At 40.8% G+C, this 281145-nt stretch overlaps 2 protein-coding genes and 1 pseudogene across 2 annotated transcripts; all 3 read right to left on the reverse strand.

Moving 5' to 3' along the window:
* Nucleotides 1–1133: 1133 nt before the first annotated feature.
* LOC121168116 (protein FAM117B) lies at nt 1134–87243 on the reverse strand. Its single transcript, XM_040997906.1, has 8 exons — nt 86543–87243; nt 42474–42625; nt 28466–28558; nt 26730–26843; nt 11988–12131; nt 10724–10949; nt 8403–8523; nt 1134–3469 (listed from the first exon to the last, which is right to left on the reverse strand). The coding sequence occupies exons 1-8, from the start codon at nt 87159–87161 to the stop codon at nt 3151–3153; spliced, it is 1788 nt and encodes a 595-aa protein (XP_040853840.1). The 5' UTR covers nt 87162–87243; the 3' UTR covers nt 1134–3150.
* On the reverse strand, nt 35349–37057 carry LOC121168117 (annotated as a pseudogene).
* A 41308-nt stretch (nt 87244–128551) lies between the features above and the next one.
* Nucleotides 128552–240450, reverse strand: LOC121168118 (bone morphogenetic protein receptor type-2-like). Its single transcript, XM_040997908.1, has 13 exons — nt 240350–240450; nt 183056–183226; nt 181832–182002; nt 163404–163514; nt 160887–160978; nt 157532–157762; nt 155773–155887; nt 151871–152031; nt 149293–149440; nt 144881–145017; nt 140712–140884; nt 136897–138175; nt 128552–135646 (listed from the first exon to the last, which is right to left on the reverse strand). Exons 1-13 carry the CDS (start codon nt 240423–240425, stop codon nt 135395–135397), a joined length of 3117 nt encoding a protein of 1038 aa, XP_040853842.1. The 5' UTR covers nt 240426–240450; the 3' UTR covers nt 128552–135394.
* Nucleotides 240451–281145: the final 40695 nt, after the last annotated feature.

A 281145-nucleotide genomic window follows, 5' to 3' on the forward strand; every position in this document is an offset into this window, starting at 1 on the left:
GTGCAGTGTTAAATATCCTTAGCTTTACTTGCAAATTCAGCGCTTCCATTGGTCTGGTTTTGAGAAGTCAAAATTTTAAGCATTAAGGAATGAGTTTTAATTTAAGAATAGTAAGTTTAAGAGTGGCAACTTAGATTTTCCTTAACTGTAGAAAATCTTGACAAACCAGTCCTAATCTTAGACATAAAGACTATAAATCTCCTTTTTTAATACTATCTAGTGAAAGCCAACCACTAAAAATGAAAACGGAAAAGAAAAAAAATTAAAAAAGCTTTTCGTGTTGCCAGACACTCTACAGTTAGCAACAGCACCTTCTAAAAGACTGATTTGGTCTGCAGTCATAAGTATAAACATTTAAAATAAAATGAGGAATTCAGTTGGAAAATAATTTGGCATCTGTGCTCATATTTAACTAAAAAGGGAAAACTGGTATTTTAAAAAATGTAATTGTTCACAAAAATCCATGACAAGTAATAGACTTAGTCATGATCACAAACAGTTAATTTATTTAAGTTGTATCACTACAAGGAAGAAACAGTTTTAAGGGTAAAATATAAGTAAAATTGACAAAGTGAATAACCAGAGAATAGCTCCTTTTGCCAAGATACATGCCGGTATTTTTAAATTGTGATGAAAGTAATTTTATTCAAAATTTTTACAAATTAAAATTTTTTTTATCTCCTTACAATTTTCTACAGAATAGCAATATTATGGAGTATAATTTTAGAAAATATTATGCATTCTCTTGAGAAAAACATCTGGGGACTAAGGGTTCAGTAAAACTGCTCACTGGACCTATGACTACTCTCTTTTCAAGGCTATGGTAAAGCTTAGAACTTAGCCCTTCGGCACCGGCCAAGTTGTACCTTGTACCTTTCATTTTCTCAATTCTCAGGCTCAATCTCTCTGAACCCAAGGGATATATCTGGTTGCCATACAAGTTCACACATTCTCCTTATAACCACCTATCAGACTGCAAGATTGCACACAATAAGTCTGCAAGTTTTCTTTCATCCATTCTGATTTTAAATCACTTTAGCTTAAAGATACATAAATTTGACAAATGCAAAAACAAAACAAAATGGGAAAATCTGTTTCCAAAGCAGGATTTCTAGTTCTAAAACATCCTGGTGACTATGGAGTCAGCAAAGGAAAGGAAACCCACACAGTCAGGAATACAACCCTGACTTAACAGAACTCAAGTAATCGAAACAAAACAAAACAAACAAAAAGCCCTGGGTTCTGAGCAACCTTCTCCACTCACACCAACTCACCTGACCTCAGTTTTACTTTTTCTTCTGTACTGGTGACGAAGGAGAAACTGGGAGGTGAAGTAGGAATTCCCGAAGGTAGAGCAAAGAAGGCCAAGAAGCCAGGCTCTCCAAACACCAATCAGAAACTGCAGACTCAAAGTAAGTGAGCTTTTAACTAGTTTAGATGCTATGTTAAACTAGTTCCAAGTAAACTGGCTTTGGATGGAAAAGTACAAAAATTTATCAGTCCTACCAACTAAAACCTGATGGGATTTTTTGATATTTGAATTTACCTGATTTACCTAAATACACCATCAATTTTTAATTTTACAGAGTATGTTTAAAATTATTTTGCTGCTTTAAAGGTGCATCAATATAAGAAGTCCTTTCAAAAGATTTTTCTTCCACTAAATTTTCCTTAATGGAATATTTTTGGACAAGTTGATGCATTAATCTCCAAAACATGTCCCTTTACAAGGATTTAAAATTTTTTTCTGCCCATTATATGTATAGCAAATTATTGCATCATAGGTTAGAATATGGTGTTTAAAGGATGCCTTTTTAAATTAACACTTCTGAAACTCATTTCTTATAAGACCCACTCCTTAATTTCACTACTACCTATCCAGAAACAAACACTACTGTCACAAGATAATGGCAGTGATTTGCACTAGCCAAGAGTCCAAATCCAAAACTGTCTGGGTTTTCAAGTGTGTCTGTTGTTTTATACCCCAAACCTTTTCTCTCTTCCCCAGTGTGTGGACTATAACGGGGTAACTAGCAAAACCTGTAGGCAAGAAATTTTGGTGTCAATCACCATCAACAAAAAGTTTCAAGGTCTCTGGCTATGGATCACTATTCAATGGATTACACTCCTGGCGAACTACTAAACCTGACCGACCGTATCCACAAGACAAAGACATCACGAAAGCGAAGGAGCAAATCCATGCACAGCCATTGTAGGATCTCTGGGGCTATGATACAGTGATGAAGGGTGGAAGGATACCTGTGGCACAGGAGGGCAATCACGTGATTTTCTTCACACAAGGCCGAAGGGCTCCTTACTCCTAGCTAACAAGCAACACTAGATAGTTTCCTTTTTGGCTCATTGACTCTTAGGCCAATTCCAAAATGGGTGAGAACATATTAAAGCACTTGTCTTCAGACTATTATTTTTCTGGCCACATAGTGAAATGTGTACAGGAGTCATGAAGAAAATAGCAGTTTTACAAATATTTCACCCAGAGCACAAACTTTTGACATCAAAAACATAAATCACATAATGTACGAATATTGCTTTTCTTTTTTAAAACTCTTAATATATACTTGTTTGATGCATTTACCTATCAATTCTTGTTTGGGAGAACACAGCCATGAGATGAAGACTGCTGGGGGAAATGTCAACAATCCCTTTGGTCCCAAGCTGCACACATGTAGGAAGGGTTACAGGAAACAGAGGCCACCAAGGAATCGTTTGCATGTCTTGTTTGCTACGTTTCAGAAAATGTAACATTGGTATTATAAAATAGTCGTTTTCATATAAAAGATGGTTCTTGCAGCATCATTCACCTCTCCCTTCAGAAATCATGTTAACAGAGATCAGGTTCTGTGGGTTTATATTTTCTTTTTCTCCAAGAAGTCGAATTTGAAAACAAAAAAACAATGTGACACTGTCCCTCCAAAAGTAAAGGATGAGACACTCTTGTTTGATTTTGTGGAAGCTCAGGCTGAGCGCTGAGGGTTGGCCTTCATGGGTGGGACAGAGCTGTCAGAGGGGCTGCTTTTCTTCCAGGAGCCTCACCGTCACATCACTGCTGACTGGGCGCTCACTATCCCATCAGTCAAGCCTTCTGAGGAGGTTCAGTTTCCAGATCAAACGGCCACCTGGCACCAAGTCCTACCCTTCAGCTTCCTCGATGGGTTCTGGTGGGGACAGCAGAGGTGCGGATGGCAGAACCGTACTTGTTCCTCGAGAGACCCGGTCTTGCTCTGTGTTTGTGGATAGGGAGGCCACAGCGATAGGCTGAAGCAGAGTGGTGGTCATGCCAGTGGTGACTGTCAGGCTGTGGCCAGAGCCCTTGAGGGTAAGATCCGGTGTGGGGAGGAGTGGCTTGAGGATGCTGACGAGGCAGAAAGCTGAGCCACTTTTAGGAATGAAATTCACCTTGTTTTTGTCAGGACAGTAAAAAGCTGGGATTTCGTGAAGTTGTTTTGGCCTAAACATAGAACAGACAACCCCATACTTTTAAATCACTCAACATTGGAAACACGCTTTTATTTTTAAAAACAGGTAACTTACAGAAACATAAAAGGAATAAAAAACACATACTATAGAAAAAAATAAGTATCTCCAAGTGCAGGGCACCACTCCCTGTTGCAGCATTCAGTTCCCTCAAGAATCCCAGTACCACACAAGTGACTCAGAGTTGAGATCTAAGACAGCCAATAGGAATTGAAACTTCCTAAAACAAAAGAAAATCTAGATACTTAAAGACAAAAATATGTTCCACTATCACGGTGTGTGCTATTCTGAAAGAAGACAAAGAAATCAAGGATATACGATGTCCGCCTTCTGCTAAATTCTACCATTACATGACTAAATGGGTAGGTGTGTAGGTGTGGGTTTTCTTTAGGGCTCTTGAAAGTCTCTTTGAACCAACTCTAACCATGACAGCTGAGTAACGTAATGTAAATGGAAAATCAAGATAAGATTGTTCAGTCACATGAGGGAGATACAAATTGTTCAGTCACATGAGGGAGACACTAAATTAAGTTAAGATAGGAAAACCTGAATAAATCAAGACTTAGCTTATATGAACATATGACAAGAAAAAATTATTGTTCTCATCTCTCTCAGTAACAATTCTGGTAAAATCTAAATGTGCCATGTCCATACTAGACTCTGAGGTACAAAGATGAAATAAACCACAATGGGGAGATGGACCGACTCTGTAACTCTTATAGGGGGTTACCTGGTGGAATACCTTTCGATAGAATTTGTCTCTTCTGTAATCATACCTATTCTATGCATTTAAGATCCATACGCTTTACCAGGCTGCCAGACCTGACCAGGGCATAACAGAGGATAAGGGTTCTGGTTGTGATGACAAAGCTTTGTGAGAGGTTCAGAGGCAGCAGCAGGGAGTGGGTAATCTGGCATAAGAGGAAGAATCTAAGAGAAAGTGGCTACCCCAAGACACCAATCTGTGAACCAAGTTGAAGGCTGAGTAACAACAGACTCAAGGAGTGGGCAGCAAAAGGACACCTTGCATGCAGACAGTGCTCCGGCTGCCAGCTTTTATTAATGTAAACACTACCCATGGACAGCTTTGGCAAACACAACTATTTAAGAACAAAGGAAAAGAGCATCTTTGAGTTATGTTTTCCTTGTCCCGTATTCTTTCTTGAATACAATGGGAACTTAACAGGCCAAGGACTTGTGGAGCCATCAGTACATGCAGGTAGACAACTGAGAGAGGAATACATGTCTATTTTTATCATCCAACAGGATGGTTTTCCACTCCTTAGAAAAGATAGGAAGCTGAGGTTATTTTCTATAAACAATGCATGAATTTTCCTTTTTAGATAGATTTACTGGAGACAATTTTTCTTTTTTAATTCTATTTTTTTTATAAAGGGAACAAATTGTATTTCTTTTTTTTTTTTCTTGAACAAATTGTATTTCATATATATAGTTTTATGATACTTTTCATCCTTCCCCCACCCTCCGACCCTTCTCTCTCTTTTCTTATTTCTTAATGTTTTTATATTAGGGAGACAAAAACTCAAATTCTTATACACCCAAAGGGTGTGTTTTTAATGCAATAATGAATTCATTTGAGGTTATCTTACAAAAAAATGACTCTAGAAACTGGCTAATAGATTTTCAGGATGGTATGACATTTCTTGAACACAAAGAAACTCTCTCATTACAATAAAATTCTTGATATGGAAAACATTTTCCAATGACGGGATTCTAGAAACTGCTAAATTTCCTTGCTGTTTTTATGAAAGACTAGTAACATACCACATGCACAGTAATGTAAACAGTAATAGGCTGAGTAATGACCAGGAGCAAGAAACAGAACACCAGAAGTAAGTAACGCCAAAAACTGCCCCTGTGTCCTCTTACAGTTTCTATCCTAGCTGACCTAGAAGAGTCACTCTCCTAATCTTTCACAGCTGGCTTCTAGGAACATACTACCCAAGAACAACAGTATCTGGCCCTTCGAAGTATTCTGTACAGTTAATCACCTCAAAGTATTCTCCAAATTAAGAACCATACATACAAAGAGGGAAAAAAAATTCCTGAGAACTAGCTAATACTTTTGTCTTCTTTATGCAGTTATTCTGAAGGACTATGTCTCAAAAGAAATATACTACTACCAACAAAATCCCAATATTGCAAAAAAGGCCTTAAAAACCAGGAATTTAAGGTCAAGGAGCTCATCACCTGGGATCAAGGTGTCATTACAAAGGACTTAACCAAGTACAGATCATACGGCTATGTTGTGTGCTATCATCAAAAAGAACACAAAGACTGAAGCACAAAATCTGGTGTTGTCCTTCCTGAGTTTAAACCTAACTACTCCTCCTTCTCTCAGGTAAATAGTTCATCTTGAGAAAACAATAGATTGCCCTTCCCTCCCATCGCCCCCCCCCCCCCCCCCGGTGGCCCAGGTCAAAGTTATTTCTTCAAATCAAAAGACATAGAAAAATAAAAGATGATTAAACAGGGCAGGTGCCACAGCATAGCAGCCTAAACTATATCGTGCACCAGCTTCCCAAGGGGGGCACCAGATCAAGTCCTTTGACTACTGGATATGGCTCCCTGCTAACATGCCTAGGGAAACAATGGAGAAGGGCACAAATGCTTAGGCCTCTGCATCCATGTGGGAGACCTAGAAGAAGCCTCTTGTTCCTCGCTTCAGACCAACAACGATCTGCCCGTTGTGGTCATTTGGGAGGGTCAACCACTGGGTAAAAGATCAGATAAAAGATCTCTCTGTGTGTTTCTCTTTTTCCTCCATAACTCTCCCTTTCAAATAAACAAATCTTAAAAAAAGTGATGATTAAACAACAAAAATTTTAAGTTAGGACCAAGAGCTTCCGTTCTATTAATGCCAGTATGTCCAGTGGCTTTTGCTCCAATTTTGTCACAGTAGGGCTAAAAGAGAAACTAATATTTTTATGATTTTAAGCAATTTGTTTTATTGACAGAGGGCTATAGTTACCACTAAGAACAACTTTAAGGGTACTACTCCTGTTAATTAATTTTAGAATATAATTAAAACAGTAATAGGCTTCTGTGTTAACATTTTATACACCAGCATAATTTATAATAAACATTGTATTAAAAAAGAATAGTTTGTCTTCTAATACACCAATGTGCCATAAAATGTGTTAAGGCTTACCTTATGTTCCTTTTACCTGTATCTGTTCATACACATGCCTGTCTTACCTTCCCTTCTTTTAGACACAACTAATGTGAAGTAGATAGCTCAGATTTAGTCCTGAGAAATTATCTAAATTCAGCAGTGTAAGCCAGACTGCAGGACACCAATCCATGTAACAAAACTACTTAATTCAAATTGCTTTGAGTCAATCAAATGACTGCATGACTTTATACCTAGGTAAATGTCACCTGCCAATGAGAAGATCAAAGCTCGATAAAGGGTCCATTGAACCAACTGATTTTCACTTCACAGAATGATCCCATTTCTTAAAAACAATCATGAAAAGACCTAAGTTACATTTTAAAATTAAGCCTAAGACTTTCATGAGGTATTTGTTAAAGGTGTGGAACCCAGGATTGATCTCCCTATCAAATCATTCACCAGGCCTGGAGTGATGCCAGGGAATCTGCACTTGCAATCACTTTCCCAGTTGATTACGATGCCAACGGTCCAGGGAACAAACTCACAGAAATACGGGCTCGAAGTTTGCGCTAGGTGGCACCAGCAGAAACTTACAGGCTGACATGGTGAACAAAACTAAAATAAGCAGTTGCTTAAACAGGAGCTTTCAACTGAAGCAGAGGAGAGACCAACAGTGAAAAGATAGCTAGAAGAGAAGCTGAAGAGATTCAAAGACAATGTTCTTTGTGTGGTAAGATTATGCAGAATTTAGGTTAAAGAAAAACTGATAAGACATGAAGGAAAAACAAGAGGCTGCCAGAGGCTGCCATCCCTGAATTCTCTTCAAAATGCTGACAGTGGAAGAAGACAAACTGTGTGACCTAGAGAGCAGGCTGGACAATATCCATTTCTATCTTAGGTTTCATAGTAAGAAGCAGTCATAAACATGGGTCTTACATTTCTAACCACCGTAGGTTGCACTGAAAACACTATTACCACTGTTCATCCCTTAATTTGCTCTATCTTACACATAGCTCCAACCTTGCGGTTATTGCTTGTAAAGCTGGGAGCTATTGTTGTTGAAAACAAGCTGGGTAGAGTCTGAGTGAACTGAGAGTCTACACTGAGTGCTGATTAGAGAGTACTAGCCAATGGAAAAATGTGAGTACAGAAGATCACATCCTAACAGCACCAGATACTTTAACAGTTATATAAAGTAATGGAAATGGTCCCTATATTTAAAGAAAAAATATAATTTTTAAGTCAATTAAAAAGGAGGCTGGGGGGAAGGAAACATTATTTTTAGAACTATATTTATGAACTATATTGAACCTCTTAAAAACAAAGATACAATTTAAATCTAAATCAAAATAAATAACTAAATAAGTGATTTGAAAAACTGGAGACCAAAAGCAGAGGCTGAAGGGGAAATGATTCTTGCCCGAGCGCACACAGATTAGGCTCTGAGGCCCATCTTCAGCAAACACACTGTGGAAATCAACATGTGACCCTGATAAGACAATGTTCAAAAATGACAGCCACAGGGATACTACGGGGACAGGTGAGGAAATTTAATAACAACTGGGTATTAGTAGATACTGTACTTAGTTTGGATTTTCTTAGGTATGACAATAGCGTTGTGGTTACCCAGGAGTACTATGGTTAACTTTTAGCAGTAGTGAAAAAATGCTAACAATGTAATCAGAGTGGCAACCTAAAGGGTGATACTACATTATGGTTCCAGCTTATTTTAAAATTCACACGTTTCCTTGGGTGGGGGAGGGATACTTACGAGCATTCTTCAAAGACTTTGACCCTTTCGCAACCTTCAGGAGGCTCCCTTTTGAACATGTAACTGTTGTTAGGTTTGGGTGAGGTTGCATATTTAGGCAAAGGAGAGTTGTTCCCATTCTCTGCAAGAAATAATACACTGGATTACTAAGAAACACTCCTCCACATCAATCACACTATATTTAACTGTTCCTGGCCTCTTCCCAAGAATTATTTGAGGGCAGGAAGATTGTTTTATTCAACATCCTCCAACAGCTAACACAATTCTTGGTAAAGAGGAGGTAACACGTCTTTGTTAAATAAGTCATGTGAACAAAATATTTTTAAATTCTTTTTCACTTAAAATTATCATTACCTCACTTAATCCTCGTACTGAACAATGATCTAGCGGCTGTCTCATTTTTATTTTTTGTTTTTAAGGTTTATTTGGAAGGCAGTGCTACATACAAGGAGAGGAAGAGAGATGGAGGGAGGAAGAGGTAGGTAAGCATGTAGGTCGGTCTGTCTTCCATGCTTTCATTTACTCTTCAGATGGCCAACAAACAGGGCTGACCCAGGCTGACGCCAGGAGCCCAGTCCCCTGTGCAGCTAAGTTTCCTACGTGGGTGGTAAGGGCCCAAGTACTTGAGCCGCCTTCTGCTGCTTTGCCAGATGCACTAACAGGGAGCTGGATAGACAGTGGAGACCCCAGCACTCAGATGGGATGTTGGAGGTGCAGGTGGCAGCTTAACCAGCTGCAGCACAAGCACACACAGTCATCCTTCACTTCAGTACAAGGGTTGAAATGGTTCTTCATTACTTACAATGAACGCTTGGCTTGGAATTTGTTCCTCTGGTTATAATCTATGCTCCAAGTAGTCAGAGCCCTGTATACCAAAGAATTCACTTTATGAATCTCCCCTTACTCAAGGGAGTGTGGGGGAGGATAATTCTGATTTTCTTAAACTTCTTCAAAGCCTGATACTTCCAAAATGTTTCCAAATGAACTCTACTCAAGGAACATTTATTTTAATACTTTGGTTCAACACTGATGTCATCAGTTTACACTATATTAACCTAAAATTCTTGTTATGTTATATAACTATCCTAGATTTTCAGTTATATCAAGCGACAAATTCTTTACTGCCAGCAGCGCTATGTTCAATTTTCTTACAACGTACATTAATAGAGGCCAGCCAGTCACTCATCTCCTAAAGTCATATGCAGCAGTCCACAAAATCTACTGAGTTCTAACAGTGTAAGTTCTAACAAGTATAAGGAATGGGAAACCAAGAGAGATTTTTAGTAGCCATGTTTCATCTGACAACAAAGGAAGGAGAGAGGGAAGAGAAGAGGACAGGGAAGGCAGGGAGGAGCCAGCACTGTGGTGCAGAGCGTGAAGCTGTTGTCCATAATGCAGCATCCCACAGGGGCTCTGGCTTGAGTTCCTGCTGCCCTGTTTCTGATCCAGTTCCCTGTCAATGTGCCTGGAAAGCAATGGACACTGGCCCAACCACTTGGGTCCCCTTGTAGGAGCTCTAGTTCCTGGCCTGAGCCTACCTCAGCTCCAGCTGTTATGGCAAGCTGGGAAGCCAACCAATGGCTAGAAGGGTTCTTTTCTCTCTGTCCCTTTCTTTATTGCTTGACCTTTCAAATAAATCAATACATCTTTTTTTTAGGAAAAAAACAAAAGGTCTGCTGTTTACAGCTGCTCAAAATCTGTAGTGACTTCTTCAACAACTTCATTATTTCAGTGATTTAGGAGATTACAGTATCAGTCATCACCACAATGGGGCATTCTTGGACACTCAGCTGATCCACAGATAAGATTCTAAATAGATGACTGCTGAACCCAGCTCCACAAATCAGAAATAAAGGTTAATAAGGTACATAAATGCCCATCTTTTACATCAGGTTTCCTATGAACAGTAGTCTTGTATCAATGCAAATCAATAAATCCTATCAGAAATCTCAGAAATAGATCCCCAAAAACACTAACTTGAAGTCTTTGTGTTCAGTTAAATATTAAGGTAATAAGATACTTTTAAACAAGACTTAAAAAAACACACACAAAATGTTTTGCAGTACAAATATGCACATCATTTATAAAAAAATGTTTTTAATAAGGAAGCTGTATTAACAAGTGCAAAAAATATGGAAATAAAAGCCCATAAATCCACCCAACTAGACCACCACCTGAGTTTCACAGTAAAACCTACTATTCTGTACTCCAATTTTTGTAAACCTATGTTTCTAACACATTACCCTAGCAGCCCACTTCTGCCAGAATGAACGATACAATAGGTGGCAGTCATTCTTCTGAGAACAACCCCAGCACAGTACCTTTATCCCTGGGATCAACAAGCAGGTCATCAGCTGAACAAGGACTCTCCTCACTGCCTTCGTTAGAAATGGTGAGGAATGACGTGGGGGACACCGACTGAGAGCGGCTGCTGTTGTTGCTCCCCTTGTCCGCCCCGCCGGGAGTCTGGGTGTCGATGCTCCGGGTGCTGCTACTTCTCTGCACCAGTGGGGGAGGGGCACGGTGCCCATCTGGAATGTCTTGTGGCTGTAAGAGATGTTTCAAACATCAATCTACTCACCACTGATTTCAAAATTCACCAACAATGCACCCAGTCAACCTTCCCCTGTAGTGCCAGGGCCTCACAAATTAGAAATTGCTCTATACCTACGAGGTCTTTGTGCTTATTACTGACATACCGCTGTCTAAACTGATTCCTCTTTGTGTGGGAGTGAAGACCAAGCGAAGACTTTGTATTCTGCCCACTATCACTGAAAGTTTAAAAGAAACCTAAAAGGAGAGAAAGGTGAATCACAGCAGTGCTACGCGGAAATCGAGCAATGCCTGTGAGGCTCACTTAGCAGGGGAACCAGCTCCCTGCACACCTTGATGTACGTACCATGCTCACTCCATGGTGCAGAAGAAACAGTGCTGGGGAGCTATGTCTTCTCTAAGCTAATTCAAGCTTTTATCTTGAGGAGAAGGATCTTACACATCAGTAAAATACCACTTCAAACTCCCTAATTCCTCCCTCAGTGAATGGAGGCTTAAATAAATGTACTCTGAGTCTTTCAAGCCTGAAGTAGTTTTTCTCATTGTTTTAATGGGAATCACTGTTATGCATATTCAAATTAGGAGGAGGGATAGACTGAAGATAATTTCTAAATGCATTTCATGATTATACAGCCTGGCATGTCAAGTAAAACCATGAGTAACTGACAAACAACGAGGAACAAGTAGACTCATGGTTACAAGATGTCTGGTATCATACAATTTCCCTCCCATCAAAATGCACAAGCCAGCTCTGTTACACGTAGTCATAGCAAATGAGAAATACACCACCTAGAGTAACTTTTTTTAAAGCAAAGAATTTCTGTCTAAGAGCTGAGTACATGTTAGAACAGCTGCTTCACTGAGATGCAAAGGGATGAAAGCTTTTCAATCACTTGCCAAGGTCAAAGTTTTTCAAGACAGTTAAATTTTCATTTTCTTTTAACCAGAAGGAAGAAACCTAAGTAAATATGGAAAGCAGAATTGTGAATTAGAGTTCATGTGTGAAGCTGATTTTAAGGTGAGATTACTTACTATTAGCTGTTCTTCCTTTTCCCCAGTCTCTTTAATTATTATTTCTATCTCCTGGTTCAATCCTTCCACACTGTTCCGGAACCGGGAACCTGTTGATTTGGCGATGGGAATTACTGGAATAAGTGTACTCTTTGGAACAGGAGCCTTAAGACAACAGGATGGAGAAAAAGGAAAGAAGAGATTTAACATTGTCTTTTATTTCTCTAGATTGAAGCATACTTACAACTGGCTTAAACTCAGGGCCTGGCGCGGTGGCCTAGTGGCTAAAGTCCTCACCTTGAACACCCAGGATCCCATATGGGCGCCAGTTCTAATCCCAGCAGCTCCGCTTCCCATCCAGCTCCCTGTTTGTGGCCTGGGAAAGCAGTCGAGGACAGCCCAAAGCCTGGGGACCCTGTACCCATATGGGAGACCCAAAGGAAGTTCCTGGCTCCTGGCTTTGGATTGGCACAGCACCGACCACTGCACTCACTTGGAGAGTGAATCATCAGACAGGAAGATTTTCCTGTCTCTTCTCCTCTCTGTATATCTGATTTTGTAATAAAAATAAGTAAATCTTTAAAATAAAAATAAATAAAAACTCAAAGGGGCTGGTTCTAGCAGCAGGCTGTACACTGCCATCCGTGTGCACCAGTTCAAATCATAAACGTTCTGCTTCTGATTTATTCAGGAAAGGAAACTATAGCCTTTATTTTTTCCCTTTTTCCCAAGGCCTATCTACTAAAGCCCGATTATATAATACAGGAAATAACCTGATTTTCTAGCAAGATACTATAATAACAGGTAAAATATGCATTAATAGTTATCTGCTCATGTCTAAAGGTTCAGCATGCAAAAAAAAAATCTTACATACAGTCCTGTTGTCAGGCATTAAATGTGGCTAGCCCATACTTCAATTAGGGAGGTTTCTGTGAAAGACCTTGTACAGAAGAAGGTGGACAAGTGGATTAAGGCCTCTAGTTACTTATCACTAGTTTCCTTGAATGAATAATCTTGTCACCTGATAAAGAACTTAATGTTAAATTTGTGTTTCTCTGTTTTACTTTCTGCTCATCTGCACAACTTAAGGGGAAAAATTAAATAACACAACAGTGATGCTTAGAAAAGACAGGAAATGTGAGTCAAAAGCCCAGGGGAAGCCCTGCTTTGAAAGTCAGAGTACTTCTTGCCAGCTTATTCAGTGAGCGCACCTGTAATATGGGACAGGAAGTGGTGGTGGCAGGGGTCCGCCTCACAGTCCTGTGGATAAAATGAGAAGATCCCTGCCCTATCTTGTATAAGCTCAGAAAACAGTAGCTATAATTTTTATTTTCTACTTGCCACTATTTTTTTCTTAAAAACACTTTAGTATTTTTCTATTACTCTTGTATTTTAAGTTTTTTCCCCCAAATCCCACTTTTCTTTTACATATTGTGTCTCATAACTAACCTTTTTTCTTAATTTGAAGGGCAGAGTGTGTGGGAGAGCAACTGAGTATATGCAAACTAGCTCCAACCTGCTGGCTCACTCCCTATATGCCCATAATGGTTAGGACTGGATCCAGTTCCACAATCCAGGTATCCCACACTGGTGGCAGGAACCCAGTTCACTCTACCATCACTGCTGCCCTCCATGGTCTGAATTAGTACAACAGTGGAATCAGTGGCTATAGCAAGGAATCAAATCCAGATTCTCCAATATGGAAAACGGGCACCGTAAGTGCTAAGCTAAATGCCTGCCTCTCCTTCCCTTTTCTAAAATCCATGTCTCCTGAGATGTAACAGATTTAACCTGCTGCCTGCAATGCCAGGATCCTGATGGTTGAAGTCCCACAGATTCCCTGCTTCTGATCCAGCTCCCCTCTGATGCTTTTGGGAAAATAGAAGACCCTACACCCATGTTATAAAAAATTAAATTTCTATTATAATCTGTAATCAATAACCTATAAATTTTCAGCAATATGAAGTGGTATGCAAAATAAGAATGATGATGTTTTTAGAAGATAAATGTAGAATTAATTTACCAATTTACAAATAGAAAGTTATGGTACCTGTCCCATATATTTACAAAGCTCTGATCAGCCCTTGTGTTTCTTCTGGTTTTTCCTTTCCCAAAATGAAAATATAATTGTGTGTGTGTGTGAGAGAGAGAGAGAGAGACAGACAGAGAGCCCTCTCTCTCACCAGATACTGACCCCCACATCACCTTAATCATCGATGTCTGTTTTACAGAACTGGGTGGAAATGGCATACTGAGGACGCTAACATACCCACCCTTCATTTTACTTTTCCTTACAACCATTTAATAGGCTTAAGAAGCTATTTAAATATAATCCAGAAATGTGGCGACCCAGGAAAATTGAGTATGTCCATTACATTTTTACCCTGAAAATAATTTTTAACTACTACTATCTTCCTTAATGTAAAATTAAAAGTTTGCACTGAACAAAGAAAAACAGAGTTCAATCACCCAGTGCTAACAACTGTTAATCTAATAAATACTCTTCTATCCGGGTATTTTCCTCCAAAAACACACATTTCTAACCAGAAACAGACTGTACTGAGTGCTTCATATTTTCTGTTTTTTACTTCATATCAGATCTCTAGTATTTATCCTTTAACTCTTTTATTGATTATGTCATTTGTATAGCTGCATAGCATTTCTGCAACATGGGTACATTACAAAATAAATGCACCACAGAACAAACAATTTCCAACTTTTTTTCCCCAAAAAGTCACTATGGACATCTTACGTAAACAATTGTACATATAGGTAAACACACCTTTAGGGTAAATTTCTGGGTTAGATGAAAATCCTGGCCAAAAGAACAGGAAAGATTTCTCAAGACTTTCATAATTTCAAACTGAACAGTAAGATATTTCACTCCTCACTTTTTTTTTTGCCAGATCTATATAAAAAACTTTAGCACTGACCATTAAATTTGCTTTTAATGTCTGCTTATTTTTACAGACTAAAAACCATCTCATCTCTAACTTCTGTAGTTGAGCATAAGTGAAGATGATTTTCCTCCTCTTTATTTTTGTTTTTAAAGATTTATTTATTTGAAAGGTCAGAGTTACAGAGAGGGAGAAACACAGACATCATCCATTGGTTTACTCCCACTATGACCAAACAGCTATGGCTGGGCCAGGCCAAAGCCAGGAACCAGGACTTTGGTCTGGATCTCCTATGTGGGTGGCAGACACCCAAACACCTGGGCCATCTTCCTTTAGTCTTATCAGGCCGTTAGGAGGGAGCTGGACTGGAAGTGGAGCAGCTGGGACTTGAACCTAAATGGAATGCCAAGGTCACAGGCAGTGGCTGTGTTACAACACCGGCCCTGATGGTGAATTTTTTACATAATTAGTATCATTTGTCCATTTTATAGCAGGGAAGGGGACAAGGAAGACTTGCTTTTCCCTTAATTGACTTGAAAGAGCTCTTTATAGTTTACATATGAATTCTTCATGTTGTACATATTGAAATTACATCTTAATTCTCATTATTCAAATTCTAACTGGCTTAAATGTTGTTCACAGTTATTTAAAGGGCATTTCTGGATCTTCTGTGAGGACAGTAAGATGAAGTATCTGCTCACCTTTTTCTTAGACATTCAGACATTTGCACCTCAAAATCCATTCAAAGGTGTGTCTCCACAGCTACATATCAGCTAAAGGTTAAACTGTTTCTAAATGAAGTAACAGGGGTGGGTATCAGAGCAGGGTAAGCCATCATCCACATGCCTACTGGAGTGCCCGACTGAATTCTGGCTCTTCTGCCTCACAGCTATACACCTGGGAAGAAGCAGATGGCTCCAGTTTAGGATTCCTGCCAGGCATCTGGGAAATCTGGCCTGAGTTCCAGGCTCCTGGCTCCAGCCTGAGCAGCCTTGAGTATTCTGGGCATTTGGGGAGTAAAGCAACAGATAGAAGATTTCTGTCTCTTATTCTCCTTTCAAGTAGACTAAAAGTAACATCATATTTGATTTTTAGTACTCAAGTATGACTTTGAATGATTAAACACTTAGTTTTAAATTTCTCATACTTTGATCTGAAAATCTGCTTGGTGTTGACAAGTTGTTCTCCATTATTCATGCTACTGACACATTAAATAAAAAGTCGGAAAACAGCTAGGATTAAAGAGAAAATACAGCATAAACAAGGCATAATATGATATACCATAGAATCATTATAAATCATGCTTTTATGACAAACTGAACAATGCAAACAAAATCTTAACACTGAATGTTAAAAACAACAAAAGAGGAACATAGTCTTACAAATAAATGCACAAACTTATTTTTATAAAATAAGCAGCAATTAATTAGTACCTAATATATGCTCTCTCTGCTCTTAGTATTTCACATTTTTTAATTTACTCTTACAGAAGATTTTTAAGATCTTCTGAATGACTATATATCCCAGTCCGGTTTTTCATTAAAAAAAAAAATAGCTCTGAAAATCCAACTAATCCAGTGTCCCAGATGGCAGCATATATACTAAGTCCCAACAACACTAGAACTATAAATGCTACCAATATTCAAACTAGTTAGTTTTTATATACAGGTAAAAGTGGAAAATCACATAATTTTACTATTTTTTATTTTCCCCAATTTTTTTGAGTACTTTCCTATCCTTTGATAATCAGGAATTCTCTACAGTGAATCAGTCACTAACTTCAATAATTCAGAATAATATTTAATATGGTCTTGAACTGATGTCTTTTTTGCCTTGATAACTGTCTAATTTCCCTTAAAGTAGTTCAGCCCCACAGACTTAAACCTGAAACAGAAAAAAAGATTTCTTCATTGTGATAAATGTAAGTAGACTACTTTGACTCAAGTCTGGGGGTAGCTCCGACTGGGCTGCATTTCCTGCTGATGTGCGAGAGGGCCAAGTGTGCGTTGGGTAGAGTTGGGCTAGGCTGCAACATCCATTGGTTTGTGTATGAGGTGGGGCTGGGGACAGAACTGACCCAGTAACTGCAACCAACATTTTGTGTGTAGGCTGATGTTGGTGATAGACTGAACCAGGCCCTGCACTGGCTGTCACACACAGGAGTCAGGCTGGGGTCACTTTGGAAAGGTTTCTTTGGCGATGCCCTCAACTGAATCGCTGGACTCAGAACTCCAACCACAGTGAAAAATCACAGGATCTGTGGTCTGACTGTGGAATGCATGTGTCAGAACTGGGTCTCCACAGTTGCTGAGGCCTGTGCAGTGGATGGCATGCCCAGATGCTCATGGGGGACATGACAACCAGTTCATTGAGGCTTGCAGAGCATGTCTATTTCACTGAGGGCAGAACAAACTGGAAATATCTGTCAACCCAGCTTTAACAGTGAGTAACTGGGTAAGTGGAGACTCTAAGGTGGACTATGGTCAGCCAATGGACCTTGGAAGAATTTCCTCAATCTTGGAGGAATGAAATCAATAGCATCTCAGAAGTATCAAAACTTCTTAAGCAGTACCCTTGGAACATGCTCCATATCGGGGACCCTAGCTAGGCTGACATCAGGTGGCCATCCCCAATTCCTGGGTACTGATGCAGTTAGGCTGCTGGACATGGCCCTCTTCTCTTCTCCCCCACTTTCCCAGGATACAGAAAGAAAAAGGAAATTGGAGTCAGTTGTCTCATTCACCTTCCTCCCATTCCTCGACCCTCCCCACCCAAATCGGTGGTTCACATGGGCATGCATCCCTTTTAACTATGTAAACATCAAAAAGAAAATGAAACAAAAAAATCATAAAACAAAAAACACAGTCTCAAAAGACTGTATGTTGCATTTTTCCATTTATAAGACAGTTTCAAAAAGACAAGACTAAAGTGATGGTTAGAAGATGTTAGGGATGGTGAAGAGGACAGCAAGAGGAAACCACAATGGAATTCTTCCTTGAGTGTGGATGGGGTAGCATAGTCTGCATACATGTTAAAATGGACAAAACTGCTTATTACACACACAAAAAGCTAATTTTACCTTATGACAAGAAGACATAACAAAAAAACTGATGGGATCATATTGGATCATATCTTATCTGCCTAAAATAATCTCTTTAGTTCTGTGCCTGGAAAGAAACTACTAAAAGGTCAGGTGTTACTGTTTTTTAAAATGGTCCACAAACAAGTTAGTACCCAGTAACCCTGACAATGTTATATACTTGTTACATATGGCAATCAACTGAGTACCAAGCAGTTTGAGCAACTTGCTTACTTTTGAAGTTCCTAGTCTTGACTTCTACTTTCACACTCAAAGCCAAATACTTATCTCACTCCCCACAAGAACCGACAGCATCCCGGCACTAGTTCATTCTGTGACAATTAACAAGATGAGAAGGACAATACCACCATTCTGGACCATTTCTCTTTCTGTATTCTTTGCCATGATCCTCACTTCCAGGTCCTCATGCCCCAATTTCACAAACATAGTGACATAATATCCAAGAAACTCACTGAACTGGCTAGCTGCCAGGAGTTCTCTATTTCCCAAAGATTTTCACTAACACCATTTCATCTTCACCATTTTATTTCTTTCTCAACGTGAGTAAAACCCCACTGTATAATCTAATGTGCATGGAAGCTAATGTTGGACTTTGGTTGCTGTTAGGAGTCCAAAGAAGAAAAGAGACTCAAGGTGGAGCAATAGAAAATGGAAGAGGCAATAGTGGGGAGACAGGGAAAAAGAAAGCTCTCTCTCCGACCAGTCTGGAGTGGACAACACATAACATTTCTGTCATGCAGCCATCCCAACTGTGTCAGAAAAAAATGAGATAACAAAAAGATGGCACAGTCTTAAAGATTTTGGAATTTTAAAAAATGATTGATGTGTTTGAAGGGTAGAGCTACAGAGGCAGAGAGAAAGGAGGAAGGAGACAGAAATGTCTCCCTAAATGGCCAATGGTCAGGGCTGGTCGGGAAGCCCAGAGTTCAATCCAGGCCTCCTACACTGTCAGCAGTGGTCCAAGTACTTCCCAAGCACATCAGCAGGGACCTCGACAGAAGGCTGAGCAGTGAGCACTTCGCTGTGATATGGGATGTCAGCACTACAAATGGTGGCTTAACCTGCCAATGCCAGCTGCTCTGCAGTTATCAGTACATGAACTACACAAAGAAGTTTTTTTTCTATTTCATACTGAGTGGTGATGCTTAGTTCTAAAAATGTTTTTTCTAAATTTTTAATAGAAAGGCAGAGAAGTAGTGACAGAGATCACCTATCTGCTGGCTCACCCCTCAAAAGGCTACAATGGCTATAGCTGAGCTGACCCAAAGCAGGGCTCAAGGACTTGAGTCATCCTCTGCTGCTTTCCCAGGTCATAAGCTGGGAGCTGGATCAGAAGCGGAAAAGCCAGGACACAAACTGGCACCCATATTGGATGTTGGTGATGCAGATGGTGCCACCTCATCAGCCCCTAACGCTCTCTTATAATGGTCACAAAGCAACACAAGAAGTAATAGCTTGCACTAGATGCTGTTCCCAGGCTGCTTTCAGCTTTACCTTTTCTAAAGGCTGAGTTACAGAGATGAGAGGGAGGAGCCTGTGAAAGGAATGCATCAGGGATAACTATCACTATTGCAAATGTTACACCTTTTTGGATTTTAAAATCGTAAGAATTAATAAATTTGTCTAATACAGAATACCTAAATTCTCCTGTCATGTTAAGACATACATACATAGGGCCCGGCGTGGTGGCGCAAGTGGTTAAGGTCCTCGCCTTGCACGCCTGGGATCCCATTTGGGAGCCGGTTCTATCCCGGCAGCCCCGCTTCCCTTCCAGCTCGCTGCCTGTGGCCCGGGAAAGCAGTCAAGGACGGCCCAAAGCTTTGGGAACCTGCACCCGCGTGGGAGACCCGGAGGAGGCTCCTGGCTTCGGATCGGCATAGTATCGGCCCGTTGCGCTCACTTGGGGAGTGAATCATTGGACGGAAGATCTTCCTCTCTGTCTCTCCTCTCTGTATATCCGCCTTTCCAATAATAAAAATAATAAAAATAAATCTTAAAAAAAAAGAAATACATACATAAACACAGCAGTATTTATAAATGTACATTGTTGATAATGTCTATTGTCTTTCAAGGTGGAGAAGACACAGCCTAACACTGGATTAGAAAATTGCTTTCCAATGTAATTTATAAGGCATCAAGTATTTACTGACACGTTTATCTGTTAAAGCAAAGAAAAAAGAAAGAAGGGGGTGAGGGAAAGGAAAAAAACCAAGCAATTTACTCAAGTCCAACACACCCTTTAGATAAGTGAAACAAAGGTTGAAGCACAGGTCATTTAGCAATAGTAGCATAATCAGGGGAAACGATCTATTAGGGTGCACTGGAAAGATGTTCACTAAATATAACATTATTATTTCAAAACTAGAACGTAGCCAGACTTAATGATTTCACTTCTGCAATCATTTTGCATTCTAAAATACCAGAAAACATCACAAATGATTATACTTAAACCCTTATCATTTACTGAATCATAAGGAATTGAACAGCAAGAGTTAATTTTTCCTATATAAGTTTCTGGAATAAAATGTATACTTCTAAATATAAATCACTATATGTAAATAACAGTGAGTCACCAGATTAACCATAAAAGATAGAAAATCTAATTGTGAAAAGGTAAAATCTGCTTATTTTCCTCTTAGAGTGGGCATTGTGGCAGACCACCATTTGGGAAGTTGATCCCACATGGCAGTATCTGGCTGGAATCCTGGCTATTCCACAATTCCAAACCACTTTCCTGATGATGCATCTGGATGGTAGTGGATGATGGCCCAACTAGTTGATTCTTGTCAGCTACATGAGACACTTGGATGAAGATCCTGGCTTCTGGCTTTGGTCTGGCCTAGTTCTGTCTGTTGTGGACATTTCGGGACTCTCTTTGTCTTTCAAATAAATAACTAGATCAGTTTTCAAAAGAAAGATGTGTGAATTCTTAATGGTTCTGCTGTTAAGCTTCCTTCTCAGGCCAGGCATCAGGGTATACTAAATTAGGCCACAACTTGGGACACCTGCATCCCATACAGAGTGCCAGCTGGTATTCCTGCTACTTTGCTTTTGACACAGCTTCCTGATGATGCATCCTGGGAGACAGTGGAACTTGGCAAATGCCTGGGTCTCCGTCTGCCATGTGGGAGACCCAGATGGAGATCCAGGCTTCTGGCTTTGGCCTGGCCCAGCCCTGGCTATTGCAAGCATTTGGAAACTGAACCAGCAGAGGGATTTCTCTTTGATGCTCTACCTTCCATAAATATGCAAACACTAAAAACCAGAGCAGACAAACAAAAATCCACCAAAACTCCGATAAAATTTCCCATTTGGAAAAATCAAGAAGGATTCCTGTTTTCCTAGTATTTGATCCCTTCCACCCATATTAAATCTTTGGTAGATTCAGCCAATTAAGGTTTCTAATTAAATGTGTCATCATTCAAAAGTTTTATTTTTCTATAAATTCCACATATTTCTATATATATTAAAGAACAAAGTCTGTACAAAAACAAAGAACACCCACAGAAGGTCTGGTGAACACTGACTCCCCTAAGATCAATCTACATTGTAACTTAAATGTCTGTTTCACTGTTTCAAAATGTATAGTTAAGACTGTAGTTTAATACATACTGAATCAGGAAAGACAGAGGATAATTACTGGAAAAGTGTCTGAGTAGAGAAAAGAAGTCTAAAGGTTGGTGAAGGATAAAACTCTCTCAATAGGCAAGTAGGATGGCAAAGGTTTGTTTAGCAATTCACCAAATTCCATGAGAGAAAAGTGAGCCAAAACCTCTATTATGACTAAAGGGAGGTGAAAATTTATGTTTAGAATGATTAAGAAGAAACTAGCAGCCTGGAAAAAAAAATCCAAGTACTTCCCAATCTTAGGGGCTTTTGAATTAGGCTAGGCCTGGCCTGCGCAGTACTGCCATGGTACTTCCTGTCCTGTCTCTGCCATTTCATTTCCTGCAATTCCTGTTCTCAGGAGCCACCTCCTCCATTATTTTAAACCACAGTTAAACAACTTTTTTTAAAAAAGATCTTTCTATTTTTATTGGAAAGGAAGGTTTACAGAGGAGAGACAGATCTTCTGTCTACTGACTCATTCCCCAAGCAGCTGCAACGGCCTAAGCTGAGACGATCTGAAGCCAGAACTTTCTCCAAGTCTCCCATGCGGGTGCAGGGTCCCAAGGCTTTGGGCCATCCTGGACTGCTTTCCCAGGCCACAAGCAGGGAGCCGGATGGGAAGTAGAGCAGCCAGGACACTAATTGGTGCCTATATGGGATCCTGACTCATGCAAGACAAGGATTTAGACACTAAGCTATCACACTAGGCCCACCTTTATCTATTTATTTATTTATTTTAAAGTAATAGCCTATGTGCCTATTCTTGTTTTCTAGATGGCAATATCAGGATCAGTATTTCCTGGACTACCAGACAAAGACTCCAGTACAAAGCAGCAATTTTAGTTTTTTAGAAGTTTTATATGAAACAGTAACACATGTACAGAATAATAGAGGGAATGAGGGAAAGAAGGAGCGGGGAGGGAAAAGGATAGAAAATTTTGGTCTACTGGTTTAGCCTCCAGATAGTCACAAAACTGAGGACTAGGCCAGGCATAGCCAGGACTCAGGACTCCATCTAGATCTCCATGTGAGTGGCAGGTGCCCAAGTACTGGTGCCATCTTTCACTGCTTTCCCGGACATATTAGCAGGGAGCTGAACCAAAGGTGGAAGAACTGGCACCTATATGGGGAAACTAGCACTATAGGTAGCACCATAATACTGATCTTCTAATTTTAATTTTTTACAGTGTAACTAATGTGGGACAGAAAGGCACGAAGTTAGTTTATGCAAGTTGGCATTCTTGCATCATTGCAGTGAAAAGATGTCTCTTTGACGTCAATTTGATAAGCCTACTTTCTCAGGATGCACCTGTGGCACCCAGGACCAGGGTTCAGGCTCAGGCTCAGGCTGAGACTCCATACTGTTTGCATATCCAAAGGTGCAAGGCAGGACAGAATTCTCCCTGCCTCAGATGCACCTTCCAGCTTGCACTTTCTGTGATGGGCCTCACTCAGAGGTACTGTTGTGGCTTGCACTCCTTCCACTGCTGGAAGGCATGTGGACATTCTGGTCTCGTATGCTCTTCCAGCACGGAGCTCACACAGACCTTAACCCACTCTCAGATATACCCATATACTGCTTTCAGTTTTTTCCAATTTATGGGCGATCCTCTGACTCATTTATGTTGCGTTTTTCTGTGTGGGTGGCACACACTCATGTATGAATGTACATTTGTTCATTTACTGCCAAATAAACTCTGTTCCTAACTGCATGTGATATCAATCTCCATTTAGTATTTCTACCTCTGCAGGAGGCAAGAACTTGGATTAAAAATTAACATATTCATTGCCAACACCACTATCAGCCTCTCCTTCCTCAGATGAAGATGGAAACTTTCCCTTCTAGCTCACGTCCCTTTGCTCTTACCCTTTCCTAAGCTACTATAAACTAAGCCATCATCAGGCTGGTTAAAGAAGTAAAATCCTGTGGCAAGGCTTTCTTGCCTGAGACTGAAAAATAGTCAGAAAACACCTGCAGGATCCTTTCTCACCTCCAAATTCTGCTTATCTGGTTATAAAAATGCTGGCACTTCCCACTCTTCTTTTAACTGACATCTGAACTTACTCCTCAGTCAATTCTGAAATGTACTGGCTCCATTTTCTAACCAGTCCATTTCCTGAAATACTCTTAAAACTAATACGTTTTAAGCATTTGAGACTGTCATTTTTGGAAAATCTTTCGGTAATCTGCAGTCTTTATGGCTCCCAATGGGCAGTTTCCCTAAACTTACAGGAAGAAAATGATGCAAATAAATTAAAAAGGGAATTCTTTTATACTGAAATAAATCCAGCATATAGCCAAGAAAAAGATCTTTTGTTAAATGGTGTCTGCATACTACTCCACTACCAATGGAGCAATACTGCTCCTCAAAAAATACCATAAATCTGATAGATTAAAAGATAACTTCCTATTGAGAAATAGAACCTAAATGCCTCTCTCTGGGCTGGCCATACTGATTTGACTGACCAAAAGAATACAGAAGTAAGGGCCCACTGCGGTAGCCTAGTGACCAAATACTCAATCCCATATGGGCAAAGGTTCGTATCCCTGCTGCTTCACTTCCTTTCCAGCTCCCTGCTTGTGGCCTGGGAAAGCAGTTGAGGGTGGCCTAAAGCCTTGGGACCCTGTAGCCATATGGGAGACCCTGAGGAAGCTCCTGGCTCCTGGCTTTGGATAGGCTTAGCTCCAGCCATTGCGGCCAGTTGGGGAGTGAACCAGTGAATGGAAGCTCTTTCTCTTTGCCTCTCCTCTCTGTAAATCTACCTTTCCAATGAAAATAAATAAATCTTTTTTTAAAAAAGTGTTTTTTCCCATTTAATCCTCAGGACAATACAATAAATAGGTATTGTCACAGAAACAACTGTAGAGTTTCATACTTCCAGCAGGTGGTCCCGAGACATGGAAGCAGAAAAAGCAGTTTAAGCTACTTGGACAAAGTTCCTATTAGTTCAAGATCTACAGGAGATAGGTTTGGTTACACTGGATCAAAAACAGACTTGTGCCTGGATCATGCTTGTATTACTGCTCACTGTAATATAACAGCATGCTAAAATGACACAGCTACTCGCTCTCATGAAAGGGAACAGATCACATATAGTTATTTAACTTACTAATTCCAATCACATTTGTAATTTGGTTTTGGTAGACATTTTTAGTAACAGCTTTATTAAATGTAATTCACAATACCATATGATTCAATCCATTTATGTGTCAACTTTTCTTTTTCCGGTATTGAAGAGTTGTGCAGCTGTCACAATCTCTGAATTCTACCAAAGAAACCTATTTCACCACGAGTAGTCATTCCCTATTTCTACACAACTTTCCAAGCCTCAGCAACCACCAGTCCACCCTGTCTCTGAGGGTTCGCCTATTCCAGACATTTCCTTTAAAAATGGAACCATACAGGGTGTGTCCTCTCACGTATAATTTCCTCCACTTAGCATGCTTTCAGGTTCATCCATGCTTCTCCATGTATCTACATCCCTTTCTTATTAATTCAAATAATATTCTATTATACAAATAAGCCACATTTTATTTACCCATTTGTCAGCTGATACATGTGTGGGCTGTTTCAAAGTTTGGCTACTGTGAATACTGTTACTATGAACGGCTGTGCCAAAGTTTTTACATGGGCACATAGTTTCAATCCTCTTGGATAAAACTAACACGAAAGTGCTAAATCACACGGCAGTTCTTCATTTAGTCTTTTGAGGAACTGTCAGATTTTTCCCCAAAACTACTGCTTCAATTTACATTTCTACCAGTAATAATTATACACAAAGGTTCCAATTTCTCCATCTCTCTCCTAATGCATGCTATTATCTGTCATTTAAATCACCATTCTAATGTGTGTGAAGTGGTATTTCATAGAAATGTGAGGAAAACTATACTGGCATTATGTGCTTTTTGTCTTAAAAAACTATTAAGATACTCAGTGCACTCAAACATTGAGTTGGCTTTGAGTTCCCAGAGCTCTTTTGTACAGTCCAGATAGAAATAAATACCTTATCAGATCCATAATTTCTAAGTATATAATCTTCTAGTCTGCAAGTTGCCTTTTTTACTTACCTGATTGTGTTTTGTGAAGCATAATTTAGATGAAGTCCAATTAATATTTTAAGCACCAGGGGGCAGATAGTCTGTCAGAACTACTCAGTTGCATTGTCGTAGGAAAGAAGCCGCAGATAGTACATTAAAAGTCAGAGTGTCGCACTGTAGTCAAACATTATTTACAAAAATAGGGTGGCCATGCTCGTTCCTGCCTTATGATCTTGATAAATAATCTGAAAGTTGTAACATTAAGCCCTCTATGTGCTGCCTGTATCTCTCAAGACCTTACTGTTGAAACAGAAAACCATCTAGACTTCTCCCTCAGCCAAAGCATCACAGCCAACTTCAATGTGGTTAGAGATATCCTCCCTACATGAGTCCTACTAGAGGACACAAAGGAGTTATAGGCTATTTCCTGCCAAATGATTTTTTTTTAAATATTTTTATTGTAAAGTCAGATATACAGAAAGGAGGAAAGAGAGAAGATCTTCTGTCCACTGATCTACTTCCCAAGTGGCCACAAAGGCTGGAGCTGAGCCGATCTGAAACCAGGAGTCAGGAGCTTCTTCCAGGTCTCCCAAGCGTGAGCTGGGCCATGATCAACTGCTTTCCCAGGCCACAAGCAGGGAGCTGGATGGGAAGCAGGGTATGAACCAGTGCCCATATGGGATCCCAGCACATGCAAGGTGAGGACTTCAGGCACTAGGCTATCATGCTGGGTCCCTGCCAAATTACTGTGAGAGACCAGTTTAATTATTCTCATTATCTTCAAGTAAGGACACTAAGACTTTGAAAGACTCTGAAACAGGCTCTGCTCCACAGCTAATATTTACATCTCTGTATTATTCAGACTCCAATATATTATTAAACTGATGAAGACAAAAATATGGCAAATCAAAATATACAATTAGCTATACCTGCTAGAATAAACAGAAGTATCATTCTGTAAATACTCTTTTTAACGAAGAAGATTGCAATTCAGTATATAATTCAGTACAGAATTTACAGTTTTAAATACTCTTTTGGACATTTTTTTGTGCTTAACAATTATCTATGAAATAAAAAATCCCTTTCTTTTCTGGATTTTGAGGAATCCCTGCTCCTACCTGACTCTGGTTAATGGCTGCATGGTTGCCATGGAACGGAGACTGTCTTTCTTTATCTCGATGATGTCGACTGCTGTGTTTACTTCTCTGCAACTGCTGACGTAATTTTGCAATCTGAAAAAAGAAAAAACGAATGTAACATTTTCACACTACATAAAAACACACTTCTTAATTAGAACCAGTACAATTTCAGCCTAATTCCTTTGATTTTAAGAATCAAATCACAAAATCTGATTCAAAATTTACACACATACACACATATACCTACCTCTTTTTTTTTTTTAGATTTATTTATTTTTATTGGAAAGTCAGATCTACAGAGAGGAGGAGAGACAGAGAGAAAGATCTGTCCGCAGACTTTAGCTGCTAGGCTACAGTGCCAGGTTCCATCTACGTTTTAAGAAGAAACAAAATTATGGGACTTGGTAGCCTAGTGGCTAATACCCTCACATTGCATGTACCGGGATTCCATATGGGTGATGATTCATATTCCAGCTGCTCCACTTCCCTTCCAACTCCCTGCTTGTGGCCTGGGAAGGCAGTGGAGTGTGGCCCAAAGCCTTGGGATCCTGCACCCATGTGGGAGACCAGAGGAAGTTCCTGGCTCAGCTTAGCTCTGATCGTTGCGGCTGCTTAGGGGGGTGTACCAGTAGACGGAAGAGCTTTGTCTTTCTGTAATCTGACTTTCCACTAAAAATAATAAATAAACCTTAAAAATTATGTCTCAACATTATAACATTATTGTCATTCTTGCAGCTTCCCAAGCACTAAACATATTGGAAATTTTCAGCATTAAAATAGACTACATTGGGCCCGGCGCAGTGGCGCAAGTGGTTAAAGGTCCTCGCCTTGCACGCCCGGGATCCCATATGGGCACCGGTTCTTATCCCGGCAGCCCCGCTTCCCTTCCAGCTCCCTGCCTGTGGCCTGGGAAAGCAGTCGAGGACGGCCCAAAGCTTTGGGATCCTGCACCCGCGTGGGAGACCCGGAGGAGGCTCCTGGCTTCAGATCGGCATAGTATCGACCCTATCGGCCCGTTGCGCTCACTTGGGGAGTGAATCATCGGACGGAAGATCTTCCTCTCTGTCTCTCCTCTCTGTATATCCGCCTTTCCAATACAAAAATAATAAAAATAAATCTTTAAAATAGACTACATTACATCTTTCAGAGTTTGAAAATAGTAATTAGTCTCTCATTGCCCTTACTGTAAATTTTTTAGATTCCTTTGTCAAATATCCAATCTTTAGCAGCTCAAAATACTGAGTATTTATATATCAAGTCAAGCAATGAAATACATTCACAAATTCTTGACATACTAAACATAATTTAAAAGAATATCCCGTTATCATTCCTTTAAGGAAGAGTATGCATAAAATACAAATGGTTTAAATGAGGGGCAAGGAAAATTGTAATCAGAGTATAGAGCCAAAATCAACTTGGTTAAGCTAAATTACTGAATTTCAGAAACATTACTAAATACAGGAAAATAATAAGCATAAATATGTTGCATCACAACAATATTTTTAAGTCTAGTGTTTTATGTTGACAAAATATAAACTCTTCCAACAAAAATAGGACAAAGACACATTAAGTAATGCATGTTTTCCTACTCAAATCTTCATTACACCAAAAAAAAAAAAAAAAGGAGTGCTTTTCTGTTATTTTGCTGCCATCAACTTGAATGAATCAGCTAATTAAAGGATCAAATTCTGCACCCTTGGGCGTGTGTCTCTAACCTCCTTCAGCTGGTCTGTGCTGCCCCAGGATGCTGAGCGCTTGTGTGATCCTTTCTTCTTCTCGGCGTATTCTTCAGCCCATGCACTCTCTGTCTATAAAGGAAAAAAGAAGGGAGGAGACTTTTAATAAAATTCATTTAACAGTATTTACAGTATATTCTGCTATCATAGAGACATTCTCCCTTTTGGCTGGAATCTCCAACTTCCAGTAGTTCTCCAAGATGATGAACACCAAGGTAAAGAGGAGAGGTGCCTGCCACTTGTTGTCCAGGCCTTTCAGGAAACATGGAGTTGTTCCTTTGACCACATGCATGTGTGTTTACAAGAAAGGTGACATTGCAGATATCAAGGACATGGCTACTGTTCAAAAAGGAATGCCCCATTAAGTGTTAACCGTGGAAAACCTGGAAGAGTCCACAGTGTTACCCAGCATGCTGTTGGCATTGTTGTAAACAAACAAGGGCAAGATTCATGCCAAGAAAATAACTGTGCATACTGAGCATACTGAACACTCCAAGGGCTGAGACAGCTTCCTGAAAAGCATGAAGGAAAATGATTTGAAAAAGAGGGAAGCCAAAGAGAAAGGTCCCTGGGTTGAATCCCAGTCTGTCCCCCTAGAGCAGCCCACTGTGTCAGAACCCATGGAAAGGAGTCTGAGCTGTCAAAGCCGACTCCCTAGGAATTCATGACAAAGTAAGTGTGAAGGAAAAATAAAAGTCCTCTGGACCCAAAAAACAAAAACAAAATAACATTCTCATTGCAGAAAAATTAATCAAAATATTTAAAACACAAATTATAATTTTCCTAGTGTTAGTGAATTACAATGACCATTTCAGCATGTTTCTGTCATTTCTATTAATAATAAAATCAGCAATTATTATTAATACATAATCACATTCTACCATTTCTTGAACAAAGTTAAGTACTTGCATAGACATGCATGCCTACATGCAATAGCGGACATTCTTACATTCTTACTGAACACTGGACATTGTACTTTCATATATTTTCTCTGATTTAGTACATAAAATGTTGCACATCATCTGTAGATAAGGAAACCACAATGCAACACAAGCTGCCTCTTAAGTCTCTAAGTTACGAAGCAGCAAAAGCCAAGGAATAAACCTAACACTACAGAGTTCATCATTTTAACTTCTAAACTAAGTAGTCTTGTTTAAAGAATACAGAACATAGCCTTAAAAAATGCTAAGTTTTTAGCAGTTACACCATATCCAATATTTTAAAAGTTTATCAAGAGCGGGCATTGTGGCACAGCAAGTTTAGCTGCTGCCTGTGCTGTATTCCATACCAGAGCACCAGCTGAGTCCCAGCCACTCTGCCTCAGATCCAACCCCTAACATGCGGGGAAAGCAGCAGAAGATGGCCTAAGCACTTGGGGTTCCTGCCACCCACATGGAAGACTAATGGAATTATGAGCTCCTTGCCCGGTTCTGGTTATTTCAGCCATTTGGGAAGTGAACATCCTTCTCTCCCCCGATTCCTCTGTCACTCTGCCTTTCAAATAAACAAATACATCTTCAAAAAAAAAATGCTTACAATTAAAATAGTGTATCATAAAGAACATGTAACTGAATACTTGACCATGAAAATATGCTCATCCCTTAGCTATCAGAAGAGAAATGCAATTTAGCAATTTAGCAATTTAGTTTAGCAATTTACTAAATTTAGCAATTTAGTAACATAAACCCTCCTATATTATTGTTAAGAGTGTAAACTAGTAAGCTTTAATGGAGGAGGATGCCGTGCCTGCTGTTCAACTTGTAAAGGCACAGGCTATTTGATACGGGAGCCCCTCTTTTGGCAATTTGTCCTGTATTGCAAAAAATATAATATTTAGATATCAAATGACAATACTCCTTTCAGCTCTTTTCCTACAAATAAGAGATTGAGACAATGTAAATAAATTGGATTTGTCTAGGTTTGAATATATACATTATGGCATATCTTTACAACAGAATCATTTGCAGCTATAAACAATGATTAACAAAATTTACAATGTACAGATAGAAATCATATCCACAATATGTTGCCAAGTAAAAAAACTTGAAGATATAGGTAGTAACTGCCTACTTACAGGGCCACTAGAAAAAAAATGCGAATCACCCCTGGGAGGATATACGTGGTAGCAAATGGAATTGCTGCTAAAAGTTGTCTCCTGTACCTCTTTTTCCAGATCTAGAAAGCAGCCAAGCTGGAAGGCAGCTCAGAAGTTAGTTCTGATTTTATTTTTTAAGGATTTATTTATTTTTATTGGAAAACCAGATACACAGAGAGGAGAAACAGAAAGATCTTCCATCCAATGATTCACTCCCCAAGTGGCCACGACGGTAGCATCTGAGCCAATCCAAAGCCAGGAGCCTCTTCCAGGTCTCCCACGCGGGTGCAGGGTCCCAGGCCTTTGGGCCATCCTCAACTGCTTTCCCAGACCACAAGCAGCAAGCTGGAAGGTGAGTGGAGCAGCTGGGATATGAACGGGTACCTACATGGGACCATGGCATGTGCAACGAAAGGATTTTAGCCACTAGGCTCTTCCGCCAGGCCTGCTTCTGTACCTCTTAATATCTTACACTACCTGAATACAGAGCACATTCAAAACAATACAAAGCACTGAACTATCTTTGACATAGTATAATTTTCATTCTTAACCTACCTATCACCAATTACTAAACGGTCTTGTGAAGTGAAAAAGAGGTTTTCCAGAATCAAGAAACTGAGAGCACAATAGATCGGTGCTCTAAGTCTGGATATCTATAGCTAAGACAACTCCATTCTTTAAGATTTGTTTATTTTACTTGAAAAGTTGGGCTTATATAGAGAGGATGGAGATTTTCCACCCTCTAGTTCACTTCCCAAATGGCCTCAACAGCCAGAGCAGGTCTAGTCCTGAGCCGGGAGTCAGAAGCTTCTGGGTCTCCCACAGGGTATTGGGGGGGTCCAAGACCTGGGTTGTGCTCTGCTGCCTTTCCAGGCCATTAGCAGGGAGCTCAATCAGAACCAGAGCAACTGAGACTAGAATCAGCATCTATATAGAATGCCGGCACTGCTTGTTACACCATCATACCAGCTTCCAGGAGATTCCATTCTAATAAAGATCCTTAAATTCCAAATCAGAGGCAGGATAATTCAATCAACGTCCCATCCCTCTATATCTTGTTAAATCCTAAACTCTAATTTCAGTTTAAGGCTACCATCTGATGTTGTATTAAGTCCCAGAGGTGACCCTTCTTGGTACTTACCATTTCCCATACCAAGGTCCATAGCTCTGTATATAACCTTAAAACATCTGTCACAAAAGCCAATATAAACAGGATCAGAGTGCATAAAGTATAAAACTAAAATCAAAATCAAACTAATGACTAAAATAATCATGTATTTATTTGAAAGAGCTATGTAGAGGGAGATCTTTCATCAGCTGGTTCACTTCCCAGACCATGTGGCCAACCCAAAACAAGGATCCAGGAGTCTCCTCCAGTCTCCCCAGTGGGTGTCAGGGGCCTAACACTTGGGCTATCCTCTGCTGCTTTTCCCAGATCAAGGACAGAGAGATGGATGGGAAGTGGAGCACTCACATGGATGTCAGCATCACAGGCAGTGGCTTTATTCACTGTGTCATGATGCTGCTCCACAAAGTAATGATCATTCTTTTTTTTAAAGGTTCACATATATATGTATTTTATTTGAAAGGCAAATTTGCAGGGAAAGGAGAGATACAGAGATGTTCTATCCAATGGATCACTCCTCTCCCCAGATAGCTGCAACAATTGGAACTTGGCTGACCTGATACCAGGAACCCTCCATGTGGGGGCAGGGTCCCAAGGCTTTGGGCCATCCTCCACTGCCCTCCCAGGTCATACTCAGAGAGCTGGCTTGGAAATAGAGCAGTCAGGACATGAACCATCATCTATAGGGGGATGATGGCACTGCAGGTAGGGCATTAGCCTGTTACACCACCACCACACTGGTCCCAAAGTAATGACCTTAATGTAAAAAAAATTTAAATCTTAATGAACACGTTCTTGGAAATATGCAGCACAGTAAGCATGGTTCAGATCACATATGTTGGTGTTAAACACGTTTAAGTCACAGTTAAATCATGTAACATTTTTGTCATCTTAGAAAAGGTATTTATCTTATGTGAACTTTAGCTTCTTCATTGACAAAAAAGGAAAAACATTATCTACCTACTAATATTGTAAGATGAATCAAAAGACTTAGCATATATGAGATAATTTTAACCTATAACAGATTTCACAAACTTAGAAGACATATAAGCAATGATACAAAAATCAGATATAATTCTGTACAATAAAGATATCTGAAAAGGAAATAAGAAAAAGTCCCATTTAGAAAGTAACCAAAAGGAAATACTTATGAATAAAAAAGGAGTATAGAATATGTAGAATAAAAACTGCAAATTACTGATGAAATAAATTTAGGAAAACAAACATAGAAAGGAAACAGGTTCATTAATTGAAAAACTTATTGCTAAAGTATTCATATTATCCAAGTCATCCATATGACCTACAAGTTTAATGCAATCTCTATTTAAAAAATTGAATAGTATTTTTTATAAAATAGAAAAGCCAAGTCCAAAATTTTTATGTAGGACTACAAGAGATCAGGAACAGCCAAATCAATTCTAAGGAAGAACAAAGCTAGAGGCATCATACTCCTTGATTTAAAAATATATTACAAGTGGGCCCAGCGGCATGGCCTAGCAGCTGAAGCCCTCATCTTGAAAGCGCCAGGACCCCATATGGACGCTGGTTCTAATCCCGGCAGCTCCTCTTTCCATCCAGCTCCCTGCTTATGGCCTGGGAAAGCAGTAGAGGACAGCCCAAAGTCTTGGGACCCTGCACTCGTGTGGGAGACCTGGAAGAGGTTCCTGGATCCTGGCTTCGGATCAGCATAGCATCGGCCGTTGCGCTCACTTGGGGAGTGAATCATCAGACGGAAGATCTTCCTCTCTGTCTCTCCTCTCTGTATATCTGACTTTGTAATAAAAATAAATAAATCTTTAAAATATATATATATACATATATATGTATGTATGTATATATATATATAACAAGGGATGGCACCATGGTGTAACAGGTTAATTCTCTCTACCTGTGATGCTAGCAGGTGTCAGTTGGAGTCCTAGATACTCCACTTCTTATCTATATAATATATATAATACTAATACTTTAAATATATATGCTTTAAAATATATGTAGTATATATATTACATATAGTTTCTATATTTAAATATTGTATTACATATATATCCAGGAACAAAAGAAAGAGATCAGAAAATAAACTTACACCTTTTTTGGGGAACTGGTCTTTGACAGGGGTGCTAATCAAGAAAGAACAGTCTTTTTTTATTTTGATTTATTTATTTTTATTAGAAAGGCAGATTTACAGAAAGAAGGAGAGAGATAAAAATCATCCCATCTGCTGGTTCATTCCCCAAATGGCAGCAACAGCCAGAGCTGAGCCAATCCGAAGCCACAAGCTAATTCCAGGTCTCCTACGTGGGTGCAGAAACCTAGGTACTTGGGATACCTTATGTTGCTTTTCCAAGCTACAAGCAGAGAGCTGAATGGGAAATGGAGTACCTTGGACATGAACTGGTGCCCTTATGGGATCCTGGCACTTGCAAGGGGAGGATTAGCCAACTGAGCCATTGTGCCAGGTCCAGAAAGAACAGCCTTTTTTTAACAAACAGAAAAACTGGATATTCATGTGCAAAAGAAATAATCTGGATCTTTATACACAGAAATCAATTTGAAATGCATGAAACACTTAAACATAAGACCTGAGTCTGTACACCTCTAGAAATAAATACAAGGTTTAAGGGTCATGTCATTGGTCTTTCAAATGAGTTCATAGACATATGAAAAACAAATACACCAAAAGCAAAAACAGACAAGACTGACTGCATCAAATTCTAAACTTCTGTACAGCAATACATAATATGGGGGCTAGCATTGTTGCATAGACATGCAATGCTGGTATCCCAAATGGGTACCAGTGTGACTCACAGCTACTCCACTTCCCATCAGCTCCTTGTTAATGTACTTTGGAAAACAAAGGGAATGGCCCAAAGCAGTTAGGCCTCTGCCACCTAAGTGGGATATCATGATGAAGTTCCTGACTTCGGCCTTGCCCAACCCTGACCACCTTGGCCATTTGAGGAGTAAACCAGAAGATGAAAGATATCTCCCTCTCTCCTCTCTGTTGCTGCCTCTCTTTCGAATAATGTATCTTTAAAAATGAATACTATGTCAAAACTATGCTTGGATTTCAAGATTTTTTGTGTGTGGAATGAAACTTTAAAAAAATGTATTTATTAATTTGAAAAGCAGAATTATAGACAGAAAGGGAGAGACAAAGCTTGCCATTCACTTATTTGCTTCCCAAATGGTCATAACAGCTGGTGTTGAGCAAGCGGGAGCAGGGAGCCTGGAACTCCCATGAGGTGCAAGACCCAACACTTGAGCCACACATGCTGCTTTCCCAGGCACGTCACTGGGGAGCTGGATTGGAAGTGGAGCAGCTAGATGTGAACTGGAGCCTATATGCGATGAAAGCATCACAAAAGGCACCATCTCACCAGGCTCCCAAACTTGTTTTAATTTTCCTACAAACTTTTTTTAAAAATCTCTAACCTTTATTCTTTTAAGGGAATGAACTGAGTGGGGAAAAAAACCAAGCATGAAATAAATACAAATACAAACTATTATTGGCTAATCGGTTTATAACCACAACTAGTACAGAATGCCCTGCACAAAACACAATAAAGGCTCAAACACTGAAGCATTCCTTGGCAAGGCAGTCTCTGATATTTGGAATTTAGGCTGCAGTTCTTGTTTTTGCATGGATCACTGGGTTTGTGGCTGAGTCCATGCTTTTAACCAGATTTGAACAGAAGAATGGCCACCTGGCCCAGGGAGAAGTAGATGAAGTGTTTGGTTTCATGTGTCACATAACTACCGAAGTTTCTCCCCACAATGCAGTGCCAAGTGGGGTTGTACTTCTTGTCAAACTCCTTATTGATGGGGGCCTCAATATCCTTCTCTATGTTATATTTCTCCAGTGTTTGAGTAGCGCACTCCACTGAATCCTATTGCTTCTCTTCAGGCATATCCGCATTTTGATCACTGCCTTACAGTCGCACATGGTTACCATGGAATTGGGGCTGGCTGACTAAACCTGTCTCCTGGGGAAGGTGCTGACACTGCTCAGCTCAGGTGAGATGCTGCATCCTCCCAAAGCCATGGCGCACTTAGGTCCCTACAAACGTTTTAAACGTACTTTGTACATTAAGCAGTTTCCACAACTCAATAGCTAAAAAGCGAACACTATAATTTAAAATTCATTAAGGATGACTAGATTTTTCTCTGAAGACATACAAATAGTAAAAGAGTGTATGGAAAAAGTGTTCAACACCACTAATCAAGGAAATGCAAAAGAAAACAAAGCAAATGTCAGCAAGGACATAGAGAGACTGAACACTATCAGTGAAGACACAAAATGGTGTAGCCACTACACAGAATCAGGTTGCACAAGAAAATAAAACCTGTGATTTCTGAAATTACTGCAGAGCTATAATAATTAGAGAACACAGTATTGGTATAAGGACTGACATGCAGACAGATGGACTAGAACTCAGACTAGAAATACACATTCACATTTGTGGTCATCAACTGATGAATGGACACATAAAATAAGTCATATTCATGCAATAAAATGTCATTCAGCCCTATAAAGAAATGAACTGATGATGCAAGCTATTACACAAATCATCACACTGACTCAAAAAAGCCAGAGAGAAAATCACACACTGTATGATGCAAGCTGTGTCTAAAATAGGCAAACGCATGAAGACCGCTGTAGAACAGTGGCAGCCAGGGACTGAACAGTGGAACAGAGAGTAGAAAGAAACTGCTAGTATGTTTTGGTTTTAGAGAGATGGAACTCAGGACTCCAATCAGCACCCAGATATGACACAGGGTGCTGGCATTGTAGGCAGCAGTTCGCCACTGGCCACAGTGGCAGCCTCACAAGTTTGAAGATTTATAAGAGTTACCTTCAGTAATTCATACCATTAGTCTCCAATTTATTAACATTTTTCCATGTCTGATTTTAATTGTAGATCATATCACAAAGTTTCTGATTCACCTTTTCCACAAACTGGAAAAGTACAAGCTCATAAAAGAGAAATCAAAATCTATCTATGGTGGTAAAAAAAAAAAGTATCAGAAAAATAGAGGTTCCAAGAGAAAAAAAATCAAGAATTCAAACAATAAAACATAACTGGCTTATGCCTAGGAAACACACAAAATAAGCATGAAGGAAAAGCAGACACTAATCCCAACTCAAAACTGAAGATACTACGGTAAGACCTCTCTTAGGGAAATAAAGCCTAGGAGATTAAGGAAGTTGAAAAGAGAATTCTTTTGGGTAGAGAATCCCAAACTACCCAACCACATAAGCATACTATACTTTTTTTTTTTAGCATGCTATACTTTCTCTCCCTAACTTTGCATAGTAAGCAATTACAAAATGTATCCTCTAGAAATGAGTTTAAATTAATTAACACTTCTATGTAGGAAGGTGATGCTGTACACAAAAATTTTTACAAAAACATTTTTGGAAGGCAAAAATAATAAACAGATTTAAAAAGTGAAGGCTGAGGATTTGTGGGGAGCAGGCAGTGGCTGATGACAATACAGTTCTGTAAAAACTATAAAGCAGAAATGGACAATCACTCCACAACCTGTTCCACAGATCACCCCTGCTCTGCGGGGTTGCACTTGTACAAGGACTCTCAGGCCTTGGACACGAGAACAAGGAATGGCTGCCAAAGACACAAGGGAAAAAAAACAATGCTACATTTTTGCAACCTTTGCATCAAATTATAATGATAATCACACATAGAAAAATATTAACTATTCACTTATTCTTTTTAATTTTTTATTTTATAATATAATTCCAATTCTATAGGTTCTGGGATTTTATTCACTCATTCTTACAGCCAAAGTAAATGGGGAGGTATGAGACAGGACAGGGGATAAGATTAGTATCTCTAAAAACGTATTCCCATATTCCTAACTTTTTTTTATATTCCTAGCATTTTTGATGTTGCCCTTGTGCTTTCCGAATCCTCCTCCTCCTATTCCCATACATCCCCCCAGGAGCTGGCAAAGGGAGTGATACATAATTGTTTCAAAATGAAGATACCAGGGCTCAGAGTGGAGACAAGATGTAACTTGTCAAAGGCCTACAGCAACGTTTTAGAAGCAACATCTGTAAAACAGGACAAGGTTTCTGTATTTTTGTATGGCTGGACTGCCTGGACAGGTTCCAGGCCACACCCTAGGGCCAGAAACTGCTCATCAGTCTCAGTAATCCTTTTTCCTGAATGTTCTTAAGCACAATATTCCAGGAAATTAACAGCTATTGATTAAATTACACAGGAAACTGAACCCACCTCTCATTCTTTTTCTGACAATTATTTAAGGTAATTTTAAAAATAACACGCATTTTTAAAATACCATCATGTACCATACCCGGCTTCTTGTATATCTCCTTATTCAGTTGTCTAAAAACTCTTTAAAGAATAGGTACTATTAGCTCCTCATACTTTTAAATAGCAGAGTACACATATCTTCAAGTACCTGGAGTCTAAAGATCACAAACAAGCACACCATAAGCTCAACAGCATTAGGTAGGGAAACACAAATCAAATCACAACCATCTACTACTGCATATCTACCAAGATGATTACCAAAAAAAAAAAAAAAAAAAGGCGTCCATGTTATAGAACAGCAGGGTTGCCACCTGCTAGTGCACTTAGGAAAGCAGTGGACGATGTCCTGAATAGCTGGGCTCCTGCCATCCACATGGGAAACTTGGACAAAGTTTCTGACTGCTGGCTTTGGGCTGACCCAGACCTGGCCACTGCAGTCATTTGGGCAGTAGACCAGCAGATGGAAGATTTCATTCTGTCTCTCTGTATCACTCTTTCAAATGAGCAAGGTAAACATTTTTTAAAAATTAAAAAGGCAAAATGTGAAAGATTTATATTATCTGAAGAGAAACCAGGTAATTCATGAAAAACAGTGAGTACCTAGAACTGTGTCACTAATGAAAGGACATCTCGGCAAAGACGGTGCATTTCTTTACTAAGCTGTGTCATACCATTCTTTGGGCCCTCTGCTGGAAAAGCAGAATCAAGTCTCAAACAACGCCTCTGAATTGTTCCCTCTAGTAGTATAGCTGTAGGACAGTACTGTACCACGCCTCTGTGAATGTAAGATAACTTGTACTTGCTTTATGACATGTAGTAGTGACTGTGCTCTATCAGAACTCTTTAATGATGCTACTCTAGAGTGTATGCTTTCCAGATGATGACTGAGAAACTAATTTTAAAAAAATGGTGCCAGGTACCACAACCATAACAGAACTTTGTTGTTTTGGGGTGTTTTGTTTTTGTTAATGGAGTGTTATTTTGTTCAGACGACTGCAGAACCTGGAAAAGCTGTTGCTGACATTGATACATAACATACTGCTATTACTGATCTTTTTATATATATATATACATACATATAATTGAATTTTTGGAAACTAGCTGTGATGTCAACTTTGAGAAAAGTATCCAAGTTTACCATGTTGAGTTGGCATTGTACAGAAATTAACAGTCATATTGGTCTAGAAATGTTAAACTTAATTTTTTTTCCATTTGTACAGAGGTAACACAATGTATTAAATATGTAAGGTCTTATCTACATGGGTTTGATTACAGAACTAATAAAGTATTCTCTAAATAATGAAAAAAATAAAAAAGTAACAAGGGTCAGCATGAAACTTCAAGCTGCTGATGAGGATATAACTGTGACAGCTTCTTTAGTCTAAATGCTAAAGGACCCAGCAATCTTACTCCAAATGTGTCACAAGGAACAGAGCACAGTGATTCGTACGGATACCTGCAGCACTGTTCACAAAACAGCCAGGAGGGTAGAAGCAGTAAATCAATGGGCAAATAAAAGCAGGCATGTCCATACAGTGGAATATTATTCAGCCATTAAAAAATAAAGTTATGGCAGATGAACTTTGAAAACATTACGCTAAAGCACAGGAACACATAAATTACATGATTCCACTTACATCAAATACCTACGCCAGAAAAATTCATGAAAACAGGAAGTAGAACAGATATAGGGGAGAGGGAAAATAGGTGGAGTTGGGTTTCTACTCATTTTAGAGAATGAAGATTTAGAAATAGTATCAATGGTTGCATAATAGTACTAACATAATGCAACTAAATTGTGTGTTTTTAAATGGTCAAAATGACAAATTTGAGTTATACATAGTTTACCATAATTTTTAAAGAGACTTGACTAGTATACATTGACACTGGGTAGGGAAACCCAACATCAGCCAGTAAGAAATTTGGATTTTTGACTAATCATGCTTATGACAAATTCAGTTAATAAAGAAGGAAGCCAGCACAATAATTGAAAGACTAGAATGCCCAGCTACCACTGCACTGTTCTTCAGAGATTCAACACATGGTCTTTACAAGATAGATCAACAACGTGCTCTTGGTATGTTTTCCCATTACCAAACTGGAAGACATTTAGAAAAAGGTGAAGAGCATGGGATTTATATTTTATCAATAGAGTCAGAACTAAGTCCAAGCAACTTGCTTAAAAAAGGCTTATTTATTGAACTGTTCCCACAGCTTAAAGGGCTCCCACTGGATTGCATGATAGTATATTCCTCTTAACATGACAAAGATCTGAGCCCACTGAGTCTGAAATTGCAGGGGAAAATTAAAGAGCATTGCACAAATATTCAAGGAAAAACTGCATACAAATTTAAAAGTGCGATGTGGATTAAACAGAAAACAAAAAGAGATTAAATTCATTTCCACACTCTTACAGTAAGGAGAGCAACACTACAGATTTTCAGTAATTGCAGAGCTTGAATTACTAAACAGTTTTGCAGAATTCTGGTTTAAAAAGTTGAACTTTGAGGAAAGATCCATTATCTCTGATAAGTCTACACACTTACATTTAAGTATTTGCCAGTGAAGTATAGACCACAAATTAATCTCAAATCCCACACATTGGTCTTAACCGAAGGACTTGGTTTCAAGACTATCAGTCAAAAAATAAGTTAAGATCACCAAGAACACCTGGAATTTTGGAAACCAACATGAAAATTCAAAACCACCCTAAACTGTATTTACTAAGCCCCAAATAAAGACATTCTTTCAAAACCTTCTGGGCTAAGAATCCACCAGCCCAAGAACATTTCCAAAAGTTCTCAAAAAAGGAAATAAAAGGTTTCTACTTTGGTGGGGGGAAAAAAAAGTAGGCATTGTATATATAGATTTGTACATTTGAAATATAAACCAAGCAGCACCCTAGCTGATTTCCAACAATCAAGAATCTTCTAAATCTGTAAGTGCTTTTCATTCTTCAATAGCAACAGAGACAATAAATATTCATTTATTCCTTTGCAAATATTCCTTGAGCACTTATTCCATCAGGTATAGTACCAACTCTTGAAATGGAAACACAACAACAGACAAGCCAGTCACAATTTCTTTTATAGGGTTCATTATCTAGTTAGTATAAAACACAATTATATTAATAATTCATTCCAACTGTTGTGGCAAATACTCTTAAAAAAACTACAACAAGCTAACATTTGTCTTCCACTGGTAGTACTAACGCAGACCTCAGCTTCCTTGCCTGTGAAACCAGGAATGAGATCTGAATGATTTCAAACATTGTTTAATTAAAAAATGCTAAAATTATAAAATCTTGCTTCTTGGGATCCTTTTCCAGGATATTGATAGAACCTCTTAGCAGTTTAATATACTCCCCACCTCCCAAGACTTCTGTAAGGTTGAATGGTAAGTAGTCCTTATTATTAGAAATCTAAAGTTCAAATTCTGCATGTTGGGGCCGGTGCCACAGCAGAGCAGGTTATAAGCCTCTGCCTGTAGCTCCAGCATCTCACATGGGTGCCAGTTCAAGACCGTGCTGCTCCATTTCCAATCATTAGCAGTTGTCTGATAACAATATAGGAAACTAGCTCAAACCCAGCTATTTTAGCCATGTGGTGAGTGACTCAGCAGATGCAAAATCTCTTTCTCTGTAATTCTGCCTTTCAAATAAAAATAACAATCTTTCAAAAAAATTCTGGATGTTAAGTACATTGTGATGTTTAAAACTGATAGAGAACAGCGGGGGAAAATCAGACTCATAAATTATCTCTGTATGTATCAAAACTACTTTGGGAATAGTTTAAAATGCACATTCCCATTCTCCAGCTGAGATCTATTTTAGAATATCTTAAGGTAATGAGGCCAGCGTTGTGGCATAGTGGGAAAGCCTGCAATACCAGCATCCCATACAGGTGTTGGTTCGTTATACCTTGATTACTTTTCATCAAACATCCTGGGAACCTAATGGAACATGGTCCAAGCACCCGGGTCCATGCTACACACATGGGAGATCCTGTCTTCAGTCTGGCCCAGCCCTGGCCACTGCAGCCATCTAGGGAGTGAAACCAGTGGATGAACGATCTGTCTCTTCATCCTCCCCTGCCCTCTCTCTCTGTAACTGACTTACAGATGGATATAGATGGATGGATGGATGGAAAGGAGAGGGAAGGGGAAGTAGAAAAGAAAAAAGGGGGAGAGGAGAGAACAGGAAGGGGAAGACAGGAGAGAAGAGGAGGCTGTAAAGAAAAGCAGACTGAGAGCAGACGGCAGGAAAAGGGAAGAGAGAGGAGGGGTAAGGCAAGGAGAAAGGAAAAAAGGAAGGAGGAAATCTGTTGTGTCATCCACGGAATCCGCATTTGGATAACTTCCCGGGAAATTCCAGTGTATACCAATGCTCTAAAAATCTGAACACAGAGTAGAAGAAATATCATGAGAAACAGTTTTAGGATAAAACACAGATCAGAACTGTAACAGACTTACCTGTGTGGCTTTGTCCCTCATGCAAGGTGTGACTTGCACGTGACTGTCACGAGGCCAGTGTCCAGCAAGGTATGGAGCAGCAAGTGTATCCAGGGAGGAAGTGCGTCGGATAATACTGGAGGGGCTTGACGAGGGTGGTCGTGTTTTGTCACCTGGATTTAAGACAAAGGCATTTATTTAGAAAAGTAGGTTAGGAAGAAAATAGAGTAGAAACTAAACTTTAAATCGTGTTTAAACTTTCTAACTTAAATATATAAAAAATAAGCAATAAAAAGAAACAGCCATTGACACAATTGAGAAGAAAATGAAAATTAAAAATGTTATTAATTTTTATGGGCAGGCCTTTAGCTCAGCACTTAAAATGCTGATTAGGTTGCCAGCATCTCTTATTGGAACGTGTGGATTGAATCCCAGCTCCACAGCTAATTCCAGCTTCCTGCTAATCGGCACACTGGGAGACAGCAAGTTATGGCCCAAACACTTGGGTTTCTGCCTGCTAAGGAGAGATGTGGAGTGAACTCCAGGTTGCTGGCTTTGTCCTGCTCTAGCCCCAGTTCTTGTGGGCATCAGATCTCTCAGTGTCTATCTTTGATAATATGCGTAATTCCAAGAAAGAAAAAAAATATTCAAAGAGAAATTATTTTCCAGAATTGATGAAAGAAAATAATCTTCAGAACAAAACAGAATATAGACACATCGTGGTGAAAACGTAGAACTCTTAATATAAAGTGCAAAAATCTTACAGAAGAGGACCAAAAACTAATTCTCATCAGTAATAATAAAGGACAAAACACACTGATGAGCTTCATGTAGCAATGATATTTTAACTATCAATCTAGAATTCTATACTGTTATTCAAGACTGAGGGTAGGGGCCAGCAAAGCAATGTGCCCAAGCAGGGTGAACCACCACCTGCTACATAGGGATCCCCTATGGGTGCCTGTTTAAGACCCAGCTGCTCACAATCAATCCAGCTCTCTGTGAATGAGCCTGAGAAGGAAACTGAAGAAGACCCAAGTACATGGGTGATACAGCAATGTTGGAGATGCAGATGAAGCTCCTGGCTCCAGTCTGGCCCAGTCCCAACTACTGCTGACATTTATGGAGTGAACCAGTGTATGGAAGCTCGGTTATGCTCTCCCTCAAACTCTTTCAAATAAATAAATCTTAACAAGCAAACACTTTCATTCAATGTAAACTTTCATTCATAAAGACTAGAAGATTGATCAAGCAAACACATTCCACAGAAGTTACTTCAAAGAAGGTATCACAGGGGTCAGTGCTGTGACGTGGGACAGAAAGCTACCATGTATGGCAATGACATCACACATGAGCATTAGTTTGAGACCTGGCTGCTCCACTTCCAATTCAGCTCCTTACTAACGGCATGGAAAAACAGCAGATGGCCCAAATGCTTGGGCCCCTGTGTCCATGTGGGAAGACTCAGAACAAAATCCTGGCTTCGCACCCACCCTACTGCAGCCACAGCAGCAAAGTGGGAAATCAATCAGTGGATGAGTACACACACACACTGTAGCTCTGCCTTTCAAATAAATTGTAAAGAAAAAAAAGTACTACAAAAGGAAACTAATTTAAACCAAGCAAGAGTGAGGTGTAAGAAGTAGAACTGAGCAGCAAAGACAGGTATAAATAAACCAATAATTAAGTACTAATAAACAGTGAATACGAAAGTGACAATAGTAACAACTTAGAAATGAAAGTGGGGATGGCACAGTGATGCAACAATGCACTGATCCTCTATCTGTGGTGCTAGCATCCCATTTGGGCACCAGCTCATGCCTGCTACTCCACTTCCAATCCTGCTCCCTGCTTTTGGCCTGAGAATGCACCAGAGGACAGTCTAAGGCCATGTGGAAGATTTGGAAGAAGCTCCTGGCTCCTGATTTCAGATCAGCACAGCTCCAGTCATTGTGACCACTTGGGAAGTTGACCAGCAAATTGAAAAATCTGTGGAGGAACCTGCCTTTCAAAAAAAAAAAAAAGCCCCTGACTCTCCTAAAAACAGAAAATGAAAATACTAGTAACAGCAGGTTAATTGCAGAGGATGACCACAGCAAAGACTAAGAACCTCACGACTCTAGGAAGGATTTGGCTTTGACACTAGCTCTGAAAACACCGTGAACCTACACCAAAACTCAGCTTCCAATCACTCTTGGTCAACTTTACCCTAATGCTCTCCAGTCTCAGGAACTTTTCAGTTGTTTTCCGATCTTTCAAATGTCCTTAATCATGGTAACTCTATTATTAAAGGCGCTGTGTGTTGTGAGAAACACTGAAGCAAGGAAGAGAGGTCGAATCTTGAGAAGTGGACAGAAATGACCTTACAGAACACACCTGAAGAGATAGAAAAGCTCATGGAAAGAGGAGCCAATGATAAGAGAGAAAAAGAGGAGAGAATGTGTTTGATGTTATATGTAATCACATCAGAGGCACACTGTTTACATTCAATGCAACTTCAGAGCTTAGCTCCTAATCATCAAACCTCTTCATATTGGTGTGCCACTGGCTTCACAACTGTGCATTCTCTGAGACAGACTGCATTTCTAAAGCAGGGCACTGCAGATTTGGGTTGGTGGCAAGGGGTGAACAACATGGCAACATGGAGAAGTCATTTGTCTGCTGTGGCATAGCCAGTTAGTGGTACTACTAAAATGTTTCTCTGTTCTTCCCACTGTATTTGGTTGGTCTCTATCTGGTGCACACTCACATTACACCTACGAAAATTTTACCCATGCGAGAAGCAAAGTCCTACTTTCCATTCTCAGTTCAATAGGACATAGGTATTTATCTCAGAGCAGGCTCCAACATATAACATTTCTCAAGGTATGAGTCAGCACAATAAAATCATTCTGGCATCCTCGTTAAAAATGCATATTTTGTAAGGCTTGCACTAGTGCATAGCAGGAAGCCTCTGCTTGCAGTACCAGCATCCCATACAGGCACCTGGTTTGAGTTCCAGTCACTCCATTTCCAACTCAGTTCCCTCCTATTAGCAGCATTAACATTTTAAAAGTAACAGAAACCTTCAACAGCGACAGAAAACTAACTAACACAACTGCCCCATGGTTACTTAGAACCAGCCCAAAAGATGGAAAGAGTAATTCAAAATATTCTTGGGAAAATGGTATTAAAGGATGACAGTGGAGAAAAGTGAGAAATGTATGCATACCCACAGCTCGAAGGAGCTCTAACAAGCTTTAAGCTTAACACACTACACCACATGGCCAACCCTCACTTAGTGGGGCCAGCATTATGGTAAATAGGGCCGCTGCCTGCAACACTGGGATACCATATGGATGTCAGTTTAAGTATCAGATGCTCTAATGGACCCATGTGGGAGATTCAGATAGAGCTCCTGGCTTTGGCCTGGCCCTCTCCCAGCTGTTAAAACCATCTAGGGAGTGATGCAGCTGAGGGAAGATCTCCCTCTCTCTGCCTTTCAAACAAATAAATCTTTTACAAATATATCTATATTGTGACACACACAAAAGTACATTAAGGTCAAATTTTAGTGTCCACAATAAAATTCTATTGGAATACAGATATAATATTACGTGTTATCCTTGACAGCTTTGTGTTATAAAAACAGAATTAAGCAAATGCAACAGAGACCACCTTTTCTGGTTGTTTCACAGTTTCACACAGCTGCTCAGCATGCTACAAATAATACTGACAGTTATGCCACATATAACTCACGTGAGTGCAAGTCACATTCAAAGATAATATGTAAAACTCTCATTACAAATCAGTATAACTGATGAATCTTTGCAATTGATTTGATAATGACATTAAACCAAAATTAGGCTAAAATTTTTTAAAGATTTATGTATTTTATTTGAAAAGCAGAGTTAAATAGGGACAGAGAAAGAAAAGGAGTTTTCATCTGCTGGTTCAACTGCTGGTTCAACCCCCAAACGGCCAAAACCACCAGGGCTGGTGCAGGCTAAAGCCAGTAATCAAGAACTTTTCCTGGGTCTCCCCACGTGGGTGCAGGGGCCCAAGCACCTGGGCCATCTTCCACTTCTTTCCCAGGCCATTACAGGGAACTGGATCATAAGTGGCACCCTCACGGGACACTGGCATTACAGACAACACTGGCCCCAGCAAAAGGCTTTTCTCTTCTCATTAGAACTGCATCACACACACAAAAAGGTTCAAAGTTATATTTTAAAATTTCACCAATTAAAAGTATGAAAATTGTTTCCTATGTCATACAGTATCTTTGTTTTGGTTTTTGGCCTACAAAATCTAAATTTTATCATCTAGGAAGTCTGCTGACTCCTACATTTTACATAGTATGCCTTTATGTCATGCTTTCTGTGGTGGAAGAATGGTTTCTCTTTTGAGGAGTAGGGCAGGGAACCCCCAGGGATGAGACCAGCTACTTTACACTTAATTCTGACAGAGGCTTTAAAATATAAAACAAATGTACTGCACTACAACCACTGTTGTCCATTTGACGGCAAATACCTTGGTTTTCATATATGCATATGAACACTTTTGATATTTCTTTTCTAATTGTATTATGTTATTGTCTTCTAAGAGTATTGCAAAGTTGCAAGCATAAAGGTCGAGTTGTAGCTATGTGAGCCACACAACCAAAGATCCAATTCTACCAACACAATAGTTCCAAGAGCAGAGGAGCTGATAATTAGTACCGCTGTTCAGATAGGTCTCTGACACAATATGCTTTCAAAACGGCACAACTATTTCACCAAAATAATGCTTATTTGTTATACATACTAATCATCTCTCCATCTAGTTTTCCTTTTATAGTGCAATGTGACTCAACAGAACACAAAATGCAGCACATACAGGTTTTAAAAAAATGTGCCCATATTAACTGGGCCACGTGAAAAGCAATAAATATATGTTTATGATTTTTCCTTTAACTAAAAAAAACCCGTTAATTCCTTCTGGAAGAACCTCAAGAAGACTGTTCTCAGCAAGGAGGGAAAATACACACATAACTTGGTAAACTATTCAACTAAAATCAAGTTGCCAAAAGCAATTCTGATACAGTACTTGCACTTCCCTTTCCTAAATACAAACAGTTGCTGCTTCAGTTGTCAGCCAGGGCACTCAGACAAAACTTCATAAAACCTCTAATGTTAAGGACTGTTTAAAAAAAAAAAAAAGATTTATTTATTTGAAAAGCAAAGTAACAAGAAGACAAGAAAGATGTTTCATCCACTGGTTCACTCCCGAAAAGGCCCAAATAGATGCAGAACTCCATCTGGGCCTCCAATGTCAGTGGCAGAGGCTCAACTATGTAAGCTATTTTCTGTTTGTTTCTCAGACACTTTATCAGGCCAGGATATGCTGGCATTGCGAGCAGAGGCTTAACCGACCTGTGCCACACAACACTATCCCCAAATTTTGAAGACTTAATTATCCAAAATTTAACTTCTCAATCATACTTCCCCTGATTATCAGATTATTATTTACAAACTTAAATGGAAATTCAAGAGTGTTACATATGGTCAACATGGTCTCTTGTAAAAATACTGAATACTTTCGAGCCCGGTGGCATGGCCTAGTGGCTAAAGTCCTCGCCTTGAACATGCCGGGGGCCCATATGGGTGCCGATTCTAATCCCAGCAACTCCACTTCCCATCCAGCTTCCTGTTTGTGGCCTGGGAAAGCAGTTGAGGACGGCCCAATGCTTTGGGATCCTGCACCCAAATAGGAGACCTGGAGGAAGCTCGGGGATCCTGGCTTTGGATCTGCACAGCATTGGCAATTGCGCTCACTTGGGGAGTGAATCATCGGACAGAAGATCTTCCTCTCTCTCTCCTCCTCTCTGTATATCTCACTTTATAATAAAAATAAATAAATCTTTAAAAAAAATACTGAAAACTTTTTCTTTTGAACTTCCTTCTGGTAACCTACTTATACATTACCAAGGTTTGTAAACCAGTGCTAAGTCCTAGAAACAAAAAGTCACAGCCTGCCAAAAGAACCTACAGTCTACACCGAATGTGGCATCATTCCACTTCAATCTAAAATTTTCAAACTGACAGAATTTGGTGTCTAATTGTGAGGGAAACTATAGGAGGGAAGGGAACCTTGAAGAAGCAAAGATGACTCAAAGTTTCCCAGCCCAAGTGAACAAAGGCTACATTTACAATGAAGCCTAGGGAAAGACAACAGCTGACAAGATCCTTCATGATCTGGCTTTCCAAGTCACCTCTCTGCCTAAATTACCTTCAGTTCCTAACAGTATGTGCCCTGCCCTTGTATCCCTCTGAGGTCCTTTGTCTCCGTCTAAATCTCTTTGATTTGGATAATTAATGCTTAAACTCTCAAAATTCGGTTCAGATATTATCGCATCCTGCAGAAAAACCTCCCCAAGCCCGAGAAACTCATTAACATTTGGGTCAAAAGCCCTCCTGGGGTCCGGCGCAATTGCATAGTGGTTAAAGTCCTCATCTTGAACACCTGGGATCCCATATGGCCACTGGTTCTAATCCCGACGGCCCTGCTTCCCATCCAGCTCCCTGCGGGTGGCCTGGAAATGCTGTCGAAGACTGCCCAAAACCTTGGGACCCTGCACCCGCATGGGAGACCTGGAAGAGGCTCCTGGCTTCAGATTGGCTCAGCTCCGGCTATTGTGCTCACTTGGGGAGTGAATCATCGGATGGAAGATCTTTCTGTCTCTCCTCCTCTCTGTATATTTACCTTTCCAATAAAAATAAATAAGCAAATATTTTTTTAAAAGCCCTCCTGTGTGCTGCTGCTGCTGCAGCCTGGCTTACTATGTTGGCAATAGTCCCTTGGCTGCTTCTACACTCTGTTACAGGGCAATTTTATACACTGGTAATTTTATTTTCCCCCATCCCATTGATTAAGACAACACCTGAAATATAGGAGGTATGTCTTAAATGGCCAGTGACAAAAAAAAATTAATTTTCTTGGTTAACTAAGATCATTTATATTCAACTGAGGAGAATGACAGGAGATACAGAAAATGATTTTGAATGTGTCTTCTATCAACAAGGATAGCTGTGTCTGATAGATTTTAAAAATTAATTCTAAGTAAAACAACAGTTACAATTTACTTGTTCAAAAACCAATTCTGTAGAGAGGCTAGGCTAACTATGTACAGCAGGGTGTGGCCCTGGGAACTTGAGTCAATGCCTTGGGCTCTGGAACACAGAGCTCTCCAGCCAACAGTACCAGTTCAACTGGTTCCCAGGTAACTTGAGCAGCACTACCACAGCGTCCAAACCATGGCCCCAGGTGTTACATTACAGAGGTTCTCCAAACATTGCTATCAAAGTGTCAGAAGCATTTGTAGAACTTGATTAGGTACTGGCTGCAAGGCTTTATTTTCTATTATCCATAAAACCAGCAAACTGGAGAGAGAAAAATTAGACATATTCATGAATTCAGAAGGAAAAAACTTTTTCACGGATAAAAATGATATTCAATATGAAGAAACATAATAGGACAAAAAATTCCCAATAAGCCACTATTCAAAGATAACACTCTGATGCATATTTATTTGGAGAAATCTGTCTGCGCTTACATACACAATTCCAGAAGAATAATGTCCCAAGAGGCATACATCACTTAGTGTTGAAAGGAAGAAAAGGGAGCATGTCAAGGACTTCTTTTTAAAGATATATTTATTCGTTTGAAGGGCAGAGTTAGAGTGAGAGACATCATCCATCTGCTGTTTCACTTCCTAACTGCTCACAAGAGCTAGGCCTAGGCCAGGCCAAAGCCTGCACCTCCCAGGTGGGTGCAGCAGCCCAAGCACATGGGTCATTCTCCACATCCTTTCCCAGGCACACTAGCAGACAGCTGGGTCAGAAGCTCAGTGGCCAAACTCAAATCCCTATTGGATGTCAGTGTTGAGAGTGGCCCCATCCACTAGTGGATAGGCATCACAATTCAGCCCCATATTGACCAGTATTTTTCAATGGTGGATACAAGCTATCTCTTCACACACACCTCCCATTTTTTTTTAAGATTTATTCTTATTGGAAAGATAGATTTTACATGCAAAAGGAGAGACAGGTCTTCCATCTGCTGATTCATTCTCCGAATGACAACAATGGCCAGAGCTAAGCCAACCCAAAGTCAGGATCCAGGAGCTTCTTCCAAGTCTCCCTTGTGGGTGCAGGGTCCCATGACTTTGGGCCGTCCTCAACTGCTTTCCCACGCCACAAGCAGGGAGCTGGATGGGAAGTGGAGCAGCCAGGATATGAACTAGTGCCCACATGGGATCCTGGCATGTACAAGGTGAGAATTTAGCCACTAGGTTATTGCACTGGATTCAAGTATCATTTTTTATACCTGTTTTAAACTGTTTTTGTGTTTATTCTGCTTGGAATTAAACTTACTGAATCAGTAGTTTTATAAAGCTGGAAAAATGTGCAGTCATTGTTGTCCTCAAGCTTTTTTTTTTTTTCAGTCTTCTTTCCTTCCTTTGGGAATACGATACCCATATAATTCTGTAGATCCCAGTGGCATTAATTTTTTTTTTCAGTCATTCCATGTTTAATTTTCAGGTAATTTGTATTGCTATATCTTCAAGTTTACTGATATTTTCCCAACAGGTAAGAAGATGTTATTACCTGGTATAAATCCTACAGAAAATTTTTTAATATTACACTTTTTAGAAATTCTAGTTAGCTCTTAATACATTTCCTTTCTCTTCTCATCACATTCTCATTTTCCTTTAAATATGTAAACAATCTGAGTACTTAAAGAACTACTTTAAAGTTCGGGGGTTTTTTCCCTGATTTTAATATCTCAATTATTTTCTTGGCCTGTGACCTTTGCGTTACTTTCTTCTCACTATACAATTTTCTGCTTCTAGTAATTTTTTATTGGATTTTGGACACTGTTAAGTTTTTCAACACTTGGATTATTTAAAAATCTTCCTTTAAAGGTTGTCGGACTTTATTTCAAAAGTGAATTAAATAACCTGTGGACCAGCCTAATCTCGAAAAACTGTTTTAGTTTTTTTTTTTTTAAGACAATTTGAAGATGATCCTTAGTCTAGCCTGATTTGATGCTTCTACTGAGCCACTCGGTGTTTCTGCAATGTCTACTGCATATCCTGGGTAGTCGAAACATTTATTACTCCGGTAAGCTCTGCGAACTACTCGACTTAGAACTCCTCAGACATCCATCCTGTCCGGCCTCACAGAGTTTCACAGTACACATGCACGCTCTAACCACTCCTTAAAAAGGGCAGCTCCATGCAGATTCCTAAAGTGCTTCTAGTGAACAGATTTCTGCTCTCAAAATGAACAGTTCATTGCAGCCACTGCAATCTCCCTAAACAACAACTCAACATCGTGCCCTGAGATTGTTCCTGCTAGCACTGTGCTCTGAAATGTGATTTCTGGCAGAAATCCAGAACAATTAGAGGTCATCTTACTTTAGTTCCCCTTTCTCAGAAGTTACATTCCCATACTACTGGTTCAACATCCAAAAGTGGCTGTCTGGTCCATTGTTGTCCAATCTTTTCATTGTTTACTGTAGAAGGGACTATTTCTCTACCCTGGCCAAAAAGAGAAGTCTGAGCAATCAAGTAGTCATATTTTAAATCCAACCAATTCTTGATGTATCATCCAAAGTTATCAACAAATCTTTCTCAAGTTAACTTATTCATGGAACAATTTTCTAAGCACCAAGGGCTATATAAACAATGAAGAGAAAAATGAAATAGCTAAATATAGCTAACACTCACTAAGCAATTAATACTCCTTAGGAATAATGCTAATTCTTTTTTTTTTAAAGATTTATTTTTATTATTTTTTCATTGAAAAGGCAGATATACAGAGAGGAGAGACAGAGAGGAAGATCTTCCGTCCGATGATTCACTCCCCAAGTGAGCGCAACGGGCCGATACTATGCCGATCCGAAGCCAGGAGACTCTTTCGGGTCTCCCACGCAGGTGCAGGGTCCCAAAGCTTTGGGCCGTCCTCGACTGCCTTCCCAGGCCACAGGCAGGGAGCTGGAAGGGAAGCGGGGCTACCGGGATTAGAACCGGTGCCCATATGGGATCCCAGGCGTGCGAGGCGAGGACCTTTAACCACTTGCGCCACCGCGCCGGGCCCAATAATGCTAATTCTTTTAAATGCAGTACTTCATTTAAACCTTAGAACAACTTTTTTTCAGAGCTTACTTATTCTCATTTTATTTAAAAGGTAGTGAAGAAAAAAGGGGAAGATACCTTCCATCTGCTAATTCACTCCCCAAGTGCTCACAAAGCCAGGAGGCCAGAATTCAAACTGGAGCCCTCGACATGTTTTAGTTATCACCCAGTACATACTATACTATATGCAGCCCACAGTACATGCCAGCAGGAAGCTGGAACTGAACTGGAGCTGGGACTTGAAAACAGGCATCCCAACATCCCAACTCCAGATGAAAAAGGTGAGGCTTAGGAAAGTTAAGTTACCTGTCACATAATTCAACAAAGGCATGAGTATAAATCTCTTCTTAAAACTAGAATCTGACTGGGGCTAGTGTGGAGGTTTAACAAGCTAATCCTCAATTTGCATTCCATATGGGCAATGCTTCACGTCCTGGTTGCTCCACTTCTGTTCCAGCTTCCTGCTTACGGCCTGAGAAGGCAGCAAAGCATGGTTCAAGTCCTTGGGACCCTGCACCCATGAGAGAAACCCAAAAGAAGCTTCTGGCTTTGGATGGACTCAGCTCTGGCCATTGCAAGCAATTGGGATGTGAATCAGTGATGGAAGAATTCTGACCTTCTCTTTATTAACTGGCCTTTCAAATAAAAATTAATTTGGGGGGGCCCGGCATGGTGGACTAGTGGCTAAAGTCTTCACCTTGAACATGCCAGGATCCCATATGGGCGCTGGTTCTAATCCCAGCAGCTCCACTTCCCATCCAGCAACCTGCTTGTGGCCTGGGAAAGCAGTCGAGGACAGCCCAAAGCTTTGGGACTCTGCACCCGCGTGGGAGACCTGGAAGAAGTTCCTGGATCCTGGCTTCAGATCGGCACAGTACCGGCCGTTGCGCTCACTTGGGGAATGAATCATCAGACAGAAGATCTTCCTCTCTGTCTCTCCTCCTCTCTGTACATCTGACTTTCCAATAAATAAATAAATCTTTAAAGAAATTTCACAATAAAAATTAGCTTAGAAAGCTAAGAAAAGAGGAGCAAACACAGGGCACATTAATAATTTTAAAAATACATTATTATTTTATTGGAAAGCTTCATCTGAGGGTCTTCCACGTGGCTACAGGGCCCAAGCAATTGGGTATTTCCTGTTGTTTTACCAAGAACAGCAGCAGGGAGCTGGATTAGAAGTTTGAGCCAGGGCTCAAACTGCACAGCATTATATGGTATTACAAGCAACAGTTCAACCAGCTATACCATGAGGCAGGTACCTCAAAGAGGTTTTACGACTGATAAACTTCTCCCAGTTTCCACATGCTCCTGGGCTATTCTCATATTTCTACATACTTGTTATGGTAGCACCTCCCTTTTGGATACAAAGTCTGTGTTAGCTATTACTGCATGAAGTTACATCAAAATTTAGTCACTTAAAACACATGTACTTATTACCTCATAGATCTGTTGGAGGAGGCGGGGAATCAGGAACACCATGTCATTGAACTGGCTGTCTTTGACTCAGGTTCAACACAAGGACACAATCAAGGCATAAGCTGAACCACCGTTAACGATTTAAGTGAAAGAAGATCTGCTTCCAAGCTCACTTACAAGGCTGTGAGGACACTTCCAGTTCTTTCTGTTTTTGGCCAGACACTATCCCTAACAACAGGAGTAGGAAAAGCAAGTTGTTATGTTGACCCACAGAGTGGGAACCTGGGAACAAGCAAGAGAAAGGGATAGCAAAATACAAATAATGTTGGTAACCTCAAAAGTGACATCTAATCAAATTTTGCTACATTTTAAAAATTAGAATTGAATCACTACAGCCTGGCGTGACAGCCTAGTGGCTAGATCCTCACCTTGCACACACCAGGATCCCACATTTGGTGTTGGTTCGTATCCCGGCTGCTCCATTTCTCATCCAGCTCCCTGCTTGTGGCCTGGGAATGCAGTGGAGGATGGCCCAAGACCTTGGGACCCTGCTCCTGTGTGGGAAGACCTGGAATAGGCTTCTGGCTTTGGAATGGCTCAGCTCTGGCCATTGCAGCCACTTGGGTAGATCTCTCTGTCTATCCTTCTCTCTGTAAATCTGCCTTTCCAATAAAAAAGTTTAAAAATCTTAAAAAAAAAAAAAAAAGAACTGAATCACTAGATTCTGGTCACAAAAAAGAAGGTACTACACAAGGGTATAAACACTGAGAAGTAGGACCTATTGGGAGCCATCACAAAAGCTGCCCACCAAAAGAGGTACAATCAAAGCACTGAATATCACAAATGAGGGGGCAACCTAAAGCTGAGGAAATACTCAACAGAGCCTCAAGGACACAGATGACTTAACTCTTAAAAATGGCAATCTAACCCTGATGGAACAAAAAAGGGCATGCTGGAGCAGCCATTTATTTAGCCCACCATTAAGATACCAACTGAGGTGCCTACATTCCATATAGAGGTACCTGAGTTCAATACCTTGGGTGCAACTCCTGACTCAAGCATCCTGATCATGTAAAGTTGAGGAGAATCCTGGGGGAAAGGCTTCCCATGTGGGAAACCTGATTTGAGTTCCCAGCTCCCCACTCAGGTCTAGCCTTTCTGAGCACTGGGGGACCAAATGAGCAGAAGAGTTCTTACTCTCTCAAACACAAAACTTTAAAACAAATGGTAAAATAGGACTCTAGAAACTGCATGTATCTTTATAATGCCTGAAACAAAAAGAACTACACAAAACGATCATGGCGTGGCCAGAGGGGGTTGTTGATGCTATGGCAAGAATTTTGAAGGCAGTAAGGGACAAGAGAGAAACTAAATCAAGCTCCTCCTGACCCAGCCATCCAACTCCAAGTCCAAACTCCAGCTCCAAATCAATCAAGAGCAAGGAGTCTCAGGATCCAAACCACAGAAGACCTTCCATTATCCTGTTAGGGAGGTCCAACACACACCCAGAACAGCCCTAAGTAATCCTTGGATGATCCTCCCAAGGTGGCAATATGGACACCACAATTTTGACTGTGTTGTGTGTAAAATGTCAAGAGCACCACACAGAACACCTAGCCAAGTTCACACTGAAATGTCATGTGCTGAGGGAGCAGAGCCAGAACTCCCGGCTGGGTATAAATCACAGTGCCATATGCTGAAAAGAACTGCTATGCTTGCCCAATCCCATCCGAGCACCTGTTTAGTTCCTGCCAGGGAGTCCGTCAGTAGGACCTCTGCCCACAGGGTCTCTTCTTGTGTTCAAGCATAAACTCCCAATAAAACTAATCTAAGTAGCATGTTCGTCTCTGACAGTTTCTATTTGCAAATGACCCAAAGAACAAAATGACAATCAGAGCTGTATTCAGAAGAGGTATAAATGGAGAAGAGAGTGAGGAAGATCTGTCAAATGCCTATTGCAATAAGCCAAGTCAGCAATGCAACCAGAACTAAGAACAGGAACTATTTCAGAGCAACTCACAGGTCCACAGTATTGGGGTTCTTTTTAGCGGTGTCTATACGTGCTGTGATCATGCTGAAGGGAGAAGGAACAGAGGTGCGGCAAAGTTAACAAGAGTGTGTAATTTGAAACCTCCAGACCTGGTTCAAATAGAACTCCATCAGTAATACTGTCACCTGCTTAAATTCCATAGTTGTTGTGAATTCCTTTCACAACGTATGTAACATAAGTGGGGTTATATGAGGATTAAATGGAAACATATACACACAAAGCCCAGACACTGTAAACAGTATTTAGCATATATATGTCTGTTAAGGCAATTAGGAGATAATCAGTTCAATTTCAAGCCCACAATTTTATATAGTTGCAGGATATCAAACTGAAGTGTATTGGGCAGTGTTATACAATTAGTATGTGTACCAGAGTGTGTCCAGGGTTTTATGCCAAAAGGACAGATTCAGAATTATTATACATATACAAGTTAAAGTCACAGTGTGTAGTTACTCAAGCTTAAGATAAGTAACTGAATAGACCCCTAGGAAACAAGAATACTTCCGGGACCTAAAAAGAAAATCACAAAAAAACGCTGTCTCACTGGATTGCTGAGAAGTTTAAACAGAAAACATCAAACACCTACCATGTTAAGAACACAACATGTCCTTTCAAGAGCTATTTCAATAAAGCCAAGTCATCATGCAGAAACCAGCCTGGGTAATCTTAAACATGAATACAAAGTTAAGTGTTAGATACAATCTGTCTAAGAAGGTTCTTTATAAAAGGGAAAACATCAAAGAAACGCTGTAAGATAGAACCAGGGAAGAAGGCATGACTAGCTTTTTAATTCATCACTCTGGAGCAGGCACTTTTTTCCCAGTAAAAAGTAACCTAGGAAAAAATGCTTTTATTTAATCATTATTGCGAAGGCAGATATACAGAGAGGAGGAGGGGAGAGAGGAAGATCCTCTGTCCAATCATTCACTCCCCAAGTGAGCACAGCGGCCAGTGCTATGCCGATATGAAACCAAGAGCCAGGAACCTCTTCTGGGTCTCCCACACAGGGCTCTGGGCCGTCCTCAACTGCTTTCCCAGGTCACAGACAGGGAGCTGGATAGGAAGTGGAGCTACTGGGATTAGAACCGGCACCCATATGGGATCCTGGTGCGTTCAAGGCGAGGACTTTAGCCACTAGGTCACTACGCCGGGCCCAAAAATGCTTCTTGATGAAAAATTGAACATACACATTAACCAACTAAAAACAAAGTTCAGGAGCAAGTGTTATGGCTCAACAGACTGATCCTCCACCCTGTGGTGCCAGCATCAAATACAGGCACCGGATTGTGTGTCAGTTGCTCCACCTCCAATCTGCTTATGACCTAGGGAAGCAGTAGGGGATGGCCCAAGTCCTTGGGACCCTGCACTCACATGAGAAACCTGGAGAAACTGCTGGCTCCCAGACTTCAGTCAGCTCAGCTCTGGCTGCTACAGCCATTTGCGAAGTGAGCCAGCAGATGAAGGACCTTCTCTTTCTTTTTGTAAATCTGCTTTTCAAAAAACTGCAATCTTAATTAAAAAAGGTTTTTATTTTTTTTAAAGATTTATTTTTATTATTTTTTTTTATTGGAAAGGCGGATATAGAGAGGAGAGACAGAGAGGAAGATCTTCCATCCGATGATTCACTCCCCAAGTGAGCGCAACGGGTCGATACTATGCCGATCCGAAGCCAGGAGACTCTTCCGGGTCTTCCACGCGGGTGCAGGTTCCCAAAGCTTTGGGCCGTCCTCGACTGCTTTCCCAGGCCACAAGCAGGGAGCTGGAAGGGAAGCGGGGCTGCTGGGATTAGAACCGGCGCTCATATGGGATCCCAGGCATGCAAGGCGAGGACCTTTAACCACTTGCGCCACCGCGCCGGGCCCAATAAAAAAAGTTTGTACTCCCTCAGATCGTAAGTATGGAATTGCTCCTTTCTGTGCTTCTGCTCTTTTCTTGCCTGACTTTGTGGTACAGAGGGTAAAGCTGCCACCTGTGATGCCAGTGTTCCATGTGAGTACAAGTTCCTGGCTGCTCCACTTCTAATCTAGCGCCATAATAATGACCTAGAAAAGCGCCAGAAGATGGCCCAAGTGTTTGGGCCCCTGTCACCCATGGTGGAAACCCAAATGAAGTTCAAGTGGTGGCTTCTGCTTGGCCCAGCACTGGCCATTGTGGAAATGAATCAGCAGATGGAAGGTCTCTGTCTCCACGACTCTCCCTCTTTATAAGTCTTCCAAAATAATAACTTTAAAAAAAAATTTTATTTCTTCTTATTGCAAAGTCAGATATACAGAGAGGAGGAGAGAAAGTGAATCTGTTGATTCACTCAAGCGGCTGCAATGGCTAGAGCCTCTTCCGGGTCTCCCACACAGGTGCAAGGTCCCAAGGCTTTGGGCTGTCCTCGACTGCTTTCCCAGGCCACAGGCAGGGAGCTGGATGGGAAGTGAGGCTTCCAGGATTAGAACCAGCGCCCATATGGGATCCCAGCGCATGCAAAGCAAGGACTTTAGTTGCTAGGCTATTGCGCCGGGCCCAATAGCTGTTTTTTTAAAACAAATTTACTTTCAATAGTAAATATGTTACTATAAGTCTTCAAAGACTGCCAGTAAAGGAAAAACAAAAAGTAAACAGAATTTGTTCATTTCAAAAGATACTTTAGAATCTTAATATCAGTCAATACATTTTTTTTTAAAAGATTTATTTATTCTATTGGAAAGGCAAATGTACAGAAAGGAGGAGAGAAAGAAAGGAAGGTCTTCGTCCAATGATTCACTCCCCAAGGGCTACAATGGCCGGTGCTGCACTGATCTGAAGTCAGGAACCAGGAATTTCTTTCCGGGTCTTGCACGCAGGTGCAAAATCCCAATGTTTGGGGCCGTCCTCCACTGCTCTCCTAGGCCACAAGCAGGGAGCTGGATGGGAAGTAGAGCAGCCGATTTTAGAACTGGTGCCCATATCAGATCCTGGCACATTCAGGGTGAGAATCTTAGCCATTAGGCTATCGCACCGGGCGCTCAGTACACTCTTCATTCTGTGTTTATTAACATCCACACCATTTGTTTCAACTTTTTCTCTCCCCTCTATCAGAAACTTACCTTTAGAACCACCTGCCGTGTATGTCCAGGGAGGTAAATTACAAACATTCTGAAACTACCTTCTCTATTCATCCTCCAGGGGTGACTATCTTCCACGACATTTCTTTCACTAAACATCCACTGAACAGCTACTACAGATACAGAAATGAACAAATGCGGACGGTCCCTTCCACTGGAGAACTTATATTTTAAAAGGGAAAGTGAGATCATCATAAAGATAGCAAATGATTCCACAGTAGACACTGAATAAACCTGGTATTTTTTCCCTGCTACAAAGTATATTTTCATTTTTTTAACTGACAAAAACTATGTGGTGTGCATCAGTGTTTTTCATATAGGTATACACTATGGAATAACCAAGTCAAGGTGATTAATACATGCATTACCTCTTCTACTAACACTTTTCTTAAATCTGTGATCTTGACCTAGCCATTTGAAAAGCACTACAGATTCCTCAGCCTACCTTTACAACCCTATTGCCCTTTCTGTTCTGTTTCCGGTCATCTCCTTTTTAAAATGTATCTCTGAAGCTTTAAATAAAAGCAAGCATAATTCAAAAAAGGCAATCACTAGGGCAGGTGTTGTGGTGCAGTGGGTTAATGAGGCATGTGAAACACCTGCATTTCACATGGGCTTCACTGAGTCTGAGTGCTGCCTCCCAATCCAACCTCCCAGTAACCCACAGCACGTCAGCCACCAGGCCACCTGGGAGAGCCCTGACTTGGAGGCACTTGGGGGATGAACCAGGATGTGGACAACGTTTGTCCCTAACTCTATGTCTCATTCTGTCACTGTGTTTTAAGCGGGTGAAAATAAACACTAAAAAAAACAAAACAGGGCCCGGCGGCATGGCCTAGTGGCTAAACTCACCTTCCACGCACCAGGATCCCATATGGGAGCCAGTTCTAATCCCGGCAGCTCCACTTCCCATCCAGCTCCCTGCTTGTGGCCTGGAAAAGCAGTTGAGGATGGCCCAAAGCTTTGGGACCCTGCAACCGCATGGGAGACCCAGAAGAGGTTCCTGGTTCCCAGCTTCAGATTGGCACAGCACTAGCCATTGCGATCACTTGGGGAGTGAATCATCAGATGGAAGACCTTCCTCTCTGTCTCTCCTCCTCTCTGTATATCTGATTTTGTAATAAAAGTAAATAAATCTTAAACAAAACAGCCATGAAAAGTTACTCACTGACTAAGCAGCTTGCTGGCTGCTCTAATCTCTTCATAATAAACTCTGAAAAGTATGACACAGGTTTCAGACAAGAATAATGCAACCAGGCTTAGTAAAACACTCTGGCCTTTTGCAGGCAGTAACTGATTCTGGAACGGGCACACCACCCAAAAAAGACGCTCCCTAAAATGTATCTGGCTGGAATTGGTACAGAAGAAGCCCTCCTATTTCTGGAGTTTTGTAGATGAAAAATGGGAGTCAATAGGGCCCGCCATGATAGCCTAGTGGCTAAAGTCTTCACTTTGTCCACACTGGGATCCCATATGGGTTCAAGTTTGTGTACTGGCGCCACATCTCCCATCCAGCTCCCTTCTTGTAAACTGGGAAAGCAGTGGAAGATAGGCCAAGGCCTTGGGACCCTGTAACCATATGGGAGACCTGGAGAAAGCACCTGGCTCCTGGCTTCAAATCAGCTCAGTTCCAGTTGTTGCAGCCACTTGGGGAGTGAATCAGTGGATGGAAGGTCTTCTTTTCTGTCTCTCTCTGTATACCTGACTTTCCAATAAAAATAAGTAAGTCTTTAAAAAAAGGAAAAAAAAGGGGGAAAAAATGGGAGTCTGAACTAGCCTCCAGCACTACTTCCTGCTGTGTAGACAAAATCCCTGCACTAAAAAGTACATACCTGGAGGGCAGAAAATAAGCCTCACTTGTTTCCCAGCCAGTGAAACAGTTCCCACCATTGGAAACATACTCAACACCTGATATATAAAAAGGTCAGAATGAGGCTGACAGAGTCATATAAAAGATCAAGTAATTAAGAGCAAGTATCTTGGGCCCAGAATGGTGGCCTAGCAGCTAAAGTCCTCATCTTGAACGTGCCGGGATCCCATATGGGCGCCAGTCCTAATCCCGGCAGCTCCACTTCCCATCCAGCTCCCTGCTTGTGGCCTGGGAAAGCAGTTGAGAATGGTCCAAATCCTTGGGACCCTGCACCCACGTGAGAGACCTGTAGGAAGTTCCTGGATCCTGGCTTCGAATCAGCGCAAGCACTGACCATTGTGCTCACTTGGGGAGTGAGTGAGTGGACAGAAGATGTTCCTCTCTGTGTATCTGACTTTGCAATAAAAATAAATCTGAGTGAGAGAGGGAGAGAGAGAGGAAGTGTCTTGAAAGCATCCCTGTGGAGTCCAGCAGCGCCCGGGTCCTTAGGTCCACCTGCACAGTGGGTGCCAGGCCCATGAGCACCAGGGGAAGGGGATCTAACAGGGTCTGTGTCACCTGGCTCAGGTCCTTGGGTCCTCCCAGAGGGCTTGACGTCCTCAGCAGAGGAGACCAAGCAGTGGATACACATACAGAATATGGCAGTCCATTAGAGCTTGCAGAGAACATCTGGTATCATGGAAGAGGGAGAACAGAGCAAATCGGACATCTACCCCAGCCAAACAATGACAGCAAAAATTGGGGCAAATGGAGACTCTGAGGTCAACTATGTCAACCAATGGACATTGGAAGGATTCCCTCATCCTTGGATCAGCAAGATCAACAGCATTTCAGAACTATCAAAACACTTGGGCAGAACTCTTGCAGTGTGCACCACATCAGGACCCTGGATTGATGCCAGGTGGCCGTTCCCCATCCCTGGATAATGGGGTGGTCAGGAGGCTGGGTATGGCTTCTCCCCTCATCTTCCCATATCCCCCAGATACAGGAAGAAGAAATGAAAAAATTGGGAACAATGATCACACCCACTTTTCCTTCCCACCCTGATCAACAGTGTAAACATCACTAAAACTAAAAATTGAAATTAAAAAAGAAAGTATCCCTGTGGCTCCATTTGTCCATGTCTTATACAGACTTCCTCAATTCTGTCATTTTAGTTAGCTTAAATTGGACTGTCATTTGCAATCAAGAGTCTAGAAAAATATCATCTTGAACTTAAAAAGGAAGAATACAGTTAACTGGATAAAGCAAGCTGGTACTTCACCACTTTTTCATTTCTGACTCAATCCAGCGCTCAAGGCTAAGGATTTCAAAGAGCAAAAGGGAAGGTAATAGTCACCCAGCATTTTTTCAGGATGATTCAAGGAAATAACATGCCTAAAAACTTTATTTAAAACATGAGGCATATTTTTTCTTAATTGTGCTCTATTTTGACCAAAATATCTCTGAGGACAGTTTTCTATAATTCAAGTTTGACTCAGCTAACAAAAAGTTAACTTCCAGAAAACAATTGGGAAAGTTGGAGATGGGGAGCATTTCTGGCTCACCTCAAAATAAGCAAATTTATTCCTACTTTAATTTACAAAGCTAGTCTTTAACTGCACTTGTAACAATAAACAAATGCACAATTTCCACACTACATGGGACTGAAAAACCTGTATGATGTATATATACCCACCACACTCACTGCATGACTGATCTAGAGGAAATACGTTTTTTTAAAGATTTATACATGTGGCACATATTTATATGATGTGGCACACACTGCAAGAATTCTGCCCAAGTGATATATATATATATTTTTTGATAGACAGAGAGAGGAGGAGAGAGAGAAGAAGATGTTCTGTCCTCTGATTCACTCCCCAAGTGGCCGCAACAGCTGGAGCTGAGCTGATCAGAAGCCAGGAGCCTAGAGCTTCCTCCAGGTCTCCGACATGGCTATAGGGTCCCAAGGCTTTGGGGCCATCCTCAACTGCTTTCCCAGGCCACAAGCAGACAGCTAGATGGGAGGTGGGGCAGCCAGGACACAAACCTGCACCCCTATGGGATCCCGGTGCAGGCAAGGTGAAGACTTTATCCACTGGGCTACCATGCCAGGTCCAAAAATGTGTTTTTTAAAGATTGCAGCTTATTCTATAATTACCACTACTGTCTTTTTAAGATGTTTTGAAATTTCTTACTAAGTAATACGATAATATTTATGTTTACCAAATCAGGAAGTAAACTTAAGAGGCTTAAAATATTTCCATCTAAAATACCATTTTCCAATCAATTATACCAATTTTTCCAGATCATTGTATTAATTTTTCTTTTTAGATGTATTCATTTATGTGAAGGTTAGAGTTAGAGAAAGGAGAGAAGAAAGGGAGGGTAGAAAACAGAGAGGGGAGCAAAGAGAAAGAGAGGGAAAAAAAGAGAAGAGAGAGATCTTTCATGTACTAGTCTGCTCATTAAATGGCCACAATGGCCAAGGCTGGCCAGGCTGAATCCAGGAGCCAGGAACCTCATCTGTCTCCCAGCTGGGTAAGGCACTGAAGTACTAGGACCATCTTCCGTCTTCCCAGGTTCATCACTAGGGAGCTGCATTGAAAGTGGGACAGCCAGGACTTGAGCCAGCCCCTAAATGGGATGCCAGCACTACAGACACAGCTTAATCCTCTGTAAGAACACCAGCCCAGACCACTTATTTTCTATGCTTCTACCAGAAGTCATGAGTGCAAAAAAAGCATTAACTTCTAGATTGTAACAAGTCTAATTAGGTATTCTCTCAAACACCTTTCTTTCTGAACTAGTATAATACTTATTCATAAGAGGTATCTGATATTGGCTAAATTATATTACATAACACTGTCGACAAGATTTAAAAACATAAGCCTCAAAATTAGACAGATATAAATGAAAATCCTACATTTAGATCTTCACTGGAATAAATTACCTAATTCTAGTTGCCTAAGTGTGCTCATTCATTAAACAGAAATAGTCTGATTTAGAAGCATGCCCCCAGTACAAGAAGCATGCAAATACTACTTCCTTTCCTTTCTGATCCTTGACTGATTTTTAACATACAGAATTTGATCCAAAATTGGCCACAGATCGCACTTCAGAGAATATTTTTTTTTAAGATTTATTTATTTATTGGAAAGTCAGATATACAGAGAGGAGGAGAGACAGGAAGATCTTCCATCCGATGATTCACTCCCCAAGTGAGAGCAATGGCCGATGCTATGCCGATCTGAAGCCAGGATCCAGGAACTTCTTCGGGGTATCCCACACAGGTGCAGGGTCCCATGACTTTGGGCCATCCTCGTCTGCTTTCCCAGGCCACAAGCAAGGAGCTGGATGGGAAGTGGAGCTGCCGGGATTAGAACCGGCGCCCACATGGGATCCCGGGGCATTCAAGGCAAGGACTTTAGCTGCTAGGCCACGGCCACCAGGCCCGAGAATATTCTTTTATAAATAAATAATTATGGGGGCAGGTGTGGCACAGAGGGTTAAGCACTGCTTAGAACGCCGACATTTCCTATCACAGTGCCTGAATGGAGTCCTGTCTGCTTCTGATGTGGTTTCCTACTGATGTGTACCCTGGGCGACGGCAGGAGACAGCTCGAGCACTTGGATCCCCATCATCCATATGAGAGACCTGGATTGAGTTCCAGGCTCCCAGCCTCAGTCTGGTCTAGCCCCAGCTGCTGTGGGCATTTGGGACGTAAACCAACAGACAGATCAGTAGGCCTCTCTCAAGGCCTTTCAAATACATTAAAAAATAATAAAGTAAAATAAAATATATCCTTATGTCATAAGAGAATTATTACTGTATCTCCTTTAAAAAAAAGAACAGAATTCTTTTTAAAAAGACATTTGCTGGTATGGTTCGGAAAATAATTTATGTGTCCTCAAAAGACGCATGTGTTAAAGTCCTGATCCCCAGAGTCTCAAAGTGATGAATTAAGGATGGAAGTCAATCATGGTATCTAAAGGTGAGGCCCAAGAATGTGATTCGATTGCTCAGATGAGCCCCTATTATCTAGTTAACTGCTATACACACACACACACGGATGTGAACAATGTACTCCCTGTATCTGCTCCCTGTCTTGTACTTTCTTCCTCACATGCTCACACCCTCAGAGGTCCATGCAATCATGGACAATGAACCTTCAAACTAAAACAGAATAAACCTTTGCTTCCTATGCAGCTTCTCTCAGATATTTTAAAGTAACCAATGAAACCAATACACTTCCTAAATGTTTTGATTTTTTAAAACTAATTTTGAATGGCCGGAAAGTCAAAGCCCAGAGCATGCAGTTCCATATGGATCTCCCACGTGGATGTGAGGGGCCCAAGGACTTGGGCCATCTTCCACTGCTTTTCTAGGTATGGTAGCAGGGAGCTGGATCAAAAGTAGACCAGCCAGGACTCTGGTCAGTAGCCAGATGAGATGTTAGCATTTCAGCCATCAGCTTGACAGGATATGCTAACAATAATAATTGCAACTCTTTGGTTCTTAATAAACCAAAGTTTACACATATATGGTAGTTCTATATAACAACATTAACAAATGTTCCTCAGTAGAATGCTTAGGACCTGTTTTGATCAGACAGTATGCTATGATTTAATAGAGATTTTACTTCTGTACTCTTATCTACCCCAACATTACCCTGTAGCTGCACTACTACTTTCTGTGGTTTAGCCACTCATCAACGCTTTCCTCACCAGCCAATATCCCTGAAACCTCAACAGACTCAAAGCTAACAGAAACAAGAACACCTATTCAATTACATAATTTTCTAACTTATAATGATCATGTTTAGACTAAATTATCTAATGGGGCCAAATGTCTAACATTCAATTTGAGAATTACATAAATATAAAACAGCATCTACTCAGCCACATGTAGAATAAAACCTTGACAACTGAAACAATATGTTCCCACCTGGAAACCATTATGCTTAGTGAAGTAAGCCAGTCCCCAAAGAACAAATATGTTCTGATACACGACAGCCAATACACAAAGTGTAGGTATAGATACATGTACACACATATGCACATATATCCACATTCATGAACTGTGCAAGAGAGCAGCACATCAGGAAGCAAAGGTGCTATGGAGTACACATCTCTACTTCTGAACTAAGTAGGATTCCCAACGAAACTTATAAACACAACTCTATGTTATAACACCAGATGATTTTCCACCTTTGCCTGTACTTGCTACATCATGAAACCATTTAAATATCAGAAAGTTAAATTTGAAACTTGTATTAAGGGACAATACTATTGTGGTAATACAGGGGGAAAAAAACCACAGGATGGGAAAATGAGAAGGGGAGGGAGAGAGATGAATCCCGTACCTACAAAAATGTACATGGAAAACAATTTAAAAATAGAAGAAAAAATAATATCAGGGCAAACACTGCACCTAACAGTGAATATTTAAGATATCAATATCTCCCTATGTATCAGAGTACATGAGTTCAATTCCTGGTTCTGCCTGCAATTCCAATTTCCTGGTTAGGCACACCAGGGAGGTAGAGGTGGCTCACGTAATTGACCACCTGCCCCTCAGTTGGGAAACCAGAACTGAGTTTCCCAGCTCTGTAACTTAGGATGTAAGCCAAACAATGATTGATTCTCTCTCTTCCATGTACACACCTTCTCAAATAAATGAAGGATGTTTTGTTCAAAGATATTCTGACAAACCCTTCCTCTAGATAGAATTTTTCCTTTCACTATATAAAACTGGATTAAAGAACAGAATAACATCATTTATCTTATGAAAACAGAGAAAACAAATACACAAGGCTTTCTTGGAGCTACTTCCAAATTATTTACCAAAATAACCCAAATAAGGTTTGGAAGCAGTCCCATATACATTTTTACTCTATTTTTAAGTGACTTTTAAAAACATTTAACTCCACTTTAAATCACTGCCATAATAGAATCCTTATTAGCCTTTTTTAAATAACAGAAACAAAATACGCTATTTCAAAATAATCAAACCAGAAGTGAACAGAAAGTGAAAATTACATTACAGAATCTCCCAGTGGAAACTCAGCTAACAGAGTCCCGCAGACATTTCAGAATTTAAGTGTACACATGTACAGTCAAATACAATTCTTCTAGAAAACTGATGTAGCAAGCTAAGCTGTGACTTCAAGCCTTTTGTCCTTCCATTGTCACATGGGGTTACGTGCTTGTGATGGACATGTACATACATGTCTGTGATGTAGAACACCAATAATTTTTTACTAATAATATATTTTCCTTAAACCATACGTAAACCACTTCTATACTTTTTCAAATTTTCATGCTTAATTTGCTAAAAAAAATTTCTTTCCCTTCTGTTTCAATTATTTTTTAAAAGATTTATTTTTATTGCAAAGTCACATGTATATACAGAGCGGAGGAGAGAGAGAGGAAGGTCTTTCTGACGATTTACTCCCCAAGTGAGCACAACAGCTGGAGCTGTGCCAATCCGAAGCCAGTAGCCAGGAGCCAGGAGCTCTTCTGGGTCTCCCACATGGGTGCAGGGCTCCAAGATTTTGGGCTGTGCTCAACCGCCCTCCCAGGCTACAAGCAGGGAGCTGGATGGGAACTGGGGATGCTGGGATCAGAACTGGCACCCATATGGGATCCTGGCATGTTCAAGGTGAACTAGGTCACCTCACTGGGCCCTGTTTCAATTATTTTTAAAGTAGAGTTTGAACTAAAAACCTAATTCAAAACTGACTATATCAAATGCTTTCAACCTAACCATGGTCAAACGGTTTCCTTTATATCAACTGCTATTATGTTTATTATGGATATATGCTATTATAATAAAGTGGACAGATAATATATTAAACATGGAGCTGGTGTTGTGGCAGAAGAGGTTAAGCTACTGCCTGCAATGCCAGCATCCCATATAGATGTTCGAGTCCCATCTGCTCCATGTCTATGGCAGCTCCCTGATCATGCACCTAGGAAATCCTTGGGTCCCTGCACCCATAAGGGATACTGGATGAAGTTCCTGGCTTTTGCCTGACCCACCCTTGGCTGCTGTGGTGATCTGGGGAGTGAAATAGCAGGTGGAAAATTTCTTTCTAACTCTCTCCTTCAAATGAAAAATATAAATAAATCTTCAAAATGTATATGTTGTACAAAGACTTTTATTCTTCCATCAAATTTTATGCAATAACAAATTTTGCCTAATGCATTTAACAGCTTTGTTATTGTGATATTTCTATCAATAACAGTCACAATGAACAGGTAAATATGACACTTTCTACTGATTTCTTAGCTGAGAATTTCTAAATTGCCCTGGAAAACTTCCTGTTCTAAATCCTCAGGAATACATATTCAATATTATACCTATGGATATTTTATACGTCAAAAAGATTTTCAGATATAATTGCTACTAAGTATAACAGTTAACAGTGAGCTCATTGAAAAGGTGAACAGCCAGTGGGCATAATCTAACTACAAGTGTCCTTTTAAAATGTTTTCTTGGCTGGCGTGGAAGAACACATCAAGAGAGTGCATGTGTAATGTGGAGCTATTCCAGGTGCCAATGACATGGCAGAGTGAGTGACAGCACCATGTGCAATCCCAGCTGCTCCACTTCTGATCCAACTCCCTGCTGAAGGCCTGGGACAAGCAGCAGCAAACTGCCCAGGTACTTGGGCCTCTGTTACCTAAATGAAGATGCTCTTGACTCCTGGCTGCAGCCTGGCCCAGCTCTGGTCTTTGCAGTCATCTGTACAGTGAACCAGCAGACAGAAAATCTCCCTCTTTCTTTCTCAATCCTCTGTTACTCTTTCAGAGAAGTGAATGAATCTTTAAGTAAGTAGAGACTGATTTCATCACTGACTTTGAAGATCAGGGGTGAGGGCAGGTGGCGTATGGAAAAGACCTGAGAAGTTTCACAGTCAAGAATGACCCTTGACTAACAGCAAGAAAATGGGTACAAGCATCTCAGTCTCACAACTTAAAGGAACAGCATTCTGCCAACAACACTAATTAATGTGAAGGCACAGCCTCTTTAAAGGCTACAGAGAAGGGCTTAAGCCAGCTAACACATGCATTTTGACTTCTGAGAACCTAAGCCTGCTGACCTATGATGACAAGTTGATATGGAGGGTTTTTAATTCAGTTTATTTTACTTTTATTTAAGAAACCAAAGCTTTGAGACCTAAACTAAGATTTAGATACTGACTACTGCCTGAGTCCCAGACTACTGAGAGACACACATACAAGACAGATACAAAGGCTTTGAGAAACAAACTGACATTAGTACCACCACCCAGAGAAGGTAATGTAGTCTGGTGTGTGGCCTAGTGGCTAAACTCCCTCGCCTTGCACTCCCTGGGCTCCCATATGGGTGCTGGTGTCCCGGTGTCCTGCTTCCCATCCAGCTCCCTGCTTGTGGCCTGAGAGCAGCAGAGAACGGCCCAAAGCCTTGGGACCCTGCCCCTGTGTGGAGACCCAGGAGAAGCTCATGGCTCCTGGTTTCAGACTGGCTCAGCTCCGGCCATTGTGGCCACTTGGGGAGTGAGATAGTGAACAGAAGACCTTCCTCTCTGTATATATATCTGACTTTCCAATATAAATAAATAAGTATATGGTAATATAATACAACCTGAGCCTGACTGATTTGCTTGCTCACAAGAAGAAACTTCACATTTCCAGATTACTTTCAACAAGACTTGGATTCTCAAGTTCAATATTCAAAACATCCAAACAGCTATGATCACTTAAATTGGCAATTAGGATGCCCATATCCCATTATCATCGTGCCTGGGTTCAGTTCGTAAGGATGCCCGTATCCCATTATCATCATGCTTGGGTTCAGTTTGCAAGGATGCCCGCACCCCATTATCATCGTGCCTCGGTTCAATTCCTAGCTCTGGCTCCTGACTGTAGCTTTCTGCCAATGTAAAACCAAAAGAAAGCAGTGACGGCTCAAGCAGCCGGCTTCCCGACATCAAGCAGGAGATGAATATTGCATTCCAGTTTTTGGCTTCAGCTCTAGTCCTGCCCCAGTCAACTGGAAGAATGAACCTGTGCAGGGGAGTTTACTCTTAAATAAACAGAAAGTAAGTAAAACATGGTAACATTAACCAGATCTTTAAAAATTTCAAGTAAGAGACAATAACCCTAAGATGACTCAGATGTTAAAAATTTTTACCAAATTCTTTAAAGCAGTTCCCTAAGGTAAGGAAAGCACTGAAGAAATTAATGAAAAGACAAAAACTTTCCCAAGTAAGAACAGAAACCATAAAAAGCAAGAAGGGGCTAGTGTTGTGGAACACTAAGTTAAACCACTGCATGAGACACTGGAATCTCAGAGTGTCAGCACAAGTTTCAGCTGCTCCACTTTCAATCCAATTCCTGCTAATGCATCTGAGAAATCATCAGAAGATGTCCAAGTGCTTGGGCCCCCGTCACCCAGGTGGGAGATGAGGACAGAGCTCCTAGCTGCTGGCATCAGCCTGGTTCACGTCTAGTTATTGAGGCATCTGAGTAAACAGAAGGCATCTCACGGATGGCACAGTGGCATATTAGGTTAAGCTGCTATCTGCAGTATCAGCATCTAAAATGGGCAGTTCAAGGCCTCGCGGCTCTATTTCTACCACAGCTCCCTGATAACGTGCCTGAGAAAGCAGTAGCAGAAAGCCCAACTGCACTGAAGTGGGAACCCAGATGAAGCCCCTGGCTTTAACACCATCTGAGGTATGAAGCAGCAGGTGTTTTGTTTTGTTTTTATTTTTAATTATTTTTCAGGAAACGCACATTTCTAGGGAGCAGGAAAGACAAAGCTCTTCCATCTGCTGGTTCACTCCCCAAATGGCAGCAACAGCTGGAGCTGAGGTGATCTGAAGCTAGGAGCCAGGAGCCTCCTCTGGGTCTCCTACATGGGTGCATGGTCCCAAAGACTTGGGCCATCCACTGCAGCTTTCCCAGGCCATAAGTAGGGAGCCGGATGGGAAGTGGAACAGCCAGGACATGCACCGGCATAACGAAGGCTGAGGATTAGCCTGGAAAGCCATGGCGCCAGCCCCGGAAGACTTCTTTCCTTCTGCTTCTAACTCTGCTTTTCAAGAAAATGGGTCATTAAAAAAAGAGAGAAGATATTCCTCTCTCCTTTCTCTCCTTTCTCTCTCTCTCTCTCACACACACACACACACAAAACTTATTTCACCGTTAATCTTTCTTAAGATTTGAAAAATGTAACAAGAGTAAAAAATCGCTTGATGGATTCACTAACAGAATGGATATGACAGAAGAAATAGTAACAGGAGCCAGCTCTGTGGCACAGCAAGTGAAGCCCCTACCTGCAATACTGACATCACTTATGAGCACCAGTTAGAGTCCTGGCAGCTCCATTTCCAATCTGGCTCCCCACCATCACACCTGAGAAAACAGAAAACAGTCCAAGTACTTGGGCCCTACCGCCCACATGGGAGCATGAACAGAGCTCAGGTTCCCGACTTCCCCCTTGCCCAGTCCAGTTGTTGCAGTCACCTGGATAGTGAGCCAGAAAACCGGAAACTTTCTACCTTTCAGATAAATAAATTTTAAGACGCAAAAAGAACAGAAATCATTCAACATAAACAAGAGTGGAAAATGATTGGACAAGACAGAAAAAACCTCAGGAATCTAGAAATGAATATCAAAAAGTTCACGTCACTGGAGTACCATTAAGGAAAAAAAAAAACAGGCACAGGGACTAAAAAAGGGAGAAACAGCTGAAAACATTTCAATTTTCATGAAAAATATAAATTTATGGATTCAAGATGCTCAGTGAACTCCAACAGGATAAATTTATGCTTATAAATAATCAAACTGCTAAATACAATGGAATACCAAAATAGTTGAAGAAAACATCACATTTAAGAAAACAATGGGGCCCGGCGCGATGGCGCAGTGGTTAAGGTCCTCGCCTTGCACACCCGGAATCCCATGTGGGCACCGGTTAGCTCCCTGCCTGTGGCCCGGGAAAGCAGTCCAGGACGGCCCAAGGCTTTGGGACCCTGCACCCGCGTGGGAGACCCGGAAGAGGATCCTGGCTTCGGATCAGCATAGCATCGGCCATTGCGCTCACTTGGGGAGTGAATCATCAGACGGAAGATCTTCCTCTCTGTCTCTCCTCTCTGTATATCCAATGAAAAGATAATAAAAATAAATCTTTAAAAAAAAAAGAAAACAATGATTCCAATGACTAGATTCTACATCAGAAATTATAAAATTCACAAGATAATAAATGACATTTTGAAAAGTAAAGAATAAATCCAGAATTTTAGGGGACTAGTATTATGGTACAGGTTAAACCACCTACTTAAAATGCTAGTATCACCTACCAAAACCCCAGTTACACTTCGTGCAACTCCACGTCCAGTCCAGCTGCCTGCTCACACACCTGGGAAGGCAGCAGTTGGGCCCTGCCATGCGAAGGAGTCCTGGATGGAGCTCCAGGCTACTAGCTTCAAACCAAACCAGCCCTGGCAGTTCGGGAAGTGAACAAGCTAATGAAAAATCTGTCTTTTGCTTTCTGTCATTCTGTCTTTCAAATAAACAGAATTTCATGAAAAAAGAAAATATTCCTAAATGTTAGTGCACATTTTTAAAAGCTTCAAAATTAATGAATAAAATTAGAACAGAAAACCCCATTTGAAAATTTCAGCAACTCCTCCTCAATAACTAGATAGAAAGTCAGCAAAGACCCAAAAACTACCATCAATCGACTCAACCTGACATTTATCAATCACCATCCAATGACAGAATACAGAAGGGTATATAAAACATTTATCAAGTACATCATGTCCTAGGAAATAAAACAAGCCTTAACAAATTAAGAAGAAATTAAACTATACAAATATTGTGACTGCAATAAAAAATAAAAGCTACCTAGAAAAATCGTAAATACTTAAAAATTTAACAAAACTCTTCTAAATAAGCTGTAGATCAAATAGCCTTAAAGAAGTATTATCAACAGATTTTAAATGAACGTATTTAAAATGAAAACAACATGTCAAATTCTGGATCTAAGCTAAAAAACCTCCTAGAGAGGAATGTAGCATTAAATTCTTCTAATAGAAAACTACTCAAACCACTAATTTGAACTTCTATTTGAGAAACCAGAAAAAGCACAGGCTAAATTCAAAGTAAGTGGGAAGAAAAAATAATAAAAACATGAGCAGACATCAACAAAACAGAAAAATAATGTCATGAAGCCAAACACTATTTAAAAACAAAACAAGAATTGTACATGAGGAGTCAGGACCATGGCGGAGTAAGCTAAGTCTCTGTATACCATATGAGTGCCAATTTGTGTCCCAGCTTATAGTCTGGGAAAGCAGCAGAGGCCAGCTCAACTCCTGGGGACCCTTGCACCCACATGAGAGACCCAGGAAAGGCTCCTGGCTTTGGATCAGCTGAACTCTGACCACTGCGGCTACTTGGGGAGTGAACCGGTGTACAGAATAGCGCTGTTTCTTCCTTTGCTTTGTAACTGCCTTTCAAATAAAAAATAAATCTTTGAAAAAAATTGTACATGAGTATATTATATAATGTCCAAATCAGGATAAGTGTATCTCCTCAAGTGATTACTTTCCTTTATAGTGAAAATCATTTCTTCTGGTTTTAAAAATAGAATACACATTTATATAAATTTTTAAATCTCTTATATCATTCCAAGTTGAAAAAAATTTATCTGTGGTTCCCCTAGTGTGTAATAACACCAGAACTCCTTACTGCCATCTAATACAACTTAGTACCCATTAACTAACCTTTCCCCATCTCTCCCTCTCCTCTCTACATCCTCTGTTAACCACTGTTACACTCCCACCTTCCATGAGGTCAATGTATTTCGATTAAATGAGTGAAACCATGTGATACTCATCTTTGTGTAAAAGTTGGTTCTTTGACAGGTCTATAAAAATAATTAGCCTCTATCTAGACTAACAAAAAAGACAAATTTTAAAAAATGATTTCTTCATACTTATTTCAATTTTTTAAAATGACAGTGTTGGCCAGCGCAATGGCCTAGTGCCTGGAGTCCTGTACTTGAATGCACTGGGATCTCATGTGGACACCAGTTCTAATCCCAGTGGCCCCGCTTCCCATCCAGCTCCGTGCTTGTGGCCTGGGAAGGAAGTAGAGGATGGTCCAAAGCCTTGGGACCCTGCACCCACATGGGAGACCCAGAAGAGGCTCCTGGCTTCTAGCTTCAGATCAGCTCAGCTCTGGCCACTGTGGCTACTTGGGGAGTGAATCATTGGACAGAAGATCTTCCCTCTGTCTCTCCTCCCCTCTGTATATCTGACTTTCCAATAAAAATAAATAAATCTTTTTAAAAAATGAGAATGTGTTATTTAAAAAATTGTCTGCTTAAAAGGGAAAGTTATAGGGAGGAAGAGAAGAGGCAGAGAAAAAGATCTACCCACTGGTTCACCTGTGAAAGGTTGCAATGGCCTGGCTGGACTGCTGGCCATGAGCCTGGAACTCCATTCAGGCAGAGACCTAAACATTTGGGACATCTTTTTTCACCAGGGGCATTAGCAGAGCTGGATCAGAACTGGAGGATGTCAGGACTAGAATCAGCACTCACAAAGCATATCTGCACTGCAAGCAATGGCTCAAGCCCCCTGCATTAAAATGCTGGCCAAGACAAATTTTGTCCCAGTAATTCGAAATTTGTCTTGACACCAGCTCTGCAGCACAGTGGATTGAGCTACTGCTTGAAATGTTGGCCCCAAGACAAACTGCCAAAAAAACTGAATAAAATAAAGGATGGATACTACAACAAATTCCACAGAAATTAAAGCAACAGCAAAGTGGGGCAGGGGTTGATGAAGAAAGAGAGAAAGAGCATTTTGAGTATTTTAGAATTTTACCTATAAAAAACCATGAAATTTGCTTTCTTTATGCCAATAAAAATTTTAAAGATATAATACTTGAAAGTTCTAAACTCTGGAACTTTGGGAATATGTGCTTAGCATAATATAAATAATGCATATGTACAACTGGACTGTCTGAACAATCCCCCAAAAATAACGGAGGCCAGAGTAATCCTGATTATGAATCCTGATAAAAGCAGAATTAAAAGAAAAATATTATTATTAAGTGATAATAGGGTTAAGACTTAACAACCTCCCAAACAAGGATAAGAAATACTGCGACTTTATGTCCATGAACATATCAATGCCTTAAAAGACACAATCCAGGGCCCGGCACAGTTAAAGTCTAGCAGTTAAAGTCCTCACCTTGAAAGCTCCCATGTTCCACATGGGCGCTGGTTCTAATCCCGGCAGCACCATTTCCCATCCAGCTCCCTGTTTGTGGCCTGGAAAAGCAGTGGATGACCACCCAAAGCCTTGGGACCTTGCACCCGCGTGGGAGACCCAAAAGAGGCTCCTGGCTCCTAGCTTCAGATCAGCTCAGCTCTGGCCACTGTGGTTACTTGGGGAGTGAATCACTGGACAGAAGATCTTCCTCTCTCTCCTCTCAGCATATCTGACTTTGCAATAAAAATAAATAAATCTTAAAAAATTAAATCTATGGAAACACATTCCTCAAAAATTTGAAAACCTGAATAGTCCTGTATCTATTAAATAAACTGAATTTACATTTACGTATCTTCTGACAACGATACTACAGGTTAACATGGTTTCACTGAGGAGATTCTTGCAATAAAGGAAACAAAACTGTCAAGGTTATACAACCTCTTCTAGAAAATAGATAAAAAAGGGAACCCGTCCCAACTCATGTATGAGGCCAGTGTTACCTTCATGCCTAAACCAGAACACAATTATTACAACTCATGAAAATAGATGCAAAAAATGCTCAACAAAATATTAGCAAAAAGTCACTCTGAAAAGTTGTCAGTTTCTTATAAAAACAACCAGCCAGAAGATAGAAAATCTCTGTCTTGCCCCTCTCTCTGTACCTTAACTTTCAAGTAAAATAAATAAATCTTTTTTTAAAAAAAGTAACAAATCAAGGAAAAAAGTTACCAAGATTTATTTTTTTAAATAATTGAAAAGAAACTACACACACACACACACACACAAAATATAACCATTATGAAATGATTTTACAGGAACAACTGGATACAGCCCAGAAGATCATAGTATAACAGCCAGTAAAATAAAAATACGGAAAAATAAAAACAAAAATATGAAGCTTTAAGAACACTATATTGAAGGGGAATAAAAATGATAATCCTTTCCATTCTCTTCTAAACTTCCAAAATACTATTATTTACTTACAAATATTAGGAGTTCTAGTATACTATGTCCCAAAAGTTTATGGCCTACTCAATATGCATGAGGAATATAACAGTATTTATGAAACTAATTAATAATATTAACAAGTACCTAAGGCAGTTCAAAATCTGTCATTATGATATTCTCTCATCTCCCTCATCCCTCAAATCTAATTAGTTAACAAGTCCTATCACCTGTTTCTCAAATAAGCCCCTATCATTTATATTACAACCATCCTACTTCAAAGAAATTAATCCTGAAAATAGTAAAAGTGACAGTAAAGACATACTTTTCACAAATTTTTAATTCTAAAAGGTTAACCATCTAAAGCAAAAAAAAAAAAAAAGTAGCGCGGTTTTTATACGGTTTGTAACAGTGAATGCAAAGTCTTTGACAATGATAGTAGAAAGGATGACAGGCAACAAATAAAGTCTTAATATGAGGTTCTAATATGAAATATTAGATACTTTAGAGGTACAGAAAACCTATCATCCACAGAGCTCTACTTGACAGCACTGCTCTAGGACCATCACTAAGAGCTAACAATGAATAAAAACTAACAGTGGAGATAAAAAAGGAATTATAAAAAAATTAATTCCACAGGAAAAAAGGAACAGGCTTACTGAACTCAACTATGAACTGACAAATTATTTTTAATGTTATTTATTAATTCATTTTTTAAAGATACATTTACTTTTTATTGGAAAGGCAGACCCACAGAGGAGAGACAGAAAGATCTTCTACCCACTGGTTCACTCCCCAAGTGGCCTAATGACCAGAGCTGAGCTGATCCCAAGTCAAGAGCTAGGCGCCTACAGTGTGCCCCAGGTCTCCCACATGGGTGCAGGGTTCCAAGGACATGGGCCCATCCTCAACCACCCTCCCAAGTCACAATCAGGGAGCTGAATGGAAAGTAAAGCAGCCAGGACACAAATCTGCATCCATGTGGGATCTCGGCATGTGCAAGGCAAGGATTTAACCACTAGGCTACCACGCTGTGCCCAACATAAATTCTTAAACAATACCTGGCACTGGAAAGAAAAATACACAAGGTTCAACCAAAAAAATTACATCTTTAATACTCTGTCCTACAAATAAATTCATATTAAATGCAAAAAGTACATATAATATTCAACACAATAAAGATATCCAAACGCACAGCCCATAATCAACCCAGGTGCATAGTTACATATGTATGAGAGGCTTCAAATAATTAAGGAATAAATGAAAAGTTAATGCAAATTTCCCACCAACCTTTGACGTCTCCTATTTTTGTGCATTAACAGTTAACTGAAATAAAACAAACACTGAGCAGGATGTCTCAGAAAGACAAACAATGGAAGGATTGCTTGTATTCTCTATGATCTGCAATTTTAGCAGGTACTTTAAAAAAATTACCAGACTTGAAAGGCAGAGAGAAAGAGGAAGAGAAAATGCAGAGAAAGGGAACTTTCCATCTGTTGATTAACTTTCTAATGGCCACACTGGCAGGGGCTGGATCCGACTGAAGCCAAGAGCTTAAAACTTCAAGATTTCCCGTGTGAGCAACCAAGGCCCAAATATTTGGGCGATCTCCTGCTGTTTTTCTCAGTACCTTATCAAGGAGTCAGACAGGAAATGGAGCAGCCAGGACTTGAACCGGTATCCATACAGGACACTGGTGCCACGGGAGGTGGCTTAACCTGCCCACAATACTGCTCCCAGCATGTATATATTTTACCTGCAAAGCTAAAAAGGGGGTGGGAAAGGAATAAAGAAAATGGGAGAGAGAAAGTGACATTCCAGCAGGCAGAATGATCTGTGTTGTTGGTCACTGGGGAATGAACTATCCAATGGAGTGTGTTCTCTTTCATACCCCAACTTTCAATAATACCTTTTCAAGTTTTCCAGAATGTTTTTTTCTCTAACAGGGAGATAAAATACCTCTTACAAGTTGTCTAATCAGCACATCAGTGTGCTGGGATCATCTCCACTTCAGCTCCAGCTTCTGGCTAGTGCACCTGACCAGCAGCAGATGACAGTCGCATATTTGGATCGCTACCACCCACGTCAAAGACCTGGTCGGAGTTCTGACTCCTTGGCTTCAGCCTGGCCCAACCAGGATGGAAGACTTCTCCCTCTCTTTCACTTTGCCTTTTCAAAACAACACTTAAATAAATGTAACAGAAAGGAGGAATGATCAAAGAAAAGTTCTCCAAAATGAAGAGTCTAGGCTGAAAAAACAGCCATAAAGTAATCAGCATGCTGAATAGGAGAACACCTCACACAGAACTTCCAGAGACAACATGCACACCTGCTCATTCTATTCAAACAGCTGAGAATCAGTGCACTGTCAGATTTTTGGAAAGCCATTCTAGAAGGTAGAAATTGAGGCTCTTTCAAAATTCAGCAGACAAATCATTTCTAACCTAGAGTTTTAATTCTATATTCAAACTGTCAAGAGTAGACATCCACAGACACTCAAGATCTAAAATTAAAACAGAAACCTATGTTCCCTCTCTCAAAGCATTGAGGACTATTTCAGCAAAACCAGGATATTCCAGAAATCAGTATATCTGAAACAGAAAAGAGGTGAAGGAGAGCCCAGCAAAGTTCAATGACCCCTACTAGGGTACAGATTTACAGATCAGGGGCTGGTTTGAAGTGGAATAAACAACTCCAGAAAGGATGCTTCTCTGAGTGGGAAAAACTGAAAAAAGATTCAGGATGTTTTTAACTTATTTATACATGTATTTGAGAGGCAAACACAGAGCAAGCTCGCACCTGATTTCCCCAATATCCAAAGTGCTAGGACTGAGCCAGGAGCACAAATGCAACCCAGGCCCCTCCTGTGGCAGGCCCAAAGGGCTCCATGAGCCATTACTGCTGTTGCCCAGGGTCTGTGTCTGAAGGAACAGAACTGGCACTCCAGGGTGGACACAGGCATCTTAATCACTAGCCTAAACACTGATAATGTTTTTGCCTAGGAAACTTTCCATTACCAAAAGTGTAAGTATGAAGTTGTCCTCCATAAAAAAAAATGAGGCAAACAACAACAACAACAAAAGAGCCATTTTAACTTCAAGGAGCATAAAAGTTAAAAAGGAAATTGAACTGTCTATTCTGCTGTAAATACTTAGCCATTATAATATTAATACTGATTATCAAAAGGAGATTATAACCACAATAGGACAGGATGATAGAGTTAACCCTACATGTTCCATAGTAGGAAGTCACAAAATAAATACACACAAACTGAAGGAAAACACTTCCTGAAGCAGTAACAGAAGTGTGTGGTTCAGAAATGTGTAGGCAAACACCAAAAGAAACCCCAAAGAGCTGAAGTGGTGGTCTCTAAGTAACAAGAAGTACAACTATAGGATGTGGCAGAAGAAAGTATCATTTGCTTACACATCCAGTGCCATCTGACACTCTCAGTTATGTGTATGTACCACAATAAAAATAAAATTTTAATGCAGAAATATGGTATTAACACAAGTATTTTAATTTTTTCAAATAACTTGGAGACGGAAGTAGCCGACTTTCTCAACTTCCTATCTTTCTACTGCTGAGTAACCTACCACACCCTGGCCACACCCTTACACCTTCCTCTACAAAGAGGAAAGAGTACTCTTAGCTGTCTTGGAGCTGTCTGAAGCTCCATCATGTACTCGAGCCTACGGCCTCTGGCATTTGCTTGCTCTATCTTCTCTTGCCATCTTCTCCTGACCTTGCTGTTCTCCTACAAAACTTACCCATATACCTAAAAATGTGAAGTGTCCCCCCATCTTAAAAACAGGAACCTCAGCACCCTTCATCCACTTTCATTTCTTCACTCATCACTTTGATTTGTGTCACCAACATGCTACTTAAACTGCTTTCTCTTAGAAATGATCAACTGACCCAAATGTGAAATTCAAAAGCCTATTTCTTCCAAGCCCAGCCTACTTGCTCTCTTTACAGCACTTTTACCATCTCCTCGATACACAACCTTACTTTTGACATTGTCAACATTTTCCCACCACTTCTACACTGACTTCTTCACTGACTTCTATCCATGAAACACTTGCTTACTGCCACAGTTCTTTAGTTTTCTCCCCATATTATCTATCCTAGTGATTAGGCATTTCAAGAAAAACTTTGTACACAAATGGCATGAAGCACATGTTAAACGAATGCTTGCTGGACTCTTTATTTTACCCCCAATTCAAATCATATCCCTAAGCCCTAAAACTAATTGCCAAAACTTACAACTGGATTTACTAATAGCAAAAAATAAATATTTCCAAGGCTGAACTCGTTTTCCTTTCCCAAATCTGCTCTTCCAGTATCATCATGCAAACTCCCATGCTTAATTAGGTCTCCCTTTCTAAGTCGCTGCATTCCTCAGGCTACCAAATCGGACTCTTCAATCTCTTAGCCATTTCCATCATCCCCAAATTCAGGTGCTCAATGTCTCCATGAATTACTCTCCTTCAGTATCTCCCACCTCAAACTCACACGCCAGTCATCCTAAATATGTTACATGTACATACATACACTCTTCTCATTCAAGAACATAAATACAGGCCCTGACACGGTGGCCTAGCTGCTAAAGTCCTTGCCTTGAACATGCCAGGATCCCTTTTGGCCACCAGTTCTAATCCCGGGAGCCCCACTTTCCCATCCAGCTCCCTGCTTGTGGCCTGGGAAAGCAGTAGAGGATGGCCCAAAGCCTTTGGATCCTACACCTGTGTGGGAGACCCGGATGAAGCTCCTGGCTCCTGGCTTCGGACTGGCGCAGCACCAGCTGTTGCACTCACTTGGGGAGTGAATCCTCAGACAGAAGATCTCCCTCTCTGTCTCTCCTCCTCTGTATATCTGACTTTGTAATAAAAATAAATGAATCTTTGGAAAAAAAAAAAGATAAATACAACTAATAATAAATCAGCTTTCAATGTCAAAATTCTTAGATGACAATGATAATATACAAAAATAGCTTTAAATGACAGAGTTCTTTCCCACACGTTATAAGAAACCTATCTTTGTTTTGGCACGCAGTTTCAGCAGCCACCAGTGCCACTGGCATCTCTCTAACATTAGTGTCAGTTTGAGTTCAGTGCTCCCCTTCTGATCCAGCTCCCTACTAATGTGCTTAGGAAAGCAGAAGAGGCCCAAGTGCGTGGGCCCTGCCACTCACGTGGGAGACACAGATGAAGTTTCAGACTCCTAGCTTGCACCTGATCCTGCCTTGGCCATTGCAGCCATCTGGGTAGTGAATTAGCATATAGAAGGTATCTATCACTTTACTCTCATTCTGCCTTTCAGAGGAAAAGCCATACAGGACTAATACGATATGTATGTTTTATACACCTCTAAGTTCCAACAACAAGTTATGTTCCTTCCTTTTCAACCCAAATCAAATGCTATTTCCTAGGAGAAATTCTATACCTTTCCTTACAGAATTATTCACTCTCAGGTGGGTTAAATCACTCCCAGTGTCACTCCAGTTTGTCCCTGGAGTTCCTAGTATTTGTTAACATCTTTGTACTGTAGAGTTAACCACAGACACAATAGTTCAATCAGAATTGAATATATTTAAATGTAGAACTTACAAGGATCTACTTTGCTCAGCACAATTCTGACAGACATTTGGACAATCACCAAGTAGGAGCTCACTATGACTTTGTCTCTCCAATAAATAAGAACTTAGAAGTGACTTAGTTGCAAAACAAATAAAACTAATTTTTTAAAAAAGAAAATTTCATATAATCAGCCAAATTGAGATCATACTGGCAATTTATTACACTAGTCACTAGGAACAGTAATAAGAATTAATAACCATTAGCTAAATTCCATACACAGCTACTATGTGCTGAATAATTTCTTGATTTTTTTTTTATCATTTGGCCCCTACCATCATTAAGTTTATCATCATCATCTACTTTTTTTAAAAAGATCTATCATATATTTATTTTTATCTGAAAAACAGAGAGAGAAAGGGAAGAAAAAAGGAAAAGAAAGGAAGGAAGAAAGGGAGGAAGGGATGGAGGAAAGGAAAGAAGGGGAGACAGAGAATCTTCCCGCTGGTTCACTCACTAAATGGCCACAACAGCCAGGTCTGGTCCAGTCCAAAGCCAGGAGCCTCTCCAGGTCTCACATGGGTGCTCGGACCCAAGGACTTAAGCCATCCTCTGTTGCTTTCCCAGGCCACAAGCAGGGAGCTGAATTGGAAGTAGAGCGGCTGGGACATAAACTGGTCCCCATATAGGCTGCCAGCAATGCAGGCAGAAGCTTAGACTACTATGCCATGGCACTGACCCTATCACTCAATTTATAGATAAGAAACATAAGAAAACTATTTGTCTCCCCACTCAGCATGACTTCTAAGTAGCAAAACATTGGTACTAAACAGACTGTCTACCAAAAACCTGTTCTCTTCACCTCTATGTGATTATATTTAGATCTCCATTTTAAATACATCTGACAATTTACTGAGGAAAGGAATAAAAGACACAGTCAAATAAAAGGATAAAAGGTCCAGTTTCCTTTTATAATGATTAACCACTTTGCTACGGAGAAATGGCAGGCCCTAATGATAGAGTGTTGAAAATATCAGAGGGGCTGGCACTGCATCTCACAAGCTAAGCCAATGCTGTCATCAGTTCAAGGCCTGACTGCTCCACTTTTGAGCCAGATCCCTACGAATGTGCCTGGTGAAGCAGCAGAAGACAGCCTAAGGGCTTGGTTCCCTGTGCCCATATGGGAGATCTGGAAGAAGCTGCTGGTTATTTCACTATTTGGGGAAGGATTCAACACATGAAAAATTTCTCTCTATGACTTTAAAATAAACAAATACATATATAATATTTAATATTTTTCCTATAGTTTTATTGGAAAGGTAGATCCACAGAGAAGAGAAGACAAGAGAGAAAGATCCTCCATCTGCTGGCCCACTCCCTGCAATGGTTGGAGCTGAGCTGAATCAAAGCCAGCAGACTCCTCCGGGTGTTCCACATGGGTGCAGGGTCCCAAGGCCTCAGGCCATCCTCCACTGCTCCCAAGACCATAAGCAGGGAACTGGATGGGAAGTGTAGCAGCGTGGACACAAACCAGTGCCTACACGGAATTCCGGTGCATGCAAAGTGAGGATTCAGTCACTGAGCCATTGCAACAGGTCCTAAAACAAATCTTTAAAAAAAAAAAAAGATCTGCCAGAAATGGTACTTGGACTACATTATACCAGCCAAAAAAAAAAAAAAAAAGTTGTAATCAGCCAATGACTAGCTAGCTCTAACCCCATAAATAGAAAGATACCAAGCCCTCCAATTTAAAGACTTTGAGATACCGGATTCCCTAACAAAGATGAAAGATCCAGCTTGCCCAATATGAAACCTAGAAGGGAGCACTTAGACGTAGGTGACACTTGAATCTGAGTCATGTGAAACTTACAAAACTGTATGAGGTAGATTCTTCTACACTACATAAGGATTTTAGATTTCACTAAGACTATAAACCGTGGGAGTCAAATGAGGAATCCGGTGATTACAAACACTTTCACATTTAGTCGTACAAAACAGCAAATGATTTACTTCCAACATAGTGCATACAATCAAGAGTTGACATAAAAATACGTGTCCCACCCCTGCATGGATGGTCACTAGAGTGAAACAAGCAGACACTGCTGGCAAGAAGGCGAGCAGCTATTCACACACGAGTCAGATTTCATAACACGAGTTTAGAGAGCTGTATTGGTGGCTTTTTTCTATTATTTGTGGGAAAGGGAGAAAAAAAATCAAAGATGACAACTGATTTTATATCAAGAATATCTCATGAAAGGACGAATCTCAGAGGACAGAGCTTTGAAAAACATGCAAAGTAAGTGTATGAAAAGCTTGAGGTCTCAGTCAACAGAGACATTCTAGAGAAGAGCATCTTCCAGGTCAGCGCTGGGGTCAGCCCAAAGCCCAGCTGCTCTGCTTCTGATCCAGCTCCCTACTAACGTGCCAGCAAAGGCACTGGAAGCCAGACCAAGTCCTTGGGACCTTGCCATCATCTCAGTGGAAGACACGTGTGTCACTCCTGGCTTCAGTCTGGCCAATATCTGGCTCTTGTGGCCATTTGGCGAGTGAACCAGCAGGCTGAAGATTCACATTTATTTTTCTCTCATCAGCAGATGGAAGATTCATCCCCCCTTCCCTGTTAGCCTGCTTTTCAAATAACACATGCACACATCTGGAAACAGAACATCTTCCATTAAACTTTGTCAATATTCATTAACCCAGTTTGTACTGGGCTTCTCTGCTTTGTCTCACACAACTAACAGCAGAGCCAGAATCTGTCACCATCCTGGGAGCCCCACTTCAGCAGCACTTCCCTCCCTCCATCGGACACACTTTCCTGGCTCCAGAGCGTCAAACACAAACTGAAGCCATTTTGCTTAGATTAAAGAGTTGCTTCCAAAACTAAGCACACCTGGGCCCAGCACAGTAGCCTATGACTAACGTCCTCGCCTTGCCCACACCGGGATCCCATATGGGCACTGGTTTGTGTCCTGGAGGCCCCACTTCCCATCCAGCTCCTTGCTTGTGGCCTGGGAAAGCAGTCAAGGATGGCCCAAAGCTTTGGGACCCTGTACCCACGTGGGAGACCAGGAGAAGCTTCTGACTCCTGGCTTGGGTTGGCAGAGCACTAGCTGTTGCGGCCACTTGGGGTGTGAATCAGAGGACGGAAGATCTTCCTCCCTGTCTCTCTCCCCCCTCCTCTCTGTATATCCGACTTTCCAATAAAAATAAATAAATCTTTAAAGAAATAGAAACTGAGCACAACTAATTTCAGTGTGCTCTGTTATTTCTCAGGTTCTCCTAAACCTTCCTTGAAATAAGTTTCAAGTAACATCCATCCTCTCTCCATTTCTGAAATCACTGCACCTGATGTACTTTTCTGAAATCACTGCACCTGATGTACTTGGGAAGCAAGGACTGGGCTCACTGCCTGAGGTTCCCAATCACTCCACCTGCAAGACTAACAAACTCCCACAGGCAAACCTGTGTGTGGGTACAATTAATACATAAACTACTCGGTTCTTTCATTGGATTTGGACAAGACAAATTTTAGCCCCTTTTCTCACAATCAGAATTTCTGTCTAGGTACTCCTTTTTGCATGACTCCACTGGAAACAACACCTCCATTTAGAACCTGTCCCAAGAAAGCAGCCAGGCATACAGGAAAATAAAATATGTATCAGATCCCTACAAAGAGAGAGAAAAACTCTGGCTTTTGTTTTCTCACATTCGAAACAACAACAAAAAAAACAGTGAAAGAGAAATACTCCCAGGCCCTAGGCCAAATTTCACAAATCTTCCAAAGCAATCTTGCCCAACTTCTCACTTCTTGTACCATTGAGGAAACACAAACCCCTTCTTCAGTCTCCTCGGCGATCCGAAATCGGCCCCGAAAACAGTACTTTGTGGCCCAGAAATACTCGGCCGCTGACATGAGCTCTACCAGCATCAAGCATGTCATTAAAACAAAGTGACAGCCACTCCTGGCCTCACCACCCCCACCTGGACCAAGAGAGAGCAGGCAGCACCCTGGGTTCCTGAGTTTATACTTAACGCCGACCAGCTGCGTGTCCCCCACCCCACCCAGCACAAGGTTAGCGGTGGAACCTCCACGGTCAGGGCCACTGGTGGGGCTGCGGGCGAGGGGAGGGGAGGGGAGGACAGGGGTAGGGGAGGCTTGCCAAGGTTGGGCCACACTGCCCGGCCACGCTGCCTGGCCACACTGCCAGGCCACACTACCTGGCCACACCTCCGGCCACACTGCCTGGCCACACTGCCTGGCCACGCTGCCCGGCCACACCGCCCGGCCACACTGCCCAGCCACACTGTCCGGCCACGCCGCTGGCCACACTGCCCGGCCACACCACCTGGCTACACCGCCCGGCCACGCCGCCCGGCCACGCCGCCCGGCCACACTGCCCAGCCACACTGCCCAGCCACACCGCCTGGCTACACCGCCCGGCCACGCCGCCCGGCCACGCCGCCGGCCACACTGCCCAGCCACACTGCCCGGCCACACCGCCGGCTACACCGCCCGGCCACGCCGCCCGGCCACGCCGCCCGGCCACGCCGCCGGCCACACTGCCCAGCCACACTGTCCGGCCACACTGCCCGGCCACACCGCCTGGCCACCGCTCGCTCCCAGCCCCGCCCCCGGCCGCCCGGCTCCGCCGCAGTCCCCGCGCGGCCGCGACAGCGCACGCCCTGGACCCCTTCCCGCAGCCCTCGGCACGTACCAGCTTTGCAAACCGGGGCGCTCGGGCTCCTCTTCTCCGGGGACACTCGGCTCTGCTCCGGGGACCTCCTCCGGTGGCGGACCCGGGCTGGGGGTGGGGCCGCGCTCACCTCGCCGGTCCACAGGTGGGTGGGCGACGAGGAAGGCGGCGACGACGACGACACGGTACCCAGCAGCGGCGGCGGAGGCTGCGGCCGAGGGGGGCTCCCTCGGGCCCCCGGCGCGGCGCCGCGCGTGGGGCTGGTGCCTCGCGTGGACGTCACGGACGCGCCCGTCTGCGTGGCCACCGTGGGGCTGGTGCGCGCGGCCGTGCTCCCGCCGCCGCCGCGCGTGGGGCTGGTGCTGCGTGAAGCGGTTCGTGGGGCCCCGCCGCCGCCGCCGCCGCCTGAGGGGCCTGAGGCGCCGCCGCCACAGCAGCCGCCGTTGTTGTTGCCGCCGCCGCCGCCGCCGCCGTTGCTCCGCGTGGGGCTGCCATGTTGCTGCTGCTGCTTCAGCTGGAACGGAACCGTCGCCCTCATGGGCTGCAGGCGGCTGCCGGCTCCCCCGGCCGTGGCGACCGTACTGGCCCCGACAGAACCAGCCGGCGTGGGGGACCCATTGCGCCTCACTCGCTGGGACATGGTCCCCCTCCCCACCTCCCACTCCCCAGTGACTGGGCGAGACGGAAGGCGTTTGTTGTTGTTGGGTTGCGAGGGGAAGATTCTCGAAGCCGGAGGCAAGACCACCCCGGCCCCGCGATGGGGTGACGAAGCCAGACTCCGGGGTGCCGGGGGGTGGGGGTGGCGAGCAGCGGGCCGCGGCCAGCAGCAACGAGGTGGTGCAGCCGTCGCCGCCGCCGCCGCTCCTCATCAACAATAGTGTCTCCGCCGCTGCCCCCGCCCCTCGCGGGCGTCCATTGGTGCAGCGTCAGCCGCGCTCGAGCCGCTCCACCGCGCCCATTGGTTGCGAGCAGCTCGGGTCCCGGACCCCCGGGGCCTTAGAGAGCCAGGGTTTGCGCGGAGACCGTCTGCTCTTTAAAGAGAGAGACCCGCCCCCCGGGGGGGAGGGGGTGCGGAGAGGACGCGCCGTGCGTGTGTGTGCGTGTGTGCGTGTGTGTGTGCGCACGTGAGAGGGCGCGTACGCGCGGGGCTGACCACGCGCATCTCCTGCATCCCGCACGGAACCCCGGGGGACCCAGACTCCAACGGGAATGTCTGAAACCTTGGCACCCATAACTCCTGGCATCCGCACACTACTGTTACCACGTACGCGCCTCGCCCTCTGCCTTTGCCCCCACCCCTTTTTGATCTTTTTGTTCTGTCCTATTCCATCTACCTGTGGGAAGGGCTCCAAAGAAGAAGAAACCTGAATCAGTCTTACTGACAGGTTACACCCCCTCTCTTCTTTTTCTTCTGCTTGAAGCTCTCAGCTCTCAAGCTTGAGAAACTCTCAGCTTCTCAAGCTTCTCTTGTGGAGAACTCGATTTTAGGCAACATCTGCAGAGCCCACCTACCAGTGCTATTGTCCACCCTCCTGTATGTAGCTCAGGTAATGGAGACTCTACTGCTTCACGATTCCCTGGCACCTTGTAAAGATGTCTACTACTACCTTATGAGTCGGCAGGCTGCTATAGTCTACAGAGGGTTTTATTTGGTCCTCGTGATCACTGAGATATACCCAAGCAATTTCCCGCCCCCTCCCCAGCCCCTGTGTTTTTGTGTTGAGGAGGGAACAGGTCTTTTGTGTATGGGCAAGGACTCAGAAATGTAGGCGGTGACCCTAGTTCTAAAGGGCCACCCATCAAGACCAGAAGACAGACCCATACCGACACTCCTGCTGCTCTGCGATTAATTTCCTGTCCATGGTCTCTTCCCTTCACCCCTTTATTAGGTATGCATACTAGACGGATTCCATGCTGCACGAATGTGGGAGTGGTGGGCAAGGGATGACTCACCAGGGACCTACAACTCCTACTGAGTCACTGAGCACTGTGGCAGAAAGCCTAGGAGAGCAGGAAAGAGGCTGTGATCCCAGACCCACTACTGACTTACTCTTTGACCTTGGGTACGTCACTGGCCATTTTCCTTATCTGTAAAATGCAGTTAAGCATAGCATCCCCTACACAGTTGTGATTAATTAACCAAAGGTTAAACGAGAATGTGTGGAAGGCGCTCAGCAATTCCAGCATCTCCACGTGATTCAGAACCCACCATCTCTGCTCACCACCTGTGTGCTCTCTCCTCCTCCCTCCTACACAGAAAGAGGTTCCCAGCCTTTAGCCCTAGAGCTTGCTGTAAGTTGTCTGAAGTCTTACAAAGACTTGACATGGCCCATTCACCACAACCCAGAGGGCAAAACACCTTTTCACCAGATAGAAACCTACAGGAGGCCGCTGATACCATTCACACAGCTGGATCGGGTTTTAAACAGCGCCTAAGGGTCTGGCTTCCTTGTTGCTGAAGTCATCGCCTTGGATCCCGTTTGGGAACCGGTTTGTTTCCTGGCTGCTCTGCTTCTCATCCAGCTCCCTGCTTGTGGCCTGGTAAAACAGTCGAGGATGGCCCGAAGCCTTGGGACCTTGCACCCACGTGGGAGACCTGAAGAAGCTCCGGGGTTCAGATTAGCTCAGCTCTGGCCGTTGCAGGGCCTTGGGGAGTGAACCAGCAGATCTTTCTCTCTGTCCTTCTCTATATCTGCCTTGCCAATAAAAAATTAATAAATAGATTTTTAAAAAGAAAGAGAAAAACAGTGGGTTAGAGAGAAGAATTGCCTTTAAACAAAGACCTGGAAGTTGCTTGGGGCACTTTGGCTTGCACCACATAGGAACTCATTACATATTTACTGAGTTAAACCAAACTGAGTATGGTAGCTCTACTGACCCAGGCGCTCTGGTCAGTTAAAGGGCTTTCACATTTTCTCACTTGAAGAATGGGTTTTCATCAGAGAATTTTGTCCCATCAAACAGTTAAAATGTCTTTATTTCAATAAAGATGTATGGTGAAGATAGTTCACCTTTGGCCTCCAGTTGTGTTTCTAATACAAACTCAAATGCTATAGTTTCAGCAAATACTTCTTTTTCATCCTACTTGACAACTGAATTCAGCTTAGAAACTAATGAGCCTAGTTCAATTGAAGCAGGTGTTAACCATTTCAGCTTTCCTTGTAACAGGTGATATTTGAGCTGACTTGTAAATTAAAAATTTGAAAGAATGAAATCATGAAAATATGCTTATTTAAAAAAAAAACCCTCTTGGACACCACATGACCCTTCAGTCTGCTTTATGATTTAGTGGTGCTGGGGAAAGCACCATTTACTCTTGCCCTTGACTTCATTATGTGGTATAGAATATCCAGAGTAAACAATGCATGAAAGTGATGCATTGGTCTTTAGCTTGCTAGTTTATCTATGAAGAGAGTCCCTGTATTTCAAGGATGAACAGAATAAACATGTCTCCCTCTGTTTTAACCATGCTTTTCTTAGGATATAATTCAAATTGTCCATTTCCTCTCCAGGGTTGGAATGCGACTTTAGGAAGTTGCAGACAAGAAGCAGCATTTCAGAAGTTGTTGCTGCATACTGAAACTCTGCAAGACAAAATGACAGATAGGCTTGTTTGTCTTGTGCTTCCTCAACCCTACATTGAGCCTGTGGGGATAAGGAATGAGGGGTTTATACAGCCAGTAAAATGAGACTTACTGAAATCTTACATTCCTTTCACTCTACAACAGAAAGAAATCAAATGATGCATCTGTTATAGCTACAACACAATACAAAAATTTTATGCATTGTCAGATATTAAAGGATAAAAATATTGACATGAAAATATGAGGATACATTTAAAAGTTCATGGAAAAATAGAATTCAAGGGTATGTTTATTTTGGTGCCAAAAAGTTTTAAAATAATATATCATTTCTGTGAACTTTCTGGAGACCTCTCCTTGTCTTTTCTTTTTCTTCCATTTTTATGGCTGGCAGACAATAATGCAAAAAAAAAAAAAAAAAACCATGAATCTCCTGGCTCACTCCACAAATGCCCACAACAGCTAGGATTGGGGCAGGCCCAGGCCAGGAGCCTGGAATTCCACTTAGGTCTCCCACACAGATAGCAGGCGTTGAAGTGCTCAAGCCATCAACTGCCACTCCCCCTCCACCCACAGGAATTCATAGGAAGCTGAGATCTGAAGCAAAGCAGCAACTCATCCCAGACACTCAGATGTGCGATGCAGCATCCCAAGTGATGATTAACCGCTTTTCCAACTGCCTATCCCTAATTCTCTCTCTCTCTCTCTCTCTCTTTTTAAAATATATTTATTTAAGCGTTATCAGAGAGGGAGAGAAAAGGAGATTCTTCCATCTACTGTCACTCCCCAAATAGCTGCAACAGCCAGGGCTGGGACAAGTTGAAACCAGACTGGAACCAGCAGCTTCATCCAGATTTCCCAAGGGCTTGCAGGGCCCCAAGTACCTGGGGCATCTTCTGCTGCTCTCCCAGACACTTTAGCAAGAAGCTGGATGGGAAAAGGAGCAGCAGGATTTGAACCAGAGCTTGCTCATATGTGATTCTGATGTCACGTGGGCAGCAGCTTAACTCACTGTGCTACAATGCCAACACCCCAAAATAGTCATTTTTTTTAAAGATTTATTTTATTTTTATTGGAAAGGCAGATATACAGAGAGGAGAGACAGAGAGGATGATCTTCCATCTGATGATTCACTCCCCAAGTGAGCGCAACGGCCGATGCCATGCTGATCCGAAGCCAGGAGCCTCTTCCTGGTCTCCCACGCGGGTGCAGGGTCCCAAAGCTTTGGGCCGTCCTCAACTGCTTTCCCGGGCCACAGGCAGGGAGCTGGATGGGAAGCTGGGCCGCCGGGATTAGAACCGGTGCCCATATGGGATCCCAGGCGGTGCAAGCTGAGGACCTCAACCACTGCGCTACCGTGCCGGGCCCCAAATAGTCATTTTTAACAAATGATTGGGGAGTTCCCCTCCCCTCAAGAAATTTTTATGTGAAATTTTCCAATAAAAAGTGGAGAATTACCAGAGTTTGAATTACTGAGTGGTATTTCATGTTACCTCACTGAGACTTTCGTCTTAGACCATTTGATTTAAACCTCCCAAGCACCATCCACTCTCTCTCTGGTTATGCCTGGGCCACTTCTGCTGGCTCCCTCTCAGTCTGAAACGGTGAGACTACTTCAGGATCCAGGTAAGCCCCTCACTCCACTCACTCCCTGAACTGATACCTGCATTTGTGTCCAGAATTCTTCTGACCTACAGACTGTCCTTCATTCACTGTTCTGCTTGGCATCGCCTCTGGTATATCTCACAGGTGCCACAAAGCTTACAGCCAAATTCATCAGGTCCTCATCATCCACTCACCAACACGCTCCTCCTGCAAGTGTCTTATCTCAGTGCATGGCTTCCATCTACACAGCCTTCTCTGAGCGCCCTATCTAAGCATCCCATTCCCCACCTGTAGACTGTTCTCCCCACACACCCCAAAACACAGTCACCTCAGCCAACTACCTAAGCATTCTCCTAGGATGAAGTCTTCAGTTCTAAGGCTTCCTGTACTTCTGATGGGTTCTTCTCCTCCTGCCCCCCACCCTGCTGCTCTTCCTTTGTTATCCCCAAATGCCTCACATTGCTATTCTTTCTTAGGCTTCACATTTGCTATTTCCTCTGTTTAGACTACTCGTTTCTTTTGTCACTAGGCCAACTTCTCATGAGATTTTAGATTAGGAAGACCTTTTTGTTTTGCTCACCACTAAGTTAGATTCTCCAGATATACTGTAACACTATACTCCTCTGTTTACAGCACAATTGTGTGCTCAGTGTCTGTGTCTCTTTTTTCGTTTGTTCTCTCACACTCTATCCTCATGGAGTCACATCTGCTGAAGACAATGAGTGAGTAAACAAAGCATGCATGTGTACACACAAATGAATACACCTATGAACAAATTACCTATTGAAAAGTTCCATAAAAAAAAAAACAAACAACAGAAGCCAGCACAGTGGTCTAGCAAGTTTATCCTCCACCCATGGCACCAGTTCCAGTTGGAGCCTTGGTTGTTCTACTTCCCATCTGCCTGCCTGTCAATGGCCTAGGAGAGCAGCGGGAGATGCTCAGAGGCCTTGGACCTCTGCACCCGTATGGGAGACCAGGAAGAAGCTCTAGACTTCCAGCTTTGGAGCCACTCATTTCTCACCATTGTGACCATTTTGGGAGTGAACCTGCGGATGAAAAAGCTCTATTTGTCTCTTGCTAACTCTGCCTTTGAAGTAAAACAAATAAATCTTAAGCAAATAATAAAGTGAGGGCTATGGATAAAAACAATGTAGATCTGGTTAAGCTGGGTGGAAGACCTTCCTGATGAGATGATAATTAAGTTGAGGCATATAAGAAAAAAATGAACCCTCATGAAAAGAACACTTTCAATACAGAATAGATATGTAGTACCTGAGAGAGGAAGCAGCTCTGGTGCTTAGAATCAGAAAGGCCAGTGTTGGCTAAGGTAAGAGTAATTCAGATACAAGACTGGAACTATATGGGGCACAGCACAATAGCCTAGTGGCTAAAGTCCTTGCTTTGTACACGCTGGGATCTCCTGGGCACCAGTTTAGGTCCTGACAGCCCTACTTCCCATCCAGCTCCCTGCTTGTAGCCTGGGAAAGCAGTCGAGGACAGCCCAAAGCCTTGGGACCCTGCATTCGTGTGAGAGACCCAGAAGAAGCTCCTGGCTCCCGGCTTCCAATCAGTGTAGCGCCACCCGTTGCAGCCACTTGGGGAGTGAATCAGCAGATGGAAGATCTTCCTCTCTGTCTCTCCTCCTCTCTGTATATCTGATTTTACAATACAAAAATTAATATATCTTTAAAAAAGACTGGAACCATATGTGCAAGTGAGATGATGCAGAGAATTTTAGACTCTGGCAGGCACTTAATATTTTAACTTAAATACAGTGCTGTATTTTGCATACAGCTGAGCTACCCATTGCCAGTATCAATAAGGTACCTCATTCAAAAGAAACAACAGACACCAGAAATAGAAATAAAAACAATCTAATATTTAATTAAATCTATGAATTAAGCACAAAAAGGGAATCTTTTTGGATGAGTCTCAAAAAAAAAATGATTTAGGAAATTGATCTGTGTCTCCAAGTTCTGCTCTTCATCACAGTGACAATTTCTAATCTCTCTTCTTCGTTGCCTCCCTGCCCTCTACAAGATAGGAAAAACCTGAACTTGGCTTTTCCTTCTTTGGCCTCATTCTTCTACCTTCTCGGCTCCATTCTTGCCCCCTTGCCTTTAATGAATTAACTGTATATCATTTTATCCTTTCTGATACCACCATGTTTGCATCTTTATCCATTTGTCTTAATCGGCACAATAGAAAGCCCAAAACCCAGAGGTAGTATCTTCCCAGAAAGGTATAGGAATAAAAATACTTGTATTTATGGTTTTATGTGCTTTTGACTGCTTTCAAACAGGGAATCTTCTCTGGCTATGGAAAATGGCTCAGAAGGGAGTAAGTGTCAGGAAGGAAATAGTCAGGAGCTTGTTGTAAAGTGTGAACCAAGAGGAAAAGAGTAGATTCCTTCTAAGTAGAACTCGTGTGACTTGTACGTGACAAGAAGTGAGAGAAATCTGTTGGGGACATCACCAGGTTTCTGGCTTGACACCTCAGTGGATGGTGGATATAGAATCAGGATAAAAGGGACAGTGCAGTGGCTTAACAGGCCAGTCTTTCACCTGCAAGTACTGGCATCCCATATGGGTGCTGGTTATGGTCCTGGCAACTCCTCTTCCAATCCAGCTCCCTGCTTATGGATTAGGAGCAAGGGTGGCTCAGATCCCTAGGTCCTGCACCCATGAGCAAACCCATGGGAGACCAAGAATAAGCTCTTGGCTTCTGGCTTTGGATTGACTCAGCCCTGGCCATTGTGGCCATTTGGGCAGTGAACCAGCAGGTGAAAGATCTCTTTCTGTCTTTCCTTCTCTCTGTAAATCTACCTTTCAAATAATGGGTGAAAAAAGGTAAAAAAGATAAATGGTGAGTAAGGGGCGTGCATTGTGGCACAGCATGGTAAGCCGCTGTTTGGGGCAGCCGCATGCCATGTCAGAATGCTGCTTTAGGTCCTGGCTACTCCATTTCCACAACGCCCTGCTCATGCACCTGGGAAGCAGCAGATGATGGCTTAAGTACTGGAGTTCCTGCCACTCATGTGGGAGTTCCAGTTCCTGATTTTTGGCTTCAACCTGGCCCAGCTTTGGCTGTTTTGTAGTCATTTAGGGAGTAAGCCAGCAGACGGAAGATCTTTCTCTGTCTCACCCTGCCTTTTAAATGCATAAATCTATCTGTTTTTGAAAAAAAAAAATGGAATGAGGAAAAGCCTTGGTACTAAATTCACTTTAGTTTGGATGTTTAGTCATGTGATACATAATAACATCTTATCAACAATAAAACCTATAAACAGTGGTCCCCTAAGATATATCACCTGGTCCCATAACAATCTTAGTTTGTGTAAGTATACTCTATGATCACAATATCATTTATAGCTGCATTACAGCATTAGATATTATTTGCAGCCACTACTTCCCTGTCTTAGCACAATGCCTGGCACACACTAAGCTCAAAAATACAGTTTAAGTTCTGGTTTGTCTTATTTTTTTAAAAAGATTCATTTTTTTTTTAATTGAAAAGTCAAATATACAGAGAGGAAAGACAGAGAAGAAAATCTTCTGTCTGATGATTCACTCCCCAAGTGAGCGCAACAGTCGATGCTGTGTTGATGCAAAGCCAGGAGCTAGGGACTTCCTCCAGGTCTCCCACACAGGGGCAGGATCCAAAGGCTTTGGGCCATCCTTGACTGCTTTCCTGGGCCACAAGCAGAGAGCTGGATGGGAGGCAGGGCTGCTGGGATTAGAACCAGTGCCTATATGGGATCCCAGCCCGTTCAAGGTGAAGACTTTAGCAGTTAGGTCACCGTGCCAGGCCCCTGGTTTGTGTTATTAACTCTTGTATCTTCATGCCTAATATAGGATTTGTTATTTAATAGGCACTCAATTATTTCCAGCAAAAATAATGTGTGACTTAGCAACTGTGCCATTCAGAGCAGCAAAGCAAATCTATGACTTTTTGACTCTAAAAGCAATTTGATTTCATCATGAGATGATGCTCTAGTTTGACAGATCATCTCAAAATCCAGTAAAAAAGAGAAATTCAGGGGCCGGCATGGTGTCTCAATAGACTAACCCCCTGTAAGTAGCAGTTTGTGTCCTAGCTGCTCCACTCCCCATCCAGCTCTCTTCCTATGGCCTGGGAAGGCACTGAAGGAAGGCCCAAAACTTTGGGGCACCTGCATCCATGTGGAGACCTGGAAGAAGCTCCTGGCTCCCAGCTTTGGATCAGCTCAGCTCTGGCTGTTGAGGCCATTTGGGGAGTGAACAAGTGGATGGGAGATCTTTGTCTCATAACCTGCCTTTCCAATAAAAATAAATAGATCTCTAAAAAGAAAGACAAGTACAGATAATTTCTCCTCAGTGAAAAGTGCCATGGGTGGCTCATGTATTCAGTGGCCCTAACCCACTCAGCATTGCATCTTTCTGTAGAGGATCAGATGTTTGTTTTGGGGATCACACAGCTTACAGAGCTGGGGCTGCGTCTGTGGGAAAGTACCCTACCACACACTGCCAGCTCAGGAAAAGGTCAACACTCAAGACCATTTCCACTGAATGCTTATTGTGTTCCAGCAGCTTACAGTCAAGAAAGCATAATTCATCCTCTGAGCCTGTGGACAAGCATGATGTCCTCATGAGACACATGAGAACACAAAAGCTAACTCGGGCCTTCTGACTCATATTTCAGTGTGCATGGATGACTTTCAAGGTAATAGCAACTGTTCTGGATATTGTATACCTTTCAATTAACATATGCTATGATGAAGAAGAGAGAAAGAAGCAGAGTTCTCAGATATGGGCTTGGTAAAGTACTACCACTTAAAACAACATTGCAGAGCCCAGCACAGTGGCCTACTCACTGAAGTCCTCACTTTGCATGTGTAGAATCTCATATCTTTCTAAAGATTTTTTTATTCCATTGGATGGTCAGATATACAGAGAGAAGAAGAGACAGAGGGAAAGATCTTCCATCCATTGGTTCACTTTCCAAGTGGCCTCAATGGTCAGAGCTAAACTCTGATCTGAACCCAGGAGCCAGGAGCTTCTGGGTCTCCACGTGGGTGCAGGGTCCCAAGGCTTTGGGCTGTCCTTGACTGCTTTCCAAGGCTGAAATCAAGAAGCTGGATGGGAAGTAGAGCAGCCGAGATATGCACCAGTGCAAGGCAAGGACTTTAGGCTGCCATGCTGGGTCCAAAATACATAACATTTTTTTTTAAGTTTTTTTTTTTTTATTGGAAAGGCGGATATACAGAGAGGAGAGACAGAGAGGAAGATCTTCTGTCCAATGATTCACTCCCCAGGTGGCTGCAACAGCTGGAGCTGAGCTGATCTGAAGCCAGAAGCCAGGAGCTTCTTCCAGACCTCCCACATGGATGCAGGGTCCCAAGGCTTTGTGTCATCCTCCACTGCTTTTCCAGGCCAAAAGCAGGGAGCTGGATGAGAAGCAGGGATGCTGGGATTAGAACCGGTGGCCATGTGGGATCCTGGCAAGTGTAAGATGAGGACTTTAGCCACTGCCAGGCACGTGGATATCATTATTGAAGCCTGTTTTTCTTTGTTTTTTTCTTAGCCATATATCTAGGACATCTTTTCATTCAGAGTCCATCTCATTCCTTTTTGGGATACATAGTATCATATCATTTGGCAGTACCAAAATTTTACCAATCTCCTACTAATTTAGGTCATTTTACTTTTTTACATTACATGCAGTGAAGTCATCATAGATCTATATGTAAATTAAATATATCTTTAAAATGTATTCATTTTTAAAAATATATTAATTTGCAAGGCCAACAGAGCATGAGATAGAAAGTAAGAAAGAGCTCCCATCCACTGGCTCACTCCTGAAATTTCCAAAACATGTGAGTTGGGCAGACCATACCAGGAGCCAGGAACTCAATCCTGGTCTCCCACAAGGGTGGCAGGAACTTAATTAGCGAGCTGTCCCCGTTATCTCCCAAGTCTGCGTTAGCAGAAAGCTGGAATTGGAAGTTAATTGGAAGTTAGGGGTGAGCATTGAACCCTAGCACTTCAACTTGAGATGTAGGCATCCTAACTTGTAGCTTAACCTCTAGGCTAATGCCCACCTTAATTAGTTTAAATGTTGTATAAAAGCAATATATGTTCACAACTTCAAAAAGGAAATATAAGGCCTGGCATGGTGGCTCAGTGATTAAATCCTCATCTTGCAAGTTCTGGAATCCCGTATGGGTGCCAGTTCATGTCCAGCTACCCTTGTGACCTGGGAAAGCAGTAAAGGATGGCCCAAAGCCTTGGGCCTTGCACCCACATGGGAGACTCAGAGGAAGCTCCTGATTTTGGATTGGCTAAGCTATGTCCATCGCAGCTATCTGAGGAATGAACCAGCAGATGGAAGACCTTTCTGTCTCTATTTCTCTATGAAGCAGCCTTTCCAAAAAAAAAAATAAATGAATCATAGATATAGATATAGATATAGATATAGATATAGATATAGATATAGATATAGATATATATGTGTTGTGGTGCAGAGTTGAGCTGCCACCTGTAAAAGTGGCACCCCATATTAGTGCAGGCTCAAGTGCCATTGTTCTATCTGATCCACCTCCTCGCTAATACTCCTGCATTAGCGAGCATTGACCCATGTGTGTGCACTCCAGCAGCTCAGCTGGGAAACCCAGGTATAATTCCAGATTCCTGGCATTGTTCTGGCCCAGTCTTAGCAGATGCAGCAATTTGGGAAGTGAGCTATAGGATGGAAGATTTCTACTCCCCCATCCCCACCTTCTCTCTTCTTCTGTAGTTTTGCCTTTCAAGTAAATATATCTTTTCTTTTTTCTTTTTTTTTTTCAAAAGAAAGCAAATACTACTCGAAGGCTGATTCTTTTAACAGTTCTTTGATTCATTTTATTGCCTTTCTTAAGCTCTCCCAAGAATTACTAAACTTTGGGCCCGGTGCCATGGCCTAGTGGCTCAAGTCCTTGCCTTGAACACACTGGGATCCCATATGGGCACCAGTTCTAATCCCAGCAGTTTGACTTCCCATCCAGCTCCCTGACTGTGGCCTGGGAAAGCAGTCAAAGACGGCCCAAGACTTTGGGACCCTGAACCCGTGTGGGAGACCCAGAAGAGGTTCCTGGTTCCCCGCTAAGGATTGGCACAGCACCGGCTGTTGCGCTCACTTGGGGAGTGAATCATCGGACAGAAGATTTTCCTCTCTGTCTCTCCTCCTCTCTGTACATCTGACTTTGTAATAAAAATAAATAAATCTTTAAAAACAAACAACAAAAAAAGAATTATTAAACTTTCCTAAAAATGATACATGGTTTATTTTTACCCTTTAAGCCACCTGCAATGGTTGGGACTATCTTAGCTGTTGCGTAGCTTACAAAGGCCAATGCACTAAAGGTTTGGTCCCAAAAGTCATACATTTACTGTCCTAAGAGGGTGAACACTTAACCCAATTGTGGTATCTGTGGGTGGGACCTTTGGGAGGAGATTCAGTTGGGTTGCTAGGGTGGAGCCCCCATAATGAAATCCTGGTCATTTTATAAGAGACTATATAGTCATACTCAAACACTCCCCTTTGACCTGTGAGGCCCTGTGCTGCTTCAGACTCTGACAACCAGAACACATTTGCCAGAGGCCAAAACACTGGAACCTGGCCAGTCGTGGTCTGAGAACCCCCAGTACCATGAGCCACCATAAACCTCTTTCCTTCATAACTAGTTTGCTTCAAGGATTTTGTAATGAAAAGCTGACTAATAAGCATCTTAATGGTGGCCCCCTTTCCCCTGCTATGTCTCAACCAGCTGTGTTCTAGAACTTCTGCACAGCTGTCAGCCTGGAATTTTCATTCAATTCTTAAATCCCTCAACCCAAAGCCTTTCTTTTTTATTAGCTTCATAGGAAAGGGCATAAAGAAGGTACATTTTTTGAGAGATTTTGTGCCTCTAAATGTTTTTCTTCCAGCCTTCTATTTGGAAATGCTTCTTCAGAACTTTGAAGACATCGCTTTGTGATCATCCAGCATTCCATGTTGCTGTTGATCGACCCAATGTCATTCCAGTTTCCTGCTCTGGAAATGGTCTCTTTCCTCTGTAGAAGCTTTAGTTAGGATCATCTGTTGGCTAATGGTTTTATGAAATTTTATTATGCCATGCCTTCTGTATTTTTTCAAATTCACTGTGATGGAAGCAGATGTTTTTCAGATGAGAAAATGTTATAATATTCTTTGGTAATTTATTCTCCTTCACATACTAGTCCTGCCCTGCCCTGGAAGAATGACTCCTGTGGACTTCAGACGCTAGTGCGTGATCTGCTTTGCCAGCTAGCTTCTGGTGAGGTTCAGCCAGGATGAGATCTGATCACAGGAGGAGAGAAAGGACAGTTTTTCTTTCCTGCTGTTTCCGTATTGTGAAGAGCCACAGCTTTCAGATACTAGTCACAGCTCCCGCTGAAAGCCCTATCTCACTGAACTCCAATTACACCTCCTCCTCCCAGTGATACTTTGGCCCTGGAAGAGTAACTGCTCCTTGTTGTGGCTATTCTGTGGACACTGGGCCACCCTCGATGGTTCCCTTCTTGCTCACACTTTCATTGATAGCTCTTCCATAACATTTTCTTTACCTGATCCTTTTTGGGTGAATTAAGTTTGTTATTCAGGTTCTAAAACAATTTCTCTCCCCCTCTCCTTCCCATCCCCAGTGTTTATCCCTCTAAACCTTCCCTCCCTCTGTAACTTCTAAAATACAATGGGCTTCCTGGATTAATCTTTTAACTTTATTTTCTATTTCCCATCTATGTATTATAATCTGTTGAATCTCCTAAAATATTTTTCTTTCAGAGAGAGAAAAAGAGACAGAAGGATCGTCTGCCCGCTGGTTCACTCCTCAAGGGGCTACAATGGCCAAACTGAGCTGATCCAAAACCAGGAACCAGAGGCTTCTGCCAGATCTCCCACATGGGTACAGGGTTCCAAGGCTTTGGACCATCCTCTACTGCCTTCCCAGGTCACAAGCAGGGAGCTGGATGGGAAGTAGAGCAGCTGGGACATGAACTGGTTCCCATATGAGATCTGGCACTTGAAGGGGGAAGATTAACCAATCAAACCATTGTACCAGATATAGAACATTTCTCTTTTAAAAAATTGTTTAGTTGAAAGAGTTAAAGAGAGAAAGAGAGAAAGAGAGAATGAATGAATTTTTTTTATTCAATGGTTCATTCTTCAGATGGCTGCAATGGTCACGATTGGGCCAGGCTGAAACCAAGAACCTGGTCACCTGTGTGAGTGGCCATCATTGCTGCTTCCCAGAACATTAGAAGGAAGCTGTATAAAAGGAACAACTGGGATACTGACTGACACCCACGTGGAATGCATTGTATGTGGTAGCTTTACCTGTTATGCACAATGCTGGCCCCTGGAAATTTCCCTTTCATCATCTTCCTAATGTTTTATGAATTTCTTATTTCAGCAACCATATATACATATATGGTTTTCCATATATAACTAATGTATATATACATATGTATATATTTAATTTCCAAGAGCTCCCTTTATTTACATTATTCCCCATAAAATGTTTTATTGGGCCCGGCGCAGTAGCCTAGTGGCTAAAAGTCCTCACCTTGCATGCGCTGGGATCCCATATGGGCACCAATTCTAATCCTGGTGGCCCCACTTCCCATCCAGCTCCCTGCATGTGGCCTGGGAAAGCAGCTGAGGGTGGCCCAAAGCCTTGAGATTCTGCACCCGTGTAGGAGACCTGGAAGAGGCTCCGGCTTCAGATTGACTCTGGTCTGGCTGTTGCAGCCACTTGGGGAGTGAGTCTCTCTCCTCTCTGTATATCTTTCCAATAAAATAGATAAAATCTTTTTTTTTTTTTTAAGATAAAAAATGTTTTATTTTGGGACCCAGCACGTTGGATCAATTGGCTAAATCCTCTCCTTGCAAGCTCTAGGATCCCATATGGGTAGCAGTTTGTGTCTCAGCTGCTTCACCTCCCATACAGCTCCCAGCCTGTGGCCTGGGAAAGCAGCAACACCTTGGGATCTGCATCCACGTGAGCGACCTAGAGGAAGTTCCATGGTCCTGGCTTCAGATCGGCTCAGTTCTGGCTGTTGTGGCCACTTGGGGAATGAACCAGCAGATGGGAACTTTTTCTCTTGTTTCTTCTTCTCTCTGTGAATCGGCCTTCCATGAAAAATTGATAAATCTTAAAAAAAAAAAGTCTCATTGTAGTAAATTATACACAGTAATTTAGTTATTATTATTATATTTTATATAGAGAAAGGGAGCGATAGAAAGAGAGAGAAGTCCTCTACCCAATGGTTCACCCTCGAAACAGCTCTAACAGCTGGGACTGGGACTAGACCAAGCCAAAGCCAAGGGCTTCCTCTGGGTTTTCCATGTGGTTAGCAGGGGTCCAAGAACTTGTGCCATTCTCTGCTGCTTTCCCAGGTTCATCAGCAGAGAGCTGGACTGGAAGCAGAACAGTGAGGACTGAACTTGTGCCCATGTGAGATGCCAGCTTTGCAAGCAGGTGGTGGCTTTACTCACTAGGCCACAGGTTGCTGAAATCTATAATTTTTAAGTATATAGTTCAGTGCTATTAACTATATCAATATTTTTTTAAGATTTATTTTTATTATTTTATTTTTATTGGAAAGGCAGATATACAGAGGAGAGACAGAGAGGAAGATCTTCCGTCCGATGATTCACTCCCCAAGTGAGCACAACGGCCGATACTATGCCGATCCGAAGCCAGGAGCCTCTTCCGGGTCTCCCACGCGGGTGCAGGGTCCCAAAGCCTTGGGCCGTCCTCCACTGCTTTCCCGGGCCACAGGCAGGGAGCTGGATGGGGAAGCTGGGCTGCCGGGATTAGATCCGGCGCCCATATGGGATCCTGGGCGTGCAAGGCGAGGACCTTAACCACTTGCGCCACCGCGCCAGGCCCAACTATATCAATATTTTAAAGTGATATTGTGAAACCACTGTCACCATCCATCTCTAGAACTCTATCCATCTTGCCAAACTAAGACTATATCCATTACATACCTTTTTACCATTGTTCTTCCTTGTTCTTCCATTATACTTTCTATTTTGATGACCTGATTTCTGAGTACTAAATGGAATCATGTCGTATTTGTCTACTGATATCCTTGTCCATTAGAGCATTCCATTGTTTTTTATTCATGTTTCATGGAAGAAGAATATGAATGTGTTTTATTTATTTTCCCACATCATCTGTCTCCTGCCATATTCCTCTCCGGTGATCTTCCTCAAAAGTCAAGTGACTCACATAACAGTTGATTGTTGGGTGGTTCTCTGGTGGGCTTCCCTTAGGAGTTGTCAAATAGGGAATGAACCTACTTCACTGTAGAACCCCAGATGCCATTTGTGTGTGGGTTTTTTTTTTTAAGATTTATTATTATTTTTTAAAGGGACCCAGCTATGTGGGCAGCCACCTGCCCCATTCCAGGCTCTGCTGGAATTCCAGCAGGGATGCTGGAATCTGAAGACCAGAGCCCAGAACCCAGGCCCTCGGATCGGCTGTCTTCTTGTTTACTCCAAGTGGCCGCAACAGTCAGAGCTGAGCCAATCTGAAGCCAGGAGCCTCTTCCGGGTCTCCCACATGGATGCAGGGTCCCAAGGCTTTGGGCCATCCACTGCCTTCCCAGGCCACAGCAGGGAGCTGGATGGGAAGTAGGGCTGCCGGGACTAGAACCAGCGCTCATATGGGATCCCGGCGCATTCAAGATAAGGACTTTAGCCACTAGGCCACTGCGCTGGGCCCGAGATTTATTTATTTCTATTGCAAAGACAGATATACAGAGGAGGAGAGACAGAGAGGAAGAACTTCCGTCCAATGATTCACTCCCCAAGTGACTGCAACCACAATGGCCAGAGCTGAGCTGAGCTGAAGCCAGGCGCCAGGAACTTCCTCCAGGTCTCTTACAGGGTACAGGGTCTCGAGGCTTTGGGCCGTCCTTTGTGGCTTTCCCAGGCCACAAGCAGGGAGCTGGATGGGAAGTGGGGCTGTCGGGATTAGAACCAGAGCCCATATGAGATCCTGGTGCGTGTAAGATGAGGGCTTTAGTTGCTAGGCCACCGCACCAAGTCCCTGGATGCCATTTGTAAAGTTCTTAAAATTTTCAGGTGACATTCTGTCAGTCTCTTATCTAGCATTCTTGGAATCAAGAATAGCCATTAGTCTAAGTACCTCAAGTTCAGAATGCACTTACATTTAGTGAGAATTTTGGGGGGAAAAATATTTCTTGAAGTGAAATGATTATATCCAAAAATATTAGTTTTAAAATTTGATAGATTCTAGTATAGTTTTGGAAACCTCCAAAAAATGAATATGATTAAAAAGAACCATGAAAAGATACTTTGTTAAGTTTTAATGTCAGTAGAGGTTAATGAAGTGCTTTTATTATGGAATTATTATTCCAAGAGGTGAAATAGAAGTAAATTCTGCCTTTCTATGGGTCTGACTTGGCATTAGAAGTAGTGCTACCATCAGCTGTTTGAAAGATCGAGTTTCCAGAAAGTAGTACCAGATTCTCCATGGAATCTATGGAATTACTGTAGTAAAGGGGGAAAAGGAGCAGTATAATTAGGTGCTCAGTCTTATTTATCTATTAGGACCTAAGGAAGTTACAAATAAAAAAGTTGCTTAAACCCAGTGATCTTTGGGGTCTGATATTTAAGTTTATGACTTAACTGTTTGCAGAAGATGTGATTGGCCCAAATAGTCTGATAATGGATAGGACAAGAAGCCATTCGGTCATACTCAAGAGAATGAAAATAAGTAACTTCCAGAGTACCTAAATTATATCCAAGTCATAATTACATGTCGGATTTATGCTAAACTATGTAAGATTTTCCCTCTTGAATGCTGCTGATCATCTGACCCCTTAAGGTTGTTCCATATTTTGTTTTAAGTTCCTCAGTACTTTCGTCTTAAGTTCCTAGCATACAGGGAAGGAACTCTTATAACTCCATTTCAAAAATGGCAAGCCTCATTCAGAAATAGACACTTCCTTTCCAAAGTGACTTTAAGGAAGTCTAGGTTTTCTGTCTCTATGGAGACTGCTTCATGGATATGGTTGAGAACTGGTCCGTGTCCTTTAAATGTCTGTAACAGTCACTCAACATGACTGTGACAGACACCACTCACTGCTGTGTCATAACAACTGCTTCTCCTCTGGGGAACTGGAGCTGAGATTTCTTAACAGTGGAGGCAGAAGAGAAAATTCATCCAAACTACTCTGTACCTAATTCTTCTCTCCCATTGTCTCACCGATAGATACAGTTGAATTTTACTCAAAGAATACAGCAAATGCAGCATATTGGCAAGGGTACAAATAATGATTCGCAGTCAACAAAACTCAAGCTTCTACTATGCACCAGACACTGTGTGCTTTACAGATAGTGTATCAACAATAAATATTTGCGAGTCAATGATTTTAAGAATACTAATGTTACCCATGATTAGTTCTATACTTTTCTCAATATCACATTAGCCATACCAGAATATAAAATGAATTCAAGGGACTGAGTACCAAATTACTATTTCCTGTTATACACAATAGGATGCAACTTGGTCTCTTGGTCAGTTGAGAAAATTAAGTGAGCTGTGGTACCCAATGGAACTACCTGGGCTTGTGAATCAACTTAATCCTTTACTTCTTCTAAGCAGTGAAAAGCATAGTTGACTCCTCCCATGTAGTAAAAACATGGGCCTGCCCAGACTGGTATTTAGAAAGCACAAATAAGAGTGTGTTGACTCAGCTCCTACGTGGTCATTGTAGACAAGTCACAAAGACTTTTTGAAGATTTCTGTAGGTACAAAAGAGCTTCACTAGACTAGCCGCTCTAGCCTGTGGCTGAGGACAGTCACCTACCATGCTACTGCTGTTGTTTTGTATTTGTAAAAAGCAATGTCCCTGTAAAATCTCTACAAAGTCCATCTGAAGTACATACAGTTCTGAAGGACAGGTGCAGCATAGACAAGCCCTCAATGTGTACATAAACTATTAATAGTGAGAATGAAAAATGGGAAATTAAAAGGGAAACTACATTCACTCTGTGTATGTCACTAATAAAAGGACAACTTCACCTTGCCAATAATCCGATAAATTCTGCATTAAACAAAGCCTTAACCTCTACTTTCTCTCGTTTTTAACATGATTTTTTTTTCTTCAAAGCTCTATAAGACTGATGTTTCAATTATTTCTTCTCTTAAAAACTTCCCCTAGTTTCTCATCACTTCCTTTCTTGCTGTTTTGTTGATCCCAATCTTTGTAGCTTAAGAGCAGATGTTTGGGTGCTAAATAGTCTTAGGCTTTGCTTACTTCTTACTCTGGCAATGTAAGTAACATACTGCCTGGACTCCAGGTTCTAAGACTGAGTCTAATACTAAGGATTTTATTGATAATTAATATTGATTGAACAATGATCATATGTCAGGCACTGGAAAAAGCACTGAACTCAATACTATATTTATGTCTTATAGTGACTCTATACACAGGGATTATTATCTCCATTTATTATGGATAAAGGAGTGGGGTCAGGTGCTAAGGCTCAATGCCTAAATCCTCACTTGCAAGCACCAGCATCCCATATGGGGCACCAGTTCATGTTTTCCTTTGTTTCCCATCCAGTTCCCTCCTTGTGACCTGGGAAAGCAGTCAAGGATGCCCAAGCAAATGAAGACTCTAAAAGGTGGACTATGACAGCCAGTGGATTTTGCAGCAATTTCATTGTGCTTGGAATGGCAAGATTGGTAGCAAATCAGAACTGATGAATTACCAAAACCACTTGAGCAGGACCCTTGGAGCATACCCCACATCGGGGATCTGGGGATGGGTGGGAGGGTATGTGGGGCTTCTCCCTTTATCTCCCCCTTTATCTCAGACACAGAAAAAAAGCAATAATGTGAAAACAACAGTCTCACCCACTTTCTTGTAACCCTTGACCTTTTGTGCCCTAGTCAAAATAAAGCACTTTTTTTTAATCAAAATAAAATAATTTTAAAAAATGGAAATAGCAAATTTGGAAATAATGATTTCACCAACTTTTCCCTAACCCTCGATCCTTCACACCCTAACCAACCATGTAATTATCATGAAAAATATTTTAAAAATTAACCCCCCCCAAAAAAAGGATGCCCAGGGCCTTGGGACCCTGCATCCATATGGAAGACCCAGAAGAAGTTCCTGCATCCTGACTTCAGATCAGCTTAGCTCTGGCTGTTGGGGACATTTGAGGAGTTAAACAGTGAATGGAAGAGCTTTCCCTCTGTGTCTTCTTTTCTCTGTAAATCTGATCTATCTTTCCAATAAAGATTTAAAAAGAAAGAGAGAAGTAGAATTTTAAGTGGACTGTCCATAGATATAGAGGAAATTCCAGAAGCGAGATGAAATCCCCCCGGAGTCTGAATATAGAGGTCGCACTCTCAACCATCGCACAAGGATAGTTTTCTTCTCTTGCTGTGGGACTTTAGAGGCAGGTTAGCATGGACGTTAGGTGGCTTAGCACCAAATTTTCCAACTCAAATTCCAGTTCCTGATTTACAGCTGCACCCTGAAGAGTACATTTCCTCATACAGTTCTGCTGAGATTTGAACTTTGTGGTTCCTTTGCCCTCTAAATGGCGTATGGGAAGCCGTCAGTGAACATTGACTATTACTGTCCCAGTGTTGGTCAAGCCTTTCCGTTGCCTAGTAACGCTTTCCAACTCATTCCCTCAGTTCGTCTCCACCACAGCAGCTCTAACCTCAGCCGAGTGCCACCAACTTTCCCACATTAATTTCCACACAGCAGGAAGATCAGTCTTCCTCAGACAATTCCTTGAGTCATTTCCATGCTCAAGAGCCCTTTGTGGCTCTTTATCATCAGTTTTTATCGGATCCAAATTCCTCAGCTTGGTTTTCAGTCGTGTGAGTACAGAGTTCCTTAGATTCTGCATTCTTTCCCTGTGCAAATCTTTTTACGCAAATTATCGTGCGATCATTTAGTCTCCATCTTCTCTGCTTTCAGGAATATGACATCGTGAAGTTTTCTTTAACCACTTAACCTTTTAAAATTGTCCCTGGGTTTTCTAGGTAACAATGTTTATTCGGTTACAGTTTCAATGACTGTTCTAAGACACCTTCTTTAACTCCACCTAGGTTTGATCATGCCAATTATCTCCTAAACATGTCTAAAAGTACTGCACGTTAATTAGTACTTGTTTGTACTTTAATTAGTGTTTTTGTGAATTTATCCATTCTCCTCATAGCAATTTCTTTTTAGTTTTCTTTCTTTTTAGGTAAGGTTGGGGTTTAGGTGTGACTTAATTTGAAAGTGGAAAATCTTTAAAAGCATTATAATCCAAAAGGTAGAATCATAGTATTTCAAAGCCAAAAGTATTTTGGTGCCTATATAACCCAAATTCTGTATTTTACAGGTACAATGAAGATACTAGGGTTCAGAGAGGAAATGCAATCTTCTGCTATGAGAGTGATAACAAAGCCAAAATGAGAGCTCAGGTCTCCTGAGTTCCCAGTGCTTCCACCAAGCAGGAAAATGCCATAGGTAGAGGTCATGGTTTCTCTTCAATCTTTGTGACCAGCTTAAAGCAAATGCTTCACCAATGCTGTTGACTGACTAATGGCATGAAACAGTCAATAGCAGAGAAAGGTGTGTTAGGAGCAAACAAAGTCATGCAACACTGGGCCTGGGCTTCCTTTAAGTCCAGGTAGCAAATACTTATATGTTCTGCAGCTTTGCACTTCAGGGTAATTTTCAGAACAGGGCTGGTCTCTAACAAACAGGACATCCTTTCAACAGCAGCCAGAAAACTAATCTCTTGACTTTCCATTCCTGGGGTGCAGGCATGTAGACAGAAGGCAAAGCTTAGGCTGCCATGACATGTCCAGGGCGTTCTAAGGAACAGCACAAAACCAGTTACCCCACAGTTGGGGGAGGCGGGGGAAGATTCAGGTTGCAGCTTCTTCTTGTCATGTGCTAAGCAGAGTCAGCAAGCTGGCAGCTTTCCCTCCCTCTACTTTGATGACACGTTCCCCCTTGCAAGCACCTCCTTGAATCCCTAATCCTGAAGAGTTCCCATGACTTCTCTCCAATTCTACAAGGCGCCAAAAAGATTGGATGCCATGCTACCAGCCAACTCTAACTGAAGGATAAAAAGGATGAGATCTGGAGATTTTCAAACATTCAAAAAGAGACCCAAAGGAGCTGAGTCATAGATCTTCAACCACTGTGCCAAAGTTTTCTTTAGTAGAATAACAAAAAGGAGAACAATTGGACTCCTAATATGAAAACAAAGTCATTCTGGCTATATATACTGAATGGAGCAGAGACAGCCTGTCAGCACTCACATGAGGAGGCAAGGTTGATCAAATTCCTTGGGGTTTAGGTGTGACTTAATTTGAAAGTGGAAAATCTTTAAAAGCATTATAATCCAAAAGGTAGAATCATAGTATTTCAAAGCCAAAAGTATTTTGGTGCCTATATAACCCAAATTCTGTATTTTACAGGTACAATGAAGATACTAGGGTTCAGAGAGGAAATGCAATCTTTTGCTGTGAGAGTGATAACAAAGCCAAAATGAGAGCTCAGGTCTCCTGAGTTCCCAGTGCTTCCACCAAGCAGGAAAATGCCTGTATCTGTCAAGGCCATCACATTCACCTAAGGCCCAGACAATGTGAAAAAAAAAACATGCTTTATTAGCAGAAAGATGATCTATGAGGGCCCTATCCTCTCCACGCAGGCTACAACACAATAGTCCAGGTTTTACTGAAAAGTGCCATGTTCACTAACTTGAATATAACCTCAAACAAAACAAAACACAAACCACATAAAGAGAAAGGGAAAGGAGCAAATATAAACTATAACATAGAGCAGAAAGTCTTTGGCTGGTTCAGGAGTGTTTAGTAGCAAAGCAAGAGTCAAGAGGCCCTGGATCCCTGGCTCTAGCTCTGCCACTGACCAGCTTTGAAAGGTCTTTTAGCGTCTCTGGGACTCAGTTTTCCTATTCCAAAATGAAGCCACTCGGTATTAAATTTTTTAAAAGACATTTACTTATTTATGTGAGAGTTATATATAGATAGGGAGATGACAGAAAGGTCTTTAGGCCATCAGCTCACTCCCCAGATGACTACAGTAGCTGGGCTAGATAAGGCTGAGGTCAGGAACCCAGAGCTTCATTCGCGTCTCCCATGTATGTGTAGGGGCCCAAACACTTTGACTGTCTTCTGTTGCTTTTTGTAAGCCAGTATCAGGGAGCTGGACTGAAAGTGAAGCAACTGGGAAACCAACTGGTACCCATATGGATGTCAGCATTGCCGGAGGTGGCTTTATTCATTACATTTTATTTTATTTTCACTTACTTAAGAGGTAGAGTGAAAGAGAGACAGTAAAAGAAGAAAGGAATGATGGAAAGAAGGAAAGAAGGAAAGAAGGAAGGAAGAAAAGAAGGAAGGAAGGAAGGAAGGAATTCTTTTCTTTTGCTTCACTTTCCAAACGCCCACAGTAGCTAGAGATGGACAAGGCTGAAGCCAGGGACCCAAGATGCCAGAACTGCATTTGGGTCTCCCACATGGATGGCAGGGAACCAAGTACTTGAGCCATCATGTGCAACTTCCAGGATGTATTAGCAGGCAGCTTGATGGGAAGCAGAGTAACCAACACAAACCTGCACTGTGATATGGGATGGGAATGCACCAAGTAATGACTAAACCTGCTGCAGCCACAACACCTACCCTGTTTTCTAAGGTGTCTTTCACCTCTAACATTTTAGAATGTCCATGACATTAATAGAATTTTATCATATTCCAGATTTGTAGCATTTACATACATTTTTTAAAATTTAATTTTATTTTTATTGGAAAGGGGATATACAAAGAGGAGGAGAGACAGAGAGGAAGATCTTCCATCCAATGATTCACTCCCCAAGTGACCACAACATCTGAAACTGAGCCAATCTGAAGCCAAGAACAAGGAGCTCTTCCAGGTCTCTCACAGGGGTGCAGGGTCCCAAGGCTTTGGGCCGTCCTCAACTGCTTTCCCAGGCCACAGGCAAGGAGCTGGATGGGAAGCAGGGCTGCCGGGATTAGAACCGGCGCCCATATGGGATCCCAGCGTGTGCAAGGCGAGGACTTTAACCACTACGCTATCGTGCCGAGCCCCATTTATATACATTATATAATATATATACTATATATTATAATCATTCATTCCTATAATTTATATATGGGAGTGGTAAGCAGGCAGTGACTGATTGGGAATTCATCAGAACAAATGTTCACTGGATGTCTGTTTGCTTTGTGCTGGGCCTAGGACTCTCAGATAAAGAAGATATGGATCATAGTATCTGGGAGCTGCCAGCTTAGAGGAAAGAGCTGTGTTTCCAAGTAGTGAAGGGCCATCCAAGTCTCACCAGGGATTCAAACAAGATCCAGTCTGTTCAAAGGGCTTAACAGGGACACTTTAACAAGCATTATCCTGATTGTTCTTCCCTTTCTACATTTCCTGCAGCTCCCAAGTAAGTATTACAAGTAGTAGGGGCCAGTGTGATGGCTCAGTGGCTAAATCCTTGCCTTGCAAGTGCCAGGATCCCATATGGGCACCAGTTCGTGTCCTGGATGCTCCACTTTCCATCTAGCTCCCTGCCTGTGGCCTGGGAAAGCAGCAGAGGATTCCCAAACCTTGGGACCGACCCTGCACCCACATGGGAGATCAAAGCTCTTGGCTCCTGGCTTTAGATCAGCTCAGCTCCAGCCATTGTAGCCACTTGTGGAGTGAACCAACAAGCAAAAGATCTTTCTCTCTGTATCTCCTTCTCTTTCTAAATCTGCCTTTCCAATGAAAAATAAATCTTAAAAAAAGAATGTAAAGGGAAAAGATAAAAAAAAATTAGTATACTATTAAGAAAACCCATTAGAAAACTTGGAAAAATTTTAATCTGAACACAAAGTATAAAATTCAATTTTGTTTTAGTATACTTCACTATTATCCACCTTAATGTGACCAATTTCATGAACATTTTCTTCATTTTCTAAGAGTAACAGAAAGTGACTCTTAATTTCTGGTTTTTTATAACCGACTTTCCAAATATCCAAGTTTCTAAAAAGTTGCCTATGCCCCGTTGCCCTGTTCATTCCACTTGTGAGACTTCTGTTGCTGTTGTCCATGCCTTCTTTCTGTCACTTGTTCAACATTTCCAGCACTATGCTAGTTCTCCCCTCCTTTCCTGTGTTATGTCATCTGTGCCTCGACATAGATCTTGTCCTTGAACCTTTTCTCAACCTTAGTTATACACAGCAATCACTCCTAGGATCTCCTTGTATTTCCAGAGCATAACCTCATTTGCTTCTGTAAAGAATTCTTGGTTCTAGACCTGTTTTCAAGACTTGCCTGAGATGTAAACAAAGTGCTTTGTACAATATACCACCTCTACCCTGTCTTCAAGTTCAACTACTGCTCGATACTACCTGCTTACAAATGTATAACGAAACCAAATGCTCCATGTAACAGCAACCAGGGGAGTGTCTGTATTTCACTTCACTGACAGCAGTTTAAATGACTGTGTAGTTGTATTATGTAAAGTGAAAGCTTAGCTTGTAGATTAATGTATACACAGGCAATCTCGAATTACTTTATTGTCTCTTAGGTGTTGCCCCTTTATTCAAACAGTACCTATTTTGTGTTTAAATTGCTATGGAAGTGGAGGAAGACAGGCCTAGAAGAAAATAACTGGCATTGTAGTAGGTCCCGCCTCTGAAGAAATAACAGCTTCTGGAAGAATGCCTCTGGCCAATTCCCTTACGAATGAGACACAAACAGGCATCCTCTGCCTCCAAAGCTGGAAATCGCAGAGGTCTGAACAGAATCACCCTCTCTTCATTTTGAGAATTTACTCCACTTTTAAATTTTCTGCTCAAGTTTTAAAGTTCTGAGCCTGTCTGGTCCTAAGTCCTAAACTGAGATTGACCATTCAGGCCTAATGTTACTGACTTAAGTAAGGTCTTATGATTAAGAAAATCCCTTTCTGAATAGTTTTTGTGTGGTTAACTGCAGCTCATTTCTAGATAGGGATATAAACAACATTAAGTCAGCTTTCATATCTCACTGAAACTTAGCAGCTTCAGGGTAGAAACAGCACCAGAATGGGAGGGCATTTAGCACAGCAGTAAAGTTCCTGATGAGTATGCCCACATACCATATCACAATGTATTGCTTGCATCCTAGCTGTTCTACTTCCAGCACAGCTTTCTGGGAGGCAGCGGGTGATGGCTCAAATACTTGAATCCCTTAGAGCCATGTGGGACATCCAGATCGAGTTCCAGGCTCTTGGTTTGGTCTCATCTAACCCTGTGTGTTGCAGATGAAAGATCTCTCATTTATCTCTCTTTCCCTGACTGTCAAAAATAAAATAAAAATTAATAGAAAAAAATTTAAAGGAATACCTAAAGGAAAACTGTATGACTAGAAAAGTGTTCCCTAAATATGATTTATATATGGAGTCAGTTGTTCTTTATTTTGTGTGTGTGTGGGGGGGGGGTGGGGGGGTGGGTGTATGTGCACGTGAGCCTAGGGGTTGTGTGTGAAAATATTTCACAAAGTTAGTGTTAGGATATTAAAATGTAAAGTAATAAAAATGGAAAAGAAAAAAAAAAAGAAAGAAAGCAGGGCCCGTACAATGGATATCAGACTAATCCTCTGCCTGCGGTGCAAGCATCCCATTGAGCACCAGTTTGAACAGCTACTCTGCTTCCTATTTAGCTCCCTGATGGTGACCTGGGGAGGCAGTAGAAGATGACCCAAGGCCTTGGGATCCTGTACCTTGTGGGAGACCTGGAAGCAGCTCCTCACTCCCAGCTTCGGGTCAGCCCAGGCCTGGCAGTCATTTGGGCAGTGAGCCAGTGAACGGAAGACCTCTGTTTCTTTTTTCTTTCTCGCTCTCTCTCTCCTTCCCTCTCTGTAGCTCTGACTTTCAAGTAAAATAACAGAAATATTTTTTTGGGGGGTGGATATATTTATTTTTATTTGAAAAGTAGATTTTATTAAAAAGGGACAAACAGAGAGAGAAGGTCTTCCATTCACTGGTTCATTCCCCAAAATGGCTGCAATAGCCAGGGCTGAGCTATCTGAAGCTGGGAACCAGGAGCTTCTTCTGGGTCTCCCACATGGGTGCAGGGGCCCAAAGACTTGGTCCATACAGGAAGCTTTAAAATAAATAAATAAAAATAATTAAAGCAAATCATCCATATCACCCCTGATATAATTAATTTTTCTTTTTCTGTGCATTTTTGTATGTATTTCACACATTGAAAGTGCAAGAATCATCCCACCCATATGCTTTTTGTAACCTGTTCTTTTTATTGAAGACACATGTCATAAACTTCTTTTCATGTTGCATGTTATTCTAAGGTCATTTATAATTAAAAAATTTTTATTTGAAAAGTAGGAAGACAGAGAGAGAGAAATGTTTCATTTACTTGTTCACTCCCCCAGTGTCTACAACAGCTAAGGCAGGGCCAGGCCAAGTCAGGAGCCAGGAATTCAATCCAGGTCTCCCACATGGGCGGCAGGAGTGCAGTCCAGGTCTTCTGTGCAGGGACAGGGACACATTCATTTGACCCATTTCCCACTCTTTCACAGAATCAGGAGCCAGATCAGAACTTGAACATAGACACTCTGATATGGGATGTGGGTATCTTGTTCACTAAGCCAAACACCTGTCCCTAAAAATATACATATTAATATAAAATATAATGTACTAGAGTATATGAAGATTTTGGTATGTGGGAGGATCCTGAGGGAAAAAACTACATACCAAAGAACCACAACATTAAAGACTCAAACTAGATGTAAAATAAGTGACTGGATCATTGTGTGACAACATTGCGATTTAATTAGTTCCAAATTCTTGCATTAGGTTGCTTATGAGCTGAATTGTGCCTCTTTTCCCTAAAGTATATGTTCATATCCTAACCTCTAATACCTCAGTTATGACTGTATTTGGATATAGGGTTTTAAGCAAGTAATTGCGCTAAAGTGAAGTCATTAAAAGCTCTTATCCAATAATGACTGGTGTCATAAAAAGGATTGTGGACATAGACCTGCCACAGAGGATAGTCATATAATAGAACAGAACGTAGCATAGACAAGTCAGAGAGGCTTCTCAAGGAACCTCTGTTGCCAACACCTTGATCTCCAGAACTACGAGAAATACACTTCTGTTGTTGCAACTATTCAATCCTTGGTGCTTTGTAGTGGCAAGCCTAACAAACTCATAATACCATAAAGGCTGTTTCTAATTTTTTCCATTCAGAAACGTCTTTGTATTTAACTCTCTGGGAACATATCCAGTTATTTCCTTGGAATAAATTTCTAAACAAATATCGTTGGGTCAAAGGGTGAGTATCTTTTTTAGGCTCCTGGTACATATTGTCAAATTGTACAGGCTGAGGGTGCGGTTTCCAGATACTGTCAAGGCCACCGGTCTGCCTGGTGCCAGAGTTTCTTGTGAGCTTTTCCTCTTTTTTGCTAATTATGTGTTTTTCAAGTTTTCCATGATTTTAAAATAATACACATAAATCATTTAAAAATATTTGTCTATTTAGGAGACAGACATAGTTCCTACATGCTGGTTTACTCACTTAAATGCCTACAATAGCTGGGCCAGGGCCAGGGCTGGGGCATGGAGCCAGGAACCAGTCATGGAATGCAGGACAGGCTTCCATTCTGGTGGCAGGAACTCAACTACTTCAGGCATCACCACTGCTTCTCAGGGCAGGAAATTGCAGTCAAGAACCAGAGCCAAAAATCAAACCCAGGCAATTGCTGTGTTTGTTATACAAGTACCTTAACTGCTAGGCCCAAACCCCACTCTCATATCCATATTTGAGAAGGAGAAAAGTCTATACAACACAAAGGATTTCTACATTGTACTGAATTAAAATAAAAATGGTTATAGACCTTCTGTTTTATCAGGTGAAAAGCATTGTGGAGATGAATCTTGGTGATGGTTGTACAACATTGTGAAAAACACCCATGAACTAAAGATTTAAAAATGGTTTAATATGGTACATTTTGCTATGTGTATTTAAACACAATAGTGAAAAAGATGAAAATGTTTCATGAAACAATGGTTTAAAAGATAAATCTGAAAGCTTACCAAGAGATTAAACTCTATGAAACTGGCTGGGACTCCTGTAACCCAAATTGGAGTACATGGTTTGAGCCCTGCCTATTTTGTGCTTCTAATCCAACTTTCAGCTAGTGCATCTGGGAAATAGGGGATGGTGGTGTTAGTGCTTGGGGTCCTGCTACCAACATAGGAGACCAGGATGGAGTTCTTGCCTCCTGGTTTCAGCCTGCATAGCACTAACTGCTGCATACCTTTGGGAGGTGAACCTGTAGATGGAAAATTTGTTCAGGTCTGACCCAGTTCCCAGCTCCATTAGCTGGGAAAGCAGCAGAGGGCTGCCCAAAGGCTTTGGGTCCTGCACCCATGAGAAAGACCCAGACAAGTGTTTTGGTCTGTCCCCATGCTGGCCATTGTGAGCATTTGGGAAATAACCAGCAGACTGAAGTTCTCTGTCTCTCCCTCTCTTTCTGTAACTCTGTGTTTCAAATAAATAAATTGGCTTGTTTTGTCCAAAGATTTACTTAGGGAGAGTCAGAGTTATACTGACAGAGAGAGGAGAGATCGAGGAAAATAGAAAGAAAGGCATTCCAACCAATACTTGCGTTTCAAATGCCAGCAACAGCCAGGGCTGGGTCAGACAAAAGCCAAGAGCCAGAAACTTCATCCAGGTCTTCCACGTGGGTGACAGGGCCCCCAAGCACTTGGGCCAGCCTATACTGCTTTCCCAGGTCCTTTAGCAGGGAGCTCAATTGGAAGTGGAGCAGCCAGGATTCAAACATGTCCACATGGAATGCAGGCATTGTAGATAGCGGCCTAACCTACAACACCACAGCATCAGCCAGAATAAATAAATTCTTAAAAAAAAAAAAAAAAGGCAATGTGATTCTCATATCAAAACAGTTAGGTTTGAAACCTGGCTGCAGCTTCTGCTAATGCAGACCCAGAGGGGTAGCAGTCTTGGGTCAAGCAACTGGGAGACCTGGTTTTAGCTAAGTCCAACCCCAACTATTGTTTGCTTCAGAGAAAGAACCAGTGGATGGGGACAATACCTGTATCTCAAAGGAAAAAAAAAAATCCATTTGAGCCTGATGCAATGGCTAAATCCTCAACTTGCACACACTAGGACCCCTTATGGGTGCCGACTGCGGCCCAGCTACTCCACTTCCCATCTAGCTTCTTTTCTGTGGCCTGGGAAAGCAGTGGAGGATGGCCCAAACCTTGGGGCCCTGCACTCACTTGGGAGATCTAGAAGAGATTCCTGGTTCCTGGCTTTGGATTGGCTTACCTCTGGCTGTTGTTGCTTGGGGAGTGAAGTGATGGAAAATCTTTCTATCTTTATTTTCTTCTCTCTGTAAATCTGCCTTTCCAAAAAAAAAAAAAATCTTAAAAAAATCCATTCTATTTCAAATGTTAGTTATAACAAAAAAAGCATATGCTCAAGCATTTATGGAATATGTGAATTAGTCAATTTTATAAGATTTTAAAGGGTTAGTATATAATCTCTTCAAAGTAACCAGCCTACATACTAACCAAAGACACAGTTTTAATTATAGTTGATAAAACCTATTTACTCAGATGCAAAGCCAGAAAAATGACATTTTTTTTTCAAGAAGCAAAACATAGCTAGCTAGAATATGACAATGAGATCCATGTCTGGCCTACATCACAATCTAAATGCAACAACTTTAAATCCTGTGAAGCAAAGCCATCCATCTAAAAAATGTAAGTTGTTGAATTTCATGAAGGTATAGAACCGGTGAGTGTCCACAGGAGCACCTATCCTGTCTCCTTGTTCACTGGGAAAAGATGGAAAGAGGGTTTTTCCGGTGCTTCTTCAGCACCAAAGAGGAATTAGTCTACTTTAATCATCATTTCCTACTGCTGTCACAGGTGACAGTGGCCTGCAATGTTTCTGTGACACAAGGCTCCTGGTTCTCCCACTTCTAACCTGTGAATAATTATGTAAGAGTCCCCACTGCTCCAGGAGTTCTGACCTTTGAAGTTCTCCTATTCCAGTCACTTCCCGTTTTCTGAGTTTGTCGCTTTGTGTCTCCTCTCTCTGTTCATTACACACACACACAAACAAGACACAAAGAAGTGGAGCTTATCTGGATAACTCAAGAAACTGTTTGAATGAACTAATTTTAGTTGAAATGTAATCTTAAAAATGAATGAGCTCAGAGTCCAATTCATCTTAATTACTTCGAAACTTGAAATGGAAGATATATTAATTCATATAATGCCACCCCATTTTTTGGCTGAAGGAACATACTATTGTAAAAATAAAAGAGAAAACAGTGGGGTGGGGCTGGGGAGATGGGCAGGGTGAAAGGAAAAATTCCTGAGCCTGTGGAATTGTATCATGAAAAATAAAAATTAAAAAAAATTTCTTCCCACTTTTTTTTAGTTGGGAAGTTAATTTTTTTCCCCCAGCACCACTGCTTGGGAGTTTACTTAAGTTAATGGAGCCTAAGTGGATAGAGATTTATTTAAAAAGGTACAAGAAAAAGCTGTGGAGAATTAAATGCCACAAAGACAAATCGTTACTTTGCATAAAATTAGTGATTCTTATATTGCCCTAATTTGCACATGCTTTCCATCTAACCCCCATAAGTTATACAGATGCATGTTGATTTGCACATCAAATGTGTTACTCAAGGATTATTTGCCCTGGAGGAGAGCCTATTTAAAGAAAAGTATTGATGAATCCCCTTATTTGAAGAATCATTTTCTGTTCTAAAAACCTCGGTGTTTAGGCAGCAGACTTGCTTAAAGAGAGGCATTCCACCTGTATTCTATATTCTAGCCTAAATTTCACTCATGTTTTGGTCTAGAAAAGCCAGCCTAGCAGGATTACTGACATCAATAACCTCTCTCAAAACAAAATTGTAAATTATCCATTGCATACTAAAGTTAAAAATATCCATTGTGTACTAAATTTGTTTTTATAATATGTAAACATATATCCACTGTGTACTAAAACTCAAATTTGGGCCTTCAAAATTCAGGTGAAAATCAGAAAAACGTTAAATGAAAGGGAGCATTCCGAATATGATATATGAGGATGACGCTAAATGGAGGGTTGAGAGGGGATTTTGTAGTTTGCTAAAGAAAATCCTGTGTATGAGTTTTCTCCTTAACTTTTTAAATAGATTAAAGCACATCACTTAATGGTTTAACAGGAGCAACTGTAATAATGAATAACCAAGAATTATAACTAGAAACACTCGGTGAGAGATAATAGCAATAAGTCTTAATTGCAAGCGAGAGGGTCACTGGGGTCAATTTCCTAGGCTAACAGCACTCAGCTTCAGCTTTATTGCCGTTTCCCTTGCAGCAAGGGGCCCGACTGAGAGCACATGTTTTTGAATGTTCTTTTCTTTGTCCTGTGCTTCTAAAGGGCTGAACTGAAAATCCCTTTGTCTCACCTTGTTTTCCCAAGAGCAGTTCCCCTGTTCTACTTTTCCTTGACATTTCTTCAAGTGTAAAGACATGTACCAAGAAAGAGAAACAGCTATTTTTTTTTTAAAAAAAGTAGACTTTTAGTATAGAGTGACTTCTGAGCTTTTCATTTGTTTCATGATGTTTGTTTTAAGGAAAGCCATTTTGGGATAGGCTAACACAGCTTTCACCCCTCTTTAAGTAGTCATGCCCATGAATGAGCACTCAATCCTATTCCTGTTCAGGTTTTCAGAGAAAGGAATAAAGTAACAGTGGGCTTCCCAGGGAAGGAGAGATATGCCATGGATTTCCTTTACACCTTTGTTCATGTTGCCTAAAATGAAAGTTCGTGGAACAAACCAAAAGTTTATGAAGATTAGGAAAGTAATCCAAATACATAACCGTGTTGGGAATAAGGCAATTGGGAGTTGGTGGACTTGAGGAAAGCCAAGGTTCCACCTGAAAGACATTGAAATAAACACAACACACAACTGGGTGGCTAACTTCAGATAGACAAATGATGCGGACTATCAGCTTTTTTCTAGAACTGTAGTCAAACAGTGAATTGAAGAATCCAGGTTCTGATATTGTTTTGGACTGGGGAATGTATTTCAATGTAAATCTCTTGGAAAGTTTGGAGCGCCACACTCTCCCTCCTGCCCCTGCCCAGTGGTTAAAAGTCAAATGTTGAGTGAGGCAGGTGTGATCTCTGAAGAATCAACACTCTGAGATAGATGCTGGGATTCCTTCTTTCCTATTTCATTTTTTTCTTTATTTTTAAAAAGCATTATGTATTTAAAGGACTTCCAGAAAGAGGCAGAGACAGAGAGAGAATTGATCTTCTCTGCACTGGTTCACTCCCCAGATGATCACAATGGCCAGCCCTGGGCCAGGGAGCTTGGAGATTCTTCCAGGTCTCCCACATGGCGGCAGGCGTCCAAGTGCTTGGGTCTTCCTTTGCTGCGTTTCAGGCTATTAGCAAGGAGCTGGGTGGGAAGTGGAGCAGCCTGACATGAACTGGCACTCACATGGATGCCAGCATCTCAGGCAGCAGCTTCACCCACTTTACCACAACACTGGCCACTCATTTTTCATTTCCATCTTTAGTAAATGAGGTCTTAATATCTACTTTTATTACCCCAAATTTCCAAATAGGTTCTTATAATTGGAGACTTATTGTCAGTTTATATATCTGAATGCATCTTCATGGTAACTCAGAGACACACATGCTTCCCATTAATGGAAAAGCGGTGCTCTTTGTCCTAATGATGATACACAAATTAACATTAAAGGCTCTTCACTGATTCTGCATATTCGTAGCAATGCAGCTTTAGGGCACTAGAACCAAACTGTCCCTAATAAAGACAGGTGTCAATCCATCCTGGGTGATATGCATGCAGATGTCCTGGCCATCTGCAACAGTCTTGTATGATACTCCCTTCTTTTTTTTAATACATTCCTTCTCTACACCCAGATATGCTCTTCTTAAAATTAATCGGTTAATGATCTTTTCAGTAACTTCTTCTCAATACCCCTTTTGGAGGTTACTAAAACCAGTCACATTCTAAAGAAAGTAATTTCAAACTTGGGAGAAATGGACCTCCACTTTAAAGCTTCCCTTTGTGGGCCTGGTGCCATGGCCTAGGGGCTAAAGTCCTAGCCTTGAACACGTTGGGATCCCATATGGGTACCGGTTCTAATCCCAGCAGCTCCACTTCCCATCCAGCCGCCTGCAGTCAAGGATGGCCCAAAGCCTTGGGATCATGCACCCATGTGGGAGACCCGGAAGAAGTTCTTGGACCTTGTCTTTGTATCGGTGTAGCACCGGCCATTGTACTCACCTGGGGAGTGAATCAGGAATTGGGGAATGAATCATCGGACGGGAGATCTCCCTCTCTGTCTCCCCTCCTCTCTGTATATTTGACTTTGTGATAAAAATTTAAAAAAAAAAAGCTTCCCTTTTCTAGCCAAGCCAGTGTATGATCACTCTGTGACCAAAAACAATAAATTTACTCTCATGGAATACATAAACTCTGAATAGAATTTGACCACCTTGGAATACTCCCCAGAATTCATTAAACATCACTGAGCTTGTGTCTCCCACGCCTAGGTCATTCATATTCTGCCCTGAACAAACTATATCGACCTTTTCACAGAGCCTGTTTCTGTCAATAGGTAAAAAGTGATCAGGAGAGAGAAAAATGATCAGAAATGCTTTCCTAGAAACATTAAATATCAAGAAGGTCAAAGCCAATGATATTTTTATAATCTAAAACCCAGGTGGCACTGTGGCCTTCCTTACTGCAGTTGTTCTGTGACACTGGCATCCCATTTGAGTGCCAGTTTGTGCTCTGGCTGCTCGGTTTCCAATCCAGCTCCCTGCTTGATGGGCTGGGAAAAGAAACAGACAATCCAACTGTCTTGGCCTCTGCCACCCGTGTGGGTGACCCACAGGAAGCTCCTGACTTCTAACCTTCCTCTGGCCCAGTGTTGGCTATTGTGGCCACCTGGGGAGCATGCCAGCAATTAGATCCATCTCCTCTTTTTATTCTGCCTTTTCTTCTCTAATTCATTCTCTTTCGTTGTAACTCTTTCAAGAAAAATGATTAATCTTAAAATCTCAAATCTGAATTTGCTTTTAAAATGTCTTCATAAGGGCCAAAGCTGTGGCTTAGTGGCTAAAGTCCTTGCCTTGAAAGCGCTGGGATCCCATATGGGAGCTGGTTCTAATCCCGGCAGCTCTGCTTCCCATCCAGCTCCCTGCTCGTGGCCTGGGAAGGCAGTCAAGGATAGCTCAAAATCTTGAGACCCTGCACCCACTTGGGAGACTTGGAGGAAAATAAATCTTTTCTAAAAATGCCTTCATAAGGCCGGATATTTGGCTAAGAGGTTAAGTTGCCAGCCGGTATGCCTGCATCCCATACTGAAGTACGTGGGTTTCAGTTCTGACTCTCATTCTGGCTTCCAATTCTGGGTTCTGCTAATGCACGCCCTGGAAGGCAGCTGACACCTCAAGTCGTTGGATCCCCACTACCCAAGGGGAAGAACTGGATTCTGTTCCTGGCTCCCAGCTGCAGCGTGGCCCAGCCCCAACCATTGTGGCCATTTGAGGAGTAAGCCTGTAGCTGTCTCTCCCCCTTCTATAATAAATATTTAAAAGAGTAGATAAATAAAAATTAAAAATAGAATGCCTTCACGGGACTCATCTGACCTTTGGCAGAATTTTGCCAAATGTTAGGGTTCCATTAAGATGTCTGAATAACACTGGATTATTAGGTACTTCTTGTCAGTGTCTCAGAAACTATACATTTTATTGCAGGCTAAAATATAGGGTCATGAGGTCATTAAGGATGGCTTTGATATTTATGCTGTCATGGAGAGACTTTCTGCCCAACTCAAATCTTCTCACCCCCCCCAAAAAGCGCTAGATGTTTTAAATGTCAGAACCTGTCCTTCAGAGTATTCACAATACCTCAAGACGGCTAGGCAAAGTCGACAGCAGTCCATGAAAAGGGAGCGGCCGTCAGCCATAGAACCTGAAACAGGAGCGCCACCTCGTGGCTAGAGTGGAGCACAGACTAGCTGTAGAAGAGCCAAGAGCAATGCTTTGCGGTTTTACTATCATTACTTGAAAAAGGAATTTTAAAAAAACAAAACAAATCCAAAAAACCGAAATACAAAAAGTGTTCAACTGAAGGACCTAGTTTTCAAAATCATATACTCACATTCTTTCTGGTGCGGTGTGTAGGTGGTGGGTGCTAATGGTACTCGTTTATTTAAAGTTCTTGGTATGCCTGTTTATAATATAGCTCACCCACACATTTCTTCAGTGCCCATCATTTTGCCCATTTTGAATGCCGAAGATACATCACAAAACCCACAGAATAACTTACTGGGTGACTAGCAGGTAAGTTTCTTCCAATCGAAAGAATGACGTCCAGTAAGTAGCTGTAAACTGTGAAGATGGAAGGTGGTATGGCTTCTGCGTGGTAGACAACTTGGAATTTCAGCTTAAGGAACTTGAATCTGGTGACCTGATAAAATCAGTGAACAAGATAGTTTGAAGCAGGGAAAAAATTTTAAAAGGAATATTAATTACTTATGGATAACAGTTTTAAAACTCACTCAGTGCTTGGAGAATTCCATATAAACCTGCCATATGACCCAGCTATCCTGCTCCTAGGAATATACCCAATAGAAGTGAAATCTGCATATGAGAAGGGGATCTGTAATCCTATATTTGCAGCAGCACAATCTATAATAGCAAAGACATGGAAACAATCCAGATGTGTGTCCAAAGAAGAGTGGTTAAAGAAACTGTGGTACATCTACTCCATGCAACATTATTCAGCTATTAAGAATGAAATTATACCATTTACAACTAGGTGGTCCCAACTAGAGACCATCATGCTCAGCGAAATGAGTCAGTCACAAAAGAACAAATACCATATGTTCTCTCTTAGATAAGGAAACCAGCATGGAAAGTGTAACTTCGATAATCGGATCCATACTATATTTTAGTTGTTTGCTTTTTTGGCTGTATCCCATGTGTTTTGATGTTTTTTTAAATTTGTTTTGTTTATTCCAAATAATTCCTTTTCTCTTGTCAAATTCATCACTGGCTCATGGATTACATGGTGGCATCATTTTTCCCAAGAGACTTTTGTGTTTCCTTTTTGTCACTCATGTGTTGGTTACTCAGTGGTGTTTTTTTTCATGGTGCTGTAATTTGTTGTTGATGTTGTTGTTGTGGCTGTTCTAACTCATACCAGTTGTTGACCTTGTTTCATGGCTTCTCAATTATGGAAATGTATAGTGATGGAGTACTGGGGTCTATCATATACAGATGTGGGGGAATAATGGAACATGCATCCCTGCATCCAGACAAAAGATGGATTCCCAATGAAACTGTTGGACATGTGTAGACAATGGGATGCTGGACTGTCTGACATTGTCTGTACCAACAATGTCGGGGTACACTTAAGAGACTGATAGAATTATGATTCCTTATGAAGGACTACACCATTGTAGTAAAATGGGGAAAATCTGTTAGGAATGGGAGTTTTGGGGGGCGGGAATCCCAGCCTACATGAAATTTTACAACATAATTCAGAATTCAAAATAAAAATATATTTTAAAAAACTCACTCAGCTAAGGAGAAGTGGGAACTATGAGAAGATACAGTAGTTTTTCTTGAAAGATCTACTTATTTATTTGAAAGGAAGAGTTAGAAAGGAAAAGACAAAGAGGCAGAGCTTCGGCCAATTTAGTCCTGAGTGGCAGCAGCAGTCAGGGCTGGGCCAGTCTGAAACCAGGAGCCTGTGACTCCTTTTGGGTCTCCCATGTGGATGGCAGGGATCCAAGTCCTCAGGCTATTTTACGTTGTTTCCCAGGCACTTTAACAGTGAGATTGATGGGAAAAAAGAACAGCCGGGTCTTGAACTGGCACTCATATGGGATGCCGGTGACCCACGTGGCAACTTAACCCACTGTGATACAACACCAACCCCAGTTTTGAATTTCCATCCAACTTACCTGCAAGTGAGAGGATGTGAGTACTAAAGAACATCAACAAGTGCTATAGATAAGCCAGTTTAATACAATTATTTACTTAAAAACAAAATATTAAAAAGTGGGTGGTTCTAAGGTCCTGTATGACATTGAAATCAATTCAACAGTCTCATCTTTTCACCACCCACAATTTTAGGACATTTTGTTGTTGCTATTCTTGAAGCCAACCTGTTTTTTTTTTTTTTTTAAGATTCATTTATTTTTATTGAAAGGCAAATTTTACAGAAAGAAGGTTCATCAAGATCTTCCATTCATTGATTCATTCCCCAAGTGACTGCAATGGCTGGAGCTGAGCTGATCTAATGCCAGGAGCCAGGAGCTTCTTCCAGGTATCCCACACAGGTGCAGGGTCCCAAGGCTTTGGGTTGGCTTCTACTGCTTTCCCAGGCCACAAGCAGGGAGCTGTATAGGAAGTGGAACAGCTGGAACATGAACCTGGTACATGCAAGGTGAGGACTTTAGCCACCCATAAAGGTACCAGTTCAAGTCCTGGCTTCTTCATTTCTAATCTAGCTCCCTGTTTATTGTTTGGGAAAAGCAGCTAAAGGTGGCCCAAGTGCTTGGCCCCCTGTCACCCATGTGGGAGACCTAGACGAAGCTCATGGCTCAGCTCAGGCTACTATGGCCACTTGGGGATTACAGCAGTGAATGAAAGCCTTCTCTTAATGTCTCTATAACTCTTTCAAATAAATGAAATTTCTAATAAGCAAAACAAAACGAAAAATCTTAGCTCAACACAAGTTAACCTAATGTGGTATTAATTCAAACATTAAAATGACTTTCTGCTACTTATTCTGGAAAGTCTGTACTTGATCAATTACTACAGAGAGAACAGATGAAAAAAGCATTTGCACATAATTTTGAAATAAAAAATTTGAACACATGATTTAACAGGACAGAATGTTAAAACTACTCTTTATAAAGGCAGGATCCTCTGTCAGCTGCCCAGTTTCTGAGATTTTTTTTAACTTCTCTGGGGGTTTATCACTCCCTTGCCAAAAAAGGAACCTGGAAGTTTGACTTACCTAATGCTTGTCTTAACGGTTTATTAGGTCTCTTTAACCCTCACCCCATGTGCTTCCTCTTCTCCACCATCACTTATTTAATTCTGCTTCAAGCTCACATACCTCTTGCCAGGGCCACACGGATTTACATATTACTACATCTGACTCCCTGTCTCACAATCCATTCTCTTACCAATAGAGTTGTTCCGCAAGTTTTTGCTTAAATTTGTTGATTTCCAAGGTAGGTCTAACTCCTAGCAAAGTATGATAGCTCTCTCTACATCCTTCCAGTTGACATTCCCAAACCTTTTCCTACTGAATGTCCTCTTACCCAGATAGCCTCCATTCTTGGGTTTCCAGGGCTTTGTGGATGCTGCAACTCTGCATGGGGATCTTTGCTCACCTCCTGACTAGTTAGCTCCTTCTCATACTTTAAGGCAGTTACAAAAGTTATCTCAAACGGGCTTATGCCTCTGATTCAACAAGACTTGATTAACTAGTCTTGCCATATGTCTCCACAGGAGTCTGGAGTTTCACACCCACACTTTTAACGTATTTCTGTAATTTTCTCCAAATCCAGTGAGCAACTAAAGAGTAAGCTGTTTCTTTTAGTTTCTGCCACACACTGGGTGCTTTTCTTTTAAAAAATGATTTAATTACCTTTATTAGAAAGATTTACAGATAGAAGGAAAAACAGAAAGATCTTCCATCTGCTGTTTCACTCCCATATGGGCGTAAGGTCCCAAGGCTTTGGGCCATCTCCACTGCTTTTCCAGACATAAGCAGAGAGCTGGATGGGAAGTGAAGCAGTTGAGACACAAACCAGTGCCCACATGGGACGCCGATCCATGAAGGCGAAGGCTTGCCCTGTTGAGCCACAGTGACAGCCCCTATACAATGGGTGTTTAAAAAAAGATTTTTGGGGATGTCCGTCCCATAAAAGGGACAGCAGTCCGTATGGTAATTGCATTTTACTTGCAGTTGTCCTCAAACCCACAGTCTAATCACTTACCTACATAACATTCTACTCACCTATCAGCCCAAACGTCTCCACTTGGCTTCTCTTCTGGTCTATCATCTTTGACAGCAGGTTCCAAAACCTGGATCCAGCTTTCAGATTCCAGCTATCTGTTGGATATTTACTAGGTCTGTTTTATTTCCAGTTTATTTAACCTTGCTCAGTTCAAATACTGTTTTAAATCTTTCTTACCAAATCCCACCCATCCTTTTAAGGCCTAATCAACCATCATTCTCACAGCTGAAGTCTTCCTTGGCTTTCAACACATATTGAGCATATACAATTAACTGCTTATTGATGCATTAGGACAATGTGGCCTTTAATCTGAAAAAACTTTGTTGAATAAAGGAGAGGGTAAATTATTGGCTTCAGTCAGTCCTTTGCAGAGAAGATGATAGACTGGGAAAAGGGGAGGCATGGATAAATGAGTGAACTGCTTGTGTAAGTCATTATTGTGTTTCCCCCATATAACCACATGTCCTCTAAGGTACTAGGTACCACCTGGAGTATTATATAGTGTGCTCTGTTGAGAACTGCAATTATAACAGATTGTAACGTTAGGCATGCAAGTCAAAACAAAAAAGGTACCTCAAGTCTACTATTCCTAAAATAAGTAGGGTTTAAGGTGACAGTAGATCCTGTGAAAGGCTCTAGTGAAAGTTCCCTTGGTATCTAGGAATAAAGAGCCCAGCACCCTATTAAATATTTTTCCACGGATTGTCCCACAATCTCACTTTAAGATACTTAGCTAACATGCTGAATTAATCTGGAGTCAAGAATGTGTCACCTTCATAAATCCATGTACCACGTTATGGATACATTGAGCTAATAAAAAGTTGATGAGAAGCACACAATATTTGCTACCCTAAATTGCTTCATGGGGACAAGCATTTGGCCCAGCAGTTAAAGCACCATGAGAGACAACTGCAGGTCATTTGGGAGTGCCTACATTTAAGTCCGGGATCTCTTCTCCATTGTAGCTACCTGTTCATACGCACCTGGGAAGCAGCAGGCAGATGGATCAGTTACTGGGATGCTTGCTGCCCACGGCATGACCAGGACTGAGTACCTCGCTCCTCGCTTTGGCCTATCCCAAACAGCCCCTGCTGTTGTGGGCATTTGGGAGTCATCAGTGGATCAGAGTATGTCTCTCAAATAAGAAATACATGCAAAAATATATTACTTCACTTGTTTCCAGCTACCTAGTTCATTACTAAAACATTTTCATTTAGTTTCCTTTGCCACAGTGAATGAAAGCTGCATAGATCAAGCAAAATGGAATATGTGATAGAATCTCACCACTTGCTACTTCTATAGTTTTGGGCAAAGTGTTTAATTTTCCTGACTCTCAGTTTCTTATAAAAGGGGGATATCAATACATATTTTACACTGCTAATTGTATTATTATATTATATCCCACAATGTGAGAATTATCTACAATGTATGTGAAATAACCGACAAAGGGCCTGGTATATAGTAGGGGATCAGAAGTAGCAACTAATAATTTTAGTTGATTTTATACTGAGTTATGAAAGTAATTAGAAGTTAGCCTTGCTTCTCTCCTTCTAAAGAAAGTAATTAGAAGTTATTATTCTTAGAACAAAAGACTTAAAATCTCCTACTAGTACTCAGTTTCTGGTTATCTAATAAAGTAAAAAACTACAATTAATTGTCATCATTAATATGATCTTTAATAAATGGAATAGTCACCATTTTACAGCAAGCCTTTTTGTTTTTAAACCTAAAGAACTGTCTTATAGGCTCCTTCTCCAATGTCTCTGTATCAATACAATCTTTTTATTTCGGTTTATATATATCAAAGCATTTACTTACACTTATTCATAGAAAACTCTTTAGTGGCTTAATGTCAGCTTTCATAGTGGCATCCATAGATAATACAAAAGAAATTTATTTCATACTCACACTGATCCATCAAACACAACTTACACAGCATAGCAAGGTCTCAGATGGATTATACAAAAGCAAAGTAACTGAAAGTAATTTTTCATAAATTTATATATGATAGTCTATCTGAAATGTAAGAGCAAAACACACCAACAAAAGATACCCGTTAACAACAAAGAGGGTTCTGAGGAAGTGCCAATATTTTTCAGCCTTTCTTTCTCCAGAAAAGCACCCTCAGAAATGAATACTCTGCAGCTTATGTTTCTCCTGTCCATTCAGAAAAAGCATAGCAGCTACAAAACTCCATGTTTCAGCTACCACAACACCCTAAAGCTTAGTGTATTTTACATTTATTCATGTATCTTCATTTGAAAACTTATCAACAGAAAACTAAAAATGATTCCAGCTTATACAAACACTTACACAATATAATCTCTATGGAAACAAAACAATAAAGGCATATAAAAATTGCTTAAATAAATAAATGTGACCAGAAAAAGAAAAGTCACACAAGTCAAACAATTTAATGTTAAAGTGGGACCTATCTTTGAATTGCATCTTTTAGTAATTTAGTTTTTCTTACCAATAAACTTGTTTTAAAATGTTTCTTTAACATTTTAGAGGATTGGTAGAGCGCCTGCGACACACTGTTTACAAATAACTTCAACACTAGAATTCTAAATATACAGCATACCAATTTAGAGCTTGAACTTGTCTTACTCAAAGAAAAATTCTATTTGGCTTACCATACCATACATCACCTTCTCAAAATCATCCAAGCCATTCCTGAAGCTATAAACTTAATAATTTACTTTTAGAAAAAGTTTTATCAATGATTTCTTGAGAAAATTTTACTTCACATGAAACTAGCTTAAGTCCTCTTACTAAAAAACAAAATAAAATGATTTGTCCCATCATGTATAATTATTTAAGCAAAATGGTTTCAAGTGAGTGCTGTAACTCTAAGGCCTAAATTTGCTGCAACATGTAACCAATTAGTTGAGTCATTCCCTATATTCAGTAATTATAAGAACTTGGCAAGCTATTATGATGAATGAAATCTGATATTATGTCTATGTGAATTAAGTAAAATCGTAAGATGAAACACTAAATGAACTGTGCAACCAACACTTAAAAATTTCAACCAGATCTAACTGCTCTCAGTTGAACTTTTTCAACGCACTAAGAGATGAAAGGGGCCCTGAGTTTTTAAGTAACATTGTATCTATAGAGTGAATATAAAACATTAAGATGTTTCTGAAATCTCAAAGTATACATAAAATGGAAAAAACTTCACATGTGGTGCTTTAAAATTTGGGGGAGAGAAGAATCAAGCTGTAGCTTTAAATTTAATAGTCTGCTTTAAAATTTCATCATAAACTGGATGCCCTGTTTATGTGATTTAGTTCTAAAGAGTCCTTCTATCTAAATTCGCACTTGCATTTCAAATTAAGTTTTAAAAATGAATGAGCATGTTTACAATGTTCAATAGTAATACTAACATCATAGTAAAAAAGAATTAGAATTTTTAAGATATCATAGGTTTATTTGGGGTGTAATTTTGTCATACAGCATAAATTCCTCTGAAATATTTCCTTTCAAAAGCATCTGTGATGATCCAAACTTCTAACTTCTCTTTATGTGGACATTCAACTTTTAACAGTCACTGAAAACTTAAAGTTGTTCTAGTCCAGGCTATGTTGCAAACAGTAAGTATTTCAAAAGTGGTCTACAAAATTGTTCATAGATAATTTTTCTTTATTATACAGCTTGCTTTTGATAATTAATCTTGCATTTAGTGTTAATATTGGTTACAAAGAAATATGTAAGACATTGTGGCTCAATCATAACACTAAGCTCCTGCAATATAGGTTAAAATTTCTAATGGTGATGATGTACAATCCTGTGTGCATGACTTTTTCATTATCATAAAACTCAACAATTTAATAGAAAATGTTAGATAATACAAAAATTAAATGCTGCTTGCCGGTAGTTTGATAGCTGAATCCAAGGTCAAACAATAACATCTTAACTCTCAATTCTATCAAACTATTGAACTATTACTTAACTGGAATAATGAATATAACATATTTTTAAGTTTTCTTAAATATAAATAAAGCCATTAAAATAGGACTGGGAAGAAAAAGATGGAAGGAACTAAAGTGTTTTTCTCTGTAGAACTGAGACTCAGACGTTAGCCAAGAACCCTGAAGAATGACAGACAGGGACAATGATTCCCCTTTTTTCCTACTAGGTAATAGGAACAGAACAAATATGAAAACTTCCTGACACACAAGACTGCAAGTCAGATAACTGAGGAGCAGTGCAGGTTAAGTCATAAACCATGAGGTGATTTAAGGAAAGTAATGGATAGGCACACTAGAGTACCCTGTGTTTTCTTTTTGACCTTGAAACTTGTAAAAATGGCTTCTTCTGATACTAACTTTTGTATAACTGTCTCAAACAATGATTTGCCAGATTTACTTAAGAATGAAAGATCGTTTTGGGTAAAATTTTGCATAGTTTGTAGCTAAAAGTTAAAATGCAATTTTGCTGAAGAGTGCACTGTCAGTAAATTGCACAGATCTTTATAAATATCCCACTCTGCAAGAGACTCCTGCAGTGTAAGGGAGTCACACAATTCTGAGAATGACTGGTCTAGATAATCAACTAACATGTGTGAACCAATTCTAACTTTAAGGAGTTATCTGGGAAGAGAAAATATTACATAAAGCAATCCATGAATAGCTACATAATAACCTGCTTATAACTGGCACTAAGTTCAACATAAATTTATAAAATGTTGTATAGAACTATAATGTAATATCAAGGATTAGGAGCTAATGGTCTCCAATGAAATATTCATGTCCATAAGTTCAAAAAAACATTGAAAAACTTTTCAAGAGGGAGATATGCTATAGCCAACTAGGTACTGCAGCTGGCATTAGAGCCAAAGTAAAAAAACACTGTAAAAATATCTGCTAAATTTTTAAATAATTTCCACTGAAACACTTATGTTTCTTCCTAATTATGTTTACATTAAAAACGAATGTACGTTTTCTGGAACAAGTGGGTACATGTAAGGAAGCTACACTAAAATGCTTTGGAAAATGGACATTATCCATGTCTTTCCTGCATCCTACATTTCTGGGTTAGTACATTTTCTAAAATTACTAAAACAAAAATTTGAAAATTGAGTCAAGGATGGATGAGAATGCAATTTAATGTTTATTCCTCTGACTCTAGTATGGAATCAAATCAGGAAAAAAAAAGTTTCTATTTCTAAAAGCTATCTTCCCTTCTCCCTTAAGACTTATTTTACCTTCATTTTTGCAATATAAAAATGTTAGAGGAATGAAGTGAGATGATTTTAAGGGCTATGATGATAAATGTAGGACTCAATTTTGTCTTGATTTAGTAATTGTATCTCAAGTAACAGTAAGTACAGCACACATCTTATGTTTGCCTAACTTAAAATATCATTAAGGTATCTGGTTTGGCTTACATACCAAATACAACTGTGGTAATGCATGACTGAATCGCTTACAGAATGCCAGTACATCACACATCCATCCTATCACGCAGTATGTCGGCAGTGTAGGGTGGATAAAAAAATGTGGAAAAGGGTGCATCTAGATTAAAATCCCAGGTTTGTTTATTACTAGATGTAGCCCTTGGCAAGTAACTTAGCCTCTCTTAATAATTTATAAACTGAGAGAATTAGCTGTAACTCCCATATGGCTGAAAGAAATAGCACATGCATAACCAAGCATTCAATATGTACCTTCCTACAACTTTCTACATAAAGTGTTCTTTTCCAATTATGCATTTATAAAAAGTTTTTAGAATTAACTATAATTGTTTTCAAAACATAATGCAAATTAAACCTGTTCAGTGATCGAAATGTACTTAATTAGGATTTTGTTAAGAAACTAATATTAGTCTTTGGTGACCTATTTTAAAGTTGGCTATATGAAGTTTACTACCCAGTGACATTAATTTCAGAATTTTTAGCTGACTAGCTTTTTATTCAGAAAAAATCAAATGCTTTTTTATATGTAAAATTTTATGATTAGTGGTTAGATATCACTTTTGGAAATATTTGTTTTCAGATGAATAAAGTTAGCATGTGAGTAATTCAAGTCATTAAAGCGATTTTGCTTGCACATAACACTTTAAAAGTCTTATGTGTATTAATTAAGATTATCAATAATTTTTTACTTTTCCCATTTTTCAGGGTCTACTTTCAAAAACTGGGGAAGGCAAATTATTTGTTTTAAATATGTTTGCATAAAACTGGAAACTACACAGGTTTTCTAATCCGGTATATTAATTTTTAAAGCATTATATTATGAAACATGTTAAAATGGTGGAAAACTTACAATCAACTGGCCCAAATACAAAATACAGCATAACATGTAACCTAATGCTTCTGGCAGGAAAAGATCAGTTAGACCTCAAATGCTGCAAACTGGAGAAAGAACAATTTATTTTGATTCAAAGTTGTCCTGTAAAGCCTTGAAAAGTGTATCGTGAAATGCATTTGAAAGACATCTTAAAAAGAGAGAACTAGGTGAATATTTACTGGAGGAAGAAGCAAACAATTTATTATATAGATAAAAAATGATAATTATATGAGAAGAAGCACATGGCAAGAATATAGTGAGGATATGAATCAAGAGAACGGTAATAAAACATAAAAGATGGAAATCCAGGGCATTAGTAAAATAATCTTAATTATAATGATTGAGAACCATGTTCAGCAATCCAGCTGGATAAATAAAAAGTGCTATCATACACTAATTCATAAGATAATAGAAGGCAGCACGTAAAGGAAGCATTTTTAGAACAATAAACTAGGAAATTTAGGAATAGCTGGAAATTTACCTTACTGGTAAAGTCACAGCAAAATGAGTGAGAAAACATTACTCATGATACAAAAATCTAAATCAAGAATTTGGGAGTGTGTGTCTTACTGCTAACTTTTTTTTCCTTCCCAAGAAATCTCTCATCAAAAAAATGTCTAGTAAGTATTCTGAGAAAAAAAGTGAGATGATCATATTTGCAAACTGACAGAAAATAATTTGTGCTTAGAGTTTAGGAAAGAAGCCTTATTTGAGAAAAAGTGCTTTATTATTTTTTTTAAAAAAGCATGCTGAGGTTGTTTTGGAGAAGATGATTAACAATGAAAGAAGCAAAACAAAGCTTTTAAAAACAATATGATTTCAAGGACATGTTATCACTAAAAAGTGTCCTCTAATATAAATAAGTGTTCTTCACATATCAAAGGTCATGTGAAGAACTGGCACAAAGGAGAAATTATGAAAACAAGATTAGCAAAGAAACACAGAACTTAGAAAAGTCAAGTCTCACTCTGCTGGATCAGGGCAGGTTTGGCAGCGATGCTTTCTCCCGGGGAGATCTGGCGGGCCAGTTGAGTGGTTTTTCCACAGTGTTTTAGGTCATGGGAAGAGGAGTCATCTTCCGACAAAGTCACTTTGTCTTAGGAACATCATAAAAGATACTGCAGGATGAATACTAGGAACTACTTCAGAAATGATAATAAACAAGAAATGTAATTTTATTTGAGTCAAAGATGGCCTATTCAGACAGCTGTAATACTACACTGCTTTAACCATCAACCTATTAAAAAATTTTATCAGTACAGCTTTGTTTTTGGATAAAAATGAATATGGAACATGAACATATATATATATAAATAAAATAAAATGGAAAATAAGACTGATAGTTTATTTCCTATATTTTGTTCTATGCTCTTACACACTTCTAAAACCAGAACCAAATATTAAAAAAAAAAAAAAAAAGCTTAGAATTTGGAAGGTAAAAAGAAATGGCATTTTCAAATTAGATTTTTGTAGTTCCTTTTTTCGAGCCCTTTGAAATTATATTTCTGCATTCTCCATGCTAAGGAGAGAGAAAGCAAGAAATAACGCTTTCTCCTGTGCAAAATTCACTGTCAAGAACTGACCCACAAAAAGTATGGGAGATGGGGAAGAAAGGCGTTCATCTTATGGAAGAATGTGTAACCCATTGGGAAGAGAGCTTACAAGAAAGCTTATTTGTGGCCTACAGACTATTGCACATTCAAACAAAACACAAGAGAAAAGAACATCCAACAGAGAGTATGTTCAGGAACATATCAACACACAGACTAGCTTGTGCCCAGAAATAAAACATGAATATCAGACACCACTGCAGTCAAACCTGTCTTAATTTGCTTCTGTTTTAATGACCTCTAGACACTGGTCCAAACTGATTATCAGCAATATGTTGTTTTTGCTTTTTTTTTCTTAAAAAAATATTTTGAGACCACTTTTGATACACACACATATAATTCTGTGGTCATAACAGACAAATATAACTTTAGCAAGACTAAACAAAAGTGCAAAAATTAAAAAAAAACAAAATTAAAAAATATGGAAGCATAAGCTAAATTTTTCTGCATAGCTGAAATCTATTTAAAGCAAGTCCTGGTTGCAGGATCAGGAAGGGGGTACTGACAAGGGGACAAAGCAGTTTTTTTTTTTTAAATATCTTCTGCATGTTTAAATGATGCAAAAAAATAATTTCACTCCGTAGGCTTGAGAACATTTCACAGACAGTTCATTCCTATATCTTTAGACACCATGGTTGTGGCAGTGCCTCCCTCTGCAAGGTAAACAGCAGTGCTGGATTTGGAATGAACTGCCCTGTCGTTGCCATTGTTGTTGACCTCACAGTCCAGTGGTTCAGTGGAGATGACCCAGGTGGAGGGACGCCACCGCTTCAGCGAATAGGGAGTTTTCACACGTTTCTTGATCTTTTCACCAGATCCTGATTTGCCATCTTGTGTTGACTCACCTATGAAAACAAAAGCACAGAAAAATGAATGATTTCTGAAGAAACTGGTGAAAAGTAAAGGGTTAGGGCTGCAACTCACAAACAGATCAAATCAAAGTGTTCATGGATGTTTCTTAAAGTCACGAAAACAGGCAATGTTTTTTTCTTGGCAACAACCACCTTATTTTTGAGATTTTTCTTTAGAATTTGTTTATCTTTTATGTAGGCAGTGAAAAGCTTTGAGATTCTTTAAGACAAATATTTTCATAACTTATTGAATTATTCCACAGGGTCAAGAAAGAGACAGAAAAAAAATTCAAAAGATAAAAATCACTGGAGAAAATTCTAAGCTTCCAACTATACTTTCAAATCCTTTGGTTTTGGTAGAAAACTTATTTTGGTAAAATGTATTGAATCATTCCAGCTAGCAGTGAATCAAACTTTAAATACATACAATATTTTTATGGGAGGGTAAGACAGCAATATTATAGTACAAATTTTCTAGTAATTCCTTCTTTTCATACAAAGCCTTGTAATAGGAGTAAGTTAACTACTAGTCCACAATACAAGCCACTCAAGCAAAGCCCCTCTCTTCAGGTCATCTTGTAAGTCCTTGACAACCAAACAACCTAACTTTCTCTCCTATGTACTATATAACATAGAGACTTTTATGTAATGATGACTGTTACAGATTTGGGGAGGCTTGATTTTCCTGTATTGTAACTCTCTTAGGGACAGAAATCAAACATCACTTTGTTTATGTTGCTAAGAGCCCATAGCACAATGCTATAGGTATGAGAGACTCAACATGTAACTCTCCCACTAAGAAACTGAGCACAACTTTGTAGTTTCTTTATAGAAACTTTGTTTTTGAAATTCCTCTGGTCTTCTAGACTTATTAAGGCTAATTTAATAAAAGCTAAATGCAGATATAATAGATGTTAATATTCACAAGCTATCTCAAGTTACACTAGCATGCTACTATTTTGAGTCTCAAACTGATTCAGTACTTAATCTCAACTATTCATTCCAAGTGTGAGAGCTGTATTATAAAACAGCAGGCATATAATGCACATATTAAGTTTTCTGATAACTATTAATATTGATTTAATTCTTTCATGATAAAATTCTAATTGCATTTTTCTTAAAAGTGCTGTAATTACTTCTAAGGCCCAGCCAAATGGTTTATTTTTCAAAAATGGTAAAGGTAAATAGTTGCTAATTGAAAACACAATCTGATCCTAAGTAAAGACACACAGGATGTCTGCACTTACTCTGCATACTGCTGCCATCCAGGATATTTGTGGCTGAAAGATCCAGAGAATTAGGCCTCTGTGCTCTTCTGGGTTTTGATGGCCCAGGATCTGTAACTGTGCTTGGAACACTTTGTATAAGAACATCTTGTTCTGGACCCGGATTGCTGTTATTGTTATTGGAATTAGTTCGGCCACCTTCTAATGGCCGTTCCCTCCTGTCCACCAGGCGATCCAGAACACCTTCATCCTGGCCAGCCTGCTGCTCTCGTCGTAGTAAAGGCTCGTGCTCATCAGGACTGGAATTAATATTCAGTCTGGTGTCTTCACTGGTAAACTGATTCTGCAGCATTTCTTGGGCCCTATGTGCCCCTATGTTGGTTGTCTGGCCAGATGGTACTGTTCCATTGGCATACTGTGTTGTGGCAGCATGGGAATTAACATTGTGGCTTCTTCCCGCCACACCATTCATAGTAACTGTCACCACATGAGGTTCTGCTGCATTGATTGTGTTCATTTTGGCAACCCCAGTTTCTACTTGTTTCAAGTTTGATTTGTGCTTGCTGCCAAATTTTAGCCGGGGTTCCTTTGTTGAATTTTTGGTGTTCAAAGGCAAACTAGTAGGCCTCTTAGGAAGATTCTGTTGCTTGGGGAGAGGATAAATCTGAGCAGGTGGAACATCAGGAATTAGACATGCTTGGCCATTTGCAGCTTGTGTGAAGTCCTGCTGTCCAGTCACTTCTACTGCAAGCTTTATGAGTGGGTAAAGCAAGCTAGAACTGGTACTGCTTAATGGGTCTGGCCCACTGAACTGTTTAAGAGAATGTTCCATGAGATTCTCATCAGAGCTTTCTTTGAGGTTCTTATCAACTTCTTTTGGGTCTAGCTTGTTGGTCTCCAAGTCTTCTTCTGTCAGCTGTAAGCAGACAGGGGTTGGCCCGATTGACTGTACAACATTTGTGGCATGAAGATTGGTTTCCTCTGGGTATGGCATCTCAGAAATAGTAGTCATACCAGTACTTGGAGTGAGACCAGTGGTGTTTGTGGTCGTCGTATTGGTGGACAGGCTGGTGACACTGGTTTCAGGGCTGGGGATTCGAGCTTGTGCTTGCTGCCGTTCATAGTTAATTGAATTTCGGTTCTTCTCCCCTATCGTCAAAGGTGTGCTGGACATCGAATGCTCAGAGGAAATATTCTTCACAATGCTGTCAGTGTGATGGATAGAGTCCTCAATGTATGAGGAAGAAGAATAATCTGGGTAAGGGCCAATTTTTGGCATACGCCTGTTATGTGACAGGTTGCTTAAAAAAAAAAAAAGGAAAAAAGTGTCACACTGAAAATGTATATACACGACAAATTCTCTCCAAGTTTAATATTTCTGAAATTAAAGTCCAACCTGTTTTTTAATTCCTAGCTCATACTATTTTAGAAATTACTTAAAATGTCTAATCAAGACTCAATAATTTGCTGTCAGCCACATAAGGATTAAGCATACTGAAAAATCTACACAAATTTAGATAACTTGCATAAAAATCAATTATTTTAATTTAAAAGAATAAATTTAATAATGTTTATGAACCATATATTCATACAGATAATATATCTTGTGAGCAAAGGAACCATAGTTTACTTCTTTTGTACTGCCTTAATTCTAAATACTTTGTGTCTTACTGAACAGTACACTACCAACTAAATACCAAAGGTCAAACCGTTTAAAGAAAAAAAAGACTTAAACGTTTAGATTGTTTCAAAGCCCTTCAGTAAGAGGAAAAGGCTAGCAACATGATCTTTCTGGGAGAGTCTTGAGCCATAGCCATGATAAGATTCAGAACTGTTCTCTAGTTATCCACTGCTCTTCACAGTCATCACATTATATTTACATTATTTTAAATCAGGTTAAAATAAAAACCAGATAAACTAAACAATTAAGGTGTAACACTGGGGACATTAAAATACACAACTGTTACTGGAGAAAAACAGCAACCAAAGAAACTGTGCTATATCAGACTGATGAAGTTTAAGAGCAATGACAGGAAAAGAAAGAAAAACTGTGACATAGCAAAAGAAAAGGAAGCTAAGGAGGCACAGAGGTTAATAATCAATAAAAGTAAAATGCACAATGAGAATGACTGTTGCATGAATTAGGATTTAGGGGAAACTTAGACTAGAAATGAACGTAGACTGTGAAGATGAATGACAAAAGAAAAAACACAGCCAAAAGCAAGGAGGCATCAAGGATTTCTTATTCCCATTCAAGAAATGTTCCAATACCTCTGAGGTCAAAACTTAGATTCTTGAGAGAGATATAAATAGAATACTAGAGCAAATGGAAAACACAGAGATGAAGGGAATCAGAGCAGAAGATTGTCCAAGAAGTATATGTAAAATGAGAAAATTGATGTTTAGATTTTCTACCTTCTTTGACTTGTTAGGAAATACTTTATATCTGAAGCTAATTCAAACTATTCATTATTTAGTAGTAAAGCTAATTTATGGCCCAAAGTGCATAACAGAAATTGCTCTTGGATAAAAATAATGGAATACAGAAAGGACTGAACAAATCAAGAGAGACAGAGAGAAGCAGATCAAGATGAAGTTGGGAGTTGAGAACTCCAACCATGTCTTCCATATCAGTGGTAGGGCCCCAACTTCTTGGGTCATTTATTGTTGCTTCCCAAGAGTTGCAATGGAAACTGGAGGCAGGTATTAAACCCAGGTACTCTAACATGGAACTCAGGCATTCTAACTGGCATTTTAAGCACTAGCTAAAACACCAGCCCCATCATTTGTTTCCTCTTCAATTGCAAAAAACAGATTCCATCTTGCATTGATATAAAAACATTTTCAGAAGAATGAGAACGTAGAATGAAAAATTACAACTTTAGAGGCTAGTGTTGTGGAACAGCAAGTTAAGCCAATGCCTGCAATGGTGGCATCAAATACTAGCTTGAGCCAGCTCCCTGGGAAGATAGTGGAAGATGGTCCAACTGTGTGGCCTCCCTGTCTCCCACAAGTGAGACCACGATGGAGTTCTTGGCTCCTGGTTTTCAGCTTGACCCAAACTGGGCTATTGCAGCCATTTGGCCTCTTGCTCTCCCTCTGTCGCCTCTCCATCTCTTGGTGGTGCTCTGTTTCAAACAAACAATCCCTAAGTAATCACCTGAGATTGTTAATGTCCTTTTTTCATTGTTATTGCTACTGCCCATAAATAATGAGGATCTAGTCCTCATTGTACCTTCATTAGTGCCTTGGGACACACACTGGCATTTATTCCTACATGAAGATGCTGGACACTCTTTTTCACCACCCTAGTGTCACACTGATACCTTTGTTATATGTTCGTTAACTTCATGTGGATGAAGGTTCACTATTCTTTTTTTCCCCCCACAGTGGATTGTACACAAGGGGATACATTATGGAATGCAGCAGAAATTATTATGTTCGTAAGTGGAAAGAGAGAAGTCCTCATACATACATGTACTACAAGGATGGACTCACAACAAAATGGCTGATAACCTAAATTGTTGGGAGATAACTCAGGGGTAACATGATGAATTTGTGAAAATTCACAAAAGACACCCATTATAAGACTGGAGGGGAGACCAGGGGAGAGGAAAGGGAGCTTGGGGAGGGAGAGGGGAAACCCCAGTGCCTATTAAACTGTATCATAAAACAATAAAAAGAATTCTCATTTCCTTAGAAGAAAAATTACAGCATTAGATCATATCAGTTAATGACTGCAATATTGGACTGGTTTAACATAATTTATTTGCTATTATTTGTTCAGTATCAGATTCCAATACTGACTGCTAGATGCTAAATCCCACAGGTTCTTACCGCTCATTCTGCATAGCAGTAGACATTGGATTGACTGTTGGGCTCACAGATTTGTTCCTTTCCCATATCATCATAAGTTCAGCCATCCTCTCCTCAGCACACTGTGCGGTGAGCCGGGCCTCTGCATCCTGGTCCCAGCAGTCTTCTATAGTCTCCTTGAGTGATCTCACTGCCTAGGATACAAAGTACATAAAAGTGTGTTTTCAAAAAAAAGTAGTGAATATTTTTGTTTACAAGATGAAGTCTTTTCATTTTTTTAAAATTAGGCATCAAGCTTTGTACCTGCTCTGACATTCATAGTTCATGTACCTTTAAACATTTTTTTTTCTTTAAAGATTAATGTGAAAGGCAGTTACCTAGACAGAGAAGAAACAACAAAAATCTTCCAGCTACTGATTCACTACCTAACTAGCTGTAATGGCTGGGACTGGGCCAGGCCAAAACAGGAGCCAGGAGTTTCATCCAGGCCCAAACACTCGGGCCATCTTCCGCTCTTCTGTGGCTTTCTCAAGCCATTGGCAGAGAGCTGGACTGGAAGTGAGGACTCAAAACCATGGATGGGCCCAGCGCATCCTCGCCTTGAATGCACCAGGATCCCATATGGGCCTCAGTTCTAATCCTGGCAGCTCCACTTTCCATCCGACTCCTTGCTTGTGGCCTGGGAATGAAGCCGAGGACGGCCCAAAGCCTTGGAACACTGCACCCATGTGGGAGACCCAAAAGAGGTTCTGGGTTCCTGGCTTTGGACTGACTCAGCTCCAGTCTTTGCAGCTGCTTGGGGAGTGAATCATGTAAGATCTTCCTCTCTGTATTTCCTCCTCTCTGTATATCTGACTTTGCAATGAAAACAAATAAATCTTTAAAAAAACCAAACAAACCATGGGATGCCAGTATTGCAGAAGAGCCAAATCCAATGTACCAAATGCCAGCCTGGAAACATTTATTTTAAAATGACGGTTTTATGTTAGGGCTGCTACATTCAGAAAAATAAAAATGTTAATATACCAATTTAAACTTGAATTTCAGAGAAACAACAAATACATTTTTATTATAAGTATAAGCAGAATCCTATTTTAGGACAATATCCTTTTCAGCATTCTTTGAAACATTTTCAGTATTTCCAAATAATCTAGGTTATGCAATCAAAATTCAACTTTTAACCTGAAAGGTATTTAATAGTGTTCTTCTTGGACATGGGTTACTGCATCCGGGGGAGACTCAGCTGGAGTTCCTGGCTCCTGTTTTCAATGTGCCCAGAGCTGACTGTTGTGCTGTTTGAACAGTGAATGGAACATCTCGATCTGTGTGCGATGCTGGTGCTTGAAGGTGGAAGGTTAGCTTGTTAGCCATAGCGCTGACCCCTAAACATATTTCTTAGAAGTGTACCAACTATTACAAATCCCTTACTTAGCAACCAAATCTAAATTGGAAGAAAAAGAGCTTTACAGATTCATGTATATATAATGCCTATTACATATTGACAGGATTGCTGAGATAGTTCAAAATAATAGATTATATTTTCTCTAATAAAATAACCTAAGAAGATTGAAGCTGTATTTCAGCTGAATAAGAGGCACTGTACTATATTGTTGGTACTTTATTTTTTAATATTTCTTTTTAATTTTTGTAATTTTTTTTTATTGGAAAGACAGATATACAGAGGAGGAAAGAAAGATCTTCCATTTGCTGGCTCACTCCCCAGATGACTGCAATGGCCAGAGCTGAGCTGATCGGAAGCCAGGAGCCAAGATGTTCCTCCAGGTCTCCTACATGGGTGTCCTCGACTGCTTTCCCAGGCCACAAACAGGGAGCTGGATGGGAAATGGAGCATCTGGGATATGAACTGCTACCCATAAGGGATCCTGGCGCATGCAAGGCTAGGATTTAGTCACCAGGTAATCACAGTGGGCTGAGGTTGGTACTTCTGATCAATCCTGGTACAGCATTTGGCCTCTCTCCTGCTGTCAGGGACCTCTTAAACATCTGTCTCAGCTCCCACAGCAGGGACTACACTTTGGAGGCAATTTTGGCCATATGTGCTTGCAACAGGCTCTTCAACTGCCTTCCACTTAAAAAAGATTTCAATCTTTAAAGGACACAGAAGCCAGTGTTGAAGACAATGTACTGATAAAACTAGATCAATGTAGACAATGGGCAATCAAAATTTGTATGAAAATAGGTAATGTGTATGTAGCCCTTCTCTGAAATGAAAACAACTGTCAGGATCCAGAATAAATATATTCTAATCTTTCCAAGACAATCTAAAATTGAAATGTGAAAATATATAACAAAATTGCTTAATTGCTTAATTACTTTTTTCATTTCTTTTTCACTGTCAAGAAATTTATGGATGATGCATAAAAAGTATACAGTACACTGTTGATGGGGAATGTAAACTAGTAAAGCCATAATGGAAGACAGAATGAATATTCCTCAGGAATCTGAAAATACAGCTGCCATATGACTTAGCTTTTCCTCCCCGCTCCCCCGCACCAGAAACTTACCCAGAGGGAATGAAACCAGCAATATGAAAGAGTGATCTTAATCCCCATGTTCTTAGTAGCTCATGTCACCATTGCTAAGATATGGAATCAACCCAGATACTTGATAAGGAGATTGTGTTAAATATACATAATGCAATACTATTCAGCCATGTAAAAGAATGAAAGCCTGTCTTTGTAACAATATGGATGCAACTGAAGATCATGATGCTCAGTGAAATGGCCAATCCCCAAAAGACAAATACCTATGCTTTCCTTGATTTGTGGTAATTTTAATATACAGAGTACAAAAAACATATATGCATGAAATCTGCACTTTGAGATTGGACTATTGTTTATAGCCCTTTATCTACTCCTGAGGAATGGGTTTGTTTTTCACTCACTACTGTGGAAGCTGAAATTAGGGGAGGGCTGAGCTGTGTTAGCAAATTAAAAGCACATCATTGTAAAATTAAAAGAAAAATATGGAACAAGGAGTGAGGATGACAGCAAGGGATGGAGGGTAAAGTGGGAAATATCATTATGTTATTAGCACTGTACTTGTGAAACACATGAAATTGTTCCTTTTTAATTAAAAAAAGAAAAACCAAAAACAATTTATTTATATACTAAAAATCTTGGTTTGTGGTTCAATAGGTTAAGCCAGCCCTTTGAAAGCCAGCATCACATGTGAGCATGATGGAATCCTATGTAAGAATGATACCATATTCCATTTTCATGCTAATGTGCCTAGCAAAGCAGGTGATGAGGGCCAAAGTAGGGCCCTTTTAATCCCTATGGGAGACATGGATGGAGTCCCTGACTCTTGGCTTCCAGCTGGCCCAAGTCCAGCCACTTCAGCTATTTGGGGAGAAAACCAGCAGGTGAAACCTCTCTCTTTATCCTTTTCAATCTCTCTGTCTCCCTCCCCATGTGTTACTCTGGTAAATAAATAAATACTTCGAAAATTATCTGAGGGGCACATGTTGTAATGGTTTAAGCTACTGTCTGCAATGTTGGCATCCTATAAGGGTGCCAGGTCAACCCCAGTTGTTCCATTTCTGATGTAGCTTCCTGCTAACACACCTGGGAAAAGATGAAAGACAGCTCAAGTTTCGGGGTCTCTACTGTCACCTGGCAGACCCACAGAAGCTCCTGATCCAGCCCCAGCTATTTAAGCCATTTGGGGAGTGAATGAGAGGATGAAAGATCACTCCAATTTAAAATTTAAAAACTCTTCAAAAAATTATATGAATGTTTATGTGTGCAAATGTATGTAAGATATTTTCAGTGGTGTAAAAAAGATGTATTCAAATGGCAGGAAGCTTTACAGATATTTCATCATTTGAACTCTTATTTCTAATGAGCAGAATTCACAGATTGCAGCATGGCCTCTTTTAGGTGTAGCCTAAATTTTTGTCACTGAATATGTAAGCCTGAACTGCTTAACAATATTATTATCAATATTATAAAAAGGACAAGATGGAATTGGAATAACATATAAACTATCAATATGTTAAAGTCAGCTGCTATTCAATCTGGCAACCCTTAGACATATCATGAGTCTCTCTAAATGGTGTTTGATATTTGTGGACAATTATTAGCATTATGAAGTTTACTTTGTGCATCAAACATTAAGCCATGTTCAGTCCTGAAGCCCTCTTTTGAATCATTTTGTTTCCTTCTTACCAGGCTGTTTTCTTTCCAGGCTTCTGGGAACTTGGGTCTCTGTTTTTCCCTAGAAACAAGAACCTGCATATCTTCAAAAGTGGGATGGTTTCCAACTTCTGTCTGAAAAGCCATCTGGTACTCTGGTACAGATTCACCTGTATATTTGTAAAAACAGAATATAATTTCCAATCATCATAAATAATAGAGTAAAAGTGGATAATTCTGATGTGCACATATTAAACCCTTTCAGGCACACTTTGAAATCCCAGAGACCCTGATACATTATTAGTAAATGCTTTCCTTAGGTGAGTCTCAATAATTTATTGATAGATCCAAGGTTAGTTTCAATGAGAGGTAGGCATTTTAAAAAGACTTCTAGCTGAGGGAAAAGAAAAGTTATCATGTTTATAATGTATATTTAATATTTAAAAATTGTCTCAACTCTGAAGCTACACAGGGCGTAGATGATGGGCAAATCTAAGATCAGGTTAAACAAACACCCATATAAATAAGTGGCATGAATAGTTATCATGTCTTATGTCATCATACAGCCAGACCGTAACAAATGTCACAGAATTTCTATGATAATGACCACTTGACAAAAATCAACATGTTGGGCCCAGCATGGTAGCCTAGCAGCTGAAGTCCTTGCCTTGCATGTGCTGGGATCCCATATGGGTACTGATTCTAATTCCGGCAGCCCCACTTCCCATCTAGCTCCCTGGCTGTAACCTGGAAAAGCAGTCCAGGATGGTCCAAAACCTTGGGATCCTGCACCCATGTGGGAGACCCAAAAGAGGTTCCAGGCTCCTGGCTTCAGATTGGCTCAACTCCGGCCATTGCAGCCACTTGGGGAGTGAATCAGCAGATGGAAGATCTTCCCCTCTGTATTTCCGCCTCTCAGTATATCTGACCTTCCAATAAAAATGAAATCTTTTTAAAAAATTAACATGTTGATTTTTCAAAAAATTCCTCTTCCCAAGTGGTATATAGGCTAAGAATTTTAAAAAATCTCTAATTATTCTATTACTGCCTAATATCTTGCTTATTGTTAAACAATCAACTGTGATGAGAGCTTCTGATACTTATAAAATATAATGGAAGAATTTTATATTTATGCTACTCTGTACATTTAGCAATATGAGTTCTGTGTTTATTTTTTTCAACATGCTTATTTTTATTTGAAAGACTAGAGAGAAAGGAAAGATAGAGGTTGTCCTTCTGCTAGTTTACTCCTCAAATAGCCACAACCACCAGAGTTAAAGTGATCCAAAGCCAGGAGCCAGGAGCCAGAAGCCAGAAATCAGGAGCCAGGAGCCAGGAGCCAGGAGCTTCTGCCAAGACTTCCTTGTGGGTGCAGAAACCCAAGGACTTGGAACATCCTCTGCTGCTTTCCCAGGCCAAAAGCAGGGACCGGGATCAGAGGTAAAGCAGTCAGGACACGAACTGGCACTATATGGGATGCCAGTGCCTCAGCAGGAATGCTGACCTACATTCTTGAATTCTTTTCAGCTTCTAAACACATCATTGTTAGAATATAAGAATGCATTATATGGGCCCGGCGCGGTGGCGCAAGTGGTTAAGTCCTCGCCTAGCACGCCCGGGATCCCATATGGGCGCCGGTTCTAATCCCGGCAGCCCCGCTTCCCTTCCAGCTCCCTGCCTGTGGCCTGGGAAAGTAGTCGAGGACGGCCCAAAGCTTTGGGACCCTGCACCCGCGTGGGAGACCCGGAAGAGGCTCCTGGCTTCGGATCGGCATAGTATCGGCCCGTTGCGCTCACTTGGGGAGTGAATCATCGGATGGAAGATCTTCCTCTCTGTCTCTCCTCTCTGTATATCCGCCTTTCCAATGAAAAAATAAAAAATAAATCTTTAAAAAAAAAAAAAAAAAAAAAAGAATGCATTATATCCCCAGCTTGGGCTTTCTCAATACTTTTTCTTCCTATACCTCAGTAATATGATTTCTATCTTCTCTATTCCATAGAAACTACTCTGTTGCTTCTCAGGGAGTCCATTAGCAGGCGTCTGGAATCAAAAGTGGAGCTGGAAGTGAACTCAGGTATTCTGATATCACCTGTTCTAAGCAGTGTCTTAATGGCCACATCTAACTATGATTCCTCTATTTTATTTTTTATTTAAGGATGTGCTTATTTATTTGAAAGGCAAGGCAGCAGAGAGGGGGAGACATATAGGGAAATTATTCCCAAAACAGCCAGATCTGTATCAGAGTGAAATCGGGAGCACTTCCTGGTCACCCTTGTTGGTGACAGGGATCCAAGTACTCAGGCCATCTTCTCCTGCCTTCCCAAGTGCATTAGCATGTAGCTGGACAGGATGCAGAGTGGCCAAGATGTACATGAGCGCTCCAGTACTGGATGTCAATGCTGTTAGAGACAGCTTAACCTACTGGTCCTTTGCCCTTCTATTTTGATTCTATTCTCCACATCTACTGAAGCAATCTCTGCAAACAAGATTTAATTATTTTCTGTTATTCAGACATCTGACACTGCTTTTTGTTTAACAAATTAAAAGCAAGTCACTTTTTAAATAGAATTTTCTAAAATGCTGCTGACATGCACTAAAGCAGATGAAAGAATCCTTTTAGTCAGACATGCTTATACAACAAACATCCTGGGTGCTCAAATTAAAAAAAAAACTCGTGATCAAAGTTCTAACCATAGGATATTTGTGATATTATGGCAATTATTAGTGGCATTTTTTAAAAATTTATTTTTATTTTATTTGGGATTCTCCCCCAAACTCCCACCCCTCGACACAGAATGGCATTTTTAATATTCTAGAAAACATTTACTTCTAAATAACAAGTGATTTATCTTATTAATCTCAATAATCATTTTAAAAATTTTTTTAAAGATTTATTTTTATTTTTATTGGAAAGGCGGATATACAGAGAGGAGAGACAGAGAGGAAGATCTTCCGTCCGATCATTTACTCCCCAAATGAGCGCAACGGGCCGATACTATGCCGATCCGAAGCCGGGAACCAGGAACTTCTTCGGGTCTCCCACGCGGGTGCAGGGTCCCAAAGCTTTGGGCCGTCCTCAACTGCTTTCCCGAGCCACAGGCAGGGAGCTGGATGGGAAGCGGGGCTGCTGGGATTAGAACCAGCGCCCATATGGGATCCCGGGTGTGCAAGGCGAGGACCCTAACCACTGCGCCATCGCGCCGGGCTCTCAATAATCATATTTTTAAAAAAACATTTATTCATTTTACTTGAAAGCTGAATCAGAGAAAGGAAGCTGTCCTCCACATGCTGGTTCACTACCCAAACGGCCATGACAGCCAGGGTTGAGCCAGTTTCTAGTCAGGATCTAGGAACTTCATCCAGGTCATCCACACGCATGTACAAGCACAAACCGTTAGGGCCAAGTCCCACTGCTTTCCTAATCAGCAGACAGCTGGACTGGAAGCGAAGCAACAACTCAAACTCACACCCATACAGGAAGCTGGCATAGCAAGCACTGTCCTAACCTGCCCACCACAATGTAGTCCCCAATAATCGCTATCCTACTTAATTATACTTTAGAATTATAAATTAATGTTTAATGTCTTTAAGGTAAAACAGTCCAATACCACTATTAATATTTTCATTAACTAGCTTAATTTCATAAATTTTCCCAAAGCTGATTCCTTTCATTGATATTCCTATAAGAGACTACATGTCGAACCATTTTGTACAGCAAGAGCACCACAAAAAAAAATGTAATCCACTTGTAGTTAAAGCTTTAAATAAGGTGGTATAATCCAAACAATGAAAAATATCCTATAAATCCATTTGATTATTTCAAGTAAGCCTCATCAAACAAGCATTCATAAATGTTGAATATTCTTGAAAAGGAATACACGAAGAATAGGAAAGAAAGTAAGCAGGAAGTAAAAAGTGTTCACTGATAGGGCCTAGTGCAGTAGCCTAGCGGCTAAAGTCCTCGCCTCGCACGCACTGGGATCCCATATGAGTGCCAGTTCTAATCCTGGTAGCCCCACTTCCGATCCAGTTTCCTGCTTGTTGTCTGGGAAGGCAATCAAGAATGATTCAGGGCCTTGGGACTCTGAACCTGCATGGGAGACTCAGGCAAGGCTCCTGGCTTCAGATTAGCTCAGCTCCAGCTGTTTTGGCCACTTGGGGAGTGAACCAGTTGCTGGAGGCTCTTTCTCTCTCTTTCCTTCTCTCTGTAAATCTGACTTTCCAATGGAAAAAAAAAATCTTTACAAAAGAAACAAAAAAACAACAATACAAAAAGCAACTTTCTGACTTACATCCTTCAGCATATGTTTCTGAACACTAGATGGCAATAAACTAAAGGTTTAAGTGAAAGTACAAAGATTATTGCATAGAAATTATATTAACATAAATAGAAAAATAAAATTGCTACACTCCAAAATCTGTGAACTTCTGAGAGCAATTCTTACCTGGGAAGAGGTCTGTACATCTCATGAATATCTCCCAATAGATTAGTCCAAGCGCATACATGTCTACTTGTTTCAAAGCCGACTCACAGTCCCTTAGGTTCACAGCTCCTTCTAGCACTTCTGGTGCCATGTATCTGATTGTACCAACCTAATAATCAGTGATATTTTTCAGAATCAAAATAGAGCATGTTATAAAGGGTAGTAGACATTAGATCAGAAGTTACATATATAAACTTTAGTCATGGACCCTAAGCATGTCAATGAGCCTTCGTACTTGATTTTTTTCTATAAATGCCTTCTCTGAATAATTAAACTGTGGTAAATCTATTTTAGTGAATACTATAAATTAAAATGAGTAAGATAGACATCCTTATGTGTACCAATATGTAAAATGGTTAAGAGGGGTAAGGGTTTGGGATAGCATTTAAGATGCCCCTTGGAATGTTTGCGTAACTTATCAGAGTGCCTGGATTTAAGTTCCAGCCACACTCCTGACTCCAGTTTCAGGCTAACGCCCAACAAGGGAACTAGCAGGTGAAAGCTCAGATCGCTGGCTCCCTGCTACCCATGTAAGAGCCCTGGATTAAGTTCCTGGCTGTTGCAAGCATCTGGAGAGTGAACCAGTCATCTATTTCTGTTCATCTGTTTTTCTCTAAGATGATTTATTTATTCATTTGGAAGACTAAATGACAAACAGAGAGATAAACAGTTGGAAAGGGTATGTTTTTTTGTCAGACTTAAAAAAACATTTATTATTTATTTGTATTTGAAAATTTGAATGGCAAATTTTACAGGGAGAGCACTTCCTTCTGTTGTTTCACTCGCCAAATGCCCACAATGACCAGAGCAGAGCTGATACAAAGCTGAGAGCCAGGAGCTTCTGCCAAATCACCCACATGGATGCAGGCCCCCAAGGACTAGAGAAACACGCTCTGCTGCCTTCCCAGGCCATAACAGGGAGCTGGGTGGGAAGTGCAGCAACTGCGACACAAACCAGCACCCATACAGGATGCCGACACTGCAGGTGGAGGATCAGCTTGATGCACCACGGCACCAACCCTGGGAAGGATATGTTCTACACTAATGGTGGAAGATGTACTGCCTTACCTTAAACTTAATAATTTTATGTGTTTTTAAAAAGATTAATTTATTTATTTGAAAGGCAGAGTTATTTATACACACACACAAACACACAGAGTATGAGGCTCTTCTGTTTTCCAATTCACTCCCCAGGAGCAGGCCAAGTTAAAGTGAGGAACCAGAAACTCCATCAGGGTTTCCTATGTGAGTGACAGGAGCCTAAGCACTTGGACCATGTTCTGTTGATTTCCTAGGCAAACTAACAGTGAGCTTGATTGGAAGTGGAACAGCTGAGACTTGAACCAGCATTCACAGGGCACGCCAAATGTTGCAACTGACAGTTTAACCTGCGTGTCACAAGGTGGGCACTGGTTACTTTTCTCTTGCTTTAAAAAAGAGAGTTGGCATTGTAGCACAACACTTTAAGCTACCACTTCTGAAGCTGGTGCACTGGCTCAACTGGCTAATCCTCCACGCCAAGTGCTGGAATTCCATATGGGTACCAGTTTGTGTCATGGTTGCTCCACTTCTCATCCAGCTCCCTATTTATGGCCTGGAAAACAACAGAAATTGATTGTAAGCCTGGAGACCCTGCACCTGTATGGGAGACCTGGAAAAACCTCCTGGCTCCTGGTTTCAGCTTAGCTCAGCTAATCTGGCTAGCTCTGGCTGTTGTGGCCATTTGGGGAGTAAGCCAGTGGTAGAAGGTCTTTCTGCAAATCTACCTTCCAATAACAACAACAACAAAATGTTTGTTTTTTTTTTTTTAAAGCTTCTGTTTCTGACACCAACATCCCAAGTCAAGTCCCGTCTGCTCTGCAAAGCTGAGTTCCAGGTTCCTGTGTTTGGTTTGGGCCATCCTTTCTTACTGAGGCCACTGAACAGTGAGCCAGCAGATGAAGATTCACTGATTCATTCTCCCTCTCTTGTTCTGCCTTTCAAATAACCTTAAGAGTGAATTGGCAAAAACTGGCATTGTGGCACTGTGGGTGAAGTGCCTTCTTATGGTGCCAACATCATGAATTAGAATAGTTTGAGCCTAGTCACTCAACTTCCTATCCAGCTCCCTGCTAACATGCCAGAGAAAGCAGTGGAAGTATCTGAGCCCCGGCATCCTCTGTGGGAGACCAGGACAGAGTTCCTGGCTCCTGGCTTCAAAATGGCTCAGATCTAGCCACTGAGGTCATTCATAGGGTAAACAAAACATGAAAAAAACTGGTATTCCTCTCCCCTTCTTGACACTCTGCTTTTTCTAATAATAATAATACTAATAAAAACTTTGAAAAAAGAAAAAAAGGAGGTGACAGTGATTTCCAAAATAAACAGATGAAATTTACTAAGGCCTTTATGCAAGAGTTTTGGTATTCACAAATTTTACAAGTTCCAATATTCCATAGCTGGAATATAGAGATAAATGTCCTGAGCAGTGGATTCTTTTAAATGTAGTTAATTCATAATTTCAAAGCATGTCAGTATGCTACATTTTGCATACACCTACCTCACTTATGGCTGCATTATCTTCCTCCCCTGGGCGTACGAGCCTGTTTCCAGTCAGCCTCATGGACAAGCCAAAGTCACTAATAACACAGGTACCATCATTTTTCACCAGGACATTTCTGCTGTTTAAGTCTCTATGGGAAATTGCAGGTTTATAATGATCTGTTTGGGGAATAATAAAAATATTAGATAATAGGAAATACATGAACACAGTAAAATACTTGAATATAGAAGAAATGTTAGTTTTCTTCCCGTTAATTTTCTAATAACAAAAAAGACACAAAAATCAAAACTTCAAAGTGGTCATTACTACTTTCTAATATATTTTACAACATAATTCCCACTACCTATACAGTTAATAAAGCATTAGGCATTCAGCTGAAACTAACAGCAAACAATCTGCTGCTTTGGACTCTAACACCAACCTATTTTTCCTATTAACTTCAGGGCAGCAATAGGAGATAATACAGAGAGCAGTATGTGGCATAAACACCAAAAAGTCATCCCGTTTAAAACAAATCAATGGAAAACTTTTCTATAAATCTTATACTGTTCTCCCATAGCTTTGCAAATCAAGCCTGTTACAGTACATCACGGTTCTGCCCTATGGTTTGGCCATGTTTCTTAGCTCCTCAGTTCATTGCATCTAACTAGAAATGGTTTCACAATTAATTGGGAGAACACAAGTATTTTGTTTTTTCAGAACCAGAACAGCATTACGCTTCACATGAATTTAAAAGACCTGAAACATAATAGATAATAAACACTTGCTGAATGAAAGAATGAATCTAACTTAAGCTCTCATAAAGAAACACCATGTTGCTTCCCCTCTCTATAAGGAGACTGTATCAGTGTAACATTAAATGAAACCCCACCTCTGGAAACAAATAAAAACTCCATAGCACAAGTAGACTCAGTATTTAGATGTTACTCAATTACTGGACATTAAACTGCAATTTAACAAACTGTAACACAGGAAAGAAATTCCTCTGATACTAAAAAAATCAATGAACAGTATAATTTGCAGAAAAATAATGGTTAACAAGTTTCTTCATGTGAAAGTTCACTTGTTTCTTGCTTTTCTCCCTTATCCATTTCCTGTTCCAGTCTTCAAACCCTGTTATATCAAGCAGGCTCCTACCAAGCTCCTCTAAGAACCGTATTTCTTCTTCTGATAAAACCAGATGTAAGTATAGGTGGCATAATCTTAGGCTAACATTTATATACAAAACTGTAAGGAAACAATAGAAAATGTACAATGTAAAATACCAAATCAACATTTAAAGTAAAAGATTTTATACTTTAGCGTAAATCTAGCTAATAATGAGAAGAATGTGCAAAAAGTCTGTGAGACAGGAAGCAGGGAACATAAGGTAATATATTTTCTGCTATTACAAACCAGGGAAAATAAATGAGAAAGAGAGACTACCATTTAGAGATGACTTTTCCCCCTTAAGTTCCTTTGGATTCACTATAATCTTTTTAATCTTGGTAAGTGTATGTGTTTACTCTCTGTACACACACACACACACACACACACACACACACACACACAGAAAGAGAAATAGAGAGAGAGAGAGGAAGGACCTGGATCTGCACAAACTACTGAACATTAATTTTCAGGTGAAGTTTGAATAACCTTTTTTATTACATTTCTCTTTGGCAATAGCATGCACTATTGTTATTGCAAGAAAAAGTTTATAGGGAGAACTAATTATAGATAAGTAAATAGGCTCAACTCATTATTATTATTAATAGATAATAATTTTATTCCTTACTACCAACTTATAGTCTTCACAAAAAAGTTACATCTGAACACACTGGGAAAAATCTAATTTTCTGGATAAATACTTTTTAGTATTTTAAGACACTGTACATGGGCCCAGTGCTAAGCCTCTACCTGTGGTGCCTGCATCCCATATGGCACTAGTTCAAGTTCAGAGGCTCTATTCCTATCCAGTGTGCTGCTAACTGTCTGGAAAGGCAGTGGAGGATAGCTCAAGTCCTTGGGGCCCTGCAGCCACATGGCAAGAATCTTTAGCCCCCTGGTTCCAAACCAGCCCAACTCTTGGCTATTATAGTCACTTGGGGAGTTAACTAGCAGATAGATCTCTGTCTCTCTTCTCTCTGTAACTCTGCCTTCCAAATAAAAATAAGTCTTAAAAAAGTGTACAAGAAAATACTTTTAAGTACACAAAATCATAAATGTAAACAGCTACTATACATATTTTATATGCAGTGGTCTTTAGATAGTTTTGAAAAGATAACTGATGATTACATGAGCTAATTTAGCCAAAAAAGAGTGATTCCTTTGATAAAAAGAAATCAAGTGACAGTACAATCTGAAAAAACAATTAACAGCTCTGTTTAAAAGAAATGCATGTTTTTGATGACAACCATACTTTCAGCCAATTTTGACTTGAAACCTTGTTGAATCCTGCAAGCCTCAAAAAGAAAGACTGGGATATTTTAAGTTCTGTGCTAAGCCAGCTTTCTAAAGGAAGGAGAAAAGGGACACAGTCCAGTGGTTAATGTACAAAGCACTAAAGAAAATGCATCAACTTGCTGACAAAGACAGTAACACAGGTCAATTTTATATTCAGGAAAAGCAAGATAAATGAACTGTTAAATTATTCAGGTGAAATAACTTATATATGAAGCATCAGCTAGAAAAGCTGATCCATGTTATAACACAGCGGAACAAAGACCTAAGAAATTGCACATGAATGTTCTCGTAACTAAAGAAATGCCGGAGAGACTAAAAAAGATGACAGGATGACAGGGCTTCAGTATGACAGGAAAATGTGGTATGGGGTGAAGGCTTAAGAAGATACAGGGACAGATTATCACAGAAGAGCTAATTTAGGGCTCACCTGTGATATGAAGTATATACTGATATAAAGTGAGAAAGCAAATGTTTGATAAAGAGATTTAGAACAAGCAGCAAAAATGTGCAAGAACACTGAGGAAGACTACAGTTTTGACAAGCAATAACAATTGCCATTTCTAAACACTGGCAAACACTGACTCCCTACCATGCATTCTCTTTCCTACCTAGCAACTGGACCTAGTAATGTTGAGGTGTCCAGACACTCAGCCAAATAAATCCATATTCTCAGCTTCTGTTGAAGCCGAGTGTGGCCCAAGATCTGGAAAGTAAAACACAAGCAAAGCAGTGGAACTGCTGCAGGTACAAGGGAACAAGTCTTTTACTTCCTCTTCCTTCTTCCCGCTGCCTAGAATTCAACATGATGGATGATAAGGTAATTTTTTACATGAAAGCTTTATAAAGGATGGTGGAAAAGAAACATAGGAGCCTCAGGTCCTGGTAATGCCACAGCATGGTCAACCCAACCCTACACTGTCTCCCTAGGTTCCTGCACAAAAACCAAAATCCTTCTTACTGAAGTTACTGTCAATTCTTCCTCCCCACATCAACAGGCTGCGCCAAACATAATTCCATTTAATTAGCCTATACAAAAATACATTTGGGTTTTAATTTTAAAGACACATGGAATAAAGATGTGATATCAAAACAGAAGAATATTCCATTATAATTCATTTAAATAAGATAAATATAAGGAAAGAACTGCCTACATAGAGCTTCTGAACCTAAGGTCCATGATGGGCTATAAAATGCAAAGACAGCAATTAGAATCAAGAGAATTATTCCCTAAGTTTGCTCACATACATATCTTTGAAAGGAGAATACTCAGAATTGACAGTCTTAAAGTTCTTCTTAACATTTCTGCTACATTTCAGATACTTTTCTTCCTCATGTTGGTTTTATCAAACAGTTGGCCTTAATAAATATCTAATATCAATTATACCTTATTTTGGAGACATAATTCAAGCTTCCCTTTGTGATTTTTGAACCTATTCATGTCCTATTCACTGTCTTACCTCCTCGTGGTAATTCCGTGTGAAGATAAGCCAGTCCTCTAGTCACAGAATGAGCCAGACGGCAAGAGCTTACCCAGTCACTTGTATGGAGACTCAAATACTTGCATAGAGATCCCTAGACAGAGGGAAAAAATGCCCCCCCACCAAAAGTGGAATTAACTTACTTTCACATAAAGAGGTTAAATTAGAAATCTTATAAAGGATTTGCATTAGTTAGAATTCCATAAAAAACTAATGAATTATTATATTACAGAATCCTGAAATACTTTTAGTAAGGCATTTCTGTATACAGAGGAGAGGATGGAAAGGAAAATTTTAACATCAATTTTTATATTTACAACATTAAAAATTTTGCATGATTATTTTCTTTTCAGTACTTCAGTGATCTAGCAAGCCAACAGAATGGGAACTGTGGCACAGTGGGTTACATTGCCACTTGGGATGCTTGTATCCCATATTGGAATGCTAGCTGGAGTGTTTTCCTGCTCAGGAGCAGCAGATGAGGGTTTAAGCACTTCAGCATTTGTCATTACTTGGGAGGGCCAAATGAAGTTCCCACCTCTTGTCTTGAAACCTGGTCTAACCCTGGCTGTTGCAGTCATCCGGGGTGTAACCAGCAAGTGGAAGACTCTCTTTTAGTCTCTTTTGCCCCCTACGCACCCTTTCTCTTCCTCTTATCTGATAAGTAAATATGTTTTTGAAAAGATAGAAAAACTACATCTTTTATCAGTGTGAATACAAACTACCCTGTTTTGTTTTACAGGTAGGAAACAGAAGGCTTTTGTAAACACTTGTATACACACAGTTCACCCTCTGCGTATCAGAGTTCTGCATCCCTGGATCCAACATCTGGATTGATGCTGAATATGTATGACATGTACAGGCTTTTTTCCCTGTCATTATTACCTAAACAATACTATACAACATCTAGTTACAAAGCATTCACATAGTATTAGGTATTCTAGGTGCCCTAGAGATAATTTAAAGTATATGGAAGGATATGCAAAGTTCATATACAAATATTATCTCATTTAATTTAAGACTTATGTATGCCCAGTATTGGTAGGGGTTGTCCTGAAGCCAATCATCCCTGTGGATACCAAGGAAGGACTATGTCCATTTGTAGTACTCAAAATGCTTATCTGCAAACTATTATTGATTTCTAACAACATAGCTCACATTACAAATTCCAATCAGAGAACTAATTCCTTATGTAGAAAGTTTTGCTGCAAAGGAAAGGGAAGTGGGGACAGAGGAGGATAATTAGTATATGATGCAGTTAATTCTCATTCTGGCATGAGCTTCTTAGCTCACTACAAACCCATTAATAACCAGTTTGCAAGCCAGCAGTATTCTATGTTAAAGTAGTCAACTTGAAAGTCTGATTGGGCCTGGCGCGGTAGCCTAGTGGCAGAAGTCCTTACTTGCAGATGCCAGGATCCCATACGGGTGCCAGTTCTAATCCCAGTAGGCCCGCTTCCCACTCAGCTCTCTGCTTGTGCCCTGGGAAAGCAATCGAGGATGGCCCAAAGCCTTGGGACTCTGCCCCCATGCGGGAGACCCAAAAGAAGCTTCTGGCTCCTCGCTTCAGATCAGCGCAGCACTGGACATTGCGCTTACTTGGGGAGTGAATGAACAGACAGAAGATCTTTCTCTCTGTCTCTCCTCTTCTCTGTATATCTGATTTTCCAATAGAAATTAAAGAAAAGAAAGTATGATCAACAAATATTTACCAATTTAGTTTCTACAAAGAACTTACATTGGGATAGTACTCCATCACAAGCAAATACTCCATGCGTCCATCTGCTGTGACCCTCTCATCGCCAACTATAAAGCGAGCGATGTTGTCATGTTCCATCAAAGGCACTCTGTAAATGTTCTTCTCATTGATGAAATTTTGACGATTTGCAAAGGAAAACACTTTCACAGCAACTGGATGCTCATCTAAGGAACCTTTATAAACTGCTCCATAACGACCCCGGCCAATTAGCTGTAAGTTTGTTTTAAAGAAAGCAAGGTATTAATAGATGAGCATATGAAACTTATTAAATAATGAAGTACAAATAAATAGAGTATGCTTCAGCTCTTTATTGCTTATAGTTTACTAAACCATTAAATAAAGTCTGTTTCTGTTATGATTTAGGAAGTAATGAATGACTGGGCCCAGCAGCCCCCTGCACCTAACTATAAATTTTGCATGTGCGCGCACACACACACAAACTAAAGGCATTGGAAAATAAACAACAGCAGATTTTAAAAGGCAATATGGTTTGGAAGAAAAGAATGACATGGGGCAAACCATCTATTTCTAAGGCGTTTAGCTTGAGGATGGCTGAAATCAGCTCTCTTCAGAACAGCTAAAACTATGACAGAAAATCCATAATGTTTCTGGCCCTAGGAACCAGAGAACCTAATTTGGAGTGGCCACAGCTGCTGGAAAGTGAGACAGAAAATCCTGAAAAGTACAAAGTCAGAATGAGGAAACAGTGTATGCATGGAACACTTTAGCAGACGATAAAATATCTGAACTGAGATTTGAACTTGTGTCCTAGAGACCAGTGTGCAGAAAGGTTCCAGTCAAGTTAACTGTTTTCTAAGAAAACAAACACTTCAAGAATTCATGTTTTTCACAATACACTATTCACAAATGATAAAATAAAAATTACTCAATATGCAAATAATCAACAAAACTGATTTATTCTCTTCATTTCTCTTTTTTATTCAAACAGACTTATTACTTACTTAAGGATGTTTGTTACATTTCATTCACTAAGTCTAGGTTAAAATTTAACTTACAGACTGTCCTTTTAAAAAGCTGTAGTATAATACAGTTACATTGAAATACCTGTTCCAAATTTGTCTTTTATCTGTTTATTTTACTTTTCTTTCAAAGCAAAAAAGTACATAACATGTTTTATACAGTGAAGTCTATCATATCTATTATTTGTTGGTATATGTTTTTGGAATCATACTATAAAAACATGGTAAGACTCTTGGTTTTAAAGATTTATTATTAATTGAAAGTCAAATTTATACAGTGAGAAGGGCAGAGAGAGAAAGATCTTCTAACTGCGGGTTCACTCCCCAAATGTTGGTAATGGCTGCAGCCGGGCCAGTCCAAAGAGGAGTCTGGAGCTTCTTCTGGGTCACCCACATAAGTGCACAGTCCAAAGGACAAGTTATCTTTCACTGTGTTCCTAGCCACATCAGCAGGGAGCTGGATCAGAAGTAGAGCAACTCCTGGCTTTAGTTTGGCTCAGCTCCGGCCATTGCAGCCACTTGGGGAGTGAACCAGCAAATGTAAGATCTTTCTTTCTGTATCTCCTTCTTTCTGTAAATACGCTTTTTCAACAACAACAACAAAAAATCTTAAAAAGGTGGGGTGGGCCTGGCACCATGATCTAGTGGCTAAAGTCCTAGCCTCAAATGCACCAGGATCCCATGTGGGTGCCAGTTCTAATCCCGGCAGCCCCGCTTCCCATCCAGCTCCATGCTTGTGGCCTGGGAAAGCAGTCAAGGATGGCCCAAAGCCTTGGGACCCTACACCTGTGTGGGACACCTGGAAGAAGTTCCTGGATCCTGGCTTCGGATCAGCGCAGCACTGGCCATTGCACTCACTTGGGGAGTGAATCATCAGAGGGAAGATCTTCCTCTCTGTCTCTCCTCCTCTCTGTATATCTGACTTTGTAATGAAAAATAAAATAAACCTTTAAAAAAAAAAGTGGGGCAGCTAAAGTCCTTGCCTGCCTGGGATCCCATATGGGCACCAGTTATTTTTTCGGTTGTTGTTAAATTTTTATTTTGGATTTTTGAATTTTATGGTACAATTTTGTAGAGACTGGAATCCCGCCCACACCCGCCCTCCAAATTCCCACCCTCCAACAGATTTTCTCCACGTTGCTACAGTAGCATAGTTCCTTCACAAGGAATCATGATTCCATCAGTCAAGGATGCCAGTTCTAATCCCAGAGGCCTCACTTCCCATCCAACCCTCTGCTTGTGGCCTGGGAAAGCAGTCAAGCACGGTCCAAACCTTGGGACCCTGCCAACTGTGTAGGAGACTCAGAAGAAGCTCCAGGCTCTTGGCTTCAGATCAGCTCAACTCTGGCTGTTGTGGCCACTTGGGAAGTGAATTAGCGGACAGAAGATCTTTCTCTTTGTTTCTCTTCCTCTCTGTATATCTGACTTTCCAATAAAAATAAATCTTAAGAAGGGGAGGAAGGGGAGCAGAGCAACTAGGACTCAAACCAGTGCCAACATGGGATGCCAGAACTATAGGCAGAGACTTAACGTACTAAGCCATGACACTGTCCCCATAAGACTTCTATTTTTTAATTTTTAAAATTTTTATTTGAAACTCAGATTTTACAGAGAGGAAAGGAAAGACAAAGCGAGAGAAGTCCTCCATTCACTGGTTTACTCCTTAAATAGTTGTAATGGCCAGAGCTAAGTCAATGCAAAGCAAGGAGCTTTACCCAGGTTTCCCATGTGGGTGCAGGAGCCCAAAGACTTGAGCCACCCACTACTACTTTCCCAGGCCATAAACAAGGAACTTATCAGAAGTCAGGACGTGAATTACATCCAAATGGGATGTAAGTACAACAAGCCGGATGCTAGTCCTGCCCCATGGTAAGACTTTTAACATAGCTTATGTTACAAAAAAAAATTACATGAAATAAATATGTAATATCCATATGTATCAACAAAATATATTACATATGCTCAGATAAGGAATATTTATTGGGCATTTACCATGGACTTACTATTGGCACATTTTTCCTCATAATTTCATGTCTTTATCCCCATACTCTTTAGATCTGCATGTAATGGTCATTTCTTTCTGTAAATTAATTTTGTTTAATAACTTTGTTTTTTTCATCCATGGTTCTTACTACTACTTGAAACTACATTATCTATTTGTTTACCTCCCTCTTTGGAATACGAGCTGCAGGAGTGTAATTGTGGGGCTGCTCACATTCCCAGTACCTAGAACAGTCCTCAGAACAAAACTGATAATAAATACAGATAGGATAAATAAATGGGTTAATGAAAGCCTTGTCTCAAATAGGCTGTACGAGCAGAAGCAACAATCTGCAGTCCAAGAGCAGTCTTACCTCCAAAAGTTTCAAATTATCTAGGTCAAGAGAGGGCTCTGACGCTGCTGCCTCCATCATATTCATACTGTGAAGACCTTGTTTTCGGTCTCCTGTAGAAATGGGACAAAGAAGTCACATATGTGTGGCTTTTGTAAAATTAAGATCTTTTTTATACTATCTATTATAGTACAGGGAAGGGCTGTAGAAGGCTCTCGGCAAGATTTATGCCTAATAAAAAATAGAAGGAAAATTACTAACTAGTCATCATCATCTATAAAGATAAATAATGGATTGCATGAAGGTAAGAATTTTAGCAGATGCTTCCTAAAATTGTTTTAGTTTAAAACGAGGATTGGCATTTATTCTGCCTTTTGAGAAACTTGCCTCCCATATCAGAGCACCTAGGTGTAAACACCTGGCTTTGGTTCTGACTTCATTTTCCTGCTACTGGAGACCCTTGGAGACGGTAGATAATAGTTCAAGTAATGGAGTTACTGCAATCCAGGTGAGAGAATTGGATAGTGTTTGTGGCTTCCAGATCTGGATTTGGTCCAGTCCTGGTCACCGAGGGCATTTGGGAAATGAACCATGATTCAATAGATAGGAGTCAGCTCACTGGCCTGTGCTCTCACTTTGTCTTTCTGTCTCTTCTTCTGTCTCCCAAATAAGTGAACTAAAAAATTTTGTGAAAAATTGCAAAATTTTATTTTGAGACATCAAAAAAAAAATACTTTCATCCACTGGTCATTTTCCAAATGTCCACAATGGTCCTAAGTATAAGGATCAAAGTCAGGAACCAGAAACTCAATCCAGGTCATTCACATACTTGGCAGAAAACCAGTGACCAGAGGCATTGCATGCTACCTTCCTGCGGCTGCAATCAGAAGTAAGAATTAAGCACTGCATATTGAATTTAATGACTCTGATATGGGATACAAGCCTAAGAGCCTGCCCCTAAAAATCCTTTAAAGAAGGTTTTCTAAAACTTACCCAAGTGAGTAAAAGGGTTGTAGGATCTTAAATGGGCCATAATACCTATTTTATGAAAACAAATTGGACATGTGATGATTCTGAGGAATACTGCTTTATTTTTAGGATATAAAAATGGCATTAAGTTTATGTATTTTTGTAAGTTCTTACATTACAAAGAAGACAGTAAATTATTTATTGATAGTAACTGTGATATTCTTCAAATTAACTGGCACAGGAGACAGTGACTGAAGATGTTAATGGAAAAATATCGTAATGACTGTTGAAGTTCAGTGGTTGGTATTTTGTGAAAGTCTGAAACTTTTCATTAAAAATGTTTGTTAGCAATAAGGATGGGAGCTAATATAGCAAGAGATTTTTTTTTTCTTTATGTGTTAGTTTAACTGTTTGTTTATCCAGAGGGCCTGGTGGGAGGAGGGAGAGAGAGAAGGAAAGGGAGAGTTAGAACCTATCAATCAGTTCACTTCCCAAAGCCCTTGAGAGGTGGTGTGGAAGGGCAGCAGGAACAATCCAAGCCTCAAACCCGAGTGCCAAGAACCCAGGTGGAGTCGGATGCCAGAGTTGGGTATCAAACCCAAGTATTACATACAAAAGTTCGCTGACATCGGACAGTGGCATCTTAAGCATAAAGCCAAACACTAACCCCAGCCTGGCAATTTTTAAAGGAGAAATAAATTGATTAGACAGCATAATGCTGGGGTCTGTGGGATGGGTGTGGAAGACAGGAAGGTGTGAAGAGTATGGTTCTATTGCAGGGAAGGTCGCAAGGAACTTCCTGCTATGTGGCAAGGCCCGGTGGATGTCTCTATAACACCTGAATGCAGCTCTGCCTCCCTTTGCATGGACACCGGACAACCCCGCTGAGTATTCTGTAATCTATTTAGGCATTGTCTGCCTCTGCGGAGTTACTGTTAAATATCAATAGGAACTTAGAAGCTAATGTTGCTGGTGCCGTTTTTTAGCCAAAGAGCTGTTATTGCTGTTAGGGCTGCATCCTGTAGCAATGTTAATCAAGAGTGTTACATCCCCCTTTTGATCCTATGCTAATCAAGGGTGCTAACCCCCACTTTTGATCCTATGCTAATCAAGGTCTTCAGGTGTAGTGGGAATCTATTCTTTCCCTCTTTCTTTGATCTTTTAGGCCCCTTCCTTCCTTGACTGTCTCAAGACCTAGCTGTAAAGTAATTGTGGTAGGAATGTGCTACTGACTGATATGCATCATCTATTGAAAACCTTTTCCTAGCCAGGTGCCAGGTGAATAGCAACCTAGCCTTAGGTGAAACTAATGGCAGAGTTATCTTTAGAAACCCCCGCTTGAGCGTGACGTAAAAAGCCTGAGCCAGAGTTTGACTGATTTTGTATAAATAAAGCGGACAGCTTTTGTGCATCGTCCACGATGGTCAAGAGTTCCTAGTGGTCCGTCTCTTTCTTTCTTTGCGCCTCATCCACGCACCCTTCGCGAGTTCCGAACTCAGCTGGAGCTGGACTCCGGCAGTATAGTAAGCAAATGATAGGACAAACTGTGGCAATTTTTTTTTCTTTTACCTGTTAACATTCTGTATCCAAAGCATAAGATAACTATCAAAACAGCTAACACGGAGACCGATGCCAAAGCAATGATTATCGTCTCATCTCGATGAAATGAATGAGGTGGACCTAAAAGCAAATTAAAAAAAAAAATATTAATCTTAAAAACATTTTGTTAAATACCAACAGACTACCTTTTAGAACAGCTGTATCAATATGTAATACAATCAGTAACATTTTTTGCACTAAGCAAATGAAAAAATAATCAATTTGTGATGATTGCAAATTATATGTACCTTACCTGTGACCTTAACCAGAAGGCTAAAAGCAATTTACTTATACGTGTGATAGCACAGCATTTAAGACCACAGACTTTAGAATCACATTTTTAAGAAGATTTATTTATTTCAAAGGCAAAATTAAAGATAGAGGAGAGGCAGAGACAGAGAGAGGGGTCACAAATGCTGGCTCACTCCACAAATGGCCATGGAGGGACTAAGCTGATTCCTGAGGAGGAAGAGATTTCAAACAAAATCAAAGAACTTCCAATGAGGTAAGAGGAAACCAAACAGAATGACCAAATAATCTTCCAGAGAAGCAGTTCCAGCAGTGCAAGCTTCTTGCATTCACTGCATCAAGACTGTACCAGAGGGTACAGCTATGTGACAGAGGGCAAATTCTAGCTTAGGAAACTTAGAGTCTGGAAAGGTAAATAAATCCTCCTTCATGCAACGAAGATGCTGACTGTTCAATGCCCTATCGGAGACAGGACAAGACTTCTATGGAGTATTCATAGGATTACTACTCACCATAGCAAGGGGAGGCAACACCAATGTTCGTCAAGTGTTGAATGGACAAATAAAACACAGATACAGACATCCATACAAAAGATATAGGAAAGACTATAGATTCAATAACTATTCACTATCCTGAATAGACAAATCTATTGAGACAGAAAGCACACAAGTAGTTGCCAGGGATCATACACGAAGAATAAAGACAGTAACTATTTGATACAAAATTTCCCCTGTGGAGCCAGCTTTGTATCATAACCAGTCAGCTAACTATAATGTTGGTAGCCCAAATGGATGCCAGCTTGAGTCCCAGTTATTCTACTTCTGATTCAGTTAATGTGCCTGGAAAAGCAGCAGAAAATGGCCCAAGTGCTTGGTTCCCTGCACCCAACACAGGAAACCAGAAAGAAGCTCCTGGCTTTGGCCAGTTCTGGCTGCTATGGCCATTTAGAGAGTGAATCAGCACATAGAACATCTCTATTGCTCTAAGTAATTCTGCCTTTCAAATAAATAAAACAAATCTTTAAATAAAATTTTTCCCTGTGCAATGATGAACATGTTTGGGACTAGATACAGATGATATTTACACACAGTGTAAATACACTAACTATTATTTTAACCTGATTAATTCCATGTCATTTTACCTCATTAAAAACACACAATCCATTTTATAATTTGATAAGCCATAAAAAATTCATTTTCAACATGGATATACAAAATTAAACATAGATTATCTAAGATATGTACAAATATTTCATAATGCTCGCTAATCTTCCTTTAACATTATTGTCAAAATTAGTAGTCCTCACACGTAGGGGATAGGTTCCAAGATCCCTAGTAGATGCCTGACCCATAAATAGTACCAAAACCTATAAAGTCAGCTCTCTGTTCCCACAGGCTCTTCACTAGTGGGCTACACATCAGATTGGAAATATTCAGTTGTATTTTAAAAAGCAAAACTTGAATTTACCACATTGAACACCATTCTGAGTCTCCATTAGTCATTTCACAAACCCTCATTCCTTCGTCCAGCACTTGTTTGATCATAGTTCACTTCTCCTCTCATTTGTACACTACACAGTTAAGCCTACAATAGTTGTAGCTATACTCAGCATGGTACAGCATGGTACTTTGTCATTATCCCCTACTCAATACAGTATAAAACAGTGATTTGCATAGTATTTACATGTACTAGGTATTAGAAGTGTATTCTAGAGATGATTTAAAGTATATGGAAAGATATACAGGGGTTATAAGCAAATATTATTTTATATAGGGAACTTGAGCATCTGAGGGGAAGTCTTAGAGTGAAGGCCACAAGCAGGGGGCTGGGTGGGAAGTGGGGCTGCCACAATTAGAACAGGCGCCCATATGGAATCCCAGCGTGTGCTAGGCTACCATGCCAGGCCCAAGATTCTAACTTTTCAAAAGGTATTTTCAAATTACTTATTTACTTAATGGATAGAGAGAGCCCCTGCCTGTGATTTCTACTTACCAAATGTCCACAAGACAAGGGCCAGAAACTCAAACCAGGTCTCCCCTCTGGGAGTCATCACCACAACCTCCTGAAGTTGCATTAAGAGAAGCTGGAGTCAGGAGCCAAGGCCTGGACAAGCAATCTAGGCACTCTGATATGGAACTGTGCCCCAACCAGCAAGCTACATACTTGTCTCCAGATCCTTGCTTCTGTATCCCTAAAATAAACCAACAGCATCTCCTCTAGTTTGCTGAGCCTCAAAGCAAAAGGGAAAGAAGGAGATCCCTGTATCATGGCTCACAGGAAACACACTGCCTCAAGATCAGTGGATGGTCTAGCACCCAAAATCCAACTGCTTACAGCAATCACTCGTAAGAGTATGTTCTTCAAGAAAGTTCAAGAAACCTCATCACTACAGGTCTAGTAAGCAGTATTCTGGAAAATTAGATCTTATCGGTAGTTTACTGATTGGCAAACTTCCCTTTTGGCATCTAGTATGAGAAACTGCCCAGGACTTCAAAACAGATCATGTCCAGGGTTCAGTCATGTTTGCGGAAGGCAAGAGAACACTACCTGATTAGCCTCTCTGCAGATAGCAAGTCATGTAGTAGCTAAGCCAAACATACAGTAATTATACCAGAAGGAATCCAGCTAGTATACTACATTTCTAGAGAAAATGTTTAAGAATCCACTGTGATGGGCCCGGCGCGATGGCACAGTGGTTGAGGTCCTTGTCTTGCACGCCCGGGATCCTATATGGGTGCCGGTTCTAATCCCGGCAGCCCCGCTTCCCATCCAGCTCCCTGCCTGTGGCCCAGGAAAGCAATCGAGGACGGCCCAAAGCTTTGGGATCCTGCACCCATGTGGGAGACCCGGAAGAGGCTCCTGGCTTCAGATCAGCATAGTATCGACCATTGCGCTCACTTGGGGAGTGAATCATTGGAAGGAAGATCTTCCTCTCTGTCTCTCCTCTCTGTATATCTGCCTTTCCAATAAAAATAAAATAAATCTTTAAAAAAAAAAAAAAAAAGAACCCACTGTGATGGGAAGTATTTCATTCTCTTCCATTTCATTATTCTCATTTCATTCCTTTGGGGAGAAAAAATTCTGTCCTGCTAAGAGTAGTTGCGACCATTAATTCTCCCCAATCCCCCAATAGGATCAAAATGTAACTAAAGTATAGTTGTAAGTAGGAAAAAAAAAACAGCACACAGAAGTTAACAGGTGGCTGTTTTCTCATTTTCATGTGAATTTTCAGTATAAATTCAGGGAAACACAGCATTAATGCAAGTTAAAATACTTCAGTGAACAAGTTTCAACAGTTCAACTTCATAACTATAAATAAACCTGCTACATTTTTCTAAACAGTACCAGCATTTAGATTTTTTTTGAAGTACATTTCTTATTGACAGCAACTAAATGGTATTTGAAGGATTTTATCATGCAGTAAATCCCATTCACCCATTATGCTTTCTTGAGTGCCTACAATGAGTACATTTTTTATGTTGTCTGCTGTCCTGTTTCTATAGGTCTATTATTAAAATACATTAGACTGCAGAAAGTAGTTGTACTAAATGGCTTTTAAGATTCTTCTATTTCCAAAATTTAGAATACATCTTTTATGTGTTTTAGAAGCTCAGAATTCATTGCTTTCATTCCCAAATTCATCCCCAAAAGCCAACAGTCTTACATTAACTCATTCTGAAATGAGTTATTAAGACATGTAATCAAGAGGATAAAAATATTAAAATAGACTTTTTCAGTATGTTAAAAATCATACCTAGGATTAAACATTATGAATTTAAAACTTTCTAGTCTATGTCATGTGGTCTAAAAATATGAGATCCCTTAAATTGCCAGGAAAAAATATTTCTATGTGTATTCACATATGTATGTAACACAAGAGGCCTTGAAACTAAAACAAAACAAAAACCTCCTAATTTTTGTTGTTGTTTCTTTTAAATAATCTTTTTAAAAATTTTACATATGCTATATTTGGGTATATACGATACTTGAAATATTTTACTCCTCCTGCACTAATAAAACTCTTTTCATTCCCTATTAGTTCTTTCTCTCGGTTAAATTCTCAGCCAAATGTAAACACTGTTATGTAGGCCTGTGTGCAATGGCTGGGCTTGTACAAGCAAGCACATCCTGAATGCAGATCAGACCGGGGCGGCTGTCTGCCTTGTAGGAGCCTGGGATGTTACTGTTTACAAAGCCTGGAGCCAGGCGGGGGCCACTACTGGAGGCGTGCTGTCTGCTTCCTTGCTACCCTCAGCCTTTGTCTGGGTCTGTGTCAAAGAAAGAACAACATTGTTATATGTGCAGCAAGCAGCAAAGGGAAGCTTAAATACAACACACTAGTCATGTCAGTTCTTTAATCTACCACTCAGTGTAGAAAGGTAAATTAGGAAATAGTGTGTGTGTTTTAAATCTAATGCACTTTTTATAAACACAGAGAAAAACTTAAAAGTCAAAATAACAAATACTATCAGAGTTAAGTAAATTCCTTAGAAAAATAATCCACATTGCTAAATACTATTTTTGTAACTAGATACATTATTCAGCTCAATATTTTTAATAAATATTTTCATAAGGAATAATAATGCTGACTTATGTTAATTAATATGTTTAGAATGGCAACTATACAGTACCATAATTAGATTAATGTTTATGTTTAACATCATAAAAACAAATGGGGGGGAGATTTCTTGTTCTTGTTTTTCAAGCAAAATTTAATACCAAGTATTAAAGAGTAGTTTAAATTTAACTTATCTAACTAATCATTCTGCATAGATTTAAATAATAAGTAAAACCAATGCATACTTTGCTGAGTCAAAGCATTTTATGGCTGAATTATAACAGTGGAAAACTGCAGAACAGAATGAAAGTCTAAAGCTAAACAAATCCTTGAAAAGGATTAGGAAAAACAAAAATATTCAATATCTATCTTTAAGAATATTTTTGTTTCATAAGTATTTATAATGTTAACTCCTTTGAATCTATTTAAAATAGTTGTTTTATGATTAAGAGACTGAATCTCAGCATTTTACTTCTGTTGTTAAAAAATTAAAACAGTTTTTCATGTTTGATTGGAATAAAATTTTTAAAACTGTAACATTTGTAAGTAAATATATTACTCAATTTGAACTTAGAGTAACACGAGGGAAATGGAAATCAAATGTTGTAATAATCATCACTGGAAATAAAAATAAAATTCCCAACATAGAAAATACATCAAAACTCACAATATAGGACCAAATCTAAGAGTACATCACTAAAAGGCCCTAGTCAATTTCCGAAAGTGGTCTACAAATCTACTTTCTAAATCAAGAATTCATACTGAAGACTTTGGCTCTCAGAAAATAAATATGAACTAATCTGTAACTGAGTATAATATTAGATATATAAATATATGATGGGACAAAAAATATGATCATATTGTGCAAATAATTCCCTTCACCCATTTCAGATTCTTTTAGTTATTACAGTAACTTTTGTTTGGCCTTTTAAGCAGTAAGTTTAGAGAAAAATCCTGTTTATTTCTTAGCTTTTTCCTTTGCTCTAGCTTTCTCACATGTAAATTTTTAAACTAAAAACTACAACTCACCTATACAAAAATGTTTATAATGCAAATGTGCAGTTTAGAGAATGGTTATGAAGCTAACATCACAGAAAGTCCAAGATCAGCAGGCCTCCCACCTGCAGTCCGCGGTCTGCCTCTCTCCTGCCTTTTGTGGTAATCATTTCCTTACCGTTGTTAATAGTATTCAACTCCTATCCTTAGTTTTGCCTGTTTCTAAATTTTATATAATGAATTTTCTGTGCCTTGCTTTTTTTTTTTTCTTCAATAATATGCTTTGAAGATTTAACCATACTGCTGTGCAGTGGCTGAAATGCTTTGTCACTTTTATTCAGCAAAAGCTGTTGTTCCCTTGCAATGAGTCTTGGGATTTATTAGAATGACAAAAGATTACTGTATGTAGTCTCTATTGTGTTCCACAAATGCATACATTTGGCTTTTCAGTCATATTTAGTAGTTCAAGATAAACAGTTTTGTTGCCAAGAGAAAAATACTAACCAAAACCAACAAATGAACAGGCTGCACACCCTCTTGCTGTTTCTAAGATTTAGGCAGCAGAGGCAAGAGCTAGCAATCCTTACTCGTCTAGAGTTAAGAGACACATCCAGGGTAGAAAAGACAGAAAAACCTCGGCATTCACAGATGGTGCGGGGCATATGCTATAAGCATCAATTGAAGAGAACTTCACAGGATTATCACTGCTCAGAACACCATTCTTCATCCATTTCTAAAACCACTGGATTCTTAATCCATCTTTTCTACAATTCCTACATTATTCCATCATCTCTAAATCACCTATTATAACACATCTGACAATTTCTAAAGAATTGTGCTAAAATGCACATCAGGTCTTCTATGACGATATTCAAAGAAATTGTGTCTCCACCAGATAACTGATTATTTTGCTACACTTGATCTTAGCCAAAAGGCCAAGAAACGATTAACTGATTATTTTAACCAAAGCTTTCCATAAGTGTTTAACTCAGTTCCAACAAGTCAGTCCTTAGACAATGAGGGTAGGGAAGAAAAGTGGCAGAATATCTAGGGTATAGAAAAAGCCAAAAAGCATTCACAATCTTGCTGTTACTTTATCATTGTCTAACACAGTTACTAACTCTCCTTAATTCCTCTGTTTTTATCCTTTCTTCCCTTTTACTTTATTCCTTTTCTCTCTGTAGACTCCTGTTGAAACTCTGAATCACATGTCTTGTTTAGAAGCAGGGGAGAAAATCTGATATATGCAGGAAGTTCTATTTTTAGCTTAACTCTATGTTGAGCTTAACCCTATGCTAAAATAAAAATACAACAAAACAATTAAAAAACCATAATAAAAAACATTTGTAGCAAAAGCTAGCAATCAGAAATATTTTATTTATTATGATTATGAGCACATTTTGAATGTCCAGTTTATATACATATATAAATATAGACATATTTACATATAAACATACTTTAAAAGTAAGCAATTGATAACATGCACACAAAAGTTGTAATACTAAATATACAGCTGCAAAGATACATAATATAGCACCTATAGCTATGTATATGCTGACTGGATATATAAATTATATCTACCTCATTCTTAAATCTATGCAACCTTTTTCAAAGTATTCATTTTCTGTGAACTTTCTGAAGATTGTGCATATGTGTGTATATGAATTTTAAAAGGTAATTTTTTGTATCACTTCCTTACAAAGAAAACACCTCTACATTCTTGTCAAGGCCTCATGGTAGCCACAGTGTTTTGGCTTTAAATTCAGTTTTATGAATTTATCAGGCAAAATGGAAGCAAAGTGAGCAGAAATGTGAAATATGCTTTGGTTGTGGGGATTATACAACTTGGGAGCAGGTAATCCCCTTTAACAGGAACTTGGCTTTGAGTAGATCTTGTACCTTGATCTGTACCTTAACCCAGAGTCTAGCTTCTGCACCAGACTCGAGTTGATGTATGGATCTGTGATTGTGAGAATAAACGCATACTTGTCTGAGTTTAGGGGTGACCGTGATGAACCATTACTGGCAACAGCTGAGTAATGCATGAGTATCCACTGTTAGCATGTGACATTTTACATGCTGTCATGTAATTATATATGATTATCAATTTTATGAAACTCAGACATTTAGAACAACTCAGAATATTTTAGTTCTGCCTATATTTTTCTCATAATGATAGACATAACAAAATCCAAAGGGGTAAATAAAATAATGCCTAGGAATCAACCATTAGCTAAAGCATAAATTTTTAACAATCAAAAACCTAGTCACACTTGTTTCTATAAAAGAAATGTTGTTTTGTAATATATACTACTTACCAAAAAGCAACATTTTTTTACTTTTTCTGAGATGTTTAAAAATTAAGCTACAAGTTAAAATATACCTCTATCTTTACAGCATTTTCTTTTAGTGTAATTATACTCCAATTTTCTCTCCAGCTCAAGTTCTAGAAATCCCATGTACCATGACTTCATTTCTTAATTACCACTGTAGTTTACTTTTGAAATTACCTTATTCTTTGTCTTCCCCCCCTTAATTATGTTTTTCTTATTTTTCTTAACTTTAAAATCTGAGATGAAATAATTTACAAAATGTGTAAGAGTAACAAAACGCCAAATACTGTATGACTTTACATACATGAAGTGCCAAAGTAGTTACATCCATAGCAGGCAGAAAGTAGGACAGCTGTCAGAGGGTGGAGGTTGGGAGGAAGGCGCACACAGAGTTTCAGTTTTGGAAAACAAAGAGTTCGGGTGATTACACTTAAAACTGCAGACCCATACACATAGAAATGGTTAAGAAATATTGGGCTTCTACTGTCTTTCCAGGCACATTCTCAGAGAGTTGGATCAGAAGTAGAGCAGCTGGATATAAAGTGCCCATAAGGGATGCCAATTTTGCAGGCAACTACTTAACTAGATGGGCCACAATATATCTTGTTATTGTTAAGAAAATACTAAGGATACACAAAGATACTTCAAAAAGTTCATAAAATATGGAATCAAAAGATAACATTATCTTGGTATAACTATTTTTTTTTAATTTAGCTAGATGTACAGAGAGGAGAAGAGACAGAGAGGAAGATCTTTCATCTGCTGATTCACTCTCCAAGTGGCCCCAACGGCTGGAGCTGAGCCAATTTGAAGGCAGGAGCCAGGAGCTTCTTCCAGGTCTCCCACACGGGTGCAGGGTCCCAAAGCCTTGGGTCGTCCTCGACTCCTTTCCCAGGCTACAAGCAGAGAGCTGGATGGGAAGTAGAGCTGCCGGATTAGAACCAGCGCCCATATGGGATCCCAGCATGTGCAAAGCAAGGACTTTAACCACTACGCTATCACAACGGGCCCTAAATTAGTTTGATTTCATACTGATAAAAATTCTGATTAGGCAGACATATTTCTTAACATGGGGAAATTAATTATGATAACTATAATTTTTAGAGTATCTATATCCTCTCAAAATACAAAAGCCATGCCAAGGTAGGCATTGTAGTATATCAGGTTAAGCAACCCCTGCAGTGCCGGTATCTATATGGCCACTAATTTGAGTTCTGGCTGCTCCACTTCCAATCCAGCTTCCTGCTAACATGCTTGGGAAAGCAACTGACAATGGTCCAAGTGTTTATTAGGCTTTTACACCCATGTGGGAGGTCTGGAAGAATCTCGTGGATATGGACCAATCCAGCTCTGGCCATTGCAACCATTTAGGGAGTGAACCAGCAGATGAAGAACCTCTCTTTCTCTGGCTGTCCTTCTCTCCAATTCTGCCTTTGAAATAAATAAACATATCTTTCAAACAAAGGCAACACTGAAAACATTCTTTGGACTATTATATATTACACCATCAGCTTTTTAAGAAAACACTGATACTGCAATTTTAGCATAAATTGAGCAATAAGCCCAAAAAATATTTTTAAGCTTAGTCGTATTTTCTCCCAGATTCAGGTACTCTAAAAAGCACAGCAAGATGTTCAACAACTTATGTACTGTGAACCTTTTTGTGTGGTGGAAGAAGAAGAAAGGAAAAAAGTTGTTGCTACATATAATGATATATGTAAAAACAGCAATAAAAAATCTTCATGATGATTACTTCCTGGGTGTGGGATAGATGGAGCTACAGAGGAAAATCACTTCTTGGTCTTTTGGCTAAGATCAAGTGTGAAATAACAATGTACTTTTGTTTAAATTTTGTAAGTTGGTATCACTTACATAGTAATTATGAACTTGGAACAGTATGAAGCTGTACCAATTGTTGAACCCATCACATGAAACAGCAATTATTGCAAGTACTTTATATGTTATTTTTTATCTTCACAATTCTGAAGAAATGTAGATCTAGATTGAACTCTAAAGTATATATTTTCCCACTCTCTAGCCATAGCTATCTCATGTTTATACTTGATAGAGTTTTCAGATCTTGCTTATCAAACTAACACATTCAATGTCATGATACATGTAATACAAGGTATAATCAACTAAATGCTAATCAGTGATGGGTGCCAGTCTTCTACTTTAACAGACATTTATACACCCACACAACACTACACACTGAACCCACATATTTAAGAAGTTAGGTGTAGGCCTTATGCTTTCACTCAAGTGACAATTTTATGTCAAATCATTCTTCCCAATCACATAAAACATGTTGACCAAGTTGCAAAATTCCACATGGAAGAATCTGTACCATGAGCACATTGAAATTAACCAGATAGATAGATAGATAGATAGTGTCATACACCTATTCACACACACATATCGACATTGTTACATCACAGATTGCTTTGGTTTTAAAGTTCAGGCACTGCTAAGACAGGAATGGGGTCTAGTGGTTATGGCACTAGAAAGGATGCCTGTGTTTACCAATAGTGCTGGGATCGACAACCCTGTTCTGGCTCCTGACTCCAGCTTCCTGATGCTATATATATAGACTTATAGCTAGATTGATAGATAGATAGATACACTTATATATTTTTATATATATGTTTCTATATTATATGATATTTTATATCTGAAAAAAAGAAAAAATTTATATATATATATATATAACCCACAGACATATATAAAGAAAAAGGATAGAAATGGCTCAGCATGACGGTTCAGTTGGCTAATCCTCTCTTTGCAACATGCCAGGATCCCATGTGGGCTGCTCTACTTCCCATCCAATTCCCTGCTTGTGGCCTGGGAAAGCAGTACAGGATGGGTCAAAAGCCTTGGGACCCTGCACCTGCATGGGAAAACTCAAAGAAGCTCCTGGTTTCTGGCTTTGGATGGGCTCAGCTCCAGCCATTGCAGCTGCTAGGGGAATGAACCAACAGATAGAAGATACTTTTTTCTGTCTCTCCTCTGTCTGTAAATCTACCTTTCTAATAAAAATTAATAAATCTTGAAAAAACAGGATAGAAATTAGAAGATAAGACTGTGAATGATTTCACCATAAGGGAACAACAAACGGTTGAGGAGATAGCTATGTTTATTTTTAATTGTTTATTATGCTATGTAAACATGTGTCAAAATATCACATGGCATTCTTTATTTCCTTGGCAGAAAAGAAACAGAGAGGGAGAGACAGTGCTCCTCCCTCCACTGGTTCACTCTTCAGATGCTCACAATGGCTAGAGCCGAAGACGGAGCCAGGGGCAAAATCCAGATCATCCCATGTGTGGTAGGAACCGAATTACTCAAGCCTTCATTGCTGCCTCCCATAGTTTACACAGGTAAGGAAGTTGGAGTCAAGAACTGGGTACTGAATCCAGGTAATTTTGATGTATTAACTGCTAGGCCAAAGCTTGCTCTAAATATAATGCAATTGTTACATATCAGTTTTTAAAAAATTTTAGGGCCCGGCGCCATGGCCTAGCGGCTAAAGTCCTCACCTTCTATACACCCAGGATCCCATCTGAGCGCCGGTTCTAATCCCAGCAACTCCACTTCCCATCCAGCTCCCTGCTTGTAGCCTGGGAAAGCAGTCGAGACGGCCCAAAGCCTTGGGACTCTGCACCCAGCGTGGGAGACCCGGAAGAAGTTCCTGGATCCTGGCTTTGGATCTGCACTGGCCGTTGCACTCACTTGGTGAGTGAATCATCGGATGGAATATCTTCCTCTCTATCTCTCTTCCTCTCTATACATCTGACTTTGTAATAAAAATAAATAAAAGTTTACAAGATTTTTTAAATTATTATCAAAATAACAATAATCAAGAGAATGTGGGCCTGGGATAAGAACCGACACACTGATTATGGAAATAAATTTGAGTTCAGACAATAACCTTACAAAGATAATCAACTGACTTCAGAAGTGTGCTGAACTAAGACAATTCAGCAGAAAAAGAACAGCCTTTTCAAGAAATAATACTGGGTAAATGTAACACCGATATCAAACACAAGGATGAAGTCAGAATCTTTATCATACATAATATACAAACATTAACTCGTGGATCTAAACATAAGAGCTAAAACTACAAAACCCTGAGAACAAATCAAGGCAATAAATCTTTGTAATTTTCTACTAGGGAATAATTTCTTAAATATGACTTCAAAAGCACAACTGACACTCCTCTGGCAGGACACAGACCCGGCAGGTAAGCGCAAGAAACATGATAGGAAACAGCCCAGAAAAGGCCATGGAAAGCTACACACTGGCATACAATTGGCAGACGTGGGGGCAAGACCAGGCTGAATCTGTCCACGTCATCCACTGGCAAATCCAGGCACCAGTGTGGGTCGACCCAGGTTCGGTCGCAACAAAGACTAGTGCACAATACGGAATGCCAAGGTGAGGTTGCCTGTACTGGAAAGGATTGCAGTGCCCAACTAGCCTGAGAACAAGAAAGGAAGTGGACAGAGCCGGCAGGGGAATAAGGGAGGGTTCCTTTGCAGGACAGCTACTTCCACAGGAGAGCATAGGCTGGGATGGGGGCAGATCAAGACTAGGCAGAGCTACCACACCTGTGCACCTCATGTGGACTAGATCAGGGAAAAGCCGGGCTGGGCGGATTATTCCTACTGGTGCAAACAAAATTAGAGTGGGCGAGGGTTGTTTGGGCTTAGCCACAGCATCAGCTGGAATCTGGGAGTGGGAGAGGCCTGGGAGGGAAATAGTGGGCTCATCCCTCTTGGGTTACCACTTCCACGGGAGGACATAAAACTAAGATAGCGGCTGGGGTGGAATGGGGTGTGGGACAGACTGGATTACTGCTACACTTACTGGCAAACCAGGGTAGGGGGCGGGCCTGGTGGGGGTTATTGTGGGTCGCTCCAACTAGGCTGCAGCTCCCACTGGCTTATGTGAGGGCCACGTATGTGCTGGGCAGAACCAGGCTGGACTGCAACACCCATTGATTCCAGTGGAAGTTGGGAGTGAAAACAGAACCAACCCAGCAATTGCAACCACCAGCTGATTGGAGCAATGGACGGTGCCAGGCCCTGTACTTGTTAGCACATACAAGAAGTTTCTTTGGAGATCTTCCTAATCTAAATGCTGGACTCAGAACCCTAACAAAGAAAAGAGAGAAGACAGAACAGGTCAACCAACCATCTCAGCTATGATGAACTATGTCAATCAGTGAATTTTTCAAAGACCTCATAGTGCTTGGAGTGGCAAGATTGACAGCGATTCATAACTGTTGCAATATCAAAACCACTTGAGCAAGAACCTCAGAGCATGCCCTACATCCGGGACCTGGGGAGGGTGGGAAATTGGGTGGGCCTTCTCCCTTAATACCCCCCTTTAAACATGAAGGTAACAATATGGAAAACATACTAGTATTATCCACTTTCCTGTAGCCCTTGAACCTTCTTACCCTAATTAACTATGTAAAGATTGTCAAAATAAAAATAAAATTTTACATAAAAAAGCACAACTGACAAAAGAAAATAATTGATAAATTAGACATCATCAAAACGTAAAATCTTTGTACTTCAAATAACAAGAGCTGAATGACAAGCCAAAGAAAGAAAAAAAATTTACCAGTTATATGTCCAATAAGATACTTTTATTCAGGTTGTAAAAATTACTCCTCCAACTCAACAACATAACGTGATTCAATCATGGGTTTCATTGTAGCACCTGATACAGTCCCATCACCTCCTAAAGGTTCCAGTTTTAGGGAACCTAACTGAATCAAGCATCCACCCTAATCTATCAACCATTAGTTTTCTAACTGTTAATATAAGACTTTGGGGATATAAAAGCATGAGTTTAGCTAACCAAGTCCTATATATTATTGATTTATCGCCACTTAATTAACTAACAACAGCAAAATACCTCATGCCTTCATGAAGCTTAACCAGCACATGTACCTTTTCTTTAGAGTATAGTGTAGCTTAGGAATACTAGCCAGCACTGCATCAACATTATTGCAGGCTATTTTAAATTTTAAAGTAATACTAAACTGCAAAAAAAGAAAGTCTTTAGATAGACTGTAGAGAAGATATTTTACAGTATAAGAACTGAAACAAGAAGGCTTAGCATGGCCTTGTTCAACCTCAACTGGGAATGTGCACTTGAGATGACGCAAAATTTTGTGTCACTCTGCACAGGTCTTTGAATAATCACACTGGTTTTGGGTTACAAATAAATGTTAGCAAGTGAGAGATGGGGCAAATATGTAATGCAAAATAATAAGGATCAATTGTATCCTATTACTAAATAGCTTTGCAAGTATACACTAGGGAAATCAAAAGCAGAATGTACAGTGTGCGTTGTTTCAGGAATAAATAAGTCTTTCTGTTTTTCTGGATATGAAAAAACAGGAAATAGAATCTTTATTCTGTTTTTCAACCACATGGAACATTTAGAAGACAATATGTTTCATAGGAAATACAATAATTATCCTTTCTTCAAATAAAAAAATCACAGAATGTAAGTTCTTGTATACAAGTAATAAAATTAGAAAATGAATCCTTCATGGTAAAAGGAAAATGAAACTATGGAGGCTGTTTATTATAGTTTCTAAAAGGATTTAAAGACAATTATCTCCTAAAAAGTATTACTTACAGGTGGGAATTATACAGGCAGAATCACATTTAATCTGCCACTAACCACACAGGTTAGATACTATTTGCACACAAAATAATTGATGCACAGAGGCAAATAATCTGCTCAAAGTTAAGTTTGGTGAGTACAGCACCAAATTTTTTTTTGGTGGGGCTGTATGTTTAGAAGTTAGTGTTTATTTTTCATCAACCTTAATTCCATTTTATTCAAGAGGCTGTGGAAGAACTATTTAAGATTCCTCAGTGGTTGTTCACACCCCTTTGTAGTCTAAGCAATGGGAGACACAGCTCAGTTGTGGACTAAAAACTACACACTGCAGTAGGGAACGGCTGGATAGGACAGAAGGTCCCGGCATGCCTTCATACCAGTCTGGAACCCCAGGTTGAGAAGCAATAAACTCAGAAGATGGAACACTCTATTCACTCTGAAATCCCTCCTTGTCAACACTAAGGTTTATAACCCAGGGACTGAGACTGACAGCATAATGAGATTGATGGCTTGTGGCTACATAGCCTCCCAAAAAGCATCAATGAAAACTTATGCTTCCTACCCTCAGATGATCTTTTTTTTTTCAGCACTTGATTAGGATACTTTCACATCCTAACTAGTACAAGCTACATTTTTTGGTAAAGGGACAATTTGACAAGTGTACGGAAGTTGTTAGTATAGTCTCAGCCAAAGTTGTGTCTGTTCAACTAGTGTTTAACATTATCTTAAAGGCTGTTCTTACTTAAATCATAGTTGGTTTCAAGTTGTTTCTGAAGATATTTGTACCCATGTCTTCACTTTTGTATAGTATGTTCCCATCTGAAATCACCACTTCCTAGATGGATATTTACTATCACATCTACAATCACTATTTACTACATGGACAATGATTTTTTGATGCAAAAAATAGCTGTTAATTAGAGAGCATGTTGCAAGGGAATAAGGCACAATTAAGGCAAGAAGAGAGGACTACATGGGATTGGAAATCCTAAAACAAAAGTTGTAGTTCTTGGAAAAAAAGACATGGAACTTATTTCTGTAAATACATCCAATTTTGCTCATATTTCACATGATATTTAGGTTGAAATAGTAGTCATTTCTAACATTTACACTTTGTACCAGCCTTTTATTAAAACAAAACAAAACAACAACAACAACAAAAACACCTTCCACTGAGTTTGTCAGTTAAAAGCAGGCTAGTTAAGCAGGTCTTATTTTGTCAGAAAAATAATGCCAACTTTCAAAACATCAATGTGAAGAAAATGGTTATTTTCTGAGAAGAGAGGTTCAAGACAGCTAAGAAAGTAGATATATATGGGCTATAGGATTGGCATTCAACAGTGTAGAGCCAGCAAAATTCTAGAATGACAACTATCTGATCAATGTGACATAAATGCAATCTTATTACTAGGTTATCAAAGAGTTAACATTCTCCTAAAGGATATGTACTTTCCTGTATTTTTCTTATCCTCCTAATATTTTTAACAAGCCTCTCCCAGCAAATTACTTAATTTGCTTCTAAATAAGCACAGACTTAGCCATCCACATTTCTGTCCATCCAATCATTTTAATGTTCTCATAGAAGTAGTAAAACCTGAAAAATTACTACAAATTCGCAAGAATTCATAACTTATTTTTGGTTCTATGCCAATGTCAGCTTCTTTGAAGGTAGGCTTTCTTTTCTAGCTTGGTATGAGATAAAAGACATTTGTTGCCAGACACTGGAAATTAGAATTTCTAATCTTAACCACACTGAACAAACTAGAACATGACTTCTAAAACCTGGGTTTAGATGTAATTCAATCTTTGTTCCTCATCGATTTGACCCAACCAACAAATTAATGAATAATAGAAACTAAAGTAGTCTAGGAGTAAGTGACTGGCAAAGTGATGAAGCCACATCAGAAGCACTGGGATTGAGTCCTGGGTCTGTTTATGATTTCTGCTTCCAGCTGATGCTCACCATAGGAGGCAGCAGGATAACAGCTCAAGTAATCAGGCCCTGACAAGGCCAGAGAGAATTCCTGGCTCCCAGCTTCAGCTTGTGGCTTAGCCCCAGCTGCTGCAGGTCTGTAGGGAGTAAGCCACAGACAGAAGACCTGCGTGTATGCATACATTTGCAAAATGTGTGTGACATTCAAAAAAGTGATAATTTTTCAAGTATAAGAAGTATTCTATATTTATAGCCTTTCTTTCTTCTTTCTTATTTTTTGTGGGTTTTTTTTTAGCCTTACTTTCATCTAAGAACCTCCAACATTCAATAAATGCATGAAGTTTATTTAATTAAAACTGCTCACTCTTCTATTTTCTCAATTAACTCTGCCTTCAGCGGGGACCAGTGTTTTTGGCCCAGCTGCTGAGCTGCCGAAGACAACCATGACATTACATATAAGCCATGAGTTGACACACAACCTCTCCACTTCTGATCCAGCTTCCTGATAATGTGCCTGGGAAAGCAGCAGAGGATGTCTCAAGCATCTGGGTCTCTGTCACCACATGGGAAACCGATATGGAGTTCCAGGCTCCAAGCTTTGGCCTACCTCAGCCCCAGCAGCTATTCATTTGGGGAGGAATCAGCAGATAGAAGAATTTTCTTTCTCTGTGACTCTTTCAAACAATAAATAATTAAAAATAAAAATCACAGAGATTTTTGCCTGCTGTGCTGACTTAATTATCTCATTCCCTTTATAATTAGTTTACGTGCGTAACTCCATAAATATCATTATAAATCTTTTTTAAAAGATTCATTTTATTTTCACTTGAAAGGCAGATTTATACAGGAGAGAAAAAGAATCTTCCATCTGTTAATATAAGGAATCCATCATGCAAATTGGAATGTATAGTGGTGGAGTAATGGAGACTACCATATCCAGAAGTGAAGACACAATGCAACATGCATCTCTGCTTCCAAACAAAAGATGGACTCCCAATGAAAGTGTTGGATATATCTAGACAACGGGATGCTGGACTGTCTGACATTGTCTGTACCAGAATTGTCAGGGTATACTTAAATAGCAGACGGATGGAATTGTAATCAGAGGGGTAAAAATTAAAGAAGGGCAATCCCAGAATATTCAGACCTGTATGATAAATTTCAGAAATAAAAATTAAAAAAAAAAAAGAATCTTCCATCTGCTGGCTTGCTCCTCAAATGGCTGCAATATCCAGAGCTGACCTGAACTGATCGAAGTCAGGAGCCAAAAGCTTCATCTGGGTTTCACACCTGGGTGGAATGAACACAGACACATGGGCCATCTTCTGCTGGCCATTAACAGGGAGCTTGGTGGGAACTGAAACAGCTGTTACATAAACAGCACCTGTATGGCATGACAGGCAGGTGGTGACTTTACCAGTTTTGCCACAATGTCAGCCCTGTGGCTTTTTTAACATTGCCAAATTCCCCTCCACAGAAGTTGGAAAGTCCTATATCCTGATACAAACTAACCTGGTAATTATTGCTACCTTGCATATCCTGGTGTATAGCCCTTCTGTATTTTAAGTGTTAACTATTCATTATTCATGACACTGGAACTCTCCCTCTCACTCTTACCAACTTTGAATGCTTCAGATTTTACAAATCTTTGGGGAAAAGAATTATAAGAAAAAAAGTTGCTTACTGAGTGGTGTTGTGTCAGGAGGTGGAAAATTCTCGGTGAAGTTGACATTACACAAATCTGTGCTACAGCAGCAGAAACGGTATGTTCCATTCTGAATTGAGGGAGGGGTAGTAGTTACTACACATTCTTCAAAATGACACTCTTGAGGATCTCCAATGTGAGACCAACATCCTACAAATCAGCATGAATACAAAAAAGTCAGGGAAAAACAGGAAAAAACTAAAAACACAACAAACAACTGCAATAACGTGACACAGTGAACACATTTTAAGAGAGTCTTGCAAATCAATTTATAAAACAGAAAAAACTGCAAAGGATATAATAGGTACATTATAGGGCAAAAAAACACATTAATAAAACACTTAACTGCATCATTAAGATTAAAGCAACAGTAAGGTTTCATTTTTGCCCAAGCCAATTAAATTGTTCTAGTTTTTAAAAATAATAATATATAATCATAGCAAGGATTCTGTAACAGAGACATTTTCATACAATACTGGAATAGATGTAAATGAATAGTATTTGTAGAAAATCATATGGTAATTTTTATATAAAATTTTTTCTAAATTCAGGTTCTATTAAGCCAATAAGTCTATATCAAGGAATTATGTTAAGGAAACAATCAGATCAACTACAGATTCATATTCAAAGTTGTCCACCAAAGCACTATGTATTAGAATAAAAATCTAAGATGCTAGGATGTAAAAACAAATTAATGTGTAAATAAACTGATATATGTATAAAATGAAATATTATGCAAAGGTTAAAAATGAGTTCATGGAATGTCTAAAGAAATGATAAAATGCTCATGATATAATTAAAGCTGGGAAAAAATAAAATACCTACACATGTTAACATGGAAGTAATGTAGAAAACACACCTGAAGGAGATTAAACTAATGCAGAAAAAAATACTTTTTTAGGAGTATATAATTGAAGACTTCTGTTTTCTTCATTACAATCTTCCAGATTGTCCAAACTTCATATAATGAGTATGTATTAGCATTATAATAATAAATGTTATTAAAATAATCCACAAATAAATTTTCCTTTACAAAGCTAGGGTATGCATAGGTACATGTGGGTTTGTGTATATATGTAAATATTTACTTTTAAATTTACAACTTTTCTGAAGAGAATCTTATCATATTTCCATGTCATTTTCCAGATAAACTTCAATTGTATGAAACACAAAGACATATAAAGTAAGGAAAGTATTACTTACCTTGTTTCACAAGGTTTATGTCCCCTTTTGACTTCTCCCAAAGACCATAGCAAGTGCTGCCCTTCGAGCACAGTATTGTCCCATTTTCATGAGAGATACGACTCTCTCCTATCCCAAGGTCCTGCTGATATGGATCTTTAAATGCACACAGCCGTTCTTGATTCTGGGAAGCTGTAAATACAGGAAATAAGACAATGATAAATTTTAGGATAATCTTTGTAAAACATAATGTAAAATCATGTTCTTACCTGAATAACACTAAAATTTTCCTACTAAATTCTCCAAACTCAATGTAGTACATATCCTGAAAATCAATATTTATTTGCTTTCATGAGAGAGAGAAGAAATGAAGAAAACAGATATCATGGGGATGGGCCCATATGAGCATACTTGGGTTCCAGTCTCAGTTCCCCTCTCAATTCCAGCATTCAGACAATACAGGTGATGGCTCAAGGAGTTGGGTTTCTGCTACCCACTTAGGTCTAAGGACCCAAGCAGTTGACCCATCCTCCACTGCTTTCTGAGGTGCATTCGCAGGCAACTGGATCAGAAGTGGAGCCATTGAGAGTAGAACTGGCACCCGTATGGGATGCTGGCACTGCAGATGGAGGCTTAGGATGCTAAACCATGATGCCAGCCCCTAACTTTCACCCTTTGATGGTCATTTAAGTACTTTCTAATTTCTGATTATTAAAAATAAAGCCATAAAAAAGCCATAATGAACACCAGCATTGTAGAACAGTAAGTTAGGGTGCCTGTAATTAAAGCACCCCATAGAGGGTCAGTTCTAGTCCTATCTCCTCTGCTTCTGATCTAGTGTCCTGCTAATGTGCCTTGTAAGCCAGTGGATGATGATTCAAGAACTTGGGCCCCTGCCACACACACACACAGAAGATCAGAATAGAGTCTCTGCCTTCTGCTTTCAGCCTCACACTCAACTGGCTTCTGCAGCCATTTAGGAAGTGAACCAGTGTATGGAAGATTCTCTCTCTTTCCATCTCTCCTTCTTCCTGTTACTCTGCCTTTCAAGTTGACTTGTACTATGGAATCATGGCCTAAGGAATCATACACATACACACACATACACACACACACAATCACTGCTAAAAACATGATCAGCCAATATGGAAGAGTTTGATAGCTTCTTATAAATATACTTTATCATTTATAAAATAAACTTTATTGGGCCCGATGGCATGGCCTAGCAGCTAAAGTCCTCACCTTGAACGCGTCGGGATCCTATATGGGCGTTTCTAATCCCAGCAGTCCCTCTTCCCATCCAGCTCCCTGCTTGTGGCCTGGGAAGGCAGTTAAGGACGGCCCAAGGCTTTGGGATCCTGCACCCATGTGGGAGACCGGGAAGAGGTTCCTGGTTCCTGGCTTCGGATAGGCACAGCACCAGCCATTGTGGTCACTTGGGGAGTGAATCATCGGACAGAAGATCTCCCTGTCTCTCCTTCTCTCTGTGTATCTGACTTTGTAATAAAAATAAATAAATCTTTTTAAAAACAATGCTTTATCACTTAGCCCAGTAACCCCAACCTAGGTATTGACCCAAATCTAATCATATATGTCCACAGTTATACCATTATAAACATGTTTCTGATGGCTCTTTCTGTAATGACTCAATCTTGAAATTTCTCAATTGTCCCTCTAAAAAACTGTCCAACTAAAAAAGTGAATAATCAAATACAACTTGCAATAAAAACTAATGAACTACTGACACATGTGCAACAACATGGATGAACCTAACACATTACACCAAATTAAAAAGCAAGACCCAAAAAGTTACCCAACATTTTTAGAAAAGTAAAAATACAGGGATAGTAAACAGATCAGTGGTTGCCAGGGGTTTACTGGGCATGAAAGAAAGGAGATAATTACAATACAGTAAAAGGGAACTTGTAGGTGGTAGAACCATTCTTTAGTTCCACTGGGGTGTTAGCTACATAACTGCACATTTGTCAAAACTCACAGAATTGTTTTCTGGAAAAAGTGGATTTTATATATTTAATTTTAAACTAAATTGTAAAATCTCAAGATGTCAATAGTCATTGAACAAGTACTAATGAGTTAATTAATCCTATCCTGTATGTCTAAATTTCAAAGAGACTTCATTATTATGAAACAGAGAAAGAGCCAATCTAATTCAAAGTAAGCAGAAGAAAAGAAGGCAGACAAATTAAGGAATAGAAATCCTTATCATTTAGACTAAGTATTGTTTTTCTGGATTTGATATATATATATATATTTAAATGGTTTTTTTCATCCATATTTAATTAGAACTATACTTTTTAATTATTTTTTATATTAGCTGATATATTAAAATTTATTTATTTGAAAGGCAGAATTAGAGAGGGAGAGAAAGAATGAGATTTTTCCTTTTGATAGATCACTCCCCAAATGGTTGCTACCACCAGAGCTAGGCAGGTCCAAAAAGTCGAGCATATATATATATATATATATATATATATACATATATATATATAGACACAGACCTTATACCCTTCATGAACATTAATTCAAATGGACCACAGACTTAAATCATGCAAAACCACAAAATTCCTAAATGATAAGCAAAATCTAGGTAATCTTGGGTGTAATATTTCTTTTTAAGATCATGGTATATGAATAAAATGGTAAATCACTTACATTAAAATTAAAATTTCTGAGCTGGCATAGTGACATAACAGGCTAATCCCCCACTTGCTCCACTTTGTATCCAGCTCCCTGCTAAATAAGTCTTGGGAAAAAGGTAGAGGATGGCTCAAGGCCTTGGATCCCTACACACACGGGAAATCAACGAGAAGCTCTTGGTTTTAGATCGGCCCAATTCTAGCTATTGAGACAAATGGGAAATGAACTAGCAGAAAGAGAATTTCTCTCTGTCTCTCCTCCTCTATATATAACATGCCATTCAAATAAAAATACAAAAATCTGTGCCCAGCATGATGGTTCAGTGACTAAATCCTTGTCTTGCGTGTGCCAGGATCCCACATGGTTGCAGGTTTGTGTCTCAGCTGCTTTACCTGCCTTCCAGCTTCCCTGCTTGTGGCCTGGGGAAGCAGCTGAGGATGGCCCAAAGCTTTGAGACCTTGCACCTACGTGGGAGACCTGGAAGAAACTCCTGGCTCCTGACGTTGGAACAGCTCAGCTTCAGCCATTGCAGCCACTTGGGGAGTGAACTACTGGACAGATCTTTCTCTGTGTACCCACTTCTCTCTGAAAATTTGCCTTTTCGATAAAAATAAACAAATCTTTAAGAAAATGTTAATAAATGAAAAGAAGGGACTTCTGAGAACACATTATGAAACAAATGAATTTCAGAGTAAGAAAACTCAGGTATAAAATAGCTGGGTAAAGAGGGAGGGCATTGTAGCACACCAGGTTAAACCACTGCTTGGAACACCCATGTTCTATGTTGGAATGTCAAGTTCAAGTCCTGGCACTCAGCTTCTGATTCAGCTCCCCGATCATGTGCAAAGGAAGCAGCAGATGAGGACTCAAGTATCTGAGATTCTATTACCCATGTAGGAGACATGAAAGGAGTTCCCAGCGCCTGATCTCAACTTGGCTCAGAGCCAACTGTTGTGATCATTTAGGGAGTGAACCCCAGCAGGTGAAAAAAATCTTTCTGTCTCTCCATCTCAATATGCTACTCTGCTTTCACACAAATAATGATTTTTTTTTTTTAAAGACAAACTTGGTAGGGATGTTTCTGAGGGATATAGGTGGAGAGAGTAAGTTCTTACAGCTATATCATTCAAATAACTTCAAGGAGATAAACAGTATAGTATAGTCAAGTATTAAAGAAAAAGGATTTATTCTTTTGTAGCACACCAAAATCCACATTCTATGTCCAGGAAGACATGGACTGATATTTCTTACTAATTTGCCAATAATTTATGTATAGACAAAAGCACAAATGCCATCATTATTCAATGCCTATTCCACTCACTAGATGTAGATTTATAAGCATTCTATACCTTTAAAATTGCAATATGCAGTGACAGAAATGAGACAAAAACATCTAATCATTTACTTTATCCTCACAATCTATTTCTCTCCTTTATTTCTCTCTCTAACCACAAATATTCAGCAAAGCCAACTTCCCCTAAAGAAATGTAGGCATACAACTATTTAATCTCGCTCTACAAGCCCTATACTGTATAATATGTTAATTTAATTTACCATTCAAAATAAAACCTGGGGAATGTATGAAAAAAATCTTCTACAAAATCTTTTACAATTAAATCAAACTTACTCATATTTATGTCTTTAAAAATGACATAATTTTGTGATTGTTTTAATTCATTTGAAATAAGCCTCTGAAATCTAGCTGGCCAACCAATTTTCTGAGAATGCCTATAAACACAAAATAAATCAGTTATAAAGTTTTTAATCATGTTAAAAATGCCTACATTAAAATAAAATCCTTAAAAAAAATGTCTACAGAGGTGCCAGACGCTGAGAACCAGGCAATACACTAATGATGATCTTTGTAATTTTCAATGATATTCAATAGTCATCACTACTGCTAATAGTGAGCATTTAATAATATTGATTCAATTTCTACTATATCTGTACTATAACACTAAGCATTGTGCAAGATTTAACAATATGCATAAGAGATTGTCATAAGCTCAAACTTGATTCCACAAATAATAAAAGAATTCCATTTTTTGACATAAATTATGTAAGATATGGAGATTAGGGGCCAGTGCCATGGAGTAGTAGGTTAAGCCACTGCCTACAGCACTGGCATCCCAGAACAGATGGAAGACCTATCTCTGTTGCCTCCTCCCCCAAAGCTCTGCTTTGCCAATAAATAGAGTAAATCTGAGAGAGAGAGATGGAAAGAGAGAAAGAGAGAGGGACTGGAGATTAAAACAGAAACAAAACATTTGATTCCAAGCCTATGGAAAACAGTATACTAAGTATATGGAATCCTTGAAAGATGATGAAAATCTACTGTAATACTTACTATGTTGAGCATGTACAATTACAAAATCCCATCAAATTGCACAGTTTATAAACATATGAAATACCTCAATAAGTCAACTTTTGAAAGGGCAGGACACAGTATAAAGTGAACAGAACACTACAATTCAGAGAAATTTAAATATTTTTCATTCATGTTATAGAAGTGCTTTACTGAGTCATATCCCTAATTTATCTCTTAAAACCAGTTTCTTTAGGTGAATACGAATTTCCCTGAATTTTATTCACAAGAATTTCTACAACCTTCACTACCATTCTGTATCTAAACAATCCAACAGCCACACAACTTATTTTTCAGTAGTTTTTAATTTTATCTTTACTGTAGAAGTCTAAATGCCTTATCTTCACCCTGGAATAAAGTTCAGGGACTATTTCTGGCTATACTTGTGTGTTTGGCTTCTGTTTATCCAAGTGTCAAAATGAGCTATCTAAAATAAACAAAACAGGAACCTTGCAGTAATGGGGCAAATAACTGAATTACTGAAGAAACAAACTCCTTTTCCCAGGCAACAAATTTCTCAGGACACATCTCCCAGTTCTGAATATCACTACAAGTTTGTTATAAAAAAAAAAAAAAAAACCAAGGAAAGAGTGTCAAATCTAACAGAAATATCCCTTAAAATCTGATGTAAATTCATATTTCTCATTTCAATCATAATAAATTGATTAAGGAAATCCCTTTTGTTTCCAACATTTTAGCAAATCCTTTATCAAAAGTAAATATAAATACTTTATCAAAAGTAAATAATCTTCAAAAATCATTATTCCTTGAACATATTGTTTTTGGTATCCAGATCACAACAGAGCAAGTTGTAATTCTGTTGAGCCTTCCTATATCAAAAGATACGACAGTGGGAAAATGATTAAAATTTTCAAAAAGTCCTCTTTTAGATGTTCCTGAATCTGAGGCTACACTTGGAGTCCCCAAGACTAACAGAATTCAACACAAATTAATAAATCAGAAATACAATTCATTAAAGGAAAATAATACAAATCAAACTCAGCAAAGGTAGAAGCTACAACAAACTGTGAATAAAACCAAGTTTAGGTTTCCAAGAGTCTTCTCATGACGTCACAAGATGCAATTAATGCTCCTAGTAAAGAAACTGTGACAACACATGTGAAATGTTATCTAAGAAACTCAGTACCCAAAGTTTTATTGGAGGAGGTGGAGGGGTAACGCTGGTATCGTCAGCAATCTCTCTCCCTGACATGATCCAAAGTTCCAGACTCACTGAAGGACTATTTCAACATAAATTATATTGTTTGCACAAAGAGTAAACTACTGTTACCAATTAGGGAATGGTAGTAACACTCAAAACAAAAATTTCCAAATACCAGTAGAGGACCAACCTTGCAAGTAGCCTTTCTAAGAATAACAGTCTCTTTTTCTCCACAAATGCCTTTAGAAAAAGGCAACCAAAAGCCAAAACACACACACACACCTTCTCCTATGATGAACAAAATACAAGGATACTTTAAACAATTCGTGGGAAAATGGAAATTAAAAGGTAAGTTTGTTCCTGCTTCCTACTAATTAGCACCCTGGGAAGCAACAGTGGCAGTCAAATACTTGGGTCCCTGCAATCTATGTGGAGACGAGGACTGTCTTCCAGGTTCCTGGCATCAGCCTGGCACAGTTCCAGCTGTGGTGAATGAACTAGCAGTTATCTGGGAGTGAACCAACAGACAGAAGATCCCCCTGCATCCGCCTTGTCTGTTTCTCTTTCATGTATATTAAAAATAGGGGCAGGCTGTATGATACAGTGGTTAAGCTGCCTTTGGGATGCCTCTATTCTATTATCTAGTTATAAGTTCTGCTCTTGTTTATGATCTGACTTCCTTCTAATGCACAAGCTCTGGACAGTTCTTCAGTCACTTCTACCCATGTAGAAGATCTAGTTCTTGGCTGCTGCCTTTGGCTGGACCCACCCCCGGCTACTGTGGACATTCGGGAAGGAGGCCAGCAGATAGAAAATACCTCTCTCTTTGTCTCCCTCTCCCTCTCTGTTGTTCTGCCTTTCAAATATAAGTAAAAGATGTTTTTTTTTAATAAAGATAAATTTCTTTTGGTACAAACTTTTTAAAATCCATGCTTTTTTTTCTCATTAAACCCATTTCTACAAACTTTTTGAAGTAATCTTAGTGCAGATGATCTCAGCTCTCCCAAACAGCAGTAACATATCAGAACTGTTCTGCCTTAATTCAAAGCAACAGCTAAAGCACAGAAAAAGAAAGAAGCCAGGCCTAAGCCTCTAAGACACCTACATAACAATATTTATTAAGTGCTTCTAATGGGACGGACAATATATATAATTCTGGTGATTTGGTGGAAGTAAAATCCTACATTGAGGTGCTTAGTTTAGGGAAAGAAACAGACAAGTCAAAAACCTGCAAGTAAACAAACAGAATTTTATAGGAACGCACTGGATGACAGTTTTTCTACTTATGCTGCAGTGGTTGTCATTTTTACTAAAAACTTTTGAAAAAGAAGTGAATTTTATATCAAAGAAATATTCCCTATCTATATAAGTTGTAAATTTTCTGGAGAACATTTAATGGAAAATTTAAACATACAACTCTTAGGATCCCTATGAACTTAATGCAGTATTATTTACAACAGTGAAACTTGGCTATCAATTACGTTTTCATAAACTTTTGTTATCAAACTATGATAAAACCAAAATAAAATGCTATGCAATCATGTAAAGCGGTTTAGCTTTAATTCTTGATGTGGGAGATGGGGCTACAATATGTTTTTTGTTTGAATGGCAGAAATTAAGGTTGGGGGTGGGTAAGTGTAAGAAGAAACTTTATTCAGTCTCCTGATTTTCTACCTAAATGCCCACAATGGCCAGGCCTGGCTGAGGTTCAAGCTGGCCATCAGGAATTTCATGCACAACCCCCACCTTCGTGGCAGAAATCCAACCTTATGATGAAAAAGCAATCTTAGGATGAAAAAGATATACTTGTAAAAAAGGGGGTTAATTCTATGTTAGCTTATATGAATTAGTAACTTACTTAAAGAAGGAAATGCTAAAGTAAAAATGAAAAACACCTTGATGTTTGAAGTGAGCAATGATGAAGATACTCCTGCTGATTGGGCTGCTGGTTACACATCTGTACACATCTGCCAAAACGTACAAGCTGGAAAGAGCGAATGTAAATTCACTGCAATAATGCTATCTCCCCACAAAATAAATCACAATCCAACCATCTCCTATCCTCCAAAGCAAATTTCATTAAAAACATCTCAAAAGCCCTATTCAAAATATACGTGCAAAATAAAAATTGGGTCAAATGTCTTCTGACTTATACACATATGCTCATTCATATCCGCAGACATCTAATAGTAAAAGTCCCAAATTTACAATCATATCCAGATATTCATTCATTTATAAATTCCTAACAAAACACTCATATTTTTAAGAGGTATAATGTGATCCACTGCAGAAGGAACTGAACAAATTAGATTAGAAGGAAGGCATTTATTACTTTCATAAAACATGGTGCAGTGGAGAAAGCAGTGTACTAGGACTCAAAAGAACAAGTCTTTCAAATGACTCAACTGAAAACAGAGTCTGTTTTATTAAATGCAAGAGCTCCAATAATTTTATATTGCCAGTCAATCAAGATTTCCCTTGTTGTTTATTTCCCCATCAAACTAAACACAGAAGGACCTCTTGCTTCTGGATTTGACAACTTTACTTCTATTTTACTGTATTTTCTCACTATCTGATTTTGTTAAACTTTTTTTTTAAAGTTTTAATTATTTTTATTGGAAAGGCAGATTTACAGACAGAGAAAGGTCTTCCATTTGCTGGTTCACTCCCCAAGTTACTGCAATGACCAGAGCTGAGCCAATCTGAAGCCAGGAGCCAGAAACTTCTTAGTAGTCTCCCATGCAGGTATGGGATCCCAATGCTTTGGGTCATCCCCCACTGTTTTCCCAGACCATAAGCATGGAACTAGATTGAAACTGGAGCAGGTAGGACACAAACTGGTATCTATATGGGATGCCAGCCTTTGGAAGTAGAGGATTAGGCAATTAACCCATTGCAAAGGCCTGATTTGACTGTTAATCATTATGACCCATCTTTAATTTAAATGTAAGCATGATGCTAAATCAAAGTATAACTTAAGTTTCCCACTCTATGCAAGAAATACTTTCACCACTAAAACAAATCTGTCTCCGTAGATCACCAATCAGGTTATGAATTTACTTGAAACATGCTGCATAATTTCTCTAATATAACCAATAATGCAGGATCAGATTACCAAAAGCAAGGAAAGGCACAGATACAAGCCTGGGTTATATTTAAGGACCCTATAGCTCCATCTTTTCTACATCCTGGGCACTCCCTACTCTGGATACTAAAAAAACAAAACAAAACAAAACAAAAAAGCCCTTGACCTGCCTTAGGAAACTGCATTTTTCCCTTTCTCTCCTTCTCTCTATAAAAACTGCCTTTCACATAAAAATAAATAAATGTTTCAAAAAGTTAAAAAAAAAAAGTACATGTACTCCCCAAAAACCTTTATTTCAAAATAAATTTTGAGAAAAACAAATAAAACATATTTATTTCACTCTATCTCTATTCTATGAATGAATCTATTATAATCTAATTTATCCTATTATCCAAGCTCAAATTCACCAAAGAAAAATGCCCCTAAACATAATTTAGCAAGCATTTCAGACCACTGGGTGAGTGTCATGGCACAGTGAGTAAAGATGCTGGCTGCAATGCTTGCATCCCAAATGAGCAACAGTTCAAATCCCAGCTGCTCCCATATCAATCCAGTTCCTTGGTAATGACCTTGGAAAAGCAGTGGATACAAGCCCAAGTGTTTGGGTCCCTGCTCCCCATGATGAAGCTCCTGCTTCAGCTTCACCCAGACCAACATGGCCATCTGTAGAATGAAACATGAACGAGAGATATCTCTGTCTCTGTCTCTCTTACCTTCTCCCTGAAACTGACTTTCAAGTTTATAAATAAATCTTTTTTAAAGCAATTTTTTAAAAAAGAATTTAAGGAGCTAGTGCTTTTTCTATTTGAAAGATCAAAATTGTGTTGAGCACTGATACAAGTAGAAAAATGTAATTTTAGCAGAAAAGAATATAAAAAAGAATAAAACAGCATATTTTTACAGCAGTATATTCTCAACTATAGGTAATTTTACTTCCCACAAAACATCTGGTGGTATCTGGAGAAATTTTGGTTGCCAAAACAGAAGTTGAGAAATCACTGAAATTTGTAGGGAGTTGCCAGAGATTCCTGCTTCCAAAAAAAAAAAAAAATGTCAGTGAAACAAAGACATACAGAGACACAGGAGATCTTCCATTCCAAATGCCCCATATCAGCCAAGACTGGATCAGATCCATAGAGTCATTCATGTGAGGGGCAGGGGTGTAAGTTAACTGACATATCATCTACCTCCCAACGTTCACATTAGTAAGAAGCTAAATTGGAAGGATGGAGCAGCCGAGACTCAAACCAGGCACTCAATTATAGGATGCCAACATCCCTAGTGGCAACTTAATCATCGTATCAAATATTAACCTGTGGCTTCTCTCTCTCTCTCTCTCTCTCTCTCTCTCTCTCTCTCTCTCTCTCTCTCTCTGATGCTTTCATTTACTTGAAAAGCACAGTGACAGAGCAGATAGAAACAAATCTCCTGTCCACTGGTTCACTCCCCAAATGCGGTAACAGCCTCAAGGACCACATAAAGCCACCAGCCAGAAACCCCATCTGGGTATTCTATGTTGATGGAAGGAAGTGAAGTTCTTAGACAGTCATCCCAGGCTTCCCAAGCACATCAACAGGAAGCTGCATCACAAGAAGTATACATGGGATAGCTAAGACCAAGTAACTGATAGAAGTTGTTGACATGCCAAGCAATGGCTTAATACACATGCTCATATAATACATACAAAAGGCACTATGAAACTAACAAAAAAGGTAAGCAACACAAAAGGGAGTTAATGTAAAACATACAAGTATTTCTTATCATACAGAGGGCTACTGGATATAATACCAGATCACAGACAATTTTCTGTAACCTGATAATGCTTAAAAATCTCAGTTTTTCCTCTGTTATGAATCCAGGTGAATCTAAAGACATTACCAGATTTAGGCAGCATCATCAGATAATATAGTCTAAAACATTCCATATTTTTAATAAAATTCAGTGTTCTTTAATCTTGTTGAAAATCCCTATTCATTAAAGATAATGATGTGTACAACTATACTAGTTTCGTAAGGCTACTATAATAAAGTATTACAATTGGGAAGCTTACAACACTGGAAATATTTTACCTCACAGTTCCAGAAGATAGACATTCAAAATTAAACACCAGCAGGGGCATAAGCCCTCTGAAACCTGAATAGAGAATCCTTCCTTTGGATCTTTTAACTTCTAAGATGAATCTTTCCAAATCCTGCCTCTGTCAGCATATCGCATTCCTTCAATTCATTTGTCTTGACTTCTTTTAAGGACACCAGTCATATTGGGTTAGGGACAATCCAGATTCAATAGAACTCATCATAATTTGTCTATTTCTATAAAGGCAGGGTTTCCAAATAAGGTCATGCTCACAGGTAACAAGGATTTAGAGACTTCAAGAAACCATTCTGTGGGATACACTTCAACCCGTACCAATGATCATTCGTCCAATAATGGTCATCTACAAACTTATCTGGGTTATAAACAGATGTCCATATACCCATTTTCTTGCCAAGATGACTATTAAGAAAAAAATATATACTGCTATACAAAGTCATTCTATTTTTAACAAAATCAAGTACTTTACAGAAAGTTAAACAGATTGGGAACCTAAAAAGATTCTTGAATTAATCAATTGGAAGAGCAATTAATATATTTCTAATTGGAAGTCTCTCTACACTTACCTTTAATACAAACTGTACTTCAGTAAAAGTGTAGAGTGACTTTCTGGGCCATGCCCTGTAGCACAGCATGCTCAGCTGCTGCTTGGGATACACACATCACATGGCAGAGTATTGTCAGCTTCCCAGCCAGTTTCATCACAGGCACTTGGGAGTACTTGCACTCCTGCCATTACATGGGAGACTTCATGTAGTTTCTGGCTCCTGGCTTCAGGTTGGCCCAGACCTGGCTATTTTGGTATTTTGGTATTTAGGTAGTGAACCAGCAGATCAAATATTTGTCTCCCTCTCCACCCCATGTCACTTTGTCCTTCAAATAAATAAGCACAGAAATATTTTTTCTAAGGAGTGATTTTCAGAACTATTGGGCCTTTTTGTTAAGATCAAATGTCATATCTTTTCTTGTCAGTTTAGAATATAACTTTCTAATATGTCAAGGCACATGTTTTAATCTTAACTTCTATTAATTATCCTTAATACAGTGGCATTAAAAATATTAACAAATCATGAATTTCTGAAGCATAGGCAATCTCCAGAGTTGTTTGTTGTTGTTTTGTTTTTGTTTTTGTTTTTCAGCGAATGTCTTCCATCCGATGATTCACTTCCCAAGAGGCTGCAATGGTTGGAGCTGAGTCAAAAGAAGCCAAAAAGCCAGACGCCTCTTCTGGGTTTCCCACATGGGTGCAGGGTCCCAAGGCTTTGGGCCATCCTTGACTGCTTTCCCGGGCCATGGGCAGGGAGGTGGATGGGAAGTAGAGCAGCCAGGGTTAAGAACTGGCGCCCATATGGGATCCTGGCATATGCAAGGCAAGGGCTTTAGTTGCTAGCCTACTACCCCAGGTCCACATCCAGGGTTCTACAACAAATTCTGTTCTATTCACTTAATAATCCACCCCTAGTAAAAGCTACTATCTTCACAAACCAACTATTCTCTAATTACTTGAGAATATCAAACTTAGAACTTTCCCCCGAGCTGCAAAACATGTGCAAGAGCATATTATATTATACATAATACTTCACAGTTATTTCAACTTATAATAGTTATTTCACACTTGCCATTTCCTAAAATGAATTCACTATTTCCCCTTTCTCCTTATTATTCAACCTACTCAACTCTCACCAAGGGGCTGAAGGCTGTGGAGAGGTAAGCGGGAGGATGATACACAGAGACAATAAAATATGAAGGTCAAGATCATGTATCGCACTTTTTAAAAAGATTTATTTATTTTTATTTGAAAGACAGATTTGCACAGAGATAAGGAAAGACATGGAAAGAGAGAGATCTTCCATCCACTGGTTTACTCTCCACATAGTTGCAATGGGCAGAACTGACTGATCCAAAAGCAGGAGCCAGGAGCTTCCTCTGGGTCTCCCACATGTGTGCAGGAACCCATGGACATTCTCTGCTGTTTCCCCAGGTCATAAGCAGAGAGCTGGATCAGACGTGGAGCTGGTTCTGCCTGTGGCCTGGGAAAGCCTTGGAATCCTGCACCAGCAAGGGAAACCCAGAAGAAGCCCTTGGCTTTGGATCAACTCAACTCTGGCCATTGCAGCCACTTAGGGAGTGAGCCAGTGGATGGACGATACATCTATGTGTCTCTCCTCTCTGTAAATCCGACTTTCCAATAAAAATAAATAAACCTTTTAAAAAAAAAGTGGCACTGTTGCCAACATGGGATGCCATTACCACAGACAGAGGATTTACCTGACTAGACTACTATAACAGCCCCAAGATCGTGGACTACAGAGCTAACTATACAGATCTGACTCTTATGCTTATTGATCAGTTGAATGACCTGGTGGTTTTAGCAATTTATGTTTCCATAAGCAAAATGTAAATTTAATATTACAATATGGCAACACTAGCTCTTATCCATATCTGTTCTCTCATCTTTCCTAAGACATTCTTCATGCAACCCAACAGAGACTTGCACAGAACAAAAGCACAGAGAGGGGTGAATTCTTTCTTTTTATCTCAGGTATTTGGACTTTGACTATACTGTACCACCAGTTATTTGGGTTCTCCAACTCAGACAGGTAGATCACGGAATTTCTTGGTCTCCCTAATCACATGAAGTATTCCCTTAATAAATTTCCTCTTATGTATGTATATGTCATTTGCATAGATGTGTCAAAATGTTCATGGGAAAATAAAAATTAATTTTCGGTGCCAAATTCTGAAATTCACATATAGGCTTTTCATTAACACACTTTTCCCATGGAGTTTTTGAAAATCCCTCTCATATGCTGTTGTCTGCTTCTCTGGATAGTCCTGACTATCAGAAAATCCAAAGATTTAGTGCAGAAGAAATTTAAACAGAGGACTTCCTTGCCTCTAGAGCTGGCAAAGCAACAGTTTTGTGAATCCTCCACAGATGCTACTTCACCAACTGGCAGATGGAGCGATGATTTTCAGCCTTAAAGGGCTATGGAAGCTGGCCAAGTCAAACTTCAAAGGAGTAAGTAGATTAATCAGTTGAGAATTAGTTTATCATTTTAGTTTAAGAAAAACAGATCTCTGCTGCTTTTGGCAAATTTTTAATTAGGGAGAAAAATTGTGAAACAAATGCCAATACTATATGATACACTAACTTTAAATATTTTAACTCTGAAATCTGAGAAATAACAGATGTATACATCCATTGTATATTGGACTACATCTAATGCTAGAATCATTTTAGATTTAAAAATGAAATCATAAAATGAGGTGCCAACACAGACTATATAATTTTTAAAAGTATGAGACAGACCATGAGTCACATTCAATTCATTATTCTTCATGCTAATTCAAATTTTAAATTTTATCACTACTTTCAGTTTAAACTAAGTAATTCTTTGTGGTGGTGGCCTGTTGTGTGCGTTGCAGGATTTTTTTTTTAAAGACTTATTCTAGCCAGCACAATGACCTAATGGCTAAATCTTGGCCTTGCACGTACCAGGATACCCCCATGGCAGCAGTTTGTATCCTAGCTGCTCCATTTCCCAACTATCTTCCTGCCTGTGGCCTGAGAAAGCACTAGAGGATGACCCAAAGCCTTGGGACCCTGTTTCCATTTGGGAGACCCAGAAGAAACTCCTGGTTCCTGGCTTTGGATTGGCTAAACTCCAGCCACTGCTGCCACTTGAGGAGTAAACCGGAAGATGTTTCTGTCTCTCCTTCTCTCTGTAAATCTGCCCATCCAATAAAAATAAATAAATCTCTAAGAATTAATTATTAATTAATAGGTTTTTAAAAAGGGGATCATTCATTTACTTCAAAGGATGAATTACAGAGAGAAATGGGGAGACAGAATGAGAGGTCTTCCATCTAGTGGCTCATTCTCCAAACGGCTGCAATGGCCAGGACTGGGTCAATCTGAAGCCACAAGCTTCTTCCAGGTTTCTCATGTGGGTGTAGGGGTCCAAGGACTTGGACCATGTTCCACAACCTTCCCAGGCACATTAGCAGGGAGCTAGAATAGAAATACAGCAGCTATGGGCCTGGCGTGGTGGCACAAGTGGTTAAGGTCCTCGCCTTGCATGCGCCTGGGTCCCATATGGGCACCAATTCTAATCCCAGCAGCCCCACTTCCCATCCAGCTCCCTGCCTGTGGCCCGGGAAAGCAGTCGAGGACAGCCCAAAGCTTTGGACCCTGCACCCGTGTGGGAGACCCGGAAGAGGCTCCTGGCTTCGGATCGGCATAGCATTGGCTGTTGCGCTCACTTGGGGAGTGAATCATCAGACGGAAGATCTTCCTCTCTGTCTCTCCTCTCTGTATATCCGCCTTTCCAATAAACCTTTGAAAAAAAAAAAAAGAAATACAGCAGCTAGAACACAATCCAATCTCCATATGGGGTGCAAGTGCCACAGGTAGCAGCTTTTACCCATCACAACACAGTCCTGCCTTGCAATGTGTGATGTTTCTTAAAAGGTTTACTTAGGGCTAGGCATTGAGACATAGTACATTAAACCACTGCCTGGCTTGCCATCATTCCAAAAAAGTGCCAGTTCAAGTTCTAGCTATCCCACTTCCGAATCAAGCTCACAATTAATGTGCCTTGGAAAGCAAAGGAGGCTGGCCTAAATGTGTGGGCCCCTGTTACCCAGAAGGCATATGTGAATTTCCTGGATTTAGACTGGCCCATCCACTGCTACTGCAGCCATCTGGGAAGTGAACCAGTGGATGAAAAATCTGCCTTTCCTTTTCTTTCCGTAACTCTACTTAATTTAAAAAGTTTATTCTCATTTACTTGAAAGACAGAGTGACAAGAGAGACAGACAAAAGGGTTATCATTGATCTACCAGCTTCTGCTTTAAATACCCTTAACAGCCAGGGTTAAAGGTTAAGCCAGGGTTAAGCCAGGCTAAAGCCAGAGCCAGAAACTCAACTCATGTCTGTCCATGGGTGGCAAAAGCCTAAGCCCAGCAGTCATCATCTATTACCTCCCAAGATGCATTCACAGGAGGCTGATAGGAAGTTGAGCAGCAAGACTTGAATTAGCACTCTGATAATGGGATGCCTTACAAACAGCAGCCTAACTCGATACGCCACAGGACCTCTTCTGTACTGTAGGATTTTGTAGCAGCACCTTGTCTTCTGTTCACTAAATGTTAAAACTATCCTCTAATTGGGGCCAGTGGCGTAGTCTAGCGGCTAAAGTCCTCGCCTTGAACAAGCCTGGATCCCATATGGGCACAGATTCTAATCCCAGAAGCTCCACTTCCCATCCAGCTCTCTGCTTGTGGCCTGGGAAAGCAGTCGAGGACGGACCAAGGCTTTGGGACCCTGCACCCACATGGGAGACCTGGAAGAAGTTCCTGGTTCTCAGCTTCAGATCGGCGCAACACTGACCGCTGAGGTCACTTGGGGAGTGAACCATCAGATGGAAGATCTTCCTCTCTGTCTCTCCTTCTCTCTGTATATCTGACTTTGCAATAAAAATAAATAAATCTTTTAAAAAAAAAAAGTATCCTCTAATTGTCACAATCACTCTACCTCTATCTCTCCTTCTCTAGGTTTTGAAATAAACAAATCTTTCAAAATAATTAAAATAAAACAAATCTCTTAAAAAATATCTCTCTCTACACTCTTTCAAAATAAATGTCTTTTATTCAAAAAAGGAACAGGTGGACTTTGCAGGACCAAGGGTTAAGCTGCCATTTTTAAGACACTTGCATATCATATCAGAATGCCAGTTTGAGTTCTGGCCACTCCACTTCCTGTTTGAGCTTCCTGCAAATGTATCTGGGAGATAGCAGATGATGAACCAAGTAATTGGGTCCCTGTCAGACTATGGAAGATCCAGATAGCCAAACGTTGAATATAGGGGCCACCTGAGGAGTAAGCCAGCAGTTTCATCCTGATTTTCCACATGAGTGCAGGGGTCCAAGTATTTAGGCAGTTTTCTGCTGCTTTTCCAGTCAACTCAGTAGGAAGCTGGACTGGAAACAGAGAACCCAGAACTTGAACTGGTGCCCATATGGGATGCTGACATAGCAGCTGGCAAATTAACACACTATGCCAAGTTGCTGGCCCCCTTGGATTTATTATTTTAAAGATTAATGAACTGAGACTCAAGGACATTCAAGTGAATTGACAGAAGTCACTGAGAAGCAACATAAACAAAGTTCATATCTATGTTCAAATCATTCTAAAGACTTGTTGATAACATCAGAACATTGAAAATATTGTATAAAGTTATTAATTTCATAAAACGCTTTCAATTCAAGTGTACATTAGTAAAGAGTCCATCAACTGGGAATGTGAACAAAAAGAATGTGTTAAATTGCTTCATGAGAAATGTCAGTCAAAATTAGCCTTACTTAGACATCTATTGACTTAAATACACATTGAATTATCCAATTAACTCAGCTCAGTCAACAACCCCTGAAAACAACATATTCAAAACCCAAGAAATATTTTTTTTAAAAAGTAAAGGACCCCTATCTCAAGAAGTTTTTAATCTAATCACATATACAGCAAATAACCAACCAAAAAGAACTTAAAAATTCAACAAATATAGCGTACTGCCCAAGCCAAAATTGTGTTCCTCAAAATCTCCTATGTTGAAACCACATCTCCCAATCTGACTACATGTGGAGCTGGGTATTAGGTTAAATAATGTCATTAATGGTAAAGTCAAAATGCAATAGTTACTAACGATCTTTTACATGTTCCTGAGGAAAGGCCTTGGTAGTAGGCAGCCAAAAGTCAGCCAATTCAAGTCAGATGAGCCACCGCAAGCTCACCATAATGTGGCACTCAGTCTCAGATGCCAGTCTCCAGAGCTGTGTGAAAACAAGATTTCTGTTGCGGGCCCAGCGGCGTGGCCTAGTAGCTAAAGTCCTCGCCTTGAACGCGCCAGGATCCCATATGGGCGCCGGTTCTAATCCCAGCAGCTCCACTTCCCATCCAGCTCCCTGCCTGTGGCCTGGGAAAGCAGTCAAGGATGGCCCAGAGCCTTGGGACCCTGCACCCGTGTGGGAGACCCGGAAGAAGTTCCTGGATCCTGGCTTCGGATCGGCATAGCATTGGCTGTTGCGCTCACTTGGGGAGTGAATCATCGGATGGAAGATCTTCCTCTCTGTCTCTCCTCCTCTCTGTATATCTGACTTTTGAATAAATAAATAAATCTTAAAAAAAAAAAAGATTTCTGTTGCTTAAATCCTTAGCCTTCGCTATTCACTATGGCAGCTCACACAGGTAACTGAGCTATTGTGACTGTCCATGCTGGTGATCAGAGATGAAAAGATGTTTATCAAAAATTCAAGAAAAACTGCCCTTAAGGTTCCCACTGTTTTTGCAGGTGCGAAAAAGAATAAAGTGGTTAAATGTTCTAATGGAAACACAAAAAGAGAACTGTGACAAGCTTAACACTGTCCCAGCCATACAGGAAACATTAAAGAACAGTAAGAAATGTCTACACCACAGAAACATAGCTCGAGCTGAACTGTAATGCGTAAGAAAGGATTGATAAGGCAGACCAAGACAGAAGGAAATTCTAAGCAAGAGAAATATCAGTTAAAGTTTGGAGAGAATGTGTTAAGCTCCAGTAACCATAAATAGTTCAGCTGGAATGCAGAGCAGGGGGAGGGGAGTGGAGGAAAAGATGCTGAAAATGTAAGCAGGAACCAGATGATGGATGTGTCATGATAAGGACTTTTAACTTCATTTTATAGGACACAGGGAACCATGGAAGAGTCTTAAGCAGGAAAATAAAATGAATTGATTTGTATTTCAGAAAAGCTCCCTGGCAGAGAATGAAAACGAGACTATGGAAAGGAGACACTGTTGGAATGCTATTACAGAAGAAAACTGATAAAAAGCAGCAATAGAAGGAAATAAGAGGAGGGCGGATTATAAAAACAATTATAGAGCCAAACTAACTAGCATAAGCCGTGAAATCACATTTTAAAAATTACCATCTGACCCTATGAAAGTTACTTCATCTCTCTGAACAACACCTAATTTATAAAACAGGATAAGAAAAAGTCCTCAGGGGCTGGCATGACGGCTCACTAACTAATCCTCCACCTTCAAGTGCTATCATTCACTTAGGTACTACAGGTACCAGTTCATGCCCAGGCTGCTTTACTTCCCACCCATCTCCCTGCTTGTGGCCATGGAAAGCAGTAGAGGATGGCCCTATGCCTTGGGATCCTTTGTCCATGTGGGAGCCCAGGAAGAAGTTCCTGGCTCTTGGCTCCTGGCTTCAGTTTCAGCCACTGCAATCATTTGGGGAGTAAACCAGTGAATGGGAAATCTTATTTTCTATCTCTCCTTTTCTTTGTAAACCTGCCTTTCTAATGAAAAGAAATAAATCTTTAACAAAAGTCTTTAAAATTACATTGAAAATTAAGCTCAGTGAAGGAGCCAATGGGCATTGGGAGGGTGACATCGTCCTCGGATCGGTGAAAGCAGCAGCATTTCAGAACTATCCAAGCCACTTGGACAGAACCCTTGGGAGATGTTCACATTTAGAGCCGGGGTTGGTATGAGGTGGCAATTCCTTTTCCCTGGGACTGGGATGTGTGGAAAGTTGTGAGTGGTTTCCCCCTTTGTTTGTCCCCTTCCCCCAGGAACAAGACAAAAAGCAAATTTGAAAGCAATGAAATCATCCAATTTACCCTAAACCTCGATCCTTCCAACCCTGATCAACCAATTTAATTATAAAATTTAAAAATAAATTATATTGAGGATTAAAAATAATTTCTGCATGTTATAGTTGTTTCTAGGTAATATTAGATAATTCCCTTAAAAAGAATAGGATTATCTTGGTGTCTTCCTTGATGCTCTGGTATGTACAGGTGCAGGAATTACAGGAATAATTAAGAATCCAAGCATCCCTCTATCTGTGAACTAGGAAATAAGGTGAATAGTATTGATAACTCAGCTAGGAAATAAAGGAAGCAAGATCTGGAAGAGAAAAATGCTGCAGCACAAACAAAATTCTATGGACACATAGGAAAGCCTTTCTGCAGGAGGCATGCAAAAAGATGGAGAGTTTGTGATGGACCTTAAAAGGTCAGGAAGGGTATCAAGAGATAGCAATGTATTCAGGAACAATAGGAACATTCTTCCAATTCTGATTACTTTTTAAAAAAGTATGTGTATACAAACACATGGGAGAGAAAGTGTAGGGGTAAGGTTGTAAGGCAGAATGTTATGAGTATTCACAGACCTCAGCATTTCTTGCAGCAACATAAACTTTTAACTCCGTCTTCCATAAACTTTTGAAGTATCCTCATATACTCTGTCCTACATGGCATTGGTCTGCGGATAAGACAGGCCTACTGCTCTTTGAGCATATAATAAGCTATACTGCAATTATATCTGGGAAAAAGATTAGAACACTGAAAATATGGAAGAATAGGTAGGAGTAAGGTGAAGCTATAGAAGTTATTTCTTAAATGGTAGAGGTATAATATAGTTCTTAAGAGAAGAGCTGTGAGAATGGGAGGAATAAGGCACAAAAATGAAGAAATAGATCTAGCTTAGAGAAACAGAAGAATGGAAAAATTTTAAGGCTCGGAAGATAATGAAATCTGGCTAGAGACCTGCTTTATTTTTTACTTAATTTTTGGCATGCAGAAATATTGCATGTTCACTGTAAAAATTCCACTGCAGAAACACACAACACATCCAGTTAATCACAAAATCTTATCTGCAGCCTATCTCTATACTTCATGTACATATACCATTCTTTACCCAAGGAACCATACTACTCTTGACTGCCGTCAACTGTCTGGACAACTTAATTAACCTCTTTACAGGTCTTCTCACATATTCTCTTTGTATCAAACCTCCATATAAAGCAATTTTAATTTCTAAAAGTAATATAGGGAGTGATAGCCCAGTGACTAAATCCTCACCTTGCATGCGCTGGGATCCCATATGGGCACCAGTTTGCTGCTCCACTTTCCTTCCAGATCCCTGCTCATGACCTGGAAAAGCAGTGGAGGATGGCCCAAAGCATTGAGATTCTGTACCCACATGGAAGACCTGGAAGAAATTCCTGGCTTTTGGCTTCGGATAAACTCAGCTCCAGACATTGTAGCTACGGGGGGAGTGAGCCAGCAGATGGAAGATGTTTCTCTCTGTGTCTCTCCGTCTCTCTATAAATCTGACTTTCCAATAAAAATAAATAAATCATAAAAAAGTAATACAGGTCCATAGTAAGAAAATTATATTATGTAATTTTTATATAAATTTGATATTATATCAAAATACTAATTCCAAAGCCTCCTCCTTCAGTCCAGTTCCCTAGCCATTTAATTAACTTTCTGGATCAGCCAAAATAAACTAGATTATATACAGTAACAACTACAAAATTCCAAAGATTAAACAACAGAGGTTTATTTCCATGTCCTACAGGAAGGCATAACTTCTGGCCATGGCATTTAATTGCTAATGTGAGACACTCTAGAATTTTTTCAGTCCCTCTTTTAAGCATTCCCATGATTAAAAATGCATTTTCAGATGATTATTAGTCATCCAAGTTTCTTATTTTGTGAATGTCCTATTTAAATCATTTTCCATTCTCCCTCTGGATTACTACTTTTCTAAAAATTATTTTTATATGTTGAATAATTCTTATTTAATATTTTCTCAATCTGTAATTTTTTTCCTTTTTAAAAATTTATTATATTTGAAAGTCAGAGTTATAGAAAGAGAAGAGACAGTGAGAAATCTTTCATTCACTGGTTCACTCCCCAAAGGTCTACAAACCCCACAGATGCGCTCCTGAAGCCATCTGTCGGTACTCTGATGTGGTTACAGGGGCTCAAGGACTTGGGCCCCTTCTGCAGTTTATCCAGGAACATTAGCAGGGAGCTGAGTTGGATGTATAGCAGCCAGGATCCAACCAAATCCATAATAGACTGCCAACACTGCAGTTTAACTCACCTTGCCACAATGCTAGTCCCTCTTTCTCACTTTTTGATGCTTTCTGTGGTATGAAATTCTAAAATGCAATTAAATTAGCTATTTTTCTTTTACCTTTTTTTTTTTAATGTGTGCCCTTTAAGGAAACTCTGTAAAGACACTGAGGATATTATAGAACATCAGAGTATCTTGACTAAGTTCCTAGTCATAGTGAATGTCTTTATTCTCTTAATTCCTTAGGTATATAGTTTATGAACAAAGTTTTTAACCCTAAAAGGCATATGCTGCTTTTTTTTGGTATAATTTCAAATAGAGTCCCTGCTAACACAAACCGAATTCTAAGTTTCCCAAATGGAGATTTTTGGACCAATCCAGTTGGGCTAATCCAGTTCCTGCCTAACACACACCATGGGAGGCAACAGGTGGGTTCTTGCATCCACCAGGGAGATTCAGATGAAGTTCCTGGCTCCTGGCTCCTGGCTCCTGGCTCCGGGCTCGGGGCTCCGGGCTCTGGTCTGCCTAAGATCTGGAAGCAACTTGAAGATCTCTGACGCTCTCTGTTACTCATTCTACCTTTCGAATCAATAAAGGTAAACTTTCTAAAAGTCAGCACTGCATAGTTGTTGATATTAATAAAAGGTCAATCACAGACATTCCAGACATATGCAGACACAGAATACTCCATGTCCAGTATCTTAAAATGATAATACAAAGCAGATAATGAGATAAGCACAAGTGAAAGAAATACTTATACAACTATTGTTTGTGTTTTTCCTTGTATTTCCAAGATAGTTCAAGTGGAATGTGAAATAAAAACACGGGTAATCTTCCTGTTTCCCTGTAGGTCCTACGCCCTGCTTCCTGCTTCTTTCAAATCTCAAAGATAGAAGTCTGATTACAGTGCCTGGAAATCCTTCACATTATTAATACTAATGTTTACATGAACCTGAATTTTTCTTTACTTTGGAAACAACTATTACACATATTCTCTGTACTTAGCAAGTGCTAAGTGCTTTATGTTCATTTATCTAAGTAAATAAATGAGAGCTATGGGAAAAACACATTAACTTTGCTATGGTTCACAAGGATTTATTTTTTCAATTTCATACATTATTGTCCGTAGACAGGAAACATTTAGTCATAATGAAAAGCTATAAGCAAAATTTGTAAAGGATAACTTTTTATGGAAAGTAATTTAAGCCAGTATTGGAGTTAAGTGAATCTTTGACAGAGAGAACTAAGAAACAACGAAGATAAAGGTTTTTTGAGGAAAATATAAAATTAACAATCATCGGGCGAGTGGCCTAGTGGCTAAAGTTCTCACCTTGAATGCGCCAGGACCCCATATGGTCACCGGTTCTAATCCGGTGACCCAGCTTCCCATCCAGCACCCTGCTTGTGGCCTGGGAAAGCAATCAAAGAAAGCCCAAAGCCTTGGGACCCTGCACCTGTGTGGGAGACCTAGAAGAACTCCTGGCTCTTGGCTTCAGATCGGCGCAGTACCGGCTGTTGCGCTCACTTGGGGAGTGAATCACTGGATGGAAGACCTTTCTCTCTGTCTCTCCTCTCTGTGTATCTGACTTTCCAATAAAAATAAATAAATCTTTTCTAAAAATTTGTAATAAAGACAGTTTTTAAAAAAACAAAATAAAAAAATAAAATTAACAGCCATCTAAAAAAAGCAAGAGTAAAAAGCACTTTATAGAAGGCATAATTCTTTTAGTATTTTATTCATCATTCTAGATATACAGTCAAAACTATACATTATCTGCATACAATAGACTTGATTTTCTCAATTATTTCCTGTTTTCTTTAAAACATATATATATGCATATATATTTATGCAGAATATGATGTGGATACAACATTATTAAGGAGAAGTACCTGAACTATAGGGATCACATCAACACTCACAATAACCAACAAGGTAACCCAAATGGACAGAACAAACATAAGCAGGAAAATACATGAACAGCTCTGCTTCAAGCATACTAACTGGTGTTAATATCCCAGACAACTACAATATCACCAGTTTTAAGTTATTAAATCATTCTTGCTATCCCTGAATAGCAGCCAGGGCACAGCCATGAAAAAATGAGACACTAAATTACCAAGTTACAACCCTAACTTGGAACAATACCACAACCCAAGAAGTCTGCCAGTCTCTGGCACAGAGGTTTATTTATTCACTGATGCTCAGCCCGGCATGCTTTTCGCTTAAAACAGGGTAAAGCCATAATGGGTAAATTAACTGTACCTAGAGAGCAATTTTAATTTACTAAAAATATTCCACATTCAAAAAATTACATGCACTTCCCAGAAAACAGAACAGTAGGGCTTCTGTTCTGAGCTGGTTCTTAAATTCCTATTAAACAATTTATTACTGTGCAAATGCTTAACAGCAATAATCAATTTCCTTAAGCCCAGGTTACAACCTGAGTTCCTTCTGACAAAAATCTACAAAAGGTCTAGCAGGGATCCTTAGAAAAGTCAGTCTCTTCCCCAACCATGGGTTGTGAAGAAAATTATATTCTTATCACAAGGGGTTGTTCACAGTACCAAATGGCCAAAAGCTGCCTCAAACACTAAAAGGCAACTGTGTTGTATGAAATATGAACACTCAAAAAAAAAAAACACATCTTTTCTTACTCCCTGTACTCGTCAGCTAAGACAACGACTTAGAGTGAATAGGAAATAAACGTAAAGACTGGGACATTCATACATTTTTTCCTCTTCAATCCTTTCTTATTCATCTGCAGCCAAAGGTGGAATATTCATAGAATATGTGTATATCAAGAAGTAAAATAGGGCTTGGCACAATGCCTTAGCAGCTAAAGTCCTCTCTTTGAACCCACCAGGATCCCATACGGGTGGCCGGTTCTAATTCCGGCAGCTCTACTTCCCATCCAGCTCCCTGCTCATGGCCTGGGAGAGCCTTGGGACCCTGTACCCGCGTGGGAGACCTAGAAGAAGCCCCTGGCTCCTGGCTTTGGATTGGCACAACACTGACTGTTGTGGTCACTTGAGGAGTCAAACACCAGACGGACGATCTTCCTCTCTGTCTCTCTTCTCTATATATCTGACTTTACAATATGAAAAAAATAGGTAAAATAAAAAGTGGGGTTATTTTTGTAAGGGTTTTCCAATGCTCTAATAACAAATTACACATCCAAGCACAAGATGCAAAATATTATTATGCAATTCATTCCACAAATGAACTAAATAGTCCTATATTTGCATTTCAAATGGGCACTACAAAATAAAAAGATGAATGGTAAAATTCAGGCTTAATGATTTACAATTCTAATTTTTCTCTACTTAGAACGACATTAAATTATTAAATAAATATATGACAAGAGATTGACAGGCAATCTAACATGGGAAGTGAGCATCAGAAGCAGAAGTTTAATCCAATGTACAACACCTGCCCCTCATACTGAATCTTTCAAATGATAAAAAGCAAGACCTAGCATCATGGTGCAGTGGGTTAAGCTGCCACCTGTGACATTAACATCCCACCCTCCACTGTTCCACTTCCATTCCACTTCTTGATTATGAGCCTGGGAAAGCAGCAGAAAACGGTTCCTGCATTCTGGAGCAGCCCAACTGTTGTAGCTATTTGGGGAGTGAATCTGTGGATGAAAAAAATCTGTCTCTCAAATAAATCTTAAAAATGTTAAAAAGCAAAACATTTTAAGTGTTTCACAACAAATACATTTGGGTGAAATAGTCTTACATGAACAAAAAAAAAATTAAGAAAATACAATTACATTTCCTGATATATAATTATAATTCCTGATCCTCTGAAGTGTAAACTCTAAATAAGAATACAATTATCTAGTTTATCACTTTATCACCAGTGTCTGTGGGGTTCATTAACTTTTTTTTTAATTGCAAAGGCAGACTTACAGAGAGAAGAGACAGATCTTCTATCTGCTGGTTCACTTCACAAATGGCTGCAATGACCAGAGCTAATCAATCCAAAGCTAGGAGTCAGAAGCTTCTTCTATGCCAGCCAGTGGATTCTGAAGAGAGTTCATCGCACTTGGAGCAGTGAGAGTGGCAACAATTCAGAACTGTTGAACTACCAAAACTGCATGAGCAGGACCCTCGGAGCATGCCCCAAGTCATGGACCTGGGATGGGTGGGAGGCTGGGTGGGGTTTTTCCCTTTATCTCTTCTCTTACTCAGGATACAGAAAAAAATCCTACTAAAGTGGAAATAATGGTCTTATCCACTTTCCTGTGGCCCTTGACCTTTTGTGTCCGAATCAACTATGTAAAGATTACCAAAATAAAAGAATTTTTAAAATAAACAAATAAAATACAAAATACTAAAGGGGCAGGCCTTGTTGCATAAGAGACTATGCCGCCCCTTGGGATCCTCGCATCCTGCATCAGTGTCTGGTAAGAGTTTTACTAGCTGCTTCCAATCCAGCTTCAAGCCAATGCATCCTGGGAGGCAGAAGATGATGGCTCAAGACCTTGGGCCCCTGTAACCCATGTGGATGAAGTTCTTGACTCCTGGCTTTGGTGGCTTTGGCCTGGTCTAGTCCTGGGTGACGCAGCCATTTGGGGAGTAGACCAGCAGGTGGAAGGTTTCTCTCAATAGCTATACCTCCTCTCTCACTCTGTCTTCAGGAACAGCATTGTTGTACAGTGGGTATAGCTGCCACCAATGACTGGCATCACATATGGGCACTGATTTGTGTCCCAGCTATTCTGTTTCCAATCCAGTTCCCTGCTAATGGTTGGGAAAAGCAACTGAAGATGGCTCAAGTGCTTGGGCCTCTGCCACCCACTTGGGGGATCTGGAAGCAGTTCCTGGCTCCTGGCTATGGCCTGGCCCAGTCCCAGTCATTGCAGCCACTTAGAAAGTGAATGAAAGATTCCCTCTCTCTCTTTACTTCTGACTTTCAAATAAATAAGTCTTTTTTTTTATAAAAACCATTTAAAAATAAAAAATTTACAATTCTGATATAATACAACCATTGTACTCATTAACTATGCAGACAGCAATGTATGCTATTGTCACCTTTTACTAAAATCTAAGACCCGCTTCCGCTGTCAGCATTCATTCAAAAAGAACCTACTTTCCTATCGAGGCACAGTTCAAAATGTCTTTGTTTCACTAAATTTGAATCGAATTCTGCAATCAAACAATACTGCATTAAACATTAAATTAATTGAGCAGTTGAGGAAAGAAAGGCAATTCTATACTCCAGAGCTGCACTGAAGTATCCTTTGAAGCTGTCTAAGTGAGCAGAAAGCAGGAAGGCACCACACAACAGCCGACTCAGCAGTAGCAGAGTGAAAACGGACCCGGGAATTTGATCTCCATAACTGTATTTGAAACAGCGCAATAAAATGGACATGGTAGCAAATAAAAGTGCTGGGCTTTCTCTTTCTTCTTAGCTTTTTGAGAAAATGCTGATGTCAAAGCTTTTGACTATCACAATTAATAATTCAGAACCAATTTTATCAACTAGTGACAGATAATTTATAACATCTTCACAAATACAGTTTGTGTTATAAAGATCCTCAATAAAAATAAACACATATCAACAAATAATATAAAGGTCTTCAAACTTTTATATGAAACTCTTATAATCCAACATATTTTAAATTCTGAATTTTGGGGAAAGCATACTGCTCATCAGGTTAAGCTGCCAGGAGCAATACTAACATCCTATATCAGACACAGGTTCAGGTCTTGGCTGCTCCACTTATAACCCAGCTCTCAGGTGGGAGAACCTAGTGAAGTCCCTGACTCAGCTTCAGCCTGGCCCAGCCCAGGCCAGTGCAATAATCTGGGGAGTTGGAGGACTAAAGATCCCTGCCTTTCCCTCTTCCTCTGTAACCTTGCCTTCCAAATAAATAAACAAAAATATTAAAAAAAAAAAAAAAAGACTCAGCATCTGTGAGACTGCTACATATACAATGATATTAAGAAACATTTCTGAATTTTTTTCATATTTTAAGAATGAACTATGTACATGGTCACATATATTACGGAATATTCTCAGCAGTCTGGGAAAGAGCCCATTAATTAAATTGGTATTTCTTTAGCAAAAAGTATGTATATTTACTCTTACAAAAATTGTAAATAAGGCCCGGCGCAGTGGCCTAGCAGCTACTGTCCTCACCTTGAATACAGCAGGATCCCATATGGGCACCGGTTCTAATCCTGGCAGCCCTGCTTCCATCTAGCTCCCTGCTTTGTGGCCTGGGAAAGCAGTCGAGGACAACCCAAAGCCTTGGGATCCTGCACCCGTGTGGGAGACCCTAAGGAGGCTCCTGGCTCCTGGCTTCAGATCAGCTCAGCTCTGGCCACTGCAGCCGCTTGGAAAGTAAACCAGTGGTCAGAGGATCCTTTTCTCTGTCTCTCCTCTCTATGGTTGTGACTTTTCAATAAAAAAAATAAAAATCTTGAAAAAATATATATGTATTGGGTTGTTGCTGTTAGTGAGTTAAGCCTCCACCCACCGCACTGATTCAAGTCTCAGCTGCTCCATTACCAATTCAGTTCCCTGCCAATACCCTATGAAAACAGCAGAGGTTGGCCTAACTTGGGCCCCTGAACTCATTACGGAAACTTGAAGGAAGCTCCTGGCTTCCTGCTTTGGATTGGCCCAACTCTAGCTACTGAAGCCATTTGAGGAGTAAATCAGCACATGAAAGATTCTTGCTCTCTCTCTCGCTCTCTCTCTCTCTCTCCAACTCTGCCTTTAAAGTAAATAAAATAAACCTTGGAAACAAAAAAAAAACTCTCTATATGTATTACACAGGTGTATGGCCAGCTACAAGTAAGATAATAATTTTAGGACCTGGCACAATGGCTCAATGGCTAAATCCTTGCCTTGCACCCACCAGGATTCAATCTGCAAGCTGATACATGTCCTGGCTGCTCCGCTTCCCATCCAGCTCCCTTCCTGTTGTGGGGAAAACATTAGAAGATGGCTCAAGAGCCTTGGGAACCTGCACCCACATGGGAGACCCAGAAGCAGCTCCTAGCTCTGCGCTTCTGATCAGCTCAGCTCTGGCCATTGCAGCCACTTGGGGAATGAACCGGGGGACAGATGTTTCTCTGTGCCTCTTCTTCTCTCTGTAAATCTGCCTTTCAATAAAAATAAATAACTCTTTAAAAAAAACAATTCCAGATTTCTCGTTGACAGGGAACAAAAGAAAATCATTTAGGGACTGCCACTTTGATGCAGTGAGTTAAGCCACAGCCCACAACCTACAACGCAAGCATCCCAGGGCACCAGTTCAAGTCCCACTTACTCTACTTTTGTTCCAGCTCCCTGCTGAAGGTGCGCAGGAAAGTAGCAGATGATTGGCCTACTGCTCGGGCCCCTGCCATTCCCATGGAGGCCCAGATAGGGTTCCAGGCTAGAGGTTCCAGCCTGGACCACCTACCACTGTTGCAGTCATTTGAAGAATGAAATAGATCGCTTTCTCTTATCCTCTGTCTGCAGTTGAAATAAATAAATCTTTCAAAAATCGACGATTGATAAGCGTTGTAGTACACATTTCGAAAAGACCAGAAGGAACATGGCAAACCGAATGGCCAATACGTTAGAGAACAGGCAGACAAGCAACGCAGTTCTCCACACGGTATTTCAAGCTTTTGAAACCACATTAAACCAAGTTGCCTACAAACACAACAGATACGCTTCTCCAGAGAACTGTCGCTAACTGGAGAGCTTTGCAGCGATCACACCTCAGGGAGTTCTCCCTAACTGAATCCAGAAGTTGTGTGGTAGAGTGTGTGCACTACGGAGGGCCTTCACAAGCTGTGTGCACCATAATGAAACGGCTCGGGAGGACTGTTGCACCTTGGAGTTTGAAGCCTTTCTGAAAAGCAGAGAACTAGGGAAAAAAGTCATCTGAATAAAGAAAAAAAATAACAGAAAGCAGATACAAAGGGAAAAATCTGTGCAGCAAAGCTGAGGTTCTACACCTGGTGGAAAAGTCTGAAAATGCTGTGACTGCTAAACTCACAGCTTGCTTACATGCATCTGCACTATTGCTGTCTTCCTTCACTTCCCCTAAATGTCTTCCCTAAGTGCAGATCCCCAAGAACAGTAAAAAAAGAAGAAGAAATTTAAGAAACCGGATTTTTCTTCCCTTTGGTACTGTTTTGAATTACTTACTATTTTTCTTTTATTATTATTTGAGAGGTAGAGACAGACAGAGTTCCCATCTGTTGATTCAGTCTCCAAATGATTACAACGGCCAAGTTTAGGCTGGTACCAGAGTCAGAAGACAAAGATTCAATCCAGATTCCCCCATAAAGGTTGCCATCACTTGCTAGAACGAGGAGTTGGAACCAAGAATTGAAGACAGGCTTTCCAAAATGGGACACAAGCATCTTAACCACTAGGCTAGATGCCCAGCTTTAGCCTCTGATTGTGCTTATTACCCTCAGAAGCCAATTATCTCCATTTATTTAACTAAAATTGGTCCATATTTGCAACCTATGTTCCCTACCCTAAGAGGCAAATGATATATTCAACCTTTAAGTAGGCACAAAATGGGTTCAGCATGGTAGCCTATCAGCTAAAGTCCTCACCTTGCACACATCGGGATCCCATATGGGTGCCAGTTCTAATCCCAGTGGCCACACTTCCCATCCAGCTCCCTGCTTGTGTCCTGGGAAAACAGTTGAGGACAGCCCTAAGCCTTGGGACCCTGCACGCGCGTGGAAGACCCAGAGATGGCTCCTGGCTCCTGTCCTCAGATTGGCTCAGCTCCAGCCATTGCAGCCACTTGGGGAATGAATCATCAAACGGAAGATCTTCCTCTCTATATATCTGACTTTCCAATAAAAATAAAATAAATCTTAAAAAAAAAAAAAGTAGACACAAAAAAATATGGAGGAGGGGGAGGCTGCATGATAATCCTCTGCTTGTGGCACCATTAACCCACATGGGCGTCAGTTCTCGTCCTGGCTGCTCCATTTCCAATACAGCTTCCTGACAATGGCCTGGGGAGGGAGCAGACAATGGCCCCCAAGGACTGGGGTCCTTATACTCATGTGGGAGACCCAGAGGAAGTTCCTGGCTCCCAGCTTCAGTGAGATCCAGGTCTGGCCACTGCAGCCATTTGGAGAATGAACCAGTAGATGGAAGATTTCTCTGATTCTTCCTCTCTTCTTTCTCTGTAGCTCACATTTCAACTAAAATAAATACATCTTTTTTTAAAAAATAACTTAGGGATTGAAATACTAGTAGAAAATAAACAAAGGGGTTATAAGAAAAAGAACATTATTAGCTAGTCAAAAGCACTTCAAATAATGGGGAAAAAGTAATTGTGTCTCCATGTTAAGACAATTCATACAACTTCAATTGTTGAATGAAATTAGTTTAAAAAAAAAAGGTGCACAGTGATACTTCAAGAAGCACAATCCAATATGACAAATACCAACTTAACAATTAATGTCTCGGCCCTGCACGATGGCGCAGTGGTTAAGGTCCTCGCCTTGCATGCCTGGATCCCATTTGGACGCTGGTTCTAATCCCAGCAGCCCCGCTTCCCATCCAGCTCCCCCCCTGTGGCCTGGGAAAGCAGTCAAGGACAGCCCAAAGCTTTGGGACCCTGCACCCGCGTGGGAGACCCGAAAGAGGCTCCTGGCTTTGGATTGGCTCAGCTCCAGCCGTTGCAGCCGCCTGGGGAGTGAATCATCGGACGGAAGATCTTCCTCTCTGTCTCTCCTCTCTGTATATCTGCCTTTCCAATAAAAATAAAAATAAAAAATAAATCTTAAAAAAAAAATTTTGCACACGCTGTTCTCTGTAATTGGCTAAACCATGATCATGGTGTATAATTCTCTTTAAAAAAAAAAACTATTAATGTCTGGGGCCGGGGTTATGGCAAAGCCGGTAAAGCCAGCACCAGCATACTATACAGATCCAGTTTGAGTCCCAGCTGCTTCAATTCAATCCAGCTCTCTGCTCATGTTCCTCAAAAAGCAACAGAGGATGGTCCCAGTGCTTGGGTCCCTGCAACCACATGGGAGACCAGGGAGAAGCTCCTGCCTCCAGACTGGCCCAGATCCGGCCATTGCAGCTATTTGGGGAGTGAACCAGTGAATGAAAAATCAATCTCTCTCTAGCTTCGCTTTTCAAATAAATATCTTTAAATAAAATGAACCAGTGAATAACTTATATTTAATACTAATCTATAATATCAGAAGTCAAGAGTAGCACCAAAAATAGGGTTTTCACAGTTCCATTAACATACTAACATAAATCACATGGGTTTTTTACTCTGTAAAAATTATTATGCTATATTTAGTACAAATGCACCTATGCTAACAAGTCACATGTGGGGGCTAGTATTGTGACACAGTGGCTTAAGCCGTCACTCCCAACGTCAGAATCTCATACAAGAACACCAGTTCCAATTCTGACAACCACACTTCCGTCCAACTTCTTGCTAATGTGCCTAAGAAGGCATTAGATGATGGCCCAAATGCTTAAACCCCTACAACTCCAAAAGCCACATGGGAGACCAGGATGGAGCCACTGGTTCCTGGATCTGACCTTGCCCGGACCTGGCAGTTGCTGTGATTTAGTGAGTGAATCAGTGGGTATAAGGTCTATCTCCCCTCCCCCTGCTCTCCCTCTTTCTGCTGCTGCTGTTTGGCCTTTCAAATAAATAAATGTCTTTAAAAAACCAAAAAAGGAAAATGTGATGGGCAGACATCAGCCCAGGGCTAAGCCACCACTAGGAACACCCACTCGCTACATATCAGAATTCTTTCCAAACTAGCTTCCTAATAATATACCTTTAAAGCACCAGATGATGATTCAAATATGGAGTCTCTGCCATTCACAGGGGAGACCTGAAAGAATTCTTAGCTCTTGGTTTTGGTATGCCCCTGTCCCTGTTATTACAAGGTATTTAGGGAATGAACCAGTAGATCAAAAATCTCTCTCCATTTTTCTAGCCTTTCAAATAAGCATTATTAGAAGCTCAGGTAGAGTTAAAATTTGGTTCTTAAAAATCTAATTTCTGCATGTTTTTCTTTATTAATTTTCAATAATTAACCAAAAAAAAAACCACTTACTTTTAAAGCTAAAGCAATGGGAAATGGAAAAATACACTAACTCAGAAATAATTATTGGGATGGCGCAGTAGCCTAGAAGCTAAAGTCTTCACCTTGCATGCGCCAGGATCTCATAAGGGTGTCAGTTCATATCCTGGCTACTCCAGTTCCCTTCCAGCTCCCTGCTTCTGGTCTGGGAAAGCAGTCGAGGACAACCCAAAGCTTTGGGACCCTGCACCCATGTGGGAGACCTGGAAGAAGTTCCTGGCTCCTGGCTTCAGATCAGCTCAGCTCTGGCCACTGCAGCCACTTGGGGAGTGAATCAGCAGATGGAAGATCTTTCTCTGTATCTCTCCTTCTCTGTAAATCTGACTTTCCAATTAAAAAAATTTTTAGATAGAAAAAAGAAAGAATTCCTTTAAGTCAAGAGTCAAAGACAGAAACTGCTTTAATTCAAGAGTCAAAGAAAGAAAAAGATAGAAAATTTCCTATAGAGAAAACAATTTTTAAAAAATATTTCAATAAATTATGAAGCCACAGATAAGAAAGCTTCTAAAAGACTAACAGAAAAATGATAGAAATTCCTTAATTTATATTCTGTACATGCAGTAGTTTGAAATAATGGGTGAAAGCAAAACATCTAAAGCTACAGCTCTCATGAATGCTTAAAGATCTACAAATTAAGACAGCAAACTACATGTAAACTACTATAAAGGTATCAGATAAGAAAAACAGACTCATTTAGCTGAGACTGCTGGCAGCAAAACCTTCATTTCACTAATATTCTACCTCCAAATTATCACACTAAAGTTCATTCATCTAAAAAATTTTTTAATTAATTAATTAAACTAATATAGCTCATAATGCAAGGTCTAGTTAGAAGAATTTTTATGAGACATTAGAGACTCTGCAATCATAAATTTATCCTAAAATCTAAGTATGAAAACAGCATCTTCAGGGATCTGACACAGTACCTAATTTCTAAAACCCTCGCCTTGCATACGCCAGGATCCCATTTGGGAGCCAGTTCATGTCCCAGCTGCTCCATTTATCTCCCACCTCCCTGCTTGTGGACTGGGAAAGTAATTGAGAACAGCCCAAAGACTTGGGACCTGCACCTGCACGGGACACCTGGAAGGGACTCCTGGCTCCTAACTCTGGATTGGTTCAGCTCTGGCCAACCATTGCAGCCTCTTGGGGAGTGAACCAGCAGATGAACGATCTTTCTCACTCTCTCTCCTTAAAGAATATAGCATCTCCAAACAACTCCAATATTATCTGACAGTAACTAAGGGTAAGGAAAAAGTTGATAGCTAATCCTCGGCCCATGACTCCTCAACCCCTGTGGGTACAGGTTTGTGTCCCAGCTATTTTGCTTCCTATCCATCTCCCTGCTGGTGGCCTGGGAAAGCAACAGAGGATGTTTCAAGTTTGTGAACCCCTGCATACATGTAGGAGACACAGAGCAAGCTTCTAACTCCTGGCTTTTGATTGGCTCAACTTTGGCTGTTGCAGCCTTGTTGGGGAATGAACTGTGGATGGAAGATATCTTTCCCTCTCGCTCTGCAAATCTGCTCTGAAGTTAAAAAATAAATAAATAAATCTTTTTTAAAAATTGGCGCCTTTTTTTTCCCTCAGGACACATGGAACTCCCTCATGCCACTATGGCAAGAACTCTTTTTCTCTAAATAAGTCCTGCTTTGTAAAAAAAAAAAAAAATAAATAAAAGGAATTTTAAAAGACTAAAAACTATGCTAGAGATAGAATCACTCATGGGTGTAGGGGTAAGATGAAGGAGACGATGGAAGACTAGCAACAAAAACAACAACAAAAATCTGAGACACATATACCTAAGTGGGGGAAATAAAAAGATTACATATTCTCTAAATGAGAATACAAATGAGGTAGGGCCCCAGACTTCAAACACTGCAGTAACAGCCAATTAAGAACAGGACAAACAGGAAAGTCCTCAACTACAAAGAGCCATATGAGTAGGAATTATTGTGCAGTCTGTAATCTCTGCATAATAAATAGTCACTCAGTCAGGGAGATGGACTCTATACCTTTCCATTGAATTACTGCTTGATATGAACTTCTCATGTTTATATTTTTCTAATGAACAAAACTACAAAAAAAATTAATACAAACTTGTAGTATATACTGACACTTTTAAATAACAGACTTCTAAAGCAAGCATGAATTTTTTTTTTAAATTGCACACACTAAATCCAAGAGCCCACGTCATCTAGACTAACTACAACATCTGTCTACCCAATCTCCTGCTTCTTCTCTGACTAATCCTTTTCCAAACACAAACCAGAGTAAACCTTGAAAATGAAAATCAGATAATTATCTTGCTCTGATTCTTTCAGAACAAATCTAAACTTCACATTTTTAAAAATTACTTCCATTTTATTTGAAAGATAAAGATTTCCCACCGGTTTCATTATCCAAGTGCCCACTATAGTTGGAGGCACTGACACAAAGCCAAAGGAGACTGGATCAGAACTCAGTCAGGATCTCCCCCATGGGAGGTAGGGACCTACGTTATTGAGCCATCATCTGCTATCTCTTATCAGGAAGCTGAACTGGCATTGCAATAAGGGATGCAGGTGTCCTATGTGGTGTCCCATCTTGGGATGCATGCATCCATACTGCAACGCCTGACTGAAGCCTCAGATAATCTGCTTCCAATGCAGCTTTCTGCTAATCATGACTCACTTACATAGCTCCTTGCCATGCATGTGAAAAATCTAGACTGACTTCTGTGCTCCTGACTTCAGCCGGACCCATCCCTTGTTGTTGCAGAAGCTTGCAGAATGAACCAGTAGACAGAAGATTCTCTACCTTTGAAAATAGAAATATATTTTTTACAAAAATTATAAAGTCTTAAAAAATTAAAATGTATACCAATAAACTGCTAATATCTTATAAAATGTATATATTATTCAGATGTAACAACTGCAAACATTACACTGCAAAATTTTAATAACTGAAATTGGAATTAATTTCACATTCATTAGCTTCATTCTTTTTTGTAGTGCCTCTTAACATCAATACTATATCTTACATCAGTGAAACATACATTTCAGTACAAGTTTGGTCAAACTTTCAGAGGAAAAAAATACCTGTTGATCCTGCTCAAACTTTATTATATTAAAGATGTAGTATATCAATAAAAAAAAATTTGCCCTAGAAAACTGACATTCACATTAAGAAAATATATTGCTAGGCCTAATATGATGGCTCAGTGTCTAAAGTACGCCTTGCATGCACTAGGATTCCATATGGGTGCCAATCTGTGCCCTGGCTGATCCATTTCCTCTCCAATCCCCTGCTTTGGCTTGGGAAAGCAAAGCCTTGGGACCCTGCATCCGCACTGAAGACTCAAAGGAACTGCCTGGCTCCTGGTTTCCGGCTTCAGATCAGCTCATCTCTAGCCATGCAGCCATTTGGGCAGTGAACCAGCAAATGAAAAATATTTCTGCCTCTCCTTCTCTCTGTAAATCAGCCTTTCTGATAAAAATAAATAAACCTTAAAATATACATATATATTGCTGCTCCATCTGCAAAATACTGAAGCATACAGATGTCTCTGATGAACCATATCTCTACCTCCATAACCATCTCTATTCCCTTTATAACACCTATCCCACACAGCATGGTCCCCATTAGCCAGATCTCCAGGATTAAAGTCTTATTAGAGTACATTAGCTGAGCAAATAATAAGTAAAATAGAATATATAAATCAATTAACCTCACCCTTGACCAGCAACTCAATCTCCTACCATAAAAAAATTGTTAATTAGGGGCTGGGGCAATGGCGCAAATGGTTAAGGTCCTCACCTTGCACGCCCAGGATCCCATATGGGCGCCAGTTCTAATCCCAGCAGCCCCCTCTTCCCATCGAGCTCCCTGCCTGTGGCCCGGGAAAGCAGTCAAGGACTGCCCAAGGCTTTGGGACCCTGCACCTGCATGGGAGACCCGGAAGAGGCTCCTGGCTTCGGATCGGCATAGTATCGGCCATTGCGCTCACTTGGGGAGTGAATCATCGGACGGAAGATCTTCCTCTCTGTCTCTCCTCTCTGTATATCCGCCTTTCCAATAAAAATAAAATAAATCTTTAAAAAAAATTGTTAATTAGATCTAAAATTTAGCAGCCTTAGGGATAACAAAGGACTGCTCAAGTTAAATGCATTTTTCCCTTCTCTGTTCTTGTGCAGTCTACCACCTTGCATAGTCCACTCTCTCAGCCTGTGTTCATGTTTAAAGTTCAGTCATACTTTTAGTCACTGTGCTTTAACCACCTGGCAGTTCTTCCAAACAATACCTGCATAACTGCCGAAATTCCCTTCACCTAACTTCAAGGGATTTTAAGTCCTTTTCCATGCCAGTCAAGCCACATAATGCATCCATTCCTAAACAGTATCTTTGTTAGTGTGTCCAGATATTCTATATCTTTTGACTCCTGCCTCCTGGCTCCTGGCTTCAGACTGGCTCAGCTCCAGCCATTGTAAACACTTGGAGAGTGAACCAGCAGATGGAATATCTTCAGATCTTTCTCTCAACAGAGGATGGTCAACAGAACAAATCAGTGAACTACCCCAGCAAAAAACTGGCAGGGAACACCTGGGCAAAAGGAGATTCTAACGTGGACTGCGTCAGCCAGTGGAGTCTGGAAAGATTTCATCATGATTGGAATGGCAAGATCAGCAGCAATAAGAACTGTTGAACTATCAAAACAACTTAAGCAGGACCCTCAGAGCCTGCCCCACATTGAGGACCCAGGAATGATTGGGAGGCTGGATGTGGCTTCTCCCCTTACCTCTCCCTTACCCCCAGACACAGGAAGGAAAAAAGAGAATGTCAAAACAATGGTCTTACCCACTTTCCTCTAACCCTTGATGCTTCGCACCCTAATCAAATATGTAAAAGTTATCAAAAATAAAATTTATGCAAATAAATTTTAAATTGTAAAAACAAACACAAAAAAATCTCTCTCTAGCTTCTCTCTGTAAATCTCCCTTTCCAAGAAAATTAATCATTAGAAGAAAAATTAATTCTGGTACATCTACTGTATGAAATATTACCCAGCCACTAAAAAGAATGAGATTCCGGGCCTGGTGTGGTAGCCTAGTGGCTAAAGTCCTCACCTTGAATGCGCAGGGATCCCATATGGGCATCGGTTCTAATCCTGGCAGCTCCAGTTCCCTACCAGCTCCCTGCTTGTGGCCTGGAAAAGCAACAGAAGATGGCCCAAAGCCTTGTACCTCCACAGGAGATCTAGAAGAAGCTTCTGGCTCCTGGCTTCAGATAAGTTCAGCTCCAGCTGTTGTAGCCACTTGGAAAGTGAGCCAGTGAATGGAAGATCTTTCTCTGTTTCTTCTCTCTGTAAATCTGACTTTCCAATAAAGATAAGTAGATCTTAAAAAAAAAAATTACCATGATACCACTTGAGACAAATATATTGCCTGAATTCAAATCCCAGCTCTGCTTCCAATTCCAGCTTCCAACTTCCAAGACACACTACAAGGCAACAGCTGACGGCCCATGTACTTGAAAAACTGCAACTAAATGGAAGATCAGGACTGAGTTCCAAGCTCCTAATTTCAACTTGGCACAGTCCTTGCTATTGCAGGCAATTTGGAAGTAAATCAGCAAATGAAAGATTCCTCTCCCTCAACTAATGTTTTTAAAGTAATTAATTTATTTATTTGGAAAACAGAATGACAGGGGAAAAAGGAAGAAGACAGGCAAGATCTTCCATCTACTAGTTCACTCCCCAAATTACTGCAATGGTTGGTGTAGGCCAGGCCAAAGTCAGAAGGCAGGAACTCCATCCAGAATTCCATGTAGGTGGCAGGAGCCCACTGAATTGGGCCAGCTTTTGCTGGAGTATCTGGAACTGAAACTGCACTCTGATATAGGATGCCAGCAGCACAAGCAGTGTCTTAACCCTCTATGCCAAGTTCTTCAAGTAAATTTTTTAAAGTTTTTAACATTCACCATTTAACAAAGTACTAACCTCTGTTAGTCTCTTTCCCTAGCTCTAATGTATGAAAAACATTTATCTTTCAGGTACTCCAAGAATTAGAAAAAAAATATAAATAAAATTAATTTTTACTTGGGCTAGGTAATATGATATAGTGGGTATAGCTACTACCTGCAATTAAATTTTCAAATTAAATTAAGACTCCACTTAAGAACCAAAATGTCTGGGTTCTAAATGTTTAGTCATTAAAAAATATATATATATATATATATATATATATTTGTTTCATTTAAAATACAAAGAGACAGAGACAGATAGATTCATTTTCTACCCACCGATTTGCCAGGGTTTGGGGTCAGGCAAGACAGGAGCCCTAAGTTTAACCTGAATGACAAGGACCCAAGTACTTGATCCATCATTTGCTGCCTCCCGGAGAGCACACAGAAAGGAAGCAGAAATCAGAAGTGGAACTGAGAACCCAGGCACCCAGTATGAAACCCTGGGGTCCCCAGAAGCTACTCAACAGCTGTGCCAAACGCCCACCCCTACTCAGGCACTTTAACCTATTGACGTTAGTCATCCATTTATCATGATAAGCATAAAATCCATTGTGACATGTCAGCAAAAATATATTTTATGCATTTCAAATAAACTGTCCCAAAACAGTGCTGAATCCAAATGACACACACTCTCCGTGGCTGGAATTCAGTGTTGAAAAGACCTGTGCGCCCAGCATAGTGGCGTAGTGGCTAACGTCCTCTCCTGCTCTCTGTAAATCTGACATTCCAATAAGTAAAATAAATAAATAAATAAAGTCTTACAACAACTACAAAGAAAAGACAACCTGCATATGGAAGTGGTATAGAATACAGAAGGTAAGAGTATAGAATGGGAAGGACATGCAATGCAGCAGGTTAAACAGCACAAGGGGTTCCTGGAGTGCCTGATTCAAGTGTTGGCCACCTCAACACGTCTGATCCAGGTTCCTACCTGTGCCCGGGAGGCAGCACATAATGGCCCAAGTGCCTGGGTTCCTTCTAGCTACAATGGCAGACCCAGATGGACTGGCTCCTGGCTGTGGCATGGCCTAGCCATGGCTGCTGCAGACACTTGGAAAATGAAACCAGAGGACAGAAGACATTTCTTCCCATTTCCCTCACTCTGCTGTTCTGCCTTTCAAGTAAACAGAATTTAAAAATAAATAAACTATAGAATTTACTATAATTTTTGGTAATTGTGGATTTGGTAAAGGTATTGTCTAAGATAATGCAAAATAAGATTCATAAAGGGAAAAATTAGCAGTACTAATTGAATAGCATCATTTATATCATACACCTTCATGCAAATGAGAAAAAGAAATTATTAGAAAAACTAACCTGATCTATGAACAGGCAAGTCAGAGAAACAAGAAGTTTAGCTCCCTTAATAAATAAAGCATCACAAATTGAAACAAAATATATTAATTTGCTTAGGTAAAAATGAAAAACACCAATATTTGGAAAAGGTCTAAGAAGTAGAAATTCTGAGAGACTACTAATGGAAAACAGATACAACCTTTATTTGAAGAAATTTAGCACTTTATATCAAAATGTTCACTGTACGACAGTTTAAGCAAGCAACCTTACTTGTACTGTTCTCCATGAATAATCACAAAAATGTATGTATGATATACATAACGCAATTCCACCTTATACAAAGCAAACACAAATCATACACAGATATTTATATGTAGTGTTTACAACAGGTATGAAACATTTTACTCTGAAATGAATCTAAGGAATGGGATTAAAGAAAAACTAAAGAGAGAATGGGTCTTTTTAATTTGTATACTTCATTATAATTCACAAACTATTACAACGATCTTCTAATTTTAGAATTTTAAAAGCCAAAACAATATTTAGCAAAATAAGATGAAAATCTAAAAGCAGATATAAAACACACAAACCATATCAACGCGAAGAAGTTCATCTTCCTGAAGACTTTGGTCCTACTGCCCAGATTCCCTTCTAGACACATATCCCACAGGTTGGGGAAAGTATGAAACTGAACACCAAATTGCAGGAGAAAGTGACACCCACCCATCATCCTGTCTGCTGGTTTACTGCCGTGCCCACAGCTGACAAGGACTACAAGGTCTGTAAAGTGTCCTGTGTGGCAGCTTTACCTGCCGCAGCACCACAAAGTCTGCGCAACCTGAGCATTTGAACCGACATCTTAACCACTATGCATGCCGGTCTCTAATGCCTTGCTTTTAAAAGAGAGCTTTAGCTGCAAGGAATCAATAAAACTGAATTATTCACAAAACTAAGTGGCCAAAATAATGATTCCTACAGAACAGCTGAATAAATGAATAAAAGTGCTAAAAGTTAAACTGAATTTACACTTTAACATCGTTGATAATATTTCATCAAGCTAACACATTGGTTTGGCAAAAAGAAAAAGTAAGCATCCAGAAGAATTATATCACACACAAAATTTTATTTCAATAATAACAAGAATAAATTCATCTCGCAGTATCGGCTGACAGTTTTTAACCTGACCTCTTGTAATATCACTATATAAGGCCTATGTATAGTAACTAAAAAAAAAAAGACTCTTCTCACTACACTGGCCCCTGAGGATTCTAATCACCAAAACAACACATGGAAACATTAAAATCTATCATCAACTAACTACGTCATCAAGCCTCTTCTAATCTAACTTGTGCTCTTTAACAAAACTGAAACTTGAATCATGAATGAAATTTACTCACCAACAAACATTATACTAAGACCAAAATTTAAGGTGCGTGCTATCATTTACAGCAAAATAAGAGATAATAACTAAGACATAGCTCAGTTGGGACAATTATCCCTAAATGATTAAAACACAAGAAACATGTTCTGAGGCCTGAAATCCCTGATGCATTCCCCACCTCAGGCAATGCTCTATGCTCCACATGCTCTGTACGCTTATGAACGCTGTGCTGTGCAGTCACAGGGATCTCTACTTGAACACCAAGTCTCAAGATTACTCAGTTTACTCAACTGCAGAATAAAGAAAATCAATAGCAGTATTCGGTATGTTTAGACAACATACTGATGGACTTATGACTGCTTATGAGGGACTATACTATTGTAATAATACGAAGGAAATCAGTTGGGGGAAGGGAATTTGGGGAGAGGGCAAGCGAAATCCCAAAGCCTATAGAATTGTACCAGAAAATAGAAGGGAAAAAAACAATGAGATAATACACTTGGTGGATATACCAAGGTCTCAAAAAATAATCATGCAACTTCTCTCCTTTTTCCCCCAAATATATTGTCACCAATATACTATATACAATAAAGTATCTTAAAAGTAACCTACTTCATTTTCTGAATTTTAATTTATTTATAAAGGTAAATGTGAAATGAAAGTTGAGCTATGCAGAGTTTAGCACATGTAGCTGGGATATCTTAAGTGACTATGGCCATTATTCTGAGTAAGATGGACAGGGACACTCCAAGCAAAGAAATGTCACAATTTGACTTATGTTGAAGAGTTATTCAGGGGGCCCAGCACATTAGCTCAGTGAGTAAAGTCTTTACCTTGTATGTGCAGGAATCCAATATAGGCGCTGGTTGTAATCCCGGCAGCCCCGCTTCCCATCCAGCTCCCTGATTGTGGCCTGGGAAAGCAGTCGAGGACTGCTTTGGGACCCTGCACCCATCTGGGAGACCTGGAAGAGAATCCAGGCTCCCAGCTTCGGATCAGCACAGCTCCAGCCATTATGGCCGCTTGGGGAGTGAATCAGCGGACAGATCTTCGTCTCTCCTTTTCTGTATGCCTGACTTTCCAATATAAAAAAATAAGTCTTTAAAAAAGACATTAACTTTGGGCCCGGAGCGGTGGCGCAAGTGGTTAAGGTCCTCGCCTTGCACGCCCGGGATCCCACAGCCCAAAGCTTTGGGACCCTGCACCCAAGTGGGAGACCCAGAAGAGGCTCCTGGCTTCGGATTGGCATAGTATCGGCCGTTGTGCTCACTTGGGGAGTGAATCATCGGATGGAAGATCTTCCTCTCTGTCTCTCCTCTCTGTATATCCGCCTTTCCAATGAGAAAATAATAAAAATAAATCTTTAAAAAAAAATTTTAAAAAAGACATTAACTTTAAAAAGATTCATTAATTTGTTTCAATTAAGAATTTACAGATAGGGGCCCGGCACGGTAGCCTAGTGGCTAAAGTCCTCAAAAGCGCCTGGATCCCATAAGGGCACCAATTCTAATCCCGGTGGCTCCACTTCCCATCCAGCTCCCTGCTTGTAACCTTGGAAAGCAGTAGAGTACATCTCAAAGCCTTGGGACGCTGCACCCATATGGGAGATCTGGAGGAGGCTCCTGGCTCCTGATCAGCACAGCACTGACCACTGCGGTCACCTGGGGAGTGAATCATCAGACGGAGGATCTTCCTCTCTGTCTCTCCTCCTCTCCTTATATATGAATTTGCAATAAAAATAAATAAACCTTTTTTAAAAAAAAAAAAAAAGTTATTCAGGCAACTATGGTGAAACTGCAATAAAGCAAAAATACTGTCTAAAGAAAAATGACAAGTTAGAAAAAAATTATGGCCTTTACAGTAAGGCAGCAGAGATGGAGATTGTAAGAAACAGATGCTAGATACAGGTTGTGCCAAGTTTTCACTATCAGTGCGAATGTGAACAGGAAGAAAAGAGGACAAAACCACTATTAGCTGAACTGATGAAAGGGACATGCCTGCAGAGCCAACTCAGGAGTTCTGTTGGTAACACGTGAATGTGAAATATCCAAGCAGAGGTAGTGGATGCACTGTTGACTAAATACAGCATGGTTTAAAAAAAATGGTTTGGGACAGAAATAAATTTTAACCTTGTCAGCCTCTAGACACTATTTAAAATCACAAGACTAAGAACTCACCAAGGGAACGAGTGTATATAAAGAAAACTTCAAAGGACAGACTCCAGGAACAACAAAATGTTTAAGGTCAGGAATATAAAAAGGAACTATTAAGGGAGATAGAAAGTAGGAAGAAAACTGAGACAGGAGAGTATCTTGGAATTCAAAGTATTTAAAGTAAGAGGGGCCAGCATAGTAGCACAAAGGATAGCCCTCTGCCTGCAGCACCACATCCCATGGGGCAGCTGGTCTGAGTCCTCGCTGCTCCACTTCTGATGGCCTGGGAAAGCAGTACAGGAAAGCTCAAGTCACAGGGCTCTGGACTTGGGAGACCCAGAAGCAGCTCCTGGCTGCCAGCTTCAGACAACCCAACATTTAAAAGATGTTAAAGGGACTTTGAAGTCTACGTCTGCTGCAATCCAGTTTTCAATTTCCATTCCCCAGTGTACCAATGCTAGCAAATTTCTTAATTGTCAAAAAATGTACTTCAAGTTAGGATTTAAAGATGATGAACATATGCTGAAAATACAGTCTGGTCTAGGTAGCAGTAATTTAGGGGTATCTTATCCGCCAAAGTTCCAATACAGAAAAAATTGTGTATCTTCAAAATACTTCCGTCTCGGGCCTGGCACGTTGGCCTAGCAGCTTAAGTCCCCACCTTGAACGCACCAGGATCCCATGTGGACTCCAGTTCTAGACCCGTCAGCTCCACTTCCCATCCAGCTCATTGCTTGTGACCTGGGAAAGCAGTCAAGGACGGCCCAATGGGACCCTGCGCCTACACAGGAGACCCAAAAGAGGATCTGGGCTCCTGGGTTCGGATTGGCACAGCACCAGCCATTGCAGTCACCTGGGGGATGAATCAGACGGAGGAACTTCCTCTCTGTCTTTCCTCCTCTCTGTCTATCTGACTTTACAAATCTTTAAAAAATAAATAAATAAATCTTTTCAGAAAATACTTCTGTCTCTGCTCTAGTATACACACAAAAATACATTTTATATTTTTTACATAAGGTGAGTTGCAATAAGAAATTCAATAGGAGAATTCAAATAAATGGTTTAAATTACTTGAGCTATCCTAGCAACCCCAAAATGGGATGCACAGTTTTAACATTTCATAAGCACCAAAACAACGGTTTGGTTTCAACAAATTAGTTATTACAATCAACTGAGTAATCTTTTAAGTCATATATCCCAACACTACAAGGCCTAAAAAAACCGTATCATTCCTTAACAGGAGAAAGCAAACCTAGCACACCTTTGTTGAAAAAAATGCCTAAATATGACTGCAATAACAATATCCAGGTTATAGGCTTTGGATGGCTATGTGGCCTAGTGGTTAGGATGCCAGTTAGAAAACCCACATTCATATCAGAGTGGCTATATTTCAGTGCCACATTTGTCCTCAATACCAGCTTACTGGTCATGTGCCTGCTGGGAGGTAGCAGGTAATGAACAGCTTAGGAAGTTGGGTACCTGACACCTGTGTGGGAGACCCAGGACTAGGTTCCTAGCTCCAGTCGGGAAAGGCATTTGGGAAGTGAGCTGATGGAGAGGACCTTGATCTTAATCTCTTTCTCTTCCTCTCGAAGAAAGAATGAGAACTGCACATTAACCATATATATCCATATTTCTCATGTTTTAGCTCCTGTCAGAATCACCTAGAGGGCTTCTTAAAATATATTTGCTGTGCTCCACCATCAGTTTTTTGATCAAAAGTTTGAGATTTGAATAATTTCCACTTTTTTCAAGTTCCCAGTCAAGAGTTTCTTTACCTTGTATTTGGCCTGGCCCACCACCAGCTGTAACTACCATTTGTGTAGTGAACCAGCAAACAAAAGATCTTTGTTTCTGTCATCCTGCCATTTAAATAAACAAATATTTTAATAAAACAATAATAATATAGGGACCGATGCTGTTACATAGCAAGCTCTCTCCATCATGTTGGCACCCTATATGACCACAGGTTTGTGTCTCAGATCCTCCACTTCCAATTCAGCTCCCTTACAACAACCCGGGGAAAGCAGAAAGATGTCCCAACTGCTTGGGCCCCTCAACCCATACAGAAAACTCAGAAGAAGCTGCTGGTGCCTGGCTTCAGGTTAGCCCATCTCCGGCCATTGTGATCACTTGGGGAGTGAAGCAGAGATGGAAAATCTCTCTATGTATCTGTCTCTACTTGCTGCCCCTCCTCTCTCTATCCTTCAACATAATAATAATATCAGCAAAGTGAAAGGAACTCTACAAAATAAAAGAAAACATTAGAAAAATCTCAAAGGCAGTTGATACCCAGAATATAATTCCCTAGGGTGAAATTCTTGGAATGTACATTATGGCATAACAGGTTAAGCCACTCTCTGGAATGCTCACATCGCCTATCTGAGTGCTAGTTTCAGTCCCTACTACACTGCTTCTGCTCCAGCTTCCTGCTAATGCACCATGGGACGCAACAAATGATGACTGAAGCGCTTTGGCTCTGCATCCATGTGGGAGACGCAGATGAAGCTCCAGACTTATTTTTATCAGAAAGGCAGATTTACAGAGAGAAGGAGAGGCAGAAAGATTTTCCATCCACTAATTCATTCCTCCAAGTGGCAGCAATGACAGGAGCTGAGCCAATCCGAAGCCAGAAGCCAGGAGCTTCTTCCGGGTATCCCATGGGAGTGCAGGGTCCCGAGGTTTTGGGCCAGCTTCCACTGCTTTCCCAGGCCACAAGCAGGGAGCTAGATGAAAATGGAGCAACTGGGATATGAACCGGCGCCCTCATGGGATCCCTCTGTATGCAAGGCAAGGACTTTAACCACTAGGCTACTGTGCCAGGCTCAGACATAAACCTTTAAACATACACACACACAAATGAAATACCACTTTATAGACATTATAATAGCCAGAATAAGAATGTTTTAAATAAGATAAAATAAAAGCTGTTACAGCAGAACAAGTCAAGTCACCACTTGGTATGCCATTATCTCACACCAGAGTTTCTTTTTTCAGTCTTGGCTACTCACGTTTCAGATCCAGCTTCCTTCTAAGGTGCATGGAGGCAGCAAATAATGACCCAAGTGCTTGAATTCCTGCCATCCAGGTGGGACACCTAGTTGGAGCTCAGGGTTCCTAAGCTTCAGTCTGGTCCAGCCTTACTGTTTCACGGATTTAGGCAATAAACCCGAAAATCAGAGGTGTTTCTCTCTCTCTCCCTCTTTCTTTATCACTCTGCTTTCAAATAAATAAATAACCCCTGTTTAAAAATTTAAAAATAGGGCCCAGCGCAGTGGCCTAGCAGCTAAAGTCCTCACCTTGCACACACCAGGATCCCATATGGACACCAGTTCTAATCCCAGGAGCCCTGCTTCCTATCCAGTTCCCTGCTTGTAGCCAGGGAGAGCAGTCGAGGACAGCCCAAAGCCTTGGAACCCTCCACCTGTGTGGGAGACCTGGAAGAAGCTCCTGGCTCCTGGCTTGGGATCAACCCAGCTCCAGCCATTGCAGCCACCTGGGGAGGGAACCAGCGGATGAAACATCTTCCTGTCTCTCCTCCTCTCTGTATATCTGACATCCAATAAAAACAAATGAATCTAAAACAAAGAATTTAAAATAACAAGTGCTGGTGAGAATATGAAGAAATTAGAGGTGCCAAGACTGTTACAGCAGGATACACTGCTCCTTGCAACACAAGAACACCATTCACAACACCCAAATGTGGAAACAATTCAAGAGTATATATAAATATATGGTGCTCACTTTGGCAGCACATATATTAAATTAGAAGGACAGAGAGTCTATATATATTATAGTATATACAAATAATCAAATAGTATTTAGCCTTAAAAAGTACTGACATTCTGATAGCTGCTACAGTACAACCTTGAAAACATTAAACAAAATGAGAGCCTGTTACAAAAGGACACATATTACACGATTCTACATGATAAGATACTTAGTAGACAAAAGTATGAAATCTGAGAGCAGATCAGAGGCCACCTGCCAGCCATGTCCCGAGGAGGAGGAGGGAATAGGTAGTCGGCTTCATGGCTACACAGTTTCCCTTAGGGAGGTGACCAACAGGTTTTTTTCATGGGTGCACCACACAGTAAATGTAACTGGTGCCACTGAGTTGACCACTTGAGGATATTTAAAATGGTAAAGCTTCACATGTGATTATAATTTTTAAAAGTTAATAATACACAGAGTAGTAGGTTAAATATTGTGGCACAGTGGCTTCAGCAATCACCTGCAACACTGGCACTCCAAATGGGTGCCAGCTGGAATGTCAGTGGCTCTAACTAGCAGATGGAAGACTTTTCTCTCTTTCTCTGCCCCATCTCTTTGTATCTCTTCTTTCAAGTAAATGAACAAATATTTTTAAGTATTACAAAGTTAATAATGTAACATACCAAAACAGTGCATTGCATACTTCTAATGTGTGAACTATATGATACATGAATTACATTTCAATATTTTTCTTTAAAAAACTTAAGTTAAAATGTTATTATTTATATTCTACTGATTTAGAAAACATAACTGGTCAAAGACTGAACTGAAATTCACCTTAACATTATTAAGATTGTAAAGAAGTCTAGTCTTCCTAACTGAATTTTTTTTATTCATACTTTTTTATTATTTATTTTTATTACAAAATCATATATACAGAGAGGAGGAGACAGAGAGGATGACCCTCCGTCGGATAATTCACTCCCCAAGTGATCACAACGGCCAGTGCTGTGCCGATCCAAAGCCAGGAACCAAGAACCTCTTCTGGGTCTCCCACACGGGTGCAGGGTCCCAAAGCATTGGGCCGTCCTTGACTGCTTTTCCAGGCCACAAGCAGGGAGCTGGATGGGAAGTGGAGCTGCCGGGATTAGAACCGGTGCCCATATGGGATCCAGGCGCGTTCAAGGCAAGGATTTTAGCCACTGGGCCCTGAATTTCTAATTATTAAAAATCCATTTTTTAGTTCATCAACTCTAAAATTCTAGAGTTCTATTTCAAAAGCATTGTTTGCATTTGGTTGATATTATTATTATTATTTTATTTAAGTATAACCTAAAGAGCCCTTCTTTATATTTTTATCAAAGCAACTGAGCATATATACTCAAGATAAAAAACATATTTGCAAAAAAAATTTTTTTACTCCTTCCAAAACAGCACTTTTACAATTTCAGGATACCAGATATTTTTCCTTAATTTCAAAGCACTCACCAAGTATATCATTCAAAAAGCTACACACATTTCCTAGTACGTAAGTATTACCACTGGCTTTTCTCATATGACAAGCAAAAATATTGTTTGAGTACAAGTGCTTAAATGTCATCCAGCCCAATCCCTTCATTTTACAAATAAGGATACTGAAGCCAAAACAGGTAACCTGATCAAAGTAAACAGCTAATAGGAACATAGATTGCCCAGCTTCCAATCCTGGTTGTCTGTCTGACTTCTCTACTTTCACGAATAATTTCCTGGAAGATAAGTAGCAATAAAAGAAAATCAACAGAGAATAACAGGAAGAAAAGCATATTCAGGACAACCTTAGGAAAAATTAAACTATTTAGGGAGAAGAGAGGATGGAGAAATATAAAAGCAGGGAAATTTGGTCTTCTAAAGTTAGAAAATGAAAGTCTCAAAAAAGGGGTGACTGCAACCGCCACATTCAGTAGAAAAGTCAAAAGAAAGAAGGTCAAAAAGAGACTGACCTGCTAACCAGGAGCAACCAAGAAACTCGAAATAGGTGAATAAATACTACTCTTTCAAGAATACTAACAGGGAAATGATCAAGAAAACAGAATTATCTTTCTGAGTTGCAGAATACCTACAGGAATCTCTCATCGTGTGGCAGAAAACAAAATAATGCTAAAAGTTTGCAAAATAACTACCCTACAGTATGAGATATAGCTTCTGTTTCAAGCTTACAGCTTAAGATGAGGGTTGGGGGAGGGGTAGAGAGTGGAGAGGAAGGACGGCCACTCTACAAACGCTCACAAAGGAACCTAACACAAAAGAAGTACAACTGACAGTAGTTAGTGTGGTTCAGGAGGTAAAACTGTCAACCGCGATACCAGCATTCCATGTGTCCCAGCTGTTCCACTTGCATCCAGCTCCTGGCTAACAGCTTGGGAAAGTAGCAGGAAATGACTTAGATATTAAAGACCCTGAACTCAAGTGGATGAAGCTCCTGGCTCCCGGTTTCCACTTGGTTCAGCCATGGCATTAGTAGCCACTTGGGGAGTGAACCAGTGAATAAAAGATTCTCTAATTTCTTCAAATAATTTTTTTAAAGACCTAATAAATGTTTCTGACTGGACAGTCCAGTTCTCCTTCCACATGTTATAGTACTCTTTTAAAGTTCCCACTATCTTTCTAACTACTCTCACCTGAGTATGTTTGATTAGCAACTGTCTAAAAGCTGAAACACTCTTGCCAAGCACTTAACTGTATTAAGTTCAAAGTAAAGAACATGCAACAGATAACATAGCCTTTTAGTTCTGATGTTTATAAATGGTAAAATGTTTTTATTATAGACTTATTTCTACACCATTTGCATAAATTATATGTACTCTTGCAATGCAATTGTCTTGGCTGCCATATTCAACTAAAAAACAAAAGGGCCCAGCAAAGTAGCTTGGCAGCTAAAGTCCTCACCTTGCATGCGCCAAGATCCCATATGGGTGCCAGTTCGTATCCCGGCAGCGCTGCTTCCCATTCAGCTCCACTTCCCATTCAGCTCCCTGCTTGTGGCCCAGGGAAAGCAGTGGAGAATGGCCCAGAGCCTTGGGACCCAAAACCTGCATGGGAGACCCAGAAGGGACTCAAGACTCCTGGCTTCGGATCAGATCGGCTCAGCTCTGGCCGTTTCAGCTGCTTGGGGAGTGAGTCAACAGACAGAAGATGTTCCTCTCTGTCTCTCCTCCTCTCTGTATATCTGACTTTCCAATAAAAATAAATAGATCTTTTCTTAAAAAAAAAAAAAAAAAAGTTAAGAAAAAGCTTTAAGTCTATTATTGCACTCAAAATTCCATAGGGATCTTCACTGTTTCTGGAAAGAACTTAAGTCTAGACCACTTAGAGCTGGTGCAGTGGCAAAACAGGCCAATCCTCTCCCTACGACACTGGTAGCCCATATGGACATCAGTTCAAGTCCCAGTTACTCCACTTCTGACCCAGCCTGCAGGTTATGGCCTAAGAAAGCAGCAGAGGATAGCCCAGTACCCAGGTGGGAGATCCAGAAGAAGCTCATGGTTCTTGACCTCAGACCTGCCCAGCTTCTAGCCACTGTGGCAATTCCAGGAATAAATCAGCAGATGGAAGCTTCTATTTCTCCCTCTCTCTAATTCTTTCAAGTAAAATAAACAAATCTTTTTTAAAAAGACTAGACCATTAAATTAGGAGAAGGCAGCTTGGTAATATGCTAAATGTTACAAAATGACAGGAGTCATGAATTCTTAGTATGATATCATTCATATTTATTCTTTTCTAGCAGGTATTGGTCAAACTAAAATACAATTTTTCTTTGGTAGATTAAAATTTAATATATGCAATGTGTATCTGGAGGGCTCCACATAATATTAATGTATTATTAAAGCCAAAACATTATCTAGTCTAAATTAGTTTAGCACTAACATACTTCTATACTTTACCAACAAATTCTCATCAAAATCTGCTAAAGTAAAATTTACCTATTTCTAATAAGAAACTTGGGAACTAGTGTCATGGCATAATACACTGAGCATCTATCTGAGGTGCCAGTACCCAATATGGATGACAGTTTGAGTCCAAGCTGCTGGCACTTCCCATCAAACTCCCTGCTAGTGCACCTGGCAAAGTAACAAAAAAAAAAAAAAACGGCAAACACTTGTACCCTGCACCCAAATGGGAGACCTAAAAGAAGCTCTAGGCCGCTGGCTTCAGATGAGTGAATAGAAAATCTCTTTTCTCTCTCTCTCTCTCTCCTTCTCTCTCTCTCTCTCACTCTCTCGCTCTTCTTTCTTGGTAACTCCACTCTTCGAAAAACTAACTTGTTAAATCTGCACATTTCGAATATGACCTAGTCCAAACTCATATTATTAGACCTGACAAAACTATGTTAACTAACCTATGTGTCCAGAATTACATAGAACCCATCGCTTCTCGGCCTTTTGGCTAAGATCAAGTGCAAAATTACACAGAATCCAGGATTCCTTAACTTACGGACGATGTCTTCCCATTACACCACTTAAAGCACATTACAGTTGAAGAAATTGGACACAGAAAGATTAAGTTACCAGCACGTCATTTGAGGCAGTAAGCAATCCTAGAATATTTCCTGGCTACAAGTTCTTTTTATTATTCACTCAGTAGGTATGTTTTAAACACCTACACACCTATATAGATTGGAATATAACCCATCACAAAACAACTAAAGGTATAAATCCTACCCTCTTTATCAGCAAAGGGGCCTAGACAAATATAAAACTAATATTCAATAGCAAGGTTATTTCTGAGTAGATATGAAAATCAAAAGGATGACCAATTATTTATTGACTTCACTCATTACCTTTCACCATTTGATTTTATACATCAGAGATCAATATTCACTTTCTTCTTTTTCACTGTTAAAATGTTGGTCTTTAAGGGTGGGCTTTGGCCTTGAAGTTAAGACATGGCTTGGAACACCTACAGCCCATTATCAGAGTGGATTAAAGTCCTCACTCCACTCTAAATTCCAGCTTCCTGCTGATATGCACCCGAGAAGGCAAAAGCTCATGAATCAAGTGGTTGGGTCCCTGATACTCATAAAATGGTCTTCCAGCTCCCAGTTTATGCCTGGCCCAACCTTCACCAATGTGAATCTTTGGGTAAAAATTAGCAGATGGGAGATCTCCGCTCTTCTCTAGATTTTAAATAAAATAATTTTTTAGAAAATCATTTGGGGCTGCTGTTATGATAAACCACATTAGCCCATAGCTTCAGATCAGCCCAGCTTCAGCCACGGTAGTCATTTGGGGAGTAAACCAGCAGACAGAAGAGATCTCTTGGGCCTAGCGCAATGGCTCACTGGCTAAAATGCTCAACTTGAACGTGCCAGTATCCTGTATGAGTGGCAGTTCACTCCACTTCCCATCCAGCTCCCTAATTGGGGCCTGAGAAAGCAGTCGAGGATGGCCCAAAGCCTTGGGACTCTGTACCCTCATGTAAGACCTGGAAAAAGTTTCTGGCTCCTGGCTTCTGATCAGCTCAGCTTTGGCCATTATTGCTATTTGTGGAGTGAACCAGCGGACAGAAGATTTTTGTGGTTCCTTCTTCCATAAAGCTGATCTGCTTTACCAATAAAAATAATAAATCATCAAGAAAAAAAGAGTCTGACACAGTAGCCTAGTGGCTAAATCCTCACCTTGCATGTGCTAGGATCCTATATAGGTGCCAGTTCATGTCCTGGCTGCTCCATTTCATATCCAGCTCTCTGCTGATGGCCTGAGAAAGCAGTAGAGGATGACCCAAAGCCTTGGGATCCTGCAACCACATGGGAGACCTGGAAGAAACTCCGGGCTCCTGGCCTTTGGATCAGCTCACCTCTGGCCATGGTGGCCACTTGGGGAGTGAACATATAGATGGAAGATCTTTCTCTGTGTCTTTCCTTCTCGCTGTAAGTCTGCCTTTTCAATAAAAAAATGAAACATCTCTAAAAAATAAATGAATCTTTAAAAAAAATAAAGAAGTATCTCTCTCCCTCTTTCTCTCTGTCCCCTTCTCTCTAACTCTGCCTTTCAAACAAATAAATATTAAGGATCTGATACCATGTTGTACCAGGCTAAATTTCCACCTGTGGTGCCATATCCTTCTGTTGGTGCTTGTTCAAGTTCCAGTTGGTCCATTTCCCATTTAGCTCCCTGCTAATGGCCTGGGAAGACAGTGGAAGCTAGCCCAAAGCCTTGGAACCCTGCACTTATATGGCAGACCCAGATGAAGCTCCTAGTTCCTGGCTTCAGATTGATCCAGCAGTAGCTGTTAAAGCCATCTGGGGAGTAAACCAGCAGGGGGAACTGCTCTCTCCCCAGCCTCTCTCGTGCCCTCCTTCCCTTCTTGCCTCCTTCCCTACCTCACTCTCTTTTTGCCTCTCCTTCTCTATCAGTAACTCTTTCTTTCAAATAAAAAGTCTTTAAAAAAATATTTTCAAAAAAATTGATCTTTGGGCTCTGCATGGCAGCCTAGCAGCTAATGTCCTCACCTTGCAGACACCAGGATCCCATATGGGTGCCAATTCACGGCTCTGCTTCCCATCCAACTCCCTTCTTGTGGCCTGGGAAAGCAGTTGAGCACCACCCAGAGCCTTAGGACCCTGCACACACTTGGGAGACCTGGAAGAAGCGCCTGGTTCCTGGTGGGCTCAGTTCCGGCCGTTGTGGCCATGTGGGAAGTGAGCAAGCAGATGAATGATCTTCTCTCTAAATAAATCTTTAAAAAAAAAAAAAGGTGAAAATGACTAAATTTGTAGTTATTCAACAATGTTCCCTAACTGCTCAAGAGCACTAACTAAACAAATGAATCTCCCTTCATGGACAATGTTGTTTTGAAAGAGATACCTGTAAAACTGAAACTCCAACAAGTAGATTATTTCAAATGCATTATAAATGTTAATGTTTAAATATTTGTGCTTACTCTATTACAAAAATTAAGAACTCACCTATCAGCCAAACCAGCACGTCTCTTTTCTCATGAGTTTTAAGAATCTGCCTATCAACTCTTTTTAGAATGAAGGAATCCAGAGTTAATGGAAAAGAATCAAAAGACATGATTTATCCATGACTCCACAGTGGGATTTAGCATCATTCAGTCTTCCAGTACTGTTTTTTTCTTGTTCGGTCGCTCAATTTGCACCTGTCTGGTTACATCACTCCATCAAAAAGTACTGTACATCTACACAGGTCCTTTCTAGTCACCTATCACCAAATGAGACTGCATTAGCCACTCCCACATTAAACAAAGTTTTTTACGCATTCCAAATTATGATATTTGCATAACAAGTGCTGTACCAATATCCACTAAGTACCCATGCTTGTTTTTAAAGGCTGGTCTGGCGAAGGCATTTCCATCTCAAGTTCCCAATTACAGTGAAAAGTTGTCTGTTGCTGTCTCTGTGCTGTTGTTATCATTAATACACTAGGCAAGGGTGCAGACTATAATCCTAGCTCCAAAATTCGGCGTGTGATTATTTAAGTTCTCTGTACTTTAACCTCCCTCTTGTAAAACAAGAACCCTCAGCACAGAACCATCACAATGATCAAGAGAGAAAATATATCGAAAGTTATTCAAATATTTTGTTGTTGGTACATAACTTGCATTCAATAAAATTATCAATTAGTATTGTAGTTACAATCCTGAAATTTAGATTTCAGATGCTATGTAACACTAAACAAACAAGGAAACCACTTTTAAGCAATGATTCTTTTCATCTATTCCTTTCAAGGGACATTATTCTAAGGATATCTGTCAAATAGAAATAATTTATTCAAAAATCATTAGTTCTTTTGTCTTCTTTGTAGTTCTGACCTCAAAATGATAAGCATTTCACTATAAATGGAAATATATGCTCTAAAAAGGTCAAAAACAAAGAACAAAAACATTCTGAGATTTCTGCTAAGAAAGGGCTGCTAAGCTTAAGGCCTTTTTCACTGGTTGTATTTCACAATACAGCAACATGGCATAAGGCTAGAAAATTTTGAAGAGCTAATGTAATACAAACTTAGGGGAATAAACACATTCGTTTTTGTTCCTAAAGGAATTGTAATGATTTAAGAATATATACTAAAATGTCACTTTCAAAATACATTTCATTCAAAAGTTCAAATCATTTTAGAGCAACTATATAGATTTATCATAAACAGTAGGTATTACTTAATAAGATATTAATAATATCAAAAGAACAAAAGGAAAACTTCAGTTGTTTTTTTTAGTATTTTCCCAGTGCAGACTTATAAATGGAATTAAGTACATTCTGTGTTATCACAGCAATGAGAAACTTACTGAACGTGAAAATTATTCACAAGAAGAAAACAAAAGTCATGGAGAAGCCATCATCTGGCCCTTCTCTTATGTTGAAGTGCATACTCCATTTGGCCACCCTAGAGCACATTTAAGAAGTGTAAGGAGAGTTCGCTCCTGAAAATTCCTAAAAATCAATCACCAAAGGCTCCTCAGAAAGTAACTGCAAACGGATCATGAGGGTTTTCTGTCCTCAGGTGTCTGGGAACTAACAAGAAAACATCTAGAGGAAAGCACGGTACCATTTCCCTTCAGGATGAGCCACAGTGCAAGGCACTCTCAAGTCTCCTAGAAGCCCCGTGTCAGGTCAAAGTTTTCGCAATGACAGGAAAGCCAACCGATGCCAGGTGACTAATAGTGAAGTTATCACAACACTTGTATGCCCAAGAGTAACTCCCGAAGCATAGCACATGTGAGCGTTCAGATGGCTGTGTGACCGCTAAAATACTTGGCAACAAAATAATCCTGGTGATCATAATAAACAGTGTTATACAATATATCAAGAATCTCTATTATTCTGGCGTCCTCAACATTTATTCTAGGCATTGAGTCACGTTTCTGAATAATGAGAGTAACATGGATTACCCAAGAGCGATCTAAATCTAAAAATAAGATTCGAGAGACAGTTGATTTCCTTTCGCTGTAAACCAAAACTGTTTCTTTATATTAAAAAAAAAAAATACAAGCTCTGCTCCAAAGATCTCATAATAGACGCCGTTCACTGCTGATTAAAACATTATTTTTAATTCTGGCATTACCTCACAGCTAAAAATGTCAAGATACCACACCCAATATGTCCCTTTTTCTCTCCCCACGGCCGGCTTGGGGGGAATATGGGAGTGGGTTGCAAATTACACACACACACACACACACACACACACACACACAACCCCAAGGTGATTTCCCCGGCAGGAGTGGGAAAGGCGCGCGGGGGTCCTCCGGGGTGCCCCCCACCCACGCCGCTCCAGCCCCCACGCGCGCGGGGACGGAGGGCGAGCAGCGCAGGCCTCGGCCTCCGCGCGCTCCGTCCCTCGCCAGGCGGCAGGGGAAGTGGCCGCGCCACCGCCACTACTCACCGGCCGCGGTGCTGACCAGCAGGACGGCCCCCAGCAGCCAGGGCACCCGCAGGGGCCGCGGCCGCGAGGGAGGCATCCCGGGCTCGGCCGAGCGCAGGCAGGCAGGCGAGTAGGCAAGACGGGCGTGGGGGGCTCGGCTGGTCTCCCCCGTCGTCGGACGGCTCCGGCACCCGCCCCCGATCACAATGCAGTCTCAAAGGACGAATGGCAGAGGAGAGGACGGACGGGCAGAGCTTTCATTCCGCGGCAGCGATTCGCTTCCCTCGGCTCCCCGAAGCCTGGGGGGTGCTCGATCGCCTAGGACCCGGTGCGTGCGCTCCCCAAACCGAAGGCATGTCCGTGGGGGGTGGGGGTGGGGAGGACAGAGAGAAGCAGGCAGCCGACAAGAAAGCCCCGCAGTTACTTCCCTCGTAGTTTCACGATATCAAAAAAATATCCAGGTTTGGGAGCAAACATATCCAAGGTGCAGAGAGGTGGGGCGCGGGGATCCGAAGGCGGCGGGGGGAGGAAGGGGAGCGCCGCCGATCAGAACAAGTTCTGGACAGCCGGGAAGGGCGACGCTCGGCGGGCGGAGGCGGCGGCCGGCGGCCCGAGTCGCATCGCCCGCGGCTCCCGGAGGGCAGGAGTCCCTTTTGAAAGTTTCGCTTCGGTGCTTCCCTCACTCGGATTCCGCGAGCAAATCCTCTCCGTCCACTGGATGGGAAAGGGTGCCTGCTTCCACGAACCAGCTCCCACACAGCCTTCACGCCTTGGACCCAGCAGTCGTGGGAGGGTCGGGCAGGCCCGGGCCGAGGGGCGCCGGGGAGCGGGGGAGGGGACGAGACGAGTGGGCAGACGGGGCAGGGAGGGCCGGGGCGCCCCGAGACGGCTCGCGGAGGGGAGGTGCGGGAGGCGGCCCCTCTGCAGCCCTCCTGCGTGCGCGCCTCTCCCGTTCGCTTTTATTCCAGAAGCTCGAGCTTGCCTGAGGTCAGTTCCAGCATGAAAGCCTCGTCTTCTCCCGTCAATGGCTCCGGCGAGCGAATCACGACCCCCCCGCCCCTTCCCGGGGACGACGACGCCGCCGCCGCCGCCGCCACCGCCGCCTCGCTTTCCCCGCAGCTCTGGGCTCCGGGCGGAGCTCGGGCGTCGCGGGCCGAGGGCGGGGGGCGGCGGGAGGGTGGATGTCGGTGGCCGGGGTGGAGGGGTGAGCGAGCGAGGCGGCTAGACACCCGCGGCACCCCTCCGGGAAGCACTCCCGGTGGCTCCAAGCGGACCAGACACAAAGGGGGGAGTCGCCGCAGCTGCCCGTCTGCGGCACTCCCGGTCACCGGAGTCGCCCCGCCTCCGCCGCCGCCGCCGCCGCCGCCTCAGTCTCCGGCTCTTCCCGGCCTGTCTGTCTCCGGCCTGTGGTGCAGCGCGGGCGGCGGCGCGACGGGGCCCACACTGCGCGTGCGCGCTCGCCGCCCCGCCCTGCCCCGCCCCTCGCCCGGGGCTGGCGGAGCGCTGGGAGGCCCTGGCGCGGCGTGGCTGTCCTCCCTGCAGCCGCCCAGGGCAGGGTGGGGCTGGCGAGCCGCCGGACAGCCGCGGCCTTTTACCCTCACGCACACGTACGCGCATCCCGTCCCTGCGTGAATACATGGCTCGGGGTGTATGTGTAAGAGAAGGCGACCTCCTCTTTTGTCCGAGCATTCAGCCAGACTCTCCGATCCCCGTGATTTTAGCCCAGCTGAGGTGTCTCGCGGAGACTCTTGGAGGGGAAGCCTGGCAGAGATATCCGCCCCCCACCACACACACACACACACACACACACACACACACACACAACACACACCCCTGCTTTCTGGGGCCGGACCCTCCCTCTCCGTTGGCCAAAGCATCCGGTTGGACCCGTCGTTCCCAGAACCTGAGACCTTGGCCTCCTCTGAGCTCCCCTCACTAACAAAAGCCGGAATTGGGATAGCCACCCTTAGGCGTGCACTGCAGGGCGTCCTGCAACCTTAAGCATCCAGACTCAGAGCCCCTCTCAGCCGACTGGGGGTAGTTGATTTTCTCAAGGAAGCGAGGCCAGGAAGAACACTCCCTGAGAAGGATAGAGCCCGCCCTGCGTGTGTGCACGTCTGTGTGTGTGCGTGTGTGCGACGTGGTTTCCACTTCTCCAAGGAGAGCCTTTACCCACAAAGGCCGGGGCATGAGGGGCCTCTTAGGACCTGGGAAAGGGAAATTGAGGGAGAGAGTGACCTAGGGTCTTCTTCGCATCCCCAACACAGAGCAGGTTCGGTCGCTATTGCCGCTTTCTAGGATCTCCTGCGTACGCGTGGGGTTTTTTTCTTTTTTTCTTTTTTTTTTTCTTTCTTTTTTTTTTTTTTTTTTTTTGCCATTTGCAAGTCTGGTCTGTCTCCAAGCAACCAGGATAGGGGAGGGGAGCCCTGCGGGATCCGCCAACTTGGGTGGGATTTTGCTGGGGGAGAGGGAAGAAGGTGAGGTCTGTGGCGCCATGATCGGAAGTCTGGGTTTAATTCTCTACTGCGAGGTGGAAAATTTGCGTGGGAGGGCGATCTTCGGAGGTGAAGATCTCCCAGGAGGTTATTCTGAAGACTACTTTAGCTGGTCTTTCTTTGTGGTGAGGGGCCATTCTAAAGATACATTCATAAACCCACTCCAAAAGCCATATTCTTTGCTTGCTTGGTCAAGCCCCCTTTTATCTCTTTATCCGAGCTTGCTGTACATAAATCTCCACATTCCTAAGACTGGTTTTTGTTATCCTGCTAAATATTTTCCATAATTAGGGGTTGTCATAATACCAACCCAGGATTCTAGGACTCTTGAGTTGAAATATTTTTATGCCGCTTACCCTCAGGCAGAAAAAAAAAATGTTCCATATAGTAAAATCCTTTTTTAAAAAAATAAGAGTATGCTTTGATTCATTAGCTTTTTTTTTTTTTTACTATATTTTGTTTTGCCTGTAAGATCTGAAGTAACAAATAAATTGTTTTATCATTTGGCTTTAAAGGAGAGCTAGCACTCCAACAAAAGGGCTGTATAGGTTACCAATACAGAAATGTATTGTTTGATCGTCTACTGTTTACCAAATTAGGAATTGAGTACTTAATTATTATCATAAAAATTTCCTAACACTAAATACTCTCATATATGTCATGAATGTGTGATAAAGATATCAAAAAGAAGGAAAAGGTCTTGGAAAACACATGAGAAAAGACACATGACAGTGACAGCAACTAGGCAGTCAGCCCTTTTCTTTTTCTGTTGTCCTTGTAATGTCTCAGCTGGCTCATGATTGTCCACTCACAGTGAGAAAGAATATCAAAGAAGAGTTGGAACTGGCTACTATTTATAGACTACACAAGAAAGACAATACAAGTTCTGCTCACATGAAAACAAAGAATTTGCAGAGCAGGTGAGGTCTGCAACTAACTGGTCAGAATGGGTTAGGTTACTAATAACATCCCCCAAGTAGCAGCCTATTGCCAAAAAAAAAAAAAAAATTGCTTTCCTACATGTTACAATGTTGGTTACATGTTGGTGGTTATCAAGGGGTCTGTCCCCCTTGGGGTCCACCAGGAAACAGACTCTGAAACGCTGGAGATCTATGTGCAGGAGGGTATTGGTAAACTCTTCAAAATCCATGTCTGTGGGAACTGCCTGAAGAACCCAGGGCTGAGGGAATGCAGGAGATGCAAGTGAGGTTTCAGCCAGTCCTGCAGGGAGTTCTGGAACTGAGATGGATCTTCAGTACCGTCCTATAATTAGGAGCTCCGGATGTTTTAAACTCATATCAACAGTGACTACATGTGGGCTGCAAGCAGGGAAGAGAAGGTGAGCTTGAGCAAGATGATTCTTTCTCACCAGGAGTGACCCCTGGAGAGGAACACATCAGGGAGCTGGCAACCACCAGTGTTACCTCAATTAGGAGAGACTATGTTTGACCTACAAGGTGGATCTGGGCAGTCAGAATAACTCCATAGCATGAACTCTGTTCATTGCAGTCACAGAGGCCCCCAAATTACTGGAGACACATCCTCTCAAGATTGCTATGCAGCAAGTTAAGACATGGTTTGGAATGCCAGCACCCCTATTGGAATGCCTGGTGTTGAGTCCTGGCTCTGCTTCTCATTAAAGCTTCCTACTAATATGCACCCTAAAAGGCAGCAGATGATTTGTTCAAATGGTTGGGTCCAGGCAGAGACCAGGTTCAGTTCCCAGGTCCTAGCTCTAGCCTGCCTTGCCCCAGTGTCTTTTTCTGTCTGCATCTCAAAAAAAAAAAAAAGAAAGAAAGAAGTAATTTTAAAGGATTGCCACAGAGGAGATTATAACATCTACTTACTGGTGCTGCAGTATCTTTCTGTAGCAATTGAAAATCTCCCACCCAGAAACAATGTGCTTTACTTCAACTCATATGTCATTGGCCAACAAAGTCACATGGCCAAGCCTAACTTTAAAGAACAGGAAATATCCAACGCTGCTACTAGAAAAAAAAATCTGCATATTTGTTCAATAGACTTCAAGACTACCAAAGCAACCAAGCATAAAATAACCCCCACTATTCTAAATGCCAAAAGCCCAAGAATAGGGGGTCTTCTAACTTGGGAAAACCCCTGGAGTTACCAACCAGAGAATGGAGGAAACAACACACAAATCAGGTGGACAGAATAACTGCATATCAGAGAATAATGGATATTCACTTATATTCAACGATACTGCAAGAAGTTTGTGGAAAAGGCCAACGTCATGGCTCAGTGAGTAAAGTTGCTGCCCGTAATGTCATCATCCTGGTTCATGTTCTGGCCGCTTCACTTGGATCCAACTCCCTGCTAATATGAAAATGGATTTTATAAATGAGTTCATTTGGGTGAAAAAATTACTAATCTATTGTCATTTTTTCATAATACACATTTTCTAGGAACTTTCTGAAGCCTCCTTATACATGGATTTAAAAATTTTTGATCCAAATATACTTATCTTCCAATTTCATTTTTCTATGAACTTTTTTTGAGTACTATGATTTTTAATGGGCTGTGTCTTTCCTTTGAATTCAAAGACTGACAATGCATGGCCCTTGGATTAGAAAGAGACAAGGGATCGTATGCAGATTATTAAGTAATAATTAGGATAAAGGTGTTGTAGCACGGTACAATTCTCATATTCTGTATTAGAATGCCAGAATTACACCTACTCTACTTCCAATTCAATTTTCTGCAAAGGCACCTTGCAAGCAACAGACAACTACTCAAGTGTTTGGTCACTGCCACCCATGTGGGAGACTAAACGAAATTTCTGATTCCTGCCTTTTGGATTGCCCACCCCTGGCTCTTGTGGGCGTTTGGGTAGTGAACCAGTAGATAAATGATCTCTTTCTGGCATGGTGGCACATCAGACTAATCTTCTGACTGTCATGCAAGTATTCAATATAGGTGTTGATTCATGTCTTGACTGCTCCACTTCCATCCAGCTCCATGCTTATGACCCAGGAAAGTAGAAGAAGATGGCCCAATCCCTTGGAACCCTGCACTCATGTGGGAGATGGCAATAAAGCTCCTGGCTCCTGGCTCCAGCCTGACCTAGTCCTGGCCATTGTGGCCATTTGGGGAGTGAATCAGTGCTTGGCAGATCTGTCTCTATATATCTCCTTCTCTCTGTGTATCTGCCTTTCCAATAAAAATAAACAAAAAGACTTTTAAAAAATCATAGATAGCCAATTTAGTACTGTGTGACATCTTTCCAGGTTGAAATAACAAAGTTATTTTAGTGTTTAATCTTTAGGCTTACACTGAGAAATGGGATGTAATATAGTCTCCTTTGGGAAGATCGAGGGATCCTTGTGAAGAGAAAGAAAAACCCAAAACTGGCTGATAGCCTGCAGACACAAAAAGATAGACCCACACCTGTCACCATACACTAAGATCCAATCTACATGGATAAAAGACCTAAACCTACATCCAGAAACCTTCAAACTCTTGGAAGAAAATGTTGGAAATACCCTGCAAGACCTAGGAGTAGGTCCTGACTTTCTAAGAAGGACGCCAAAAGCAATAGCAGTTAAGAACAGAATAAACAAATGGGACCTCATCAAACTAAGAAGCTTCTGCACAGCAAGGGAAACAATCAGCAAAGTAAAAAAGCAACCCACAGAATGGGAGAAGATCTTCACGCACTATGTAGGAGATAGTGGGCTAATCTCCAGAATATACAAAGAACTCCAAAACAACCAAAAAACCAAAACAAACAAGCCACTCAAGAAATGGGCTCGGGAACATTTCACAAAGGAACAAGCCCAAATGGCAAACAAACATATGAAAAAATGCTCCAGTTCCCTGGCAATAAGGGAAATCCAAATTAAGACATCAATGAGGTACCACCTAACACCAGTAAGATTGGCCCACATAAACAAGAACACCAACGACACTTGTTGGCAAGGATGCGGGGAAAAGGGAACCCTACTCCACTGCTGGTGGAGCTGCAAGTTGGTACAGCCTTTATGGAAATCAGTCTGGAGAACACTCAAACAACTCAAAATCTGCATACCATATGACCCAGCAATAGCACTCCTAGGAATATATCCAAAACACCCATTTCACGACAAACCAACATGCATCCCTATGTTCATAGCAGCACAATCAGTAATTGCAAAAACATGGAAGCAAACGAAATGCCCATCAGCAGAAGATTGGATAAGAAAGCTTTGGTTCATCTACTCCATGGAATACTACTCAGCTATTAAAAAAGAAACAAAATGCAGTTCTTTGTGGCTAAATGGGCCCAACTGGAAAATATAATGCTAAGGGAAATGAGCAAATCCCAAAAGGTTAGATACCACATGTTTGCCTTGATTTAACCTGTAATTTTTGCTTGATTGTTATTTTTTGAACCTGTCATTGATACTGTCTCAACCCAGATGTTTTAAAGAATTGAACTTGCATTATTTTTAACATATTGTTTACTCAATACTATGTCAATTAATTCCATAACATTGTATATTGATGCTGATGTTTTGTTGGGGATTTTAACTGACCGGAACTTTACTCTGTTAGCTCTACCTTCAGACCAGAGAAGGTCTCCCCAAGAGGCTACTGAACTTATCTGGACAATAAGATGCTGGACTTTATGCTAGGTATATGCTTGCAATGAAAGAATCTCAACTGAACTTGAACTGAGGTTATGCAGCAAGGTGGAGGAATCCACTATGGGGGGAGGGGTGTGGGAGGGGTGGGGGGAATCCCCAGTGCCTATAAAACTGTATCACATAAAATAAATTTTAAAAATGAATAAATAAATTCATGAAGAAGAAAAAAAAACCCAGCCATGAAGCACAAAGAAAATGAAATTGGGCACCCACCTCCCTGACATCCTATGGACCTGAATGCAGCCTTAAGTCTGCCTCCTTAAAGCAAGCAAAACTTAAATAAATAAAAAGAGCTTTGTATTTGGAACTTGGATCTATTGAGCCATCTTTTACCTCATTTTTGAAATTTTTGCTAACCTGTGTTTGGGCAAACTCTTTCCAGAACAAGAAAAAATAAATCACCTGTGCCTTCCATCCTGATTGTGCCGTGGCTTCTCCATGAACCCCAGCTTCTCCCCAAAGCACGGAGAGCTCAAAAAAGGACTGACATGGTTCATACATTAATTGGATTCACTCTAGACTTTTCTATCCGTGTCTTCTAAGAACTCTTCATTGCGTATGTGCACCACTGAGCCCTGCTTCCTTCCAGTGAGTACATACAAGATCATATCATTTGTTCTCTAAGCTCTGTTTCTCCATATGTGTCTAAAATTTTTATGAAGGGGGTCAACATTGTGGCACAGTGGGTTATATATTTAAAAGAGCACCTGTCATTTCATTCTATACTGGAGTATAGCCATTTCAAGGCAAAATCACTGTTGCTAAATCCTATTAAGACTTAATATTGGAGGCAGCATTGTGGCAGAGAGGGTAAAGCCACCATCTGTAATACCAGATCTTCAGATGCATACCCATTCAAGACTGGAATGCTCCACTTCCAATCTAGCTCCCTGTTAATGTGGGAGAAAAGGCAAAAGAGGAAGATTGATACAAGTGTTTGGGCCCCTGCCATCCACTTGAAAGACCTAGATGAAGCTCCTGCCTTTGGTCTGGCCCAGCCCTAACTATTGTGTCCCTTTAGAGGATGAACTAGTTGGCGCAAGATTTTTCTCTGCTTCTCTTTTTCCGTCTCTCCCTCTCTCTCTCCTTAATTCTGATTTTATACACAAACATATATGTACATGTATATATGTGTTTGTGTGTACACATATATATGCATATATATATATTAAAGGCTTATAAGACAGGCACTGTGGCATAGTGTAGTAAGACTCCACTTGTGAGGTCTGCATCTGATATGGGTGCTGGTTCAAGTCCCAATTGTGCCACTTCCAATCCAGTTCCCTGCTGACACACCTGAGAAAGCAATGAAGACGGCCCAGCCTCTTGGACTCCTGCACACAAATGGGAAAGCTCACAGCCTTGAACTGGCCTGGCCCCAGCCACTGCAGCTGTTTGGGGAACGGACAAATAAATACAAGATGATCTCTCTGTGTGTCTGTCCTTTTCTATATATAAAATCTGCCTTTCAAATAAGATAATAAATTAATCTTTAACAAAAAGTATGTTAATAGCATTAGTTCTTTGGAGTTAAAAAGCAAGAGATACTATGGCAAACATTCACTAATATTGATTAAATCAGGTAAAGGACACATAAGTAGATAAAGTGAGGACTGATCTGTAGAACATAAATATTTGTTTTAAAGAAACACAGGGGGCCCAGCACAGTAGCTTAGTGGCTAAAGTTCTCGCCTTGCACATGCCAAGATCCCATATGAGCATCAGTTCCTGTCTCAATGGCCCCACTTCCCATCCAGCTCCTTGCCTGTGGCCTGGGAAAGCAGTTGAGGATGGTCCAAAGCCTTGGGACCCTGCACACGCATGGGAGACGTGAAAGAAGCTCCAAGCTCCTGACTTCAGATCAGCTCAACTCCAGCCGTTGTGACCACTTGGGGAGTGAATTAATGGACGGAAGATCTTTCTCTCTGTCTCTCTTCCTCTCTGTATATCTGACTTTCCAATAAAAACAAAATAAATCTTTTTTAAAAAAAGTAAAACAAAAGAAACAGTGGCATGGACTCCTGGCCTAGAGGTAGTGCTTAGGTTTGATTCCTAGCTTCAGCTCCCATTGCTGCCTTGCTGCCAGTGCAGACCGGGGAGGCTAACTAGTGCTCACCCAAGTATTTGGATCCCTGCCATCCACATGAAATGCCCAGAATGAGTTTCCAGTTGCCAGGTTTGATTTGGCTTAGCCCCAGTGTTGGCTGTTAGGGAATGAACCAAGAAATGTATTGTGGGCTAAGGAGTTGATTAGCGCTCCGTTGAGCTGGGCAGGATGGCTAAGAACTGGGCTTGTGGCTAATTGGACTTATCTGTTTCCAATATCCTGCCTAAATTAGGATGTGGGAGGGAAGAGTATATAAGGAGAGGTGAAGGAGCAATGAAGAGAGACTTGGCAGAAACTTCTACCATCACTGGTCTCCTGTGGGTGCTTCATCCCCAGACCCTCTCCCTGTCCACGTTGCTGGGTTCTACTGGTCGGAGCACAAGTGGAAGCCACGTGAGTAGACGTTGAACAATAGGCTTAAAGATGTATTCTTTTATAGGATAAATGAGTGAAAATTCTTAAAAAATAATACTCTAAGACTAGCTAGGGAATTCTAGGATTCTGCCCTAAGGAAATATTCACAAAGATAGGCAACGATGTCCATCATAGCATTATGTATAGTACTGGAAAACTGAAAATTATTAAAATATCTGAAAATAAAGCAGCAGGGGTCTGTGTTGTTACTCAGTAAGCTGCTGCTGGGAAGATGGGCAACTTGCATCAGAGTACAAGTCTCACTCCTTCTGGTCCATCTCCTATCCAACTCTCCCCCACCCCCCCGCCCCCGCCATGTACCAGGAAAAGGAGTGGCTGATGGCTCAAATGCTTCGGGTCCTGCCGCCAGCAGGGAAGGCCATGATAAGGTTTCTGGCCCATAACTGGCTATTTAGATAGTGACCAACAAGTGAAACATAAATACGTCAATTTGACAACCTCTCGCTCCCTCTCTCTCTCTGCACATAAAAAAAAAGAAAGAAAGAAAAAGGAATGGTTATGGGCCAGCAATATGGTAGAATGGGTAAAGCTGCTGCCTGAGATGCCTTTGTGTTCCAGTTGCACCAAAATCATATCAAATCATACATGTTTTCTTTTGTCTTCAACAGAGGAACTTCCAGGGTCTAACGCAATAGCTCAGTGGCTAAATTCTCACCTTGCCAGCGCTAGGATCCTATATAGGTACTGGTTCATGTCCCGGCTGCACTACTTCCCATCCAGTTTGCTGCTTATGTCCTGGGAAAGCAGTTGAGAATGGCCCAAAGCCTTGGGAATCTGCACCTACGTGGGAGACCTGGAAGAAGTTCCTGGCTCCTGGCTTTGGATCAGGTCAGCTCAGGCCATTGATACTATTTGGGGAGTGAACCAGCAGATGGAGAATTTTTCTCTGTTTCTCCTTCTCTCTTTAAATCTGCCTTTCCAAGAAAAATAAATATATCCTTAAGAAGAAAAGAGGAATTTTTCCCTTATCAAATTATAGGCACCTCCATTCTCCTCACATTAATCTGATGGTCATTTCTATCTTTTTTTTTAAGATTTATTTATTTTTATTGAAAAGACAAACATACAGAGGGAAGGAGATAGAAAAGAAGATTTTCTGTCCATTGATTCACTCCCCAAGTGGCCACAATGGCTGGAGCTGAGCTGACCCAAAGCCAGGAGCCAGGAGTTTCTTCCAGGACTCCTGTGCAGTTGCAGGGTCCCAAGGCTTTGGGCCATCCTTGACTGCTTTCCCAGGTCACAGGCAGGGAGCTGGATGGGAGGTGGGGAGGCCCAGGATTAGGCCCGCATCCATATGGGATCCTGACACGTGCAAAGTGAGGACTTTAGCCACTAAGCTGCAGCACCAGGCCCCATTTACAAATTCAGTAGGAGTTTGCTAGTAACCTATTTGCTAACAGTTAACCTAGTAACCATTTGTTAGTGAAAGAGAAACAATGTGAAGGGATAGCTTATCTGGCTTGGGGAGTTATCCAAAAGGAAAGTAGATACTGAAAAAGAGGAGGAAATACAGAGAAATTTGATCATAAATTTTCCTGGGAAAACCAGGAAATATTTTTAAATTTTATTTAAATTATTTATTTAAATAAATTTTTTTTTAAATTTAGCTCATATTTGTACGAAAGTATTAACTCAAGTGTATACTCTAAAGGTTCAAACTACTGAACTCACGTCCCCTAACCCAGTCCAACATTTATATCCTTAATCTTATCGCCCTGTGAACAGCTTTATTGTTAGTCAACTCTTGATTGTCAGAATTGCAATGTCTGCTACATTCAAATCTGTACTGAAAATGTCTTCATTTATTCAACTAATAATTTATAAAATATTTCCCATGTGCCCATTAGTGATTAAAGCACAAAGATCTTGGAACTTCATTCTACCTTCTAGCAGAAGATAGAGAATAAATAAAACACATTTAAAAATCAGGTAGAGTCATCCTCTGATAACCTTGCAGGAATGACTCCCAGACCACCACCCTCCAGGCTCAAGTCTGTGGATGCTCAAGCTTCTTACGTCATCTGGAGTAGTATTTGCTTATAACCCCTACACCAATGCACTTGAATAGTATCTCCTAGAAGATAAATACATCATCAGTAATAGTTACGCTGTATTGCTTAGGGGAAAATGACAAGGAGAAGTCCACACATACTACCTACAGTTGCAACTTTTTGAAATATTTTTGATCTCTGATTGATTGTATCCACAGGTGTGAAACCCACAAATATATAAGGACAGCAAAATCTGGTATGTGGAGTTGCAAAATATGACACATAGGAAAAGAAATACAGTTTAAGTGTTTGAACAATTTGCAGTGAGGAAGCCAAGACGCTAACAGTATAAAATAAAGGAGGATAAATCCTTTGGAAAAATATAAAACTTGAGAAACATGGAAGAAACTGACGTCTATGGCAGAGCTAAAAGGACTCCATTGCCAGATCCTGAGACTTGTGAGGACAATGACAAGAGCCAGGCAGTAGCTCCTGTGTTAGGTATTTTGGGTCTCATCCAGAAGAACTGAGCAGCCATAGAATAATGTTAAGGAGAGGGCACAGCATGATCAGATTTAAAGTTTGAATAAATCATTCACACTGATAAATGGGGACTGATTCAGAAAAAGGCATGAGAGAAACGAGACTCAGTTGAGAGGCCTCTAGCCCAACAGAAGAAAAAACAGGCTCGATGTGAAAACGGTAACCACTGGCACCAAGCTGGTTATGGATGCAGAAGCCAATGGAAGCAATAACTCATGGCAAGAGCTAATTATTATTTTTTAAAATATTTTATTATCTATTTGTATCAGAAAATCAGATTTGCACAGAGAAGAGATCAAGACCTCTGCATCTCCCATGAGGCGCGGGGTTCCCAAGGCTTTGGCCTATCCTCAACGGCTTTCCCATCCCACAAGCAGGGAGCTGGAAGTGGGGCCGTCTGGACACAAACCGGTGCCCATATGTCATCCTGGCACATGCAAGTCAAGGACTTTAACCACTAGGCTATTGCACTGGGCTCAGCAATAGTTAATTATTAATAACTAATATTCCCAGGTAGTCTTCAGTTCAACCTCAGTCTACTTCTTTGCACCAATCTTAAAGCACTAAATTTCAAAAGTAGTAGTAGTAAAACTGCATCAGGCATGAGGTGTAAAATGAAGAGAAACAAGAGCACAAAACTGGAAACTGCTACAATGGAATATCGTTTATAGCCCCCTTATCTATAGTCTCATTAAACTAGGATCTTTTGGGTTTTTATCCATTAAACTGATTTAGTTGAGCACTAAGCTTTTTTTTACTGTTATGTAAATTTAGAAGATGTTATCTCAAAAACTAAAAAAGAAAAAAAATGAAAGGGAGACGGGGAGGGAGAAAGAAATATAATGGTAAGAATTGCACTGAGGCCAGCACAGTAGCTCAACAGGCTAATCTCCCACCTGTAAGCACTAGCGTCCCATGGAGGTGCTGGTTTGTGTACTGATTGTTCTACTTCCCCCTCCAACTCTCTGCTTGTGACCTGGGAAAGCAGCAGAGCTTGGCCAAAACAGTCCTTGGGCCCCTGCATTCACATGAGAGACCCAGAAGAGGCTCCTAGCAGATGGAGGATCATTCATTCTCTCGCCTCTGAAAATCTGCCTTTCCAATAAAAAATAAATGAATCTTTAAAAAGAAAAACTCTATCTAACGACTACATTAAATTTGTTAAAAACTCATTAAAATTAAAATTGAAAAAAGAAAAGCTGAGCTAAAAGGAATAGTACCAGTGTTTAAAATGCTGAGCTCCAGGCCCAGTACAATAGTCTAGTGGCTAAATACTCACCTTGCACGTGCTAGGATCCCATATGGGTGCCAGTTCATGTCCTGGCTGCTCCGCTTCCCATCCAGCTCCCTGTTTACAGCCTGGGAAAGCAGTGGAGGACGGCCCAAAGCCTTGGGACCCTGCACCTATGTGGAAGACCCAGAAAAAGCTCCTGGCTCCTGGCTTTGAATTAGCTCAGCTGCAGCCATTGTGGCCACCTGGAGAGTGAACCAGCGGATGGAAGATCTTTGTCTCTCCTTCTCTCTGCAAACCTGCTTCTCCAATAAAAATTAAAGATTAAGAATATTTTTAAAAATACTAAGCTCCAGAACTATCATGGTATGTCATCCCTTCCTATCTATGACTCTGGTAGGTCCTTGAGAAGGTGAGACTAGACATGTAGCTGGGACACAGGTGAACCACGGGGAGAAGAAGAAAGGAGCAGTCAGCAGGCAGGTGTCTGACAAAACGTTTGGCGACTTGGACATGCGTGGCAGAGACACGAGTGATCCGCAAATGTCAAACATTATCATTTGTTCCCACAGATTCCTGGCTCCTTTGCCTTAAGTTCTGGCCAATGGGCTGTACATGAAGTAATGTGTATCATTTCCAGACCAAAGCACAGAAAAGCCACTAGTATAACGCAGCTGCCTTTTCCCTGCCAAAGCCAGTAGAAAGGCCAAATGCTCAAGACATTGTAGTTACCAGTGTGGTTCAGTCTTCATTAGCTTGTGTTCCTGATAACTGAACATATTCCTCACTGACCTGCACTGATGTAGCTTGGGAGAGAAAAGGAAAATTTTACATTAAGCTATGTAGATTCCAGGATTATTATTCAGGATCTCTTAGCCTATGTAGACTGGATAGCTATTATCAGTAAACAGATAAGATATAAAATAACAATTAACTATCATCGTACAAATATAGTCTTACAAAACTGGCCACACCTCACAAATGAGAATTATGAAGAATAGCTATGCATTTGTAAAATTTATCAGTCTGTGGGACTAATTCAATCACTGGAACTCCTTTTAAATAATGTAAATGTTTCCCTGAAGTTCACCCAAAGAGTTTGGAGCACATATGCTCAGTTCTGATTACCAAAAATGACAACAGGTAGCAGACAAATTACAAACACTGACCACTAGAAGAAAATTAGCTAAAACTATGGGAGTTAATAATGTTTACACAAGAACTGGAAGATATATATATATATATATATATAATTTGCGTTTATTTATTTGAGAGGCAGAGAGGGAGGGAGGGAGAGAGAAAAGGAGTTCGTACCTGCTGGTTCACACACAGGTGCCTACAATGGCTGGAGCTAGACCAGGTAAAGCCAGTAGTTGGAAACTCTGCCCAGATCCCCCACAAAGGTAGCGGGGACCCAGTACTTGACCCATCGCCTGCTGCCTCCCAGGCGCTGCATTAGCAGAAACTTGGAATCAGGGTCAGGGTCAGGATTTGAACTTAGGTACTCTGATATGGAATTTATCCTAATCAGGGTCTTAAACACTACTCAAAAGGCCCAGGTCCCCCAGAATGGAAATACTCAAATGTGGATGTTTTGAGAAGTTTTTAAGCTTTGGGATTTGTTTCTTCTTATATTAAGAGGACAAGGTTAATTTATTGAATCAATTCAAGTTATATATATATATATTTTATTCATAACCGATTTTCAAAATTCAGCTTCCATCGAGTAGCTACGTTGTCAACAATCTACCTAAATCTGTCTCACTCAGTTTAAGAGAATGAATTAGATGTTCTGGGGAGAACCCAGGAAACTGACTTTGAGCAAATCATTTCACTTCCCACTTACGCAACAGACCTCACTTCCTCACGTGTAAAAGCAGCCTGGCGTCCCATGGGAACATTTTTTCTCACGTAGAGGCTGAGGCTGCTAGTGAAGCATCTGAAATGTAGTGAAGTTTTGAAAAAACAAGACCTTCTTATGACCTTGCTTTCTAGTTTTTCTGGCTTCTGATAAAATGCTTATCTGGCCCTTTCTAATGACCTCCAAATAACTGAACTGGACTATCTGTTTTCGAAAATTACACAAATAATTTCAAGAGCATCATTTGTGTTGCAATAAAGCTACTGTAATGTTCACCCTCACAACCTCTACCCTGCGCAAGATAAGTATAGGTCCCTTCTTACAGAGGCTCCTGAGCACAAAAACTTCCATATCAAAATTTATTCTCGGCTCTCTTAATCCAGACATTCTTAGTTAAAATTGGTTAAAAATGGATAGCTAAGGGAAAGGGAATATGGGGAAGGGGTAGGGGAAATCCTGAGCCTACGGAATTGTACCAAAAAATTAAAAATAAAATAGAAGGGAAAAACAAGCGAATAGCAATTTGGAGCTGAAATGTGATTGTTTTATTTTACAAATGTACAACAAATTACTCTGTAATATTTGAGCCTCTTTTACATGAATGAAAGCATTTCTCTTTAAGAATTGCTGATTAAAATATACATATTTGTATTTTAAAGATTTATTTATTTTTATTGCAAAGTCTGACATACAGAGAGAAGAAGAGACAGAGAGGAAGATCTTCCTCCGGTGCCCATCTAGGATCCTGGCACTTTAAGGGTGAGGACTGAAGCTGCTAGGCCACCGTGCAGTGCCCTGTTTATATATTTATTTGAAAGCAGAGTTAACAGAGAGAAAAAGAGACAGAAAGAGATTTTCCATTTGTTCTTTCATTCCCCAAATACCGCAACAGCCAGAGTTTTCCCTGGTCAAAGCCAAGAACTCTCTTGTGGGTGACCAAGGCCCAAACACATGGGTTATCTTGCACTGATTTTCACAGATGCTTAGCAAGGAGCTGGATCAGAAGTGGATCAGCAAGGACTCAAACTGTCGCTCATGTAGAATGTCAAAGTCACGGTCTGGTGAACTACAATATTGGTGGCCCCAAAAGACTGATTTTTTTTTTTAAGATTTATTTTTTCATTGGAAAGGCAGATATACAGAGAGGAGAGACAGAGAGGAAGATCTTCCGTCCGATGATTCAGTGAGCGCAACGGGCCGATACTATGCCGATCCGAAGCAGGAGCCTAGCCTTCCCAGCAGGCAGGGAGCTTGCCGGGATTAGAACCAGCGCCCATATGGGATCCCGGGCGGCAAGGTGAGGACCTTTAACCACTTGCGCCACCGCGCCGGGCCCAAAAGACTGATTTTTAAAACCCCCTTTGCAGGGGCCCTGTGCAGTAGCCTAGCAGTTAAAGTCCTCGCCTTGAACACACTGAGATCCCATATGGGCGCTGGTTCTAATCCTGACACCCATGCTTCCCAACCAGCTCCCTGCTTGTGACCTGAGAAAACAATGAGGACAGCCCAAAGCCCTTGGGACCCAGCACCCACGTGGGAGACCCAGAAGCTGCTCCTGGCTCCTGGCTTTGGACTGGCTCAGCTGCAGCCATTGTGGCTGCTTGGGGAGTGAACCATCGGACTTTCCTCTCTGTCTCTCCTCCTCTCTTTATATATGCCTTTCCAATAAAAAGGAATAAATCTTTAAGAAAATAACAATGATAGGGCCCGGCACTGTGGCCTAAGCGGCTGAATTCGCCTTGAACGCACCAGGATCCCATATGGGCACTGGTTCTAATCCCGGCAGCTCCATTTCCCATCCAGCTTCCTGCCTGTGGCCTGGGAAAGCAATTGAGGATGGCCCAAAGCCTTGGGACCCTGCACCCACGGGGAGACCTGGAGGAAGTTCCTGGCTTTGGATCGGCGGATCGGCACAGCACTGGCCATTGTGGTCACTTGGAGAGTGAATCATCAGATGGAAGATCTTTCTCTCTGTCTCTCCTCCTCTCTGTATATATCTGATTTTGCAATAAAAATAAATAAATCTTAAAAAAACAAAATAGCAATGATAAAATAGGCTCATTGTGAGGCTTTGTCTTGGGACTTGTCTCTAATTAAGCTAGGAGACCTACAGCAACTCTGCCATCTTTGATTTCCGTTGCTTTAGCACTATTAATGCCTTCTGCTGAATCTCCCGCTTTGTTTTCCAGTTTAGTTATCATATCAATGTGGTTTATCAGTATATTTCTCCTATCCTACAGACATAGGCATCACAGATTTAGTCTTCTTAAAACACAAAGTAGAAAATGGAGCTACCACATTTGTGGGATTTTTCCCCCTGTCTTTCTTTTCTTTTTTTTTTTTTAAAGATTTATTTTTATTATTTTTTTATTGGAAAGGTAGATATACAGAGAGGAGGAGAGACAGAGAGGAAGATCTTCCATCCAATGATTCACTCCCCAAGTGAGCGCAACGGTCGATGCTATGCAGGTCCGAAGCCAGGAGCCTCTTCCGGGTCTCCCACGCGGGTGCAGGGTCCCAAAGCTTTGGGCCGTCCTCGACTGCTTTCCCAGGCCACAGGCAGGGAGCTGGAAGGGAAGCTGGGCTGCCGGGATTAGAACCGGCGCCCATATGGGATCCCGGGCGTGCAAGGTGAGGACTTTAACCACTTGCACCACCGCGCCAGCCTACACCCCCCCCCCAGTCTTTCAAATATTATGAATTAATCTTCCCGTATACCAAAAATAAATGCTGTTAGGAAAATGCACTAAATACAGGCTATTACTAGCATGATTTCACAGCTAAGAATTAGTCATATGCATGCTGTGTGCCAAAGATTGATGTGGGACAACTATACAGAATTTATTTGCCTTATCTTGGTCTCTTACATCTCCCTATAAGGATTTTTTCTCTCTTGACCACAAAACTTTAGTAATAGGAAAATAGGGAAGCAGGGGAATTTTTGTTGGAGTGATGAAGCTAGGTAACAATTTTCTAATTAAAGATTTAATGTGGGTCCAGCACAGTAGCCTAGTGGCTGAAGTCCTTGCCTTGCATGCGCTGGAATCCCATATGGGCATTAGTTTTTATCCCAGCTGCTCCACCTCCTATCCAGCTTCCTGCCTGTAGCCTGGGAAAGCAATAGAGGAAGGCCCAAACCTTGGGCCTGCACATGCGTGGGAGACCCAGAAGAAGCTCCCGGTTCCTGGCTCCTGGCTTTGGATCAGCTCAGCTCCAGCCATTGCATCCACCTGGAAAGTGAACCAGTGGATAGAAGATCTTTCTCTCTGGCTTTCCTTCTCTCTGTAGATCTGATTTTCCAATTAATTAATTGATTAAAAAGGTTTAATGAGTAAGCTTACATTTCTGGGGATCGGTATTTTACCAGTCTACTGTATATATGTATATACACATACATGCATGTATACACATATTATCACACAGTTGGCACCCTACAGCCTCAGTTTATAAATAGAAGTCTTCATAATCTTTCCAAGCATATCATCATTTTGTTCCTTAGAGGCAAGAGTCACTTGACTCTCGGGCCTGGTGGCATGGCCTAGTGGCCAAAGTTTTTGCCTTGAACGTGCCACGATCCCACATGGACGCCGGTTCTAATCCTGGCAGCTCCACATCCTATCCAGCTCCCTGCTTGTGGCCTGGGAAAGCAGTTGAGGACAGCCCAAAACCTTGCGTCTCTGCACCCATGTGGGAGACCTGGATAAGTTCCTGGCTCCTGGCTTCGGATTGGCGCAGCACCGACCGTTGCGCTCACTTGGGGAGTGAAACATCGGGCAGAAGATCTTTTTCTCTGTCTCTCCTCCTCTCTGTATGTCTGACTTTCCAACAAAAATTAAAAATAATAATAAAAAAAAGAGTCACTTGACTCTTGAACACATCCGGCTGTTTCTCTCTCTCTCTCTAAGATTTATTTTTTATTTTCTTATTGGAAAATGAGACATACAGAAAGGAGAGGCAGAGAGATCTTTCATCTGTTGGTTCACTCTCAAAGTGGCTGCAACAGTCAGAGCTGAGCTGAGCTGATCTGTAGCCAAGAACCAGCTGCTTCCTCCAGGTCTCCAATGTTGGTACAAGGTCCCAAGGCTTTGGGCCGTCCTCGACTGCTTTCCCAGGCCACAAGTAGGGAGCTGGCTGGGAAGCAAGGCCGCCAGGATTAGAACTTGCAGCCTTATGGGATCCCGTTGGGTGCAAGGCAAGGACTTTAACTGCTAGGCTTCCACATTGGGCCCAGTCTGTTTCTTGAATTTTACCATCTTCGTAATTGAAGAAAGAGGAGAGGTGAGGTGGTCTATTACTTTTTATAAACTATTCTGTTGTTTCTATGACTTTCCCCTTCTCGTCTCCAAAAAAAAAAAATTTACTTTTTTTTTAAGATTTCAGTTTTTATTTATTTGAAAGGCAGAATTACAGAGAAGGCAAAAGAGACACAAAAAATAAAGTTCCATCTGTGTTTCATTCCCCAAGCAGTTGAAACGGCTGGAGGTGGGCCAAGACAACGCCAGGGAGCAGGAGCTTCTTCTGGTATCACATGTGGGTGCAGGGGTGCAGATACTTGAGCCACCTTCTGCTGTTTTCCAGGCACGTTAGCACATGGTTTGGAAGAGGCAGGTCCAATGATCCAGTGCTGCAGGCAGAAGCTTAACTTGTTATGCCACAATGCCACCATTTCAGCACCTCACCCCTGAACATTCTTTTTCTTTTATTTTATTATGATTTACTTATTTTTATTGAAAAGGCAGATTTACAGAGAGAAGGAGAGACAGAGAAAAATATCTTCCATCTGCTGGTTCATTTCCCAAACATCTGCAATGGCCGAAGTTAAATTAATCCTATGCCAGGAGCCAGGAACTTCTAAACTAATCCTATGCCAGGAGCCAAGTCTCCACATGGACACAGAGTCCCAAGGCTTTGGACCTTCCTCTACTGTTTTCCCAGACCTCAAGCAGGAAGCAGGATGTGAAGTGGAGTAGCTGGGACATGATCTGGCAGCCATATGGGACGCCAGCACATGAAAGGCAAGGGTGTAACCACTAGGCTACTGTGCTGAGCCCTTCGGTTTTTTCTTTTTTTTCTTTCTTTCCTTTTCTAAAAATTTTATTGCAAAGTCATATATACAGAGAGGAGGAGAGACAGAGAGGAAGATCTTCCCTCCGATGCTTCACTCCACAAGTAACCGCTATGGCTGGTGCTACATTGATCTAAATCAAGGAGCCCAGAGTTTCTTCCAGGTCTCCCACGCAGGTGCAGGGTCCCAAGGCTTTGGGCCGTCCTCGACAGCTTTCCCAGGTCACAAGCAGGGAGCCTATGTTAATATTCTATAGAACTCTCTGGTTTATTATAGGTTAGGTTATCTTTTCAAGTCTCTCTCTCTCTTTTTTTTTTTTGTATCATCGTATCATATCATTCTTGGAAGCCTCCCCAAGTGCCTGGTAGAACAGAAAAGGTACAAATATGCTGTTTTAGGTGCCAGAATTTTGATTATCTTTGGTAGGTTCCATCAGATCTATCTGTTTAGCTGTAGTGGAAATGCTTCCTTAGAGCAAGGGACCTGATGAAGATAGTAAAATAAGACCTCTCACAAGCAGCCAACACAGCATGTCTATACGTAATAAACCATACGTGATGCATGGAAGGTTCTGGTATTTATTTCTACCTTTTCATTATAGAAATGACAAAAATCCTTAGTAATTCACAGATGACCTCTCTTTCTCTTTCTTCCTTATCTTCCTTTTTTCCTCCTTTTTCTTCTCTCTTTCCTTCCTTCCCTCCTCTGTCCTTTCAGTCTTCCCTTTTTTTTTTTCTTTCAATTTAAGAGACAAGAGAGAGAGATTGAGAGAGAGAGATAAATCTATCCACTTAATTCTTCTCCCAGGGCTGGGCCAGAGTGAAGATGAGACCTGGAACTCAATCCAAGTCTCCCACCTGGATGTCCAAGCCCCAAGTGTTTGAACCATCACCTGCCACTTCCTTGGGAGAATATTAGCAAGAAAGCAGAATCAAGAGCAAAGCAGGATAGGGACTCAAACCCAAGGACTCTTAACCACAAGGCCAGATGTTCACCCAAGAGTTTTCAGTTTTATCTTCTCGTTGGGCCTAGCACTGATTTTCTTTCATGTGTCCTGTTCTTGTACTTCCCAAGTCTGGCTGGGTTGCAGAGTGGTTTCTGAGATCCATGCTTTTATTTTTGTTTGCAAATGGAGTTGTATTTTCTAAATATGCCGATTCTGAATGAGCATTGTGAAAGAAGACTCAACAATCAACTCACGGAGGAGGCTTAGCCAGAGCTCTGCCTAGTGTCACAGTCCAACTTGATGCTGAAAAGTGACCTTCTTTTTGTTTGCTCTGCTGTGCAAGCTGTGGCCTCACTCAGTCTGACTCAGCTGGCTCTATGAGGAATGTGTTATCTGTGCCATGTATATTGACTGATGAGAGATATCACTTGTAAACTTTGACTTTACCTGGATTAGAGTCTCCATTGTGTTTCCTGACATTCGGTGACAACCTTCTTGTCTGTTTCCCCACAAGGGTTTTACCACTGAGCCATTTAAATCTCCCACTGTGGGTCTACAATAGCATGTGTAGCATGGCCTTGCTAATGATCTCCTTAGAAAGAGAGATTATAAATTCCTTAAGGTCTAGGACCTTCGTCCTAGGATTAAGCATAAATTTCTCCAAAAAATATACAAATGATCAAAAAGCACATGAAAAGTTTCTCAAACTACGGTGAGGGTGGGTGTTGAGCTCGACAATTAAGTGTCCCACACTGCAGTGCCCAAGTTGTAGGCGTGGGTCTCCAGGCCCCACTCAGATTCTGATCTCATGTCCTGACTAATGTACACACTGGCGGGCAGTAGGCAATGATTCAAGTGCTTGGCTTCCTGCCACCTGCATAAAGACCGGATACAATTTCACAATCCTGGTTTCCACATGACCCAGCCCTTACTGGTGTGGGCATTGGGGTAGTGAACCAGCAGATGGAAGATAAGTTTCTCTCTCTCTCTCTCGCTCTATCTCTACCTTCCCTTTTCCTCTCCTCTGTTTTTCTGCTTTTCAAGTAAATAAAAATAAATTTGAGGGGCTGGTGCTGTGGCACAGCAGTGTTCCATATGGATCCCAGCTCAAGTCCTGGCTGCTCTACTTCCCATCTAGTTTCCCACTAATGTGCCTGGGAGAGCAGCAGAAGACATTACAAGTGCATGGACCACTGCAACCAAGTGGGAGACCTGGAGGAAGCTCCAGGCTCTCAGCTTTGGTTCAGTTCAGCTCCAGCCATTGCAACCAGAGAATGGAAAACCTTTTCTGTCTATTATTTCTTCTCTTACTGTAAAACCTGCCTTTCAAACAAAAATTAATTTTTTAAAAAATAAAGTTTATTTTTAAAATAAACCACTTTACATTCACCAAGATGCACAGAACAGAAAAAGACAAATTTAACCTCAATCTGTAGAATGATACAGCTATTCTGGGAAACCATTTCACAATTTTTCAAACTCAGATGTTGTGGCCTTCACTGTAGCCCACCCCTCCAGATATTTGTTCAACAGGGGAGACCGATACATCTCACAGTAAGGAATGCCAGAGTTGGCATCACACCCATGGCCCAGACTGGCCCTGTCATCTCCGCTGAAATTCATCCACTCTTCCTCTGACATCAGCCTCACCTCTCACTTCCCTTTCCCTATGAAGAAGGGATATCTGTTTCTAAAGCTCACTGAGTTTTTGGAGCCTCACTCACCTGTGATGCCCTTGTGCATGTAATAAACTTGCAGCCTTTTCCTCCGTTGATCTATCTACTGTTAGTTTTGCTCAACAGACTCAATTATTGAACCTCTGGGAGGGAAGGGAAGGTTATGTTGCCCCATCTGGTAGATTAGTTCTTGCACAGAGGTGGGCATGAGGAACGGCCTTGAGAGTAAGTGGAGGGGGAGTGTACGGAATAATGAGTTGTTTTGGAGGTAAGGAAAATGTTCCAGAACCGATCAAGGTGATAATTGCACAATTCTCTGAATATCCTTACTATGATTGAATTGTCTGCAATAAATTAATGATTTACATTCTATGTGAATTGTATCTCAACAAACTATTAAAAAGTAACTGGAAAGCATTTTTTGAAGATTTCCTTTTTAGACTTTTATTAGAAAGGAGGAAAGACAGAACGAGCCTCCATTCACAGGCTCACTCCGTAAGTGCCTGCAATGGTCAGAGCTGAGCCAATCCTAAGCCAGGAGTCAGGAGCTTCTTCTGGATCTCCCACAAGGGCACAGGGTCCCAAGACTTTGGACTATTCCCCATTGCTTTTCCAGGTCACAAGCAGGGAGCTGGATGGGAAGGGGGGCAGTGGGGACAGGAGCTGGTGCACATATGGGATCCCAGTACTTGCAAGGCAAGGATCTTAGTCATTGAGCCATTGTGCCTGGCCCACTGGAAAGCAATTTGTCAGTACCAAACTGCTAAACCTTAAACTTTGCTTTGTTTCGTGGGATATTTTGTAAGAAGTGCATCGTGCTTGAGAAAGCTGGCAGATTCATACAGGAAAAAAAATCTCTGAGTCCTTATATTCTTCTTAGCAGCTGGACAAAAGCAAGATGATGAAATGGATCCCTCCTTTCCCATGGGACTTTAGCTGATAGCATCAGCATGGTTATAAACAATTTGGTTTGTTGAAAACAATACTGGAAATCTCAAACTGTTTCAATATATGTGAAGAGAGAGGGGAAAACCCTTACCCAGTGAACTTCAGACTCCAGAGTAGATATTAGCATTTCTAAACTTGGCTTAGATTACCACTGACCTTTCTACTTCCTGAAACCCTTAGTGGTGTAGTAAGCAAGAGGGGAATTTTTCCTAATAACAGGGTACCTGTAGCCCTGCTGAGATACAATCTGGTTGGTGACAGACTTGCTTTAATTTTTCTCACACAGCTGCCAGCAGTCATGTTTTCACTCAATGCCGTGCAACAATTACAGCAACTGAGATGATGAAACTGATAGCTACAGGTAAGCACCCATGAGGGTGTCAGAGCTGGTCCCTGCATCACAGAGGATTTCAGTGCCAGCACCCAAGAAAGATGAGGTCAGAATGGAAAACACGTGACAGGAGAGCTGGAAGGAAGCCACTGGCACACTAGGATATACATAGAAAACCCACTGACGCCTGCCAGCATATTTGCAAATATCACAGCGTGACTGGGAAGGTGCTCACCTTCTAGAACACTTCCAAGAAGATGCATGTATTTTTGCTTTAAAACTCAGGAGGGTGATGTTTATTAGGCTTGTACACATTAAGTTTTTGCACGGGTGCCTCTGGAGCAGGTGTTACTTGAGTCAGTATCACCATCCTAAGCCACAACCTTCAGTGGGCTCTTCCATTCCAAGCAAAAGAGGATGCTTTGACTCGACCGTTTTAATTCTGAGTTTAAATTGGGTCAGAGGGAGAAATCAAATTTCACAGAAACAGTAGCTTCAAAACAAGGTTCCTGCAAGCAGTAATTAAAAATGGCAGAGCTGGGGCCAGCACATTGGTGTGGCCTGTGGTGCTAATGGCATTGATGCCCATCTTAAGACTTGTTTGTGACCCAGCTGCTCCACTTACTATCAAGCTTCCTGCTAATGGCCTGGGAAAGCAGAGAAAGATGGCCCAAGTGCTTGAAAGCCTGCACCCACGTGGAAGACCTGAAAGAAGCTCCTGTCTTCAGATTGGCTCAGTTTCAGCCATTGTGACCTTCTGGGAAGTGAACCAGTGGATGGAAGACCTCTCTCTGTGTTTTTCCTCTTTCTGTAACTCTGCCTTCCCAGTAAAAATTTTAAAAAAAAAATCTTTTTTATTTAAAAGAGAGAAGGAGAGACAGAAAGAGCCTCCATCTGCTGGTTCACTCCCCAAATGACTGCAATGACCTGGAGAGCCAAACTGAAGCCAGGAGCCTGTCAGTTCCTCCAGGTCTTCCACGTGGATGCAGGTTCCCAAGGTTTTGGGCTGTCCTTGACTGTCTTCCCAGGCTACAAGCAGGGAGCTGGATGGGAAGTGAAGCAACTAGGACGTGAACTAGCACCCAGATGGAATCCCAGTGCTTGGGCGGAGAGAATTTAGCCACTAAACCATCACAGTAGGCTCAAAAATAGACAAATCTTTAAAAAAAAAAAAAAAGCCATTCCACAACTATCTACAACTAACCCAAGCCGGGGGATAAAAAACAAGGATGTGAAAACATCAGAATCAAAATTATATTACTGGGGCCTGGTACGGTAGCCTAACAGCTAAAGTCCTTACCCTGCACGCGCTAGGATCCCATACGGGCACCGGTTCTAATCATGACAGCCCCACTTCCCACCCAGCTCCCTGCTTGTGGCTTGGGAAAGCAGTCGAGGATGGCCCAAAGCTTTGGGACCCTGCACCTACATGGGAGATCCAAAAGAGGCTCCAGGTTCTTGGCTTTGGATTGGCACAGTTCCAACCATTGCAGTCATTTGGGGAATAACTCATTGGATGGAAGATCTTCCTCTCTGTCTCTTTCTCGCTTTATATGTGACTTTCCAGCAAAAATAAAATAACTATCTAAAAACAAAACAATATTACTGACTTGAAGATGACAGTCCTGCCAACTTCCGGCTTTGTTTTGCTTTTTACTATTATATTTACTATTATTTTTTTTTCAAAAATGAGATGATATTATTAGCATAATGCATGAGACACAAGTGAAAATTTTTTAATCCTGTCTATTTCAAGAATGGATATTAGATCAAAGACACTTGAAATGTCCATTAGGATGCTGCCTCCTATACCAGAGTTCTTGGGTATGATATTTGTTTCAAGATTCTGACTCCAGCTTCCTGCTAATGCAAACCCAGTTAAGTAGTGGTGGGTGATGGGCCAAATCGTTAGCTCCTGGCACCATGGTGGGAAATCTGGAGTCAGTTTCTGGCTCCTGGCTCCTGGCCCGTGAGCCACTTGGAACCAAGCCAGTGGATGGGCTGTTCTCTCTTTGTCACTGCTTCTCCAAAATAAGACAAGGCAAGAGAGAGAGAGAAGAGAAAGGAGAATGCACTCTTACATAGAGCCAGGACAAGATCTTTCAAAATCGATTGCCTTTTCATTAAAATGTATTATTTTACCTGTAAATGCATTTCTTATCTTGTCATTCAAGAAACAGAAGAAATACCCTAAACAGAAGATATAACAGAGTTCATCACTTGTGGTAATTTAAATATTGCTAAACCAATTTTAATTTAGAAAATAATATTCCAATGGGATTTTGGGGTATAAAGCAAATTCAAAGTATTTCAGTTTGTTGAGAGGGTACAGAAATGAAAATATGTGTGTTGAAGATATTTGGCATGTGGCTAGTTGCTTCAGCTTGGGTTTTCATCCAACAATTGCAGCATTACTTTCCAAGGGAAAAACATGGCCAATGAAACAATAGCATTCTTAATTTCTCTAATAGCAATAAAATACGGAATACTAGGAAATCATTCAGCTTCCTCATAGGGAAAATAGATATAAAATCCACCCACATGACAGAGTTGTTATGAGAACTAATTAATGCCTTAAAACTGCTTTGATTTTCCCATGTGAAAGACGCTTAATCTCATCTTCCTCACTGAGCCTCAGATGAGGCTTCTTATATGGGAAGACACTATTCATCTAGGAGCCGAAATTGGCTCTGCCTTGTGCAACTTGAATTTCTACTTGGCAAGAATGTAATTTGGCAGACAGAATGCTGTTACACTTGCACAATTTTTAAATACATGTTTCAAAAGTATGTTTTTTCATTATTTCATTCCTCAAGCACCAACCGTGGATACACAAAGTGCTCAATTCAGTGCGGAGACATAAATAGCACATTGAATTCGGGTGTGAACATATATGAACATGGCCCCCCCCCTTTTTTTTTTAAGATTTATTTATCTTTTATTGGAAAGACAGATGCACAGAGAAGAGAGACAAAGACCTCTGCTGATTCACATGGCCACAGCTGCTGGAGATGAGCCAATCCAAAGCCAGGAGGCAGGAGCTCTTCCAGGTCTCCCACACGGGTGCAGGGTCCCAAGGCTTTAGGCCATCCTGGACTGCTTTCCTAGGCCACAAGCAGGGAGCTGGATGGGAAGTGGAGCAGCCAGGACATGAACCAAGGCCCATATGTGATCCCAGCATGTGCAAGGCGAGGACTTGAAGGCACTAGGCTACTGTGCTAGGCCAGAGCATGTCTTTAAAAAAATTTTTTTTTTCTTGTTTTGCTGTAACTAAATATATACAACTGTTAACTGATATGTAAAATAGGGTTTTGGAAGTTAATTACTAAGAAAGTGAAAGTCCCCCATAATTTCATACTATAGAAACTGCTGGTATTTTAGTGTGTGTGTGGTTTTTTAATTTTAAAGGTAGGGTTACAGAGAGAGAAAGGAGAGAGAAAAAGGGAGAGAGAAAGAGAGAGATCTTCTATCTGTTGGTTCACTCCCCAAATGGCTGCAATGGCCAGAACTTGGCTGATCTAAAGCCAAGAGCTTTTTCTAGGTCTCCTTTATCAGTGCAGGGACCCAGGACCCAGACGACCCTCTGCTGCTTTCCTAGGCAGGAGCTGGATCCCAAGCACAGCAGCAGGACTAGATCTGGCACCCATACAGGATGCCAGCAAGCCATGGTGGCACCCTACATTTTGATATATATTGTTCTGTTTTCTCACTTTGACTAATGTATATAAACCATGGAGTGACGCTTGAGCTGGTTGTTAGGACACTAGCTGGGACACTGTATCCTAAGGGGGAATGCCTAGTTTGGCAGCCAGCTCTGCTTCTGCTCCAGCTTCCGGCTGATACGGCTCAGAGGCAGTGGGTGCTGATTGCAGTTGTACATCCCTACCACACCGTGGGAAGCCTACACTGAGTTCAGGCTGTTGGCGCAGCCTGGCCTGACCCTGGCCCTTGTGAGCAGCTGCAGAGTGAATCAGCAGTTGAACATTCTCTCTGTTTCTGTCTTCCAAACAAAATTCAGTAATTCATTCGTGTATCCTACATGTATGGGCTTGTTTCTAAACATTCGGTTATTTTCCATGGTTATTTATAGATATGCTATGCTAATATCACACTACTTGATTATTATCACTGTGGTAAACTCTGAAATTACAAAATGTGAATTCTAACCCACTTTGTTCTTTTTCAAGACTGTTTTGGCTCTAATTTTTACATAAAATTTAACATTAACTGGTGGGGGAGGACGCCTTGGCATGATGGCTCAACCGGGTAATTTTCTATCAATGCTACCAGCATTCCACATGGGCTCCAGTTCATGTCCCATCCATGTCCTATCCCATGTCCTGGCTGCTCCACTTCCCATCCAGTCCCCAGCTTATGGCCTAGGAAAGCAGCAGAGGATGGCCCAAAGCCTTGGGACCCTGAACTCAAGTGGGGAACCTGGAGCAGGCATCTGACTCCTGGCTTTGGATTTTGAATCAGCTCAGTTCCAGCTATTGCAGCCATATGAGGAATGGGACAGCAGATGGAGGCATTCTCTCTCCCTCTCTCACTCTCTTTTTCTGTGTGAGATAAAAGTAAAATAAGTCTTTAAAAAAACATATATATGCAAGATTTTTTTTAATCATGACAGTATATCAACAGATCCTTCTCAAGTCTATTTACTGACTGCAACTTTGTGATCCAAGTGTAAGCTGTTAAAACATGGAATTTTGGCATTCATTGAATACTTGATGTTTTTGTCCAGTTTGGCAGAAAAGATGTCAAACATTCATAATTCTTGATTACTATCTATATGTGATCATTAGTTTCAAACATAAATGTAGCTTAGCTCTGTTCCAGAAACCAGCTTTTGAATCAAATGTTCAGTTTACCAGCCCCATCCTGACAACTTTCCTCCTATGGGAGATCTTCAAAAAGTTTATGGAAGGGGTGGGCATCTGGTGTTAAGATGCCACTTAGGTGGCAATGTTGGAGGAATTCGGCAGGATGTCATCAAAGCTAAGTCTCTCTCGCTGTCTCTCATCCCAACACTGCTGTGTGCTGCATTGTTCTTGGGCCTCTGCTGTAGTGATCTTTCTTACTCCTCATCCTCCTCCAAGGCCCACCCCCCACAGTGAGCAACAGAGTCAGATTCAGTTCCCACACTCTTAATGCCTTCACTGTTAACACAGGAATCCTGGGAAACACTCAAACCACACCACCATTGCTGCTCAATGAACTTTCCCAAATCTTGGTCTCTTAAAATAATAGCTAACACTTAACTTTGCTGGTGCTTCTGTAACTGAGAGAGAGCCCAGGAGGAATGGTTTGCTTAGGCTGTAGCATATCTAGAAACTTAGTTTCTAAGACTTTCAGTTGAAAGTGACTTGGCTGCTGAGACTGAAATTACCTGAGTCTTACTCAGTCGTCACTTCAGGTGGGACCTCATTTGGATCTGGCATGGTGCTTCTCCTTGTTGCTTAGTTGTGTGACACTGATTGCTTAGACTTCTTCTCATTCCCATGGATAGAGGCTAAAAACGAACATCTGAAGGAATCAAAATGGAAGCTCCATGGCATTTTTATGATCTAGCCTTGCAGTTCACATAGAATCATGGTATAGCTGCAGCAAGCCTCCCACGTTCAAGGAGGGAAGATATAGAGGAGTCTCAAGAAGTTTGAAGACATATCTTGAGATCATCAACTCTTCAAAGTCTTTTCCTGGGCCTGTACTAATGCTACCATACAGAAGAATCTCCAAACTGTGGTAGACCCTCCTGTCTGGACTCCTAGGAATTGTAGTGGCATGATATTGGACTTGCTCAACTTGACACAAATTAATGGTTAGGAGCATGGATTCTGAAGTCCTACTGTCTGGATCAGATTTCAGCTCGGCCATTTTCTAATTGTGTGACCTTGACTTAACTAGCTAACCTGTCATGTCAGTACTTGAAGTTCTTTGCATGAAAAATGGAGATAATAACACACTTTCCTTACAGGGTTATGACAAAACCTAATTTTAGTTAGTACATATAAAATATTTAGAAGAGTGTCTAGCACATGGGAATTATTTAGTAGATATCAATCATCCTTATCAAGGCTTCTTAATTTGGAATATTTGGAGGAACTTTCTTGGACTCATTGAAAATATGTGCAGAATTTTAGAACTGTGTGTATTTGCATTTGACAGGGTGTTCCTAGCTTATTGCGTTCTCAATGACGCAAGTGATTAAGAACCGTTGTCTATCTATTAATATCTTGGGATTATTTACAAACTCACAGAATGTAAAATATGCTTCTACCGAGTGTAAAATTGTATGTATGTTATTTTTGATGTATTAAGAATAAAAACTGGAGGGCAACATATCAAAAATGTTATTAACAGCTGTCTTCAGGTGTTATATTCATTGTTTATTTCAAACTTTCAGCTTTAAATTTTTGCACTTTGCAAGTTTTCTGCGATCTCCAATCTTAATTTTGCCTTCAGAATTTTAAAATATTTTAAGGACAGAAAAAATGAAACTTGACAGATGTTGACACATTTTATTTGAAAAGCTTGCCTCCCAGAAAATGAACCAACTGTTATATTTCTCCATATTATTACCACCAAGTGCTAGAACTCAGTGCTGTAATATCCATAAAGTTTGAGACTCCTATATCGATAACAGAGTTAAAGGAAGTCTTCTTGGGCACGCTTTATTCATTCAAGAATCCTAAAACTATGAGCACACCATTCATGTAGGAGGATATGACTCAGAAGTACCCTACCCGACCTCCGCATGGTTTACGGAACTCTTGAATAAGATAAAATTGAATAATGCTCAAGCAATACAGAGATTAACTCACATGAAATACCATTAAAAAAAATTCAAGCTTTCGTACTTGGCTACTCAAAACTTTTCCTGAGAAAAAGCAACAAGGACACTTTGCTCCCTGTTAGGCATTTATTAGCAGCTTTCCTCTCAGCAAAGAACACCTACTCACTTGGGAAATCTCCACAGAAAGAGGTGAGAAGAAACCAACCCACAGCGCACTTAAGCTGTGGGATCAACTGTGACTCAAGCCAAGTCATAAATAAGGGTGAACCTCAATGTCTGTGCAGGACTTAACTTGATAGGAAATCAAGGAAATTCAAAACCGATCATCCAGCATTGCATGGGCTAGCCTTTGGTTTTCAGAACCCTATGATTCTTCATTATTTTGCTTGAATTTCCTGTTATTTGAAATATTCTTCCTCTAAAAAACTTTTTTGAAGATTTATTCATTTTTATTGCAAGTCAGATACATAGAGAGGAGGAGAGACAGAGAGGAAGATCCTCTGGCCGATGATTCACTCCCCAAGTGAGCCGCAACAATCCAAAGCCAGGAAACAGACGCTTCCTCCAGGTCTCCCACTTGGGTGCAGAGTCCCAAGGCTTTGAGCCGTCCTCGACTGCCCTCAGGCAGGGAGCTGGATAGGAAGTGGAGCTGCCGCTGCCGGGATTAGAACCAGAGCCCATATGGGATCCTGGTGGGTTCAAGGCGAGGACTTTAGGCACTAGGCCACCGCGCTGGACCCTTAAAAAACTTTTTAAGATTTCTTTCTTTATTTTTATTTGAAAGGCAGATTTTACAGAAAGAGGAGAGACAGGAGAATCTTCCATTTGCTGGTTCCTCGCCCAAATGGCTACAACAGCCAGAGATGAGCTATCGGAAGCCAGGACCCAGGAGCTGCCCATGTGGGTAAAAGTGTCTGGGGACAGGAGCTATCCTCTGCTGCTTAAATATGAACTATTATTCTTGCTCTGTTAGAAAAAAAAATTTGTATATTTGACAGGCAGAGACCCAGAGAAAGAGACAGACGGAACTCCCACCTACAGGTTCCGTCCTCAAATATCTGCAACAACTGGAGCTGAGCCCAGCCAAAGCTGATGCTGGGAACCCGTGTCAGTGGCAGGGACTCCATCACCGGAGCCCAGCCTGCTGCCTCCAGGGTGTGCATCCACGGGAAGCTGGAATTGGGAGCAGAAGCAGCCAGTGCAATGTGAGATGTGGGTGTCTTAACTGCAGGACCCAAAGCTTGCCCCACTATTATTTGACCTTGGAACAGCCATTCATAAATCAGTCTTGAAAAGTTAGCATCTTTCATTCTCCCTAAAGATGAACATCATTGGCAGATGTGTCATAGAACAAACAAGTGCTTCCCAAACACTTTTCCAGCATTAAGCCACATCTTTTCTGAGATTAGCAGTTAGCTCTGTACTTCCATCTCTACCTCTCCTTTCTGCCAGAAACCCAGAATAATTTGAAAAACTAGGTATGTAGGTATGTATTTAAAATATTTTTCAAATATTTATTTAATTTATTTGGAAGGTAGAATTAAAGAGAGAGAGAGAGCTCTTCCACCCACTAGAAAATTCCTCAAATGACTACGATCATTAGAGCTAGACCAGTTTGAAACCAGGAGCTAGGAGCTTCCTCTGGGTCTTCCACACAGGATTCAGGGGCCCAAGCATTTGGGCCATCTTCCGCTGCTTTCCCAGGCACATTGGCAGGGAGCTGGATTCTTGGCAGAGATGCAAATCTGGTGCCAGTGTGTGATGCAGGCACAGCAGGTGGCAGCTTTACTTGCTATACCACAGCCCCATATTTGAGATCTTGTCAGGGAAAGAGAGAGAGCCAAAGAACACTTCCTATCTGCTAGTTCACTCCCCAAATGCCTGCAGCACCTGAGCCTGGCTGAACTAGGAGTTGGGACTTCATCTGAGTCTTCCATCCATGGGTACAGGATCCCAGCCACCTGAACCATCACCTGCTGCCTCTCAGGGTGTGCTTTAACAGGACGATGGAATCAGAAGCAGGGCTGGAACTCAAACGTAGACCTTACAGTATGAGAAGCAGTATCCCAACTGGTGAGCTAACTGCTCAGTCAAATGTCTTGGAATTCCCGGTTTTTTTATGCAATCCTACAACCTTCAGTCAATCACTAAAACCTATCCTCAGGCTATTTTATATTAAAAATTATCATTGTTCTTAATGTGTTAAGTAGGATATTTCAAAATAAATGTTTTACAGTTAAATAAAATTCATTCCCTGCACTTTGAAAAACTTCACTTTGTGTTTACAGAGCAAATTTTAACCATCTTTCAAATCCTGGTTATTCTACACTGGCTCCCAGTGAAACCCTTCTAGACTTTTCCGGGAGAATGGATCCTCTTCACACGCTGCACCTACCTCGCGTGTGCGTGTCACTTTCGGGGTTAGCACATATGTTGTGAAGGGAAAATTCTACATGTGGAGCAGCTGCTCCAGCGTTCCTGTGGGATGGGTGGGAGTTGGGGGTGGGTTAGGAGGTGAGACCGAAGGGCCTGGGTTCAGGCAGAATTTATATGCAACAAATAAACATTATGTTTGGAATAAAGAAGACACTGATTTCTCACCATTCCATTGGCTGGGTAGACCAAGTGCAAGTCCATCAGGACTACACTAAGAGCCTAGTTTCAGGATCCAGCCTGGCATTTGGTTGCCTGACACACAGGCAAAAGGGCCCAACCCTGCACAAAATCTCCTGCAGAAGGGCCCTCATCTCATTCACCCAGGACCAATCCTGATGTCCCAGTTACATCTTGAAGGTCCCATCGTTTAATGCTACCATCATAGCGATTAAGTTACAGCATTGAAATCCTGAGAGTCACCTGCTTTGTAGTCATGGACCCAGCTTCACCTTCGGGGCCTTGCATCCCTCATATGTGATGAGGCAGTACCAAGAGTCACACCCATCCTCAGCATCCACAGTTCCACCATCTGGCCTCAGCAACGGCTTCCCTGTTCTCCAAGTCCTTCTTGCCTTACGCTGTGTCTCCTCACCCCTGATCACACCATGTAAATCTTGAAGGGAAAGATGACCTTCAGAAATTACATATGCGTGCACAGTTTGTTTAGTGAGAAAGAATACACGAGCAAGTGAGTCTGAAACCAGAGGAAGGGAGAGAAGAAATGTGATATGAATGATGAACATGATGGCTGTTGAGTAGAGGAAAGTTCATGGTCAAGAAGCCAAAATCAGCAGGATGGAGATCCTTGGAAGTAGTGGTTGCTATGATACAGGGTTCTTCAAAAAGTTTCTGGAAAATGAAAATAAGATACACTTAGGAGATGATGTGATGTCTTAGTAGGCTAATCCTTTGTCTGAAGCACTGTCATCTCACATAGGTGCCAGTTCGAGTCCCAGTTGCTCCACTTCTGATCCTGCTCCGTACTAATGTGCTTGGAAAAGCTTCAGAAGATGGCCCAAAGCCTGGGACCCCTGTGCCCACACCTGAGAACTGGAAGAAGCTCCTGGCTCATAGCTTCAGACCAACCAAGTTCTGGGAATTGCAGCCATCTGAAGAATGAACCAGCACAAGGAAGATCCTTCTGTCTCTCCCTTACTCTGTAACTCTTTCAAGTAAAATGAATAAAACAACCCCAGATACAGGCGAAAAAAAACAAAACAAAACGCAGAAACAATGGTCTTACCCACTTTCCTGTAGCCCTTGACCCTTTGTGCCCTAATCAACTATGTAAAGATTATCAAAATAAAATAATATAAGAAAAAATAAATAAATAAAACATTTTTTGGAAAAGGCATGTGTATTTTGGTGCAAGAAATGTTGAAATTTGTGCATAAGAGGATCTTCAAGAAGCTCCTGGAAAATAAGCATTATGAAAAAAGTATACGTGGATTCAATAATTTTTTTTGCATGAAAACGAACTTAACTTTTAATTTTATCCTTCCATGAACTTCTACAAATATTCCTGTGGGGTTGGCATGGTGGCTTAACAGGCTAATTCTCTCCCTGCAACACTGGTATCCCTTAAGGGCACCAGTTCATGTCCTGGCTGCTCCACTTTTTTTTTCTGGCTGCTCCACTTTTGATCCAGCTTCCTGCTTATGGACTGGGAAGACAAAAGAGGATGGCTGGGAACCTGGGGCTCCTGCATCCATGTGGGTGATCCAGAAGAAGTTCCTGGCTTCTGGCTCTGGATTGGCTCAGCTTTGGCCATGATAGCCATTTGGGGAGTGAACCAGCAGATTGAAGATCCCCTCTCTTTCTCTCTCTCTCTCTCTCTCACACACACACACACATTCTCTCTCTCTCTCTCCCTCTATGTAATTCTGCCTTTCAAATAAAAATAAATAAATCTTAAAAAAAAAAAAACTAAAGAAGCTGTGATATATACACACTAAGGAATACTACTTAGCCATAAAAAATAAAATGCTCTTTTGCAACAAAATGGATGTAACTGAAGACCATTATGCTTAGTGAAATAAGGCAGTACCTAAAAGACAGATAACATATTTTCTCCAGTTTCTGCTAATATGCAAAGTACTAAAAATGTAATGAATGAAGTTGAGATTTTGAGGTTTGCTTGTTATCGGTACCCCTTGTCTATACTCCTGAGGGAGAGTGGATTTTCTACTTACTACTTGTATAATTCTCTAATGGAGGATGAAGCTTGTGATTATAAACTAAATTGGCAGTATGTCATCGAAAATGAAAAGAAAAATAAGGAAAAAGCGTGGTAGCAAGGGTGTTAAGTAACATTATGTGTTTCAAATTGTATATGTAAAATACATGAAATCTCTTTCCTTTGTATTCATTAATTAAACATAAAGGAACTAGTTCTTGGTTCACATTTCCAGGAGAATATGACTGAATGATCTTGTGTTGGGTGTTACCCATAATGGGTCCAATTAACCACGACCAAAGCAGAAGGTCATAGAGTATTCACTGAGTATACTAGTTAGCATCTCATCACTTTAAACACTGGAGAGGAGCTTCTTGAGAAGATTGACTGTGACTTAGAGTTTGGGGGTTCACAGTGAGGGAGGCTGGTCATGGCAGAACTTGGAGAAATGATAACACAGTGAGCTGGGAAGCGGAAAAGTCAGGGTGAACTTGGCTTAAATCACCAACCTTCTGGGCAGGGCCACCTTCTCAGAGCTAGCCTTCCCAGAAGGCCTGTCCCTCAGGGGGCATAATGAAATCAAGTCTCCACCATTACTCTATCCACACTTTTTGTTTTTTAAATGTATTTTCTTTCTTTTTTTTTCCTTGATTTACTCTTAATTGGAAAGTCGGATATACAGAGAGGAGCAGAGACAGAGAGGAAGATCTTCCGTCCGATGATTCACTCCCCAAGTGAGCGCAACGGCCGGTGCTATACCGATCCAAAGCCAGGAGTCAGGAGCTTCCTCCAGGTCTCCTATGTGGGTGCGGGGTCCCAAGGCACTGGGCCGTCCTCGACTGCTTTCCCAGGCCACAAGCAAGGAGGTGGTTGGGAAGTGGGGCTGCTGGGATTAGAACTGGAACCCATTTGGGATCCCGGGCGTGTTCAAGGCAAGGGCTTTAGCTGCTAGGCCACAGCACTAGGCCCTACTCTATCCACACTTAACTCTAAGGTTTTGGACTTCAAACTTCTGTGTAGGTCTGAAGCGCTAAGACCTGTTCAGTCCACAACAGAGCCAATACCCAGGGTTAGTCAAACTGTGAGATCAAGGGACAGTCCCTACAAGACAGCCCTCACTTCTGGAGCCACTTAGAAGGTTGGGGTTTCCCAAAATCACTCTAGAGTTGATAATTCTCTAGATTCCTGGAAGCCACCCAAAACTGTTTGAGTCACAGTTAACTGTTTTTGCAGAGCAAGGACATAAAGGAACATCACCAGGGAAGAGATCCATAGGCCAGGGCATAGCAGAAGCTCAAACACAGTGCTCCTGGTCACCCAGCCCTGCGGGTTCATGGATGGGGCCACCTCCTCCTGGCTGCTACACATGACAATGAACATACTGTGTTGCCCTCCAGGGAGGCTCACCAGAGTCTTTGGTGGTCAGAGCATTTGCTGGGACTCAGACACGTGCTGTTCATATGGCTGACTGACGGCAGTCCAGACCCCTCCTGGGGCCATGCTCATATCTTTGATCTTCAACCCCTCTTGGTGTGTAAGACCCAGAGCCCTTGTCCCAAATCATATTTTTAGATTGTCGGCCAAAGCCCCAGGCAAAGAAAGACACTTTTATCAGGCAGTGGGCAGAACGTTCCAGAGGCCTCTAGATGGCCTTCTAGGTCCCAGGGGCAAAGGCCAGACCTCTCCGAGTAATGTGAATTCTAAACCATGCAGACCCACTCCCATCTGGGCAGAAGAGGGGATGGCAGAACTACTCCTCAAGGCTACCCATTGTCGTGTGCTTGCTAAGCCAGGGACCCGAGCTTTGGTAATAAATAACCCCTGAAATTCCAGTACTTTTACATAATAAAGTTTATTTCTCTTGTTCACAGTCCAGTGTGGGTTGGTGGGAGGTAGGAGGAGAGGAAGGAAGAGAGAGGGAACGCGTGAGCGAGGCCGAGAGAGAGAGGGGAGGGAGAAGAACAGGGCGAGGAGGGGCTCTCTCCGTGTGACCATCCGGGGACCCAGGCTGCCTCTGTCTGTGGCTTCACCCTTTTCCTGGTCCTCTTTATCTTCTCCATTCAGCAGAAGGGAAGGCCAAGCCGTGAGGATGGTTCTCCAGAGGTTTTCATGGGCCTAGGAGTGGAGCTGGCCACTCGTGTTCACACAGTCAGGGGTCGGAACAGCTACGTGGCCACGCCTAACTGCACTGGAAGCTGGAAAACAAACTCTGGCTGTGAGCCAGGAAGAAGAGAAGATCACGGTCATTGGGGAACACCAACAGTCTTTGCTGCACAGGACACCGGCCTCGGCCACGTGCCACATCATTTCTCCTCTTTGGAATTCCTTCCGCAGGGCCAAACCCCTGCATCATACCTTGTCCCACTGAACTGTATGTTGCCTCAGATTTATGTCTTTTGGCTCCATTTTTGCAACATAAGCAAAGATCATTCTTCAACTGCTTTGACATTTTCTATGGTACAGGCTCTAACACAGGTACCATAAATAAATTTTTTAAATCATGCTGGGTGATTTTAGTAAAGACCTAGAAAGTTCAGTAAAGACCTTGCAAACTTTCACCATCTGGAAATAAGCTTGTTTTCATTGCTATGGCATAGATGAATAATTTAACTATATAAAGACATATTTAGAACAGCAAAAAGTAGAAAGTAAGTTGAGTATCTAGTATGCACATGTCAACATGAGAAAAACATTAATATACTGGCAAGTCACACACATGCAACACACACACCAGAAAGGAGAAAAGCACAGCAAAGTATCAAAGCATTAATTAATGATTAGTTCATTTTTATAAGTATTAATGATTATCATTGCACAGTGAGTTTATGCACATTTTATTTACTTCTTGACTGAATTTTCCTACAATGAATTCCTACTTGTTTTAAAAAAAATTTTTTTAACAACACAGTAGTTATAATGACCAGTAATCATTAAAATAGCAGCACAATCAGATTAAGAAAACCTTTGCTTTAAAAGTTCCGTGTCTTCTGGGTTTCCTGTGGCAGAATCCAGGGAAGGAGCAGCAGGTATCATGTCTGGCTTGGAAGGTGGCAAGAACGCCCCGAGACAGCCGAAGAGGCCAAAACCACGCACAGGAAGAGCCAATGTTCAAGCAAAAACAAGAAGAGGAGCATCTTGGCCACAGGTGGAACCAAGAGACCTGGAATAGCAGCAGCTGTTCCTTGTGGCTGACATGCCTGGGCCCATTGATCTCATTCCTTTAAACACCTGGATTCCCTGCCCTACCTACCTCCTTTGCCTCCCCTGGTTAGAATGAAGTGTTCTCTTAGAGCCTGTTGCACATTCCCTGGGGATTGCAAATTCCATGTGTGTGAAGAACCAGGTGTCCAAGGTGTGTGTGTTTAACGCAGGGATTAAATGCATCACAGTGACTTGGTTCAACACTCCTGATTCTTTTTGTTGTTGTTGCTGCTGTTGGAAAGTCAGATTTACAGAGAGGAGGAGATACAGAGAGGAAATTCTTCCATCCCCTGATTCACTCCTCAAGTGACCACAACAGCCAGAACTGAGCTGATCTGAACCCAGGAGCCAGGAGCCAGGAGCCTCTTCCAGGTCTCCCACGCGGGTTTAGGATCCCAAGGCTTTGGGCCATCCCCCACTGCTTTCCCAGGCCACAAAGAAGGGAGCTGGATGAGAAGCAGAGCCGTTGGAATTGGAACTAGTGCCCATTAGGTATCCCAGCACATGTAAGGCAAGGACTGTAGGCGTTAGGCTATCACTCCAGGCCCATGGTCTCCTGCTTCTATCTTCCTGCCATAGAAGGCTCCACAAGGCAGCAGGGATGTCATAAGTCACTGACTTCCTGCCACTCCCATGGGAGACTTGGATTGAGTTCCTGGCTCCTGGCTTTAGCCTTGGGTGCCCGCCGACTCGGCCCTCTGGCCAACACCTTGCCTGTTGCAGGCATCTAGGAAGTGAACCAGTGGATGACACATGTCTCTCTGCCTGTCTCTCTCTTAAATAGATAAATACAATTTTTTAAAAAATAAAGGATCTCTAAAGATAAGTGATTATCTTTCACATATACATTTTTGGAATTTTCCAAGTATGAGAACATGGGAAAATGACACAGGAGCTAACCTGATGAAGTTCCAGAAGACCACCACAGCTGGGACAATTCTAGACTAGAGCAATTCTAGACTAGCTAGACTTCCTTTTTGCACCTAGCTCCCTTTTCCAGCCTGTGCAGTGGGCTGGACTTTATGGTTTGCTTTCAAAGGACGGGTTACAGAAAGGACGACATGGTCACCGTACAGAGGGTGGACACGTGGGTGGCCCTGCCTTCCCTGGCGAGGAAGGTCACCGTCGTGGCTGCCCTTTGGATGTCATCTCCCATGACACCCCGAGAAAGCCACCTCACTTTGGAGTGCTTCTTCCCTAAATCCTCTCATCCCAGGGGAGCAGTGAGCAAAACACCAAACATCCGACCAGTAACATCTGTTGGTAACAGGAAAACTGGGCCGAGGCTCTCCACAGCTCTTATTGCTGTCTTTCTAATTTTTCTGGAGATCTAATATTATCTTCAACAAAGTGTTTTTTAATTTTATAAAACTCTTATAGAAAACAAGATAAAAGGTCATTCTTTGGAGGGAAGAGCCTCAGGTTAACAAAATGTACTTTAAATTCTTTGCAAGTGGCTCTGGCAAGAAATAAAGAGGCCATGTGGGTAAGGTACCCCTGGCAAGGCTTCCTCCATTTCATAAGCGCTGTTCGAGGGCAGAGCATGCTAGCATTTGGCCTGAGACCTGCAGGCTATGCATTTATGAGGAAGTGCTGCAAGTGTCCACAGAAGGGACACAGTGCTGCCTGTCCTTGCCCGCAGCTTTATTCATCTGTCCCCGTGTTCAGTGTTCCAACGGAAGCTAGGATTTGACATCTAAAGGAACATTTTCCCACTGATTTCTCATGCTAGCCTGAGGGCACCCAGAAGCAGGGGGGTGAGCCCGCTGGAGGGGGCTCTGAGCCCGCTGGAGGGGGCTCTGAGTTTGGGAAGGGCCAGCAGGCACCTGATTATGCAGATGGAGCTTTCTGCAATCTCCCTTCCTCCGCTTGGCAGCGCAAGTACAGTTCTGAAGATAACAGGCTTCCATTAATACCCAACCAGTGGAAGTCAAAG

This window comes from Ochotona curzoniae, unplaced genomic scaffold (assembly GCF_017591425.1).
Source record: "Ochotona curzoniae isolate NIBS_2020 unplaced genomic scaffold, NIBS_Ocur_1.0 patch58, whole genome shotgun sequence".
Classification (NCBI taxonomy): Eukaryota; Metazoa; Chordata; class Mammalia; order Lagomorpha; family Ochotonidae; genus Ochotona; species Ochotona curzoniae.

What these genes read in the sequence shown, in the direction of transcription:
- LOC121168116 (XM_040997906.1), bottom strand. Translation starts at nt 87,161, where the DNA reads ATGTCCCAGCGAGTGAGGCGCAATGGGTCCCCCACGCCGGCTGGTTCT. An exon ending in TGAGGGACAAAGCCACACAG is followed by an intron (nt 28,559 to 42,473) that starts GTAAGTCTGTTA and finishes TTTCCTTTATAG; the next exon opens with ACAGAGAGTGCATGGGCTGA. An exon ending in TGTTGATCCCAGGGATAAAG is followed by an intron (nt 8,524 to 10,723) that starts GTACTGTGCTGG and finishes TATTTCTTGCAG; the next exon opens with AGAATGGGAACAACTCTCCT.
- LOC121168118 (XM_040997908.1), bottom strand. Translation starts at nt 240,425, where the DNA reads ATGCCTCCCTCGCGGCCGCGGCCCCTGCGGGTGCCCTGGCTGCTGGGG. An exon ending in CATAAACCTTGTGAAACAAG is followed by an intron (nt 182,003 to 183,055) that starts GTAAGTAATACT and finishes GCTGATTTGTAG; the next exon opens with GATGTTGGTCTCACATTGGA. An exon ending in ATAATGCAGCCATAAGTGAG is followed by an intron (nt 149,441 to 151,870) that starts GTAGGTGTATGC and finishes ACTGATTATTAG; the next exon opens with GTTGGTACAATCAGATACAT.